This window comes from Aquarana catesbeiana, linkage group LG01, assembly GCF_042186555.1.
Source record: "Aquarana catesbeiana isolate 2022-GZ linkage group LG01, ASM4218655v1, whole genome shotgun sequence".
In the NCBI taxonomy this organism is placed as follows: Eukaryota; Metazoa; Chordata; class Amphibia; order Anura; family Ranidae; genus Aquarana; species Aquarana catesbeiana.
Genome location: NC_133324.1, coordinates 81271798 through 81560155, shown reverse-complemented (window position 1 = coordinate 81560155; position 288358 = coordinate 81271798). Strand labels below are relative to the sequence as shown.

Genomic DNA, 288358 nt, shown 5'->3' with positions numbered 1-288358 from the left:
GCCAATCAAACAACAATCAGCTCTGTGGGAGGGAGGGGGGAGGGAGGGGTTTGCCTGAGAAAACAATTTTTTCTTCCTGTATTGTTGCTTCAGTTAAAACACGATCCGACTTTGGAGGCGACTTCCATTGAAATCAATGGGTACAAGTCGCCTAGAAGTCGGATTAAAGTAGTACAGGAACCTTTTCTGAATTCAGAGCGACTTCAGTAGTGTACATTAAGACGGGTCTCATTGACTAACATGGAATTTGACATGTTGCGCGACTTGAGGCGACCAAGGGCGACTTTAATTTGGATCCAAAGTCCCCCCTGTGTGAATGGGCTCTAAAGAATCAGAACAGAAATGTATCAATTAAGGATGCCCATTTTCATATAAGCCTTTCTCCCCGCCATTATCTTGTGCTTCCTCTTCTACGTCTGTTCTAGACTAAATAATAAAACATTTTGTTTGCCAAGAAACCCCATGATTATAGTACCTGAACTGGTTTCCCATTGAACCTTAAATTGGCAAAAATAAGGCATGTAGTAACAATGAGAAGACTGTACATTGAATAAAGCTGAGTGTAATAAAATGTTCAGTTCCAATGGGCCTGCAATGTAATATAATAAGATCTGCCCTGACATATATTAACATAAATCACCAATAGGTTTCAATTTTATAGAATATGAGTTAATGCTATAGATTGAAAACCTGTAGGGGGCACCTTCAGCAATCATCATGCTGATTCATTGTTCAGTACAAACAGAATTACAAAGCTTTGGCGGATACAGTATATTTTATGGCACGTATTTAAAACTTCTCATGAAATTACACTGTTAAATGTTTTATGCAGAATTAATTTACAAAAATATATATTAACAACAACAACTTTATTAGTGCCCATCAGTGCAGCCTCATCAGTGTCCATCAATGCAGCCCATCAGTGCAGCATATCAGTGCCCATCTGTGCAGCCACATCATTGCAGCTTATCAGTGCCTATCAGTGTCACATCATTGCCCTTCAGTGTCACCTCATCAGTGCCCATCAGTGCAGCCTCATCAGTGCCAATCAATGCAGCCTATCAGTGCCCATCAGTGCCCATCAATGAAGCCTATCAATGCCCATCAGTGCAGCCTCATCAGTGCCCATCAGAACAGCCTCATCAGTGCTCATTAATGTAGCCTATCAGTGCCCATCAATGCAGCCTCTCAGTGCCCATCAATGCAGCCTCTCAGTGCCTATCAAAGCAGCCTATCAGTGCCCATCAATACAGCCTATCAGTGTCAATCAATGAAGCCTCATCAGTACCCATCAGCGCAGCCTATCAGTGCCCATTAATGCAGACTCATCAGTGCAGCCTTATCAGTGCCCATCAATGCAGTCTACCAGTGCCCATCAGTGCAGCCTCATTAGTGCCCATCAGCACAGCCTATCAGTGCCTATCAATGCAGCCTCATCAGTGCCCTTTAGTGCCCATCAGCACAGCCTATCAGTGCCCATCAATGCAGCCTCCCAGCAATAGGCCAGGAAACTGTGGGGAAGGGAGAGGAGAGGAGAAGAAGAGAGCCAGCCAGATCACACAGAGAGGGGATCTCCTTCTGTGACACAACTTGGATCTAAAACGCCAGCCACTGTCAAACAAAGTCCCCCCTCCTGGACCGGCTCCTATGATAGACGTCACACTACCTAAATTGCCCAGCTTTGGACCAGTGTGCTGTCTATCATAGGAGCAGTCCAGGAGGCAGAACTTCATTTGACAGCAGAGTTCCCCTCTCTGTGTGATCGTGCTGGCTTTCCTCTTCCTCTCCTCTCCCTTCCCCAGAGTTTCCTGGTCGATCGCTGGGAGGAGAATCTGCTCCCGTTCAATTCCACCTCCTGGCAGTGCCCGCCCCCTGCCAACCCCACCCCCTCATGCAGCTTCTAACTCGCTCTCAAGTAATTTCCACTCGCCAAATGTGAGCAGACGAGCGGAAATTCTGAGGGCTGTATATATACTATAGAGTAAAATTTCAAATGAATCAGCACTCACCTGACAAAATAAGTTTCCACACAGTGCAAACCAAAACCTGGAGAATACCCAGGCTCCAATATATAGTCAGTAGACAAAATGATCCAGTCTGAAGCACCTTGTAAATTTAGTAATTTTATATTTGTATCCATATACAGATCATTTTTACTATTGACTATTTACAGTATATACCGATCAGCTACCTAATGTTGAGTAGGTCTCCCTTTTGCAGTCAAAGCAGCCCTGGCTCATCAAGGCATGGACGCCACTAGACCTCTGAAGGTATTCCATGATATCTGGCACCAAGCCATTAGTAGTAGATCCTTTAACCACTCGCAGTTTGGGCCAATTCTGACATTTCTCGCCTACATGTAAAAAACATATTTTTATTGCTAGAAAACTACTGAGAACCCCAAAACACTATACATTTTTAAGCCAAGACCCTAGAGAATGAAGGGTGTTTTATATATTTTAATATCACTCGATATTTGCGCAGTTTTTTTCCAAACGCATATTTTTGGGAAAAAACACACTTTAATGAATTTTAATGCACAAAAACACAATATATAACCCAATTGTTTGGTAAGATATAAAAGATGATGTTATGCTGAGTAAATAGATACCAAACATGTCATGCTTTAAAATTGTGTCCGACTGTGCAACAGAGCCAAATTGTGGTACCTAAAAATCTCCATAGGCAACGCTTTAAAAGCTATAACAAGTTATCAGTTTAAAAAGTTATTGCTCTCGCCCTGATGTTCGCGGCGATACCTCACACGTGTGGTGCGATCGCAGTTTACATATGCGTGCAGGACCTACGTGTGCGTAAACACAGGGGAACGGGGGAACTTTAATTTTTATTTTTTTTTAACACTGTACCTTTAACTTTTTTTATTAACTTTATTGCCATTACAAGAAATGACAACAGCATTTGTAATAGCATGGCTCATGGTCCTCTCTATGGAGATATCTGGGGTCTATTAGACCCCAAATCTTTCCTCTGGCCTCAAATGCGGTGGATTAGACACAGATCGGTCTGATAGGATGCTTTACTGGCACTTAATGGCCAGGTAAACAAAAACTAGAAACAAGAAGTGACAACATCTGTTCCTCCCACTGTGTGTCCAGAACTGAATGCTGCTGGTCGCATCCTTACCAGGCTCCCCTTCTGCCACCTGTAAAAGTAATCCAGACACTCCTTAGCCTCTAGGATTATTTTTACTTTGTAGGGAATCGCTGGTGCCAATAAATTATATGTTGATCATTGCTGCAGCGATGACCGAGATATCACCCTTCCCGTCGTTTATAAATGTATGTTGTACGGGAAGTGGTTAAGTCCCGTAAGTCGCAAGGTGGACCCCCCTGGATCGATTTGTTTTTCCAGCATATCCCACAGATGCTCGATTGGATTGGGATCTGGAGAATTTGGAGGCCAAGTCGACACTTCAAATCATTGGTATGTTCCTCAAACTATTCTTGAACCAGTTTTTGCAGTGTTGCAGGGCACATTCTCCAGCTGAAAGAAATCACTGCCCCAGGGAATACTGTTTTGGTGAAGGGGTGTACTTGGTCAGCAACATTGTTTAAGTAGGCGGTACGTGTCAAGTAATATCCACATGAATGGGAGAACCCAAGGTTTCCCAGCAGAACATTGCCTGAAGCATCACACTGCCTCAGCTGGCTTGCCTCAGGTAAGTGACACACATGCACCCGGCTATCCATATGATGTAAAAGTAAATTTGATTCATCAGACCAGGCCACCTTCTTCCATTGCTCTGTGGTTCTTCTTTTGGCGGTTTTGGCTGTGGACATGGGCCAAAAGTTTGTGAACTCCTCATCTTCACACCTACATGATCTTGTTGGACATCCAATGCCAAACCATGACCAGTAAAATGGAGTTGATCCCCCACTCCCCATTTAGTCCGTGGCAATTTGTGCCTATTCAACTACAGTAAAAGAGCATTAACATTACACTTCGCTCAATATCCTTGGCCATATACTGAGATATACATACAGTGGGGAAAATAATTATTTTATCCCCTGCAGATTTTGTAAGTTTGCCCACTTGCACAAAAATGAAGGGTCTATAAATTTTTATCATAGTGTTTTAATTTTTAAATGACATGTTTTAAATGATAGAGGCAGAATATCAACCAAAAATCCAGAAAAAACAAATGATGCAAATGTTATAAATTAAGATGCAGTTCAGTGAGCAAAATAAGTATTTGATTCCCTACCACCCAACAGACCGCCACAGACTGGCTACAGTATGTGCTCATGTGGTACACAGATTAGTCCTGTTCATTTAGGGTCGGTTCATACTGGGACGACTTGGGATCCGACTTGTACGCCCTCAAGTCGCCCCAAGTCGCCCCAGAAAGAGATTCACATTTAAGTGAATGGGAGCGTCTGAATAGACACTACTGAAGTCGCTCCGACTTCAGAGCGTACTCCCTGTACTACTTGGATCCGACTTGGTAGGCGACCTGTACCATAGAAATCAATGGAAGTCGCCTCCAAGTCGGATCTCTCTCTCAAAGTCAAGCGACTTTGCAGGGAAAACCCCTCCCTCCCAGAGAGCTGATTGTCCTGTGATTGGCCACAGCCGAAGTCGCCTGTCCTGGAGGCGACTTGAAGTCGCATTGTAATTTGCTAAAGTCGCGCTGAAGTCGCGCCGAAGTCGCCGTGCAAAGTCGCGTTAAAGTCGTGTTGCCCCTGTGTGAATCGAGCCTTAAGAAGGTGCTCCTAACGACAACTTGTTATGTGTATAAAGGACACCTGTCCACAGAATCTCTTTCTTCCATTCCAAAGGTGTCAGGGACATGATTGCAAACCTGCACAAGGTTGGAATGGGCTACTGTCTACTTTCCAAAAAGAGGTAATTTGGGGGGTATTTGTACCAGGGGCAGATCGAGAGTCTAGTCTCAGGAGGGGAACTGCCAGAAAATAAGGCTCTCAAGGGCAATTTGTCAAGGCAATGGCTGGTGTTGACGCTTCAATCATCCAGGCACCATGGTTGTTATGGTGTCAGGATGATTGAAGCGCATTATTTCTATTATTACATTGTAATATAGAATTAAATAGTTCAACTCACCATAATGCAGAATCAATGGGAGCTCTGAGTGTGTCACTTGCCACCGTCACCTGCCAGCCTAATTTAGGACAGCCTAATTTGCATGCAAACGTGGAGAAAACTTTAAGGGTCTATTCACACCTGGTGGTTTTCATGCAGCTAAATTTATTAATTTTGTCACAGATTCCATTCTTTCCGAAGGATTTGAAGCAGGGGCGGATCCAGGGGGGGGGCAACAGGGCAATTGCCACCCCCGAGAAATTGACAAGTGACAATCTTCAATGTGTGGCAAGTGACAATCCGCATCTGGTGGTAGGTGACGTGACAATCTGCAATGTGTGGCAGGTGACGTGGCAAGTGACAATGTGCAAGGTGTGGCAGGTGACGTGGCAAGTGACAATCCGCATCTGGTGGCAGGTGATGTGGCAAGTGACAATCCGCAACATGTGGCCGGTGACAATCTGCATCTGGTGGCAAGCAAGTGACAATCCGCAATGTGTGGCAGGTGACGTGGCAAGTGACAATCTGCATCTGGTGGCAGGTGACGTGGCAAGCGACAATCCGCAATGTGTGGCCGGTAATGTGGCAAGTGACAATTTGCAACGTGTGGCAGGTGACGTGGCAAGAGACAATCCGCAACATGTGGCAGGTGACAATCTGCATCTGGTGGCAGGCAAGTGACAATCCGCAATGTGTGGCAGGTGACATGGCAAGTGTCAATCCACATATGGTGGCAGGCAAGTGATAATCTGCAACATGTGGCAGGTGACGTGGCAAGTGATAATCGCAATGTGTGGCAGGCGACGGTGGCAAGTGACACGCTCAGGGCTCCCACCGATTCTGCATTATGGTGAGTTGAACCATTAAATTTTATATTACAATATATTAATAGATATAACAAACATGGTGCTGGGATAATTGAAGAGCCAACATCAGCCATTTCCTCGATAAATTGCCCACAAAAAAACATATTTTCTGGCAGTGCCCCTCCCGAGACTAGACTCTGGATCCGCCCCTGGTTTGAAGTTGTCCTTTTTTAAATGTCCTCACCCCTCTAACTGCAGGCAGCGCTATGCAATACTAAGGGGGCGTAAACATGGGCTGAATAGCGGGTGGCATTGGCTGTTTCAATAGAAACCGGGCAACATTTGGCCCGTGCATACGGCAGCTGAGGCATGACCGAAAAAGTCCTGCCGGTCGGCATCCAATCAGCCCTATCAGCAATCGGTTGTGAGCGCTGACTGGTGTGTTCTGGCAGGGGGCAGTCCCCCTGTCAGAATACAATAGTTTTGCAGGGGAGATCGCTGTACTAACATTGCATAGTTAGTACTGCGGCTCCTCTCAAGCTCTTCACTTTTATTTTTGTTCAGCCCACTGGGTTGAACAAAATAAAAACTAATAGTGTGTACTAGGCTTTACTTTAGTTCTTCCAACATGATCCTGATCGGCTCCTCTTTCTACTGTGCATGTGCACCTCGACCCTATTCATTTCCATTGGTAGCAGTAGTCATGGCTGCCTCCAGCAATTGCTCAGAGTTTACCCATAGAAATAAATGGGTCCATGACACACATGCACAGTATGAAGTTGTGCCAATATTTACATGTTTGTTTGGATCAATGGCTTCCACAGCTAGTGCTATGTTTTTTTTTTTTTGCATCTTCTATATTTTTTGATACTGCATCATTTATTTCCCGGAATGGACTGTAAAAAAAAAAAAAAAAGTTTGCTTACCTATATGCTCTGTCGTCACCTTTAAAGTAGTCACCTTGGGAAGCAACGCACTTTTCTAGATGACTGCCACTGATGTAAAATTGCTATAATTTGTTTCCAGAACACTGTGCAGTATTTTTGCCGTGGAAAGCTGGATGTACAGAATGTCCTCAAATCTGTGTCCTTTTAATGCATTTTTTAATTTTGGAAACATCCAAAAATCACAGGGTGCTAAGTTCGGGGAATACGGTGGTAGGTCAAGTTTCTGAATGGATTTCTGGGCCAGGAACTCACAAACACTTAACGCATCATGTGCAGAAGCATTGTCGTGGGGCAGAACCCACTTGTCAGGCCAGAGTTCCAGTCTCTTCCTCTGAACAGATTCACGTAACCTTTTTAGAATTTCCAAGTAAAAATGTTGGTTGACCGTTGTACCATGTTCTATGAACTCAGAGTAAACTATCCCCTTGTAAAAAAAGCACACCAGCATGGTTTTAAACTAAGAACGAGACATGCAAGGTTTCTTTGGGTGAGGCAAATCAGTAATTAGAAGTTTTGTTTTTGGGGGGCGTGGCTAACCGCCGAGCAAGATGGACGTCTGACTCCTCTTCTCCTGCACCGATCGGACCATAAACCAGCAATACCGCCATCCAGGCACCTCACAGCAGCAGAAAAAGACACAGAAACACTGCTATAAGACACCGCCATGTCACACCAAACCCGCAAGCGCAAAGAATACAGGCCGCCGAAGAAATTGACTGATTTCTTCACACTGTCGTCAGACACAGACTCTCAAGATGGCGCCCGCGGCCCTGTACATGGAACGGCCTCAGCCTACACTGACCTTCCTGATGCAGATGGCTCAGAAATCTCTCCACAGCATCAATCCTCAGACTCCAATTCACCATATACTTCGCTTTCAGCTGGCAACAGCCCTGCAAAATTAAGGATGCGACTAGATTCTACAGACGCCAGCATAGAGGTGAGCCCTGTATCTCTCCTCACCTCAGCACACTTATCCGTCATAGCGGCCTTCCCTACCTCTAATCAACCTGTATTAGATACCACAATGAAAGAGATGCTCATCACACTTCAAAACTCACTCCACAATGATATAGCATCCATGTTCACAAAATTCTCTTCTCAAATACAGCTTGTGGGTCAGAAAGTGCATCATATTGAAAACCGTATAGGTAATATGGCCGAAAAGGTAAATGACCTGGTGGAAGCACAAGACTACACACATGAAGAACAGCAATGGATGAAAGCCAAAATGGCGGACCTCAAAGACAGGTCCCGCTGTAATAACATTAAAATTAGAGGTATACCTGAAAATGTAATGCTGCAAGCATTAAATACTTATGCAAGAAAATGTATTTCTACCATTTTGCCAGATCTGGCGCCAATGGAAACCATAATAGATCGCATACATCGCATTCCTAAACCTCCGCACCTCACTGCAGATGTACCCAGAGATGTCCTAATGAGAGTCCATTTTTTCCATGCAAAGGACCAACTTCTATTCAAAACACGGCACCTAGGAAAGCTCCCAGCACCATACAGCCACCTACAACTGTATGCTGACCTTTCACAATACACCCGACAGCTGAATACCATAACAAAAGCGAAGATAAATGGTAAATGCCACCGACCCGCGCAGATGAAAACCTTAAATGAATAAACGTGAAATTTACATAGGAGCAGCACGTTGTATAAGAAGTAAATGGAAAATAATTAACAAGTTAATTGAAAACCACGCTCTCTATAAAGTGCAAGTGCAAAAAATTGATAATTTCTTAACACAGAAAAAAAGTGAAAAATGCTAAACAGAAAATCAGTATAAAATGCTGAAAAATGACTATAACCATATATAACTTTCAACTGAAGTCCAGCCGTGGAAACACCACATAAGTGTTAAGTGGTAAATAACAAATGATCAAATTGTTATAAATAGTGTTCAAAATAAGCAAACAAAATCTGGATAACTTCTGGATAAAATCTTCCTAATATTCGTCAAAAGGGTTAATCTTCCACCACCATCACCGGCCACACAGTCTACTCGCCAGAATGTAGTGACTCCCATTACAGGAGTCAAAAACGCTTTTAATGGAAAGTGCCAGGAGGATTCTCACAACCACAGCTTAATCCAAATGCTGTGTAGTCAGGGATGCTGTATCTGCATGGACACTGAAAGCCCTCAGTACGGGATTGGTCATTAAAGACAATCAATGCCATAGGTTGGGAGAAAATAAAAAAGCTTCCATCATGAAGTATGAATGTATTAATTAAAAACGAAGTAAAAACCGCATAAGGATATTGTGCAGACAATCTTACATAAGAAACGCCGCTGGAGCTCCTGCAGTGTAGTGAAGGCAGAAGTGACGTGTCACGCTTCTGGTGAGTAGACTTTGTGGCTGGTGATGCTGGTGGAAGATTAACCCCTTTGATGATCACTGAGTATTAGGAAGATTTTATCCAGAAGTTATCCAGATTTTGTTTGCTTATTTTGAACACTATTTATAACAATTTGATCATTTGTCTTTTACCACTAAACAGTTATGTGGTGTTTCCACGACTGGACTTCAGTTGAAAGTTATATATGGTTATAGTTATTTTTCAGCATTTTCTACTGATTTTCTGTTTAGCATTTTTCACTTTTTTTCTGTGTTAAGAGATTATCAATTTTTTGCACTTGCACTTTATAGAGAGCGCGGTTTTCAATTAACTTGCTAATTATTTACCATAACAAAACCGCTTAACAATCATAAAATCCCATATCAATGGGGATTCCCCACTAAAATTGTGGTTACCAAAAATGGAGTCAGGCACAACATATCCACGGTTCAGGAAGGAATCAAACTTCTCAATCTTTGGGGAATTATCCCTGAGCCACCTGAAACAGCCATCTCAAACCAAAAAGGGCCCGTCCATACCACTCATGATAACTCAACAGCTGGGAAACATTAAAATGGCCCTGAATGGAGGGTAAAAAATTGAAATATATATATATAACACTTTGTCCGGTCGGATGCCTTGCTTGTTGCAAACTACACGACAAACTTTCACCCCGCAAATAATAATACAGCCTAGTTGTGATTGGCTGTCAAAAGTTGTCGCTCTGTTACGACTTTCATTATAAACTGTTTATTTTATAATGCATTTTATTGACTTTTCTCTTAATTTCACCCTTTTCCTCCTCATTGTACCCCCTCTTCCCGAGAGCACCTGATTGAAGCAAAACTGGAGTCTTCACACACCGAATTGTACTGAACATCGCATCGTATCCACCTGATTGTGAGTACTACCATTTTTCATTGTACATTACCACACGCCAAACAGAATGCCTAAATTCCTGATGCTCAACGTCAAGGGCCTTAACAATCCTGGTAAAAGAACATCTATGTGACGTACAGCCAGAGAGTCCAACTGTAATGTTTGTTTACAAGAGACTCACTTTAAAAAATCAGCAGAACCTAAATGCACCATAAACTGCAATCAGTTAGATCTTAAATAAATTAGATTTAGTGCAAGAGCCTGTTTGATTTCCTATATTTTGAATTAATTGTTCAAGTGCGTCTTCTCATTACCTATTTTGCCTAAATATCGAGTTATACAGAGATTGGCCAATCAGATTGCATAGTGCATGACCATCTTAAGTGCCAAATTTGGAATGTAGCTGTGCCATGACCCACTTGTATTTTCCTAACGATAGTTCTTGGGCATTATACAAGGCACATGAAAAACCACCTTTTTCAAGACATGCTAGAGTGATAAGGAATCTTCAAACTACGGTTCTCCAGCTGTTGCGGAACTACATATCCCATGAGGCATTGTAAAACTCTGACATTCACAGACATCACTAGGCATGATGGGAATTGTAGTTCCTGAAAAACTGGAGGGCCGTAGTTTGAAGACCCCTGTGCTAGACCATTATTATGCCTCCAGAATTGGGAGTGTGGCATCTACCCAACTTCTCTCTGCTGGTGGACGCAAGAACCTACATCTATAGATATATCTATATATACACACACACTGAAGCAGGAAGCAATATACATTGTCCCGGAAGTGAATCTGTACACAGGAAGTAGGTGTGCGTTTTGAGGCAAAATCATTTAGACATACACACATGACCCACACAAACACCACCCCATGTAAAAATAAATAAAAATATATCTTAATTTGCAAATAAGGATCATCTCTTCTTCAGAGAACAGTGAGCCGGCATGGTGGTGGGAAGAAATTAGCAGCAGTACAAGTAACTTCCTGGAGGGGCGTGATGTCATTCCTGTGTGCTGGCCGCCACGGGTACATACCTATGCTCAAACAGCAGTTGTGCATCTTACATACACAGCAGTCATGCATCTAGCTGCAGGAACCCAGTTTTTATGGAAATAATAGTAAAGCCGATGCAGATTTCCAGGACTGGACTAACAAATGTTTATAGTGAAAGGCAATTGGTGTTTTCTATTAACCTTAACCACTTGCTTACTGGGCATTTAAACCCCCCTCCTGCCCAGACCAATTTTCAGTGCTGTCACACTTTGAATGACAATTGTGCGGTCATACAACACTGTACCCAAATGAAATTTTTATCATTTTTTTCACACAAATAGAGCTTTATTTTGGTGGTATTTAATCACAGCTGAGGTTTTTATTTTTTTGCTAAACAAACAAAAAAGGTGGAAAATTATATAAAAAAAAAAAATCATGTTTCATAGTTTGTTATAAAATTTTGCAAACTGGTAATTTTTCTCCTTCATTGATATGCGCTGATGAGGTGGCACTGGTAGGCACTGATAGGCTGCACTGGTGGGCACTGCTAGGCTGCACTGGTGGGCACTGATAGGCACAGATAAGGTGGCACTGATAGGCACAGATAAGGCAGTACTGATGGGCACAGATAAGGCGGCACTGATGGCCGCTGATAAGATGGCACTGATGGGCTCTGATGGGTGGCACTGATGGGCACTGATAGGTGTTACTGATAGGTATCACTGATAGATGGCACTGATGGGCACTCATAGGTGGCACTGATGGTCACTGGTAGGTGACAATGATGGGCACACTGTTGATGAGGCACTGATTGGTGACACTGATATCACTGTGGCCAGTGATAGGTGGCACTGTGGGCACTGGTCGTCTGTGATCGGCTTTTTTTTTTTCTCCTCACGCTGAAAAAATAGCTGAATAATGGCTGTTTACATCACACGATCAGCTGTCATTGGCTGACAGCTGATCACGTGGTAATCACGTGACCCCTTACTCTGATCTGTGATCAGCCGAGCCTCATAGACTCGCTGATCACAGAGTGCGCCGTGTGTGCCCTGCAGGGGGCGCGCAGGCCACTCGGGCACGGGAGGACGTCAATAGACATACTCCTGGCAAAGTAGGTCCGCCCTGTAGCCATCATTCAGCTATAGCGCGGATCTGAACAAGTTAAACAAGGTCTAAATGGGCCAGTGATATGCATCACAGTTGAACTTAGGAATGTGTCTATGCAAAGTTAAACTATATGAAATCCTTTCTTATTTTTGCTTAGGGATAGAGTGCAGAGGGATTAGAAGTCTTGTCAGTTTTTGGGGATGTCTGCACCACTGAAGGTGAAGACACCTCCCAAATTTTGCCAGTTTCTGCCTCAAATTTATTCACTTCCTGTCACATAGCCAAACAGGAAGTGAGGGTAAAACCCTACCAATGTCTTTCCTTGGGGACATACAGGTCAGTCTAAATAGTTTCCCCATTAGGTAAATTGCACTGTAGCATTTTGCTGTGTACACCCCAAATTATTAGGTATCTTGGACTTTGGGGTTTATTTACTAAAGGCAAATCCACTTTGCACTACAAGTGCACTTGGAAGTGCAGTTGCTGGAGATCCGAGGGGGACATGTAAGGAAAATAAACATACAGCATCTTTGCTTCTACATGATTGGATGATAAAATCACCAGTACTTCAACTCAGATTTACAGCGAGTACACTTGTACTGCAGAGTGGATTTTGCCTTTAATAATACCTAATAATTTGGGGTGTACACAACAAAGTGCTAGAGTGCAATTTGCCTAATGGGGACACTAGTTGGATTGACCTGTGTGTCCTCAAGGAAAGACATTGGTAGGGTTTTAGCCTCACTTCCTGTTTGGCTATGTGACAGGAAGTGAAGCCAATTTTCAGAAAAGGGACACAAAGCCCAACCTAAAAAAGACAAGCAGGGGTTCTAGCACTCACTTGGTTTCCCTCAAATGTCCACAATTGGAATAGGATTGTCTTGAGCTAGATTTTAGCTCAGTGCTCGAAAATCAGAGCTTCTCAACCTTGTCCTTAAGTACCCCCAGCAGGCCAAGTTTGCAGGTTTACCTTCATCTTGCACAGGTGCTTTAAATCAGAGTCAATGGCTTGGTATTTTGGACAGCTATTTAGCTAAGATAAATTCACAAAACATGTCCTGTCGGGGGTAGTTGAGGACTGAGGCTGAGAACCACTGCTCTAAAATGGAAAATTTAATACTTACCTCTCTGTAATTTCCCTTTCCTGGTGCCTATCCATGACAGTATACACACAATCCATGCATATGTTACTATGAAGGCACCAGGAAAGTAGCTTTTAGACAAATCACACCTTTTTTTGTTTTGCCATGCCAATCAGCCTAGTTAAGTTGCAGCTGAGAAATCTGTTGCATGAACATTTTTTTGGGGGGGGGTTGTGGGGTGTGAAATGCATTACTTGGATTGAGCATGCATCTGAAAAACAAATTATTAACAAAACACATAAAACATACAAATTTGCTACAAATTTTATTGGTCAACAAAACAGGACTTGGAAAAGAGCAAGGAAAGCAAAAAACACAAGTATGTTAATTTGAGACACTAACAGAATATGGTTTTGAGGTCTGACCATTTTGCAGAGGAAATGAACGGGAGTTAAAAGGACTGCGCCCACAAACAGACAGTCTCTTAGAGCCGGTTCACACTAGAAGCGGCACGACTTGCAGGTCGCCTCACCGAGGCGACCTGCACACGACTTCCACGGCGACTTGCAAGATGACTTCTGTATAGAAGTCTATGCAAGTCGCCCCCAAAGTAGTACAGGAACCTTTCTTCTAAGTCGGAGCGACTTGCGTCGCTCCGATTAGAACGGTTCCATTGTACAGAACGGGAGGCGACTTGTCAGGCGGCTAGGTCGCCTGACAAGTCGCCCCCGTGTGAACCGCCTCTTAAGGATTTAAACATTTAGTAGTCACAACAGCTTCAGGAAGATTTTGCAAAATAATGCAGCACAGACAAATAAATCAAAGTGAAACTAACAACCTACAAACAATACAGATTGACAACATCAAAAATATTTCAGTGAAAAATAGCCCCCCCCCCCCAAAAAAAAAACAAAAAAAAAAAAAACAAAAGTAAAAAATACAAAGACAAAGACATAACAAACAAAATACAAAGTGAAAATACTTGTGTTACAAACTCTATAAGGACACCCAAATGTACTCTCTACACACACGCACACACACACTACAAAAAAAAAAAACAAAGTCCCTGAGCATGCCCAGACCAACAAAAATGCATTTCACACACCAAAAGCCACAGCAAAAAAACAGTCCCTGAGCATGCCCAGAACAACCAAAATGCAGCTAGCACAAAATAAGCTACCCCCTGTCCAAAATGAAGCACATCATCCAGCATGCTACAAAATTACAGATGGGACAAACACCCCCCCCCCCCCCCCGGTGCAGGGGGGCAAGCAAAGAATCTAACATGGGCAAAAGTTATACAACAAATACCATTGCAGTCTATGGGAACTGACGTGTTAATTTTGCGAGTCCTCAGTTGGCTTGCTTATATTCTAGTTATTGGCCTTAAAATCAGTATGGAGGCCTAGGTCCTACCCTGAGGGACATATATCAATGTCACCAATTTGGACAACTCCAAAAATGAAACAAGGAGAAGTGCCTTTAAAAATGCAAAATTGCTTAAAAGTTAGTAACTTGGGGGGGGGCTTACTCTGCCTGTAAAGTGGTGCGTCTGTAGCATGTATCCAAAATGCTGCTTCAAAGATGTACGGCTTTAGAGAAAACTTACAAATCTACATTGCAGCTGCAAGATTTTAACCCAAAACAAAAAATAGCCTGCCCCCTCCCAATACATACAAGGCCATTTTGGTCTGTTAAGGCTTAAAATGAGAACCCCAACGTGAAAAATACCACCCCAAAGTAAAAAAATATTGTGCCCCTCCCACACACTAACAAACCACTAGCCAAACACACAGCAAGCCAGCCCATGAAATGAGGGTGGATGCTGGGAGGCAGGAGGGGCTCGGGCACCCCAAAAGTCAACCACCTCGTTCCCATATTCTGGGGGACAAGGGCCTCTTCCACACAACTCTAGGCTGGGGTTGTGGGGGGCTGCAGACAGGGGGCTTTTACGGAATGTGGAAAACCCCTTTAAACTAGTGGGTACAAGGGACTTTGTGGTTGGTATTGGGCTGAGCCCAACATGCCCCAAAGGCAGCCAGCTATGTTGAGTGCATGTGGCCTTGTTAAGGCTTGGGGTGTGGCGATCGCTCTTCTCGCCCCTTTCCTAGCTGGCCCTGTTGTATGCTCTGAAAAAGGATATGGTTTGGATTGGTGAAGGCACATGCGCAGTGTTTACATTGATCTCACGCAGTTCTACGTATTTTCAGGCACAGCAGGCTTTCTCTAAAAAAGTTGCTTTCTCATTCTACTTTGGGCATATTTGTTACTTGGGCAGTTGTTACTAAACTTCATCACCCCATAATATTGGCACCTCCATCTTCTGTCAATATTTTGATATTGTTGATTGGAGATGCCGTGCGCCATGTCCATAGTGGCGCACAGAGTGCATTCTACCGTGCGCCGAGATCGCTATAGTAAATGGGGGATTTGCGCTCTGTTATCAGCGCACCATTTCGTAAATATGGAAATGTGCGTTGCGCCTCGCCGTGCGCCTCTACTGATGGCGCACGGCTTTCATAAATCACCCCCACTGTTTCCTTGTTCATGTTGATTTCTTCTGCCACCATTCGCACACTCAATCTTTGATCTGAAAATACGAGGGTTCACACTCCACATTTGCATCCATCCATTGCGTTTTTGGCTGCCCACTTCTTTGTCCACGTCATTATGGACATCTTCCCGCCCCTATTTAAACCACCTATGCCATCAAAAAACATTTGATTTCTTCATAGATTGTTCACCATAAGCCTGTTGTAACAGAGCTTATGTTTCACTCGCACTTTTGGCAATTTTCACGCAAAATTTGATGTGAGTTCGCTGCTCCACAGTCTTATCATCCACTTTCTGCCAACGCATACACATGTTATTTCTTCTACTACTCCGTAAAGACTGCGGCCCAGACAAGTGCATGGCTGTGTGACTCAACACCATAGTGCTAGGTAGCAGGCATTCTGGAAATTAAATTGTCACACCTCATATAAACTGTACATGAAATACTTCTCACCAAAGTGTTCATTGTTGCTGGTTGCTAAGCAAAGCATATGGACTAAGCATACTATTCAGGCTTAGCAATGACAATGTTGTTTTTGTAGTATTAAATTGCAAAATGGCTTGTGAAACCATTACATGATTCAGTTTTTCTTAAGGTTTATAATAAAAAGCTTGCAATATATTGTCGTAAAACATCTCCCTAGCACAGGTGTGAAATATTCCTGGAAATTCTGTTTGAGCCTGTCATGCATTTAAATCATTTGAGAATTCTGCCTGTAGTTGACAGAATGCTGAATTAGAAAGGCGTTAGATGTCAATAGAAAAATGTAAATTCAATAGTACAGAGTAATATTACCAGAGGGTCATGCTGTTGTGAAAGTTCATGAATTTGATCCCAAGCGCACTCTAGCTAACAATATGGCCTTCTGGCCTCTTTGCATTTCAGAAACAAAGGCATTTCCTAAAATACTCCCGAGGAGTTTTCTAACATATTGAGCGTTACCAAGCCTGTTTTCCATTTTAGTCTGATCAATTTGTTTTCAGCTAATGTATCTAAAGTGTGGGTGTTGTTTGGTAAATCACAAAGGCATAATAAATCACAAAGACATAATAAACTATTAAACCCCTACAGAAAAGCTAAAATTAGGGTTACAGTGAGTGCTAGTGTTAAAGTGGTTGTAAACCCTCACATATAGACATGTGCAGAATGGAAAAATTAGTTTAGTTTTGTTTCGGATAGATTTGTTGTTACTGATTTTGTTTTGTTATGGAATTCTTTTAGCTTGGTTTCAGAAATTCGTTTGGTTTAGTTTCATTGAAATTCATTTCATTTATTCATTTTCTAACTAATTCCAACTTTTCAGAAAGATTAGAATTCGGATCCATCGAAAAACGTTCGACCAATCCGAATTCTGTGTGAAGAAATAGCTGGTTGTTAAAAGAGAAGTATGGGGTTTTTTTAACTTTAGATTCATACTTACCTAGGTGGCTGCAGCATTGGTCCGATGCTGCATCTGTCCCCCGGCGCCTCTACACAGAAAACTGAGCGATCTAACACTGCTGATCACTCGGTTCTCATAGCTCCCCGAGCAGAGAGCTGGTGACTGTCAGTGGCAACCCTAGCCCCGACTCTCAAGGCCCCACCCCTCCTGCCATTTATATGGGCACTAACTCCACCCATTACATCACTACAGGAAGGCTTTGTGAAAAAGGGAACTTAACACCCAAATACATAATTCCCTATTACCTCACTATTTAGGGAGAGGGCCACCTAGTGGCAGACTAGCTAACTGAAGCTGCTTATATGGTTATGTTTTAAACATTAACAGTCATGAGCAAATCTGTAAAGGTCCATTCCCACTATCAACTCCCACTTCTAGAGGAGCTATTAAAAGTCCTGGGTGGCTCAACTACGTAAAAATGCATATAAAAGCAAAAGGAGAAGGCCTTCAAAAAATACACGGCTGAGGGATCATCATCAGCATTCCAACTTTACAAAGAATGCATTAAGAAATGTAAGGGTGCAATCAGGGCAGCTAAGATAGAACACGAAAGGCACATAACGGAGGAGAGTAAAAAAAATCCCAAGAAATTCTTTAATTATATAAATAGTAAGAAAGGGAGGTCAGATCGTATTGGTCCCATTAAGAACGATGAAGGGAATCTGGTTAATAAGGATGGGGAGATGGCGAAGGTATTGAATTTATTCTTCTCCTCAGTCTTAACGAGGGAAATGGGTGGCTTCAATAACCAAAACTGCAATGTTTATCCTCATGACACATCACAGGAAGCACCCTCATGGCTAGAGGATAGAATTAGAAATAGACTTGAAAAACCTAACATTAATAAGTCAACGGGACCAGATGGCTTGCACTCGAAAGTCCTTAAGGAACTCAGCCAAGTTATTGCCAGACCATTGTTCCTAATTTTTTACGAACAATCAACTGACTGGAATGGTACCAGCAGATTGGAGAAAAGCCAATGTAGCACCAATATTTAAAAAAGGGCCAAGATGCATCCCTTGGAATTAGCCCAAACATCAATAGTATGCAAGCTCTTGGAGGGGATGATAAAGGACTATATACAAGATTTTAGTAATAAGAACTGTATCATTAGCAATAATCAGCATGGATTCATGAAGAACAGTTCTTGCCAAACCAATCTATTAACCTTCTATGAGTAAGTGAGTTGCCATCTAGATAAAGGAAGGCCCGTAGATGTGGTGTATCTATATTTGGATTTTGCAAAAGCATCCCTATAAACGTTTACTGTACAAACTAAGGTCTGTCAGCATGGACCATAGGGTGAGTACATGGATTGAAAACTGGCTACAGGGGCGGGTTCAGATGGTGGTGATAAATGGGAAGTACTCGGAATGGTCTGGTGTGGAAAGTGGGGTCCCTCAGGGTTCTGTCCTGGGACCAATCCTATTTAATTTATTCATAAATGACCTGGAGGATGGGATAAACAGCTCAATGTCAGTATTTGCAGACAATACTAAGTGAAGCAGGGAATTATTTTTTTTGCAGGATGTGGGAACCTTGCAAGAAGATCTGAACAAATTAATGGGGTGGGCAACTACATGGCAAATGAGGTTTAATGTAGAAAAATGTAAAAAAAATGCATTTGGGTGGCAAAAATATGAATGCAATCTATACACTGGGGGGAGAACCTCTGGGGGAATCTAGGATGGAAAAGGACCTGGGGGTCCTAGTAGATGATAGGCTCAGAAATTTCATGCAATGCCAAACTGCTGCAAGCAAAGCAAACAGAATATTGGCAGCATTAAAAAGGGGATTAACTCCAGAGATAAAACGATAATTCTTCCAATCTACAAGACTCTGGTCCGGCCGCACCTGGAGTATGCTGTCCAGTTCTGGGCACCAGTCCTCAGGAAGGATGTACTGGAAATGGAGCGAGTACAAAGAAGGGCAACAAAGCTAATAAAGAGACTGGAGGACCTTAGTTATGAGGAAAGGTTGCGAGCACTGAACTTATTCTTTCTGGAGAAGGGACGCTTGAGAGGGGATAGGATTTCAATGTACAAATATTGTACTGGTGACCCCACAATAGGGATAAAACTTTTCCGCGAAAGGGAATTTAAAAAGACAGGCGGCCATTCACTAAAATTAGAAGAGAAGCGGTTTAACCTTAAACTGCGTGGAGGGTTCCTTGCTGTAAGAGCGGTAAGGATGTGGAATTTCCTTCCACAGGCGGTGGTCTCAGCGGGGAGCATCGATAATTTCAAAAAACTATTAGATAAGCACCTGAACGACCACAACAAACAGGGATATACAATGTAATACTGACATAATCACACACACAAGTTGGACTTGATGGACTTGTGTCTTTTTTCAACCTCACCAACTATGTAACTATGTAACAAAAAAAACAATGCAGCGCTTCGAAATATAAAATATTATAAAGTAATTTCCTTTATTTGGAGGCGCTGCATTGTTTTCTTTGGTTTGTTTGGGTACTGTATATTTACCTATTGCAAGCTGCCCATTTCTTTTCTTTAGTGCTTTTATGTTTCCATTCACACTATGCCTTGCCTTAGCTTGTGTGCATGAACACAGCATGTTATTGTGTATTAAAGCAACCCATTCATTTTCAGTGAGCTAACAACACTTAATACTGTATGCTAAACTTCTGTCTGACATTTTCTGTTTTCAATGCACTGCATCCCAACACAATGAACAGATGGTCCTCACCTATGCGCTGTGGTGCATTAAACTCTACTTATATTTGCGTGGATTCTGGTGACATTTACAATGAAAGGTGATATGGCATTAATTAATGTCACAGTAATGTGAGGTAAAATGTGTTTTACTTTGCCTGACTTGAGGATGAAAGAAAAACCCTGCCTCTACCATTCCATCCAAAGACATAGTGCAGAACAAGGCATGGTAAGATAGCAATGGGAAAAGATCAGCTGCAGGGAGATCACAGGTAATACTGATAGCTAAACCCTTGCCCTTTTCTGCTTTTTTTTGGCACCATTTCTACAGTTCGGTTCATCTTTAAGGTGCTTGTAAAGAGGATACTGAGGAGCGACCCCTGAAGGCTGAAGTTGTTAGGCCAGTTAGCTACTACTTGGATTCACAGCTATACAGGTGCGCTGACCTAAATGTCCCCCTTCCTCACCGATTCCACACATAGCCCCCAGATTCCCTTTTTCCAGCCTTTGGCCAGGGCAGTGTAGGCAGGGCCTAACCAGTGTACCCAAGAATTGGGAGTCAGCAAATGTGGATATTTTAACATTGTTTATATTGTAAGAAATGAATGATCACAGAATAAGGCAGTTTACAACAATGGCTGATAATGTTCATCAGCAAGGCCATTTCCAATAGTCATACAACTTACAGACCACAGAATGCCTGAGGAGCACTTCCCTTGGTACAGGTATCAGATTACTTGGTCACACTGTGATGTCCAAAAGCCCTCAAAGATATCTTTACACTGGTGGGAGACTGTTCCAGAAACATGGCAGAATAGACACCACGTAAGGTTAAAGCTGCTCTTTCCCTCCTTATCAGGTACTTCTCCCTATTACTGCTCCTACTCTCTTCCTAACTAGTGGAGCCCTGCCCGTACCTACTCACACACTAAGGGTGCTTCAAATGATGCAGAAACTCTTATTTAAGGATGTCTGAGTCAAAGATATCCAAATCTTGTGGGATTTCGGCATTTGAAAAAAGATGCCATTCTCCCCAAGATGGCTGCTTGGAGCCCATATCTGGAGACAAATTAGTCCTCAATGGTTTCCTGCCAGCCAGTAGAAATGGCACAGTGCCACCTTCAGGTCGACATAAATACTGCAGTCCAATACCTGCTTGTACAGGAGTTGCAACTGAATCTTTTCCTTGAGGTCTATATTACTTCTGTGTCTGTGTTATCAGCTTCAGTCACCGGGGGGAGGGGGAGGGGAACAGGTGGAGTGCACTTGCAAATCCTTTTTTCATTAAGGCCCCTTTCACACGGGCACCTCCGCTAAGTCGAATCCACTTGCTCAGTGGAGGATCTCTCCGTTGATCCCCGCTGAACAGGTGAATGACAGGTCCATGTCCGTTCCGCTATGCAGAGCGGACACGGACACAGTCTTGCTCTATTCTATGGGGCAATCAGATGAAAGCGGCCGCCTGTCCATTTCCATCCAATGCCATCCGATATGCTAGGTGGATGGAAATTAGGACTACTATCCTTTTGTTTATGATGCTTAAATACTCTCCATACGCATGAGTTCCATATCCCCATGATTAAGCTCCGGGGGGGAGTGAAACGCATTGGGGCGTGGCCTGGACGGAGTCCAGGCTGAGGTTGCCACTCCATTTATTGTAGCAGGACACCATAGATGTGCGCCTTTCAGGAGTCACCCTTTCCTTCCTTGATCCATCTGTTTTTGACGGACAGGATCAGATGGCAGTGGGTGTCAGCAGGCATGTATCCACTGACATCCGCCGCTCCATAGAGGACAATGCAGGGTCCAAACAGGTCTGCCTGAAAGACCCCTAATGTCTCCATAAAGGGTACCTGTCACTTGCCCAATACTATCACATAGGGCTTTATTAACCCCTTGTGATAGCAATCAAGTAAAAATAAAGAATATAACAAATAAGTTATAAAAAATAAAATTATAATAAAATATATATGTAAACCACGGTTGCATCACATGTGTGACATATCGCTGTGAACGTCAAAATGAGAACAATAATTGTAGCACAAGAGCTCCTAGTTAACTCTAAACTGATGACCTGTAAAGGCTTTTAAAGTGTGACCTATGGTGATTTTTGGGCTCCGTTGGTTTTTGTGATATCATTGGTGCACACAATTCTAATGCTGTGCACACACGAGTGGACTTTCGACGGACTGAACTCCAAAGGACTTTTTGACGGACTTTCGACAGAGTTCCGACGCAACGGACTTGCCTACACACGATCACACCAAAGTCCGACTGATTCGAACATGATGACGTACGACCGGACTAGAATGAGGAAGTTCATAGCCAGTAGCCAATAGCTACCCTTGTGTCGTTGTTCGTCCTTTGGACTAGCATACAGACAAACAGATTTTTCAACTGGACTCGAGTCCGTCGGAAAGCTTTGAAACATGTTCTATTTCTAAAGTCCATCTGATTTTTCGACAGCAAAGGTCCGGTGAAGCCCACACACGATCGGATTGTCCGGCGGATTCGTTCTGTCGGATCTTTGCTGTCGAAAAGTCCGGTCGTGTGCACACGGCATAAGATATGGAATGTTTGGTATCTATTTACTCTGTAAAACCTCATCTTTTATATTTTCACCAAAAAATGGGTATTTTATTGTGTGTTTTTAATCATTTTTCTTATATTTTTTTCCTGAAAATTGCGTTTAATCAAACAGTTGCACAAATATCATGTAACATAAAAATTTGCATTTATCACCTTTTGATTCTACGGGGCCTCTGCTTTCAGAAAATATATCATGTTCTAGGAATTGAAGTAATTTTATTGGCAAAAATTACGTTATTTACATGTGTGCGAAAAATAAAATAAATTGCTCTGGAGCCGAACTGATTAAAAAGCAATACAGAAATTGTATTTTAAAGTTCTTAAGGGACAAAGAAATAAAGATTTTAATTTTTATATTCCCTCTGGAAACAGGCAACACCACTGTTTAACAAGAGAAAGCAAGTTCAATAGAAGGGCATGCTGGGAGTTGTTGTTCAAGGCACCTAAGGACTTGTCTGGCAATGTGGGTGATTTAGGTTCATGGATGCTAGCTCTGGAAAGGAATGAGAAGGAGTAATCCTTGCAGGCCTTCTTCTTTCATGTGGTGTCCTCTGCTGGCACAGGCTGAATATGAGTCATATGGAAAGATTTATTCCAGGGTACCGCACAGACGACGCCTGCAACAGACCCCTACACATCCTGAACACCTGAGAACAGTCACTTCTCCTCAACGTTTCCTGACTGTAAAAATGAAATGCCAGATGGTAGTTCACTATTTCTGCAGCTTAAAGTGACACGGAACAATATCCTTATTCTCCTATCAATATACATCTACTACTTAAAGGGATTGCAAGGGTTCGTTTTTTTTCTTTTTTTAAATAACAAACATATCATACTTACCTCCACTGTGCAGCTCGTTTTGTACAGTGTGGCCCTGAATCTCCTCTTCTGGGGTCCCTTGGCGGCTCTCGCGGCTCCTCCCCACATCAGATAACCCCCTAGGACAGTGATGGCGAACCTATGGCATGCGTGCCACAGCTGGCATGCAGAAGCTCCAGGCACACAAAGGCTCCTCACACTTCACTAGCAGGACAAAGCGCCCAGTGTCCCCGCACTGTCCCGGCACCACCTACCTCCTCCCGATCACACACAGCACTTTGACTCAGTAGACAACTCTTTGGAGAAAGCCATGTGGGACTGACTCAGAGACTGGCAGGAAGGGTGGCCAATCACCTCCCTTGGCCGGGGAATGAACAGCCAATTTGGGAGGAGCCATCGCGGGAGGAGAAGTGGGTGTTTGTTTGCCTGGGGGGTCACCCTTGTGCAGCCGCTTCGTTCCATTGGTGAGAAAGCCCAGAGATTAGTCCAGAGCGGCCGTTGAGGAACCGCACCTCGTGACAATGTTCTGTGCTATAGTGACAGCAGGAGAGGTGTGCATGGGCAGAGGGAGCAAGACGGGCTACATGAGTGTCACTGCACCACTGCGGTACTACAGCAGAGGGGGAGGGGGTGGTGAGTTGCAGAGGGGGAAGTAAATGTGTGATGAAGAGGAAAGTGCGCCATGAGCATGGAGGGGTGTGATGCATGGTGAGGAGGTATGCTATGAGTTACATGGCGATGTATAATGTGCTGTAGTTCACTGATGTGATGTGGCTGGACAGAGTGGTGTGAGCTGAAGGCCAATACATAATATGTGCTAGAAGTTTACACTGTGATGGAGATGTGCGATGTGCTTCATAGCGATAGATGTTGGCACTTTGTAATAAATAAGTTGGTTTTAATATACAGTTTGAGAACTCGGGCTCAAAAAGGTTGGTCATCTCTGCCCTGGGAGAAGCACTCTCCCGAGGGGGTTACCTCCCGAGTCCAGCATTCGGCGTCCTTAGCCGCCGAATGTATGACTCGGCCCCGCCCCCCCGGGGCCCGCGTCATTGGATTTGATTGACAGCAGTGGGAGCCAATGGCTGCACTGCTATCAATCTATCCAATCAAGATCCAAGAACCCCAGGCAGAGAGACATTTGGCAGCTATTGATGCTGAATGCTGGACTCGGGAGCGGTAAGGTAACCCCCTCGGGAGAGCACTTCTTCTAGGGGGTTATCTGATGTGGGGACAAGCCGCAAGAGCCGACAGGGACCCCGGAAGAGGAGGTTCGGGCCACGAGCTGCACAGTTGAGGTAATTATGATATGTTTGTTATTTAAAAAAAAAAATAGGATGCATTAAGTTGAAAAAACATGAAGGTTTACAACCCCTTTAAAGTTGTAGTAAACTCTGTTACACCACGTATACCTACAGGTAAGCTTATAATAAGACTTACCTGTAGGTACTGTGAATATCTCCTGAACTCATGTAGCCGGAGGTCGCAAACTTGGAAGGAAGACCAGGGGAAGATGTCAGCCCCCTTAGCGCGGCGCTGGATGGCTTCGTTCTAAGGTAGGTTTCTCATAATGTTCTAGTATGCGGTTTACTATCGCTTTAATGGCCCTGTAATCTATTTTTTATGAAAATGTTTCTTACTGTGTTTTTCTGCCTCCTTGTACCATCCTCGGTGAGTGAACTTATTCTTTACCCCCTTCCTGACCAGGCCATTACGATATTACGATACGGCACTGCGTTATTTAAACTGACAATTGCGCGGTCATGCGACATTGTACCCCCAAAAAAAAAAAGGAATGTCCCCCCCCCCCCCCACAAATAGAGCTTTCTTTTGGTGGTATTTGATAACCTCTGTGGCTTTTATTTTTTGCGCTATAAACAAAAAAAGACCAACAATTTTGAAAAAAAAAACAATATTTTTTTACTTTCTGCCACAAAACACATCCAATGAAAAAATGTAAAAAAATCTAATTTCTTCATCAATTTAGGCCAATGTGTATTCTGCTACATATTTTTGGTAAAAAATATCCCAAAAACCATATATTGATTGGTTTGCGCAAAAGTTATATCGTCTACAAACTATGGGATAGATTTAGGGACTTTTTATTTTTTTAATATTTCCTACTAGTAATGGTGGCGATCAGCAATTTTTAGCAGGAATGCGACATTGCGGCTTACAAACCTGACACTAAGCGAGACTTTTTGGGGACCAGTTTCACCAATACAGTAATCAGTGCTAAAAAAATGCACTGTCACTGTATAAATGACACTGGCAGGGAAGGGGTTAACATCAGGGTCAATCAAAGGGTTATATGTGTTCCCTATGAGTGCTTTCTAACTGTGTGTGTGTGTTTGACTAAAGGAAAACAGAGATCTATGTTTTTGCTTAGCAGCAACATGAGATCTCCATTTTCCTTTCTGACAGAAGAGCGGTCTGCCTTGTTTACAGGGCTTTTTTTCAGCGGGAACGCGGGGGAACGCAGTTCCGGCACCTCCAGCTCTAAATGTATGTAATGGCATGGGGTGTGGGGTGTGCTGAAGGGTCTATGGATATTAGCTGCTGGGGGATCTTTTATCACTGGTGGGGATCTGATTTTGTGTGAGGGTCTATTGTTGTTGATGGTGAATCTATTGTTGCTGGAAGGATCTTATGTTGCTGGAAGGGATCTACTGTTGAGGGAGAAGTCTATTTTTAATGGATGCTGGAGGATCCATTGATGCTGGCTGCTGGGAGATCTGTTGTTGCTGCTGGGGGGTGGTCTAATGTTGCTTGGGTGGATATTTTGTTACCGGGTGTAATATTTTGTTGTGGGTAGTTCACTGTTGCTGCAGGGAATCTATTGTTGTTTGGGTGGAGTCCATTGTTGCTGGGGGAGTCTATTGTTGTGTTGGGATCTATTGCTGGGATTCTATTGTTGCTGGCTGCAGGGGATCTATTTTACTGCTTTTCTTTTTATCATTAACCTGTACTATACAAATGATTTAGCACCACAAAATGATACTTGGCTCCAGTGGCGGCTGGTGAAGTTTTCGGATGGGGGGGCACCAGGCCCCGCCCTTCCCTTTTGACCCCTCCCACTTGGTGAAAAATGGGCGTGGTTTCAGCTAAATAGTGGGCGTGGCTCTAAGGTGGTGTGGTTAGAGTTGAACAAGGGATGGAGGGAGAGGGAGAGAGGAATGGAGGGACAACAGGCCCAGATCCTACACAACAATAGAAATATGTGTATTCTAGAAAGTTTAACAATCAGCAGATAAAGATACTTCAAACACCTGGTGTTAGCACTTCAATCATCCCGGCACCATGGTGGTTATGGTGTCAGGATGATTGAAGCACATTATTTCTATTATTACATTGTAATATAAAATTAAATCATTCAACTGTGTCCCTCCTTACATCAGGTGCCCCCAGCAGAGTCCCTCCTTACATGCAGCCTGTGTCACATATAATGCAGCCTGTGTCACCACCAAATTGCAGCAGCATGTGTCACCAAATTGCAGCAGTATGTGTCACCAAATGGCAGCAGTATGTGTCACCAAATTGCAGCAGCATGTGTCACCAAATTGCAGCAGTGTCACCAAATTGCAGCAGTTTGTGTCCCCAAATTGCAGCAGTATGTGTCCCCAAATTGCAGCAGTATGTGTCCCCAAATTGCAGCAGTGTCACCAAATTGCAGCAGTTTGTGTCCCCAAATTGCAGCAGTATGTGTCCCCAAATTGCAGCAGTGTCCACAAATTGCAGCAGTGTCCCCAAATTGCAGCAGTGTTTTTCACTAAATTGCAGCAGTGTGTGTCCCCAAATTGCAGCAGTGTCACCAAATTGCAGCAGTATGTGTCCCCAAATTGCAGCAGTGTCACCAAATTGCAGCAGTATGTGTCCCCAAATTGCAGCAGTGTCACCAAATTGCAGCAGTATGTGTCCCCAAATTGCAGCAGTGTGTGTCCCCAAATTGCAGCAGTATGTGTCCCCAAATTGCAGCAGTGTCCCCAAATTGCAGCAGCATGTGTCCCCAAATTGCAGCAGTGTGTGTCCCCAAATTGCAGCAGTGTGTGTCCCCAAATTGCAGCAGTATGTGTCCCCAAATTGCAGCAGTATGTGTCCAAAATTGCAGCAGTATGTGTCCCCAAATTGCAGCAGTGTCACTAAATTGCAGCAGTATGTGTCCCCAAATTGCAGCAGTAGGTGTCCCCAAATTGCAGCAGTGTCACCAAATTGCAGCAGTGTCACCAAATTGCAGCAGTGTGTGTCCCCAAATTGCAGCAGTATGTGTCCCCAAATTGCAGCAGTATGTGTCCCCAAATTGCAGCAGCGTGTCACCACCAAACCCCCCTCCCCCGTTACCTACCTTGCTATATGTTGTCCTCTCCAGCGGTGTCTCCTGTGGAGAGCTCCGTTCCTCTCATACTTCCTGTTTCCCCTCACGAGAGAGAGGCAGGAAGTGACATCATACTCAGATGTCAATCAAACCGCCCGGCCATAGTAATAGATACTAGCATCAGCAGATAAAGATACTTCAAACACCTGGTGTTAGCACTTCAATTATCCCGGCACCATGGTTGTTATGGTGTCAGGATGATTGAAGCACATTATTTCTATTATTACATTGTAATATAAAATTAAATCATTCAACTCACCTTAATGCAGAATCCATGGGAGCCCCGAGCGTGTCACTAGCCACGTCACCTGCCACCAGATGCCATCAGGTGTCCCCAGCGGTGTCCCTCCTTACATCAGGTGCCCCCAGCAGAGTCCCTCCTTACATGCAGCCTGTGTCACATATAATGCAGCCTGTGTCACCACCAAATTGCAGCAGCATGTGTCACCACCAAATTGCAGCAGCCTGTGTCACCACCAAATTGCAGCAGCCTGTGTCACCACCAAATTGCAGCAGCACGTGTCACCACCAAATTGCAGCAGCATGTGTCACCTAATTGCAGCAGCATGTGTCACCAAATTGCAGCAGTATGTGTCACCAAATTGCAGCAGTATATGTCACCAAATTGCAGCAGCATGTGTCACCAAATTGCAGCAGCATGTGTCACCAAATTGCATCAGCATGTGTCACCAAATTGCATCAGCATGTGTCACCAAATTGCAGCAGTATGTGTCCTCAAATTGCAGCAGTATGTGTCCCCAAATTGCAGCAGTATGTGTCCCCAAATTGCAGCAGTGTCACCAAATTGCAGCAGTTTGTGTCACCAAATTGCAGCAGTTTGTGTCACCAAATTGCAGCAGTGTCCCCAAATTGCAGCAGTGTCACTAAATTGCAGCAGTATGTGTCCCCAAATTGCAGCAGTGTCCCCAAATTGCAGCAGTATGTGTCCCCAAATTGCAGCAGTATGTGTCCCCAAATTGCAGCAGTGTCACCAAATTGCAGCAGTGTGTGTCCCCAAATTGCAGCAGTATGTGTCCCCAAATTACAGCAGTGTGTGTCCCCAAATTGCAGCAGTATGTGTCCCCAAATTGCAGCAGTATGTATCACCAAATTGCAGCAGTATGTGTCACCAAATTGCAGCAGTATGTGTCCCCAAATTGCAGCAGTATGTGTCCCCAAATTGCAGCAGTGTCACCAAATTGCAGCAGTATGTGTCCCCAAATTGCAGCAGTATGTGTCCCCAAATTGCAGCAGTGTCACCAAATTGCAGCAGTATGTGTCCCCAAATTGCAGCAGTGTGTGTCCCCAAATTGCAGCAGTGTGTGTCCCCAAATTGCAGCAGTATGTGTCCCCAAATTGCAGCAGCGTGTGTCCCCAAATGCAGCAGTATGTGTCCCCAAATTGCAGCAATATGTGTCCCCAAATTGCAGCAGTGTGTCACCACCAACCCCCCCCCCCCCTGTGGAGAGCTCCGTTCCTCTCATACTTCCTGTTTCCTCTCGCGAGAGAGAGGCAGGAAGTGACATCATATTCAGATGTCAATCAAACCGCCCGGCCATAGTAATAGATACTAGCGCTGGGCGGAAGCTACTCGGCGCTTCACAAAGTGTCACAAGGCGGGCTAAACGCCCGCAAATGCAGCGCCACGTTTGCAATCTCGTGATTGCATAGATGTGGCGCTTCCCATAAGTGCACTGTGTCCGGCGTCGCACTGTGTCCGGCTTCCAAACACAGTGCACTTAAGGACCGTTTTTTTTTTTTTTTTTTAAAGGTCCAGCTTTAAAAAAAAAATTTTTGACATTTTTTTTTACTTTTTTTTTTTTGACTGCCTGGAGGGGGGGGGGGGAGGGGTGGCGCCCAGGCGCCCCCTATAGACAGGCCGCCACTGCTTGGCTCTGTATTCTCCTAAAGGGGCAGTACTGGTAGGTGGGTAGGGGGTGGAATCAAGAGACGGTGGTCAGAGGTGGGTAGGGGGCAGCAGAGACAAGGGGTGACTCAGACGGGGGGAGTTCCTGCACCTATTCTCTGAGAAAAAAAGCCCTGCTTGTTTATATAGGCAGACCGCTGTTCTGCCTCTCTACGAACGATCAACGGTTCCCTTTGGACATCAGGTGTGCTAAATCCGCTGATTGGCTCCCACTGTGATTAGACGTACGCACGTGTGCCCCAGAGCCGAAGAGAATCATGGGCTGCCCTGCCATAGTATATGTACGTGGGACAGTCCTTAACCGCTTGCCGCCCGCCGGCTGTCATATGATGGCCAGGCGGCACAGCTCTCGTTCTGGGAGGGCGTCATATGATGCCCTCGCCTTCCCCACCCACCAGGGGGCGCACGCGTGCCGCCAACGGCAATCGCGCACGCCCGCCGTGTCACTGGGCACCTGATGCGCATGCCCGGCGGCTGCGATGTCCGCTGAGCACACGCGATTGCCCGGTAACACGGCAGGACGTGGATCTGTGTATGTAAACACACATATCCATGTCCTGTCAGAGAGGAGACCGATCTGTGTTCTCAGTACAGAGCAACACCGATCGGTCTCCTCCCCTTGTGAGTCCCCTCCCCCTTCAGTTAGAAACATTCCCTAAGAACACAGTTAACCCCTCGATCACCTCCTAGTGTTAACCCCTTCCCTGCCAGTCACATTTATACAGTAATCAGTGCATTTTTATAGCACGGATCGCTGTATAAATGTGAATGGTCCCAAAAATGTGTCAAAAGTGTCCAATGTGTCTGCCGCAATATCGCACTCAGAATAAAAATCGCAGATCGCTGCCATGACTAGTAAAAAAAAATAAATAATAATAAAAATGCTATAAATCTATCCCCTATTTTGTAGACGCTATAACTTTTGCGCAAACCAATCAATATACGCTTATTGCGATTTTTTTTACCAAAAATATGTAGAAGAATACGTATCGCCCTAAACTGAGGAAAACATTTGTTTAAAAAAAAAAAATATGGATATTTATTATAACAAAAAGTAAAAAATATTATGTTTTTTTCAAACTTGTCCCTCTTCTTTTGTTTATAACGCAAAAAATAAAAACCGCAGATGTGATCAAATACCACCAAAATAATGCTCTATTTGTGGGGAAAAAATAATAAAAATTTCATTTGGGTACAGTGTGCATGACCGCGCAATTGTCATTCAAAGTGTGACAGCGCTGAAAGCTGAAAAATGGCTTGGGCGGAAATGCCTTGTATTGAGATGGTTAAGCGGGTAAAGTGACGGGCACTATTTAAAAAAAAAAAAAGTAAAAATAAGTTCTTTCAAACTTTGCTGTTTTAAAGAATAATGCTTTCTAAAAAACGTTCAACATCTGACACTTTGGGGAGTGTTGTGTGCTATGTTGGGTGCCTGTGCCCCCAGTTGTGCTCTGTGGTTTTAGCAGTCAGCCTGCACATCACTACAGGATACAATAGTAACCTAAAGGCTGGAAAAAGAAGCCACGGTGCACAGCAGAGGACCAACAAGTTTAAACAAAGTTGTTTAGCTGTATTTCTCCTGTGAATCACAGGAGTGCAGTTCGTTCTGCGCTCCTGTGAACTGTTTTCAGCAGACAGCGGGCTGAAGCGCGCTGTTGGCTAATGTTACAGAGCCAGTCCAGGCTGGAGCGAGATTGCGACAATAAAGTCGGGATCCACCCACAACCCTGCTCAGCCTGCTGCTCCCGCCCTTTCCACAGCCCAGCGCTCCAGTGAGTGTAGGGGGGGGCAGAGCAAAGAGTCAGTGACTGACAGTCACCAGATCTCTGCTCACGGAGCTCCGAGAACTGAGCAAGCAGCCGTGTTTGATCACTTGGTTCTCAGTCTTAAAGCCAGAGGGGGACAGATGGAGCATTGGACCTATGCTGCACCCACCTAGGTAAGTATGATTTGGAAAAAAAAGCTTCTCTATTAAAGTGGTGTTACAGCTTTGTTTTATTTATCTTTTAATAACAAATATGTCCTACTTACTGTACCTGCTCTGTGCAGTGATTTTGCACAGAGCAGCTCCTATCCTCTTTTTGGTTCCTCCGCTGGTGCTCCTGGCTCCTCCCCCTCGAGCAGTGCCTCCAGAGAAAGCTGCTTGCCATGGGGGCACCGCTGCAAGCTTGCTCCCGAGCCGCTGCGCTATGTGTTTATAAGACACAGAGCCGTGGCTCTGCCCCATCCCCACTCTCTCTCCTCATTTCTCACTGGCTGTAATTGACAGCAGTGGGAGCCAATGAGCTCCCGCTGCTGTCAGAGCCAATGTGAAGGGAGAGTCCAGGGACAGCCAAGGCTATTGTGAACATCGCTGGATTGGAGGGCTGGGGAAGGGGGCGCTGCACACAGAAGGTTTTTTACCTTCGTGCATAGAACGCACAAAGGTAAAAAACCATCAGCCTTTAGAACCACTTTAACTCAATGGCCAGTGGAGTTCAATGGTGGCTGGAGCAGGGGTGGTAAATATTATCGTGTTTTGTGTGCACTTTTTTTCTTACATAGCAACAGAGTTGTTTTAAGGCTCGGTTCACACTGCTGTGACTTTGGACCCGACTGGACATGTGAAATCCCATGTTAGTCAGTGATAGCTGTCTTAATTAGCACTACTGAAGTCGCTCCGACTTTAGAAAAGGTTCCTGTACTACTTTAGGTGACTTCTCTCCGACTTGTGCCCATAGACTTTAATGGAAGTCACCTCCAAGTCGGATCCTCATCTACTGTACAGTATATGATGTACAGTACATACTGTACAGTATATGATGTGATTTGGATCAAACACATCAATTACATTAATTATTACAATAAGTCACCAGCAAATCGGCAGGAAGTCCCCTGGCAAAGTTGCACCGTAAGTGGCGTAAAATTCAGGTTGCGGCAGTGTGAACCGAGCCTTATGATCTCCCAGGATTTCAGCTTGCATTATTCACTATGTTTCTGACTGTTTAAAACTTTTTAAGATGACCTAGTAAACAATTGGCATTCTTTAAAAACTGGTAGCTGTTTTCTGCATTGGCGTTATAAATTTCCATAGACTTCTCTAGATCAAAAAATAATCCTCAAATACGTTTTATAAGTAATATTTCATTGTAATAAGAACTCTGGTGTAAGCCGATACATGCTAAAATATTTATTAATTTCTTCCCAACCCAACTTCTAACTCTTCACTACTTTATCCAAATCTAAAAATAAATACATTTAAGAAAAAAAGAGTTTGGCTGCAGTTGGCCTTAAAAATGTGAATATTTATACAGAATCCAAGGTCTCCAGCTGTTTAAGAATTTGGAACCAGTGTCTTGGTTAATGTTTCATCAAAATCTTTTTTTTCTTGATTGTTGCTGAGAAATAGACAGATGGTTTCTTCCAGGCATGAGCTATGGTTTGTTTAATGGCCAAAAGGATAAATTCAACAAAAAGCAATGTTTATAAGAGAATCTACGTTAGAAGTCATGCTTTCCATGTAATTTATGCAATTTGCACTTTAAACAAAAAATGAAAAAGTTTAAAGGTTTTTTCCACAACTGTTTCTCATCTTCGAACAATGTGGAACTTGGTACCTTCCAAGTCACAGTTTTAAAAATTGCTTTTTGGAGTAAATAGTTATAAAATGAGAAATGTGTTTGTAGCACTGCATTGGTCTCTCCCTGGTTACCTGCAGTTGGTTGCCAATGGTCCCCACTTGGGTGCAGAGGGTTCCCACTTAGGTGCAAGAGGTTCCCACTTAAGTGCAGAGGATTTCCTGCTTGGTTGCTGAGGGTTTCCACTGTTGCTAGGGGGATCCCCGCTTGGTTGCTAAGGATTTCCCCACTATGTTTCTAGAGATTCCTGCTGTTGCGATTGGCTCCTACTTGTTCCACCCCTCACTCCCGTTCGCTCATTACTCAAAGGCCAGTCCAAGGTATTTGGGTTTTTGTATCTATTTGGAACTTGGATAGGAGAAGGGATGAGTGGGATACTCCAACAAGAACTATTCACAAGGGATGAGGACAACTCTCACTTGGCCTCACCAGATTGGTAGTAGAAGCAGTCGCACTGCTTTGACCATACAGCCACATGTATGGAAGGGTTAAGTCTTCTTGCTCTCACTAGCAGCAAACTTGATGCACTAAATTATCTTCAGGACACTAAACATTCCCTTTACTGACACTGTCCACTGACTCTTTTAGCTGAAGGGGGCGGCCCTCACTCGACAGGCCCCAAAGACACAGATCTGTACTCACAGTAGGCAGAATCAGATCCTTCCTGGTGTCTCCCCTCCAGTCAGCTCTGCAGGACCTCTGTTTTTAGCTTCTCTCTCTCTCTCTCTAGGCCCCTGGGTCGACCACCCAGGGCCGCACGGCCTCCGCGGAGGAGAGGACAGCCGCCCCTCTCCCTCCTAGGCTCTGTTCCCCAGCTCAACTAGCACATGTACTCTGGCCTTTTATACAGTATCCCACAATGCAGTGCAGCACTTTCCCTCTGCCAATTGTCAGGGCTGTAACAAAGCCTGTGCACCCACTTGCCAGGTCCACTCCCACTGTCCTATATGCCTCCCTATTGGACCAGTGGGGGACAGTCAGAACAAGCTGAGCTGCACCTGAGTACAATGAGCAGACCTAACCAATAGATCCTGCTACTCGGTACGCCAAGAGCACACCTAGTTTTACTCAACCATCCTCCTGGTAAGCAGAAAGAACAAAAACTATACTCTCTAATAGCACCTACCTAGGAGGGCGCTACATGTTTTAAAGTGCTACAAACAAACACATCATGCCTGGAGCCTTTACTTCAATTCTGGGCACTTTTACCCCTTCTTGCCAAGGCCAATTTTCAGATTTCAGCGCTGTCGCATTTTGAATGACAGTTGTGCGGTCATGCAACACTGTACCCAAACTAAATTTTTTATCACTTTGTTCACACAAATAGAGCTTTCATTTGGTGGTATTTAATCACCACTGAGTTTTTTATTCTTTGCTAAATAAACGAATAAAGACAGAATTTTGAAAACAAAATTTTTTTTCTTCGTTTCTGTTATAAAATTTTGCAAATAAATATTTGTTCCTTATGCCAGGACAGTACAAATATCTCCCCTTTTTAGAAAGTAAAATAGTCCAAGGTATTTAGTAAGAGGCATGGCAGGTATTTTGAAGTTGTAATTTCTTGTCATCATTTTTTTGAAAATGAATAAAAAAAAGAAATTTCACAATTTTTTAATTTATTTTTTTACATACTGTCACCAGTGCCACCAGTGCAGTACAGCGTCATCATATAACTGGTGTGGCGGTGACCAGGGACACTGACTGGTGACAGTATGAACATTTTTTTATTAAATTATTTATCTTTTTTTTAATTTTTTTTTTAACACACTGTGACCAGAGCAGTACATTGTATCACTCTGGGGAAGTGATCAGGATTTGTTTTTTTACACATTATATTTCCTTATGGCTATGAACTGCATTGCTATAAGAAACCATTTTACTGAATGAAACAGAATTATTCAGTTTGTTTCATTTTTATTAGCTGTGATTGGTCAAAGCTAATCACATGGTAAAGATAGGCTGTGATTGGCCCTGTCTTTGCCACGTGATCACATTGACCAATCACAGCTAGCAACACAATTGTATACAATGGATGGCATGAAAGGAATGAAAGGATATTGGGGAAATCCTTCCAGTGGCTGGAACCTGTTTTGGCGGCATCTATCTTAAAACAATAATAAACCCATAAGCAAAAATGTATTATATTGCAGTTACCAATTCTTAGATGTGGTGGCTGAATTAGTTTGCTTTTGTAGGCATATTTTCTTTATTCCTTTATTCACGTGGTGATCTGGCCAGTAGGTCTGTTATTTTTTTCAACTTCCTTTAACAGACTAAGCTGTCCAGCAAAAGTGATATTTAGAGGGTTGGGACAAACCATTTAAAGTGTAACTAAAGGCAATACTTTTTCAGTTTTGGATAGAGTGGAGAGGGATTAGAACTTCTATCCGATTTCTATTGCTGTCTTTGCCCCTCTTAAGAAGATTCGCTCTCTCTATGTTTCCTGTTTACCATTATCTGTCAAAGTGAAAGTAAGGAAAATGCCAAAGTTTGGGTTGTCCCCAGAAAAGTAATAGATAGGAAATCTTCCCATGGGGACACTAGTTCTATTGACCTGGAGGTCCCCAGGGGATTCCCTTAGGGGGTAGGGATTTCCTCTTGCCTCCTGTTTGGGCTACGGAACAGGAAGTGAAGGTAGATTTCCCCAATGGGACACAGATGGAAAAAAATAGAGTTATAACCCTCGCTTGTTATCCAAAATAGGAAAACATTTTTTGCCTATAGTTCTACTTTACCACTGACAGGGGTGCTTACAATGATCAGCTTTTATTGATGTATGTAAAAATTTTATCCGAAAAGGAAAAAAAATGTCAGCTGGAGTTCGGCTTTATTATGTTTGTCAAGTCCATCTGAATCTGCTAGTGCATCTAACACAACCCCCCCCCCCCAGACTGACAATGCTGCTACCCAAGGGTGGCTCAGTTGCTTCTTCATCCATAGTGGAGACGCTAAGACAGAAGGTGTGCTACTAGCTGAATGACCTAGTGTTATGCTTTTCGTCTATCTATTAAACTTCTTGCGGTAAAACCAAGGAAGCTTAGACTTCTGTAGTGTATCAATGCTTCACTAAACAGGAAAAACTGCACATACAACGGTAGAATACACAATACAACACAACACATAGCTCACAAAAAATATGCCTACAAATATAAACATGTACAATATGTACGCATTAAGTAAACTAAACAGTTAATCAACTTAGGGTTTAAGATGTAATGCCCTTCATAGTTCCTTGCTCAGTCCAACTCAAAAGTTCTCAAACTGTCCAGCTTCTGGTAGCTATGTCTTTCCTCATTGTCCTTCCAAACACATCTCCTCTCCGACCACATGTTTCTTTCAAAAGCCAAATCTCTTCCCCCTATCTCCTGCTTACATCACATCCTGCAAAGAACTTCCTGTCTCAGCTCCAAAACCTATCCAACTGGTTTATTTACATATCAATGGAGGGGGCAGGGGAAAACCTCAACTTCTCTTAAAGCCTTTTGTCCAGAAAAGGGTGAAAGAAACCCCCCTCTGGTCTGCCTCCTCCCATCAAGCAAGGTCATCTGCTCTGCCTGCTCCACCTCTCGATGCTCAGTACCTGAAAAGAATGAGACAAAGCAGATCATATGTTCCTTCCAACTGTGCCAAAAAACAAAGCTCACTGCTCACATTTCTCTTTCTGCCCATTTCTGCAAAACTATTGTAGTGTGCCCACTGTTGCCTTGAAACACTTTCACGAAAAGGCATTGACTTCCAACATAACAAATAAACTTGCATGTCTTTCCGTGCTGTCCTGGGAAGAACACAGGCCTGCTGTTGTCCATTTTTTGCAAAATGCCCCATTTTATGGTAACAAAAACACTTAATGTAACTGAATCTACCATTCCCAACCACTTGCTTCCACTTCTTAAGCAATGCTGGTGTAGGAATCCCATCTATTTCCTCTCTAGGGACCCCCCACCTTAAGTAAATCAATCCGCATGTGTCTCCTGGAGATCATAGGCTTTGCCTTCCTGGTTATCTGACACAACTCGGTCATTTGATCTGATCAAATCCTCAGCTTCCCCTTTATGGGAAGTAACAGTGGCACATGTCCTACTTTTGCTTACAGGCTTTGGGCCTTTGTCCTTTGTTAGGGCATCATTAGACTTGTTTATGAGGGCTGCACACCGCTCATTCAAATCTTCAGCTCGGCCTACAGGGGTTTAAACACACTTTGAAGCCACTGCAGGTTTAACTTTGATTACTCTCTTTTCTAAATCTTTTGCCTTGCTTGCAGTTTTTTCCAAACACTTGGATGCTACTGCAAGCTGCTCCTTTAGTAAATCTCTTTCTAATTCTGCCTTTTCCCTCTTTTCAGATTCAATATGTAGAGCATGCAGGAAGTGCAAACCAAACACAGCAACTGCCCGCACCTCTCCCTTACTGAACCCAAAACTTTTGAGACTAAAATCCATTTAGGGACTCCATCCCCCCAAGCTCTGTTCAAAGGAGAAGCATATCCAGCCAGCTCCTTTGCAACAGACATCCACTGACTATATCTGACTATAGGTTTCTATAGAAACCTTTGCAGCCTTGCTCTTCCTACAGTGTACGTAGCATTTTCCCCCAGTACAAGCAACAAAACACACCACAGTAAACAGGTCTGCTTCAGTTGAGATTGTAGCGCAAATCCTGGCACGAGCCCCCAAATTTTTTCTTTTTCGTCTATCTAGCAAGGTTACTTTGTGGTATAAGCAAGGGAGCTGAGACCTCTGCAGTGTGTAAATGTGCTTTTACTATACAAAGATGCTGTACATACAAAACTATTACAATATTAGGAATACAATACAAGACAGACAGATATCTATAACAAGCAAAATGCCTAGCAAATAATGCCTATGGTCTGTAACAGTAGAATTACACTTAAAATTTACTTAACTCTGGTTACTGTGTAATCACGATCTCCGTTGCTTCTGAAGACCAGGCACCTTCTTCTTTGCTTATTACAGATTCTTCCTCCTGCTCTGGTGTTAAACCATGATGAGTGGCCCCCAGCTAATGCCTGGCAACCTTTATATAGCTCAGGTTATTTTCTATAACAACCGACTAACAGTCATTCTTTCAGTTTGAGAGACCCTCTCTTACCTGTTTACTGTAGCTATAGAGACAATAGCCTATTTAAAACTGTCAATTGAATACAACAATGGTATCTACGTCCCTACTGTATCCAACAGCATTTGTTTGAGAAATATCTACTCAAGCCAAAACCTGAGAGTAATCTGATTTCTATGACCAACTGCTATTGTAATATTGTCCCATGTAATGTTATGTCTGATTAATATAAAATCATGCAAAGCATAACACCTAGTAAAAATAAAGGAAAAAAAGAATAACTCCTCTGCACAAATATGCATCCTCTCGGCAGGTAGACCTTAACGTCGATAGTATATTTGCATACCAGAATGTAAACACAGCTGTACCGAGAGCATGTGCCCTATTTGCTCCTGGCACAGTTACCCACAGCCAATGGAAAGCTCTTGATCGCATGTAGTAATTGGGGGCTTTCCAATCTCGTGACTGCTGTGACAGCCAATTATGGCGGGCACATGATCATAAACCCTGCCCCGCTTCCAGGCATCTTTACAGAAAGGGCACCAAGGGGTTAAAAAAAACAAATGTAGCTAATTCATTTAAAGTGGATGCAAACCCTCAGATGATACACAGAGAGGAAACAAATCTCCCTACATAAGTTTTACTTGTATACAAGCTTTTCTCAATGCAGGGCAAAAGGTGCAGCTGCTCCGGGCCCAGTCATTCTTTTGGGGCCCAAAGCATCTGCCCCTTGTGCCCCTTGTCATGGAGAGTCCCTGTCGGGTAGCGGCGGGAGCAGGGGGAAGGCAAGCAGCCTAGGATTGAGAGTTTGGGAGGGAGAAGACCTCCACCACTGCCTCCCTGACCCCTGGAGAGGTGAGCAGCAGTGGGCACAGCATCCCCGGTGCCTCCCACAACCTGGAAAACTCCAACCTCCTCTTCGCTCCCAGCTCCATCAACAGCAATGGCTGCCTGAAGGACAGGCTGACCAGAGGCTCAGAGGATGAAGATGGGTGGGAGTGCAGGCAGCCATGGACCGCAGAGCAGAGAAAGGAGCAGAGCACCAATCAATATTAAAGACAGCCCTGCTTGTATATCTGCAGTCTTCCCTTTACTACACTCTTTGAAAAGTGCAGATCATGTTAGAAATCTTTCTTCCTCATTCAGCAGTGGGTTGGGAGTCTGGGCTTACACTGTGTTTGAAAGGCACCCTGCCCCCCTCCACATAGGCAGAGGAAGGAACATGCAGAGCTGTTGTCTGAGTAGACAATCTATCTAGCGCATTAGCGCGGCGTCGGCGTGGTTCAATGCCCACAAGCGAGGGCCATGCTTAGCTATAAAGGTGCGCTTTTTGCAGGTGCACACAGCTAAAGGAGGGACACAGAGCAGATGGATGATGGATGGCATGTGAGAGTGGTTGACACAGGCATTCCCAGGCACATTTACTTAGCATCAGACTGAGCTTTGATAGCAGCTGCAGTTGCTGAACTATATTGCTCAGCAGTGGGTGAATTTCTGGTAGTACCTCTGTATTTGTGCTCAGCACTACGGGCAGAAGGGGAGGTACAAATACCCTGAAAAATAGGGGCTCAAAGGGATCTCCCTCAGGCTCTGAGGACCTTCCCTGTGCAATGCCATCTCCCCCTGAAAAACCTGGGGAGGCTGGTCAGAGTGAGCCGTCTGGGTTTGGGGTTGCAACTGCTTCTGGCATTTCAGCCCCTGTATATATTACTCAGGAAGTTTTTTCCTCAGCCATGAGTGGATTCGAGGAAAGATTAGTGACCTTAATCGCATCTTCACAAGTAGAAGAAAACACATTAAGGCCCCTTCTATCACCCAGGACCCTCAAACAGAGAAACTCTGGGAGAAGGAAGATGATCACCCTTAGGTAACCCTTGAATAGATTGATGACTCCTCTTCTGAGGAATCAAGTGGGGAAGGACCCTCTTTAGCCTCACCAGCTGAGAAATTGCAGGTGCAATCTTTTACTGAAATCTGAGTCAGTTGAAAGGCCCACTTCTGGTTTGGGTTCACTGAAGCCTCCTCAAGCTGTGCATGCCTTTCCTGTTCATTCATTGCTGGGAAAGCTTATTCATTCTGAGTGGGATCACCTCACCAGCAGTTGTTCCCTGGGGAGTGGTCCCTTCACCCCAAAATCTTTCTGCCTATATGCCAAAGATGGGAGATTCCGGAGGTAGGTCTGTTCATCCAGGTTCAACAAAAAAGTCGACAACTTTGTGTCAAAAACAAGGGATCCACTCACATATGGAGCAGATGCGTCAGTGAGCCCGTGGGATCAGTTCTCATTGATTTATGCATTCCCTCCTATTCTGCTGCTACCACGATGCAGGATCAAGCAGGAAAAGAAGTCGGTGGTTCTTGTGGCCCCAGTGGGGCCCAGAAGATCTTGGTATGCAGAAATCGTAAGGATGGTGGTAGGGGACCCATGGACCCTACCACCACGTCCAGCCATGCTCTCGTAGGGACCAGTATTCCATCCTATCTTACAAACGCTATATTTAACGGTTTGGCTATTGAAACCCACATTCTGAAGAATCGTGGACTTTCAGGCTCAGTGATATCTACATTGATTTATTCAAGGAAGCCAGCTTCCAGAGTCATTTATTATAGAGTCTGCAAGGCATATGTCCTGGTGTGTGAGTCCAGGGGTTGGCATCCTAGAAGGTATATTCCTTGCCTTTCTGTAAATAGGATTAGAAATGAAGCTGGCATCAAGAACCAGGTCTTGGCCTTATCAGTATTATTCCAATGACCACTTGCTTCGCATTCCCTGGTCCGGTGACACGTCTTAATCCGCAGGTTAGGTCACCCTTAAAAACTTGGGACTTGAATTTGGTTTTGTCAGGTTTACAAAGACAGCCTTTTGGGCCGATACGACATACTCCCTTGATCTTTTTGACAAGGAAGTTGGTTTTTCTGGTTGCCATAACTTCTGCAAGAAGGGTATCAGAATTGGCTGCTCTTTCTTGTAAAGAGCCATATTTAATTATTCACAAGGATAAGGTGGTATTGCATCCTTATCCTAGCTTTCTGCCGAAGGTAGTTTCAGGTTTTCATCTAAATCAGGATATTGTTCTACCTTCATTTTTTTCCAGAACCCTGTTCTAACGGAAGAAAGGTGGCTACATTCTCTTGATGTAGTGAGAGCAGTCAAAGTCTATTTGAAGACGACTACTCAGATTAAAAAAAAAAAAAAAAATTGTATGGAGATGATCCGCCCCATGAACATCCGCTTGCTCAGCGGGGATCGCTCCGTGGATCCCCGCTGAGCAGGCAGATGACAGGTCCATCGCTGCACACTGTGCAGCGACGGACCTGTCACAGTGCCGCTCTCCTCTATGGGGGATCGGATGACGATGGACTGTAGAGTCCGTCGTCACCCAAACTGATCCGAAAACGGATGGAAAAGTAGGTTTTTCCTCCGTTACACTTTTCCGGATCGGAGCGCCGCTGACATCCGACACTCCATAGATGTCTATGGAGCATCCGTTCAGGTCCGCCTAAAAAAATGACAGGCGGACCTGAACGGATCGTTTATCTGAAAGAGGCCTAAAGGTCCTAGAAAAGGACAGGCAGAGTGGAAATCTACTATTTCTAAGTGGATCCGGCAAGTAATTATTCAGGCTTATGGTTTGAAGGGAAGGTTCCCCCTTTTCAAATCAAAGGGCACTCCACCAGGGATGTTAGTGCTTCATGGGCAGTGCATCACCAAGCCTCCATGGCTCAAATCTGCAAGGCCGCAAATTGGTCTTCAGTCCATACATTGACCAAATTCTATCAGGTGGATGTAAGAAGGCATGAGGCTATCACCTTTGGGCGCAGTGTACTGCAGGCAGCAGTATAGGTCCTCTGGCCTGATAGCACCCTACTTTTGTTTGTGTCTCCCTCCCCTCAGTTGGCATTGCTCTGGGACATCCCACATAGTAACTACTGTAGCTCTGTGTCCTGTGATGTACGATTAAGAAAATAGCATTTTTATAACAGCTTACCTGTAAAATCCTTTTCTTTGAAGTACATCACGGGACACAGAGGTCCCTCCCCTCTTTTTTGGGTATACACGTATATTGCTTTGCTACAAAACTGAGGTCCTTCCTGTATGGGAGGGGTTATATAGGGAGTTGAACTTCCTGTTTAGGGTGTGCCAGTGTCCATCACCTAAAGGTAGCCTATTTAACCCACATAGTAACTACTATGGCTCTGTGTCCCGTGATGTACTTCAAAGAAAAGGATTTTACAGGTAAGCTGTTATAAAAATCCAATTTTTTTTTTTAAATGTCGCCTATGGAGATTTTTAAGTACTGAAGTTTGGCTCCATTCCACGAGTATCTGCAATTTTAAAGTGTGGCATGTTAAGTATCTATTTACTTGGAATAACATCATCTTTCACATTATGCAAAAAAATCAGGATAATTTAAGTTTATTTTTTTTATTACATTAAACAGTTTATTTAAAAAAAAAAAAACGTGTTTAAAAAATTGCTGCGCAAATACCATGTGACATAAAAAGTTGCAACAACCACAATTTTATTTCCTAGGGTCTCTGCTAAAAAAACATATATAATGTTTGGGGGTTCTGAGTAATTTTCTAGCAAAAAAATTATGAGAGAAGTGTCAGAATTGGCTTCGGAGGCAAGTGGTTAATGTGCGAACACACGCAAACATGCCTAGCGCTAACATGCGTTTACATGCGTTTGTTTGTTTGTTTTTTTCAGCCCAAATGCTCCTTTGCCTCTAAACCCCCTGTGACAGGCCCAACCAAGACACTCTCTGGGTTTTGAGGGGACACTATTCTTTGGGAGGTGTGTGCCTGGGGGACCTTTGGAGTGGTTTTGCTTTGGATTTGAGGCCATGTCTCCCCCAAACACACAGACTAGGGGAACTTAAGACCTGGATACAGATTTGGGGCCTCTGTGCCTGCTCCCCCCCCCCTAGACTCAGAATAGATGTTAATATAATCACCTCAAAACAACCTGATGCTGGAGTCTCCTGCTGTTTTGTGTAATCTGTATATTAAGGTGTCTTTCTCTCGTTGTATAATTCCCCATTGTGTGCCTCCTAAGTGTAAATTCCCATTGTTTCTATGTGTTTGCTATTCCTCTTGGAGATGTGACTAGCATTGTGTCCACTTTACCTTGTTACCAAACTATTGTGGGATTTTGATATGTTTATGTTAATTAGATAAGTGTTTATGTTTATGGTAGCTATTCATTAGATGTACTGTAATGCCCCGTACACACGGTCGGATTTTCCGATGGAAAATGTCCGATCGGAGCGTGTTGTCGGAAATTCCGACCGTGTGTGGGCTCCATCAGACATTTTCCATCGGATTTTCCGACACACAAAGTTGGAGAGCAGGAGATAAAATTTTCCGACAACAAAATCCGTTGTTGGAAATTCCGATCGTGTGTACACAAATCCGACGGACAAAGTGCCACGCATGCTCAGAATAAATAAAGAGATGAAAGCTATTGGCCACTGCCCCGTTTATAGTCCCGATGTACGTGTTTTACGTCACCGCGTTTAGAACGATCGGATTTTCCGACAACTTTGTGTGACCGTGTGTATGCAAGACAAGTTTGAGCCAACATCCGTCGGAAAAAATCCTAGGATTTTGTTGTCGGAATGTCTGAACAAAGTCCGACCGTGTGTACGGGGCATTAGATGTACTGGTATTACTGTTTACAGATTGCATTGTTTAAGATAATGTGATCAAGCTCCTACCTTATTTTGTGTGATATATAATCTGTGTGAATTTCAATAAAGAGTCAGTTCCAGTTTGCATTTAAGCTAGTGTCGTCTAGTTCTTGGATGCAATGCTCAGCTATAATACTTGGCTCCTGGTTCCAGAGTGGAGCAAGCTGTATCTTGGTGGAAGCACCCAAGCAGAGTGACAAGAAGTCCGTCACAGACACCCTGCCCCTACACTCCTGTAAATGCCTATCTATACATGAGCACAAAGGTTAAAGTGTAACTCCACTTTTGTTGAGAAAAAAATATTCTCCTATGGATGATCTATGTACATTGCAAGGATTTTAACAAACTTTGTTACAGATTCCTACCTTTTGTTATTCTGAAATAATAACATAATAATAAGCTGTTTGTTAGTCTGTGTCCATGTGCCTAGTGAATCTGTATGGGAGTGATTTTATCATTACCAATCAGCTGCTACACCTGCAGGGCTTTAATAAAGGAGGCTGCAGGGTCTGCAGGGTCTGCTTCCCTTTAGACATGAGTTCCCTTTGGGAGTATCTCACCAAAAATGAAATTTTTGTTGCAGGGGATGCTCAAAATCTGATTTGTATCTTAGTGCAGACTTCTGGGAAGATCAGTGATCCAATCACACAAGCAGAAAATGACATTTCTGTGTACAGAATGCCTCCAGGTAGCCATATTGGAGTGCCTTTTACAAAAAAAGACAGCGCTGCAGATTGAAAAGGAAAGGTCATTTTTAATAACATTCAATTGCAATATGACTTGTGCAGCAATTGTATATGCTATATTATTATTTTTTTTCATTTGCTAATATTTGTTCCTACAAAAGTGGAGTTACACTTTAACACTGAGGGGTGTTTAAAGGCGGAAAAGAAAAAAAATGTAAAACTCCTATAAATGGGGCATTTTTGAGCTTGGTTGTGCATAAGGCCTAAATGATATTGACAGACTGCAGCATACATGTCAGTTTGGCCTATAGTCACACTTTAAAATAAACCATAAGGAAGAGTCTCAGTATTACCACTCCTCAATTCAATGTAATACAGCTATTCAACAGCTTGAGATCTGCAAATGCCCAACAGCGGTCTACAGTCAGGTGAGAAAGAGGCACATATGTAGGTATTAGCAGCTATCAACACTTATCCAAAGATAGTGTTGGCATTGCTGATAGCCAGCATGCGTATAAAATGCTGTATTAACTATGTAGGAAATGCAAAAGGACACATGGAGAATTCCATCAGAACTAATATGTTTTTACACCAAGCTGTGTAACATAAAGCTAGCAGAAGCCGTGATATGCGTCTAGAGAACCGTTCTCCTGGAAATGTTTGAATTCACAAGAAGGCTGCAACTCCCCCGGGTACTTGGCGCAGATGGTGAAGAGGACCAGAAGAGGTAAAAGAGAAATGCACTTCAGAGAGTAATGTGCCATTCTGATGGCTGGCTTTATATGAAATATAAATATGTCAGCTTTCCAGGTGGACATGGTGCTAAATACTGCATTGTTACTATCCATAGATAAAGGAAATACATAGATACCATCTGGACATATTTCGGTGGGGAAATCCTTCTCTTGGCAACAAATTCCTTTTTTAAGTCATACATATAAATCAAATTGTACATAAATACAATAGTTATTATTTAGATAGACATACAGGTGAATCTCATTTTAGAATATCAACAAAAAGTTAATTTATTTCAGTAATTCAATTCAAAAAGCGAAACTCATATTTTATATAGATGCGTTATATACAGAGTAATATATTTCAAGCATTTCTTTCTTTTTAAATTTGAAGATTATGGCTTACAGCTAGTGAAAACCCAATATTCAGTATCTTAGAACATTAGAATATTACATTATTATTATATTATAATACAGGATTTATATAGCACCAACAGTTTGCACAGAGCTTAACAAAATGAAGGCAGACATTACAGTTACATTACAATTTGGTACAATAGGAATCAGAGGTCCTGGCTCTCTAGAGCTTACAATCTAGGAGATAAGACCAATTTAAAAAAAAGGATTTTTAATACAGAAATGTTGGCTTACTGAAAATCATCACTGACTGTGGAAACTTCACACTGGACCTCATGCAACTTGGATTCCACTCTTCCTCCAGACTCTGGGACCTTGATTTCCAAATGAAATGCAACATTTTCCACAGTCAGTGATGACTGGGGAGCCATGTCAACCGCTGGTGTTGGTCCACTGTGTTTTATCAAGTCCAAAGTCAATGCAGCCCTCTACCAGGAAATTCTAGAGCACTTCATGCTTCCCTCTGCTGACCAGCTTTATGGAGATGCTGATTTAATTTTCCAGCAGGACTTGGCACCTGACCACACTGCCAAAAGTATCAATACCTGGTCACATGATCATGGTATTACTGTGCTTGATTGGCCAGCAAACTCGCCTGACCTAAACCTCATAGAGAATCTGTGGGGTATATATAAATATACAAGAACACAAATAAATAAAACTCTGTGCAAAATTAGCAAAATTACTCATAACATATGTAGCCCTGTCATTTGAAGTTGCCCTCTCCACACAGGCTATGGCCAGGCCCGTCGCGACAGGACAGGCAAAACAAGCAATTGCTTGTGGCCCCGAGCTGGCCTGAGGCCCCAGCTGCGCCACCAGCCGCCGCTTCCCAGTGTTGTCAACCGCCCTCCCGTAAATGTCCATTACGGGCAGCAGTGTCCATAAAAAAGATGGCCGCGAGCCTACCATGTAACTGCGCCGGGCTCGGGAAAGCTCGTGCTCGCTCAGCCGTGTGGCGCATGTGCAGTAACTTAATGGCGCCGCCCGGCGCCATTTTTGAATAGATTCCAGAGTACACTTGTTCCTGGCTAAGACATCGCAGCCGCATTTTGTGCACTCGCCGTAGGTGGAGGAGTCGAGGGGGGGTAAGTGAAGACAGTGAAGGACACTGGTGTGCTGCCCTGTGGACTGTGGAGAGGTGAAAGGGAAGCAGCACAGGAGCAGCACACACTGGTGTGGAGACTGTAATATGATGGTGGACAGAGGAGGAGTCTACTGTGAGGGGGTGAGGAGGACACTATCATGTCCGCAGCCTCTGTCCCCCTCGTGTAGTATGTCCGCAGCCTCTGTCCCCCTCCTGTAGTATGTCCACAGCCTCTGTCCCCCTCCTGTAGTATGTCCGCAGTCTCTGTCCCCCTCCTGTAGCATGTCCGCAACCTCTGTCCCCCTCCTGTAGTATGTCCGCAGTCTCTGTCCCCCTCCTGTAGTATGTCCGCAGCCTCTGTCCTCCTCCTCTAGTATGTCCGCAGCCTCTGTCCCCCTCCTGTAGTATGTCCGCAGTCTCTGTCCCCCTCCTGTAGTATGTCCGCAGCCTCTGTCCTCCTCCTCTAGTATGTCCGCAACCTCTGTCCCCCTCCTGTAGTATGTCCGCAGTCTCTGTCCCCCTCCTGTAGTATGTCCGCAGCCTCTGTCCTCCTCCTCTAGTATGTCCGCAGCCTCTGTCCCCCTCCTGTAGTATGTCCGCAGCCTCTGTCCCCCTCCTGTAGTATGTCCGCAGCCTCTGTCCCCCTCCTGTAGTATGTCCGCAGCCTCTGTCCCCCTCCTGTAGTATGTCCGCAGTCTCTGTCCCCCTCCTGTAGTATGTCCGCAGCCTCTGTCCCCCTCCAGTAGTATGTCCGCAGCCTCTGTCCCCCTCCTGTAGTATGTCCGCAGCCTCTGTCCCCCTCCTGTAGTATGTCCGCAGTCTCTGTCCCCCTCCTGTAGTATGTCCGCAGCCTCTGTCCCCCTCCTGTAGTATGTCCGCAGCCTCTGTCCCCCTCCTGTAGTATGTCCGCAGCCTCTGTCCCCCTCCTGTAGTATGTCCGCAGTCTCTGTCCCCTTCCCTCCCCTTCAGTTGTTGAAACAGCAGTATTTGTACTGTAAATCTATTTTATTTATATAAAGTGTTGGTGAACTTAAACTGTATCGCTATGCTGTGATTCCTGTAGGCTTTGCATGCATGCGGGGGGGGGGGGGGTGGGTGGGGGTTGGGGGGGCTCCATGCCCATTTTGCTTGGGGCCCCCAAATTCCTTCAAACGGCCCTGGCTATGGCGCTAACCTGCAGGTAACCAAATGAGCCAGAACCTTCGCTAAAGAATGAGTGGACTATGAATATATAATTGGCAGTGCCTCCACCTAGAACAGGGCTCCAGGGTATGTAGAGATGATCCCTTTCTAGGACAATAACTAGTAACTCCTATAGTTTCTACTGAAGAAGCCAATTAAGTGGTGACATGTGTATAGGAGGAAGGAGCCCAGCTCACTACGTCACAGAGCCATCGCTAATCCGGCCAAGTGTTGAGCTCTTTGACACATGTCATTTTCTGCTTGTTTTACCTGGAAGTCTTGTAAGTGTGATTTTAATTAGGGGGCATAAACGGAGTACACTATGGAGATGCCTTTTTGTTTCATGTGGTGAAACAACGTGGATAAAGAGTGTTCCAATTCAGGAGTGGAAGGTGGAAGCATTCCAATAAGAGCAGCGTGAAGGTAAGCGACATGCTGGTAGGTTAATTGGATCCTGTCTAAATTGGCCCTAGTATGTATGAATGTGAGTTAGGGACCTTAGAGTGTAAGCTCCTTGAGGGTAGGGACTGATGTGAATATACAATGTATATGTAAAGCGCTGCGTAAATTGACGGCGCTATATAAGTAACTGAAATGAATGAATGAATGAATGAATGAAAGTAAGCGTACAGCTCTGATTACCTGTGGTGAGGAGGGACTGATCCCAGAAAGGGGAAGAGGAGATTCCACTAAAGAGACCAGCAAGATAGATAACTAATGAGCCTATTACCTGGTGAGCGGGTATTTCACCAGGTGGTGGGATTGCACTTGAAATTTATAATTACAAGGTTGAAGTGCACTGTAGTTGATTATATAGACTGATAGACTATTTTTATTTTTATTTTTGATTTTGATCATTGTGATTTATACATGTTTACTTGAGTTATGAATATCACTGCATGTTAATACGAGTTTGGTCAGCGGTGCTGAACTGTATTAAGTATTACATTTGGCTATTTTCCCTCTGGGAAAATCTGTGTCAGCCGTGTCCTTTGGACACAGCCAATCACAGATCGTGGTAAATGGCCAATCACAGCAGCCATTTTCCACGTAATCGGCGTGTCCAATGAGAGATGATCTTAAATGTATACATATGAGATCATCTTTCATTGACAGCTCTCCCTCCTCACACAGAGACTGCATGTGAGGAGGGAGAGAGACCTGTGCTGCAGATCTGTGAGTGGAGATATAATCTCATAATTTACTGTGCCCAAATAGTGTCCATCTGTGTCACTGTGCCCATTGGTGTCACAGTGCCCATCATTGTCATCAGTGTCACGTGTCATCAGTGCCATCTGTCATCAGTGCCACATGTCATCAGTGTCACATGTCATCAGTGTCACATGTCATCAGTGCCTTCTGTCATCAGTGTCACGAGTAGGGATGAGCTTCGACTCGAACATCGGCTGTTTGCCAGTTCGCCAAATAGCGAACAATTTGGGGTGTTTGCGGCAAATTCGAAAGCCGCGGAACACCCTTTAAAAGTCTATGGGAGAAATCAAAAGTGCTAATTTTAAAGGCTTATATGCATGGTATTGTCATAAAAAGTGTTAGGGGACATGGATCAATGCAAAAAAAAGTTTTAAAACGGACGTTTTTTCGGGAGCGGTGATTTTAATAATGCGTAAAGTGAAACAATAAACGTGTAATATTCCTTTAACTTTTGTACCTGGGGGGTGTCTATAGTATGCCTGTAAAGGGGCGCATGTTTCCCGTGTTTAGAACAGTCTGACAGCAAAATGACATTTCAAAGGAAAAAAGTCATTTAAAACTACTCGCGGCTATTAATGAATTGCCGTTCCGACAATACACATAGAAGTTCATTGATAAAAACGGCATGGGAATTCCCCACAGGGGAACCCCGAACCAAATTTTAAAAAAAAATGACGTGGGGGGTCCTCCTAAATTCCATACCAAATGTAATATGGGTACAGTGTAGCATGGCTGCACAATTGTCATTCAAAGTGCGACAGCGCTGAAAACTGAAAATTGTCCTGGGCAGGAAGAGAGTAAAAGTGCCCTGTAAGCAAGTGGTTAAAGAGGAAGTAAACCCTGATGGGTTTTACTTCCTTTTTTACCCCTGCAAAGTAAAAGCATAATGTGCTAGTATGCATCACATACTAGCACATTATGTGATGCTTACCTGCAAATGAAGCCCGCGCTGTCCCCACTGCAGGCCCCATCCATCTTCTCCCCTCTTCCTTCTGGGGTGACGGACTCCAGCTCTGTGACTGGATGGAGTCACGTAATGTCACTTCCTCGCATGCGCACAGAAGCTGCCACTCACAGCGCATGCGCCGATTACTTCATCGGCGCAGTGTACAAATATTTTCGGTACCTATAGGTAAGCCTTTATTTTAGGCTTACCTATAGGTACAACTTACCAATGGACAACCTCTTTAAGCTGGCTATATAATAGTACATTTTAAAACAAATGTTCATAAGAACATTTGTACAAAAATTTTCATTGGGTCATTTGATGACATGATGAATGTCATTCAAAAGTACTTCAAAGATTCATTTAATTTTAACTTTTGATTTTGGAATTAATGTAATTTCCCAAACTAAAACCACATTCACTGTAAGAAATTAATTTGTATGAGAAAAAAATTCCATCCTGCTCCTTCGAATTTTGTCATCACTGCAGTCAAAAGCGATTTGACCCCACAAAAAATTTGAGAATCAAATGAACGCTCTTAAAACAAAAACTTTTGAATTAAATTCTACTAGTTTATAGCCAGCTTTAGACACAAAGAAAAAGCTGTGGTGCCACAAAGGTCATTTATATTTCCAAAGTGGAGGGGGGGTAAGGGGTCTTCAGAGGTCAGAAGAAGAGCGGCCATTAATCCATTAATCCTTTGATCTTAGCCTGGATGGAACACGTTGTGCCCCTGTTGATATGAAACATGAAACTAATTGCACAAACCCTTACCATTATCACTGTACTATTTCGTAAATGTAATTTATTTTTCATATAGATGGATTTTAGAGCAATTATTTTGTAATTTGTACAGGGCTAATAATCTGTAATAGAGTTAGCTCAGCTAATTAACTCTAAACTGCAAGCTGATTTCTTTAAAGTGTACAACATAATAAAACCTGTTACATATAGGCAGTTGACAGTATGCAGTATGCCCCATCAATGCCAATTAGGAAGGTGGTCTGTAGAAAGGAAAAGATATGCTGTAGATAAAGTTACAGCTCGTAATTATTATGGTTGTAAAAGGAAATATATCAATATATCCAGGCCCGGATTTACTCCCTTTGCCGCCCCAAGGCCGACTTCTTCAATGCCGCCCCCCCCCCACACACACACACACACATGCACACCACCATTCTCGTCCTTTATTGATGATGCTACAATAGATCAATTAAAAACATATCTCCATACACGAGAACACTGAAAACAACTGGCTTTAATTGTACAGACTAAAAATATTTCAGGGTAAGCGCGCGAGGGGTAATGATTTTTCGCGGGCAATTTTTCAGGGCAATGGCTGGTGATAGTGCCTCAATCATCCCCGGCACCATGGTTGTTATGGTGTCAGAATGATTGAAACACATTATTTCTATCATTACATTGTAATGTAAAATGAAATAGTTCAACTCACCATAATGCAGAATCATTGGGAGCCCTGAGCGTGTCACTTGCCACCATCGCTTGTCACTTGACACTATGCCTGCCACCAGATGGAGATGTCACTTGCCATGATGCCACCACATGGTGATGTCACTTGCCACACTGCCTGGCTGCCACCAGATGGGGATGTCACTTTCCACGCTGCCACCAGATGGAGATGTCACTTGCCACTCTGCCTGCCACCAGATGGAGATGTCACTTGCCACACTGCCTGGCTGCCACCAGATGGAGATGTCACTTGCCACGCTGCCACCAGATGGGGATGTCACTTGCCACGCTGCCACCAGATGGAGATGTCACTTGTCACACTGCCTGGCTGCCACCAGATGGGGATGTCACTTGCCACACTGCCTGGCTGCCACCAGATGGAGATGTCACTTGCCACACTGCCTGGCTGCCACCAGATGGAGATGTCACTTGCCACACTGCCTGGCTGCCACCAGATGGAGATGTCACTTGCCACGCTGCCACCAGATGGGGATGTCACTTGCCACGCTGCCACCAGATGGAGATGTCACTTGCCACACTGCCTGGCTGCCACCAGATGGAGATGTCACTTGCCACGCTGCCAGCAGATGGGGATGTCACTTGCCACACTGCCCCCAGATGGGGATGTCACTTGCCATGCTGCCACCAGATGGGGATGTCACTTGCCACGCTGCCACCAGATGGGGATGTCACTTGCCATGCTGCCACCAGATGGGGATGTCACTTACCACGCTGCCACCAGATGGAGATGTCACTTGCCACACTGCCTGGCTGCCACCAGATGGGGATGTCACTTGCCACGCTGCCTGGCTGCCACCAGATGGAGATGTCACTTGCCACACTGCCACCAGATGGGGATGTCACTTGCCATGCTGCCACCAGATGGGGATGTCACTTGCCACGCTGCCACCAGATGGGGATGTCACTTGCCACGCTGCCACCAGATGGGGATGTCACTTGCCACGCTGCCACCAGATGGGGATGTCACTTGCCACGCTGCCACCAGATGTTGATGTCACTTGCCACGCTGCCACCAGATGTTGATGTCACTTGCCACGCTGCCACCAGATGTTGATGTCACTTGCCACGCTGCCTGTCTGCCACCAGATGAAGGAGGGCGGAACAGCGGTGCTGGCAATGAGAGATGTCATCTCTCTCCCCCCGCCGCCGCACCGCTGACATTACTTCTTAATCTTTTCAAAAATGGCGCCGGGCGGCGCAATCACGCTACTGCGCATGCGCCGCCCGGCCGAGCGCATACGAGCTTTCCCGAGCCCGGCCGCTTCAGAACTGCGCATGCGCAGTAGTGGGCGGCTCGCGGACATCTTTTCTAAGGGCACCGGTGCCCTTAATCAACTTTAACGGGCAGCCTGAAAGGGGGGGGGGGGCGGCCTGGCCTCGGTGGCCTTATGGCAAATCCGGCCCTGAATATATCAAATTCAACCTCTCACAAACTCTGGAAGGTTTGGTCCAGGAGAAGGACATTCAGAATATTTACTTGGATCAAAAAGTAACATCCTATTTATAGTGACAATAAAATAAGCTTCCATTAAATATAAAAAATACATTATCCAAAATGACAGTATTTATGCTGCCATTACTATCTGGTGCCCCCTGGCAAATGATATGGGCTATTCTGAGATGTGGAGTCCAAGTGACAGTTGGTCTTCACCAGAGGGTATGGGTCGAGAATCCTAGTGGTCCAGGTTTTCTTTGCTGCAAATGCCCCAGGATCCCCACACCAAGGGGATGGCTGGAAGCTACTAAGCAGAGAGGGGGCTACAGACAGGAGAGTAGTTAGATCCAAGAACAGGTTAAAGTGGTTATAAAGGCAAAGGTTTTTAGCTTAATGCATTCTATGACACCATTGGTATGGTGCCTGCATAAGTCCCCTCATAGCAGCTGGCTTGCTATGAGGGCACTCAGAGAACTGGAGGACCAGAGAACACCAGTGGGTGACACCAGAAGAGAAGGTTCGGGGCTGCTCTGTGAAAAACGATTGTACTGAGCAGGTAAGTATAACATGTTTATTATTTTAAGCAAAATAATTGAAGCTTTATAATCGCTTTAAGGTAGGCCACAGGCAAGAAAATACCGTAGTCAAGTTCAGGGAGGGGTCAGGTAGGTGGTAGACAAGAGCATACTCAGGTTAATCCAGGTTGGCACAGAGAAGCAAATACCCCAAGACTTATAGTGCTTTAGCTCAAGGGTAGTTGGCGATACGATACAGCACCAGCCAAAGTCTGGTGCTTAAATACCTAAATACACTGATGCGCACCAACACACGATGAACAGATATGCTGGACATTCTGGAAATCCTGGAGGCCCTGGGAATCCTGAAAATATGGTGGGTAACAAAACACTTCTATAGTTGGGGAACTTTTTAATTGGACTGCTCATACTGTAAAGAACCCCTGTCTAAACCGATGGATACCAAAGAACACCTGCCTCAAAACAGTACAGTGATTGGGATCTAAGCAATCAATCGCCAGTGCTCCAGTGCTGTAACATGTGCCATATAGTGTGCAATTGTTAGTGTTAGGTACCTGGTAGTTGAGCCCGACTGGTAGAAGGAGACCTCTCTTAAACGCTGGTTCAGGAGCCACTGGAAGTGGGAACAGTGGTCTCTTGAGCACAGTGGGTAGGAGGGCCTGATGCAGATTCCTGTGGTAGCAAACACTGGAACTGGGAAGACGTTCCTCCGGGATAGCTGAGCTGCGGATGCAGGTGGGCTGAAGCGGATCAGCAGGCAGACAGGTGGATGATTTGGCAGCAGCAGAACCTGGAGCTTGGCAGAGCAGGCTTGAAGCAATGTCACAGGACACAGGCAAAGCAGAGTCAGACAGTCCGTTTTGGCAGGAGATCAGGCAAGTATGTAGCAGGAGGGATAATCCAAGAATAGTCAGGCAGGCAGGAGTTTGGCAACGGGTCACAAGATATAAGCGAGGTCAGGCAGGCCGGGTCGGAATGGAGACAGGAGAATGGTCAGACGGAGCCGGGTCACTAGCAATACAACAACAGGCAGGATACAGGAACTCAGATGCAGAGCTGCAGACGAACAGCACCTGATGGAAGCATCTGACAGTCTTTTAAAGGGCCCTTGGCGCCAAAACAGCGCTAGTGCGAACGGGCGCGTGGGAGCGCTCCGGCGCCCCTGGTGGAGAATTCAGCAGAACTGCCCTGGAAAGGGCTCTCGTGCACCTGCGCGCACGCATGTTCGCCCGACGGCCACTGATATGCCCCTGACATTGCCCCCTCCCAACGGGCAGCCTCTGGATGCCCAGATAACTTTTCTTTTCAGGATGAGCAGAGAAATAGGCATGGATCAAACGTTTAGCATGAATATTACTGTCAGGTTCCCATGAGTTATTTTCCGGACCATACCCCTTCCATTTAATCAAAAACTGTACTTGCCCAGATCTCTTTCTGCAATCAAGGATGGCCTCCACTTCGTATTCCTCATTTCCGTCCACCAAGACAGGTTCAGGGACCCTGGTGCCCCTATCAGGAAAAGGATTATCTACAGCAGGCTTCAAAAGCGACACATGAAACACAGGGTGGATTTTAAGTGAGTCAGGTAAACACAGTTCATAGGATACCTTGTTGATTTTCCTTTTCACAGGGAAGGGCCCAATAAATTTAGGAGCAAGCTTTTTGGAAGGACAAGTCAACCTAATATTATTGGTAGACAGCCATACCTTATCACCAAGCTGAAGGTTTAGATCTCCTTTTCTTTTTTGATCGAAGATCCTCTTGCTGTCTGCTTGTGCCTTGGATACCGCTTCCTGTAACATCCGGTTATTATGACTGAGGAACTGCACTGTGTCCTGGACCGCTGGAACTGAGGACTCTGGAAGAAAATCTGGTAAAAAAGATACATGAAAACCATAATTGGCAAAGAAAGGAGATTGACCAGTGGCAGAGTGACTAGCATTATTATAAGCAAATTCCGCTAGGGGCAGCAGGGACACCCAATCATCTTGCACAAAAGATGTGAAACACCTAATGTATTGCTCCAGTGTCTGGTTTGTCCTTTCAGTTTGCCCATTCATTTGGGGATGGTATGCTGAGGACAGGGCTAGTTCAATTTTCAAGATTTCACATAGGGCTTTCCAGAAGCGTGAAGTAAACTGCACCCCCCTATCGGACACTATATTTGCAGGGACTCCGTGCAGCCTAACAATCTCCTTGATGAACACACGGGCCGTTTCAACAGCAGAAGGTGTTCCCTTTAGGGGCACGAAGTGGGCCATTTTAGACAGCCGGTGGACGACCACAAAGATCGCCGAACATCCTTCAGAGCATGGTAGTTCGACTATAAAGTCCATTGCTATAATCCTCCAGGGTCTATCTGGTATAGGCAACGGTCTCAGTAGCCCCCAAGCTCTGTTCCTGGAAGTTTTATTCTGAATGCAAACAGAACAAGAGTTAACATACTTTCTGCAAAATTCCTTCAGGTTAGGCCACCAGAAAGTGCACAAGCTCAAGGGTCTTGCGGACCCCAAAATGTCCTGCAAGTGGGTGGTCATGCAATAATGTCAGCACCTTAACTCGGGCGCTCTCTGGTACGAATATTTGACTTCCTCTCCACAATAATCCATCTCGGGGTGTTAAAGAGGATCCCTGGAGACTTGAAGGTTCTGGTGATGCTTCTCTGATCATGGACAGGAGATCCGTTTGAAGAAGTAGGAAGCTATTTGCCGGCAGGATGGTGTCAGGTACTGAAAGGTCTTTGGGGTTGTCAAACATGTGCGACAGCGCGTGTGGTTTTATGTTTTTAGATCCAGGCCGGTAAGTGATGTGGAAACAGAAACGTGTAAAGAATAGGGCCTATCGGGCCTGTCGGGGTTTCAGTCTCTTAGCAGATCTTAAGTATTCGAGATTTTTGTAGTCAGTAAATATCAGCACCGGATAGACTGCGCCCTCTAACAAGTACCTCCATTCTTCTAAAGCTGTCTTGATAGCAAGTAGCTCCCGGTCTCCCACATCGTAGTTTCGCTCAGCCGGTGAGAGTTTTCTATTAAAGAATCCTACGGGGTGCATCAGGTCCTTGTTGCCCTGGTCGTTGAGAAATGACAGCACCCATGGCCACTTCAGAAGCATCAACCTCCAGGATAAAAGGTAAGGATGGGTCAGGATGGCTAAGGATCGAAGCTGAAGTGAAACGTCTCTTTAATTCTTCAAAGGCCCCCTGAGCCTTCGGGCTCCAGTGGAAACGAGAGTTCTGCTTGGTTAGCTGCGTGATGGGGAGATAATGGCAGAAAACCCCCTAATGAACTTTCTATAAAAATTTGCAAATCCAATAAAGCGTTGCACGCCCTTCTTGTCCAAAGGAGCTGGCCAATCTAGCACACGGACACCTTCTGAGGGTCCATTTAGATGCCGGTTGGGGAGATCACTAAACCCAGAAACTGAATCTCCTCTTGTTCAAATTCACACTTATCTGCTTTAGCATACAGTCCGTGCAAACGAAGACGGTCCAGGACCCTACGGACTTGTTCCCTATGTTGATTGAATGAACTAGAGAAGAGTAAGATGTCATCCAAGTAGACGATTACAAAGATGTCCAGGAAATCTCTGAACACATCGTTGACCAGATGCTGGAAAGTGGCAGGAGCATTGCATAGGCTGAAGGGCATGACCAGATACTCATAGTGTCCGAAACGGGTCCGGAAAGCCGTCTTCCATTCATCTCTGGCCCGAATGCGGACCAGATTGTAGGCCCCTCTCAGATCCAGCTTGGTGAAGATGATAGCAGACCTCAACTTCTGGAACAGTTCAGGTATCAGAGGCAACGGGTAGCAGTTTTTGACCATAACCTTGTTTAACTCCCGATAGTCCACACATAGACGAAGAGTCTGATCTTTTTTGGAGACAAAAAATATTCCGGCACCAGCTGGGGAAGTAGAAGGTCGAATGAAGCCCTTTTTGAGGTTTTCATTTATGTATATCTTAAGTGCCTCTTGTTCTTTTTCAGACAGCGGGAAGATGTGCCTGAAAGGAATCTCAGCCCCAGGGAGCAGCTCAATTGGGCAATCATAGGGACGATGAGGTGGCAGGGAGTCCGCTCCCTTCTTGCTGAACACATCCGCAAATTCCCGATAGGCCTCTGGTATGGTTTGAAGCAGGTCTTGGTCAATGTCCATACAAAGTAAAGTAGCAGCAGGCTTAGAGGGTTCAGGTAAGCAATGTTTTTGGCAGTAGGGTGACTGAAACTTGATTTCACCCATAGACCAGTTAACGTGAGGGTTATGGGCCTGGAGCCAGGGCATGCCCAAAATGATCGGAAATAGTGGAGATGAGACAACGTCCAGAGTTAGGATCTCTTTTGTTGAGATAAACAGGAGGCAGACAGAGGAAGGGTTTCTTGAGAGACTTGTACCGATCTTATGTGGGACCCATCGGCCAGAAAAACTGAGAGTCTGTGTGTTTTGTTTCTTAGGGGAAGATTTTGTTGAGTAGCGAAAGCAGAGTCAATAAAGCAGCTACATGCCGCGGAATCAATAATGGCATTGACCTGGATTGTTCTTCCCTGGAGCTATAATGAGAGAGGGAGAGCAAGTTGAGTTGCATTGGCGGTTAATGCGGATAAACTGGCCGGAGTAGAAGGGAAACACGAGTCTTGACTGGACAGTTGTTCACGTAGTGGCCCGCCCCACCACAGTAGAGACAGAGGTTTAGCTGGCGTCTGCGCGCCCGTTCTTCTGGGGGCAAAGTAGAGCGCATAAGTCCCAGTTGCATTGGCTCAGGAGCATCAAGTGTTTGGGTGGCTGGACTTGGGCAGGCAGGAGGTAGATACCGGGAGGCAGGAACCGGAACTTTTGCAGTCATCCACATAGGGCGCGTTTGCTGGGAGGAGTGTTCAGACCGGTGCTCACGAAGGCGTCGGTCAATCTGGATGGTAAGAGCGATGAGTTCTTCAAGGGTATCGGGCATCCCTACCCGGGCAAGCTTGTCCTTTAAACTCTCAGATAACCCCATGAGGAACTGATGACGTAAAGCTGCGTTGTTCCATTGAGTGTCCGCGCTCCAGCGTTGTAAGTCCGTAACATAGTCCTCGGCCGGCCTGCGGCCTTGCTGGAGCGCGAACAAAGCTGCCTCAGCGGTGGCAGTCCCCTGAGGGTCCTCGTACAACTCGCCATGGCTTCGAAAAAGGCAGACAAAGACTGGATCTGTACAGAGTTGGTTTCAAGCAGGCGGTGGGCCCAGGTCTGGGGCTCCCCTTGAAGAAGGGATATGACAAATCCCACTTTAGTAGCCTCCAAGGAAAAAGTCCCTGGCTCAGGGCGAAGTAAAGTTGACAGGCGCTGCGGAAGGCCAGAAACTTGGTTTGGTCACCAGAAAACCTCTTAGGGATGGGGACCCTTGGTTCAGGTGGGAGCATGACCACAGAAGGTGGTGCAGCAGCCTGTGCTGGAGCAGCTGCGGAGGCAGAGGCCACACCTCCAGGACCACTAAGGTTCAGCACTTGACCCTCCAGTCTGTTGTAGCTGTCTTGTAGCTGTCACATACTGCCCGGGTGAGTGCCGCTAGGTGCGTACAGATCTCCTTGATGGGAGAGGTCTCTCCTGCGGGCTCAGTCATGGCTGTTCGTACTGTTAGGTACCTGGTAGTTGAGCCCGACTGGTAGAAGGAGACCTCTCTTAAACGCTGGTTCAGGAGCCACTGGAAGTGGGAACAGTGGTCTCTTGAGCACAGTGGGTAGGAGGGCCTGATGCAGATTCCTGTGGTAGCAAACACTGGAACTGGGAAGACGTCACTGGTTCGTCTGGAAAGAATAACAATCAGCCACTTGGGGCGTGGTGAATCCTCACACCGCTCGTGCCACACTGCTGACCGGCCTCAATACTCCACGAGGAGTAGTCAGTGACGTGGAGTAGTGAGGCCGGTCAGCAGTGTATTACGAGCGGTGTTATGACTCACCGCGCCCCAAGCGGCTGATTCTTTCATCCAGGCATTTACCATTCAGGTTCATGTGAGTGCATCTAGTATAGCGTGACTATTTAATAGTAATTAGTTACTATGCAATCATGTTCTTCTCTGCTTATTTCACATGTTTGTTGTCCCTGAAAACACCCATCTGGAAATCCGTATAATTTAGAGAAAATTGGGAGATCCTTGTGACTTGATTTACCTATGCCTGAATATAAAGCAGACTATTTATACTAGAAACGGTTTCGTGTATACACTCATATTGTTTACATTTAAATGGGAACGGCTTCTAATAGACATTTTTTCCCACCTTATATGAGTTTCTTTAATCTATATTATTTATAATTATAGTCATTACTATTTATAGATCCAAAGTCACAGGCGTGTTGTGATATAGATTGTGGATATTGTGGATATTGGATCATTGTGTGTTTTTGATTTAATGCTTCTGACCTAACCAGACCTATTTTTACCAATTTATCAATTTTTAATGCGGAGAGACCATCACTATTTATTCACAGAGTGACTGGGGTTTTATTAGCGCAACTATATTTTTCATTATTCAATTAAAATCAATTAACACAAAATTAATTAAAAACATGTGAGGTTGGTGAAGCCAGAGAGAAAAAGAGTGAAGAGAGAAACATATGTTGTGAAAGCAAAAGAATGTTAACCAATTTAATGCCAAACTCTATTACTTTAGAGGCAGACTGACATCCATTCTGTTATTCATTCCACTAGGAACTTGAGTATTTAATTTATGTATCCACCACACCTCCGGCTGCAGCAGGATGTGGTGTATGTTTTCCCCTCTGATCAATTTTTTAACATGTTCTAAACCACAGAAGGAGAACGACTCAAGGTTACCACCATGACATTCTCTAAAGTGTTTAGACACATTAGAAGGATATTTTGCATTGCTGTTAAGAGTATCATTATAATGTTCCGTTATCCTAACACGCAGATTGCGGATCGTACATCCCACATACTGCATATTGCATATGCTGTATTCAATCAGATAAACAATCACTTTGGAGTTACAGCTTATATAATTTTTTTATTAAATGTGTCCTTCCTGTTGAAAAAAGTAACAGCCTTGCTCTTTCTGTGTCTTTTACACTGCTTGCTTGTCTATGGACACAAAGAATCGGCTTGGGAATAAGCCTGCGCATTTGCCCTATATCAAGCTCTTGCAATATGGGCAGACACCGAAGAGGAGGAACGGACAGCTGGACAGCACTGCTGGAGGACCCGAAAAGAGGAGAATTGGGGCTGCTCTGTGCAAATCCATTGCACAGAGAAGATAAGAATAACATCATGTTTGTTATTTAAAAAAAAAAAAAACAGAACCTTTACAATAACATGTTTGACTAGCCCACTCAAGCACTCTGTGTTAAAACGAAGCTCTAAAACTGAATTGAAACACGTTATGTGTATTAGAAACAAATTTTTATGGAAATAAAATAAAAATATGATAAAGGGTTGCCAGAACACAATGAGTTAGCGAAAAAACAACACAGTAGTAAACATCTTCTCTTCCTGTTCCTGCGGAATGGCTCTGAATAGAACCTTGAGAGCCCATGGAGACTTGGTACTATGTGTAGTGCATTGTGCTGCCATACGTGTAGAATGGCACTCTAATGCAGCCCGTGCCTTAGTAATTTTTTGAAAAAAATTACCCAGTTCCCCCATCCACACATTTGAGGTGGATGGGGGATTTACCCCCCCTGAACCTTTGTATTCTGACAGCAGGTCAACTTCCCACCATCATAATACACTGATCGGCGCTGCTGACTATAGCTGGCGGAGTTGATCATGTGGAAATTTTCCAGCAGGCTGGTTGTACAGAAGTTGATCGGTAGGTTGGTTGGTCCCTGCTGAACTGGCATCATTTCGATCTATGTGTAGCCAATGGTTTGCTAATATAAGGCATTACAGTTGTTATGGTTGCAAATGAGTTTGGCTCCCTCTAGTGTCCTTTTAATGCTGTTAGGACTTTCTTTTAATTCCTGAGACGCAGCGCTGCAAAGCATTGTGGGAGCTATAGTTTGGAGGAGAAAGTGACTCTGTTAGCTGGATCAGCCCTAAACTACAATACAGACAATGCAAAGCGCGCAGCACTGCATGCTGGGAGCAGTAATAAAAGGATCAATGCGGCCATCTTTCGCCTCTCTGGACGCCATTTAATACCTGCCAGCAGGAGGTCTGTGTGTGTGACCAGGAGACTGTGGCCTATACAGCGCGGAGCAGGATTTCCAGCCTCTGAGGTGTTTCAGAGTACAGCCCTGCCGGCTTAGCAAGCGGATCGGTTTGCAGTACCAGGACATCTGGAAGTTTCCTGCATTTTAGCCATCCGAAGGAGCGGTACAGTGCAGAGGCACCATTTTTTTCATCAGACTGAGACATCAGGAGGGGAGTCCAGACAGAGCCTCACAGCCTCTGAGTCTACTGTGGTGAGAGGGCACCTGCCCATTTCAGTAAAGTTTGCTGAGTGAGTTATTTTACAGACTGCTGGTGAGACTTGTAGTTCCACAGAAGTGATTCTACTTATTCACAGGCAACATACAGCTGAACTCTGGGGTTTGATGTTCCCTGTGCTGTAAGGTCAGTACTGTATTACACTCACACATAAGGAGGAAGTGCCATATTTCTTCAGTTAATCAGTTATCAACGTACCATTTATTCTACAGTTTGCTTTCTCTCTTTTGCCCTGTTGGATTACAAATACTGCAGTTTAAACTACAGGCTAGCTTAAGATATATGGAGTCAATGAACTTTTATCATCTACTGCAAAGCATTACCGTTCTATTTTGTAGTTTGAGCATTGAATTACAAACTAGGGGGAGCCTTTAAGTACAGGTTAAATATTGCATTGTATTATTGAATGTAAGTAGCATTATATTGCAACTTGGTGTGTGTATTGAGGCATCAGTGGGAAGGTGTTTAATATAGGTTTTGGAGTATATTGAACACTTGTTCCATTGCACACCTGTCTACATATACTCCCTACGGTGATTATTAGATCCACAGTCTTCATATCTAAACTGATTGTTATCAACTGTCATTTATTGTTTGTGTCTATACACATTGTTCATTGTGTTTATTATTCACTCTAGTAAACTATCTGAGTGGTTCAGTGACATTGTGTGAGTTTCTCATTGATAACATCCTATTACAGAATGGAACCCAAGGTGTCAGAGATAAGAGAGGATCTGCAGAGTCAGGGTATCCAGTGGGGTATAGAGTCAATCAGCAGCCCTCACAGGGGTACCGCTACACATGCATGGCCAACTTAAAGCACAATGAGACTAGAAAGACTGTGCCTTGTGGTACCCTTTGCATTTTATTTAATTTCCATTCATAAAGAACTGCCTGCCTTAACAAAGTGAACTTACCTAATGAAATAACATATGTTAACACACCGGTACCACAGTGACATTAATCCATGCTGAAAAAGCCCTCTGATTAGGAATGAGTTACAACTCTGGCTAAATTTGTGTGTATACATTTTAACTTGAGCTCTTGAGCTCTGTAAACATTTTTGTTTTTAAAGCAGAGTTCCACACAAAAATGGAACTTCCGCTTTTCGGAACCCTCCCCCCCTCCGGTGTCACATTTGGCACCTTTCAGGGGGGAGGGGGGTGCAGATACCTGTCTAAGACAGGTATTTACACCCACTTCCGGCATAGACTCCCATGGGAGTCTACGTCCCCACCGCGCTGTCTCCTGGGAACACACAGCTCCCAGGAGAGAGCGGGGACCACTTGGGACGCGCAGCGCGACTCGCGCATGCGCAGTGGGGAACCGGGAAGTGAAGCCGCAACGCTTCACTTCCTGATTCCCTCACCTAGGATGGCGGCGGCAGCTGCCGAGAACCGAGCGGGTTCTCGGCGTCCCCTGCCGACATCGCTGGACCCTGGGACAGGTAAGTGGCCATGTATTAAAAGTCAGCAGCTGCAGTATTTGTAGCTGCTGGCTTTTAATATTTTTTTTTTTTGGCGGTGTGGGTGAACCCCCGCTTTAAGCAAGAGATAAGGAAGTTGTAAATTACATAAAAAAGAGCATAAACATTACCTGCTAGATGGATATGAGAAAACAACCTATTCATCTACATTATTTCATATTTACCCAACCACAAAAAAAATACTTAAAAAATTTAACTTAACTTAAAATTAATATATATAAAAACACTACACATTAACTTTAAACCTTAAACAAATCTGAACAAAAACACACCAATGATTTAAGTTTATAGAAAAGTTAAACAGAGATTCCATAGCCACTGAACTAGATCTTCTAGACACAGAAAAAACGGAGAAAGTGTTGAGGTGGACCAAACATAAATTCTAAAATTCTATTTTTGTGCAAACAGACCAGGTTCGATGCTGGTGAGGAAACTGAACTTGGTTGGCCGCCCTCAGGCCCCGATTCGTCTCTGTACAGGCAATGGGAACATCAAATCTGAAACGGTTAAAATTGCCTCTTCTTATGCTGCTTTTTTGTCTGCTCTATATAATGGCCCATCTGCATTCCCCTCCGACCTTGCTGTACCAGTTTGCGCAGTCTGAGGTTGCGCAGGCCGTCAAGTCAATACGCAGCTCTAAAGCTCCTGGACCAGATGGTTTCTCTGGTCTCTACTACCACAAGTTTTCCTCCCTGCTTACTTCCTACTTGACGGCTTACTTTAGGTAGGTTGCCTCCCCGCCCCAGACGCACTGAAGGCTCACGTAGCCATGATCCCTAAAGCTAAAGAAGATGCCCTGGATCCCCAAGCCTTCAGGCCGATCTTCTTGTTTAACAAGGATGTAAAGCTCCTGGGAAAGGTTTTAGGTACTCGTATTAATAAATACCTACACGCCCTAATCCACAGGGACCAGGTTGGCTTTGTCCCCGGCCATCAAGCAGGAGGGATAATGTTCGTAAGTTGATCCATTTGATACATTTGCTTCAACACTGCAAGCCAGGCTTCCTTCTTTTGCTCGATATCTATAAAGTGTTTGATTTGCTTTCCTGGGATTATCTACACTATGTTTTAGAACGATGGGGTTTTGGCGAATCTATTCTTTAATGGATTTTGGCCATCTACTCTTCCCCTTCCGCTAGTGTCACCTTTGCTGGTCATCTCTCTGCTGCCTTTACGATTTACAGAGGGACCAGGCAGGGTTGCCCCCTTTCACCGACCTTCTTTATCCTGGCTCTTGAGCCTCTGGCCATTCCAGTATTCAGTATGCCGGTACACACTACAAAGTCAGCCTCTTCGCTGATGATGCTCTTCTGATTCTGACCAACCCTCTGATGACCTACCCATGGACGTAGCATAAGGGGTTGCAGGGGTCACAATTGCAACCCCACCCCTAGCTGCAGGGGGGCCCTGCAGCCTCCCTGTCATATTATCATATCCTCCACAAAATCCAGCTCCAATCTGCCCTTGGGCCCCACAGCCATGCTCCAGTACTGGGCTTCTACTTTGCCTTCCACAGTCCACACCCCTCTGTTCCCATTGGCTGGGGAGAAGCTGTGAGCCATTTCCTGAATGCAGAGGAGCACGAGGTGAGAACAGCCCAGGATGGGGAAGTGTCTGTGCTGTGTGCTGGCAACATGGAATGGTAACCGAGCTCAGCGAGGCAAGAGGAGGAGAGTGCCATCTTGTAGCCACGATGGGACCGATGTCACTGGTGAGGTATGACACTGCTCAGTGTCTCCTAGTCACCAACTGGGATTCTCTGTTCCTCCTATTCAGGGATGTCTACTTACCCCACTTCCCTGACAACTGGGGAAAAGACACACACCTCCAGGAGGTGACCTTCCCCAACACCTGCCAACACTGACAGAGAAACCTTCAAAAATTGCTAAAACAAATCCCTTAACACCTCTGGGGGGGGGGGGCCCTCAAGGGCTACAGGCTCCAGATTTTGTGTCACATGGTTTTGCCCTCTCAGATCTAAGTTGCCCCCCCCCCAAAGCCCCCTGACCACCCCCTCCACTCTGCATGCTATGCCCGGCTGCTGAGCTCCTTTCCCATTACAGCACTCTATAGTGTTCCTCCTCCGCAGGGCTGAAATCACATTCCTTTACAGCACAGCCAGTCAACCACGATCTGCCCAGGGTGTATATGCCTACTGCAACTACACTGCCGTTCCGACCAGAGAATTTCACAGGTCAGAAGGGCAACATAAAAGCCAGATAAACCCTGTGAAGACTGGCAGACTGTGTGACAATCTGTAAATGGTGGCAGGTGATGTGGCAAGTGACAATCTGCAAATGGTGGCAGGTGACGTGGCAAGTGACAGTCTGCAAATGGTGGCAAGTGACAATCTGCAAATGGTGGCAAATGACAATCTGCAAATGGTGGCAGGTGACAATCTGCAAATGGTGGCAGGTGACGTGGCAAGTGACAATCTGAAAATGGTGGCAAGTGACAATCTGCAAATGGTGGCAGGTGACATGGCAAGTGACAATCCACAAATGGTGGCAAGTGACGTGGCAAGTGACAATCTGCAAATGGTGGCAAGTGACAATCTGCACAAGGTGGCAGGTGACGTGGCAAGTGACAATCCGCAAATGATGGCAGGTGAGGTAGCAATCTGCAAATGGTGGCAGGTGATGCGGCAAATGACAATCCACATCTGGTGGCAGGCGACATGGCAAGTGACAATCCATCTACTGGCAGGTGATGGTGGCAAGTTAAAAAGCCGCATCTGGTAACAGGTGACGGGGGCAAGTGACATGCTGCATCTGGTGGCAGGAGATGTGGCAAGTGACACGCCCAGGGCTCCCACTGATTCTGCATTATGGTGAGTTGAACCACTTCATTATATATTAGAATGTAACAATACAAACAATGCGCTTCGATCACCCTGATACCATATCAACCATGGTGCCATGATGATTGAAACGCCAACACCAGCCTTTGCCTGCGAAAAATTGCTTGCCACGGGTTTGCCCCCCCCCGGCCTGCAAAAAGGTTGGTGACCGCTGCTATGCTCTCTAGCCCCAGATCTTTTGCAGACCTAGCAACGCCTGTTCTTCATACTTGTTCCAAGTCACGGACTCAGTAAGCAATGAAGCTACTGAATTAGTATGACAGTCATACAGCTTGAAATTTCACAAGGATTTCCTAAGTTGATTAATAATATATTTAAGAAGAGCACTGAGATGAAAAATATAGTAGCACTGCTGCTGTGATTTACAAATAATGGCAGCATTATGTTCACCTTGAACTCAGCCGAGAAGGTGTTCAATGTCAAGTATATGGGGAATTGTAAAAGTGCCATTTTTTTAAGGCACAAATGACTTGAAGGGGCATAAGATTTATTTCTATAAAGTCAAACATTTATTTCTATAAAGTCAAACATAAATTAGACATTAAAACACAATCTAATCCTGTGTTATTGACTAAATAATAATGAATATTAACTAAATAATAGATTTAAGTTTTTTAATCTGAATTGATATTAGCTTTGTGCAGTCCTTTGCAAAATAAACTGGGAGAAGTAGGGTCAGCATTGAACCAGTCAGGTATTTATTGCTTAGGAAAAATGCTTACAGGAGAGACGAGCAGAGGGATGACCTTACCATTGTGCTGCTGCCCCTTTATGCCTATTTGCAATCTAGGTAGTCTCTTGCTTATTACTATTACTTGTAGTTTAGTCTATAGAGAGGCCTGGCAACTGGCTGTTATGCCTAGACCCAGGGCCGGGACAAGGGGTGGGCAGGAGGGATGACTGCCCTGAGCACTGTGGTATCATGTGTGGGGGGGGGGATTTGTGTTGAGAGAGGGAACTTGGGGGGAAGCAGGGCTTAAGAATTGTTCTAGGAGAGTACATTTAGGGTGAATGTGCTAGGAGTGGTATTTTAGGGGGATTTGTGTTGGGAGGGGGAATGGGGGAAGAGGATATGTGCTAGGAGGGGGGATTTTGGGGCTTTGTGCTAGAAGAGCTGATATGACAGAGGGGGAAGGGAAATTGTGCTAGGAGGGGATTCATTTTTTTTGGGGGATTGGGGGGTTTGTGCTAGTAGACATGAATGGGGGGGATTTGTGGTAGCATGGGACATATGTTGGGGGGAGGGGAATTTGTGTTAGTGGGGATATGAGGGGGATTTGTGCTGAGAGTGGGAATTTGTAGCTGGGGGTAGAGGTTGTGTACTAGGAAACATAATTTGAGGTATTTTTTTCAGGGGAGGGGACATTTGTGCAGGGGGGTTTCAGCAAGGGGAGCAGATTTGTACTGGGGGGGAGGGGAAATTTCAGCTTAGAGCGAAAGCTTGCAGATTGGTGCTATTTTTTTTTTTTTTTAATTTTGAAGGGGTGGGGCGGTTTGCTGACACATACATACATCTTGGGGGGGGGGAATCACAGTTTGGTATGTTTGCCCTGGGCTCTAGATGACCTTGTCCCGCAATGCCTGGACCACATAACTGGCATATATTAGCATTTTTATTGGATTTATTTGGTTTCTTTTCTGGAGTTTAGCTGTAATTAACATCTTTTTTTTTACCACTTATTTAAAACGTTATTTGAGTTTTTTTTACCAAGTTCAATGAAATCACTTGCCGTCACAACGCCGATGTGCACTCCTGCACTCACCATTACTGCACTGACACTCTCTCCTGCGCATATTTCAGCAATTTTGTCTTGTTATTAACTTACAAACATGTATATTATTGCCTTTGTTTGAAAAAAATTCTGAAATTCCATAGTTTAAACCTTTTATGACCAATAAATTTGCCCCACACACTGCCCAAATACCCCTTGGTGGGGGAGCCAAAGATGTGGATATAGGGCTGGATCTCTGAATAATTAAAAATAAATTGAACCTGAATAATTAAAAATAAATTGAACCTAAAAAGAAAGTGGACAAATGAAAAATGTATTAACACGTGATAAAAAAAAAAGCATTAAGCATTTAAAATGTAACTGGGCAAAATAGGAACAAGTGTAAATCAAAAAAGTTCAGTTAATAAAGACAGCTGTGCGTTGACCAAAAGTAACCCAGAGTGGCAATAGCTTGATCAGCACACGGTGCAATAAAGTCCAAGTCACTTTGAAACCAACATAATCCACCATGCAGCACAATATATCTATACGTTATCCCTGAGAGTTTACCACTGTGAGGTTAATTGGAATTGCACCCACCAGGGATACTGGTAATGAACAAAGTCTGTGAGCGCTTGGGAATAGATCCATCACACTATCTCTGAAGCCCCACTACAGCCAGTAATGAAATAGCAAGTATCCAGAAGCCTGTTCAAAATCAAAGAATAAAAAATAAAAAGTCAAACATTGGATAAATTGGCTTTGGCTGATGCATTAGGGTTTTTCATACTGAGTCCCTGTTTTTAATTTTAAGTGTGTATGGCTGTACAACAGTGTGCAGGCAGTTCATTTAGAATATCTTTGTTAATCACACCTGCTCTACTCCCGATTAACATGTTATGAGCCAGTGCAGGCACTTCCACCAACAGCTTGGTTTGAAATTTCAGAGCAGAAAGTTATGGATATTAAATACAGAAGAATTCTTGGCAGTAACAAATTTTGTAATGAAATAGAAATAGATATTAGTATTTTAATATTCACCATTTGCCTTAAAGTGGAACTTCAGCCACAAAAAAAAAACATACTGCCAACCCACCCTGCTCATAAATAAACTTGTTTTTTTAAGGTAAGAGTTATAATACTTAGCAACACTCTCCTTACTCAATGGTCCCTTGAGTGTTGGCATTTCAATCCTCTTATCTTCAGGACTAGAATGTTGGAGGCATTCCTATCAGCAGCAACATCCCAGTTTTATGACGTGATTGCTGGTACTGCATTAAGTGCAGAGGTGAGTATGTCCTCTAGATGGGTGGCAACAAGACCAGTCGGAGACCAGCAAGAAGAGCAACTTCAACAGACTGGTTATCAGAACCTGTAGGAACCTATCAGAACCAGACCCAGTAGCGAGGAGGATTGTGAGATCATGGTTTGAGGGGGAATATTACTGTGTAAGAACAATTGTTTTCTAGAATGAGTTGGAGATGATTTTTTCGAGACTGGGGTGGGAGGCAGAATGTGTTTCCTTTTTAGAGTGAGAGAGTGTCTGCTGATATTAATATAATATGTTCCCAAAAATGTTAAGCAGGATCAAGGTGTGGTGACCATGGAAGGAATACCATGCATTCTGCATGCTGTTTTCGTTTTCTTTTCCATGTGAGAGGTCTACCAATAATTACATTTTTTTTTACTGTAAATAGTATGAAATGGTTATAATCAGTGTCAGGTTTGTATTGCTGTCTTTGCTCCTGTTTATAAGCATTCAAAACTCTTTTGGTCCATTTGGCATCAGTAACTGGGATAGAATGTGATACTCTATGTCGCTTCGACAGCACACTTCAAACAAAGAAACAAAAAATCCAACTGTACTTTATTTATTTTGTTTTCTGTATTAAAGTGGTTTTAAAGGCAGAAGGTTTTTTACCTCACTGCATTCTAAAAAAAAGCTTCTGCATGTGGCTTGAGCCTGATTTTGATCCAGGGATGTGCACAAGAGCTGAGACTCTCTTGGGTCTCTTGCCCCTGATTGATTGAAATAAAGCAGCAGGAGCCAATGGCCAACCAAAGCCACTGGGGAAGGAGTGGGAGGCAGGGCCAAGTTCCACTCTGTGTGTCTTAAGGACACCTCAAAAAGGGGCTTGGGAGCGTGCACACATGAGTGCCCCCATAGCATGTGGCTTGCTATGGAGGTACTTGGCAGGGGGTTGGAGCCAGAAGCGCTAGCAGGGGGGCCCAGGAAGTGGAAGATCGGGGCTGCTCTGTGCAAAAACTATTGCACAGAGCAAGTAAGTATAACATGTTTGTTATTTACAAAAAAGAAAAACAAGGCTTTATGATTACTTTATTTCCCCTTCACTTCCTATCCCAAGCGGTACCATTCTTCAGAAAAGGAAGTGAGGGAAATTCTCCTCAACAAGGACACAGACATCAGTAAAACCAAACATAAATTCAACCTCCCCTCTGCCTTATGAAAATCTTTTGGGTTAGACTTCGACTTTAACAATACTCACCTTGATTAATCCTAAATAATGTCACATCACTAAAAAAAAATGTTTACAATATTCTCTTTAATTACTTATGCTAATTTGACATTTTGCTCCTGTATTAATTTCAAGAAATTTGTCCACACACACACAGATCTTGTGGCAGCATTCAGGGACTAGATTTGAGGTTACGGATTAGTTAAACAGGTCAGTACAATCACAGAGGAACATAGCAGACCTCTCATGTTGAATCAGGATCACATGACGGGTCTCTGCTGATCAATGTGTAGCACCAATTTAATCATGAAAAGGTTAGAGCACCACAATGGACTTCATCAGTGTGGGCAGCAGTTGCCTGCAGGAGTTTTGCTTTCATACTGTAAGTGAGCCAGGAAAGTAATATCCTGTTCAATAAAGAGCAACACCAGGCAACAATTGTAATCCATCACTCAGCTGCTAATGGCATCCAGAAACACAATGGTGCTATATATTTAGAAAGTCCTCTTAATTTTCTCCTAATCTGAGTTTTTTTAAATAAAATAAAAGGTCAAAGCTATGGGGTTTGGCACTGTGAGGTTTCACTTGGAAGACCAGATTCCCATAGTGTTGGCTTAGATAAATATCATACACTCTTATAAAGGGAAGGTATTGTGTATTTATAACTGAGCCAAATCCATGCCCGGAAAAATCTACATTTGTGTCCTGAATTCCTAATGAAAAAAAAGCTTTATACTTCCCGATATGTGACTGTGCCTTGGCACTCCTGTTTGGTAGCCTGAAATATGAGCTAATCTAATGCACTGCTGTAAAAAATAGCTAGTCTCAGGATATTTGGAGTGAGATTTGGTGATGTCACTGCTGTGCTGCTCACCATTTTCCTTGTTGGACAGATAGTTGTACCTGAAGATCTTCGGTACAAGGATCTGCCTGCTTCGGCTTCAGTCATTCTGTGAATCTGTGCTTCCTCCACCTCTTAACTCCTTCCTGAATATTCCGCCACCAGATCACCAGTCATCTGGGGGATAGCTCTGATAATGTAGCCATGCACTGCGATTCTACCAAGATGGCTACCTCCACACAGGGACACGGAGTAAGGCATGGTAAGTCAATGGAGAAAAGACAACTGTAGTGATAGTGTGACAGACCCAACCAGGGGACAGGGGCTTTTGGAGTGGACTGCAGCATAGCCTCTTGACTACTGACTATGGGCTCTAGCTTCTGAGGGGGCTCTATTCTTTGGGAGGTAAAAATTGTATAAAAAATTACTAAAGCGCTGATGTGAATGATTGTATCAAATTGTGAACCAAAAATTATATTAAGAAGAACAAATGTTAGTGACTGCTATTATTGTGTTATGTGCTGATATCACAAAAAAGTAAACATATAAAAAATTAATATAGCACTACCATCAACCTTAAAATAGCACAGTGATCCAATAAATAATGTGATCCAATAAAGGATGTGATCCTATAAAGAATAAACGAATCATATATATGTGTCCAGTAAACCACACTAGATATAAATTAATTATTGTTCTTTCAAAATGCTTGTAGATTTCTGGAGATGCTGGGAAAAAAGTCAAATGCCACTCATTTGTAAGATAAAACACAAAAGGACAACGATACCCAAATGATCAGGTGTGTAGTCTCTGATGATGTTCACATGTGGTGGATTGCTTTCAATCCTTCATAGATCGATATTGCTCAAACAAAAGAAAGGACTTACCTCATTGCGCAAATAAATACACTAAAAACGACATGTGGGTAATAAAACACAATTGCACTCACACATGCCCTGCAATAAGATCGCATTTAAGAAGGTCAGTTGCATATATTCAGAGACAATCTACTCACTTGGCTGTTCCTGCTCACACAGCTCTGGGGTTACTGGCTCCTCCTACGCGTTACATCACTGGCACGTGACTTTTTCAAGGTACCTATATTAAGGTTGATGGTAGCGCTTTATTCATTTTTTATATGTATTCTGTGGGAGGTGTGTGCCTGGGGGACACTTGTGATGGTTTTACTTCATTTTTGGGTCCATATCTCTCCGAAACACACAGACTCTGGCAAACCTAGGACCTGGATACTGATTTGGTGCCTCTGTACCCAAACCAGCAATGACTGCTTCAACCCCCACCCTGGTCTCAGAGACTCTAAGCAGAATATTCTAGTCATTTCAATCAACCTGATGCTGGTGCCCCCTGCTATAATCTGTTTACTAAGATGTCTTTCTCTCATGGTATAATTCCCCATTGTGTGCCTCCTAGGTATGAATTCCCATTGCTATTTGAGTCACCTATTGCTTCTGTCTGTCTGCTAGTATTGTGTCCACTTCATCTTGTTACCAAACTACTGTGGGATGTCATATGTTTATGTTAATTAAATTACTGTTTGATTAGATCACTGTTAGCTGGTGACTAGTTGTTAATGAGCTTAGTATTTAATTAGATTACTGGTTATGTTTATGTTAGCTGTTTATTAGATGTACTGCTATACATCTGTAATGTGACCTCTTACCTGATTTTGTATGGTATATATTCTGTGTGAGTTTACAATAAAGTCAATTCCATTTTGCACCTAAGCTAGTGTTGTCTAGTTCCTGGGTGTAATTCTCAACTATAATACCTGGTTTCAGAGTTGAGTAAACTGTATCTTGGCGGAAGCACCCGGGCAGGGTGCCAAGTGGTCCATCGCAGAGACCATAAGGAATACTGTGGACTAGACCTCTGCCATCTGTTTGCCTTTCTTAGGCACAACTTCCACAGTATAGATACTCTTTAAAGGGCGAGTGCACTGCTAGTGCTATTGATGGTTCCCCTCATTCAATGGCAACCCACAAACTGTTCCTGTTCCAGTGAGATGTTTGCTATGGGGCCTACTCATTACCACACATCATCTTCTTTAAAATCCTTACTGTTAAGTCTGTACTTTACACTGTGAACACCTTATTAAAGTTGTGAAAAATTAATACAATTTTGGCGTTCATGTGTTTACAAGTTTCCTCTTCCATGTTTTTTTACTACATTAAATTAAGAGATTTGTAGACTGGACACTAGAGGGAGCTACTTTCCAATCTTCTCTGCTGCAGTCCCACACAATCACAGTGTCTGCCATTGATTCTTACTTTCACAGCTTTAATAGGGCAGTACGGACCCAGAAAGGAATTTCATTTACACTTTATACCTGGTCATATCTGCAATTTTGTAAAGGCCAGTTTAGAGAAGTGGAGTAGGATGGTCCTAACAAAGTGTTTTTTTAGAAGTATCAATCCTGACCAAGCTGATTATGCACAATGAGAGAGATGTACAGTAAGTCACTTTTCTGCCTTCTGACTGTAACTCACTGTAGCTGGTCTCTACTAAAGAAAAGGGGTTATGGAAGGATATGGAAAAAATGTTTTTATGTAGCTTTTACACAGCTCCCCCTTTTTTGGAATTGGGGTTGTATTACCATTCAGAGAAAATGTAAAGGGTAGGCATGAATTTTCACTAAATTGGTACTGACAGTTTAATCTTTCTAAGGACAGCAGCAAACTTTACCTAAGGCATTATGGCACAATAAAAGCCATTAAAAACAACACTCAGATAAGTGCAAAAAAATACCTGTTGATCCTGCCAGAACCTTTCCTCTGTTCTCTCCTTGTGCTGTATGTATTCTTCTTACCCGTCCCTTTGTGACAGGTCCACTTTAGCTTTTACAAAACATATGAACATAAGAAGGCTTTTTAAAAAAAAAAGCAAGTCATATCTAAGCACATAATACACAAGAGCAAACATTATAATCTAAACAGTGCAGCACTGTGTTGGTTGAAATCATGATTATCTGGGCAGTGATGTTATCATTTAGTGCTAGCGGCTGTTTAATATAGCTGGCTGTTTAAAATGGCTTTTATGGAAGAGGTTTTCTAAGAGCAACAAAGAGCAAAAAGAGCAAAAAGCAAAAATGATGTAGACCTTAAGAACCAAATCATGTGATGACTCACTGATCCAACTAAATTTCTATGGAAGATAATTGGCTGGTCTGTGTCTCATTGCATTGCTACACTGAGTGAGTCAATGAGTCTAATGATGTCATTATTTGAGAATAATATTAGTAACGTATTTCTATAACTCAGCTTGAATTTGAGCTCCTTTAAACCTTTAACAGATCTCATTCAGAAAGTTTGCCATATTGTATAAGACATTTGCTGTGTCTGGCTCCTGGCACTGTATAATCACATTGACATCACCCTGTCGATTGCCTCTTTTCCTGATTACAGAGACTTTTCTATATTTACACCCAGGGAGGATGTGTGCCGAATGGTGCTTATGGAGGCAGAGGAGGTTTAAGGCATCAATAAGAAAGCTTGATCTGGTGTCTGTGTGATATGGAAGCCCACTGTTAGTAGGGGATGCCCTGGGTGTTCTCTAGACTCCAGATTGCAGCTTAGAAAGCAATGCCAGCTTAGATAAGACAAGTCTGTTATGTGTCATCAAGAATGTGTCACCCCACCAATGTGCATAAAAATCAGGGTCATATCTGACTGTATGCAGTAAAAAACATTTCCAGTTTTCAAATTATTTTCTAATGATTATTTTGACAGCTTTCTTCCTCCACCCCTCCTTCCCTTTCCTTCCCTACTATCGCCTTCCTTCCTCCCTTCCTTTTTTTTTGCATCCATCTTTCTTTTCATCCCTTTATTTTTCCTTTCATTACCAACTTCTTTCTTTCTTTCTTTCTTTCTTTCTTTCTTTCTTTCTTTCTTTCTTTCTTTCTTTCTTTTCCTTTCCCTGGTCTCTTATTCCTTTGGATCCTTCCTTTCTTTTCTCTTTTTCTCCTTCTTTATTGCTCTTCCTTCATTTATGTTCTCTTTCTTTTTTCTCCTTCCTTCCTTCCTTCCTTCCTTCCTTCCTTCCTTCCTTCCTTCCTTCCTTCCTTCCTTCCTTCCTTCCTTCCTTCCTTCCTTTCCTTCCTTTCTTCCTCTCTTCCTCCATTGCTTGCATTCATCCTTCCTAATTCCCTCTCTTCAATTCTCTCATCCCTCTGTGCATTCTTCCATTTCCATTTACTTCTTCCCTGCCTTCTTTTTATTCTTCTTTCTTTGCCAATCATTCTCCTCCTTTCCCTGGTCTCTTCTTCTTTTGGATCCTTCATTTCTTTTCTCTCTCTCTTCTTCCTTTATGCTCTTCCTTCCTTTATATTCTTTCTTGAAGCCTGTATCTGTTGTCTCTCCGACCCTGTTTTTTTTCTTCGATGTTCTGACCCATGAGAGTGTAACTTTCCTTGCTTATTTACTCACCGACTTGTTACATTGTCACCATAAATTAAAAAAAAAAAAATGAAGTTGCAGTTAATTGATGGTACAATATAACTAAAGCTTGTTTCTGTGGCGCCATTTAGCTAAGTTATGCCCCCAGCCACAAAACACCTACTCTGGGACTATGCCAGCTGACCTCAGACACCTACCAGTCTACAACTACCTGAAGTGGTGGATTTTTTTGCACAGAGCAGCTCCGATCCTTCTCTTCTCTGGTTCCCCGTCAGAGTTCCTGGCCCCTCCCTCCTGCTGAGTGCCCCCACAGCATGCAGCTTGCTAAGAGGGCGCCCGAGCAGGCTCGCTCCCAAGCTGCTGCTCTGTGTCCATTCACACACAGAGCTGCTGTCTAGCCCCGCCCCTTCCTTTCCAGATTGGCTCACTGGCTGTCATTGACAGCAGTGGGAAGCAATGAGGAGGGAGAGTCCCCGGAGAGCCAAGGCTCTTGTGCACAGTGCTGGAGGAAGATCAGGCTCAGATAAGTAATAGGGGGGATGGTGCACATAGAATGCATAAAGGTAAAAAAAACCTTGAGTCTTTAGAAACACTTTAAGAGTTGACCGGGCCAACAAGAGGACACCATACTGAAAATGAGCCCTCACCATTTTCCAAAAAAACACCAGGTTTAAACCATGTTCAAAGACCCCAAACCACCAAAAAATCCGCTACTACCTAAATCTAACCATCACAAAACAGCAATTAGGGTGGGAGAGTTCATCTGATGACTTCTGATCACCATCTGGATCTCCTTTACTCCTCCTTACAGACTGTCCTCCCATACTTCTCCCCATCACCCCACTTCTTTGACCAATCCAGTAGGTTCCATTACTTTTCTCACTACTTTAAACCAATTAACCACATGCTGCCTGGTTATTTTTTAACCAGGGATGTATGCCCTGAGCTTAATTCACTTCTTTCATAGCTCTGGGCATGCCATTCTGAATGTTCCAGTCTTTAATGAGGTGGAGAACACTTGAATTGAGCCCAGTAGGACAACTGGTAACACACTGCCACTGTCTGTATACACAGGCCCACCTCTGTAAAAGTTTCTCTAACATAATAGGCACAGTAATCATATAATGCATTTTATATAGAACTTTAAAGAATAAATAAATCAAATTCAGAGCAGAAAGATGTAGGATGCTAAAGATCGTTTTAACATAACAATATATTCCTTGTTTTTTTTTTCACATTTTAGGAAAAAGTAGTATTTGGAGTATGTAAAATATTTTATGATCTATTTTGAAGATATTCATGAAAGCATTAAAACTGAAGGTATGTATTATTCATGATGATTGAAATAATAGAGTTCCAGTGCTTCCCTTTCAGCTTATCTTTCAACTCATTGCAGTTCAGAGATGTGTGGTGAACATTAATATATACAATTTCACTCTATATTATATTACTTATATATACAATTACATATACAGTAGAGAATATGACTATCTTTTACTTTCATCTGGTCAGGTTTGCAGCAAAGATTGAAAAACCCTGTTGGCAGCACTAGGAGAGCCGGGCTGCCACTCACACACAAACAGCAGTCTGACGCTCCAATGCATACCCTTCCCCCTTAACACAACACTAATCAACAGCCATGATCAAAAGGCAAGAGCGATGTTGATTAGATCAGTATTTAGCGAGGCATGTCAGACTGTAAGCAAGCCTGTGTGTAAGAGCAACGGTCTGACTCTCCTATGTACTGTCAGCACAGGGTTTATTTGTTCTTGCAGAAATTAGCTGTTACAAAAGGAAAAAGGCATATCTATTCTTACATATGCACTACATTAATAAATTAAGAGGGTTCATTTTGGCTTTAAATGATGTCTCAGAGAAAAAAAAATATAACTAAAACCTGTATTTTCACACATAATAATGCTAAAATTAGCAGAAAAACAGCAATGGGCTGAACAAAGTCATATTCTTTGCACTAAAATTCCCAGCACTCAAGCTGTCAAGACAAAAGCTTCTGATCCCATTCCTCATCATCATTTTGGCATTTTATTGCATATTTACCATTTATTTTTAAGGCAGGACTTCACATCGGGATGCTCACACTTTAGAAATAAAATGTCTTGAAATTTAACATGCAAAGCGATGAAGAGTATAATGAATTCAGGATATGAGAAAATGTACAACTTGTATTATAAAAAGTAATTTTACATTCATGGTGCCTTCTTTTATAGTGATATACACATATCAATTTTTCTCTCAGTCTATTGCTGATTTCATTTTGTGAGCACTGAAACAAACGGGAACAACCTTGATGGCTCCTGGTCTTCCTTGATCTCTTTTACAGATTTATGATTCACATAGAAGGGTGAAGGCACATTGCTTAAACTGTTGTTTTATTTTTTATTTGCCATGTCATTGGAAATGTAATATTCTAAAAATCTCAGCAATGGCATGTCAGCTTTTATGTAATCTTAGTTAAAAGTCATTGTATTCACAGGAATTAAACATACAATGGTATAGTGTAAGCAAGGAGACAAATTAAACCAATGTTGAAAAGCAGTTTACAACAGAACTAAAAAGTAGGCTTAAAGACAAACTCTTCTATAGTTTTTAGTAGTGGATTGATTCTTTAAATATAAATTATGTACCAACCCCTTATGATACAGACTGTTTATATCACATCTGTATAAAATGGCTGCTAGAATATAATGGGGACCCTTTATCCAAATTAAAAAAGAAACAAGGTATAGCTTGCCCATGCATATAATCTCCCAGGTGGTAAAGGGGTGTGACCACATTTTAACATTAAAGTTTGGAGGCTGACGATTGATAGCTTGAACCTTCAGCTCCATCCACATATTTTCTATGTGATTAAGGCCTGGAGACTGGCTAGGCCACTCTAGGACCTTAATGTGCTTCTTCTTGAGCCACTCCTTTGTTGCCTTGGTTGTGTGTGTTTGGGTCATTGTCATGCTGGAATACCCATCTAAGACCCATTTTCAATGCCCTGGCTGAGGGAAGGAGGACCTCACCCAAGATTTGAAGGTACATGGCCCAGTCCATCGTCCTTTTGATGCAGTGAAATTGTCCAGTCCCCTAAGCAGAAAAACACCCCCAAAGCATAATGTTTCCACCTCCATGTTTGACGGTGGGGATGGTGTTCTTGTGGTCATAGGCAGCATTCCTCCTCCTCCAAACACGACAGGTTGAGTTGTTGCTAAAAAGCTCGATTTTGGTCTCTTCTGACCACAACACTTTCACCCAGTTCTCCTCTGAATCATTCAGATGTTCATTAGCAAACTTTAGACAGGCCTGTACATGTGCTTTCTTGAGCAGGGGGGCCTTGCGGGCACTGCAGGATTTCAGTCCTTCATGGCGTAGTGTGTTACCAATTGTTTTCTTGGTGACTATGGTCCCAGCTGCCTTGATATCATTGACAAGATTCTCCCGTGTAGTTCTAGGCTGATTCCTCACCGTTCTCATGATTATTGAAACTCCATGAGGAGAGACCTTGCATGGAGCCCCAGACCGAGGGAGATTGAAAGTTACTTTTTGCTTCTTCCATTTGCGAATAATTGCACCAACTGTTGTCACCCTCTCACCAAGCTGCTTGGCGATTGTCTTGTAGCCCATTCCAGCCTTGTGTAGGTCTACAATCTTGTCCCTGACATCCTTGGACAGCACTTTGGTCTTGGCCATGGTGAAGAGATTGGAATCTGATTGATTGCTTCTGTGGACAGGTGTCTTTTAAACAGGTAACAAGCTGAGATTAGGAGCACTCCCTTTAAGAGAGTGTTACTAATCTCAGCTCATTACCTGTATGTTGAAATGCATTTTTCTGGATATTTTTGTTGTTATTCTGTCTCTCACTGTTAAAATAAACTTACCATTAAAATGATAGACTAATCATTTCTTTGTCAGTGAGCAAACGTACAAAATCAGCAGGGGATCAAATACTTTTTTCTTCATTGTATATTAGAAACAAGATATACTTGTTCTCAGATCCCAATAGCTTTATCCAAATTAGATACAGGCTCCCCAAGATGGAGCATGGAGCCCATATCAGAAAACATAGTAGTCCCATGCTAGCACTCCTCTAGTGCCAGCATCATAGTTACCGCTCTATTGAAAGTGAAAAGTGACTAATGGTGGCTATACTTGCTTTGATGAATGATCGATTTCCTCTGATAGGAATGATTGGATTATAGTTGACCAGCCATCCGTTCAATATTCCACACATGGGGAAGTGAATTACAATCAATATTTAAGATACGATCGTAACTTATGATTGTGAACTATCAATCACATATCTGTTTCCACATGTACTCTCATAATCCAATTGATCAAAATAGGAACAAAGTATCTCAGTGCTGCCAACTGATGCAAATCGAACAATAATATTCCTCCCTGGCTGATCAGCTCAGTTTGATGAACTGTCAAATCAAAATCAAGTCTAAATCCATTGGAAGGGAAGTTGTGTCCATTTGATTGATTGCAAATGTGTTCAGTTGGACATTTTGATTAAAGGAGAAGTACAGCCAAAGCTTGTTTGGCTGTACTTCTCCTGTGGACTACAGGAGTGCCGTTCATTCTGCACTCCTGTGACCCGTTTTCAGCTGAAGCCCACTGTCAGCAGTTGTCACAGAGCTATTCCAGGCTGGGGAAAAATCACGACCATGTGATCGGGATACATACAGAACCCTGGATCAGCATCTGGCCCAGCCTGGGAGCCTGAGCCGGTTGCTCCCACCACCTCCACAGCCCAGCACTCCAGTGAGGTGTGGGGGGGGGGACATAGCAGTCAGCGATGTCTGATCACCAGCTCTCTGCTCATGGAGCACTGAGAACTGAGCAATCAGTTGTTTTTGATGCTCAGTTCTCAGTTTTAGAGCAGGCGGGGGACAGATGCAGCATTGGAATGATGCTTCATACACCTAGGTAAGCATGATTTAAAAAAAAAAATTCTCTTTTAAATCGCACATTGGTTAAAAAAAATTGAAGTGTGTGTAGTCACAATTAGCAGTCATCAACAATGAGCAGCAACCACCTGTCTACACACACACACACAAGGAAGGGCGACTAGCACCTGACCCCCCGCCTACGTGTGAGATCCTCTGCTCTTCCCAAAGTCTGGTACTTCCAGCCAGGTTGTAAGGCGAGGCAAGTCATGTGACTAATAGTTTAGTGTTATTTTTAAGAAAGAAAAATTGCTTTTTTTTTTTTAATAGTTATGTAGCACCCTGGAGTTTAAGTAGGGTTGCTCCTCACAAATTTACTTGCCAGGAGTAGTCAGCCTGGTTGATTGTTAGAGATCCATTGATTTCTCCCTAAGTTTGGCCTTGTTGCACTTTTCTCTTCTACCACTAGGTGGTCGGGTACTTGGTGGTACTAGATATGAGAAGGGCAACTCAAGATAGGGTTATGGGTATATGGGGTATCTCAGCCAATGGGCAGGGGTTTTCTTGGATTCCTTGGCCTGCCAGAAAAACCTATATATTCGGGTGGAGTCAGGTGATCTGTGTTCTGTGAAAACTGTCTGGGTGGAGGTGTGTCGTGTTGCTCCGGGCTGCTAGGCCAGAGATTGGGCCTATACTGGGGGGCATCTGGCTACTAGGCTGTCTGAGGGCCTATCCAGAAGCAAGAGAGCAGCGCAGGGCTGGGATTGCGGCTTGCAGTCCAACCAGAAGTGAGGGTTCTGCCGACCGGAGAACCTGTCAGTGGCCGGAGGTAGAGGGGAAGCTGTCACCACCTTGTTACCAGGGACCACAGTGAGTGACTGAAGTATGTACCGGAGCCATATTCTCACCGTATGTGCATGGTGGAGAATCGGGAAACTTCAGACAGGGATCAAGTCAGGGAATCAGCCAACGGAGGTGACGCTTGCAGAGCAGCCTTGTGTGTCAAGCCAGGGACCAAGCAGGCTAGCAGGGGTGAAGCTTGAGAAGTATCGGGAGTGCCAAGCTAGGGACCCAGTAGAGAATCAGGGGTTACGCTTGAGGAAGATACCACCATGAAGATTGGAGGAGCTTCAGAAATTCAGTGGCAGTGAATCAGACAGTCTAGTGAGAGACCAGGAGCTCAGTGGGCTGAAGAACTACAAGGAGAAGTTGAAGGGAAGCTGAAATGACTGTTACGTTTGTGTCAGGAACTGTTAAAGACTGTTGCCATAGGAGACAGCATTCCTGCATATGCAGATGTGGCTTCTTGCTGGAGGCCTTTCCCTGCACGGCTGTCCTCCTACTGAAGTCTCGGAGTCTGCTAATTGAACTTGCAACTACTCAAGGGTGTCCTGGCCCTAACCCTCTTTCCCCCATAAAATTTTGTAAGAGAAATAAACATCTCTTGCATTCAAGAAGTGTCTGGCGCCCAATAACTTCCACCTTGCATCCACTATGCCTCACAACCCACCACAAACAGAAGGATGTCAGCTATCCCTGGCTCTGGAGGTTCTCATTAGACTGAAGGAGGCCGGAGACCTTGCTACAGTTAAAAGGAGCAAAGTAAAAAAAATATTTTGGTGTGCTGGTGCAGGAACCCAAGAACAGAGATCTACATAACACGAAAGGGAAAAAAAATGTAAATACAAAAATAGAAAAAAAGGATAAATAAATAAATTTTTTAGCCTGATGTTAAAAAAAACAAGAAAATATGTGCAAAACACTATACTGTAAATTCCCTTTGAAGAGTTTCCACAAATTCAGTTTCCAAGACTATGAATGAGCAACGGATAAACCTCAGAAACCAAAAAGAAGATAAACATTCCAGAAGACCATAAGCATCTTAGCAGCTGTGGATGAGGAGTAGGAGAGCGACTTTGCTCATCTGTGTCATACAGCAGTTTCTTTTTTGGAATAACAGTGTAATAAATTCCTAGAGAAATAGAATGGAGCCCAGCCAAAGTGCTACCGCTCAGCAAACTAGGACCAGAAACTTCCCATTCACAAAATCATTATAAATCGTCATGTTTTCCTGTGATAGCAATATCCTGCTAAAAAACATTTCACGGCTTAGTATGCACAGCGGGATCATTAACCTTTCCAGTGCTGACAGGTAAATCTAGGACCAGCACACATTCCCTATTTACAAAGTCATAACAAATAAAATTGCAGTAATAATGGTGATGTGTAATGGAGGGTATTTAAACCGGAACAGCAAGAAATCAGCTGACTACAAAATTCATATAATAAAGGCGTTTTATCTGCCAAAGGTTTTTTATTTCTTTTTGAGTTTTGAAATGGAATAGAGTGTATGATTACAGTGAACCAAATAGAGTGATTACTATTTACACAGAAGCATGGAAAGTGTTAGATCGACACAAATTTTTATTAATGTAAGAAATTTTCATATTTCCCTTGGTGGGGTTTGTGAAATACATTCTAAAGATGGATAATATACAACAATGGTGATTCTAATCATAGGTGTGCGTAGGGGGTGTGTCGGGTGTACCTGGGCACACCCTAATTACCCCGTGTAGCGCAGATTCCCCCCGCTGATATTTCATCAAAGCCCCCCAACGGGGTTCCTAAAAATAGTAGTAAAAAATACAAAAATCAAATAATAATGATAATAAACACAGTCCACTGTCCTACTGACATCAACCTCTGCCTTACTGACACATCCACTGCTCTACTAACACCATCCACTGCCCTACTAACACTGTCCATGTTTTAATACATGTTAAAATGTTTTTTACATTTATTTATAAGTGTGTGTATATAGATATCTATATATATCTATATATATAGATATCTATATATATGCAGTATATACAGTTGTGCGCATAAGTTTACATACCCTGGTAGAATGTATGATTTTTTTGACCATTTTTCAGAGAATATGAAAAACCCAAAACCTTTCTTTCACTCATGATTAGTGTTTGGCTGAAGCCATTTATTATCAATCAACTGTGTTTACTCTTTTTAAATCATAATGACAACAGAAACTACCCAAATGACCCAGTTTAAAAGTTTACATACCCCAGTTCTTAATACCGTGTATTGTCCCCTTTAACATCAATGACAGCTTGAAGTCTTTTGTGGTATTTGTGGATCTTTATCTTCTCAGATGGTAAAGCTGCCCATTCCTCTTGGCAAAAAGCCTCCAGTTCCTGTAAATTCTTGGAATGTCTTGCATTAACTTCACGTTTGAGATCTCCCCAGTGTGGCTCAATGATATTGAGGTCAGGAGACTGAGATGGCCACTCCAAAACCTTCACTTTATTCTGCTGTAGCCAATGACAGGTCTACTTGGCCTTGTGTTTTGGATCATTGTCATGTTGGAATGTCCAAGTACATCCCATGCGCAGCTTCCTGGCTGAAGAATGCAAATGTTCCTCCAGTATTGTTTGATAACATACTACATTCATCTTGCCATCAATTTTGATCAAATTTCCTGTGCCTTTGTAGCTCACACATCCCCAAAACATCAGCGATCCACCTCCGTGTTTCACAGTAGGAATGGTGTATCTTTCATCATAGGCCTTGTTGACTCCTCTCCAAATGTAGCGTTTATGGTTGTGGCCAAATAGCTCAATTTTGGTCTCATCACTCCAAATGACTTTGTGCCAGAAGGTTTGAAGCATGTCTCTGTGCTGTTTTGCATATTGTAAGCGGGATACTTTGTGGCATTTAGGTATTAATGGCTTTCTTCTGGCAACTCGACCATGCAACCCATCTTTCAAGTGCCTCCTTATTGTGCATCTCAAAACAGCCTCATCACATGTTTTCAGAGAGTCCTATATTTCATGAGGCAAAAAGGAAGTTCTGGGGGGTGGAGGTATAGAGGCTATGTAGTTGTAGGATGGCTACCTCTGAGCTACCCTAGTCAGAGCTGCTCTATATGAACTTTAATAATCTTCGAGGCAGCCTACTAAACAAATGGAAATGTGGATATAGAACTCTCCTCGGAACTGGAACACCAGGTGTCATCTAAGCATATAGCAACATGAGGCAAAAAGGAAGTTCTGGACAGCCGCACTCCAGAATATAGCCTTTATTTGTAAAAAGTCCAACAGATACAAGCCACAGCAAAAAATGGGACAAACGAACTGACGCGTTTCACACTTAACAGTGATTAGTCATAGCTGCCCTACCACCAAAAACTGTGCAATAAATATACTAAAATGTTTCAAATATGTGACTCCATGTGTAGTTAATTGAGTATAATTACTCAATTAGATCTTCAATTGAAAGGAACCCTTAATTAACAAACGTGTTCAACATGTGTGAGTTGGGGGAATACACATGAATATGTGAATTCAGTGCAAAGATGAAGCAAATGCTTTTATAATGAATTAAATTAAATTTAAACCAACTAAAATAAAGTGTCTAAATAAAATATTTTGTCATGTCATCCTATGACCATGCCCCCTTATGACCTCACAGTCCCAGCATGCCCCGGGACTGTGATGTCATAGGGGGGCGAGTTCACCGCCCATATAAGTCATAGCAGAGCGCACAGACAGCATTACAGCCGGAGAGAGCATCGTGTCAACATCTCTGGAAGAGAAGAGGGAAGAAAAAGCCTGAAAAGACCGGGCTCCTCCGCTAGCAAAGGAGCGGCAAAAGAGCAGAAGATAGCGGAGGAGCCCGGCAGAAGGAAGAAGGCACCGGAGAAGAACCAGAGAACGTGGAGACGACACCGGAGAGAGGAAGAAGAGGCCTGAGAGACCCCCGAAGTCGGCAGAAGACCCCCGAAGTCGGAAGAAGACCCCCGAAGTCGGAAGAAGGCCAAAGACCCCTGAAGTCGGCAGAAGACCCCCGGAGCTGCCTAATAAATTACTTTTAAAACCTGTGTAGTGTTTTTTTTATTGACACTTTTTTCTCTAGGTGAATGGGTAGGGGTACCATGTACCTCATACTCATTCACATTGGGTGGGGGGCCGGGATCGGGGGGCCCCCTTATTCCGTTAAGCCACCAACGGCCAGGGTTGTCGGGAAGAGGCCCTTGTCCTCATCAACATGGGGACAAGGTGCTTTGGGGTGGGGGCGCCCCCCCAAAGTACCCACCCCCCATGTTGAGGGCATGCGGCCTGGTACGGCTCAGGAAGGGGGGGCGCTCGCTCGTCCCCACCCCCTTTCCTGACTGGCCGGGCTGCGTGCTCGGATAAGGGTCTGGTATGGATTTTGGGGGACCCCCAAGCCGTTTTCTCGGCGTAGGGGGTTCCCCTTAAAATCCATACCAGACCTAAGGGCCTGGTATGCTCCCAGAGGGGAATTCCCTCTCGCGCTCGCTGCAATATGAAAATGTGTTTTTCCTATTGCAGCCAGCGCGAGATGTACAGTACCCTGTCGCCGAGAACCAGCGTGATGGGTTCACGCTGGAAACATTCTCGTGGCCGCGTACTGTAGTTTGTACAAAAGTCCGATGCTTTTGTGTACACACACGATCGGACTTTGCTCCATCGGACTTTTGTTGCCGGAAAGTTTGTCCGTTCGCACAGCCAACAAAAGTCCGATGGAAACAGAAAAAGTTTGTCCGATGGAGTGTACACACGGTCGGATGTTGCTCCAAAACAGCTAATTTGCATGTTTGTTGTCAAAAAGTCCGATCGTGTGTACGGGCCTATAGACTGGATTTGCTCAACAGTTCTTTTGGACATCACTAGAATGCTCATAGATGCATATATACACATATATTTTTTCATCTGGTGTATATGCTATGATACAGTTCTTTTATACATAAATTAAATATTTTTACATTTTGTGATAACAATAACATGTATACAATTTTTCAATGATGATAAGTGTTTAATTGGATAGGAAATTAATTAATTTTTTATATGATAAATATTTAAGTGTTTACTTATATTTGGAGTCTACGTCCACAGTTAGTTGTGCAAACAAGGATTATGTTTATATGTGTATATATATATGTACATAGGCTCATGTATACATCCTTTGGAACATATGTGACTTCATGATATACCTATTGTATACCTATTGCATATGCAACAACAGAGATTTGGTGGATCCCATATAAAAGTATACACACGGGATATATATATATATATATATATATATATATATATATATATATATATATATATATATATATATATATATATATATATATATATATATATATATATATATATATATACACATTCCTTACACACAGTTGGTGTTAGACAACACTTATTCATTCATTTATTTACATATACCTCTGTGATTAAGTATGTTTTGGCACACTTATATATATATATACATATATATTTTTCACTATTATCGTTAACACAGCTTTATTATTATCATATAGTCACTCATTTTATTTTATTTTATTCAAATGTTTAATTCTTATCACATTTCATTTTAATTTCATTGCATTTCATTTATTCACCAACTATTCAGGTGTTCACATATTTATTAGACATATTTACAGCTCACAGTTCATTGGAACAATTTATTAAAACAAAATAAGTTATTTGAACACTTTATTTTAGTTGGTTTAAATTTAATTTAATTCATTATAAAAGCATTTGCTTCATCTTTGCACTGAATTCACATATTCATGTGTATTCCCCCAACTCACATACGTTGAACACGTTTGTTAATTAAGGGTTCCTTTCAATTGAACATCTAATTGAGTAATTATACTCAATTAACTACACATGGAGTCACATATTTAAAACATTTTAGTATATATATATTGCACTGTTTTTGGTGGTAGGGCAGCTATGATTAAGCACTGTTAAATGTGAAACACGTCAGCTTGTTTGTCCCATTTTTTGCTGTGGCTTGTATCTGTTGGACTTTTTACAAATAAAGGCTATATTCCAGAGTGCGGATGTCCAGAACTTCCTTTTTGCCTCATGTTGCTATATGCTTAGACGACACCTGGTGTTCCAGTTCCAAGGAGAGTTCTATATCCACATTTCCATTTGTTTAGTAGGCTGCCTCGAAGATTATTAAAGTTCATATAGAGCAGCTCTGACTAGGGTAGCTCAGAGGTAGCCATCCTACAACTACATAGCCTCTATACTTCCAACCCCCTTTTCCATTAAAACACATGACACCAGTTGGAGTTAAATGGCTGCCCGGCCTTTTATTAAACAACATATATAATAAATACCAAATTAAAAAGTAACATAAACCAAAGCTAGATGTCCCCAAGCACAAGAGCACTGACTCGGGGACATTAACCCCACTGGCGTTATTCCCGTGTCTGACTCGGGGTGGATTTTCAATACCAAAAGCGATATCCCCGAGCCAGACTCGGGATCGTATCGCAGGATCCAGGAAGTTTACTTACCTTGTCCCCTGGATCCTGTGATGTCTCCCCGCTGTGAGCTGCCGTGTCTCGCTCGATTCACAGCGCCGAGCTCCGTTCCCTGCGAGCATTGTGATGCACAGGGACAGAGTTCGGCAGCAAATTCAAAAAGTAAAACACACAGTATAGATACAGTATACTGTAATCTTACAGATTACAGTACTGTATCAAATAATTACACGTCCCCTTTGTCCCTAGTGGTCTGCCCAGTGTCCTGCATACAGCTTTATATTATAAAAACTTTTCTTTCTGCCTGGAAACTGGAGATTGTCCATAGCAACCAAAACTGTCCCTTTACATCAAAAGTGGCTTTAGACCAGCTAGAAAACAGCGATAATAAATTAGAATCACTCGCCGAATTGAGCGATAATGATTTGTGGGGAAATCCGTCACCAAACACTAAGAGTAACAAAAGCTACAATTCTGCAACTGAGCAAATTTCACTGTTTTTGATTTGATTACATTATTGAATAATTTTTATTATTATTATATTAATATTTGTTATAATTATTTATAGTTATTTATTATATTATAATTTTTTTATTTATTTTTTTCAAACTTTTTCATACCCGGATGTCTACTAGACTCTTGTTTGGACAGATTTAAGTGAATTATTCCTAAGAATTACAAGCCTATAATATAAAACGCCAAATTTATGTGCAAAATAATGGTACCGCTTTCAGCACCTAAAATCTGAAATAATCATACCGCCAGGGAGGTTAACATGCCATCCTCCGAGCTGGTGACCTCTCCCTCAGATCTGATGTCCTCTATAGCCTGCACAGGGGAACCCTGCCAGCTGTCTTCCTCCGAGCTTGTATCTGGTGCTGTCTTCGTTGCTGGCCGCCTGCCAGATCTTCTCTGTACAGGGCGCTGTTCAGCTCTCCCAGGTCAACCTGTCACTTCCTGGGCACCCCCCCCCCCCCCTCGTGATTTTATCGGAAGGTCCTGGCTAAGTAGTACAGAGTGACAGAATACAGTAATGGCAATAGAGTCCAAAACTGAATATACAGGTGCAATAAACATAAATGTTGCAATAGTGATGAATTCCAGAACATATACTCGTGAAAATTTCTGAATATAATCCAACATGTGCTGACAGACACTTGTGTGAAACCACCACCCGAGATGACTGGAGGCTTACCAGAAAGTTGGGACTCACATAGCGTACGCTATATGGGTCAAACAGGCTTAGGTTGCTCACTGGCAATGGAGGTAGGATACCAAGGACTGGTGAATGGTGAAGTTATGGTTAGGGATAAATAAATTCAAGAAGAAGATGGATTCTCAACAGGAGAAAGAAGAGGTGGATAATTAATTATTCCATCTCACAACTCCCTCCCTGTCCCTATATAACTCATATTATATTCCTTCAAAAACAACAATGCATTAATAGTAACTACCCAAATGTCCAAAATAAATATAATCATAGTAAAATTATGTGCAACAGATAAAAAGGCACATACATGTAACTAAAAAAGCAGGTATCTAACATTATATATCCCCTAGATAGTTAGAATTCTTAAAAGTAGATTAATATTTCCTATCTCATGATAAATCTGTCAAGATTCATTTATAAAGGCATTAACATCTACTTCCACGTTCATGCCATGAGGAAAAAAGTCTGTAGCTCATACGCCCAGAACATTTCGAGACGAGAAACCCCTCTGATTTTAGCCCCCCCCCTCCACGGCGGTACATATTTGTCTATATTGACAAATTGTGATCCAGTGGGGTTACTATTGTGATATTGCTTATAATGTCTGGGTACTGTACAAAGGCAGGGACTCTAAGCATACAGTACCCAGACATTATAAGCAATATCACAATAGTAACCCCACTGGATCACAATTTGTCATTATAGACAAATATGTACCGCCGTGGAGGGGGGGGGGCTAAAATCAGAGGGGTTTCTCGTCTCGAAATGTTCTGGGCATATGAGCTACAGACTTTTTTTCCTCATGGCATGAACGTGGAAGTAGATGTTAATGCCTTTATAAATGAATCTTGACAGATTTATCATGAGATAGGAAATATTAATCTACTTTTAAGAATTCTAACTATCTAGGGGATATATAATGTTAGATACCTGCTTTTTTAGTTACATGTATGTGCCTTTTTATCTCTATTTATTTTGGACATTTGGGTAGTTACTATTAATGCATTGTTGTTTTTGAAGGAATATAATATGAGTTATATAGGGACAGGGAGGGAGTTGTGAGATGGAATAATTAATTATCCACCTCTTCTTTCTCCTGTTGAGAATCTATCTTCTTCTTGAATTTATTTATCCCTATTATTTTATCTTATATTTTTCCGTTTTCTATGGACTCATTTATCACTCTTGAGCGAAGTCCTAGTCGTGTTAGGTTACCTATTAATGTACACTCATTGCGTACACTTTTTGTGCCCTTCCGGGGATTACAACATCATTTCCGGCCTATCTCCTCTCTCTGCAGGTCACTTCCTGGTGTTATTGAATTGAGACCGGAGGTGATGTACGTATACATCGTATTTTGATGACGTCACCGCGCTGGACTACGCCGCGCTCATGCGCGAGCACGGTTTCCATTGGGATGCATACTGAGATGACGTCACCGCGCTGGACTACGCCGCGCGCATGCGCAAGCGCGGTCTCCATCGGGATGCACACTAAGGGGGATGTCACTGATGCTGTGACGTGGAGTCACGGCCGCCCCTTCCATACACCTATTAAGAGGCCATAGTGGGTGGTAACATGTGAAAGTGGGAGGTTCTGGATACCATGACTCTGCATCACGGCTCCATTCGGAAACACATGACACCATTAGACCTATGAGAATTGAATTACATGAAAGAGAGGCTTGGAAGGCACTCGGGTCCGCCATTTTGGATGACCCCGGAAGTGCCAATGCAAACAAGCCTGGGAGCTGGATTCTCATCAAAGGGGTCCTTGTCTCTATATAAAGGAGTCTGGCTGCAGTGGGTAAGTACCCCAGACGAAGTCTTGTATGACGAAACGCGTCGGGAGGACTCCACTGCCGCCATTTTTACTTGCAAGCGCTTTTTATTTTGAGATGTAAGTGTTTTTCTTTTTAATAAATTTTTACATGGTTTACGGAATTACACTATTATCCCCTTCTTCATTACATGTGGGTAATGTTCGTTGGTGTCCGAGCTTTCATATGGAGAAGACTGCTTTGGGATAGCAACGTTATAACTTCACCATTCACCAGTCCTTGGTATCCTACCTCCATTGCCAGTGAGCAACCTAAGCCTGTTTGACCCATATAGCGTACGCTATGTGAGTCCCAACTTTCTGGTAAGCCTCCAGTCATCTCGGGTGGTGGTTTCGCACAAGTGTCTGTCAGCACATGTTGGATTATATTCAGAAATTTTCACGAGTATATGTTCTGGAATTCATCACTATTGCAACATTTATGTTTATTGCACCTGTATATTCAGTTTTGGACTCTATTGCCATTACTGTATTCTGTCATCACGTTTGGTGACCTCAAGGCTTTATAATATGAGTGACTTTTATGTATGAACTTTCACAAAACATACATAACACCATTTTTTCACAATTTATCTGGTTATTTTTTTGTGGTATAGCAATATTTTCTTTTTCATTTTTTAGCGCTACACTTGGTTTTATATGATTTATTGCAAATTTTCTATTTGTTGTGTTTAGCTGCTTACATTTATGATTCCTTTGGAGTAAGCGCATGGTTTATAGGTTTTTTATAAGCAGTACAGAGGCCGCCGCTTCCACAGGCCCCCTGCACTGTTTGCCAGCCGGACCGCGCTGCACCCGATCGCTGCTTTCTCCGGTCCTTGGTTACGCATTGCTCAAGGAACCCTTAACAATCTCTGGAGGAACTCTAGGGTTCTACATAACCCTGGTTGGGAAAGTCTGATATAGAACAACAGCCAACGTATTGTGCCAAACACAACAGTTAGGGATCTTCAAGAAAGGTTTTGGGTGTCTAACCAATGATTGAAGGTTGGGTAGGAGAAGGGTGTAGATTTTTTTCTACAGCTGCCAGTACATTGGAGTCATGGTCACTTGGGAAGAATACTCCTTACATTTATGGTCATTGGGAAGAATCCCATCTTTATTGATAGCTGAAAAATCATTTGTGTCAGTGGTTGCTCATTGCAAGATAACTGTAGCAATATCTGGAGGAACTCTATTGTTCCACATAACCCTGGTTGAAAAAGGCTGATATAGAGCAGTGTTTCTCAACTCCGGTCCTCAAGGCGCCCCAACAGGTCATGTTTTCAGGTTTTCCATTATTTTGCACAGGTGATTTGATCAGTTTCGCTGCCTTAGTAATTACCACAGCCGTTTCATCTGAGGGAAATCCTGAAAACATGACCTGTTGGGGCGCCTTGAGGACTGGATTTGAGAAACACTGATATAGAGCAACAACCAACATATTGTCCAAGACACAACAGTTGGTGGTTTTCAAAAAAGGTAAGGTTGGTGCAACCAAGAAGTGAAGGTTGGGTAGGTGAAGGGTGTAGGGTTTGCTTTTGGGGGTCTAACCAATGATTGAAGGTTGGGTAGGAGAAGGGTATAGATTTTTTTCTACAGCTGCCAGTACATTAGAGTCATGGTCACTTGGGAAGAATGCTCCTTACATTTATGGTCATTGGGAAGAATCCCATCTTTATTGATAGCTGAAAAATCATTTGTGTCAGTGGTTGCTCATTGCAAGGAAACTGTAGCAATATCTGGAGGAACTCTATTGTTCCACATAACCTTGGTTGAAAAAGGCTGATATAGAGCAACAACCAATATATTGTCCAAGACACAACAGTTGGTGGTCTTCAAAAAAGGTAAGGTTGGTGCAACCAAGAAGTGAAGGTTGGGTAGGTGAAGGGTGTAGGGTTTGCTGTTGGGGGCCACAGATTTAAACAGCTCTTTCACAGAGCACAGCCCTGTATGGCAGGACAGGAGAACCGTTTTTTCTCTGCTGCAATTAAGGTCTTGTTCTTTCCCCAGCTCATGACTGGTCAATGAAAGAAAAAGCAGCAGACTAGTCATCTGATCTCCATGTCACTCTGCTCTCTCCTTCTGTCAGTGTGCCCATTGTTAAAAGAGAAGCACTGAAGCACACCTAAATGGTTCATTGTGCTGTTTTTTCCACTCCCAACCAGAGCTCTACTGTACAAGGAAACTGCAAGATGCTGATACCAAGTCAAATAAAGGTCAATGAGTCACTTGCAATGTGGAGTGCTGGCCATCCTTTGTTTTTTTGAGTTTTTTTTATAGCTGCCTATGACTACACTGGGGAGACTCACCCTCTTTATTTGTCCTTTTGGCTAAGATCAAGTGTAGTATCTTTTCTTATCAGTTGCCAGAGGAGGCGCTGTGCTACTCCCATAGGGGAGAGCTGGCAAATCCAATGGCATAATTGTGCCTGGAAGGATGGTTTCAGCAGGGATGTCGAGCTGCCCGACAGATACTGGGGGCTGATCACTGGTTGTGTTTGAGCCGTCTGGAAGGTTTCTCCTGGTGAGGATGGGCGCTGCATTGGGTCTGGCCAGAGGGTCGGGTCCCTGGCCTAGTCCTAGATCTGGTCAGTTATTTGGGAGAGAACACTGGCTCCTCTTTGTAGCAGGGGCGTGGTTAGTATCTCCTGAATGTGATTAGGTAGGAGTGATGGGAGCAATGGTTGAGCCTTTGGGGTAAGGGCTCTCCCCAAGCTTCCAGAACTTCAGGCCTTCCTGGCTGGGGGCTGCACTCGCCTGGGCTGTTGGTCAGGGTTAGCACGAAAAGCCTGTGGTGAATGTGCCCCTGAAGTGGCAGTTCAGTGGTGCCGTGCAATGACTGTTAGTGAGGGTCACTTTGATTTATGGCACCATGGTCACTTCACCATACACACGTTTTTCACACCTGCCTCTAGGGCGAGCCTTTTGGCTAAGACCAGTGGAAATTTTTATTCCTGGCCTAAGGGCCTGGCCATTGTATTGCACAATGGTCACTCTTTCACTTCTCCCACTTCCTTCTCCCCACTTGCCTATTTATTTTAACCCCGTGTTTGACACTTTTTTGTATTTTTTTGTTTGATGTTTCATGTTTGTCACTGTGTGATAAGTAGGGTGTGGGTCCTCGGGCCTACCCTGAATGTCTTGGGATGAGGTGGACATAGGCCTTTCTGCTTGGTTCGCCCTCTCTCATGGGGTCTCCCTTCGGGGGAGTCCCACCGAGTACTTGGGTGGGTTTGTTTCGGTAGACCTTCCAGAGAAAGGAGGTCCGTCTGGTTTTGGCCAGATGGACCCAAGTGAAGTACCTCAGTCCCCGTCTGGAGCCTAACATCCCGGGGGATCGGGGTAAGGTCCTTCCTAGGGAGGACTGGTGTAACACCCGTTGCACGTTTTGTGTCACTCTTTATGTGTGTGCACTTTTTTTGGCACCGGGTCAAGTTTTTGGGTGTGTTTCACACGCCACGGGCTTTTCAAAAAAAAAAAAATTGTCCTGCTGAGCAATGTCACTGAGATTGAGGCCTTATCTAGCCCTGTACTGTCCCACTAATATGTATTTTTTTCTGTATTTTATTGAACTGCATCAAGTTATTATTGTTCTATAGTAGGGATGAGCCGAACACCCCCCTGTTCGGTTCGCACAAGAACATGCGAACAGGAAAAAAGTTTGTTCGAACACGCGAACACCGTTAAAGTTTATGGGACACGAACATGAATAATCAAAAGTGCTAATTTTAAAGGCTTATATGCAAGTTATTGTCATAAAAAGTGTTTGGGGACCCGGGTCCTGCCCCAGGAACATGGATCAATGCAAAAAAAAGTTTTAAAAACGGACGTTTTTTCGGGAGCAGTGATTTTAATAATGCTTAAAGTCAAACAATAAAAGTGTAATATCCCTTTAAATTTCGTACCTGGGGGATGTCTATAGTCTATGCCTGTAAAGGGGCACATGTTTCCCGTGTTTAGAACAGTCTGACAGCAAAATGACATTTCAAAGGAAAAAAAGTCATTTAAAACTACTCGCAGCTATTAATGCATTGCCGGTCCGACAATACACATAGAAGTTCATTGATAAAAACTGCATGGGAATTCGCACAGGGGAACCCCGAACCCTTCAGGTCTGGTATGGATATTAAGGGGAACCCCGGCCAAAATAAAAAAAAAAAAATGACGTGGAGGTCCCCCTAAATTCCATACCAGACCCTTCAGGTCTGGTATGGATTTTAAGGGGAACCCCGTGCTAAAATTTAAAAATAAAATGACGTGGGGGTCCCCCTAAATTCCATACCAGGCCCTTCAGCTCTGGTATGGATATTAAGGGGAACCCCGGCCAAAATTTAAAAAAATGACGTGGGGGTCCCCCTAAATTCCATACCAGACCCGAAGGGTCTGGTATGGATTTTAAGGGGAACCCCGCGCCAAAACTAAAAATAAAAAACGGTGTGGGGTCCCCCCAAAAATCCATACCAGACCCTTATCCGAGCACGCAACCTGGCAGGCCGCAGGAAAAGGTGGGGATGAGAGAGAGCCCCCCCCTCCTGAACCGTACCAGGCCACATGCCCTCAACATTGGGAGGGTGCTTTGGGGTAGCCCCCCAAAACACCTTGTCCCCACGTTGATGAGGACAAGGGCTTCATCCCCACAACCCTGGCCGGTGGTTGTGGGGGTCTGCGGGCGGGGGGCTTATCGAAATCTGTAAGCCCCCTTTAACAAGGGGCCCCCCAGATCCCGACCCCCCTGTGTGAAATGGTAAGGGGGTACAAAAGTACCCCTACCATTTCACTAAAAAACTGTCAAAAATATTAAAAATGACAAGAGACAGTTTTTGACAATTCCTTTATTTAAATGCTTCTTCTTTCTTCTTTCTTCTATCTTCCTTCATCTTCTTCTTCTTCTGGTTCTTCTGGTTCTTCCTCCAGTGTTCTCGTCCAGCATCTCCTCCGCGGCTTCTTCTTCCCTTCTTCTCCTTGGGCTGCTCCGCATCCATGATGGCATGGAGGGAGGCTCCCGCTCTTCTCTTCATCTTCTTCTCTTCTTAATCTTCTTTTCTTCTTCTCTTCTTCATCTTCTTCTCTTCTTCATCTTCTTCTCCAGGCCGCTCCGCATCCATGCTGGCATGGTGGGAGGCTCCTGCTGTGTGACGCGTCTCCTCTTCTGACGGTTCTTAAACAACGGGGGGGCGAGGCCCCCCGGTGACCCCGCCCCCCTCTGACGCACGGTGACTTGATGGGACTTCCCTGTGACATCACGGGGAATGCCACAGGGAAGTCCCATCATGTCCTGTGGGTCAGGGGGGCGGGGGCACCCGGTGGCCCCACCCCCCGTTATTTAAGAACCGTCAGAAGAGGAGACGCGTCACACAGTGGGAGCCTCCCTCCATGCCAGCATGGATGCGGAGCGGCCCGGAGAAGAAGATGAAGAAGAGAAGAAGATGAAGAAGAGAAGAAGATGAAGAAGAGAAGAAGATGAAGAGAAGAGCGGGAGCCTCCCTCCATGCCATCATGGATGCGGAGAGGCCCGAGTAGAAGAAGGGAAGAAGACGCCGCGGAGGAGATGCTGGATGAGAACACCGGAGGAAGAATCAGAAGAAGAAGAAGATGAAGGAAGATAGAAGAAAGAAGAAGTATTTAAATAAAGGAATTGCCAAAAACTGTCTCTTGTCATTTTTAACATTTTTGACAGTTTTTTAGTGAAATGGTTTTACACAGGGGGGAGGGCCGGGATCTGGGGGTCCCCTTGTTAAAGGGGGCTTCCAAATTCCGATAAGCCCCCCGCCCGCAGACCCCCACAACCACCGGCCAGGGTTGTGGGGATGAGGCCCTTGTCCTCATCAACATGGGGACAAGGTGTTTTGGGGGGCTACCCCAAAGCACCCACCCAATGTTGAGGGCATGTGGCCTGGTATGGTTCAGGAGGGGGGGCGCTCTCTCGTCCCCCCCTCTTTTCCTGTGGCCTGCCAGGTTGCGTGCTCGGATAAGGGTCTGGTATGGATTTTTGGGGTGACCCCACGCCGTTTTTAAAAAAAAAATTGGCGCGGGGTTCCCCTTAATATCCATACCAGACCTGAAGGACCTGGTATGGAATTTAGGGGGACCCCCATGTCAATTTTTTTTTTATCTTGGTTCGGGGTTCCCCTGTGGGGAATTCCCATGCCGTTTTTATCAATTAACTTCTATGTGTATTGTCGGACCGGCAATGCAATAGCCGCGAGTAGTTTTAAATGACTTTTTTTCCTTTTAAATGTCATTTTGCTGTCAGACCGTTCTAAACACGGGAAACATGCGCCCCTTTACAGGCATACTATAGACACCCCCCAGCTACCAAATTTAAAGGGATATTAAATCACTTTTATTTTTTGACTTTAAGCATTATTAAAATCACTGCTCCTGAAAAAATGGCCATTTTTAAAACTTTTTTTTTGCATTGATCCATGTCCCTTGGGGCAGGACCCAGGTCCCCAAACACTTTTTATGACAATAACTTGCATATAAGCCTTTAAAATTAGCACTTTTGATTTCTCCCATAGACTTTTAAAGGGTGTTCCGCGGCATTCGAATTTGCCGCGAACACCCCAAATTGTTCGCTGTTCGGCGAACTTGCGAACAGCCGATGTTCGAGTCGAACATGAGTTTGACTCGAACTCGAAGCTCATCCCTATTCTATAGTATGCTGATATCCAGCAGTGGTTTAGGACTAATACAACTTGTTTACTTTCCCTCTGTCCTCCCCTCCTGTTTAAAGTGGTTGTATACCCCACTTGCACATTTTTACCTACAGCTAAGCCTATAATAAGGCTTAGCTGTAGGTAAAATGTACGGTTTAGGAGATATTGACCTTGCATGCAGCCACTGACGTCAGTGGCGCATGCGCTCTGAAGATCCAGCGGATGGTGTCAGACCTTGCCAGAACGGAGGACTTCCACACGGCTTCTGCCACTCACAGCGTCTGAGCCATAAACCCGGAAGAAAATCAGAGGGAACATGTCAGTTTCCTCAGTGGTGACCGGGAGGCAGTGCGGGCGCTTCCTTCTAAGGTAAGTATTAAATAATGAATTGTCTGAAGTAAAATAAATATATTAATGTAGCACCTGTTCCCCTCTGTATATAAGAAAAGAAATTCCCCTGTGTGGACTTTAAAGGCACTTGCTCACAAGTATTTAAATAATAAGTATATATGACAGAGTATAAAGAGTAAGCAGATTTTTTTATTTCAACATAGCATAGATTAAAAACATAATGTATTGTACATTCAATGGAGCATATTACAGAATTAATAACTTTCAGTGTTGATATTAAACAATGGATTATATGAAGGCTCTTTTTCTCACACCCGACGCGTTTCGGAATAAACAATGTTTTTGTGTCCTTCTTTTTATTTTTTATTTTTAATGATAATATAGAAAAATGCATAAATCATTTCTAGATAAAAATTTATGGACAACATATTTTCTATTACTGATAAAGATGATCATGAATTGTGTTGTTGTGTAAGGTTACATTTGACCCAAGTATATATTAGTCAGTAGTGTTGCCCTGTTCCCCTCTGACATACTTGGCAAACTAATACATTTCTCACAAGTAACAATGAGAGCAACTTTCTCAACAAAGAGTAATATATAGGCCCATCGCGTCTATCCAACTAGAGTTACTAGTCCATATTGCAGCAAACTTATGTAGAGCATTTCGAGAGGGGTACGTATGTTTCTCAAACAGAATATATTTATTCAGTTTGGATTTCCACTCATCTACTGATGGAGGAGTAGAGGCTACCCATCGTGAAGCAATCAGTTTTCGTGCAATAAAAAAAGATCTTAAAACTGCAACAATTAACTTTGAGTCCAATGTATTGGAATCAACATATCCCAGGATACATAAGGTCAAGAGTTAGGAAAATACCATGTGAATCATTTAAAGTTGAGCTAACCCCCTGCCAGAATTTTGCAGCACCTCGTCCCAAAGCTCATCGGAGAGGGGACCCAGATCCTCCTTCCATCTGTGCTTACATGGAAGAGGAAACTTAAGAAGACATTTTGACAACTGTGTGTATGCCAATGAGATGATAAGCCCCTTAGTAGTCTCAGCCCGGGCAAGTATATCAAGCAAAGGCGTTGGCAATGGAGGTGGATGAAATCAAGCCCTGTGCATGAAGTTCATGACGTAATTGTAAATATTGATAGAACCAATGCTGTTCCAAGTTAAACTCTGAAAGCAATTGTTGAAAAGATTTTAAAGTTCCATCAAAATAAAGCTCAGACAGAGCTGTGATTCCTGCTCCCTCCCACCTCAAAAAGCCTTCCAGCCAAGAAAGTTCCGCCAATGTATCATTGGACCAAAGTGGAGTATATCTGGTGTATCCAATGATTTCTAAAAGAGTTTTAACTGTTTGCCACACCTTATGCATGTATTGCACTTTAAGAACAGTAGGAGTGTCTATTATCTGTAATGTATCTTTACCTTTAAAGCGGAGTTCCACCCAAAAGTGGAACTTCCACTTAAAGCACTCCTCGCCCCCTTACATGCCACATTTGGCATGTCTTTTTTTTTTGGGGGGGGGGGGGAGTGGGTACCTGGTTTTGACAGGTACTTCCTGTCCCACTTCCTCCTTCCGTCGTTTGGCCACCTAGGCGACTCCTCCTCTCCCCATAGGAGGCCCCTCGCTCGTTGCAATATTCTGGGACATGTCACAGGTCCCAGAAGATTGCCTGGCCACTAGGAAAGCGCAGCGCAACTCGCGCATGTGCAGTGCACATCCAGCTGTAAAGCCGCAAGCTATCACAGCTGGGTGCCCACAGTAGTAATGACGGCGCCACGGAGAGGAGGGGGAGAGGAGCGAGGCTCTGGGCACTCGCATCGCTGGACCGTGGGACAGATGAGTGTCTGTTTATTAAAAGTCAGCAGCTACACTTTAGCTGCTGACTTTAAATAAAAATAAAAAACCGTGGAACTCTGCTTTAAGTATAAAAGAAAGCATTTTAAAGGAGGTCCATGCCTCCCCCATCCCGCAATATGCTGAAGCTGAACAGCACGGAAATACACCCATGGGTTAGGAGAAGACAGTCCCCCCTGCTCTTTAGAATATTGCAAAAAATCTAATTTAATCCTGTCACTTTTACCAGGTATTATGCTTAATGACTGATTACTTGTGTCTTAAACTGTGCTGGGTTACTCATAGCAACTATCTACTCTGATTTATATTTTTCACTTTGGAACTGATCACCTGATTTTTTTGGATGCTGATTACTCCTGGGAAACAGTTTACTTTTAGTTTAGTTTTATGTGATACACTTTAGTGGATTTCATGGCATTATTGCTTATATATAATATGGAATGCACCTTTTAGGACTTTGAACACTTTTATATGAGATTATATTTGCCATGAGCACCTGAGAAATTCCTTATTTTTTTTTTTTTTTTTTGTTGACGTGCTATATTAGCGCTACTTCACTACACAATATACAAGCTTTTTTAGGCTTTTCAAGTATTTCATAACGAGCTACTAGCTCTTACTAGCTCATTATGCCTTTGCCTTACAGGTTTTTTTTGTTTTTTTTTGGGCATACAACCGCTTTAAAGGCTTTTTTTTTTTTTTTCTAAATTCCATCTGTACCAATATAGCATTAATGTACTTCTTTTGCAAAAATAAAACAGCTTTCCATTTATTTTACACACGCTTACCTCACTCTCTTCATGGCTGCCTTACTTCCTGGACAGACTTTAGGTCATGACCCGGGAAGGAGTTGACCAGCTGATCTCATTAGCACACACCCTGCATCATCTATGCTCAGCTGGTCAACTCCTTCCTGTGTCATGACCTAAAGTCTGTTTTATTTTTGCAAAAGAAGTACAGTAATGCTATATTGGTACATAGGGGAGCTGGAAATAATTAAAAAAAAAAGGTGAACAAAGGTGAACTTAGCCTTAGGCCCAGCCTGTAAAAAAAATGCTATACACAGTACCTAGTTTCCCAGTGGCCCATGTGTTAAAACAGTAGTCAACACTTCCAGGTGCATAAATGCCATCTTCCATATTGTGGTTCCTCCTGCCGGCATGTACATCATTACAAGAAGAAGTCCCGTGCAAGCTCTGGCTTAGGGCTTACACAGGGATGATGATTCCCTCCCCACATCCATTTGAGTAAGTTTCTGGCCAGTAATATAGGCTGGAGGAATGGGAAAAATGGCCCTCCATACCTGGAGGTTCTGGGTATTTTCTTAGCTTGTGGATACCAAATGGAGCAGTGGCGAACAAAGTAAAGGATATGCAAAGGTTTTTGTGTGGTAGGCAGAAGGCAAATGACTCTGTTTCTTTGCCTTGCATGGCTGAAGCACAGGTTTGCTTTAAAGCAGTATTAAACCCAAAATCAAACATTTATTATATTGAAGCTTACCAATTCTTAGATGTGATGGCTGCATTAATTTTCTTTTTTAGGCTTTCTTTCTTCTATTTTAACCTGGTGATCCAGCCGGCAAGTCAAGTTCAAAAGCTCAAAGTTCTCCAGCAGAATATATCAGTTACCAGTGGCGGCTGGTGGTGAAGATTTTGGAGGAGGCAGCAAGCAGACCTGGACCCCTCACTTGCACCTACCCCCGCCCCCGTGGCTCCTGATCTATCAAAACATCCACTGGCGCTACCCCCCCCAGATGACCATACCTTACTGCGGTAGAGGTGCGGGGAGGAGGACGAGGTGGCAATGGTCTACTGCATCCGGGGTAGGAAGAAGAGACTGCTGCCTCCAGGGCATTGCTTCTCCTCCTGGCCAAACAGGGGGCGGGTCCTGAGACCCATCCTAAGACTCCTGGCTAATCGGGTCTCAGGAGCTCACCCTTTTTGAAGCCAATTAGAGCCTAAGGCTCTCATCACGTGCTTCAAATGCTTAAAAAAACAAAACAAGAAAACCCATTGAAATCCATGCATCCGGCACCCTGCATTGGGATTAGGGGCCAGGCACATGGATCGGGGGGGGCAGCACCCCTGCGCCCCTAGTGGACCAGCCGTCACTGTCAGTTACAGAGATTAGATATACCATTTAGCACTGGCAGGGTGCTTTAAAAATGATCAGCTTTTATTTATTAATGTAGACCCTTTATCCAAAAAGGAAAAAACATGTTTGCTGTAACTGATTATATAGTGTGAGCTGGAGTTTGGCTTCAAATTGGTAGTGTTAATACATTTCAAACTCCCCTCTCCCTCAGACTGACATTGCTTCTGTCTTCTGTGCCCCCTGTGCTCATTCATCCAGAGTGGAGGCACTCTAATACAGGAGGTGTGTCACTGGTCAGATCAACAGGTGAAAACAGAGGGAGAAAGCCTAAGAAAAGAAAACGAATGCAGCCACCACATCCAATGATCGGTAAGCTGCAATATAATACATTTTTGGTTTTGAATTTAAAGAGGAAATAAACCCTGATGGGATTTACTTCTTCTTTTGCTCCCTGCAAGACCTGCAAATTAAAAGCGTAATGGGCTAGTATGCATCGCATACTAGCCCATTATATGACACTTACCTGCAACCGAAGCCCGCGCTGTCCCCTGTGCAGGCCTCGTCCATCTTTGCCCCTCTTCCTTCCGGGGCCGCAGACTCCGGCTCTTTGACTGGCCGGAGCCACGTGACGTCACTCCCGGGAATGCGCGCAGGAGCCGTCAGTCACGGCACACGCTGGGGGAAGAAACGGCACAGTGGTCCGTTTCTTCACAGTGCATGCGCCGATGATGACATTGACATTGATATTGACGCACGTTTAGGAGATATTTCCACTACCTGTAGGTAAGCCTTATTCTAGGCTTACTCTGGGCTTTTTTTTCAGGGGGAACTTGGTGGAACTCAGTTCCACCACCTCTGGCTCAGACCCTTTGGTGCCTGCTCATCACTATTACTTGTAAACACAGAGGTCTGGTTTCTGTGTTTACAAGTGACAGCTCTGCACTCTGTATGTAATGCAATCCTGGTATTTAATTGCCCCTTTAAGACCCTCCTACTGATTTTGTGAAATTTGACAGAACACACCCGCTATTTGATGTGATTTGGAGGGTGTGTGTAGGGGGAGGGGTTTTGTGGGGCCCTGGTTAAGTTCCAGCACCTATTGTTTGAGAAAAAAAGCCCTGGGCTTACCTATAGGTAAATGTCACACAAAAGGGTTTACAACCACTTTAATACCGCTTTAAGCTGTAGAAAATAAAAGTTTAGTAAAAAAATGTTCAGATTTCGCAACGTCTCCCGCAGTCCTGGTGATAACCTGGAAGCCCTTGCTAAACAATGACTTGCTACACACTGCTGGTGTAACAGTAGGAGACAGCAGATTTTTGCTGTTCCATTAATGTATTTTGTAGTGCTGGAGTTCTGTAGAAATGAACTGAGGATAAAGTCCAACAGCTGCCTGATTCATAGACCATTGCAGCCTTCTCAGAGCTCCTCAGGGGATGTAATTTCTCTTTTGCAAAGTAGAAGTCCAGCCTTTGTAAATTACAGCTGAGATCACCAGCTGGCAGCTAAGAATTGGACTCAGGGCCAGGGGCAGACTTAAGGAAGCTGCCTGGAGAGAGTGAAATAATTGTTCATTTTCTGACATTTGACAGATGGTATATGCTTCAGAGAGATGTAATTAAACCAACACTTTCTATTAGGGTTATGTAAAAAAAGAAAGTATTAAACAATGGAAACTTTACAAATAGTGGACAATTACCTTATGTATTCATCTGTTTTAAAGAGACCCTGGCCATGGCTGAAATACTTGTACTGCCCTGAGTCCCGTGTGAAAATTAATTTTGCATTGTTGACTTGCTCATCTCTAAGCTGCCTTATAAGTGGTGGTTACTGTTTTGTCTCTCAGATGCTGATTTATGTAAGTCTTCCCAAAGACCAGCATGTATGGAGAATATGGCAATTTACTGACTTGACAAAATCCAAAGGCAGTTTAATTCACAAAGAAAACTCAGAAATAGAATCCAATGTAGTTTGTATTAGCTTGGCACATTACATAGCATCCTTTTCTGGGGCTTATTATATGGTAAAAAGGCAATACTTTCCCTAGCCTGTACTAGAGGTTGCATTAATCTGTAGCAAAAGGGGGTGGTGGGGTACACAGTAAAAGGCAAAGACACAATACAAGTAATAAAACAGGCTGCCTGTGACAGCACAGTTTCTTTACATGTTATTAAAGCCACATGGTCATTCAGGGGACATTCTAGGACAGGGTTTGTCAATCAGGGTTCAGTGGAACCCTAGGGTTCCTCCAGAAGTTGCTAAAGGTTCCTTAAGCAATGAGCAGTTTCTGCCTCATAAGTTCCCACTGGCATCATTGATCCTTTTAGCTATGTGTAAGGGGGTAATTTATCCCAATGACCACAAGTGTAAGGATCATTCATCCCACTGACCATCACACTAATGTGTCATGAGTTGTAGATATAGTCATTTTTAGCAGGGGTTTCTTGAGACCGGATTGTTATTTCAAGGGTTTCTCTGTGCTGAAAAGGTTGAGAAAGGCTCTTCTAGGGAATTGCAGCAAAAAAGAGATCAGGCGCCTGCTGAAGAGCAACAATTGCTATATGAAGAACAGAGGTCAATATCAGTCTGGCGGGTCACAGCGATGGTAAGGGCAGCTGAAATAGATGGTGACTACCCAGCAATCGAGAGAAGCTGATCTGCCGCTGTATATGACCACAATAGACCAGGACCGAGGGGGCTGTTGACATGCCGTAGTTCAATGCGAGAAGCTGCCCACGTCCGGACAGTAGTGATGACGTCACTTGCTTTGCTGGAACTGCCGGGGAGGGAAGCCGCTGGTGGAATGCACAGCATTGGGATGCAAGCCAGTATCGATGGTCCTGTCACACTGACAACATGTTTCGTGCGCCTGCGCCTTGTCAAATCACAGGCGCAGGTAGTCACCATCCAGTCCAGCTGCCCTTACCATCGCTGCGACCCGCCATCCATCTAGACACATCCCGGACCATTCTCAGTGGAGTATTCATGAACGTTAGCTGATGTTAATACACACCTCTGGACATCTCTGGTAATTGTTTGATCAAGTGTATTCTTTTTAAGCCAATAAACTACAAGGTTTTAATTGACTAATGTCCCTCCACCAATTATAAGCCTTTTAGAGACAAATGTTGTGGATCTAAGCACTCCTAAGAAGAAAGTTCTAAGGGATTAATTAACTAATTAACTTCCTGCATCATTATAATGGAACACAAAACCACTGGCATTGGTCGCTGCCACCTGCACCATTTTCTATTTCACAGTGAAACAGAAGCTGGTGCATGGTCTGCAGCTAATAAACAGAGGAATGCGGCTGTTTGCCATATCAAAAGCTGACACAAATTCTCACCAGGTGTGACCTGTCCTACGGGATGTGAGTTACTAGACAGCTCACTTCCCTTTCTCTGCCCGTGCAGTGATTACACTACACAATCAGAGCCTGGAGGGTTAACAACTCTACTTCTCCTTCCTGCTCCTGTGAAGCCCTCTTGAATCCTAAGCCCAAGCTGTACATGGCCCAAGTTAAGAAAAAAAAATTGCCAACTCCTGTTATTAAATCCTACCTTCTTTTATTCAACTGTCAGATTTCAGAACTTTCATAGGCAGACTGTCATTTAACAGTTGTATGGCTTAATGTTGGCCCAGTCAGAAACTGCATCCCCATGTCCAGCCTACACCTAGGATCCAATACTTCAGTACTATTGTTACTATTAGGACCAGCTGAGGTTCACTTTAACCACTTGCTTACTGGGCACTTAAACCTCCTTCTTCTCCAAGCCAATTTTCAGCTTTCAGCGCTGTCAATCTTTGAATGACAATTGCGCAGTCGTGCTACACTGTACTCATATGACATTTTTTATAATTTTTTTCACACAAATAGAGCTTTCTTTTGGTGGTATTTAATCACTACTGGGTTTTTTTTTTTTTGCTAAACAAAAAAAAAAAAAGACCGAAAATTATGAAAAAAAACCCAAAACATTTTTCATAGTTTGTTATAAAATTTTGCAAACAGGTAATTTTCTCCTTCATTGATGAGCGCTAATGAGGCTGCACTAATGGGCACTCAGAGGGCTGCACTGATGGGCACTGATAGTCAGCACTGATAGGCACTGATGGGCACTGATAAGTTGTATTGATGGGCACTGATGAGGTGGCACTGATGGGCATTGATAGGTGGCACTGATGGGCACTGATAGGCAGCACTGAAGGGCACTGATAGGTGGCACTGATAGGCACTGGCGAGTGACGCTGATAGGTTGCACTGATAGGTGGCACTGATGATGAGGCACTGATGGGCACTGATAGGTGGCACTGGTGGGCATTGCTTAGCAGTGCTGATATGCACTGGTAGGTGGCACTGGTGGGCACTGCGTGGTCTGGAGTGTGCGGGACCGATGTCCTGTTTACTCCAGATGGTAATCCAAACAGAGACGATAAGCAGATTATCGTCTCTGTTTACATCACGTGATCAGCTGTCATTGGCTGACAGCTGTTCACGTGGTAAGGAGCCGGGATCGGGAGTCTCATTGACTCGATGATCATAGAGAGAACCATGCGCACCCCGCAGGCAGCTCATGCACGTAGACGCTCTCCTGGCAATTTAGGCCCGTGCTTTAGCTGTCTTTTGGCTATAGGGCGGACGCAAAGAGGTTAAAAGAGCAGTCTGGGAATTAAAAAAACATACACATACTCACCTAGGTGGATGCAGCATCGATCTGATGCTGTGTCTGTGCCTTCCCACCTTTAAGACCGAGAGCTGAGCGCTCAAAGACTGCTGATTGCTTGGTTCTTGTTCTTCAATGGGTAGAGAGCCAATGACTGTCAGTCACTGGCTCTCTGCTCTGCTTCTCCAGCACTCACTGGAGCGTTGTGCTGATGAGTGGGCGGGAGCAGCTGACTCAGGCTCTTGGTGGTGCTCTGAGAGGCTGAGCCAGCTGCCGGTCCAGGCATCTGGGTGGATCCTAACATTAAAGTCAGGATCGATCCAGATCCTGGACCATCTGAGTGACGTCAGCAGACAGCGAACATTAGCCCTCTGTTGGCTGAATATAGGTCACAGGACTGCAGGACGAAGTGCACTCCTTTGATCCCCAGCAGAAGTAGGGCCAAGAAAGCTGTGGCCATACATCTTCTTTAATGTGTGTGTTCTATATAGCAATTTAATAAGAAACAGTTCATGCTGAACTTGGTTCTTAGTTTTTCCTTCATGCTTGGGAACCTCTAATTAAATGTTTAAGAACAAAGTTTGCAAATTAAATAAATCACATTGTTATTTCAGTACACATTGTGCAGACACAACGCGGGTTTCTTTAGTCATATTATTTCCACTTGCCGCTGGTTATCTAAACCATATCCATTACATAGCATGAAATATAATCTGCTTCCTTTTTCATTTTGAATTAATGCTTATTTGCAGAAACATCATGTCTGCCCACCTCTATGAATTGTCCAAGTCAATTGGCAAACAATCCTTGGCAAATGAACGCTGTTTTAGCAGCTAGATTAATTACAAGACTGGGCTCGGTACAGATTAGTTTGTAATTTCAAGGCAGTAAATCATTCCAGAGTCTCATTTGTTAGGGGAAGAAAAAATGCTTATAATATAATACACTAAAATGTTAAAGATGCAAGTCAAGCACTACGGAAAATAAAGCCTTGGAATGTGTACAGCATTTCAAATTTGCAGCCTGATGCCCTGTACACACGACCGGTTTTGCCTGTCGGAATAAACTCTGAAGGTTTTTACAACGGAGTTCTGATGGAATTCTGCTCAAGCTGTCTTGCATACACACGATCACACCAAATTCCGACCGTCCAGAACGCGATGACGTATAACACTTACGACGGGACTAGAAAATGGAAGTTCAATAGCCAGTAGCCAATAACTTCCGTCTCAAACTTGCTACAGAGTATGCATCGTTTTTGGTGCGTCAGAACAGCATACAGACGAGCGGTTTTTCCGATAGTAATTTGTTCCGTCGGAAAAATATAGAACATGTTCTCTATCTAAGTCCGTCTGAATTTTCGACAGAAAAAGTCTGATGGGGTATACACACGGCCGGAATATACGATGAAAATGCTCCCATCAGACTCTTTCTGTAGGAAATTTCGCACGTGTGTACGCGGCATAACTGCTCAGAGATTCATTTTTTTGGAGACATTGCTGAGTAGTGATCTGAGAACACCTGTTTGTTTTGTAGGAGAGGTATTCCTAAACATGCCCATTGCAGCTTTTTGCTGATAAGCAGAAAACCTAATGTATTAAGTGGGTCTAAAGGCAGAAGATTTGCATTCTATGCATCAAGGTAAAAAACCTTCTGGGTGCAGCTGCCCTCAGCCCCGTCTTATACTCACCCACCTCGACCCAGCGATGTGCATGAGAGCAGTGGCTCTCCCAGGTCTCTCTGTCCTCATTGGCTCACACAGCAGCAGGAGCCGTTGGCACCTGCTGCTTTCAATCGCAGCCAGTGAGCCAATGAGCCAATGAGGAGAGTGGAGGGCGGGGCAGAACCACACTCTGTGTGTGAATGGACATTATCCATTCACAGGAGTGTGGCTTGGGAGTAAGCCTGCTCAAGTGCCCCCATAGCAAGGGGCTTGCAATGGGGCACTCAGAAGGGGGGAGGAGTCAGGACCGCTAGTGGGGGACCCAAAAAGATCAGGATCAGGGTAAAACCATTACACAGAGCAGGTAAGTATAACATGTTTGTTATTTTTTAAAAAATGAAAACCTTTAGAATCACTTTAAGTATCAATACTAAGAACTTCCACACAGCTATCAACATGCCGTAGGCTTCGTTCACATCTGAGTGTAGTGCAGCGACAGCTGCTGCACCGTGTTTTTTTTAGCTTCTTTGTGTTTTTTTCATGTACCAAATCCTGGCACAGAGCGCTTGGCATTGCGATTTTTGCTACGATTTTAGCGTGTTTTGTCACTCTACAATTGCGGCACATGCCTGATGAAGGGGTCCTGCGTGACTCTGAAACATTGCTATCTGCTGTAAGGATGTGATCGCTGATTAAAGCTTTAGACGCACTCTGGATCCTTGGTGTGCTGCTAAAAAAAATTTGCACAATTGCAGCAAAGAAATAATGGCATCACAAATGCAACCCGTGTTTTTCCACGATTCTCGTATTGCGGGTAGAATTCCGCCAGCGATTCCAGTATATCAGGTGTGAACCTGGCCTTAGACATATTTGTTGACAATATTTTTTTATAGAAAACTGCCCATAAGAGAGGTGTGTTGCCTTTACTAACCTCTTCTTCTAAATATGCTAGTTACATGGCTGTCATGCTAATATTTTGTCTTCTGATTTATCACTGGCCCAGAGAAAGTATGCAGCAAAGGAATCTTTTTCTATTTCAATTGCCTGTTCCAAGTCTATATATCGGAAGAGCTGAAGCCAGGCAATTAGCATTTTAGACAACCACCAACAATGGCATCATACTTATAATTTCTCCAACCTGGAGGTAGAACCCCTCTTTCTCTGGGGCCCTCCTCCCAAGCTACACAGCAACACCTCAATTAATGATCTTCCACTCGACCCCCCTACTGACTCAATGTTTTATAGGCTGGTTCAGCCTCCTGCCTGGCCTACTGCCTGAGGTTAGGCCAGATTACCATAAATATTCAGATCAGCACCTCCTGGCCTCCACCCAATAGCATCTAGAAACTTCTCCAAGCTTCCAGAACCAGGGGGAGGTACCAGAGGCCTGACCTGCAGAGCCCTCCAGCCTGACCTAAAGTAAACCCTCTGACTCACACCTAGGCTTCTATCTACACTACACAACTATGTACACAAGAGTCCGCCACACACTTACCCCCTTATGCCCTGTACACACAGTCGGATTTTCCAACGGAAAAAGTGCGATCGGATTGTGTTGTCGGAAATTCCGATCGTGTGTGGGCTCCATCGGATTTTTTCCATCGGAATTTCTGACACACAAAGTTTGAGAGCAGGCTATAAAATTTTCCGACAACAAAATCCGATCGGTTAAATTCCGATCGTGTGTACACAAATCCGACGCACAAAATGCCACGCTTGCTCAGAATAAATTAAGAAACGAAACCTATTGGCTACTGCCCCGTTTATAGTCCCGATGTACGTGTTTTACGTCACCACGTTCAGAACGATCAGATTTTTTAAGTTTGATCCAACATCCGTCTGAAAAAACCCATGGATTTTGTTGTCGGAATGTCCGATCAATGTCCGATCGTGTGTACAGGGCATTACAGTTAGCTAAAAAGATTAATGGTATCAGTGGGAACTTATCTAAGAGGCAGAAATTGCTCATTACTCAAGGAACCCCTAGCAAACTCTGGAGAAATCCTGGTTGAGAAACTCTGACCTAGACCTTTAAACTTTTGTTAAAACAGATAGTGTTCGAATATAGTACAACTGATGAGATATCTGCCTCCAGATAGGGTTAATTATGGTAAACATAGCTTTCCAGCATCCCTCAAAATAAAGAGAACCAAGTAGATTTTTTTCCTTGCTAGAAGTACCAGGAAAAAAAAGCATCTAAAAAAGTAAGCTACAACTTTTATGTTTACTCTCTATTTTATTCGTTTTTCAAGGATTGCAGTGAACAGCATATATTTCAAGGAACATGTGTAAAATAAATGTCACATAGGTAATTACTGTACATACAGGTTCATTGGAGGAATTTATTTCCTCCTGTCATGGAGAAGAGCAATTGCTAAAAAGCGTAGTAAATCTTTATAATTACAAATATTATTAATAGAAAGTCAAGCAAACATGTAGTATAAAATCACATTTATTTCTGGACGTTCAATATAAAAGTAATAAAAGAATATAATTACATAACATAAGGGTAAGAACCCCTTCAAGGATTATTATCCACTGAGAGAAGGAGTAGAAAGGAGAATAAATAAAAGAAGAAAGAGAAATGGCTGGAGCACAATAAGAATACAGAAGGGGTGGGGGGGGGGGGATTAATAATATTAATAATATATGTATGCATTAGTGGTAATATATACATCCACAATTACAAATACAATTATTTTTTTTTTTTATGTTTTATGTTCAGTACTAAAAGTAAAATGTTTCTGCAATGTTCTACTTCAGTGGCTTGAAGTATTTAGACAACCTAGTTTTATTTGATCTCCAGCTATTCAGATGACACAGATAGTAGAATGAGTTAGAGGAAGGACACATCCCTCTACTAATATGGCTCAGTATGGATATTCAATTAGAGATAAACACTCAACAAGTGCAGCGCTAGTGTTGGGCTTTCTTATTAGAAAGTCCAGCATTCTCTTTATAAAAACACTCCCTTTATAAAATCTAGATTCTAAAATGCATATACAGTACATAAAAAGATATATAAACAGAACACAATAAAATTGCTCCCAACCCATTATAGTTTTATTATAAGAGGTAGTTACAGGATTAGTGAGTCTGTCTCTGGAAAAAAAAATCTCTGAAATAAGTTATAATATGAGATCTGCACCTAAGATGATGTAAAAGTGGGCATTAACTTACATACTGTAGGTCATTCAAATTCTCCATGTTGGTAAAGTAACTCCTGTATATAAACTCTTTTTCAATTTATTTCATTGCAGGTAAATAAAGGATTCCAAGCAGAAGCAACATGCCGTCATTTAGTTCTTGGCGAAGGAGGGTGCAGGATGTCCAAAATCCACCGAAGAATAGAGAATGTTGACTGTTTCTCCCCCCTTCACTTCTTCTCCCCTACCCTCAACCCCAACTTTATTCTTTCTTCTCCTCTCCTCCCTCACTTTTTTTTAATATTTCTACAATACATAATGCTCACTGGCATAATTCTTAATGGGACCAGGTCCCTATCCAGGATCCTTGCAACTGCACTACCAATATGGTCTGAGACCATTTTCTATTTACCTTTCTGTTGTTGCTTTTCATATAGCTGTACAAGGCTGACAAGCCTTCTTCACTGCACTGTATTACCTGTTATTGCATGCTTCAGTGATCACAGCTGTGAATCTATATGTTTTCAATGTTCATACCTGAAGCACCTTGCTGCATTTATACCTTTTGAGTAAAATCAATAAAATACAGAATATTTACAGAGGTGACACCATTGACAACTGTAATAATATATTGCCATTGGTGACTCTTCTCAGTGGTGCCATCTCTGTAAATATTCTGTAGCTTTCTGTGGGTGTTGGACAGCAATGAAAAAGAAGAGCTACTGTAGAGGAAGGGTTACTTTACCAGTGTGTGAAACTTGAACAGCCTGTGTAAGTTAATAAAAGTTATGCCCATTTTTGCATTACTTTTAACACAGCCCTCTAACCCACCAGTCTGGTTGGCTTTGACTTTGTTTATTGTTCTCTTTACCCCTTAACCCAACCAACGCACGATGATGTACGTCGGCGCATTCGCAGCTGTGTACTCCGTGATCGTACCCCCGGGCCCCGTGGACTTGATGTCCGCCAGGGGGGGGGCCACGAACGTGACACAGAGCGGCAGAGCGGGGAGATGCCTATGTAAACAAGGCATTTCCCTGTTCTGCCTACAGTGCCTATCAACATGACAGGGAGCTACTGCTCCCTGTCATCAGGAGCAGTGATCTCTGTCATATTGTAGTGAGCCCTTCCCAGCTACAGTTAGAATCACTCCCTAGGACACATGTAACCCCTTGATCGCCCCCTAGTGTTTAACCCCTTCCCTGCCAGTGTCATTTACACAGTAATCAGTGCATTTTTATAGCACTGATCGTTGTATAAATGTCACTGGCCCCAAAATAGTGTCAAAAGTGTCCGATGTGTCCGCCGCAATGTCACAGTCACGATAAAAATCGCAGATCGCCGCCATTACTAATAATAAAAAAATAATAAAAATGACATAAATCTATCCCCTATTTTGTAGACGTTATAACTTTTGTGCAAACCAATCAATATACGCTTATTGCATTTTTTTTTACCAAAAATATGTAGAAGAATAGATATCGGCCTAAACTGAGAAAGAAATTTGTTTTTTTATATATTTTTTGGGGAAATTTATTATAGCAAAATGTAAAAAAATATTGTTTTTTTTTCAAAATTGTCGTTCATTTTTTGTTTATAGCACAAAAAATAAAAGCCGCAGAGGTGATCAAATACCACCAAAAGAAAGCTCTATCTCTGGGGAAAAAAGGACGTCATTTTTGTTTGGGTGCAACATCGCACAACCGCGCAATTGTCAGTTAAAATGAAGCATTGCCGAATCGCAAAAAGTGCTCTGGTCAGGAAGGGAGTAAATTCTTCCAGGGCTGAAGTGGTTAAAGAGCTACACCATCCAAAGAGCCTTCAACATCCAGCACAACTCTGGGTGTGTCTGCGTGTCTGGTCCCTCACTGCATACTATGGTTCCATCCTCTGGCTTCAGTAGGGCAGTAGGGACATATTAACCAGGGAAAGTAATCACATTACATGCAGGAGGAATAGGCAGGCATCTACTAATCCCGGAAGTGTCAGATGCTGAAGATTCTTTGACTAATGTTGCTTTTTAAATGAATGGAGGATAAATCACCATCCTCCAGGTAGACTTAAAGTATAACTAAAGGCACAACTTTTTTTTTAGTTTTGGTTAGACTGGAGAGCGATTAGACCTCCCCCCGTCAGTATTTATTGCGGTCTGTGCCCCCGTTAGGGAGATTCTCCCTCTCTATTTGTCCTGTTTACTATTATCATTGAAGGTAAAAGTAAAAGAAATTCCAAAAAGTTGGCTTGTCCCCAGAAAAAGTAATAGACAGGAAATTTTCCAATGAGGACACCGGTTCTGGTGACCTGGGGGGCCCCAAGGAATTCCCTTAATTTCCAGAGATTTCCTCTCACTCTCGCTATAACCCTTCCTTGCTCTATCCAAAATGAAAATACTATTTTTTCCTGTAGTTCTACTTTAAGCTGGCCACAGACAATTTGAATCTCAGCCGGTTCAGCAGGGACTGGCTGAAATTCAAAACCATGTATGGGTAGGCTGAATGTACCCAAGTTGATCAATCGATCAACCCCCCCCACCCTTTTTTTATCTTTTTTCCTTTTATAATGGCCATATGTATACCCGCTGAAATTAGAATTAATGTGTGTTAACATATACTTTGTAATACGCAAGCAATTAAAATGTCTGTTTATATGTATAAAACCTGTTGGAAAAAAAAAAATAAATAAAAATACAGAATTTAAAAAAAAAAAAAAACTTGGGTACAACCAGCATGCTGGATTTTATATGCGATTATTGCTAGGGGCTGTTATAGCCAATAACAATAATCACTATGTTCTCTCGGCAGGAATGGCTTCAACGTCTCCCCACTGGCAAAACACAACAATGACTCCAGGGATTCCCCTGCCAACACTGTCTGTGTTGATGGGGATGTGAGCAAATTTCTTTCCTGCAACCCTGTTATAGTTACTAGCAATAATCACTGTATTCTCCCAGCAGGGATGCAACCCCCCCCCCCCCCCCCGTGTTTGCAGGGGAGAAATTTGCTCCATCTATGGCCGGCCTAACTCTTCATTTGCAAGGTGGCCAAAAAAATTCTGAAACAGATTTGCTTTACAAACATAAATAAATGATAATAAAAAATAATAAAGACATGAAAGTGAAAAAATAAGGTAATGGAAATAAGTAAATATTAAACTATAACAGGAAGACAGACATAAAAGCAAAACTAAACCTGCAACATGGAAAGCAAACAGTGGGAATTCATACATTTACATGACATATTTCTTGAATGAAGTGTTAAACACGTTCAGTAAACACTTTCACAAAGCTGCTCAGAGCTTTTGTTATTAGGTTATTTTTGGATCGTATTTCTGGCTGAAATACTGGTGTGAATATCTCAGCCAGATAAGTCTGGCTGAGTCTGCTCCCTCCAATCTGTGGGCTCTCCCTTCACAGAATTTCCATGTCTAAAAAGGGACAAAAACCCATTAGTTCCAGGGTCACAATTTCTCACAATTTGTTTTTGTAAACCTAGGGCCAAGAAAAAAAAAATCTCTGCAAAAAATAAATTAGGAGAGGTGTTACGGTTATAAATATCCTGAACTAGAACCATGATGGTATGTTAAATGAGCACTGAAATCAATTTTTCTGGTCATAGTAGAGAGATGACTAATATTTTCCTTGAGACATGGCAGATTTTCTGTTTTTTTTTTTTTCCCAAGCGCCTTCAGTATAAAACTTTGTAAAAGAACACTTTTCAAGTGCTGTCCGGACAAGCTGCACCTCTCCTGGTGCCTGGATTCTTAATGGCTTCAATGCATCTCAGCATCCTCTTTAGCCTGCTGGCTTTGTTTGCACTGCCATTTTGTTTAAGTCAAGAAGAACAGACGGAGGTGAGGAGAAGAACTATTAAACCGGTTGCCCGTATAGTTGGGAGTCATCAACAACGGATGGGCAGTAATGTACCCACCAGGGAAGTGGTAGGAGAGCGGAATCTACTGGTTGAGACATTTTCCATTAGTACCTCTACAGATGAGGTTTTGCTGAAACAAGAGATAGATGATCTAGAGCAAACCTCACACAGAGTCCAGGTACTCTGCATTTATGTTCTAGGCATATTATTTCATCTATATCGGCACTTTGCAAAAAAAAAAAAAAATTGAAACATGCTTTATTTTTCAGTTTATTATAAAAATTAGAGTTGGCAGTAACTTTATGAAAACTGCATGATTTTATATGTAACTTAAACTTTGCTTTTAGCAGTAAACCTAGCAACTGTAATATGAATATATTAATACATAAATATGTGTTATGGAATTTTATTTTGTATGTTTATTTTTATGTTTTATTCATTTTTTACTAATGTCTTTAATTTTTTTCTCTTCTTTCGTTCATTTCCACTTTTGCTTTCTTTTTTTCTTTTTTTTTTAATTTTTCTTTATCACTCTTCTTTTCTTTCACTTTCTTTATTTTTTCTTTTAGTTTTGCTTTCTTTTTCATTTGTTTCTTTTCTTTTACTTAATTTCAATTTTTGTTGCTTCTTTTAATTTGTTATCTTTGTTTTCTTTTATTTCTTTTACTTTCATTTTTTCCAATTCTTTTCTTTTGTTTCTTGTCTTTTATTCATTTTTTTCTTTTACTTTCTTTTCTTTTGTTTCTTTCTTTCCTTCCTTTTTTTCTATTTTGCTTTTTTCTTTCCCTTGCTTTTCCTTTTTCTTTTCTCTTATTTTCTTTTACCTCTATTCTCCTCTCCTTTTTTTCTTCTTCTGCTCAGTGTTATTAATACTGTTTGTGAAGATTGTTTGCCATAGTTAATGTGTTTAGAGTCCCCCATATATTCTATTTTGTCTTAGCCATTGATTCTTTTAGCACTTGTGAATATTTAATATTTAATTTGCTCAGCTCATGGAGTTCAAACAAGCACTAAACATGAATGATCAACCTTGGAAAGAAAGGGATTGGATAGTGCGACCTAAATTACATTTTTACATTTTTAGAAGAACTCAGAAAATATCTGCTCATTTCAAAAACAAATTAGATAATGAGAAATAAATTTTAGTCTTTGCTAGTCCCATGACTGTTGATACGTGCTGCTTTTTATGCTTCCATTCACTTCTAAAGGGATATTGTGTAACAATGCTGTGATACTGTTTGATGCACCCACAAGATCACAAAAGGCTACAATTTAATCATGGAAGATGACATTTGCACATGCTCATCATATGACTCTCTGCTGAGGTGGATGTCCACAATAAATTTAAGCAGTCAGCAATAGTCTTGAGATATTCAATTTAAATAATAGGCAGATATACAGTGCCTTGAAATAGTATTCATACCCCTTGAAATTTTCAACATGTTACAACCAAAAAACGTAAATGTATTTTATTGGGATTTTATGTGATAGACCAACACAAAGTGGCACATAATTGGGAAGTGGAAGAACAACGATAAATGGTTTTCAACATTTTTTACAAATAAATATGTGAAAAATATGGCGTGCATTTGTATTCAGCCCCCCTGAATCAATACTTTGTAGAACCACCTTTCCATTGTAGCTCTGGCTGGATGTTCAGGGTCATTGTCCTGCTGGAAGGTGAACCTCCGCTCCAGTCTCAAGTCTTTTGCAGACTCTAACAGGTTTTCTTCTAAGATTGCCCTTATATGGCTCAATCCATCTTCCCATCAACTCTGACCAGCTTCCCTGTCCCTGCTGAAGAAAAGCATCCCCACAACATGATGCTGCCACCATCATGTTTCATGGTGGGGATGGTGTGCTCAGGGTGATGTGCAGTTATAGTTTTCCGCCACACATAGCATTTTGCTTTTAGGCTAAAAAGTTCAATTTTGGTCTCATCTGACCAGAGCACCTTCTTCCACATGTTTTGCTGTGTTCCCCATATGGCTTCTCGTAAACTGTAAATGGGACTTCTTATGGCTTTCTTTCAACAATGGCTTTCTATTTGCCACTCTTCCACAAAGGCCAGATCTGTGGAGTGCACGACTGATAGTTGTCATGTGGACAGATTCTCTCGCCTGAGCTGTGGATCTCTGCAGCTCCTCCAGAGCTACCATGGGCCTATTGGCCACTTCTCTGATTAATGCTCTCAAACCCTGTCAGTTTAGGTGGACAGTCATGTCTTGGTGGGTTTGCAGTTGTGCCATACCCTTTCCATTTTCAGATGATGGATCGAACAGTGCTCCGTGAGACGTTCAAAGCTTGGGATATTTTTTTTATAACCTAACCCTGCTTTAAACTTCTTCACATCTTTATCCCTGACCTGTCTGGTGTGTTTCTTGGGCTTCATGATGCTGTTTGTTCACTAAGGTTCTCTAACAAACCTTTGAGGGCATCACAGAACAGCTGCATTAATACTGAGATTAAATTACACACAGGTGGACTCTATTTACTAATTAGGTTACTTCTGAAGGCAATTGGTTCCACTAGATTTTAGTTAGGGGTATCAGAGTAAAGGGGCTGAATACAAATGCACTCCACACTTTTCACATATTTATTTGTAAACATTTTTGAAAAACATTTATCATTTTCTTTCCACTTCATAATTATGTGCTAATTTATGTTGGTCTATTACATAAAATCCCAATAAAATACATTTACATTTTTGGTTGTAACATGACAAAATGTGGAAAATGTCAAGGGGTATGAATACTTTTTCAAGGCACTGTATGAATGTACAATATATATGTGTACAGCTCTGCATAAATATATACATGTACACAATATATACATACCTGTAATACATAAATAATAAAAAATAAATAAGTAACAAATAAATGTGGTATGTACTCAATAATACATCATTAAAGCAAAACTCCTGCCAAAATTAAGGTAAAAATGAATGGCAATTTTTGACCCTCATAAACCACGTAAATTTATAATGGACCTTTAACATATGGGTGTGTGCTTCTGCATTGTCTATTTTGCCTGTTCCTTATCCTGTTCAGATGAGCTTTGTAGCAGCCACCGCTATATATTTATGCTGACATAGTGTTTTTGGCTCACGCATAGCGCCTGGCTTAGTTTGAGGGACTGCAATATTAAAATCTTCTGACCCCAAGTTGTTCTGGACCTGCACTGGTCTGTTACCGGACAGTGAAAGCAGAAGTATGCATTCTCCTCCTATTAGCATGCTTCTCGTCAGCACATAAACTGATTGGCTCCTTGTGCTGCTTCTTTCTTTCACACTCCAACATTTCAGTAGAAAGACTGCAAGAGTCTGATACCAGGTCAAATATAGGTCCCTTGACAATTGTCTGGTATGAAGTCATCAAATTATGAATAGCAAGGGAGGTTTTTCTGATCTGGTCGCCTAATCACTAACACACACCCACTGGATACCCACAGTATTGTACTGAGAACTTTATGGCATCCATGAATCACACTAACTTTGAGGACACCTGGGGCACATGCTGAGAATCAGCTAGTTTATTCACAATGAGAAGATATTCCTCCTTCTTAGGCCCCTTTCACATGGGACGGATCCGTGTTGATCCGCCCCGTGTTTATCCGCTGCTCAGCGGGGATAGCTCCGTTTTCCCCAGCTGAGCAGGCAGATGACAGGGCGGGACCCGCACACTGTGCAGGGACCGCCCTGTCAGATCTCCGCTCTCCCCTATGGGGGGATCGGAGGAACACGGACCGTCTGTCCGTGTTCATGCGATCCGCTCTGCAGACGGATAGAAAAATAGGATTTTCTTCCGTCCGCAGAATCGGACGAGAGCGGAGCCGGACGACATCGGGTGTTTGCGGATGTACATCCGCTGACACCCGCTGACACCCGCTATCCCATAGGGATGCATGTATGTCCGTATTTCATCCGAAAACGGATGGATGAAATACGGACATACTGTCCGCATGTGTGAAAGGGGCCTTACATACTTTATGCAAATGTTTATTAGCCATATCTACCGCCTAAGTAGTAAACATTCATTGCCTTGCTGTGGTATATGGGGTAGCTGAATACACTATGCAGTAACCTTCATATATTTGAAATCCATATGGGAATCTATGTGGAATTGCTAAGTGGATGGCTGCCATGGTACTTGTTAGATACAGAGTACCATGAGTGTAATAACATTTTCATACAATCAATAATATATGTGAATTGTGTGAGTTTTGTTTGGTGGCTATCACCAAGTGAGTTGTCAAGTGGAAGACTGCCATGCATGTGCACTATATATTTAATCAGCGCATACAGTATATGGTTTAACCCAGATATTTGACAAAAATGTATCTGAAGTCATTACTTCTGTGTATTATCTCATTCATTATAACAATCATAATTTTCATATTTGACCCTTATATGGGACTGTTAGTGGATCTCACAAACCCTCCTTGAAACCAGTTCTGGATTTATAAGGGAGCAACTGCCCCATACCCCCCCCCCCCCCCCGCCAGAGGGGGCCCCAGACTTCCTTTATAAAACAAATTAACATTTTTCCTCAAGACCTCAGTGGTGTGTTTGTTGAGGAAATTGTCTGGTCATGTCTCACTCCATCTCAACAGGCAGTTTTATTACATGATGAAGAGCTTGCTGATATCTTTCCAGGTGTTAGGCCCCTTTCACACGGACGGATAGAATATTGCTTTTAGCTGCGGGATTTTCTAATTTTCTACCGCAGCTAAAAGCACACAATGCTTTCCTATGGCCCCATTCACACACTGCGTTTTGCTGCGAATTAGATACATGCGGTTCTGTGCGGATAGAAAAAATAGAATTGCCTGCGTCAAGGAGCGATTTAGCGCAGCTATTCGCACATAACCGCTGGTAATCGCAGTGCACTGTGTCAGCTGCGGATAACAGCGCTGAGCTGCTCATCGGGAAAGGAAAAATGATTTTTCCTTTCCCGATGAGCGACAAGCGCGGGGATCCGACTCGGATCCCCGCCAATGCCCGGCACTGTTTGGTATGAATCTTGAGGGGGAACTCCACGCCAATTTTAAATAAAAAACCGGCGTGGGTTCCCCCCCAGGGGCATACCAGGCCCTTAGGTCTGGTACGGATTTTAAGAGGAACCCCTACGACGAAAAAACGGCGTGGGGTCCCCCCCAAAATCCATACCAGACCCTTATCCGAGCACGCAGCCCGGTCGGTCAGGAAAGGGGGTGGGGACGGGCGAGCGCCCCCCCCCGAGCTGTACCAGGCCACATGCCCTCAACATGGGGGGTGGGTGCTTTAGGGGAGGGGGCGCCCTGCGGCCCCCCACCCCAAAGCACCTTGTCCCCATGTTGATGGGGACAAAGGCCTCTTCCCGACAACCCTGGCCGTTGGTTGTCGGGGTCTGCGGGCGGGGGGCTTATCGGAATCCGGGAGCCCCCTTTACTAAGGGGGCCCCCAGATCCCGGCCCCCCACCCTATGTAAATGAGTATGGGGTACATGGTACCCCTACCCATTCACCTAGGGAAAAAGTGTCAATAAAAAAAAACACTACACAGATTTTTAAAGTAATTTATTAGACAGCTCCGGGGGTCTTCTTCCGGCTTCGGGGGTCTTCTTCCGACTTCGGGGGTCTCTCCGGTTCTTCTCCACGCTCTCCAGGTCTTCTGCCAGGCTCCTCCTCTATCTTCTTCTCTTTTGCCGCTCTTTTGCCGCTCTTTTGCTATAGCGGAGGAGCCCGGTCTGCTGCCTGCTGCCTGCTGCCTTCTGCCTTTTTCCCTCTTCGCTCTTCTCTTCTTCTGATGTTGACATGGCTCTGACTTATATAGGCGGTGACCCCGCCCCCTTATGCCGTCACAGTCCCTGGGCATGCTGGGACTGTGACGTTTTAGGGGGCGTGGTCATCGGTCATAAAGACCAGAGGACTTTTTACAATTTGGCACTGCGCTGATTTAACTGGTAATTGCGCAGTCATGCAATGTTGTACCCAAACACAATTTGTGTCCTTTTTCTCCCCATAAATAGAGCTTTCTTTCTACAAACTAGGGTACATTTTCTGGAATTTACACAGCTTTTAGTTTATGACTGCCTATCTCATTTCTTGAGGTGCTAAAATGGCAGGGCAGTACAAACCGCCCCCAAATGACCCTATTTTGGAAAGTAGACACCCCAAGGAAATTGCTGAGAGGCATGCTGAGGCCATTGAATATTTAATTTTTTTGTCCCAAGTGATTGAATAATATCAAAAAATATATATATATTTTTACAAAATAGTTGTCACTAAACGATATATTGCTCACACATGCCATGGTTATATGTGGAATTGTACCCCAAAATACATTTTGCTGCTTCTCCTGAGTATGGGGATACCACATGTGTGGGACTTTTTGGGAGCCTAGCTGCGTAAGGGGCCCCGAAAACCAAACACCCCCTTCAGGATTTTTTTTCAGTAAATTTTTGATTTCACTTCTCACTACCTATCACAGTTTTGAAGGCCATAAAATGGCAAGATGGCACAAACCCCCCCAAATGACCCCATTTTGCAAAGTAGACAACCCAAACTATTTGCTGAGAAGCATGTTGAGTCCATGGAATATTTTATATTTTGCCACAAGTTGCGGGAAAATGACAAACTTTTTTTTTTGGCACAAAGTTGTCACTAAATGATATATTGCTCAAACATGCCATGGGCATATGTGGAATTACACCCCAAAATACATTCTGCTGCTTCTCCTGAGTACGGGAATACCACATGTGTGGGACTTTTTGGCAGCCTAGCCGCGTATGGGGCCCCGAAAACCAAGCACCGCCTTCAGGATTTCTAAGGGCGTAAATTTTTGATTTCACTCCTCACTACCTATCACAGTTTTGAAGGCCATAAAATGCCAACATGGCACAAAGCCCCCCAAATGATCCCATTTTGGAAAGTAGACACCCCAAGCGATTTGCTGAGAGGCATGGTGAGTATTTTGCAGCTCTCATTTGTTTTTGAAAATGAAGAAAGACAAGAAAAAATAATTTTTTTTTCTTTTTTCAATTTTCAAAACTTTTTGACAAAAAGCGAGTTCTGCAAAATACTCACCATACCTCTCAGCAAATAGCTTGGGGTGTCTACTTTCCAAAATGGGGTCATTTGAGGTGGTTTTGTGCCATCTGGGCATTCCATGGCCTCCGAAACTGTAATAGGCAGTGAGGAATGAAATCAAAAATTTACACCCTTAGAAAGCCTGAAGGCGATGCTTGGTTTTCGGGGTCCCGTACGCGGCTAGGTTCCTAAAAAAGTCTCACACGTGTGGTATCCCCATACTCAGGAGAAGCAACAGAATGTATTTTGGGGTGTAATTTCACATATGCCCATGGCATGTGTGAGCAATATATCATTTAGTGACAACTTTGTGCAAAAAACAAAAAAAAAAAACAAATTTATCTTTTTCCCGCAACTTGTGTCAAAATATAAAATATTCCATTTACTCGACATGCCTCTCAGCAAATAGCTTGGGGTGTCTACTTTTCAAAATGGGGTCATTTGGGGGGGGGGGTTTGAACTTTCCTGGCATTTTATACACATCATTTAGAAGCTTATGTCACACATCACCCACTCTTCTAATCACTTGAAGACAAAGCCCTTTCTGACACTTTTTGTTTACATGAAAAAAATTTTTTTTTTTGCAATAAAATTACTTTGAACCCCCAAACATTATATATATTTTTTAAAGCAAAAGCCCTACAGATTAAAATGGTGGGTGTTTCATTTTTTTTTCCCACACAGTATTTGCACAGCGATTTTTCAAACGCATTTTTTTGGGAAAAAACACACTTTTTTTAATTTTAATGCACTAAAACACACTATATTGCCCAAATGTTTGATGAAATAAAAAAAAAAAAATATTATGCCGAGTACATGGATACCAAACACGACATGCTTTAAAATTGCGAACAAACGTGCAGTGGCGACAAACTACATACATTTTTAAAAGCCTTTAAAAGCCTTTACAGGTTACCACTTTAGATTTACAGAGGAGGTCTACTGCTAAAATTACTGCCATCGATCTGACCTGTAATTGCTGTTTACATTTGATGCCAGACAGATGCTTGCGTTCACCTTTGCCCGAGTGCAAGGGGGGCAGGGGTGCTTTTTTTTTATTATTATTTTTTTGCTTTTTTATCTTATTTTTAAACTGTTCCTTTCATTTTTTTTTTTTAATCATTTTTATTGTTATCCCCTATGATAGCAATAGGTAGTGACAGGTACTCTATTTTGAAAAAAATGGGGTCTATTAGACCCTAGATCTCTCCTCTGCCCTCAAAGCATCTGACCTGGTGTGATAAAATGCTTTCCCAATTTCCCAATGGCGCTGTTTACATCCGGCGAAATCTAAGTCATGAAATGCTCGTAGCTTCCGGTTTCTTAGGCCATAGAGATGATTGGAGCCATTCTGATCTCTGATCAGCTCTATGGTCAGCTGGCGGAACCACCGGCTGCATTCTCAGGTTCCCTGTTGGGACAGGAGAGCCAGAGAAAACCATGGAAGATGGTGGGGGCCATTCCCTCCCACTGCTTGTAAAAGCAGTCTAGAGGCTAATTAGCCACTAGGATTGCTTTTACATGAAAGCTGACCGCTGGCTGAAAGGAATGATACCAAGATGATACCTAAACCCGCAGGCATCATTCTGGTATAACCACTCAAAGTCCAGCAACATACCAGTACGTTGCTGGTCCTTGTTGGGCATATATTGTAATCTTTTTTTTCCTGCAGCCTGTGGGCTGAACGAAAAAAAGAGATTGATCGGTGGGTATGCCCACCATTAGAATACCTCCCTTCATCCACCCACTTCTAATAATGGGCATACATGCACCATTTTGTTTTTATCTGTGGTGGTGCAATCACCTCTTACAGCGCTGGAGTTACGGCTTTATGTATCGTGGGAGCAAACGCTGTTGCTGTTAAGATAAATAAATCAGTGCTGCAGCTGAATGGCCTAAAAAATATAGGCTAAAGCATGAAGGCATTCGCCCCAAAAGTTAGGAGCAAATCGCTCCTCCTCCCCTGCTGCCCCCATGCTTCAGCATATATACTCTTTTTTTAACTGTGGTGGTGAAATCACCTCCGAGAGCACTGGAGTCTCGGCTTTATGTATCGTGGGAGCAAACGCTGTTGCTGTCAAGATAAATAAATTTGCGCTGCAACTGAATGGCATACCTGCTAAGCAAATTATGGTTAACAATAAAACAAAGCAACATTACAGTATAACAGTAAGACATACCATACCTGCAAAGCAAATACAAAACAAACATAGTAAAAAATAAAAAAATTTTTAACGCAATCTGTGCCTAAAATATATATATGTCGAAGCATGGGGGCATCCGCCCGCAAAAGTTAGGAGCAAATCGCTCCTCCAGCCCTGCTGCCCCCATGCTTCAGCATATATGCTCTTTTTTTAACTGTGGTGGTGAAATCACCTCCTACAGCGCTGGAGTTACGGCTTTATGTATCGTGGGAGCAAAGCTGTTGCTGTCAAGATAAATAAATCCGGGCTGCAGCTGAATGGCGTACCTGAAAACAAAAAAATGGTAAACAATAAAACACAGTAAACAGTAAAGTATAAAAAAAATTACATACCTGAAAAGCAAACATGATGAAACATAATAACAATAAAACATTGCAGAATAGAATACAGTAAAAAGGAGCAAAACAATAGAGAGAGAATAGAGAGAAAGAGAGAACAATAAAACGACAACTATTTTTGGTGTTTTTATTTTATATATTTTTTTGCGTTTTTTTTTTTTACTTTTTTTTTTTTACACTTTTTTTTGCAACTGTAACTGTTGTAACTGTAACGGTTCCAGGTTCGGGTCTCTCAAAATGAGATGGCATTTTGGGAGACCCTGTGAAAATGTGTCCTAGTCTGTGCAGTGCTGTACCCTATGCTAATACTCAACTAGTGTATGGTAGCGTTCAAAACATTCACCAATGCAAAGACCAGGATTGCCAGGACAGGAAGGACAATAATAGCGGGTTTCACGTCTATATCCGCGCTTGCTGCAGACACGACATCTTCTTTGGGGGGCTCGTTGGGTAGGGGTACTCGGGAGGACATATGGAAAATGCCCCTCATGCAGCAGGCTTACTGCATTTGGATTGGGAAGGTGAGGTGGAGCACCGTCTGGAAAAAGAAGGGCTCTGACGATCTCTTCCTGGAATTTAGGGAAGGATCCAGTCCGTCCCGAAGCTCTGTATAGCACATGAGCGTTCAGCAAAGCCAATTGAAATAAATAAACAGACACTTTTTTGTACCAGTGTGTGGCCTTACGGGCAACTAGGTACGGTGCCAACAACTGGTCGTTGAGGTCCACCCCTCCAATATTTTGGTTATATTGGTGGACACAGAGGGGTTTTTTCACAACACCAGTCTCCGTAGGAATTTGGACCGTCGTGTCTGCATGAAGGGAGGTAAGAACGAAAACATTCTTATTATCCCTCCACTTCATAGAGAGCAAATTATTACACTTGAAGCAGGCTCTCTCCCCCAGCCTAAGATGGGAATCTACAAGCCATTGGGGAAAGCCCTGGCGATTAGGTCGCACGGTGCCACATGCTCCAATCTGATGATCAAACAAGTGACTAAAAAGTGGCACGCGCGTGTAATAATTGTCCACATACAAATGGTACCCCTTTCGGAATAAGGGTGACACCAAGTCCCACACAATCTTGCCAGCACTCCCTATGTAATCTGGGCAGTTCTCCGGCTCTACGTGGCTATCTTTTCCCTCGTAAACCATAAAACTACATGTATAGCCTGTGGCCCTGTCACAGAGCTTATACATCTTGACCCTGTATCTGGCATGCTTGCTGGGAAGATACTGTTTGAATGACAAGCGGCCAGAAAACTTAATCAGGGACTCATCAATGCAGACAACTTGATGGGGAGTAAACAAGTCTGCAAAAGATTGGTTGAAGTGGTTTACAAGGGTCCAAATTTTGTAGAGCCGATCGTATCCAGGGTCTCCACAAAGACGACAGAGTTCATTGTTGTTGAAATGCATGAACCGCAAGATCTGCTCATATTGTGCCCTGGTCATGGAGGCCGAGAAAACGGGCATATGGTAAATTGGGTCAGTGGACCAATATGACCGCAACGTACTTATTTTAACTATGCCAATGTCGAGGGATAGGCCCAGAAAGGTCTTAAATTCAGAAACCGTAATTGGTTTCCAATCTCTGGCAAGGGAGGACTGGTGATTAGTGGCGATGTATTGACCAGCATACAAATTATTTTGGTTCACAATAGATCTATAGAGATCTTCGGTGAAAAACAGCAAATAAAAATCAAGTGACATAAAGCTATTTCCACCTGAATGCCGGGTTGGCCAGTGAATGGTACGGGTGCTGCAGAAGTGGTGGGTTCCCAATTAGGATTGGCGAATGCAACAGGAAGGGCACTATGGGCTCGACGGGCCTGTCTTTGTATTCTTGGTGGCAGTGGGACACTACTTGTGCTTGCCACCTCACCAGCTTGAACTGCACTTATGGGACTTGCCACGTCACCACGTGTTACTGCAGTGCTGGTTTGACTACGACCAGGATGTACTAGGCCGCTGGTGCTTGCCAGTTCACCAGAAGGATGAGCGGTACTAGTACTTCTCTGCTCCATACCAGAGCCCTGCGGTTCTTGCACCTCAACAGCAGAAGAAGATCAGGGTCTGGTACGCCTGACCTTAGCAGAGACCACAACTCAGTCATCAGAGCTATCTGTCATGGAGCCGCTGTCGTCTACAGGATCATATACTGAGCCTGAATCTGACAGATGAGTGACTTTCTCTTCACTATCTGTCATGCTCAGAAACATGTAGGCCTCGTCACTAGTGTACCTTCGATTTGCCATTTTGGGCTCTAAATTTACTGGTACACTAGTGAGACTCACAGGTAATAAAGCTCCTGACTGTTAGCGACTGATTCAAATGCTACCAACTATGACTATAATCATCTACCATGGAGACACACTTTAGTGAATTTGGCTATCTACATTATGTATGTCATGAACCAATTAGGTTGTTTTATTATGGGATTGTGAGCCAACACTTGCCCCCCTTTGTCTATAATTGCATCAGTTTTTATCTTTATTCCTATTTTACATTTAATTGGATTTTACCTACCAACTAAGAGTACAATGGATTGTTATGGAGACCTGCGGTCTATGAAACTGTTTTCTACAATGTTTACAGTATGAACCAATTATGTTATTACACTGTATTTCTGTTACATTTTATATATAATGTTAGACTTGGTTTTCTTAGATCTGGGTTTCTATAGTACCAGTATGGATCATGTTACAATTTGTACTTTTGTTACAATTTTACATTATTAAATCATTTAATGCCAGTTGATGTTATGTGAAGCTTCCACTCAACGTTTTTGGTTCTGCTCTATTCTTGGGTACCTGCCATGTTCATGGTTGTGGTATTGTCTCCTGGAGTGCATGTTTCATTTAAAGTCCCACTTTTTTGCTCCTTTTTCTTTGTAGAGCTTTGGATGGGATAAAGTCTCCATTGCTTGGTCCAAATTTTACCTGGTAGCCAGGCTCCAATAATTAGTCTCACCTTTGCACAGGCCTTTATATATGTGAGCTGACTGATGCTCGGGGCTCTCTTTCTCTGCTGTGGGAGAATGCTGCTGTGTGAAAAGGCTGTCTGTTGACAAAACACTAAAAGAGGTACAAGTGCTGCCTGCTTGTGTTGGAGAACCCATCAGTGGGCACCTTGCTAGTCAGGTGTGAATCGAGTTTAGTTAGTGGCTCAGACGAGTTATAGACTGGATATAAAAATCCCTCCTGCAGTTGAACCTGTCTCTCTGACAACTGTATACACATTTTATATATATATATATGAACGGTCCTTTATTGTTCTCTTAGAAATGTAATGATCGGACACCTAAACTGCTCTGCTCACCCATCATGCATGCAGAACTATTTCCGTTCAGGTAAAAAAAATGGATATTTTCTCGATTTTTAGCAATGCCGGCTCATGCAATTCTAGAACTCATAATCACATAATTTGCTCTGTTGTGACCGTGTTAAGAAAATGTGTTAATATTGCTGCACGGCAAGGCAGTGAGGTCAGGAGCAATAATACCCTGTATGAAAATATGTACTATGACAAGCTCCCTTATCTGTTTATTTCAATTATCTGTAGGAAATGGGATCTGGACTAGCTTTGACACCTTTTACACGTAAATTCTTATTTATAGCCTATGTGCAGAATTGCAGGACTAGGTCTCACAATTATACAACTGGAAATTCTTTGACAAATGAAAAGCTGTTGGTTTTGCACTAGATAGACACCTAAATGTTGGTATTTTGCTTTATTTATCCAACATTGTCTGTTGGTATATAGCCAATGGATGTAAAAAGATAACTGCAGCCTTAGAAATGTGAGAGAATATTGGGCAGGTAGTATCTGTTATAACCATCTAAAAAACTGACTATGTTTTCCAGATCTGAGCTTGTCATTGTTCTTCAGATTTCATAAGCTTTTTTTGTCTATTTGTGTTTGTGTATGCAATTGTTCCCATCCTAGCCCATCTGTACCATTTTTATTTCTTTTGCCATCTACCCACTAATTAAAAATGTGACAATATGCTTTTCTTTACACCAGACACCACAACAGCCGGACTGCAATAACTGCTGCAGAGGAGATTTTGGATATAGATATCATCAACCAATTGCTGGCCCACCCGGCTTACCTGGACCACCTGGTATACCAGGTAATGACAGCACAGTGAATACAAATTTAATAAAGAGAAAATGTATTGAGAGCAATCTGTGAGGCTGCCATTCCTGACCTGCTTTTCAAAATGTTAGAGACTTGACAGTCTCCAAACCAACTACCTTCTGAGCCAATGACCAGAAAGGCATTACGTAGTTAGTCTGGTTGAAAAATAAAAAAAAGACGCAAGGCCATCCAGTTCAACCCATGGAGTAAAAAAATTAAAAAAAGAACACACGCGCACAAATCGAACATCCATATCGTATACTCACAGTTGATTAAATTATGATCCCCAATAAAGCATGATCCAATTTGCTCCAGTGTGGGGAAAAATGTATTTTCTGATCCCGCAAGAGGCAATTAGATATTGCCTGGATCAGCTTTACCTGTAACATTGCATTGCATTCAGCAAGTAAAGTCAAAAGTCCCGATTTGCATGCTTGTTCTGGGTTAGTGTGGCATTTTCTCAACATAGGTTTATGAAAAAATCCAAAGCCCTTGCATATATACAAACTTAAATGCACTGTACTGTGAAACAGTGGCGCAAACCAACGCTACCCCCCCTCCCCGGGAGAAAGACATGAATGAGGGGAACACCCCCCCGCCGCAGGAGACGGATGGCCTCCTTACCTTAGGCGGCAGATGTCCTGCACCGATCTCCCCTCCTCCTCCCTCCCCTCCTCCTCTTCTCCTCCCTCTCCTGTCTGAGCCAAGGAGTGCTGGATGGCCTAGCCAGATGCTGGATGGTGAGCCATCCCTGGAGTCTGACTGTGGTGGCTGGTGAGTTGGTCGGTCTGCCCCTGCTTCTCCACTGGCCATGCATCTCCTCCCTCCTCTCCCTTGGCCAATAAGATCGCTTCTCCTTTCAGGCCAATTGGAAACTGGGTCTCACGACCTGCTTCCTGATTGGCTGGCAGGAGAATCAGTGTAAGAATAGCGGATATTCATTTGCTATTCTTACACAACTGGATGGGCTCAGAGTGCAGTGCTCTGTGCCCTGAGCCCACCCTTCTTTGAAGCCTATTAGAGCCTCTGGCTTTAATCATGTGCTTAAAAAAAACACCCCCGCCATTGGAATCCATGCATCCGGTGCCTTCTATGCAGATTAGGGGGCTGGACGCATTGATAGGAGGGGCAGCACCTGTGCGCCCCTAATGGACGGACCGCCACTGATGTGAAAGCTGTGCCAAAGTGGCAAGCAGAAGACAAAGAACTAGTCACCAGTATTGCCTATAGACTTGCTGCAACTGATCTTAACCCCAGTACTGATAACCATGTCCGGTTCCTCATCGTGTCTTTTGGTGGAAATGGCAAACCTGGTAGAGGCAGGGCTTTCCTTTCTCATACCAAAGCTGCACGCCTAATGACTAGTGATGTAATGACTGCTGGGGTAATGATCAAGAAGCAGCAGGGGAGATTGAGTATGTATAAATACATGAAATTAATGGATGAAGAAGAAGCAGGAACTCATTGCAATGTTGATACATCTTCCTCTCCAGTAAATGGAGCATTGAGCAGCACAGGGGTGACTTTAATGAATCTCAGTCCAAATCTGGTGAGACTAGCAGTCAGAGTCAGCAGTGCTTTAGTTGATATAATGCCGCGTACACACGGTCGGACTTTCCGGCATACTTGGTCCGGCGGACCAGAGTGTGCCGGACAATCCGCCCGTGTGTAGGCACCGGCGGACTTTTCCGGCGGACTTTTTCCCAAAAGCCCGCCGGACCTAGATTTGAAGAAAGTTCTAAATCTTTCCGCCGGACTCAGTTTCGGGCGGAAAGTCCGCTCGTGTGTGTGCTGGTCGGACGGAAAGCCCGCTCGTGTGTATGCTGGTCCGACGGACCAGATACAACACGAGGGCAGGGTATTGCATCTCACGCTCGCTGCAATAGGAAAAACACATTTTCCTATTGCGGCGAGCGCGGGGCATACCAGGCCCTTAGGTCTGGTATGGATTATAAAGGGAAGCCCCTACGCCGAAAAAAACGGCGTGGGGTCCCCCCTAAAATCCATACCAGACCCCGATCCGAGCACGCAGCCTGGCCGGTCAGGAAAGGGGGTGGGGACCCCGCCCCCTTTTGATGTCACAGTCCCTGGGCATGCTGGGACTGTGACGTTTTAGGGGGCGTGGTCAACATCACCCAGTGACCACGCCCCCTAAAACGTCACAGTCCCAGCATGCCCAGGGACTGTGACATCAAAAGGGGGCGGGGTCTCCACCTATATAAGTCACAACGCAGCCCTCGGAGAGCAGTCCAGCAGGAGAGAGCGTCGTGTCAACATCTGGGGAAGAGAAGCCCAGAAGCCCAGAAGCCCAGAAGCCCAGAAGTCCGGACCTCTGCTGGCAAGAGAGCTACTTGAAGACAGCAGAGGAGCCGGCCGAAGAACAGGAACACCGGGAGAAGAGAGCGGAGAAGAACCAACCGGACGCCGGGAGAAGATGAAGCGGAGGGACCCCCGAAGCCGGAAGAAGACCCCCGAAGCCGGAGGAAGATCCCCCCCCCGGAGCTGTTTAATAAAATATTTTAAAAACCTGTGTAGTGTGTTTTATTACTTACACTTTTTTCCTAGGTAAATGGGTAGGGGTACCATGTACCCCATACTCATTTACATAGGGTGGGGGGCCGGGATCTGGGGGCCCCCTTATTAAAGGGGGCTCCCAGATTCCGATAAGCCCCCGCCCGCAGACCCCGACAACCAACGGCCAGGGTTGTCGGGAAGAGGCCCTTGTCCTCATCAACATGGGGACAAGGTGCTTTGGGGGGGGGGGCGCAGGGCGCCCCCCTCCCCCAAAGCACCCACCCCCATGTTGAGGGCATGCGGCCTGGTACGGTTCAGGAGGGGGGGGCGCTCGCTCGTCCCCACCCCCTTTCCTGACCGGCCAGGCTGCGTGCTCGGATCGGGGTCTGGTATGGATTTTAGGGGGACCCCACGCCGTTTTTTCGGCGTAGCGGGGTTCCCCTTTATAATCCATACCAGACCTAAGGGCCTGGTATGCCCCACGACGGGGCTAGTAAGGTGTCAATCTCGCCGATAAAAGCGGCAAGATTGACATCCTTTTCTAGTCCCGTCGCACCTGAGTCACGTTCAAAATGAACGGACTTGTCCGTGTGTGGGCAAGTCCGTTCATTCTGAAAGTCCGCCGGAACTCCGGCGAAAGTCCGTCGGAAAGACGGGCGGACTTAGCCCGCCGGAAAGTCCCGGCGTGTGTGGGCAAGTCCGTCCGTTTTAAAGTCCGGCGCACCTGGCGGACAAAGTCCGTCGGAAAGTGTGCCGGACCAAGTAGGATAGAAAGTCCGCTCGTGTGTACGCGGCATAACACTGCTATCTCAGAATAAGACTACAGAACAAGAGCGTCTAGGCGCAGTCACATGTAAGGAAGTGCAATGCTATATTTAGGAAAATTTCAAGGCAAGAGTTAGATTTTTTCAAGGTACTGCTTAAGCAAAAATATAACAATTGGTCACTTTTTGAGTATAGGACCAGTCTACTTCTACATAACACTTAAAATCAGTAATTGAACTGATAATTATTATTATTTTATTATTATACAGTATTTATATAATGCCACCAGTTTGTGCAGCGCTTTACAACATAAGGGCAAACAGTACAGTAACTAGGCTTGTGCAATCAGTTTCGTAACGAATCGTAATTCAGACAAATTTTGCATCCTACGGACATTCAGATGTATCCGAATGTCCGAATAAAAAAGTAATGAATTTCAACTAATACGAAAGAAATTATAGCGGATATAACGAATGAATTCGACATGATTTGGTAATTCGTTAAAGATCTAATGAAACAAAAGGTCAACTCAAAGTAAATCTTACAGTCCAATCAGCTAATTAATTTTGTGCTGGAGATTGGATTACTGGCAAAGTGCATTCATGAGAACTGAGTGAGAAGGGTGTTGTATTGTATTTGAGCAGAGGAGAAGAGATATTGTCATTGTGTGTGTTAATAGATTCAATAAACAAACAACTTTCCAAACTACAAATCGTTATAACAAATCAATATACATACATAAATATCGAATTTCAACTAATACAAAAGTAATTATAGCGGAAACGAATGAATTCGACATGATTCAGTAATTCGTTAAAGATCTAATGAAACAAAAGGTCAACTCAAAGTAAATCTTACAGTCCAATCAGCTGATTAATTTTGTGCTGGAGGTTGGATTACTGGCAAAGTGCATTCCTGAGAAGTGAGTGAGAAGGGTTTGTATTGTATTTGAGCAGAGGAGAAGAGATATTGTCATTGTGTGTGTTAAAAGATTCAACAAACAAACGACTTCCCAAACTACAAATCATTATCATGAATATATATACATACATAAATATTGAATTTCAACTAATACGAACGAAATTGTAGCGCATATAACGAATGAATTCGACATGATTTGAGCTTCAGTATAACGAATATCGACACTCTACAGAAATAACGAATTATCCGAAAATGTATTAACGTAACATAACGAATATAACAGAACAAAATTATGTATTTTACGAATGACAACGAACCGAAACTAAACTAAATTTTCTGTTGTGCACAAGTCTAACAGTTATAATACAATTCAATACAGGAGGAATCAGAGGGCCCTGCTCATTAGAGCTTACAATCTAAGAGGGAGGGTCAAGTGGTACAAAAGGTAATAACTGTGGAGAATGAGCTGATGAAGATAAATAAATGTACAGTTGTTAGGTGGGGTCAGGATAGGCTTCTCTGAAGAGAAAAGTTTTGAGGGATCACCTACAAGTGGATAGAGTGGAGATAGTCGGACAGATTGGGATAGGGAATTCCAAAGGATGGGAGAGGCTTGGGAGAAGTCCTGGAGGCGAGTATGGGAGGAGCTGACGAGGGAGATAGAGAGCAGGAGGTCTTGGGAGGAACAAAGAACAATAATATTGAAATCCCACTCAGCACACTATAATAAAAGTCCTATCAAAATATTAAAAGTGTAACTAAAGGCAAAACATTTTTTTTTGATAGCGTGGAGAAGGATTTTAAATACCTGTCAGGTTTTTATTTCTGCTTGTGTCCCAGATTTGCCTTTCCTATTTGTCCTGTATTCAAACATACCATAGAATGTAAAAGAAAATCCCAAATTTTGAGTTTTTAGATTGTCCATGGGAATAGAGGAGAAATCTTCCAATGAGGACATTAGGTCTGGTGACAACCTGGGATTCCCTTACTTTGGGGGGATGTCCTCTCACTTTTTTGTTTTGGCTACAGGACAGGAAGTGAAGGGAAATCTCCCCAAATGGACTCCAATGGCAAAAAAATAAAACAATTGCCTGGGGTTAAATTCATTCCTTTTCCTTAAAATGTAAAAAAAAAACGTTTGCCTTTAGTTTAACTCTGAAGCTAATTTTGGGAACCTACTCGCATACAGTATGCTTGTTTTATGGGACTTTAGCCTCTTATCACATGGTTATCTGCTTTGCAACCTTCCTTACATGCTCTATTGTAAGTGGATAAGGCTGTATGTCACTTGATCATTGCAGATTGTGTTGAAGGTCCTTGTGGTGTGAATGGGCCCTGGAGGGGTTGTGGCATGAATGAGCCCCTTGGGGTGAATGGACCCATTCGAAATGAATTGGCTGAAAAGCACAGAGATGAACCTGAGATTAAAGCAGGATGCGTTTTTCATGGGAATCTGCGTCTGCATGTAAGAGGGGCCTACGAGGGGGGGTAGGTTTGGTGTGAGGGTCGTTATGTCCTCCTCATTCTCCTCCTCATTGGGCACCAAACGAGAGTCACGTGAGAGGCCTACCCTGAGGTGGGTTCTTCTGGGCTATGCTATCCACCTTGTACAGACTCACTGTCTTACACATGGGGTATCTTTACTTTGAAGAGATGATTAATCACCACCACGTTACTTGTGCATTTCTTCTCTACCTGTCCAGGGTATCACTGTTACCTCCCAGTAACGTTAAGGACCCCCACCATGCACATAGCCCTGAATCTATGCGTGCACTTCACTTAACCCTTCCTCTTCTGTACCCGTGTACAGGCTGAGGGCCCTAGTGGTGCAAATCTGCTCCCATTACTATGGGAGATGGATGGCTGCAGAAGGAGTGCCTACAACATTTCCCTTGCTGCAAGCCACTGTTCATGCTTAGGACAGGCCACTTGAGGAACCTTCGCTAACCTTGGTAACCACTGTATCTTCACACTGTATTAACTCTGGTACCATTATTTTTATACCCCAAGGTGTGTAGTGACCTGAGCCGTAGACTTGCATTACACCCCTTTTAGTAACTTCAGACAAGGCAAGGACAAATTTCAAAAAGTTTACTTGAATAATTTATCATAATGACAATAACAGGTTCAACATAAAGTGCGGTCCTTTCCCTAAAGCCCTGGAGACATTTGCCGGTACAAATAATACAGGCCATCAGAACACAACAGCTCAGCGGGGGAGATCGATGGACTAACCTTGTATGGTTAGTACAGCGGCTCCTAACCGGAGCTGTCAGTTTGTTTTTTTTGTACAACCCACGGGGTTGCACAAAAAAAACAAAACTGTAGTGTGTACCAGGCTTAACTTCCCTAGTCCCTAACTTCAGGCTTGTGGCTGCCCCAGCATACCTGCACAGGATGAAAGTCCCCTAGTAGTAAGAATTCCCATCCCAGCAAGATCCCTAGCGATCAAGACTTTGGCAATGGCAACAAGCAGCACACTCTACTAGCTCCGAGCTTCATGCCCTCCCCGGGGGCTTTAGGATGCTGACCCATTTTTCATTTTATATCACACGGAACCAGTTGGTCAGACCCAGCAAAGCTCATCAAAAAAAAACCTAGGAACACAAATACCTATACCCTTCCCAGCCAGGGCAGCATCAACCTCTACCTGCCACTGTACTAACCCCTTTCTTTAGAGGCTGGACAAATTTAAGAAAATGTTTCATCTAGTAATATACTAAAGCGGTATTAAACCTAAAAGAGAACATTTAATATATTGCACCTTACCAATTCTTAGATGCATTTGTTTTCTTTTTTTTTGTCTTTTTAAGGCTTTCTATCCTTTATTTTCACCTTTTGGTCTGGCCAGTAAGTCTTTTGTTTTTAACAGAACAAGCTGTTCTGCAGGTGTAGCAGCGAAAGAGTTAAGACAAAACATTTACTACTGACAGGGGTGCTTACAATGATCAGCTTTTATTTATTTATCCAGAGTGGGGGCACTCTGATACAGATGGTATGATAGTGGTGAGATCACCAGGTGAAAACAGAGGGAAAAAAAGAAAACGAATGCAGCCACATCTAATGATTGGTAAACTGCAATATATTACATCTTTGGTTTTGGGTTTAATACATCTTCAAGTATTTGATTGTAACCATTACACATATAAACAATATGCATTCAGTATGTAACTATATAGGCTTGATTGATATTATTTTTTTTTCCCTCTATGAATTGCATAAAGAAAATTCCTCCCATTGTTCTGAAGATTTTATTTCAATCTTCTGGTTAGGCCTACTGATGTGCTTTGTAGCAATGATTTGTGCTTCATCTCCACTGTAGATTTGGAAAATGGAAATAATGTGTCTGCATGTACATTAGACTGTTTGGGTTTGACTTTCTGGGTAAAAACAGTTATTGCAGTAATAAAAGGTAATAACGCAATGCCCAACACTGCTGCCAAGCTTCAATAAAACTCTATTTTATGTTGAATAAACCACTAGACTGTAACTGGGAGAAATGTGTGGTCTATAATTTGCTGCTGTGTATCGCAGATTATGCAGTGTCTCACAAAAGCTATGCTTTATTATATCTGATATACAGGAAATCATGGGAACAATGGAAACAACGGAGCAACGGGGCAAGATGGGCCAAAAGGTGAAAAGGGAGATAAGGGGGACATGGGCCCAAGAGGAGAGCGTGGTCATATTGGGATAAAGGGAGAAAAAGGTTTTCCCGGTGTTCCTTCCGAACTGCAGGCAAGTCATTTTCATAACTGCCATTATTTAAGGAACTGAGGTCCAAAGAATTGTTATAGTTTGTACTGACACATTTGTTTAGGCCTCTATATGTATGATATGTTGGTCGCTTTGTGCTTTTACCAACAAGATGAAGAAAAAATTGCAACATTTTTTTTCAGTGTGACTATGGTCATTCTAAAAATGAGGGGTGTCACAGTCCTATTAATAGAATTTACACAAAGGATAAGGACTTCTGTTCATACAGTCCTGAGATATACACAGCTCTGCACACCTGATTGGCTCCAAGTGTTAACCCCTCTCTTTTAAAATTAATATTCACATTAGTAGAATAAAAAATACATTTAATGGTTTATTAATAATAATAATAATAAAGTGGAATGGAATCAGTTTGTGTCTTATAAGTTCTTCAGCCCAGCCAACACTACACCTAATCCTTAACACTACACCTAAGTGTCACCAACCTAGAAAAAATCTGTAAGGCAAGCCATACATGAATTGATTTTCTTTTCTTCCACCATGGAATCACTCTCTCAATTCCCTTGCATTGCTATTGTATTCTGCCATCGGGGGGGTATGGGGTTGCGGGGAGCCTACCTGGATAGCAGAATGCAATGATTACTTCTAGCAGCTGTAGCTGCTGGCAGTAGTCGCGTGTAGAATAATCCCACAGGCTGGTTGTACCCAAGTCAATTGATGGATCCATTTTGGTACTATAAGCCTGCTCATACAGTACATGGATCAAAATTCAGCCAGACCCTGCTGAACTGGCCTAATTTTGATCCATGTATGGTCGGCTTAATACTAATAAACCCCAACGAACAAGTAAATGTAAACAAAGGGGCAAGGACTGTAAAAAAACAAAAAAAACAAAGGGTAGTGTCCCCATCAAACTCATACCAGTGCCTCAGGTCTGGTATAAATTTTTTTTTGGGGGGGGGTGCACACAAAAAAATCTTGTTGGTCCCTTTCCCCCAAAAATCTATACCAGGTCCTTTTCCTAGCATGGCAAATACCAGACCCTTACCCCCCCCTGGCAAAGTACCTTGTCCCTATGTTGATGAGGTAAAGGGCCTATTCCCCACAACCCTGGCCCACTAGTTGTGGGGGTCTGCAGACAGGGAACTTAACAAAATTTGGAATTCCCTTTTTTGAAAATAAGGTGGTTCTCAGATACCAGCTTCTCAAACGTGAATAAGTAAGGGGTACAATGTACCCCCTAATCGTTCACAAAAAAAAAAAATGTAAGTAGTAAATAAAGACATAGACTTTAAGTCCTAAGATCAGAAGATAAGACCCACAAACACATCTGATTCCATCGCTCATGTAACACAAATGATAGCTCCCAAGCCCTGCTGCAAAATGTAACAATAGACAGTAGTCCCTGGATGACATCACTAACCAAATATGGAGGCTTTAATGTCAAAGTCAAAATTATAATGCTTTAGTATATATGGTGATGTCACAAATAGTCTTGTAATCGTTTAACAGATTTTATATTTCACTTCTAAATAGGATTAAACACAGCTGTATAACCCTTTAGCACTGTTGCTGTAATGCTCCATATTATTATTCACCATAGAGCTCAGTTTCCGGAAGTGAAAGCAATTGCCATTTTTATTGCACATATAACATTTTAAATATGCTGTCAGATCAAAGATGTGTATTGGTATAGTTGTATTTAGTTATTTACTTTATGTAATGACTATAAATGTAAACATCTATAAATCTTGCCTCTGATTGGTTAGCAGTTGTAACCCATCTCTGTACATATGGCACACTCATAAATACGGTGCAGATGACTTTGGTTTCCTAGAGATTAGAAAAATAGAAATCAGTTCCTTCCTTGGATTCTAGAAGATACCAGGGAATGCTATTAAAAATGACATTTCCTTGTTGTCTGACTTTTGTGTTATCTCTTTCTCTAAAGGCTATTGCTTATACCACATAAGTTCCCGTAATATCTCAGTGTTGGGAGGATTGTTTCTATAACAATGTGTACAGCTTTTCTCTATTTAATATGTCTAGCTTTCACGAACCTACCTGAACTGGACCATTGCTGCTGGACTGACTGGCAGCCAAGCCAGTGTGTTTTTCTGGGTCGGATTAGTGACTCAGGTAGGCTGGATGACTCATCAGCAGCTTCTCTGGTGACTCCCCTGCTAGTTGGAAATTTGGAGAAGATTCCAGAAGCATTTTGGTGGGGTCTAGAAGGAGCTGTCTGGAGTGTTCTGAGGGCCCTGACCAATCCCCAACAAATGGGTTGGCAGGAGGCAGGCCCCCTCAAATTCTCAGGGTCAGCCCAGCTAGGGCAATGTGAGTTCAGGGGGAAGATGGAGATGGAATGTTAGGCTGTCAGTGGCCCTTGAGGGTGCCCCCAAGTCTGGAGGGGTGACCTCGCCCTGGGCTCGGTGTAGAAGGGACCCCTTCACAAAACACAGAGGAATCCTGACCAGGAGGCACGAGAGCAAGGAGAGGACAGCCGGAGGACACTGCTGGGCAAGTCTCCAGGAAGAAAGACAACCAAGTGGGCTGGTGGGTGTTTCAGTCAGAGAACTGAGAGGCATGCCTGACTTGGTGCAAGCAGTCTGGGATGGATGCAGAGTCAGTCTGGGAGGACTGTGGAGAAGTAGCCAGGAGGGCTAGTGAAGGGGCAGCTGCAATCAGACAGCTGGCAGTGCCTTAAGAGGTGGTACTGGGAGCAGTAGTCACAGATAGGACAGCTTCCACCAAAAGCCTCTATTTTTGCTACACTACTAAAGGGGCCCGCGGTCCCTGCCTGCAAAGGGCATTCAATTGGATCTGACTGAGTCTGTGTTGGATCAGTTTGTCAGTACTAGCTGGTCCAGGGAGTTGTAGTTCTACAAGCAAGTCTGTACTGGAGGTAGAAGTGAAGATGTGTGTATATACCACATGTATATAGCGCTGGTAGATTTTTATCTACCGCTGATAGGTAAATTTAGTGGGTCGCTTATTATAGGAAGTTAGATTTTCCTCTGTTCCAGCTTGGCTGACGTTGCATGCAGTTCCACATTGTGCCAGTGGGTGTCGTTGTCACCATCGGCAGGTGTTGGAAAAGCAACGTGTTGAAGCGAATGAGTGCTCCTCTGTCCCGGAGATAACTCGATGGAGGTGGTCTTCCGAGTTGCATTCTGGGAGAGGATATTTATGGGACAGACGCCATGTTTTAGAGTTCATTCTCAGCCACCTGCTGGCCCTCCTGGTCGACAGGTATGCACTAGAAATACCACCTGGTGGTCCTCTGTTCCGGAGGCCCGCGTCGCTGCGGCATGTGGGTGGGCCCAGAAGCCTGTCTGGGGCCTACCACAGCAGCGGAGGAATGGTCCTAACCTGTCTATCCTGAGTGAAGAAGCTGGACAACCGAGAAGATCCCAGGGGAGGACCCGTCTTGGAAGGATTATGCAGAGTGCTGGTCTGGAGAGGGGCCTGGTGACTCGGTTGGAGGACGCATTCCGAAGTAATCTTACAGTATAGTACTGCCGGGTTGGCTTAAAGGTTCAAGTACTGTATCTGACATTCATCACAAACCAATACATCCTGTGGAAGAGGTGCTACGTACTGGCTGCTAGGCAAGTGAGAGATGTCTATCCAGGCGGGCAAAGATTAAATCCTACGAAAGGGGGACTATTCAATTACAAGTGTTCAATCACAAAGAATGTTCTGAAGAAATACAACATAAAGGTATTTGAGCTTCCCTGCAGCTTTCCTACTACCTCTTTCCTGCTACTTCCCTTGTTCGTTTTATTAAAGCATTGGAAAATCTACTCAAGTGTTTGGTGCTTATATCATCCAGAGGTAAACTCAACGGAACCCTAGACCCGGTGTCGGTGAAACAGAGGTATTGAGAGTGAAGGTAACAAGCCTGCTTAAACCAGCAGCTCCACCGAGAGTTATTGCTACATGTATATAGTTCTATGTCCCCAAAGATTTTTCTGCTGATCAAGTGGGTATCCAATATTAACCCTTTCCTCATCCAAGTTCAATCCCCTAAATAAAAAAGCAAAGCAAATCTGCAAGGAATGTGTCTGGCTGGCAGGGTGGTTGATAACCATATTCACCATTGACACGTACGGGCGTTACGCAACACTTGTGTAAGGATGATTGGATATGTTTGAAACCATTGTAAATGAAGTCATAAAATGAATTTGCAATTTTTCTGAGGTGGAATAGAGGGACACCTGAACAGGTTGTGTAGGATTCTGCAGCAAATATTGGGTGGCTAATAGGCCCAGTTTAAAGCAGAACTCTAAAAATGGTTTGCTAACCGTGGGTAAAATGGAAAATGTTTGGAACATATGTCAGTTGTTTAATTTTTTTGAGAAAGATCTCACTAATTGTTACAGTGAACATTTTCATCATGACATAAAGTGAATTGGAGTCTGAAACTTTACAGCTGTCAACAAAACAAAAAAGGTAGTTTTCCAAAGCGGGCACCTGTTTTAGTGGCAACAAGAAAAAGTGTATTTCCCTTCATTTTGAGGAGTTTTTCATTAAAAGGAGAAGTATGGGAAATGCAAAAACAGGTAGTACATGCTACCCTCATACCTACATTGCATTTCTTTCTTTCCTCAGCCCTTTGATTTTTGCAGAATAGTCTTTTGAAGTGTCCAGAATTAGCCTCTAACGGTTCTTTCTCAGTTCAAAAGTTTCCAGGGGGTGGATACAGCTCCATAATCCAACCTCTCCTTCACTCCCTCCCTCTGGAGGACATGTGGGTGTGCCTGGTGAAGAGGTGCACACGAAGGCTGCTATCTAGAATGAGCACGTTCTTCACATGCCTCTTTTTCCATGGCAGCGTGTCCCCAGTTAAAACCAGGAAGCAGAGACAGTGTGATACAAGCATTGAAATCCTCACCTTTCTCTGGCTGTTATCTGCAAGCTCTCCTCTCCCCTGGGCTTTGATGTTTCTTCCTGTGTACTCTGAATCCCCTCCCCCCTTCATTCAAAGTTCATGTCAGTATCTCCTCCAGCCGATGGGGGAGGGGGGATTGTCACTGAAAACTTCTATGAACACTGGTAATCTGTCATCTGTCATGTACCTGGGTGTATTTGAACTGGGATGTTCCTGGTCCCACAGCTGCCGTCTTACTTGTTGTGCCACAGAGGAGTTCTGGAGTTATAGCTATGTTCTCTTAGTTTGATGCATTACCTTGGACTCACTAGCCCCACCTGCTGCCAGCTGTGGACAATCTGCAATCAAAGCAGCCCATAAATAGCAGCACTTCCTATCTCTCAGTGCCCGTTTGTGACTGCTTTGTGAGTCTGAATACCGTATTTGAACTTCTGCCTGAATTCCTGACTACTCTCTAGCCTGCTGATTTTGTACTTTACTGCCAGCTCATGTATGACCTTTGCCTGCCTGAGCAATCTCTGGATTTCGATTGTGTACTGCTTTGCCTGATCTGTTGCCGTCCTGATCTGCCTGACTAAGTTTTCGCCTGAATCCTCAGTGCACAAGCTCCACTTCGGATACACTACCTATCACAGGTACCTTACATTTCAAATGGGCCACAATGGCAGTGGACCCTGCTGAGATTGTTAAGGCGATTTCACTTCAGGGACAATTGATTGGAGCTCATGAACAGCATCTTTCTTCCCTGGATGCCAAGTTAGATGAACTTTGTACTATGCTTAAATCTTGCTTGTCTGGTCCTTCTGCTACGGTCCAGACTCCTGCTCCAATCCACCCCACCTCTTCTGTACCACCCAAGCTTCCCCTGTCTGAAAAATTTGGTGGTGATACTGAGGACTGCAGAGGCTTTTTAAATGTTTGCCGTTTGCATTTCCGCAACAACCCTGGGACTTTTAACACTTCGTCTGCCAAAGTGACTTTTGTAATTTCCTTGTTAAAGGGGAAGGCCCTGGCCTGGGTCTCTCCTTACCTAGAACACAATGATCCTGTGCTGCTAGACGCTTCTGGCTTCTCTCCAGACTGTATTTGGCAAGCCAGATAGAGCTTCTGCAGCTGAGAACTCACTTTTGGACATACAACAAGGTACCAGGTCTGTGGCACAATATAGTTCCGTACCCTGGCTGCTGAGACTAATTGGGACTCTAGGGCATTACGTGCAGCCTTCCGAAAAGGTCTTACAGATTGCATCAAGGACGAATTAGTCTATAAGGATTCCCCAGAAGACCTTGAGAAATTCATAGAGCTGTATGTTCGTCTGGATGTCCGGTATCATGAAAGGTGCCAAGAGAGACTTAGAACTCGCAAGTTTCCTAGGTCAGTTTACCGTTTGGCCCCTAACTTCCAAACACCACCTCAGCCAGACCCTGAAATCTCAGTTGAATCCCGGGCACCTGTGGAACTCATAGAAGTAAGCCGTCTCCACCTGAGTCAGAGAAACAAAGGAGGTGTGCATTGGGCCTATGCCTGTACTGTGGACTTAAAGGACATTTGTTATCTGTCTGCCCTTCCCGTCCAGTAAAAGGCAGGATCTAACCAGTGTTGGAGGAGCTGGGTTAGACCTTACAGGTATATCCTCCAAGACCAAGATTACTATTCCCGCAATTATCCATTTACCCTCTAAACTTGTCTCCTGTGAGGCTTTTGTGGATTCTGGAGCCGCTGGCATATTCTTGGACTACACTTTTGCTAAAGAAAATAAAATCCCATTTGTTCCAAAGTCTAGACCCCTGAACATCACCACCCTGAGAGGACAACCCTTGGGAGATGGCATTGTAAAATTTGAGACTACGACTATCACCCTTCAGGTAGGCGCACTCCACAAAGAGGAAGTTGTCTTGTCTCTTATTGATTCCCCACTTCTGCCCGTTATCCTTGGTTACCCATGGTTACAACAACATAACCCTTCTTTTGATTGGGAAAATGGAGAACTAACCTCTTGGGGGTTGTTCTGTCATCTAAACTGTTTGTCTCAACCCAAAAGACTTTCTGGTTGTCTGTTGGCTTCCGTTACCATCCCACCTACCTTGCCTCATGAATACCATTAGTTTGCAGATGTATTTTGCAAGCAAAAGGCAGAGGTTTTACCTCCACATCGTTCTTTTGAATGCGCAAAGAATTTGATTCCTGGAGCACCTCTTCCCAAAGGAAGGACCTATCCCCTGTCTTTGCTTGAATAAAAATCCATGAAGAAATACGTAAAAGACAACTTTTATCTGACCCTCTTCTTCTCCAGTAGGGGCAGGTTTTTTCTTTGTTGAAAAAAAAGATGGGGGTCTTCGACCATGCATAGATTATGCAGAGGGTTAAATCAAATCACTGTAAAAGACTCCTACCCTTTGCCTCTCATTCTTGAACTGTTTGATGTACTTAAGGGAGTCGTTATCTTCTCTAAGCTGGACCTACGAGGAGCTTATAATCTGATTCGAATTAAATACGAGGACGAGTGGAAGACAGCATTCAACACTCGTAATGGACATTTTGTATATCTAGTTATGCCATTTGTAACACCCCTGCTGTCTTCCAAAGTTTCATGAATGACATTTTTCATGATTTTAGCAACAGTTTTGTGATCATATACATAAACATATGTTTATATCATATACATAGACAGTTTAATCTTTTCCAAGACTTATCTAGAGCACATCTCACATGTAAAGCAGGTATTACAACGACTGAGAGAAAACCATCTTTACGGGAAGATTGAGAAATGCAGTTTCCATCAAAGCTGTATTCCTTTCCTTGGATACATTATAAGTACTGTCGATTTTCAAATGGACCCTCAAAAACTTTCCGATGTCTTGCAATGGCCCCAACCGACCACTTTAAGAGGGCTCCAAAGCTTTCTAGGGTTTGCAAATTACTACAGACGCTTTATCAAAGGTTTTGCCTCCATTGCGGCCCCCCTTACTGCTATGACTAAGAATGGTACAAACTGCAAGGTGTGGTCCTCAGAAGCAGAATCGGCTTTTCCAGCAATTAAAAGACATGTTCAGCAAGGCTCCAATTCTTCAGCATCCAAATCCCGATTTCCAGTACATAGTTGAGGTTGATGCCTCCGAAGTAGGAGCAGGTGCCGTGCTGTCCCAGAGACAACCTAAGTTGGGTAGAATCCATCCAGTAGTGTTTTTTTCTAGATAGTTTTCTAGCGGAGATGAATTATGATGTTGGGAATCGAGAACTGCTGGCCATCAAATTGGCATTGTCTAAATGGCGACATCTGGAAGGGGCTCCCAAGCCTTTTTCTATCCTCACTGACCATACAAACCTGCTGTATCTTCAGACTGCAAGACGTTTTAACTCACGTTAGGCTCGAAGAGCTCTGTTTTTCTCCCGTTTAAATTTTTTTTTTTATGTTCCTGGGCATAAAAACAAGAAAGCCGATGCTCTTTCCAGACAGTTTGCTACCTCTGAAGAAGATCAACCTACCGAGCAGTATATAATGCCACCTCACAAAATTGTCGCACAGATCTCTACGGCTCTTTCCCAACAGAAACCCAGAATCATGTTCCCCAAGACTTGAAGATACCACCAGGTCGCCTGTTCGTAGCCCCTAGCCTCAGAAAACCTGTACTCCTCTGGGCTCATGATGGTGTGTTATCCGGTCATCCTGGTGTCACCATCACTCTTAAGACCTTGCAACGTCATGTCTGGTGGCCTCATATGAAAAGACATGTTACTGACTATGTGGCTGCCTGTCCAACTTATGCTGCTAATAAAGTACCTCACACATTGCCTACTGGACTGTTACAACCTCTTCCGGCACCTCGCCAGCCTTGGACCCATTTGACTATGGACTTCATTACAGACCTAACCAAGTCTGAGGGCATGACTGCTATATGGGTCATAGTGGATTGCTTTTCCAAAATGTCTCATTTTGTGCCGCTCCCAGGATTACCTACAGCGGAAGCACTGTCTACCCTCTTCCTTTCCCATATTGTGAGATATCATGGCATACCTACCAATGTCGTCTCAGACCACGGATCTCAGATGGTCAAACCGAATGCATGAACCAGACCCTAGAAACCTATCTTCGACATTATGTCAATGCCTTACACTCCAACTGGTCTGAGTATTTGCCTTTGGTTGAGTTCGCCATTAATTCCCGTTGGCACAGTGCTCTTCATACCACACCATTCTACGCAACCCTATGCTATCACCCTCAGACTTTTCCCCTACTTCAGCCTTCTTGTACCAGCAGCAGATCTGCGGGTGAAAAATATTTTGCTACATTGGAAAAAGATTTACTTATTACTACGGAAGTCAGCAGGCAAGTATGCGCTTTTCTCCAACAAACGAAGACGCCATATACCTCCATATGTGGTGGGGGACAGAGTTTGGCTATCAACCAAATATGTGAGACTGAAACAACCTTCTACCAAATTGGGCCCTCAATTCATCGGTCCTTACAGAATTATCGCTCGAGTCGGGCCAGTATCGGTTGAAATTGCCCTTCTCTCTCCGCATTCACCCCGTATTCCACGTTTCCCTCCTCAAAAAGACAATTTTTAATCGCTACTCCAGAATGCAACAGCTACCTCCTCCTGTTCTTGTTGATGGACAAAATGAGTTTGAAGTCTCTAAGATTCTTGATTCTAGAAGACAGGGTCGTGGCCTACGGTTTCTGGTTCATTTGAAGAGATATCCCATCACCGTTCCTGGGTCCCAGCCAGAGATTTGCATGCTCTGCTCTTATTCAAGGCTTCCATGCCTCCTTTCCCACTAAACCCCGCTAGGCCCCCGGAGGGGTCCACTGGGGAGGGGGGCCTGTCATGTACCTGGGTGTATTTGAACTGGGATGTTCCTGGTCCCACAGCTGCAGTCTTACTTGTTGTGCCACAGAGGAGCTCTGGAGTTACAGCTATGTTCTCTTAGTTTAATGCATTACTTTGGACTCACTAGCCCCACCTGCTGCCAGCTGTGGACAGTCTACAATCAAAGCAGCCCATAAATAGCAGCACTTCCTATCTCTCAGTGCCCACTTGTTTGGACTAGCTTCCTGGGTGTTTTGACTGCTTTTTGACTCTGAATACCGTATTTGAACTTCTGCCTGAATTCCTGACTACTCTCTAGCCTGCTGATTTTGTACTTCACCGCCAGCTCGTGTATGACCTTTTCTTGCCTGGCCAATCTCTGCATTTCGATTGTGTACCGCTTTGCCTGATCTCTTACCATCCTGATCTGCCTGACTAAGTAAATCCTCAGCACACAAGCTCCACTTCAGACACTACCTATCACAGGTACCTTACATAATCGCTCTACACACAGCACTGTGTTATATCAGAAGAGGAGACATGGTGAGGAACATAGTGACCTGTGCCCTGTGTCTGTTCTCTGAAATGAACACAGTGCTATGTGTATAGAACATACCTGTGTACAGTACATAGGAGAGGAGACTGACAACTCCCCCAAATATAAAGTCATCCCCGATGTGTCCCCAGAGTCTCCTTTATTGTAAATACAAATCATCCCTCTGTCACTGATGTCACCCCCCACCACCATCCCTCTGTCACTGATCCCACCCCCCCACCACCATCCCTCTGTCACTGATCCCACCCCCCTACCATCCCTCTGTCGCTGATCCCATCCCTGATCCCATCCCTATCCCCCCATCCCCTGTACTCCTATACAATCCCATCATCCCCAGTGCCATCACATGCCGTACAGAGCCATCACATGCCGTGCAGAGCCATTACATGCCGTACAGTGCCATCACATGCCGTACAGAGTCATCACATGCCGTACAGTGCCTTCACATGCCGTACAGAGTCATCACATGCCATACAGTGCCATCACATGCCGTACAGAGTCATCACATGCCGTACAGAGCCATCACATGCCATATAGAGCCATCACATGCCGTACAGTGCCATCACATGCCGTACAGAATCATCACAGACCGTACAGTGCCATCACATGCCGTACAGTGTCATCACATGCCATACAGTCACTGAGGTCCAGCTGCCAGGTGGGATGTAGACCTTGGAACTGAGGCTTTATCCCAACAAAAGCTCTACAAAGCCTCCAGGCACCAGGACCCAGACCAAACATTACTAAGCTATGAGATGCAAGCCCTGTAGCCTCTCACTCTGCGTAGATGAGAATCGTTAGGTGGAACCTAAATACCATTCACCACCATGATAGCTAGTGTCTTAAAATATGTTTAAGCAGCACAATGGCTTGGTGATTAGCACTTTTACCTTACAGTACTAGGGTCATCAATTCAAACCACAACCACAAAACTACCTGCATGAAGATTTTCCTTCCTGTGTTTGTGTGTGTGTTTCCTCCCACACCCCAAAGACATGCTGGTAGGTTAAGTGGCCCTAGTATATGTATGCATGTGAGATAGAGACCCTTCATTGTAAGCACCTTGAGAGCAGGGACTGATTTGAATGTACAATATATGTGAAGAGCTACTTACATTTTATAAATGCCTGTAATAAATACAGTATATATAGTTGATATAGCCTTCATGGTGTTGAAACCGTGTTTATAGAGAGTTTTTAGCACCATGGAGTGCTATTGCTAGCAGATTTCCCTGCAAGCTATCTGAATCTTCACTGATACTGTACTGTACATGTGATATTTGGTGCAACTACTGCAGTGCTTAACCCCAGAAGAGCTGGTGTCTCTTTGGTCTGCTGTGTTTCCAATGCCCATGACTCTCCAAGCAGCACCATGCTCTCCAACACAAAAGGGCTGAAGGGAGGATATTTATTATACCAATACACAATAATGCATTAGCCAAAGTATGGAAAATGGCAATAAACAGGCAATAAATAATAGGTGAAACAGTTGCCAACTAATGCCTAGTACACATGGACCGAATGTCAGGAGACATCGGCCGGTTCAATAAAAACCGGCTGACATTCAGCCATTTGGCCGGCTTCTGTCGGACGAGCATGCTGGAAAACCAGCAGCCGACTGGCTCCTGATCATCGATCTGAGAGTACTGACCGGAGTGTTCTGGCGGAGGGGAGGGACACGCCCCCTTGTCAAAACACAACAGCTCAGCAGCAGGGGGTCGCTGTACTAACATCGAGCTGGGTTGAACGAAAAAAAAAAACTATTAGTGGGTACTAGGCTTACCATAACATACACATTTAGTCATTTAGTAAGAAACAGCAGACCAGTGATCCCTATACTAGGGAAGATCCTGTCTAGGGGGGAATGCTAGAACAATGGTCCAGCAGTCTCTAGAACACCTTCCCCTACTGGCTAGTGCATAGGGGTCCAAAATACCGTATTTATTGGCATATAACACACACGTTAATTTTAAGAGGGAAGTTTCAGGAAAAAAACCTAAAATTTTAAATAAGGAACTTTGAAGAAAAATAAGGGTCGGTGCCCATCAATAGAGCCTTATCAGTGCCCATCTGCAGCCTCACCATTTCCCATTAATGAAGCCTGATCATAGCCCATCTGCAGCTTCACCATTGCCCATCTGCAGCCTCCCAATTACCCATCTGCAGCCTCACCATTGCCCATCATTGCAACTTGATCAGTGCTCATCTGCAGCCTCACCTTTGCCCATCAATGAAGCCTTATCAGTGCCCATCTGCAGCCTCACCAGTGCCCATCTGCAGCCTCACAATTACCCATCAATGCAGCCTTATCAGTGCCCATCTGCAGCCTCCCTAGTGCTCATCAATGCAACTTCGCCATTGCCCATCATTGTAGCCTGATCAGTGCCCATCTGCAGCCTCACCATTGCCCATCTTTCTTCACGTGCCTCCTAATTGTGCATCTTGAAACAGCCACACCACATTTTTTCAGAGAGTCCTGTATTTCACCTGAAGTTATTTGTGTGTTTTTCTTTGCATCCGGAACAATTTTCCTGGCATTTGTGGCTGAAATTTTAGTTGGTCTACATGACCATGGTTTGGTTTCAAAAGAACCCCTCATTTTCCACTTCTTGAAAAGATCCTTTGACAATTCTTTTGCTTTCCCCATTACTCAGAATCCAGAAATGTCAGTGCAGCATTGGATGAAAGATGCAAAGGTCTGTCAGGAGTCCAGAAACGCATTGACCTTTTATATACACACACTAATTACAAGCAAACAGATCACAGGTGAGGATGGTTACCTTTAATAGCCATTCAAACCCCTTTGTGTCAACTCGTGTGCATGTTATCAGGTCGAAATCACCAGGGTATGTAAACTTTTGATCAGGGTCATTTGGGTAGTTTCTGTTGTCATTATGATTTAAAAAGAGTAAACACAGTTGATTGATAATAAATGGCCTCAGCCAAAAACTAACCATGAGTGAAAGAAATGAAAGAAGCGTGCATGCTAATTACACACCTGTGGGCTGGGTACATATGCATTCCAGGGATAGAGCTCAGGGCTCAGTCTTGGAGACAGCTCCATTCAGCAGACAGGAAGTTTGGCCTAGGAGGATCCCAGTGGGAAACGGCTCCAGGAGAAAGAGACAGGAGGTCTCGGAATCTAAGGCTGCAGGTGGCAGCCTGTGCGTGCACGTCTGTAGCAGACAGAAGTGGCCCGCGACTGAACAGCACAAAGCTGATAGTGAGTAAGCCAGGAGGCTGAAGTTTGTGTTTATACAGTGATGGTGGAGCCCCCTGCGAGGGAAGATTACTGTTTGTTTGAACTTTTTAATTTCCTTTAAATAAAACTGGGCTGCTATGCCCTTAAAAAACGCAGTCTGAAATGACGCGTGTTCCTGAAGTCGCATGCACCAATTGAGTTGGATCACCCCGATATCTATCTATCTATCTATCTATCTATCTATCTATCTATCTATCTATCTATCTATCTATCTATCTATCTATCTATCTATCTATCTATCTATCTATCTATCTATCTATCTATCTATCTATCTATCTAAGTCTGTTGCAGCTTTTCCCTTAATTCCTCTCTAGTGAAAATGTTATCACCATGAAGGTAGAGAGAAATCTCACACTGCTGCAAATTGTTGTAAATACACACAGAGGTTTTAATCCTTCCTTACTCTATAGAAATAAAGGAGTCATCTAATTCATAGAGACATAGTGAAAAGGAGCAATAAAACACAATGGATGCAGAAAGCAGAGCCTGCATATTAAAAGAGCAAACATGCCTGACCCCACATAGTTTTAAAATTGCAAACTATGCATTGATACAAACCTTGCAAGATAGTAACACACTATTTATTTTAATCTAATCTCCTTTACATGTACATCTTAAAAACTAGCTTATACATTCCCTTTATGTACCCCGAACCTTGGTCTAACCTATTGAAACCCTAGGCCTTAAACTCAGCCATAACCCTAGCTGTGACATAATCGCTGCACTATTATACTGCCATGACACATATACTGATAATGCTAGGTCATTTACAAAAACAATGTGATAATATACTATACTAACGAAGATCTTAGTGTTGAAATGTAATGGCTTAAATCACAGACCCCAAAAAAACCTTCAGTGTCATGTCGCCACAGATGGCAACTGATCTTGCTTGATCAGGGATAGATTTACCATTAAGCACATCATTTTGTTTTTTCCCTTTTTTTGTCAACCAAATATTTTTTTTTCCATCATCAGCAGAAATACAGTCAACTTTCTTTTACTGCATAAGGTCATTTACATATTGTCATAAATTACCAAGCCAGGTTAGGAGCAGCCAGGATCCTAGCTAGCTTTGCGTACCAATGTTTGTGTGCCTACAGGGTCCAGCAATGAAAAGCTAGGCCAGACTGAGGGTCTTCACTTGCCCCCCAAATGCATTAAATGCAAATGTGAAGCCAAACGTTGGCCACATTTTTAAAAAATGGTACCCCAGCACAAATAAAAACGCATCTCTGGCTGAAATACTCTCCACCTCTCTAGTACTGTAATTCATTTCCACCACTGTACGTCCTGAGAGTCATTCAGCCCAGAAGACTCAGGACATCCCAGGACACCCACCACAGGAGAAAAAGTAGAGGACCCTAGATGTCACATGATCAACCTGAAAAGGTAAGCAAAAAATACAGCTGATGAATGGGGACACCTAGGGTGGAAGGGGGATCATTGCTGATGGGTAAGTATGGGCCATCTATTTATAATTTTTGGGTTGATAACGATATGTTGGATCATTCAACCCACATGCCCCAGATATTAAATAAGCTTCTTATTTTTGCCAAGTCTTCATTTATAGCTGCAAAAGATGAATGTCTTTTTTAATGAATGTTGCGAATACAGAGATAAGATTCTATTAGAACAATCTTTCTGCTAGATCTACCAAACGTAAGAGGCCACAAGTAAACACCTTATTACAGGGTCACAAAATTGATCCCGACATTGGTATCCCATAATTGGCAAATCTATACAGTACAAGTCTATTTTCCATGTTTTTATGACTCTATAAAAAACAATCATATTTTCCATTGCCTGCCTTTTACTTTTATTCCCGAAAGAGGACTGTACACAGTATGTGCAATGAGCAATGACTGGATTTCAGCAAAAGGTACATAGTTTGTCACCTAGATCAAATGTTGTCATTTTATTGGACTGACAAGGATTTCCTCACTTTATGAGCGAGGATGGCCTCCAGAGGGAAAACCAGTCATTCACAATTCTTCTAAAACACTCTATAAAAAGGATATACATTAGCAGGTCAGGATTAATAGGACCATCGGAGTCAGTGATTGAATTTTAGCAATTCAACTGGAGTCAAAACATGGGAATACATGTGCTAAGAATATTTTCTCTTTGTGTGTGGGGATAAGTGTGAAGAAATAATAATCCTACTTCTACTTATAAAGTACAGTGCCTTGAAAAAGTATTCACACCCCTTCAAATTTTCCACATTTTATTTTGTTACAACCAAAAACATAAATGTATTTTATTGGGATTTTATGTGATAGACCACCACAAAGTGGCACATAATTGGGAAGTGGAAGGAAAATGATAAAAGGTTCTCCAAATTTTTTACAAATAAATATGTGAAAAGTGTGGCATGCATTTGTATTCAGCCCCCCTGAGTCAATACTTTGTAGAACCACCTTTCACTGCAATTACAGCTGTAAGTCTTTTTGGGGATGTCTCTATCAGTTTTGCACATCTAGAGAGTGAAATTTTTGCCCAGTCTTTGCAAAATAGCTCAAGCTCTGTCAGATTGGATGGAGAGAATCTATGAACAGCACTTTCCAAGTCTTACCAAAGATTCTCAATTGGATTTACTTCTGGACTTTGACTGGGCCATTCTATCACATGGATATGCTTTGATCTAAACCATTCCATTGTAGCTCTGGCTGTATGTTTGGGGTTGTTGTCCTGCTGGAGGGTGAACCTTCGCCCCAGTCTCAGGTCTTTTGCAGGCTTTCTTATAAGATTGCCCTGTATTTGGCAGAAAAGCATCCCACACCATGATGCTACCACCACCATGTTTCACGGTGTATCGCCACACATAGCATTTTGCTTTTAGGCCAAAAAGTTCAATTTTGGTCTCATCTGACCAGAGCACCTTCTTCCACATGCTTGCTGTGTCCCCCACATGGCTTTTCGCAAACTGCAAATGGGACTTCTTATGGCTTTCTTTCAACAATGAATTTCTTCTGGCCACTCTTCCATAAATGCCATATTTGTGGAGTGCACAACTAATAGTTGTCCTGTGGACATTTTCTTCCACCTGACCTGTGAATCTCTGCAGCTCCTCTAGAGTTACCATGGGTCTCTTGGCTGCTTCTCTGATTAATGCTCTCTTCGCCCGGCCTGTCAGTTTAGGTGGACAGCCATGTCTTGGTAGGTTTGCAGTTGTGCCATACTCTTTCCATTTTCAGATGATGGATTGAACAGTGCTCTGTAAGATGTTCAAAGCTTGGGATTTTTTTTTTATAACCTAACCCTGCTTTAAATTTCTCCACAACTTTATCCCTGACCTGTCTGGTGTGTTCCTTGGCCTTCATGATGGTCTTTGTTCACTAAGGTTCTCTAACAAACCTCTGAGGGCTTCACAGAACAGCTGTATTTATACTAAGATTAAATTACACACAGGTGGACTCTATTTACTAATTAGGTGACTTCTGAAGGAATTTGGTTCCATTTGATTTTAGTTAGGGGTATAGGAGAAAAGGGGGTTGAATACAAATGCACGCCACACTTTGCATATATTTTTTTGTAAAAAATTTGGAAAACCATCATTTTCCTTCCACTTCACAAATATGTTCCGCTTTGTGTTGGTCTATCACATAAAGTCCCAATTACGTTTTTGGTTGTAACATGACAAAATGTGAAAAATTTCAAGGGGCATGAATACTTTTTCAAGGTACTGTATATACATTATAATTGTAAATTTATATAGAGCACATGTCAACTTCTTAAAGGGAAATGGTAATGGTTTTGAGTCTGTTTAATTAATTTATTTTTTGTTTAAGTTTTTACAATTTTTTTATAACATTTTTATTTTACAAATAAGTATTCAGCCCAGGATGCACCCATAATACTGATCTCAGAGAGTATAATTCATTATTTTTCTTTAAAGACTAATGCCATCTTTTGCACCATGTTACATCCTTATTTAGGGTGTAATATGTAACATGGCGCATTCCCCCAAGATTGTGTGGGGGTTCTTCTCCCTTGTACTATCTGTCACTTTTGAAATCAGCATAGCTGTGTGAGGCTCCACCCTCACAGCTGCACTGTTCATTCACAGATAATCAATAAACTATAAGTCCTGTCTGTACCATGGCAGGTGAACTTGCAGTTAACAATGGAACATCGGTGTGGTGGTCACTGCACTCATAGTCCATTAACATTACTTTCAGATCTCCAAATGAAAGCCTGTACCTTAATACAGACATAGAGACTTGGAAAAAAAAAAGTCTGCAAGGTTTTGCAGGCTCCTGTGAAAAAAATATTTATAAACGCACATTTTTTTCCCCAGCAACAATATTTGCATTTATTTACCGGTATATATATTTTTTTTTAAATGTGGGTTTTGCCATTAAGACTATAGCTGAAGTTGTTTGCTTTCAAATTTTCTGTCTCTACTTGAATCTCCATAGGGATAGGGTCTAGTAAAAATAAAGCAGGTGTGTATCTTTGTGTGGAGGTGGGGGTTCATCATTCACTGATTCATAAACATATAAGAAAGCAGAGCACAGCATGGTGTGCTGGTTGCCAAAATAGACTGTATATCGTAGAACATTTCAGCAGGTTACAAATAGGTGAGCACAACTGTCTGATGCCACTTACGGAGTCAGTAGCAACAGTTCTGTACTTTTAAATGATGCCAGCGGCTTCTGCAATGAGGAGCAGGAATATGGCCTGGCTGGTCTGACCCAACTGGGAGACTTCCAAGGTGGAGATAGCGTAATACCTGTGCTTTCCTTTACTCCTTTGAAACCTCTCCTTTTCACTAAGTGCTGTCCCTGACAGATAGGGAACCTGTCCCTACATTAACCACTCACAGAACGCACACCAAATTAAGGGGCCAGGGGCTAAAATAAGCTCTGCCCTCATTCAAGATGGCCATGGAGGTCACGAGGGGCACCAGCGTTCAATCGGACAGCTGTTACCCTGGTGACTGCAGGAAATCATAGAGGAGCCACGTTCCTCACAGCTTCCTTCCCTTTTGCATTGCTGTTTAGGTCAAATGCCACCTACAGTGGTGTACTGTGGGAGTACAGATTGCACCGGCTGACATATACTGTAGGTAAACCCAATCTAGAAAATCTATTATAGGCTATAACTTTTTTTTTGCCAGCAGCAAGCCTAATTTCAGCCTTACAAACCGAACCGAATGTGATTTCAAACTTTTGAAGGAACATAAACCTGAGACCTGCTGTAGGTGTTGTCATATGTTTGCTTTCTTTTGTTAACAACTTCGATTTACTTGTTGCAAGACTGATGCTTTCAATCAGGGGTCGGCAATCTTTTGAGCACAGTGTGCCGAAAAATGTTTTCAAAGAAATTGAGCATGCTGATTTTATAACAAAAATAATGTCAACTTCACACTCTCAATCATGAAAAGGATTTTTCATGAAGTAAATGCTGTAAACTACTTTAGTAGTGAGAAATTAACAACCTGCACTCTCACGCCTCAGATCAGCCCCAATTCCTGCAACTCTACACTTCAGATGAGCCCCAATTCATGCATCTTCACACCTCAGATCACTATCCCCCCTGCAAATCTGTTTCACCATTGTAACCCCCTGCACATCTGCCCCACCACTGTACTACCCTGCACATCTGCCCCACCACTGTACTACCCTGCACATCTGCCCCACCACTGTACTACCCTGCACATCTGCCCCACTACTGTACTACCCTGCACATCTGCCCCACCACTGCACCCCCCCCGCTCATCTGCCCCACCACTGTACCCCCCCACTCATCTGCTCCACCACTGTACCCCCCCTCATCTGCTCCTGAACTGTAACCCCCTGCTCATCTGCCTCACCACTGTACCCCCCTGCTCATCTGCCCCTCCACTGTACCCCACCACTGTACCACCCTGCTCATCTGCCCCACCAATGTACCCCCTTTCTCATCTGCCCCAACACTGTAATCTCCTGCACATCTGCCCCACCACTGTAACCCCCTGCACATCTGCCCGACCACTGTACTACCCTGCACATCTGCCCTACCTCTGTACCCCCCTGCTCATCTGTCCCACCACTGTAACCCCCCTGTACATCTGCCCCACCACTGTACCACCCTGCTCTTCTGTCCCACCACTGTAACCACCCTACTCATCTGTCCCATCAATGTACCTACCCCTTTTCTCATCTGCCCCACCACTGTACCTCCCTGCACATCTGCTCCACCACCATATCCCCATGCTCTTCTGTCTCACTACTGAATTACCTTCCAATCTGTCCTAACACTGACCCCATCTGCCCCACCACTGTAACCCGCTTTCTTATCTGCCCTACCAATGTACCTCCTGCACATCTGTCTCACCATTGTACCCCCCTGCTCATCTGCCCCATCAATACACCTCCTTTCACATCTGCCCCACTGCTCTACTCCCCTGCTCATCTAGTCCAACACTGAACCCCCCTGCTCATTTGCCCAACACTGAACCCCCCTGCTCTTCTGTCCCACTGCTGAACCCCCTTCTCATATCTTTCATCACTGTACCTCTCTACACATCTGCCCCAGCGCTGTACCCTCCTGCTCTTCTGTTCCACCTCTGAACCCCTCCTGCTTATTTTCCCCACCGCTGTACCCTCCTGCTCATCTGCTCCACCACTGTACTCTCTTCTCATCTATGATATGCGTGATATGCAGAGTGGTGAAAGGAAGCAGAGATGAGACACATCTACCTGTCCTGGCACACTCATCCTGCTGATCCACCTCTCACATCCAGCCGACATGCCTGTATGTGATGTCACATACAAGCATATGGAATGGATACGCAATAATAAGTTTAGGACAGGGGCATTCTCTGAAAGCAGTGGGCCTGTGTGCAGGATCATAAGTTGGGCCCCCGCAGCTGAGAAAAAGTGGTTGGATGCGATTTTCATTGCTCTGAATACTGGCTGTGGCTTAAAGGGACACAGAGTTCAGGGGTTCAGTAGTAAGTGACGCAAAGGTTCAGAAATAATTTCAACAAAGTTCCCAAAAGCTCAACAGTAATTCTACAAACTGTCACCTGTGGTTTTCTCAATAACAGTGAAATTGAACTTTTTGGCCAAAAAAAACCCACTATGTGTGGCAGAAAAAGCTAACACTACACGTCACACTGAACACACCATCCCCAACGTGAAACATGGTGGTGGCAGCATCATGTTGTGGGGATGCTTTTCTTCAGCAGGGGCAGAGAAGCTGGTCAGAGTTGATGGGAAGATGGATGGAGCCAAATACAGGGCAATCTTAGAAGAAAACCTGTTAGAGTCTGCAAAAGACTTAAGACTGAGGTGGAGGTTCACCTTCCAGCAGGACAACAACCCTAAGCATACAGCCAGAGCTACAATGGAATGGTTTAGATCAAAGCATATTCATGTGTTAGAATGGCCCAGTCAATGTTCAGACCTAAATCCAATTGAGAATCTGTGGCAAAACTTGAAAATTACAGTTCACAGACGCTCTCCATCCAATCTGACAGAGCTTGAGCTATTTTGCAGAGAAAAATGGGCAAAAATTTCACTCTCTAGATGTTCAAAGCTGGTAGAGCCATCCCCAAAAAGACTTGCAGCTGTAATTGCACTGAAAGGTGGTTCTACAAAGTATTGGCTCAGGGGGGCTGAATACAAGTGCACGCCACACTTTTTTTTTAGATATTTATTTGTAAACAATTTTGAAAAACATTTATCATTTTCCTTTCACTTCACAATTATGTGCCACTTTGTGTTGGTCTATCACATATAACCCCAATAAAATACATTTACGTTTATGGTTGTAACATGACAAAATGTGGAAAATGTCAAGGGGTATCAATACTTTTTCAAGGCACCGTATACATGTTGATCATATTCCCCCTTAATCTCCTCTTCTTGAGAGAATAAATTAATTTCCTCTAATCTTTCCTCATAGCTGAGCTCCTCCATGCCTCTTATCAGTTTCTTCACTTTCTCCAGTTCCTAGATATCCTTTTTGAGAACTGGTGCCCAAAACTGAACTGCATATTCCAGATGAGGTCTTACTAATGATTTGTAGAGGGGCAAAATTATGTCTCTTTATCTGCGGCCCATACCTCTTTTAATACAAGAAAGGATTTTGCTTGCGTTGGAGACTGCAGGTTGGCAATGCATGCTATTATTAAGCTTATGATCTACCAGAACACCCAGATCCTTCTCCAACATTGATTCACCCAGTTGTACTCCCCCTAGTTTGTATGGTGCAAGCATATTCTTAGCCCCCAAATGCCTAACTTTACATTTATCAACATTAGACCTCATTTGCCATTGTCAGAAACCATGAACCAAACCGAGACAGAAGTACAATAAAATCACACTTGTTTATTTATACAAATAAAAAGGTAAATAGAGTAAGAGTAGTCAAAGCATAGCCAGAGTGCAGTAACCGAATCCGGTAGTCAGCCAAGCCAGAGTTCAGTAACCAGATTGGGTAATCAGCCAGGCCAGAAGTCAGGGATCCAAGTGGAGGAACAGCAAGCAGGATAAGAAGCCATAAGAGATGTCAGCAAAGCCAGTCTTTAAACAGGAACGCAGGAGATGGTTTCTTATGATGTGACCAAAGCGAAGGCAGGAATGAAGTGAGCTGGAGATCTTTAAGTAGGCGGGACTGACAAGCAGATCCACAACAACTGGTTAACTGTGGAGAGAGATGAGAGCTGGCAATTAGCCGACAGCTGAGCGGCCAGCTCAGAAAAGGAAGGGCTGAGCCAACCCTGACAGTACCCCCCTCCTCAACGACCCCTCCCCCTCAGAGGACCACTGGGCTTGAGGGGAAAACGTCTATGGAAATCATGGAGGAGGGCAGGAGCATGTACGTCCGAGGATGAGATCCAGGAGCGTTCCTCAAGACCGTACCCCTTCCAATGCACCAGGTACTGTATACACCCACGGAACCTATGGGAGTCAACAATGGATTGTACCTCATACGCCTAATGGTTGTCAACCTGTATAGGGTGAGGACGTGGCATCGAGTTGGTAAAACGGTTGCAGACCAACGGTTTCAATAAGGAGACATGAAACACATTTGAGATGCGCATACTAGGAGGAAGGTCCAACGTGTAAGCCACTGAGTTAATCATGCAAAGGATACGGAAAGGCCCAACAAACCGAGGTGCGAACTTCAGTGAGGGAACACAAAGTCGGAGGTTGCGAGATGACAGCCAGACCCTGTCCCCAACCTGCTAGGAAGGCGCAGGCAGGCATCTGCGTTCAGCATGGAGTCTGTACCTATCATTAGCATGACGCAAAGCCTCCTGGACTTGTGCCCAAGTGGAACGGAGACCACGGAGATGCTCCTCTAGCGCAGGAATACTCTGCGGAACAATCGAGTCAGGCAACATGGAAGGTTGGAAACCATAATTTGCCATAAACGAGACAATCGGGAAGCAGAATTCAAGGCACTGTTGTGAGCAAACTCTGCCCATGGTAATAGGTCTGACCAGTTGTTGTGATGGTCAGAAATATAGCAACGTAGGAATTGCTCCAAGAACTGATTGGCTCGTTTTGCGGCCCCATTAGACTGCGGGTGATACACAGAGGAGAAAACAAGCTGAGTTCCCAGCTGTGCACAAAAGGCTCGCCATAACCGGGACACAAACTGACTACCCCTGTCCGAGACAATCACCTTGGGTAGCCAATGTAAGCGAAAGATCTCCCGAGCAAAAATAGAAGCCAGTTCCTTAGAAGTGGGCAACTTCTTAAGTGGAATACAATGACACATTTTTGAGAACCAGTCAACCACCATAAGGATAACTGTGTTGCCTTGGGAGTTGGGCAACTCCACAATGAAATCCATAGACAGGTGGGTCCAGGGCCTCTCTCCATTGGGTATGGGTTGTAGGAGGCCCACTGGAAGGTGTCGTGGAGTCTTACTCTTAGCACAGACTAGGCCACCAGAATTGTTGGGAAGTGGCCCAAATGAGTTGATTCTTACCAGGGTGGCCAGCTGCCTTGGGAGAATGGTAAGTCTGGAGCACGGCAGTACAGAGACACTCTGGGACAAAGCAGTGGTCACAATGTTTCTCAGGAGGAGCATCGACCTGAGCAGCAAGAATTTTGTCACCCAAAGGAGAAGTAAGACTGGAGGAATCATAGGTACTGGAACTGACTCCAACTTGGAAGTAGAGGAAAATTGTCGTGACAAGGCGTTAGCCCTTACATTCTTAGTAGCTGGTAAGAATGAGACAATGTAATTGAAACTTGACAAGAAAAGAGCCCATTGCGCCCTTCTGGGAGAGAGGCATTTAGCCTCAGACAAGAATGTGAGATTCTTATGGTAAGTAAGAATGAGAACCGGCACAGTGGTACCTTTGAGGAGATGTCTCCATTCTTTCAGGGCTAAAATGATTGCCAACAGCTCTCTGTCACCAATCTCAAAATTGCACTCTGCTTGTGACAATTTCTTGGAAAAGTAGCCACAAGGATGCATAGCACTCTCAGAGGTAAGACATTGAGACAGAAGGGCACCAACACCAGTCTCAGAAGCATCAACCTAAAGGATAAAAGGTAACGTAGGATCAGGATGTGCCAACACAGGAGCAGAAACAAAAGCAGCCTTGAGACTTTCAAAGGCCTTAATGGACTCCGGAGACCAACTCTGTGGGTTACTGTTCTTTCTGGTCATATCGGTCAGGGGCTTGGCCAGAGACGAGAAGTTACGAATAAACTTCCAATAATAGTTGGCAAAACCCAGGAAAAGCTGCAGAGGACGTAACCCCACGGGTCGAGGCCACTGTAGGACTGCCGAAAGTTTCTCTGGGTCCAGAAAAACCAGCAGTGGAAATGACCCAGGAATTTAACCTGTTCCCGATGGAACTCACACTTCTCCAGTTTACAATAGAGATTGTTCTCTTTTAATTTCTGAAGCACATGACAGACATCTATGTAGTGGCTCTCCAGGAACTTGGAAAATATGAAGATATCATTGCGATAAACCACCACACATAACTGCAACAAATCTCGGAGGACATCGTTAATAAATTCCTGGAAAACTGCTGGGGCATTACAAAGGCCAAAAGGCATTACTAGCTACTCATAATGGCCTGTCCTGGTATTAAACGCAGTTTTCCACTCGTCGCCCTCCTTAATCCTCACGTGATTGTAAGCCCCTCTCAGATCAAGCTTAGAGAAAACCGTTGCTCCCTTGAAGCGGTCAAATAACTCTGTAATCAACGGGATCGGGTAGGCATTCTTAATTGTGAAATGATTGAGACCCCTATAATCAATACAAGGTCTCAGTTCACTGCTCCTCTTCTTCACAAAGAAGAAACCAGCAACAGCAGGAGACGAGGATTTGCGGATGAAACCCTGAGAAAGTGCGTCTGCAACATACTCCTCCATGGCTTTATCCTCCAAGACCGACAAAGGGTAAACCGGGCCACGAGGGGGAGTGGCACCAGGTTGAAGGTCAATTGCGCAATCATATGACCGGTGTGGAGGCAAACTACCGGCTTGACCTTTGCCAAAGACATAGCTAAAATCACGGTACTCCTCTGGCAGGGAGGAGAGTGAAGAGGTACACAGGACCTTGGCTACCTTCCGGAAGCATGTTTCACTGCATTGTGGTGACCAGGAGAGAACCTCAGCATGGAGCCAATCAAAAGAGGGGTTGTGCCTCTGTAACCAAGGATAACCAGCAGAAACTTAGGAGAGGAAATCACTTGGAATTGGATTATCTCATGGTGAAGAGCCCCTACGGCCATGGACAACGGAACCGTCTCATGAGTCACATGGGCAGGCTGTAGAGGTCTCCTGTCAAGAGCCTCAATGGCAAGTGGAGTGTCACGCAGCTGCAGTGGAATCGAGTGCTTTGATACAAAGGCAGCATCAATGAACAGGCCTGCAGCCCCAGAGTCGATTAGTGCCTGTGTCTCGATAGACGACTTAGCCCAAGAAAGGGTGACCGAAAGCAGGGGCTTATCCTTCTGGATAACTGGGGATGACACAACACCACCTAAGGTCTGTCCATGACAGGACCTCAAGGTTCGGGTGTTCCCAGGACGGGTGGGACAAGACTTCAAAGTGACCTGCCTGGCCACAATAAAGGCACAATCTCTCCCTCCTCCTAAAGGCTCTCACATCCGCAGAGAGACGCGTGAAGCCCAAGTGCATGGGTTCATCTTCACTGACCGACTCGCTACCAGGAGGCATGGGAGGTGAGGGAGGCACGGGTGGGACTGCAAAGCTCAAAGGCAAACATACAGGAGGCTTCTGCAAGCGCTCCTTAAAAGAAAGTCTTTCTCTGAGTCTGGAGTCAATGAGGATGGCAAACGAGATCAAGCTCCCCAGTTCAGTGGGTATATCTCGGGCTGCTATCACATCCTTAATGGAATCCGAGCGACCATGAGAAAAAACAGCCACGAGGGCCTCATTGTTCCAAGCAACCTCTGCTGCCAGAGTACGGAACTCAATGGCATAGTCGGCAACAGTTTTCGTACTCTGTTTGATGGACATGAGGCACTTGGCAGCAGAAGCAGAGCGTGCGGGAACGTCAAATACCCTTTTAAAGGAGGCCACAAACTCAGGGTTACAAAAGACATCAGGTTATTGCATCTCGCATAGAGGGTTAGCCTAGGCCAAGGCTCTTTCAGAAAGCAAAGATATCACGAACCCTACTTTGCTTCTGTCCGTGGGAAACACCTGGGGGAGCATCTCCAAAGTAAATCTCAACTTGGTTGAGAAACCCTCTGCATTGAACTGGATCACCCCCAAATTGTTGGGGAAGTGGGGCGGAACCAGACATACCTCTTATAGAGGTAATACTCAAGGCGGGTGCCTGCACAGAGACTGGCTCAGCAGCAGGGACAGCCTGCAACTAAGGTTGTACCGGAGCAGCCAGTGGGGGATTCCAGGTGAGCTGTGCGACTCAGGAGCGTTTTTAACCCCATGGCAAACTGATCCATGCGGTGATCTTGCTCATCCAATCTGGAAAAAATATTACCAACAAGTGGATTCATTGTATCTTCTGAATTCATGGCCTTCGCCTACTGTCAGAAACCATGAACCAGACCGAGACAGAAGTACAGTAAAATCACACTTAATAAAAATAAAAAGGTAAAGTAGAGTAAGCGTAGTCAAAGCATAGCCAGAGTCCAGTAACCGGATCCGGTAGTTAGCCAAGCCAGAAGTCAGGGATCCAAGTGGAGGAACAGCAAGCAGAATAAGGAGCCAGAAGGGATGTCAGCAAAGCCAGTCTTTAAACAGGAAGGCAGGAGATGGTTTCTTGTGATGTGACCAAGGTGAAGGCAGGAATGAAGTGAGCTGGAGATCTTTAAGTAGGTGGGACTGACAAGGAGATCCACAACAGCTGGTTAACTGTGGAGAGAGATGACAGCTGTCAATTAGCCGACAGCTGAGCGGCCAGCTTAGAGAAGGAAGGGCTGAGCCAACCCTGACAGCCACATAGTTGCCCAATGAAACAGTGTTTGAGGTGGGCTTGTAAGTTGGAGACATCCTGTAAGGACGTTATTCCAATGCAATGCTTGGTGTCATCTGCAAACACTGAAATGGTACTTTTAATGCCAGACCCTATATCATTTATAAATATAATAAAAAGTAAGGGTCCCAACACTGAACCTTGGGGTACACCACTGATAACCTTACACCATTCAGAGTGTGAATCATTAACCGCTACTCTGTGAATTCGGTCTTTTAGACAGTTTTCTATCCATTTACAAACTGATCTTTCCAAGCCTGTAGACTTTATCTTACACATTAGCTGTGTGGGGGCAACTGTGTCAAACGCTTTTGCGAAATCCAAGTGTACCATGTCCACAGCCACAGCCACCCCTCTGTCTAAGGTTTTACTTACCTCTTCATAAAAAGAAATCAGGTTTGTTTGACAACTTCTGTCTTTCATGAATCCATGCTGACTTTTTAATCTTGTATTTTTTTTAGCAGAAACTCCTCTATGTGGTCTTTTAATAAACTCGCTAGTATCTTCCCAACCATAGCAGCTAAACTAACAGGTCTTTAGTTACGTGGTAAAGATTTTGACTCTTTTTAAATGTATGCACCACACTGTCCTTACGCCAATCCAGTGGTTCTATGCCAGTTATTAACAAGTCCCTAAAAATTAAAAACAATGGCTTTGAAATCACAGAGCTCAATTCTTTTAGGATATGTGGGTGGATGCCATTTGGTTCAGGTGCTCTATCCACCTTTATTCTGTCTAAATATTTCTGGACCATATCACTTTTGAGCCATTGTGGATCATTTGGGGCTGTGTCAATACCATCCCCATTATGGACATGAGTCCCCCCGTGCTCATTTGTATACACAGAGCTGAAGAAAGTATTTCATAAATTTGCCTTCTCTTTGGTCCCCAGTTACCCACTCTAGATTATTTTGTAAAGGGCCTACATGCTCAGACCTGACTGTTTTTACTATTATTATATTTGAAGAATTTCTTTGGATTTGTCCTATTCTCTTTTGGAATCTGTCGTTAGTTTTGAATTTTTGATTTCCTTTTGACATATTCTGTTGTACAGTATTTCTTGTAACATAAAAATGGTGATAGTGTTTCTCCATTTTTTTTAAGCTCTTTTTTTATTATTTTTTAACTTTGGCCATGAGTCACATAGGTTTTATTTTTAGCCTTTTAAAGTTATTAACCATGGAAATATATATATTTTGCAGTGTGTTCACATACAGTCATTTTAAAGAATTCCCATTTCTGTTCTGTGTTCACTGATGACAATATTCCCTCCCAGTCTAATGCCTCATACACACAATCGGAAATGCCACCAGCAAAAGACCGATGTGAGCTTTTGGTCGGAAAATGAGAACATGTGTATGCTCCATCAGACTTTTGCTGGCGGAATTTCAGCCAGCAAAAGATTGAGAGCAGGTTTTCTATTTTTCGATCGGAAAAAGTTCCTATCCAAAAAAGCGATCGTCTGTATGCAATTCAGACGCGCAAAAAAAATCACACATGCTCAGAAACAATTCTACACATGCTCGGAAGCATTGAACTTCATTTTCTCGGCTCGTCGTAGTGTTGTACGTCACCGCGTTCTTGGCGGTCGAAAGTTCAGAGAACTTTTGTGTGACCGTGTGTATGCAAGACAAGCTTGAGCGGAATCCCGTCGGAAAAGCCATCATATCTTTTTCCGACCAAATTCCCAATCGTGTGTACACGGCATAAGTCTTGGAGAGCAGTCCTCATCGTTGGAAAAATTTGCTCTCTTAAAGTTAAATGTTTTTATCTTTCCAGTATGTGCTTCTTGCTTACAGCTAACATTAAATTAAATAATGGTATGGTAACCACTACCTAGTCATATGTGATAACTTTCCTTTTTCATGATTCATGTTTAACCAGCTAAATCCCACTTGTATTACTTCCACAGCCACCCATACAATGTGTTAAATACGCACAATTCATCTTCATCAGTCTATAATATGTTATAGCTCATATGCAAATGATTGAAATAGATGTATACCATAGGGTCCCTATGGTATCCTAGGGTCACACCTGTGTGCTTGTTACTGCAACACAAGTGAACACACCATACATGTATTAGTGCATTGTGGTGCTATTTATTTTCAATGGAGCCCCAATGCACTAAAGAAATGCACATCCATTGCAGCGCACCACAGTGCACTACCATTTGTTATGTTGCCCTGCAATGTTGCTAAAAAGGGTTGTCTGTTTTCTGAAAAAGTTGCCTTAATGCAACACATGCAGATGTGCAACACATGTTAAAACAATTTACCAGCATGGAAATGTATGAATGAATTCTTGCAGATTATGGCAGACTCAAACCTCTTTGCCTCCTCCAGCATTGACAGTTTAGAAATGTTATCCATAGTGGCTTAATGATTGCTGGTAATTTTTCTGCAGAGTTTAATACCACTATAACTCATGCATGTGCACATAGGAGCTACCCTGTCATGGCTTCATTCTCTGCATCTTTACAAAACATGGAGGTTGGTTGGAGGAGTCAAGCGTGTGGTGGGGGACCGGCACACTGACACACTCAAACTTCAGAGGAGGAAGTTTCTTCAACAGATGGGCATGTGACAGCACAGGAAGCAGAGGAGGGATTTACTCTCCTCTTTTACAGGTTAATCTTTTTGGACAATTACATTTTATTACAGGGTCACTTTAATGCCCTGTACACACGATAGGATTTTCCGACAACAAAATCCATGTTTTTTTTCCAACGGATATTGACTCAAACTTGTCTTGCATACACACAGTCACACAAAGTTGATTGGAAATCCCGAAAGTCAAGAACGCGGTGACGTACAACACGTACAACGAGCAGAGAAAAATGAAGTTCAATAGCCAGTGCTGCTCTTCTGCTTGATTCCGAGCATGCATGGAACTTTTTGCGTCGGAATTGTGTACACACGATCGGAATTTATGACAATGGATTTTGTTGTCGGAAAATTTGAGTACCAGCTCTCAAATTTTGTGTGACAGAAATTCCGATGGAAAATGTCCGATGGAGCCTACACACCGTTGGAATTTCCGACAACAAGCTCCTGTCAAACATTTTCAGTCAGAAAATCCTATCGTGTGTACGGGGCATAACACTTTCCAAATTGCATCTATATATATATATATATATATATATAGAGAGAGAGAGAGAGAGAGATTGTTTTTAGTTATCCTGATTTGAATCTTTCATAAGGATACCGGACTGTGGGTGTTTGACATATGCCTATCTCTGCACCTGTGAGAGAGAGTGACCAAGGAAAACTGTACTCTCCTTTTGATTTTAATTCAAACTCCCAGTATGATTTATGGATTTTGCTGTGACGTGGTTCTACAGATGTTCTGCTGTCACCAAGCGCATGAAATTATTTCCTGACATTTTTCCTCCATCTGTTTAGAAAAGGCTAGCCAGATTTGTATACTTCATGGTAAGATGATGTTTCATTGAATGAATGAGCTGGGAAAACGATCTGAATACTTTCCTTGAAAGTTTTTCAATCTAATCCCAAGAACAAAAAATGTAACATATTGTAGTTTACCAATCCTTAGATATGGTGGATGTATGGGGGGGATCTATGAGGATTTCACCTAACAGAAGAGGCATCAGCACAAGGGACACTTCCTACTGACTTAAAGTGGAGTTCCAGCCAGAAGTGGAGCTTCCGCTTTAAGGACTCCTGACCCCCTGACATGCAACATTTGGCATGTCATTTTTTTGGGGGGAGCGGGTACCTAGTTTTGACAGGTAGCTAGCTCTCCTCTCCCCCTCCCTCCCTGCAATATTCTGGGCATAAACAAAATTCCAGGAACGGGGAGAAATCAGGAAAGAAGCCCAAAGGGCTGGAAAAAGATTTGTCAGGGTGGAACAACAAATAATATATTCAACAATTCTTGAGCTCTGATGAATTTCGCTTGCCGATAGAAACGCGTCACCTAGACGCCCCTGTTTTTACAGTATTCACCACGGACTTTTCACCCCTTCATCTCCCACCATTCCTGCCTTAGGAGCAGCCGTTCTTATGAGAGCATGGGCAAACCGCACTGCCTATTGATGACTGCAGCCTAAACAGCCGGGCACTTTCATGGATGAACTACTTTCACAATTTTATATGTGAACTCATTTTGTGTCCACTAACTTTCCAGGAGACACTTACTTTGTGACCACTGACTTTCTAGGAGGCACTTAACCTATTTGGGATCGTCCAGTTCTCACACACACCTGAGCTTTAATGCATTGTGAATGTGAACCAAAGCCTCCGCTTGGAATCCCATCACGTGAACTCCCTTGTCAGTGTTACCAGGTCAGTGTGCGGCTTTGCCTGTCAGCTGAACAGTCCGGTCCCTGCACTATCGCTGACTATGATCACAAGGACCGGCAAACGTCTGCTGAGAACCTTCTGTACGCTGAGTGAATCTGCTTGTGAGCAGAGTGATCTGGTCCTGTTAAACCCGCTAAACAGCTGTGCAGGGACCAGTAAGCTCCTTTACACTGGATTGTTTTTAGTTATCCTGATTTGAATCTTTCATAAGGATACCGGACTGTGGGTGTTTGACATATGCCTATCTCTGCACCTGTGAGCATGTGCTTTGCCCAAAGCTTTGCCCAATCAGGGCGCAGAATGCACTGTGCAGTGTAGGGCGTTCGGCGAGGAGAACACCCGCCGAACACCCTGCAAATTCAGGTGTTCCCCAAACAGGGCAAACAGCCAATGTTTGGCCCAAACTCATGCACGGGCCGAACCATTCGCTCAATTCTAGTAGTGAACAATGACTGTTTTACTGCTTCTCCTCCTCTGTCAGATAAAAGCTGCAATAATAACACAAAATGTGTAAGTACTGAACACACAGTATAGTTCCCTTTTTAAGAAATCCAAATCTTTTACCAGCCAGGATGGGATAATCTTTATCTATACATACTTGCTTAGCTGTTGGATCTTTCATGAAGAGGGCTGAATTTCAGATCTCACAGGACAGCAAATACATTTTTATTCCAGATGGCAAGACATGTTTTCCAGTATATTCTATTGATGTGGCTTAGCTGATGGATAAACATCTGCAACTGCTGAGTGAGCTGTTCAACTGAATCATAAATTACGAACATCGGGAAATAGGCAGAAATACTCTATCTCACCCAATGACCTTCTAAAACCTCCACTGATCAGCATTAGGAAAATTCTGCCTTTCTAGTTACTTTTTTTTTCTTTCAGCTTTAGCTTCATTTAAAATGTATTAGTCAATTAACAAATGTCACATATTACAAAGTAGCGTTGAGTAGCGGAGGAGCGCAAGTGCTCTTTAACTCATGCCTGCCCGACCCATGGTTATTTTCTTTGATCCAGATAAGCACTTGGAGCATTAGACCCTCAGGTTGGTGGTTTTTTTAAACAGAGTCTATAATGGATTGGGTCTTTTTTTTTCTTTTTTACCTTTTATTTAAAACATTTTTTTCTATTTATTTTTTCTATTTATCTATTTATATAAAATCTTCAATTCACAAATGAACCTTTCTCTCCCAATTTACAGTAAAACTATAGGCAAAACTTTTTTTTATTTTGAAGTGTTATAACCTTTGTAAGATTTTTTTTTTTTTTTTGCCATCTTTGTCCCATTGGGGAGATTTCCTTTCACTTCCTGTCCCGCAGCCAAACAGGAAGTGAGAGGAAATACCGGCAACTTAAGGGAATCTCTTGACCCCCAGGTCACCAGAACTAGTGTTCCATTGGAAGATTCCTACTCTATTACACTTCTGGGGACAACCCAAAATGTGGGATTTTCTTTCACTTTCAATGGAGATGGTAAACAGGACAAATAGAGGGGGTGAATTTCCCTAACAGGGGGGACAGACAGCAATAAAAACTGACAGGGATTCTAATCCATCTTCACAAAAGGTTTGCCTTTACTCTGAAAACACATGAGATCTCAAATTTTCATGCTGGATATCTATACTGAGAGCGAACAAACATCCTGGATGGCTTAACTCCAATGTAAAAATGCATATAAAAGCAAAGGAGAAGGCCTTCAAAAAATACCAGGTTGAGGGATCATCCTCAGCATTCAGAATTTATAAAGAATGCAATAAGAAATGTAATGGTGCAATTAGGATGGCTAAGATAGAACATGAAAGACACATAGCGGAGGAGAGCAAAAAAAATCCCAAGAAATTCTTTAAGTATGTAAACAGTAAAAAAGGGAGGACAGACCATATTGGCCCCATAAAGAATGAGGAAGGACATCTGGTTACAAAGGATGGGGAGATGGCAAAGGTATTGAATTTATTCTTCTCCTCAGTCTTCACGAGTGAATCGGGGGGGCTTCAGTAACCAAAACTGCAGTGTTTATCCTCATGACACAACACAGGAAGCACCTCCATGGTTAACAGAGGACGGAATTAAAATTAGACTTGAGAAACTTAACATTAATAAATCACCGGGACCAGATGGCTTGCATCCGAGGGTACTTAGGGAACTCAGTCAGGTGATTGCCAGAGCGTTGTTCCTAATTTTTACAGACAGTCTATTGACTGGAATGGTACCAGCTGATTGGAGAAAAGCCAATGTAGCACCAATATTTAAAAAGGGCCCAAAAAACATCCCTGGGAATTACAGACCAGTTAGCCTAACATCAATAGTATGTAAACTCTTGGAGGGGATGATAAGGGACTATATACAAGATTTTAGTAATAAGAATGATATCATTAGCAGTAATCAGCATGGATTCATGAAGAATCGTTCTTGCCAAACCAATCTATTAACCTTCTATGAGGAGGTGAGTTGCCATCTAGATAAAGGAAGGCCCGTAGACGTGGTGTATCTGGATTTTGCAAAAGCATTTGACACAGTTCCCCATAAACGTTTACTGTACAAAATAAGGTGCGTTGGCATGGACCATAGGGTGAGTACATGGATTGAAAACTGGCTACAAGGGCGTGTTCAGAGGGTGGTGATAAATGGGGAGTACTCAGAATGGTCAGGGGTGGGTAGTGGGGTTCCCCCGGGTTCTGTGCTGGGACCAATCCTATTTAATTTGTTCATAAACGACCTGGAGGATGGGATAAACAGTTCAATCTCTGTATTTGCAGACGATACTAAGCTAAGCAGGGCAATAACTTCTCCGCAGGATGTGGAAATCTTGCAAAAAGACCTGAACAAATTAATGGGGTGGGGGACTACATGGCAAATGAGGTTCAATGTAGAAAAATGTAAAATAATGCATTTGGGTGGCAAAAATATGAATGCAATCTATACACTGGGGGGAGAACCTCTGGGGGAATCTAGGATGGAAAAGGACCTGGGGGTCCTAGTAGATGATAGGCTCAGCAATGGCATGCAATGCCAAGCTGCTGCTAATAAAGCAAACAGAATATTGGCATGCATTAAAAGGGGGATCAACTGCAGAGATAAAACGATAATTCTCCCGCTCTACAAGACTCTGGTCCGGCCGCACCTGGAGTATGCTGTCCAGTTCTGGGCACCAGTCCTCAGGAGGGACGTACTGGAAATGGAGCGAGTACAAAGAAGGTCAACAAAGCTAATAAAGGGTCTGGAGGATCTTAGTTATGAGTAAAGGTTGCGAGCACTGAACTTATTCTCTCTGGAGAAGAGACGCTTGAGAGGGGATATGATTTCAATTTACAAATACTGTACTGGTGACCCCACAATAGGGATAAAACTTTTTCACAGAAGAGAGTTTAATAAGACTCGTGGCCACTCATTACAATTAGAAGAAAAGAGGTTTAACCTTAAACTACGTAGAGGGTTCTTTACTGTAAGAGCGGCAAGGATGTGGAATTCCCTTCCACAGGCGGTGGTCTCAGCGGGGAGCATTGATAGCTTCAAGAAACTATTAGATAATCACCTGAATGACCGCAATATACAGGGATATGTAATGTAATACTGACACATAATCACACACATAGGTTGGACTTGATGGACTTGTGTCTTTTTCAACCTCACCTACTATCTATGTATATATGGACTGAGTAATGAGTGAGGAACGAAAGGATGCACATTGTATGATGGAAATGACAATCATCAACCTACAGAGGGCTGAATTCAAAGACACTCTGAAAATCAAAGTGAGAAAATGATGCAGCAGGCTAGTCCATTTTGCTGAAATTTTATTGCAGCAACTCAACATGGTACTGAGTAGTTTGTATGGCCCCCACGTGCTTGTATGCATGCCTGACAACGTTGGGGCATGCTCACAATGAGATGACGGATGGTGTCCTGGGGTATTTAATCCCAGATCTGGACCAGGGAATCACTGAGCTCTTGAACAGACTTAGGTGAACCTGGCAGCATCGGATTGGACCAAAACATAATGTCTTAGAGGTGTTCTATTGGATTTAGGTCAGGCGAGCGCAGGGGCCATTTAATGGTATCAATTCCTACATCCTCCAGGAACTGGCTGCATATTCTTGCCACATGAGACCGGGCATTGTCATGCACCAGGAGGAACACAGGAACCACTGCACTAGCATAGGGTCTGACAACGGGTCCAACGATTTCATCCCGATACCTATTAGCAGTCAGGGTCGAGCCTGTAGAGGTCTGTGCGTCCCTCCATGGATATGCCTCCCCAGACCATCACTGACCCAACATCAAACCGGTCATGCTGAACGATGTTACAGGCAGCACAACGTTTTCCATTCTCCAGAACCTTTCACGTCTGTCACATGTGCTCAGGGTGAACCTGCTCTCATCTGTGAAAAGCACAGGGCGCCAGTGGTGGACCTGCCAATTCTGGTGTTCAATGGCAATTTCCAATTGAGCTCCACGGTGTCAGGTAGTGAGCACAGGGCCCACTAAAGGTCGTCAGGCCCTCAGGCCACCCCCCTCATGAAGTCTGTTTCTGATTGTTTGGTCAGAGATATTCACATCAGTGGCCTGCTAGAGGTCATTTTGTAGGGCTCTGGCAGTGCTCATCCTGTTCCTCCTTGCACAAAGCAGCAGATACAGGCCCTGCTGATGGTTTAAGGACCTTCTACTGCCCTGTCCAGCTCTCCTAGAGTAACTGCCTGTCTCCTGGAATCTCCTCCATGTTCTTGAGACTGTGCTGGGAGACACAGCAAACTTTCTGGCGAAGGCACGTATTGATGTGCCATGCTGGACTGCCTGTGCAACCTCTATAGGGTCCAAGTATCGCCTCATGCTACCAGTAGTGACACTGACCCTAGAAAATGCAAAACTAGTGACAGTCAGAAAAGATGAATAGGGAAAAAAAATGCCAGTGGCCTCCACCTGTAAAACCATTCCTGTTTTGGAGGTCTCATTGCTACCCATCTAGTGCACCTGTTAATTTAATTTCATATATATACAGTAACTCACAAAAGTGAGTAGACCCCTCCCATTTTTGTAAATATTTTATTCTATTTTTTCATGTGACAACACTTAAGAAATGACACTTTGCTACAATGTAAAGTAGTGAGTGTACAACTCAAATGTAGTGCCAGCAAACAGGTCTTCCCACTGACCTTATATATATATATACAGTATCTCACAAAAGTGAGTAAAGTGAGTACACACCCCTACATTTTTGAAAATATTTTATTTTTATTATATCTTTTCATGTGACAACACTGAAGAAATGACACTTTGCTACAATGTAACGTAGTGAGTGTACAACTTGTATAACAGTGTAAATTTGCTGTCCCCTCAAAATAACTCAAAACACAGCCATTAATGTCAAAACCGCTGGCAAGAAAAGTGAGTACACCCCTAAGTGAAAATGTCCAAATTGGGATCAATTAGCCATTTTCCCTCCCCGGTGTCATGTTTCTCGTTAGTGTTACAAGATCTCAGGTGTGATTGGGGAGCAGGTGTGTTAAATTTGGTGTTATCGCTCTCACGCTCTCATACTGGTCACTGGAAGTTCAACATGGTACCTCATGGCAAAGAACCCGCTGAGGATCTGAACAAAAAGAATTGTTGCTCTACATGGCCTAGGCTATAAGATGGCCTAGGCTATAAGAAGACCCTGAATTTGAGCTGCAGCATGGTGGCCAAGACCATACAGCGGTTTAACAGGACAGGTTGCACTTAGAGCAGGCCTCGTCATGGTCAACCAAAGATATTGAGTGCACATGCTCAGCGTCATATCCAGAGGATGTCTTTGGGAAATAGACGTATGAGTGCTGCCAGCATTGCTGCAGAGGTTGAAAGGGTGGGGGGGTCAGCCTGTCATTGCTCAGACCATACGTCGCACACTGTATCAAATTGGTCTGCATGGCTGTTATCCTAGAAGGAAGCCTCTTCTAAAGATGATGCACAAGAAAGCCCACAAACAGTTTGCTGAAGACAAGCAGACTAAGAACATGGATTATTGGAACCATGTCCTGTGGTCTGATGAGACCAAGAAAAACGTATTTGATTCAGATGGTGTCAAGCATGTGTGGCTGCAATCAGGTGAGGAGTACAAAGACAAGTGTGTCTTGCCTACAGTCAAGCATGGTGGTGGGAGTGTCATGGTCTGGGGCTGCATGAGTGCTGCCGGCACTGGGGAGCTACAATTCATTGAGGGAACCATGAATGCCAACATGTACTGTGACATACAGAAGCAGAGCATGATCCCCTCCCTTCGGAGACTGGGCCACAGGACAGTATTCCAACATGATAACAACTCTACACACACCTCCAAGACGACCACTGCCTTGCTAAAGAAGCTAAGGGTAAAGGTGATAAACTGGCCGAGCATGTCTCCAGACCTAAACCCTATTGAGCATCTGTGGGGCATCCTCAAATGGGAGGTGGACGAGCGCAAGGTCTCTAATATCCACCAGCTCCGCGATGTCATCATGGAGAAGTGGAAGAGGACTCCAGTGGCAACCGGGTTGAACTCTATGCCCAAGAGGGTTAAGGCAGTTCTGGAAAATAATGGTGGTCACACAAAATATTGACACTCTGGGCCCAATTTGGACATTTTCACTTAGGGGTGTACCCACTTTTCTTGCCAGCGGTTTAGACATTAATGGCTGTGTGTTGAGTTATTTTTAGGGGACAGCAAATTTACACTGTTATACAAGCTGTACACTCACTACTTTACATTGTAGCAAAGTGTCATTTCTTCAGTGTTGTCACATGAAAAGATATAATAAAAATAAAATATTTACAAAAATGTGAGGATGTGTACTCACTATATTCACTTTTGTGAGATACTGTACCCTGTTTCCCCGAAAATAAGACCTGCAATATAAGCCCTACCCCCCAAATAAGCCTTACCCTGTTTCCCCGAAAATAAGCCCTACCCTGAAAATAAGACCTTCAACTAGGGCTTATTTGGGGGGTAGGGCTTATATTGCAGCCATCACCGACAATCACGCTAGGTCTTATTTTTGGGGAAACAGGGTATATATGTATATATATATATATATATATATATATATATATATATATATATATATATATATATATATATATATGTGAGGTCAGTGGGAAGACCTGTTTGCTGGCACTACATTTGAAACTGGGTATGGTTCTCCTCCACACGTTTAAATGTATATATTGTATATATATATATATATATATATATATATATATATATATATATATATATAATGTATCTAAAAATAATATGCATTCTTTTTATTGTATTTACTACTGGAGTAGTGGAAGGTATTTAAATAGGCCATTCTTTTCTTTTTTTATTTGAGCCATATATTATGCTTGACATTTGTGGTGGCATTTACAAATATCAGCTTGTATGTCAGCACTTCTTGCAGCCATCACATAGATCTGTGATATCCGCCATTCCAGTCAATATCCTTCATCCTACTGTATATTTCTTTCACATCAAGGTGCAAACAAAAGCATATACAGCTGAGCCAGTGACTGGAAAGGTTAATGTAAGAAATATGCAAAGTATCTTATAAAGAGAAGTGTTATCTGCTCTTCTAGGTTGTAATGTCCTACAGTAAATAGAATACATGTGTCAATAACATGAGGAATTCACATTGAGTCAGAATGGAACTTGTTGCAGAATATTTACTCTATGATGCAAGTTTTGATTTTAACAGGTGGTCAGAGACAAGTGTACTTTAAGATGGCAGCACAGTAAAAATTGTGAATTCCATCTAAAAAAAAAAAAGAGTTACAAATTCATCTTCTCCTGTTCACTTTTATTCTATTGAAGAATTCAGGGAGTAAATTTTGAATTCTACATTCTATTTTAATTAGAATGTGTTCTGAATAGCAGAAGATGAAAGAATGGCATAGGAATGGCATAAAACATTCCAATTTCGAAAAAGCAGGCCCTTCGGTTGAGCTATATTCATTGCAAGAAATTAAAGCGTTTGTTACCCCAACACTTCATATCCCTGATTTGTGCCTGCTGTACCATGTACTTGTATGAGAAAGCAGAAAAGTAATTCTTCTGAGCTCAAGTAGTGAACCGTAAGGTGTGTATAGTGTAGGAATTCTTCCCTGGCGCCTGCCACCTTGCTGCCCCCTCAGGACAATGGGTATCATTATAGACTGCAAAACAATAACAAGAGAGGGGCGCACCAACCTAGCACATTACCACAATAAATTTTATTTGAGAATAAAAATAACAGTTGCTATACTCACAAACGCATAACATAGGTACGCGTGTCTTAACAAGTGGAACCAATCGCCTTCAGAACTGCTGCATTCTACCAGTAGTATTGGTAGAACCGGAGGCATCTGTGGTTTGGTTGATGGGTTTCAAAGGTGAACCCCCTTCCTCAGAGCCAAGATAGTGAATGATTCACTATTTCGGCTCTGAGGAAGTGGGTTTGCCCTTGAAAACATACTTATGTTTTTAGGCAAGGTTGTGTGCCACCAGCAGGGCTAGACAGTGAAGATCACTGGATCGAGGACAAGGTGAGTCCAAGTGGACTGCACTCAGGTGGTAGCTACTTTCATTAACCACTTACGGACTGCCCGCCGTCGTTTTACGCCGCTACTTTGAAGAGGAATACCGGGGTTATGGCAGCACCTAGCTGCCATAACCCCGGTATCCTCTTCTTCAGCAGGCGGTTCGCTTTCAGATAAAAGTGGTCTCTGCGGAGGATTCGCCGAATGATCACTTTTATCCTTCGCTTACCAGGGCCGTCGGTATCGGCGGAGACGATCACGTCTTCTTGCTGGCTTGGTATGGAGACGAGTGAGGGGAAGATGGCCCCCACCCATCTCCATATCATTGCAGGGCGGATAGCTCTTAAAGGTACTTTTTTTTTTTTTTATTGCATTTTAGTGTAAATATGAGAACTGAGGTCTTTTTGACCCCAGATCTTCTATTTAAGACGTCCTGTCATGCTTTTTTTCTATTACAAGGGATGTTTACATTCCTTGTAATAGGAATAAAAGTGACACTTTTTTTTAAAAGAACAGTGTAAAAATAAAAAAATATAAGGTAAAATAAATAAGAAAAAAAAAAAAAATTTAAACGCGCCCCGTCCCACCGAGCTGGCGTGCAGAAGCGAACGCACATGTGAGAGTAGCACCCGCATATGAAAACAGTGTTCAATCACACATGTGAGGTATCGCCGGTAGAGCGAGATCAATAATTCTAGCCCTAGACTTCCTCTGTAACTCAAAACATGCAACCTGTAGAATTTTTTAAACATCACCTATGGAGATTTTTAAGGGTAAAAGTTAGTCACCATGCCACAAGCGGGCACAAATTTGAAGCGTGACATGTTGGGTATCAATTTACTCGGCGTAACATTAGCTTTCACAATATAAAAAAATTAGGCTAACTTTACTGTTGTCTTATTTTTTAATTCAAAAAAGTGTATTTTTTCCAAAAAAAAAAAAAAGTGCGCATGGAAGACCGCTGCGCAAATATGGTGTGACAGAAAGTATTGCAACGACCGCCATTTTATTCTGTAGGGTGTTAGAACCCCCAAACCTTATATTTTTTTCTAAGTCATTTTCTAGCAAAAAAAAAAACAGTTTTTAACTTGTGAATACCAAATCTCAGAAAGAGGCTCGGTCCTTAAGTGGTTAAAGGACAGCTTGTACCAAAGCATTAGATTTGTTATAACCATTAAATACTCATACATTTTCAGAAAGTGCCATCTTGCATTGATCTCAACTGCAGGGGAAATAATAAAACACTGCTCTGTACTCCCATGGTGACCAGTTATATGATTATTGCTCATGTGATCTCAGCTCAAGGGAAAGATCAGAAAATACTCAGCTCCTACAGCTGTGTATGTACATATGATCTTAGATGTAAGCGTTGTCCAAACAGAGCTGGCCAGTTAGTGGCTATAGTTGATATCAATACCCCAAGCCCCTTCAGCTGAGATCACATGACCTATGCCAATAAAGTTGGTCATGTGAATGACCTCAATTGGAGCCCAGAGCATTGTTTTATCCACAGTGGGTATTTCAAGGCTTTTTTTAAGAATTTCTTTGGGGTCCCACTATGTGGTTGATTTCAAGGTGCTTTAAGAGACTACTGCTAGTAAAGGATAAATGTACACTGAAAATTAAGCCTTGAGATACATTCAAGGAACACAGCTTACTTGCTTAGGGCTTCAGGCATAGGTGCAGTGCACCAGACCGAACAAATTCTCTCCTGCGCTAGTGCAGTGAGCCTCAATGAAGGTGGTAGTATTTTTCTGGTGGTATTGTTTAGTTGGTCATGCACATCCCACTGCCTATGCCGACTAGGGGAAGTCTGAAATGAAATGTAGAAAAGATAAAAGGAAGGCGTGTGGTCTAGTGCATGAATACTTAGAGAGAAGTTTATTTAAAACAGAATGGTATAGACTGAAAGTACTACGTATTCATAAATATAGATACATTACAGTAATCTCACTTGGTACACAATAGAAAACACTGCCCATAACGGGACTAAAAAAGTGAATGTTTAGCTGCCCATACAAGAGATATATAATGGATAATGTTTGACGCGTTTTGAGGATTTTCCTCTTCCTCAGAGCCTAAAAAGTATTATAAAACCAAGTCTGGTCTGCTTGCTGGAATCAGTAGGATGGACGGTGCAGCACTTGATAAGTGGTTTTGACGATAGGGGTGGTTTCTTTTTGTAGGAATATTCCTAACACATCACAGCACACTTCCACACCATGGGAGGGTGTACAGGTCGGGTCATCTGTCCGTCTTGAAAGCCTAGTGATCTCTGATGGTATTGCCTTCTCTCTTCTGTTCCGTGTGACAGTCAGTGGCTTGATATGTGGATCCTCACAGTGCCATCTTGACGATACACAGAGTGGAGCTGTGCAGGATCCTATAATGTGTGGCAGAAATGCGGCACTCCATGGCGTTACTGCTCCTAGTGTTTGTCCTCAGAGGGGCAGAGATGAAAGGTTGTGCTTTGGGGCCGTGTGGCGTGCAGGCTGGAAAAGAAGTGAGAAGGCAATATCATCAGAGATCACTAGGCTTTCAAGATGGACAGATGACCCGACCCTCCCACCCCCTCCACAGCTCAGTGTTCCAGTGAGTGGGGGGGGGGCAGAGCAGAGAGCCAGTGACTGACAGTCACCAGCTCTCTGCTCACTGAGCTGTGAGAACCAAGCCATCTGCGGTGTTTGATCGCTCGGTTCTCAGTTTAAGAGCCGGTGGGGGACAGATGCAGCATCGACCTGGGTAAGTATGATTCTCTCTAAAAAAAAAAAATCCAATACTTCTCTTTTAACTATTCCAATACAATCTAGTCATGAAATACTAGGCAAATCCCATCTTTTGAAATCATTAAAAAAAACTCTTATGCCCTGTACACACGGTCGGATTTTCCGACAGGGAATGTGTGATAAGACCTTGTTGTCGGAAATTCCGACCGTGTGTAGGCTCCATCACACATTTTCCATCGGATTTTCCGACACACAAAGTTTGAGAGCAGGATATAAAATTTTCCGACAACAAAATCCGTTGTCGGAAATTCCGATCGTGTGTACACAAATCCGACGGACAAAGTGCCACGCATGCTCAGAATAAATAAAGAGATGAAAGCTATTGGCCACTGCCCCGTTTATAGTCCCGACGTACGTGTTTTACGTCACCGCTTTTAGAACAATCGGATTTTCCGACAACTTTGTGTGACCGTATGTATGCAAGACAAGTTTGAGCCAACATCCGTCGGAAAAAATCCTAGGATTTTGTTGTCGGAATGTCCGAACAAAGTCCGACCGTGTGTACGGGGCATTAAAGTGATAGTAAAGGAGAAGTATTTGGGTTTTTTTCCCTAATCGTACTTACCTAGGTGGGTGCTGCATCTGTCCCCTGGTGTCTCTGCACTAAGAACCGAGCCATCGAATATCGCAGATGGCTCGGCTCTCTCGGCTCCCCAAGAGGAGAAATGCTGACTGTCAATCAGCAGCTCTCCTGCTTTGCTCCTCCACGCTCATTGGAGTGCTGAGCTGTGGAGGGGTGGGGAGCAGCTGTCTCAGCCTCTCAGTGGCTCACTAAGAGGCTGATACTCCCATCAGTCCAGGCACCTAGTGGATCCAGACTTCCGAAGTCGGGATGACGTGGTCCCTTGACTGAATTTGGTGGCGTCACCAGAGAGTAGACTTCAGACCGCTCTCTGCTGAAAATGGGTCACAGGAGTGCAAAATGATTTGCACTCCTGTGACCCTTAGGAGAAGCCCAGCCAAATGAGCCCAGGCTGGACTTCTCCTTTTAAAGGGAAGGCCGCATTGCAGGGAAAGTAAATCCATCACATCCCTGCTGACAGAACAGAGTTTTGCCTTGTTTACATATGCAGAGCTCCATCCTGTGCCTCTCCTCACCAATCAGTGGACATCCATTGGCCAGCACCCGCTGATCAGTTTGTGCCGTGTCTAATCACAGCCCAGCCGCAGAGCTGGCGGCGTGCACCCCCTACCCTACCCTACCAGGTACATGATCTGGTGCAGGAGAGCTGCTCTGTTGCCATACAACTAAGTTATGTGGTTGGCAAGCAGTTAAAGTATAACTAAAGGCAAAACCTTTTTTTTTTAGTTTTAGAGTAGAGGGATTAGAACTCCTGTCAGTTTTTATTGCTGTCTATGAGATTCACCCTTTCATTTTGTCCTGTTTATCATTATCACTGGCAGTGATAGAAAATCCCAAATTTTGGGTGGTCACCGGAACAGGAAAAGAGGGGAAATCTTCCAATGGGGACACTAGTTTTGGTGACCCCCAAGAAATTCCTAATTTTGAAGGGAGTTCCTTCAATTTCTGTTTTGGCTGTGGGACAGCAAGTGAAGGAAAATCTAACCAATGGGACACAGATGGCAAAAAACCCCCACATTAACAGGGTTACAACCCTACCTTAGGGCCGGTTCCCACTGGTCCGACATGCTCTCCGACTTTAAGAACACAAGTCACAGGACATGTCAAAATCATTGGTTCCCTATGAGAGCCGTCTTAACTGGTACGACTTGTGTCAGTCTGACTTTGACAAAAGTTCCTGCACTACTTTGGTCCGACTTGGGCATGATTTCAGCCCATTGATTTGAATGTAAGTCGTATCCAAGTCGGATCATCATTTTAACTGATCCAAATTGTGGCATGCAACTTTTGCTCTGAGATCAAGTGTATGCAATGTTAGCATTTTGAGTCTAGTATAGATCTTAAGGGGGAACCCCATGGCAATTTTTTTTTAAACGGCGTGGGATTCTGCCCCAAGACCAGAACCTTATGTCTGGTATGGATTTTGAGGGAAAAAACAAAAATGGCGTGGGTTCCCCCCCAGAATCCATACCAGACCCTTATCCATGCATGCAGCCTGGCAGGTCAGGAAAGGGGGGGTGCCTCCCATTCTGAACCATACCCGGCCACATGCCCTCAACATGGAGGGGTGGGTTCTTTGGGGCAGAGGGGGGCTCTGCTTCCCTGCCCCAATGCACCTAGTCCCCATGTTGATGAGGACAAGGGCCTCTTCCCCACAACACTGGCCGGTGGTTGTGGGGGTCTGCGGGCAGGGGGCTTATCAGAATCTGGAAACCCCATTTGGTTTTTGACAAGTCCTTTATTAAAAATGAAGAATGTCCCCGTCGTAGCTCCAACGTGGTGCACAGTGTCTTCTTTCCCCAGTTCCTCCACCGATGTCTACTTTCTCAGTTTCCTCCGCCAATGTCTTCTTCCTCTGCTGCCACCGCCAACCCACTCAAAAGAAAAAAAAATGTTCTGTGAGCTCTGGTGTCAGACAGTTCTTATAAAGCTATGGGGCGTGGCCATGTGGCGACTTCACCCTGAGACAACGCCCACTTGTGACGACACGAACCTGGGCATGCCGTTTTTTTTTCATTTTGGCGTGGGGTTTTACTTTCAAAATCCATACCAGACTGAAGATTCTGGTATGGTCTTGGGGGAGGAGGGGCAATGGGCCTGGTATGGATTTAGGGAGGGACCCCATGCCATTTTTTTTTTTTTTATGAATTTGGCATTAGGTTTCATCCACACCAGAGCCCAAAGAATTGTTTTGATTGGTCAAAGCGCAAGTAGCAATCTTCTCAAAGTCGGAGCAAAACTGGATCCTGTTCATAGAAGCCGGACCTGAAGTTGCAGGGCAAAGTCGGATCAGAAATTGTGCGACTTCTGTGTCGGAGTAGTGTGAACCCAGCTGTACTTTATCAAAAAAGGAAAAAAAGTCACGCCTTTAGTTTTACGCTAAGACCGGGTTCACACATGTGTGCAAATTGAAGCTCCGTTTTCACAGGTAATTGATAAAGTAGTTGTTTAGGATTTCAGGTCAGTTTTTGATCAGGATCAGAATGCCATATGCGATTCAGGAGTGTTCCTATAGAAGTCAATGGGCCTGAATTTGCACCTGAGCCAGACCGCACTGATCTGAAAACTGTCAGGACTCCTTTTTAATTCACACTCTGGCTGCACCGGACATATGTGAGCAGGCACAATAGAAAGAAATGTTCTTTCACATGCCATGCAAATTTGATACGGTTCAAAATGCATCCAATTCACATATGTGTGAACCTAAGCTAACAGTACTCTTCATCGGAAACACCTGAACTCATTTGGAGTCATTTGGAGGGGTGCGCACATACTTTTGGCCATATAGTGAATATATGGTCCTGTACAAGATCTTGGAATGAATATCAAGAACTCTAGAAATTTGTATTCTTACAGATACAGAAAGCTTTGGAGGTTAGTTAGACATGCTTGCCACATCTGCATAAATCCCCTCTACACAAATGAAGTGTGTTGTAGGAGTTGAGAAGGACACTTTTCTAAGTAAATAATAGCTTGTTAAATAAATGAATCATGTGCTGCGCTATGCCCTTAATGATCTGCTAAACCTGCAGCAAAAACCTAAAGAACAAAATAGTTAATTAAAGTGATGTGCCTATAACTCAAATCCAAGATTTATATATATAAATAATATAAAACTGAAGTCGCTTATATATTGTTATATTCTTGGATTTGAGTTATAGGCACATCACTTTAATTAACTATTTTGTTCTTTAGGTTTTTGCTGCAGGTTCAGCAGATCATTAAGGGGATAATGCAGCACATGATTCATTTATTTGTCTGTGATTCTTACACGTTAGTATGGGACGTGATTAGCGCTAGCAGCTGTCATTATACTATTATAAGATAGGGGAGCTTTGATTTGGCAGCTCGCAAGACTTTTACTATTTTTTTTTGTCTTAAATAATAGCTTGTTGTATTAATGCATAAATAATGAGGTCTCAGGACAGGGTACATTCAACATTACAAATACATGACTGGGCCACTGTTCACTTCTCCTTAAGATTAATCGAAATAATCACAGAACAAAATTCTTTTTCGACTGGGTTGTTACTTTTATTACTTAGGTATCGGCCACAGCTTGACAACTATAAATTAACCATCAAACCAGAAAACATATATAGCCAACACCAGATCCCTTTAACAGTATTGAGTGGCGTATGTCAACTTTCCTTACTTATTAGGAGCCAATTCATCCCCCAGTCGTCCAGGTTAGGCTTAGGGGCTTACTAAGGGCTTCCTGCTCCTCATTCAGCCGACTCCATCAGGCACCAGCCACCGCCAGGAGATCGATGATTACCTTATCGACTCCCTGACCGCCACAAAGACAGAGCCCATTCAATCCAGTCCTGCAGTAATAAATTGAACATGTCCAGGCCGACATCATTTAGATGAACCCCATCTGCACGAAAATAACAGCGCCTACCCTCCAAATCCACATGACGAGTGACCAGGCCATTCCTTGACGCGGTAAACTTGGAAATAGCCCCATTCACTTTAACATACGCCTTGTCCAGGGCTCTGAAATCCCTGGCCTGACACCGGGAAAAACGGGGGGAGGATCTCCGACCAGACCAGAAGAACATGTGGATATTCAACCAAAAATACTGTCAAGTCGTCACGCATCACCAAAGAAGTGCTCTGAAGGAAACGACCCCAAGGTCGTTACCTTCAATATGCAGCAGCAAAACATCTGGAGGCCCCTCCAGCATCACATGATTGTGAAGTAAGGGCAGAATCTCATCCCAAAGCATACCCCGGACCCCCAGCCACACCAATTTGACTTGGGATGCTGGGAAACCCAGCTGAAAATGAATGAATGGCCCACGATCCAGACCACGAAACGCCACTAACCTAAAATAAATAAAACAATACAACATAGCAATGTAATAATTCAACAGATGGAACCCAGAAGGCAGCAGTCAAAAAACTCCAGACACATCCCGATTGTACCAAGTCGCTCTCCGAAGTGTGAGGCCTCACATATGTGCAATAGCAAGAAGACTCCCACCGGCCGATCCTCTGAAACACCTCCCTGGACATGCCCAACCTGGCAGCCTCAGTGGCAGCCCCAATGTGAAAGGAGTGTGTTCCATAGCCGGACGCCAACAGACCCAATTCAGATAAACAACGTCGCAGAATACGCGCAAACTAGAAACGTGATAGGAATACTCCATCCTCATGCAAAAGAAAGGGCCCCCGAACAGTAGATCGAAGCACTAAAAAGGACGTCAAACAAGTAACAGGACATGTCACACAACCGGGCAGTGCGAATAAAGGAATAGACACACTCTGGTGAAGCTAAACAGTCTTTGAAGAACATAGTGTGATGTCAATACTATCACACCACTGTTGTACATCCTCCACTCGGAGCCTTCCTGCCGTCCGCTTGTTGGGGCTAACTAGTTCGCTTATGTGAAAGGCACCAAAAAATGCCAGAGAAAAAACCAACACAAAAAGAGTAACTTCATAGGGGGAATGGCATAACTTAGGTAGTAGCCGCATCATGTTACGTAAAATTTCCCAGGAAACCGGTCTTCGGCGATTTGCACGCGTTCGCATCCTTTTCCACCCCTTCCATGCCTAACGAACTATAAAAGACTTGGTGTAGTCAGGATATCCCATCAGTTTAGAAAAGACCAGCGCGGCTTTCTGTCAGTCACCCCAGGTGATGCGCCCTGAGCTAATGAGTCACTCACAAACCACAGAAGCAGGTATTGTCGGCTAGTACAAGAGTGCAAATCACCAGCCATACTCTCCGTTCGAAACCATTGCAGCCACACCTTAACATACGCCAACCAGGTAGACAGGGCTAATGAACACCAAATAAATTCCCACATACGCCCACATACCTGTCCATAAGGGTCCATAACCAGTTCGGAGAGGGGTCTGCCTCTTTCCATGTCTCTGGTGCCAACTTCCTGAAGCGGTCCCACTGGAAGCGAGAAAGAGAGTCGGCTATGTCATTAATAAACCCAGGAACATGAATCGCTTTAAACAGTAAATTAAAATGCAAACAAGAAAGAACAAATTGTCTCAATTGTGTAACCACAGCAGGAGAATAGGCCGACAAAGTATTGACAGAGGAAACCACCCCCATGTTGTCGGAATGAAGTAGCACCTATTCATTGCAGAACAGAGGACCCCAAATCTCAACCGCCACCACCAAGGGAACGAGTTCTAAAAGTGTCAGGTTCTTTGTAAAACCCGCATCAACCCAATGCTGAGGCCATGCAGCCACACACCACCTACCTGCAAAGAAAGCCCCAAAACCTAAGGATCATGAACAAATGACAGTCTGCATAAGTCTGGGCGGACTACAGCCAATAAGAAGTACCAGCAAAAGTACCCAAAAATATGTGCCGTAAATCATCCTTTTGCTGAGATGTTAAATGGATAAAATGGTGACAAATGGTGTGAGAAAATTCGGCCCACCAGCAATACTCTGCAAGCAAAATTGAGTTTACCAAGCAGAGATTGTTGTAGGGTGACCTTCCTAACCTCTAAGGCTAATTCGATGCGGACGATCAGATCCGAGATTTTGTCAACAGGCAATCTACAGACACCCTTGACAGAATCAATTTCAATTCCTAAAAATTTTATGACAGTGGAGGGTCCCTTGTCGGGGGCGAAGGGTACCCCAAATTGTGTAAAAATGTGCGTGAGACTAGACTTTGCAGCAGGAGCTTGCAAACCCGAGAACCGCAAGGAACGACAAAGAGGAAGTCCTCAAGATAATGGACTACATAATAAAATCCTGTGTGAACCCTGACAACCTATTTCAGGAAGGAGCTGAACAACTCAAAATATGCACAAGAAATAGAGCAGCCCATCGGAAGGCAATTGTCAAGAATGAGAATTGTGAGAATTGTACAGACTGAGGGATCAGTAATTCACAAAATGCAGAAGTCTCCTTTTTTACTTTTCCCCACCAATAACCTGCCACCAAATTTATACCACCCCACCAACCCACCCCTTAGCCATTGCTTAACCCTTTTTAGGCCATCGTACTGTCCCGAAGGAACCGTCTCCAGCCATGATGCCTACTGTGTTTATAACACAGGGCATTGCTTTCTGATTGACTCAGACTCAGCTTGTCAGAACAAAATTAATTTTAAAATTAGATCAGTTTCATGTCTTCTCAATTTTTCATGGATCTTAGCAACTAGAAGTTACACTGGCCTACTTTTCCACTATTTTATTTGATGAGGAACTGCCATACAAAGTCTTAGTAAATTATTATGTCAAGAGATGTAAAGTGAATGCGTTGCATGCAAAAGGAAGAAAAGATCAGAGAGATGTAGAGCAGAATAATACAATGCAGAAATAAATTTCACTGGCTGAAATTAATTTAAAATCTCTATTAGGTAAGACAGGGCACACAGGGCAACCAAAATATGTGGGGACCCCCCCTACCCCCGACACAAACACACAATTTTTATGTTCAAGCATTTCCATTGAGGGATAAAATTGTTGTGTGTTTAATGGCTTGAAATAGACTTGAAATAGACTTTAAAAAATGTAACATTAATAAGTCACTGGGACCAGATGGCTTGCACCCGAGAGTCCTTAAGGAACTCAGTCAAGAAATTGCAGGCCATTATTCCTAATTTTTACGAACAGTCTACTGACTGCAATGGTACCAGCTGATTGGAGAAAAGCCAATGTAGCACCAATATTTTAAAAAAGGGCCAAGATGTATCCCTGGGAATTACAGACCAGTTAGTCTAACATCAATTGTATGCAAGCTCTTGAAGGGGATGATAAGGGACTATATACATGATTTTAGTAATGACAACGGTATCATAAGCAGTAATCAGCTTGGATTCATGAAGAATTGTTCTTGCCAATCCGATCTCTTAACCTTCTATGAGGAGGTGAGCTGCCATCTAGATGAAGGAAGGCCAGTAGACGTGGTGTATCCGAATTTTGCAAAAGTATTTGATACAGTTCCCCATAAACGTTTACTGTACAAAGCAAGGTCAGTTGGCATGGACCATAGGGTGAGTACATGTGTAGCGATGGCCCCGCGGGGTTACTATGTGATACAGCATCCACACTAGGGATGAGCTTGATGTTCAGGTCGAACATGAGCTCGACTCGAACATCGGGTGTTTGCCCATTCACAGAAGAACGAACATTATGGGGCATTTATCGGAAATTCGAGCGCCCACAGAACGCCCCATAATGCACTGCGAGATTGCAGTGCATTGCTGTATGATGATTGGCCAAAGCATGCACCTCACCTGCATACTTTGGCCAATCCCAGCACCCTCTGCTAATCATGGCTCAGGGGGACTAAGTCCACGCCCCACACTATATAAGGCTGCCTGCACGGTTGTTGTTGGCGTGGACAGCGACATAGCTTGATTTAAATTAAGCAGGTAAGTTATTCAGTTAGTGGCAGTGTATTTGATATATATTTATATACAGTCAGTCTAGTGCAGGGGTCTCCAAACTATGGCCCTCCAGTTGTTCAGGAACTACAATTCCCATCTGTATTATATCTATCTATCTATCTATCTATCTATCTATCTATCTATCTATCTATCTATCTATCTATCTATCTATCTATCTATCTATCTATCTAGTCAGTCTAGTAGTGTATATATATATATACATACATATATATATATATATATATATATATATATATATATATATATATATATATATATATATATACACACTACTAGACTGACTAGATAGATAGATAGATAGATAGATAGATAGATAGATAGATAGATAGATAGATAGATAGATAGATAGATAGATAGATAGATAGATAGATAGATAGATAGATAGATATACTCTGCACAATACAGTGCAACCGTAGTGCGATTGCTACTACTTTTCTGGTGGTGTACACATTACACAATACAGTGCAGCCGTAGTGTGGTTGCTACTAATTTTCCAGTGGTGTACACATTACACAATACAGTGCAGCCTTAGTGCAGTTGCTACTACACTTCTGGTGGTGTACACAGTACACAATATAGTGCAGCCGTAGTGCAGTTGCTACTACTTTTCTGGTGGTGTACACAGTACACAATACAGTGCAGTGTGGTGTTGCAAAACAAAATATACATCATGTCTGGAAGGCCACCAAGAAGAGGCAGACGCTCACAGGCCACTAAAAAAGGGCAAGCAGGCTCTGTGTCTACAGTCGACAGTGCTGGTCATGGACATGGTGCATCCTCTGCAGGTGGCCGTGGGGCACGCTTGTCCTTTTTTTCTGCTGCTGGCCCTGTTATTGAGCCACAACATGCAGAAGAGTTGGTGGAGTGGATAACAAAGTCGTCCTCATCCTCCTCATCCTCTGTCACCCAGGCTCAAAGTAGTTTGCCTTCCAATGCAGCTGCCAAAGCGGCCTATTCCACCGGCTCCTTGTCCACAGTCACTCCTTCCCTAGCCCCACCATCATGCACAGAGGAGTCCCCTGAACTATTTGACCACAGTGTCTGATGGAGGATACGCAGCGATTAGAAGGCTCCGATGTTGGTTCCCAGGTTGAGGAAGGGAGTAACGTGAGCCTAGAGAGAGGGGGTGCCTAAGAAGGACAAGAAACTGGCAGTCATGTTCCCCCAGCCGCAGCATACTGCCAAGTTTGCTCCAGTGACAAGGAGAGAGGGGATGATGAGGTCACTGACTCTACTTGGGTGCCTGATAGAAGAGAGGAGGAGGAGGCACAACTCCAACGAGGCAGGATGTCCTCTAGGGGGCAGCTTAAGGGCAGCCATCCTACTGCATCACACCGCAGAGCTCCGCAGGTGCAGAGCGCTGCTGACTCCCTGCTGATTTTGAAGCGTAGCCAGAACAGCAGCTGCTTGGGCACCACATGCTTGACCAGACATGTGACGACCTCCCATGCAGTCCGTTGGCAACAGCACTTGAAAGACCCACATGAAAGAAAAAGGCGAACTTCTCCTTGCTCTTCATCTGGGATCTCCAACCCCACTATACCTCCTGTCCTCTCAAAAACCTGCACTGAGAGGAATGAAGGTATAGCAATAGGTGTCCCAAGTACTTGCAGCCAATCTGCTATCAGTATACCTCCATCTGATTTTAGCAGGCAAATTAACCTTCTCCAGTTGCTGAACACTAAAAAAAAATTCGTCCCAGCCATCCACATGCTCAGTGTCTGAATTCTAGCTTGGCCAAATTGCTAGCACTGCAACTGCTGCCTTTTCAGCTGTAGACTCTGCCCCCTTTTGTGAATTTGTGGAATGTGCTGTACTTCAGTGGCAGGTTCCAAAACGCCATTTCTTTTCACAGAAGGCTATTTCGGCTCTCTACCGGCATGTGGAAGGCAATGTTTTGGCCTTGTTGAACAGGCAGCAGTAAGGTGCATATTACCGCTGACTCATGGTCTAGCAGGCATGGGCAGGGACATTACCTTACCTTCATGGCACACTGGGTAACTCTGCTGGCAGCTGGGAATAATGCAGGACAGGGTTCAGTACTGTTGGAGCTTGTTCCGCCACCACGCCTCCAAAATGCTAGTGGTGATTCTGCCACAGCTCTCTCCTCCCCCCTCCTCTTCTTCTTCCTCTATGGCCTCTTCTGCAGATTTCTCCTCTGAACCAGCGGTGCTCCGTAAGCGTTCAAGGGTCTGTGCAAGCACTCAGGCAAAAAGATGCCATGCGGTGCTTGAGTTGGTCTGCTTAGGGGACAGGAGCCACACTGGGGCAGAGATTCTGTCAACTTTGCAGGGGCAGGCTCAGAGGTGGTTTACGCCATGCCAGCTTCAGCCAAGAATGGTTGTATGTGACAATGGCACCAACCTTCTCTCTGCCCTCCAATAGGGACACTTGACCCATGTGCCATGTTTGGCACACGTCCTGAATTGGGTGGTGCAGCGTTTTTTGAGCAGGTACCCACTTACAGGATCTCCTGAGGCAGGCCAGAAAAGTCTGTGGTCATTTCCGCCGGTCATACAATGCCAGTGCTCGGCTGGCTGACATTCAAAGGGAATGTAACCTGCCCACCAACTGTCTCATTTGTGTCATGCCCACCAGCTGGAATTCAACGTTGCCAATGCTGCAGCAGCTTCACTCACAGCAGAGGGCCATCAATGAGTACCTGTGTGAGTATGGCACCAGGACAAGGTCAGGGGAGCTTGGCTTTTTTTCGCCACACCAGTGCCTATTGATCAAGGATGCATGCACTGTTCTCTCACCATTTGAGGAGGCCACGAGGATTCTGAGCAGCGACAATGCATGCATCAGTGATACTGTCCCTCTTGTCTTCCTGTTGGAGTAATAATAATTATTATTCGTGGAATAATAGACAGGGCACTTGAGGCAGAACAGCGGGAGGAAGAGGAGGACTTCCTTACCTCTCAAGGCCCCCTTTATCCAGATAGCATTCCTGTGTGCCCGCCAAACACACAGGAAGAAGAGGAGGAGGAGGATTGTGTCAGCATGGATGTGGAGCATAACACTCAGCAGCAGTCTTCAAGGGATGGTTTTCAGTCCCCAGAAACCCAAGGAGTTGTACGTGGTTGGGAGGAGGTAGTTCCTGAATGCATCTGCAAACTTACGCTGCATGGCCTCCCTAATTCCGCAAAGCCTGCGAAAGGACCCTAGGATTCATGGTATCAAGGAGAGGGATCATTACTGGCTGGCAACCCTTCTTGATCCACGTTAGAAGGGTAAGGTTGCAGAACTCATCCTGCCTTCGCAGAGGGAGCAGAGGATGAAACATTTTCAGAAGGCCATGAAGAAAGGTTTGTGCAATGCGTTTCCAGACCCTGGAAGGTTACAATTTCCTGGTGCTGGACAACATGTTGCTGAGGCTTCATTCAGTCAGAGGAAGAGCGGTGGAGAAGGTGGCTGGCTGACCAATGCCTTTAGACAGTTTTTCAGTCCTCAGCGCCAAGGTCTGATCAGTTCAAGCAACCATCGCCAGCATCTGCATTACATGGTGCATGAATATCTTGGGGCAAGAGCAGACTTGGAGACCTTTCCAAAAGACCATCCACTGGGTTTCCGGGTCCTGAGGATGGACCACTGGCCAGGACTTGCTCAATATGCAAATGAACTTCTGTCCTGTCCTGCATCCAGCATTCTGAATGCACATTCGGTGCTGCTGGAGGGTTTGTAATGGATCATAGAGTGTGCCTGTCCACAGACTCCGTTGATAGGCTCACATTCATAAAAATGAATCAGTCTTGGATCAGGAGCAGCTATCAAGCACCTGATGCTGATGTAACTGATTGATTTTTCTATGGATGTGGGATCCCTTGAAGACTGCCTATGCTGAGTGACTATTCCTATTCTTATTCCTCCTCAATCTTGATGATGCTAGCTTCCAACAATATTTTTGGTTTAGGGCACCACCACCACTACCTGGCCCAATTTTTCTGTCCCTGTTCAACAGGGGCATGTAATTACAATTCTTGATATAATATTTCATAGCAGGGCCCGTTCCTGCGCTCAACAAGCGTAACTGTGAGGGCTTACAGTGTTGTGGCACCACCACCACCACCGCCAAAGGCCCAATTTTTCTGCCCCTGTTTAACAGGGGCATGTAATTCCAATTCTTGATATAATATTTCATAGCAGGGCCCTTTCCTGCGCCCAACAAGCGTAACTGTGAGGGGTTACAGTGTTGTGGCACCACCACCACTACTGCCTAAGGCCCAATTTTTCTGCCCCTGTTTAACAGGGGCATGTAATTACAATTTTTGAAATAATATTTAATAGCAGGGCCTGTTCCTGCGCACAACAAGAGAAACTGTGAGGGCACCACCAACACCTAAGGCCCAATTTTCTGCAGAGCATATAGGGCAGGCCGTGTAGTATACATACTGTACTTCTGTTAGAGTATATAGTGCCTTGGGGGCCCCCCCAACACCATTTTTAAAAAAATTTGGGTGCAGGGTTCCCCTTAATATCCATACCAGACCCAAAGAGCCTGGCAATGGGCTGGGGGTGGGGGGGACCCATGCGCTGGGGGTGGGGGGGGACACATGCCGTTTTTCTCAATGATTTTTATCTATATTGCCGGGACCTGACAATACATTACAGCTGCAAGCAGTTTTAGATGACTTTTTTTCCTTTAGAAATATCATTTTGCTGTGGTACTTTTCTAAACATGGGAAAACTCCGGCACTTTACACTTTATACTATAGACTCCCCCCCAGGCATGATATTTAAAGGAATATTTCATTTTTATTGTTTCACTTTAAGCATTCTTAAAATCGCTGCTCCCGAAAAAACGGGCGTTTTTTAAATTTTTTTTTCTATTGACACATGTCCCATGGGGCAGGACCCGGGTCCCCAAACACTTTTTAGGGCAAAAACTTGCATATAAGCCTTTAAAATTAGCACTTTTGATTTTTCACGTTTGTGTCCCATAGACTTTAAGGGTGCTTGCATGTTCGAACAAACTTTTTTGCATGTTCAGATGTTCTGGTGCGAACCGAACCGGGGGGGGGGGGGGGGGGTGTTCGGCTCATCCCTGATCCACACATCCATTAGATATGCTTCTTAGTCAATGAACAGTCTTTTGCTTGTTTTTGTTGTTTTTATTAGGGGATTGAACTTAATTGGGGAAGGGACATGCCTATAGGATAAATTGTACTTTGTAGATTAAAAATAACTGCTTCACACTTCAGAAGAACAAGATGGCTGACCCTAAACTTGACAGACTTTTACCTCAGAACACTTCTTCCAGCTCACTTCCTCCAGCACACTACTTCATTGTCCAATTTTAGTCATCCTGTCACACCATCAGAACATGACTAGGCCTCACTCTGAATAAGTCTCAGTGTCTTTACTTGATGGCCCTTTGCAGGCTGGGGCCTGCAGTACCCCTTTGTGGTAGCAACTAATTTACTTGGGAAGAATAAATGTTCTTAATGAACTACTGATCCCAGCAAGTCCAACTTGCAAATCCTGCCTGCTCCCGTGGCTGCATCGATTTGACACAAACTCCCATAGTCTCTCCCTCTGGCTCTACATCCAGCTCCCCTGGCATGTCTCTTCCAGATCATTCCTTTGTGCTTTTCACTCACCAACACCTGCCCTGGATCCTTCCTGAATGACTTTACTCCGGACGTGCGGACCAACTGTCTTCTCCAGCTCCTGTTCCAGGACACCTCTCCATGACCGTATAAAGAGAGGCTCCCTCCCAGCTCCCGAGCTTCCCACCTGAGGTGCACCCACCCAGAAAGGGGGTTCCCTCAGACACGACAGTCTAACACTCCATCATCCAGTTCACCCAGCCGACAACTCCTCCCCCAGCAGGCTGACCATGGGTATATGTAGGAGACCTGCCCCCTGCCAATCCTAGTTGGAGATTGGTCAGAGCTCCTCACATGCAGCCCATGTCACTCCAGCTCTCTGCCCTGCCTCTTTTCCAGAACATTCTCCCTGAAAACAGAGGAGGCACCCAAGAGCTGAAGTACATGTCAGTTACCTACTGCTATATTAAACCACTCCCCTGCCCCAGATCAAAACAAACAGGCCTAGCTCACAGCATATGCCTGCTTAAATGTACCTGCACTGGCAGCTTACACAAAAACCTATACTAGCACCTACCTACCTAAGGTAGAGGGTGCTACACATGGACTGAAAACTGGCTACAGGGGCAAGTTCAGAGGGGGGGTGATAAATGGGGAGTACTCGGAATGGTCCGGGGTGGAAAGTGGGGTCCCCCAGGGTTCTGTGCTGGGACCAATCCTAGTTAATTTATTCATAAACGAACTGGAGGATGGGATAAACAGCTCAATCTCTGTATTTGCGGATGATACTAAGTTAAGCTGGGCAATAACTTCTCCGCAGGATGTGGAAACCTTGCAAGAAGATCTGAACAAATTAATGGGTTGGGCAACTACATAGCAAATGAGGTTTAATGTAAAAAAATGTAAAATAATGCATTTGGGTGGCGAAAATATGAATGAAATCTACTCACTAGGGCGAGAACCTATGGGGGAATCTAGGATGGAAAAGGACCTGGGGGTCCTAGTACAGTAGATGATAGGCTCAGCAATGGCATGCAATGCCAAGCTGCTGCAAGCAAAGCAAACAGAATACTGGCATGCATTATAAAGGGGATTAACTCCAGAGATAAAACGATAATTCTCCCACTCTACAGAACTCTGGTCCGGCCTCACCTGGAGTATGCAGTCCAGTTCTAGGCACCAGTCCTCAGGAAGGTTGTACTGGAACTGGAGAGAGTCCAGAGAAGGGCAACAAAACTAATAAAGGGACTGGAGGACCTTAGTTATGAAGAAAGGTTACGAGCACTGAACTTGTTCTCTCTGGAGAGGAGACGCTTGAGAGGGGATTTGTATTTCATGCTGAAGGTTAAAAAAAAAAAATACATCCACTGTTAATGCTACAGGATAAAGTATAAAGACATTGTATATTCTGGTTAAAGTGATGAAATGATAAATATCAGACAATGTAGATTCTGTAGCAGGATTTACTGAAGCCCCTTGAAACGTTGGTGTAACTTTTTTACTGATTGATTTGCTGCTTGCTTATTTTTTATTTTTTTTTGTAAAACCTGCTTTAGAATCTACTTGGAGTGTTGGTTTTCTCTTTATCACAGGATTCTGTACAGTACCACCATAAAGACATGCACCCACCCTTCACAAGGGTCATCTATGGATGTTTGAATAGTATGGTTTGATAATTTGGATTCTGGCAGAGGCGTAACTAGAACCTTCAGGGCCCTGTTGAAAGAAACCATGAAGGGACCCCCTGAACCTCCCTCCCCTTGCATCTGAGCACCGGGCTTCCAGTTCTGGGAGGACGTCCATGGACATCCTCCCAGAACACTGCACCCCGCGTGCCCTCTGGGTCGTGCATTCAGCGCACTCTGTGACTGCTTTACAGCTGATCACGGATCGCGGTAAAGGGCTAATCACAGTGGGCCTTTACTGTGTGATCAGCTTATCACATGTAAACAGACTTACCGGTTAGCAGCAGCCCTTTCCTTCCACGCTGTGTCTGTGGGAGGAAAGGAGAGCCGTTAACCTGCAAGACTGTCCATACATTGTTTACACTGATAATCAGGGCACTGATCATCATTGCAGCCCCATCAGTGCCCATCAGTACTGCCTATCAGTGCTCATCAGTGCCGTCTATCAATGCCACCCATCAGTGCCACCTATCAGTACCACCTATCAGTGCTCATCAATGCCTCCTATCAGTGCTGCCTATCATTGCTCATCAATGTTGTCTATCAGTGCAGCCAATTAGTGCTGTCTATCAGTGCCACCTATCAGCGGTCATCAATGCCACCTATCAGTGCCGCCTGTCAGTGCTCATTAATGCCACCTATCAGTGCCCATCAGTGCAGCCTATTAGTGCTGCCTATCAGTGCCATCTATCCTTGCCTCTTCAACAGTGCCTCCTCAGCAGGACTCTGAGCTCAGAGCGTCTCTCTCATACAGCCCAGAGCCTGCACTGACAGTTCCCCCTCCCTCACACGGATGGGAGAATAGAGAGCCGATCTGCTCCTTCTCCTCCTATCCCTTTCTTCCTGTGTACACCGTGGGACTTGTGAAACCCATCAGCTGAATGATTAAATTCGGCTGCTTAGCTTCACACCTCCAGCAGTACACACGAGAGGGAGAGGAGGAGAAGGAGCAGACCGGCTCTCTCCTCTCCCATCCATAAGAGGGAGGGGGAACTGTTAGTGTAGGCTCTGGGCTGTATGAGAGAGATGCTCTGAGCTTAGAGCCCTGCGGCTTGAAACCCCACTGGAGACCCCGACAGTGGTGTATAGCCAGGGACTGGTTGCAAATTCGACCTTCGTGACCCTGGTAGTTCCGTCACTAGATTCTGGGTATGTCATGCAGCACAGAGAAGTATTGGTCCAGCACACAAAGATGGCTTCTAGCCCTTTGCAATCATCCCATCATATTTAGGCTCTTCATTAGTGCAGAAACGTTTATACAAGCATGTGGCTAGTCAGGAAGTGAATGGATTGGAATGCATGGAAGTTAATGTATCATTTTTGGGGTGAAGATATACCTGTGCTTCCTGCAGAACTGTGTACAACTCTTTTTCTACCTGACAGGTGTCGCTCCTGTCAATCAACAAGCTGAAGATCTTAGCCTGGCTGGTAATGAACACTGGTAACTTAAAGTGTTACTAAACTGACAACAGTAAAATCAGTCTGTATATGCAGTAAAGCATGCTTGTTATACTCACTGTGAAACCTAAGGGGTTAATCATCTGCATTGTGTAAAAAGACTGTTTGATCCTGTCTTCCCTTATCCTCCCCTTCTTTTACTGTTCGTCCCCAATCCATATGCTGATAGAACAGAGCCTGGGAGGCACTCTGCACATGCTCAGTTTGGTGTGTATTGCTAGAGAGATTTTTTTGGGGGGGGAGGATGCATGTGATCAGCACAAAGATAATCAGCACTGTGCAGACAGAGGGTCAGGGGTCATGCAGCCTCATAGGACAGTCAGAGGAGAATGAAAATCCCTGCTACAAACTTTAACCAGTGCTTGGCTAGACAATGATAGTAGTCAAAAGACTGCTATATACTGCTGATGAGAAAAGGTATTTAGCCATTTGTATTACTAAAATAATTGATTTTCCATGTTTTGTGTACTGTGGGAGACCAGATATGGGGGTCAATAAATAACAGCCCAAACATTGCGGTAAAATAGCGCCTGTGGTAAATCAGTTTTGAAAGTGCAACTCCCTTTTTGTGTTTTTGTGTTAATTTTGTGTTAAACACCGAATGCAGTATTTGTTCGCTTTAGCGGTAATTACCGCATTGTTTAATGTGGTAATTTATCGCATTGAGTCGGTTGCTAAGGAGCAGGCCGGATTCCCCACTGACAGCTGAATGTGAAAAAAAACATGCCGACAATAAAATGTTGAAACAAAAGGGGTGCCCCCCCTCCGTCCATACCAAACACTTATCCGAGCATGCAGCCTGGCAGGTCAGGAAAGGAGTGAGCGAGCCTTACCAGGCCACATGCCTTTAACATGGGGGGTAGAGGTTCTTACCATTGGCTCCATATCATAAATTGAAAAAAAAATTTTGGAGTCACACTTACATTTGTAATAAAATTTTTACAAGAGGGAAATCATATATGTGTATCACATATTTCCATTAGATGCAGTGATAAAAGATATATTTAATATTGCTTTAGGAAGGACTGGAGGCAGAGAGGGGGCAGTTCAAAGCCAGCTTCCAGTTAACTGCAAGATGAAAAGAGCTACACTCCCAATTCTGTTACTTCAGGAAAGCTATTAGTGGAGACAATGATGAATAATAAGAAACCAATAGAATGTCTAATATATTTCTGTTACCTTAAAAAATTAAAAAGAAGACTTTGATGTAGATAAGTTCACTAATTGGATGCAATTAGCATTGCGATTAGGTGCATTATGTAATGCTAAATTCATAGAATAAAAAGCTTCATGTAGGGACACTGAAAAAATACCTACAGCAAGGCTAGAAGGAACACAGTATGATCTAAATTAATTAAACAAACTTAACTTGGATACATTTAGTTTGCATGGTGAGAGGTTCCAGGGTCTATGGTTGATAGGGATCCTATCACTGAAGACTTGCATTCTGGAACCTTATCCCTGAATGCATGGAGCCCTAAAAACTTGTACCGCTCAGTACAGTTTTCAGCCGCAGTCTGCCATAAACTTTAACAGACCTGCGGTATAGCTAGACGCTACAACTGTACCTCCTGGAGGCACTAGAAAGCCACGGGGAACTCATTGCAGCCCGGTGTGCAAGGGGCCGTAGCCTTGCTGTCCACAAATCTTTATATATATGAGCTTATGTGATGCTCAGGACTCTCTCCCTCTCACTGCTGTGAGAATCTGCTGCTTGGCAAAAAGGCTGTAAACAGGTGCAGTTAGTCTACCACTAGGCGGCTCTGTCCCGGAATAGTGTGTGATGACAGAGTATAGTCTAATCAGGCGCTAGGTCCCTTTTAGTTAGAGCCCTGCTGTAGTGATGCCATGGGTGCCCACATGTAAGTGTGGGAGGAGCTGTAGACCCCATACACACTGTTAGATTTTCTGCAGATTTTTGTCTTCAGATTTACCAAAACCATAAAATATGAGGTCAAACCTTAAGAGTTTCAATGTGTATGTAATCAGGCCGGCCATTGCACTTTATGATTTTGGTAAATCTGAAGACAAAAATCTGCAGAAAATCTAATAGTGTGTATGGGGCCTTAGTGCAATCGGGGCATTGGAGCCAGATACCCCACATTGTGCAGATGTTAGTCACTTAGTGCAGGGGCCCTGGACAGGGCTGGAGGACTGGGTGAGATAGTTCTGCACCCAGGAGAGCTAGCTGTAGTCATCCTGTCTCTTATGTAGTGGGGGCTAGAGCGGGTTGCAAAAGATTTTTCAGGCTAGGCCAAGTGTTCTCTGAGGTGCATCTATCCTCCAGGGGGATAGACTGAAGCTAGATGTGCAGTGGCAGTGATCCTGTCTCTGGAACGACAACTAGGGAGTTTTGAACTGGACACAGAGTACTAATGACCCTGGGAAAGAGAGAGACTGTAAAAGGGAATATGGCTGAAGGGTGAAGTGTTGTATGCTGCTTTCCCATGTGACTGCTGTGGATTGTCTACTATATGTGCTGCTTTCACTTGTGACTGCTGTGGATTGTCTACGATATGTGATAGACAAAATACTGTTAAGTGACCCCAGATAGTATCCCAATGTAATGTGACTGTAATTGCTATCTTCTGAAGTTATGACAGTGAAGTAAAGCAATTATGCTTCTTTTGTGTGGATATTCCTTTTATTGGAATATAAAGACTAAGGGTCAGGAATGTCGTGAAAAGCCTCTGGCAAAGAGTTGGGCACAACATGGCAGAGGTAGTGAGCTACAGGCAGATGGGTTGTCATTCTTTCTAAGAAGAAGCTTGACAAGGACTTCTTTTCTAGTCTTTGGCACCAACACATAGCCAATCAGAATCCTCTTACAAGGCAGAGTGCTGACAGAACAATTAAAAGGTACAAGTGCTGCATGTTTGTTCTGGGGATCCTATTAGGGGGCACCCAGTTAACCAGGAACTGATGTGAGTTTAGTTAGAGGCTCAGATGAGCAAATATACTGTGAGTATGTATGTGTGTGCGCATATATCTCTGATCCTCTGATCCCTCCTGTATTGATTTGTACTGTAATGCCCTGTTTTTTTTCCGACGGATGTTGGCTCAAACTTGTCTTGCATATACACGGTCACACAAAGTTGGTTGGAAATTCCGAACGTCAAGAACGCGGTGACGTACAGCAGGTACGATGGGCCGAGAAAAATGAAGTTCAATAGCCAGTGCGGCTCTTCTGCTTGACTCCGAGCATGTGTGGAACTTTGTGCGTTGGAATTGTGTACACACGATCGGAATTTCCAACAACGGATTTTGTTGTCGGAAAATTTGAGATCCAGATCTCAAATTTTGTGTGACGGAAATTCCTATGGAAAATGTGTGATGGAGTTTACACATGGTCGGAATTTCTGACAACAAGGTCCCATCGAACATTTTCTGTAGGAAAATCTGACTGTGTGTACGGGGCATAAGTGTACTGTCTGCCCTCATGTTGTAAAGCGCTGAGCAAACTGTTGGCGCTATATAAATCCTGTATAATAATAATAATAATTATATCTATCTATCTATCTATCTATCTATCTATCTATCTATCTATCTATCTATCTATCTATCTATCTATCTATCTATTTTTTTATTTATTTATTTATTTATATGTATATACAGTGAGGACGGAAAGTATTCAGACCCCCTAAAATCATTTAAGTTCATTTTTTTTCCTCATTAATGTACACACAGCACCCCATGTTGACAGAAAAACACAGAATTGTTGACATTTTTGCAGATTTATTAAAAAAGAAAAACTGAAATATCACATGGTCCTAAGTATTCAGACCCCTTGCTGTGACACTCATATATTTAACTTAGGTGCTGTCCATTTCTTCTGATCATCCTTGAGATGGTTCTACACTTTCTTTTGAGTCCAGCTGTGTTTTATTATACTGATTGGACTTGATTAGGAAAGCCACACACCTGTATATATAAGGCCTTACAGCTCACAGTGCATGTCAGAGCAAATGAGAATTACGAGGTCAAAGGAACTGCCTGAAGAACTTAGAGACAGAATTGTGGCAAGGCACAGATCTGGCCAAGGTTACAAAAAAATTTCTGCTGCACTTAAGGTTCCTAAGAGCACAGTGGCCTCCACAATCCTTAAATGGAAGACGTTTGGGACGACAAGAACCCTTCCTAGAGCTGGCTGTCCGGCCAAACTGAGCCTTGGTGAGAGAGGTAAAGGTTTACCTTCCAACAAGACAATGACCCTAAGCACACAGCTAAAATAACGAAGGAGTGGCTTCACAACAACTCCATGACTGTTCTTGAATGGCCCAGCCAGAGCCCTGACTTAAACCCAATTGAGCATCTCTGGAGAGACCTAAAAATGGCTGTCCACCAACGTTTACCATCCAACCTGACAGAACTGGAGAGGATCTGCAAGGAGGAATGGCAGAGGATCCCCAAATCTAGGTGTGAAAAACTTGTTGCATCTTTCCCAAAAAGACTCATGGTTGTATTAGATCAAAAGGGTGCTTCTACTAAATACTGAGCAAAGGGTCTGAATACTTAGAACCATGTGATATTTCAGTTTTTCTTTTTTAAGAAATCTGCAAAAATGTCAACAATTCTGTGTTTTTCTGTCAATATGGGGTGCTGTGTGTACATTAATGAGAAAAAAAATGAACTTAAATGATTTTAGCAAATGGCTGCAAAATGGCTGTGAAAAATTTAAGGGGGTCTGAATACTTGTGTGTGTATATATATATATATATATATATATATATATATATATATATATATATATATATATATATATATATATATATATATATAATTATATTCTGTATGTACATACTGTTATTTTTTTTTAAACTAAAACTGGAGAGTGTGGTGCAACTCTGCACTGCATAGAAACCAGTAAAACCAGTCAGCTTCCAGGTTTTAGCCCTCGTTCAGACTGAACACAGCTTTGAAATCGTGCCACTTCATCTGAACTCGCATGATTTCAAAGCTGCATTTCAGTCCAACTACGGGGATGACTTGAAAGACATCTGTGCGGGTTCATGCACAGATGTCTATTGAAGTCACCTCCGAAGTTGCCAAAAGTAGTGCAGGAACTACTTTTGGAAATCGGTGCAGCGCCACAAAGCCGGTGTTGCATTGATTGGGCCGCTCCCATTGCCGGCAATAGGCTGTAATTTGACCTGTCAAATCGCACGTTAAATTGGGTCGATGTGAACGGGGGCTTATTGTCAAAGCTTAATTGAATGAGCTGAAGTTAGACGCTGATTGGCTACCATGTGCACCAGATTCCGAGTGCACCAGTTTTAGTAAGACTACCCCATTGTGAATAACTCATGAACATGAAGTATTCTCATCACTGAATTCCTGGCTCTACACACCATGTTTGATTTTTATTTTTGTTAGAATTTTGGGAATTGAAATAAAAAGAGCATGAACAAACCTAGGTTGGTGGGGACACCTTAAACTCCCAAGTGGACAGGAACAGAGTTGGGAATTGTAGCCATTTAGCCAAGAGATCTTGCCAGGATCTGACCCCACCGGACTCCATCTGTCTTACATAGTTACACAGTTACATAGTCAGGTTGAAAAAAGACACAAGCCCATCTAGTTCAACCATAAATAAATAAATAAATAATACAATCCCATATCCACAAACCTATACCAACAGTTGATCCAGAGGAAGACAAAAAAACCCCAGCAAAGCATTGCTACTTCAGGGTTTTTCGGATTTTCCCTGGATCAACTTTACCTATAAATGTTAGTACCCAGTTATATTCTGTACATTTAGGAAAGAATCCAGGCCTTATTTTAAAGCAATCTACTGAGCTTGCCAGAACCACCTCTGGAGGGTAGGGATGAGCCGAACACCCCCCGGTTCGGTTCGCACCAGAACCCGCGAACGGACCGAAAGTTCGCACGAACGTTAGAACCCCATTGACGTCTATGGGACTCGAACGTTCGAAATCAAAAGTGCTCATTTTAAAGGCTAATTTGCATGGTATTGTCCTAAAAAGGGTTTGGGGACCCGGGTCCTACCCCAGGGGACATGTATCAATGCAAAAAAAACTTTTAAAAACGGCCGTTTTTTCGGGAGCAGTGATTTTAATGATGCTTAAAGTAAAAAAAAAAAAGTGAAATATTCCTTTAAATATCGTACCTGGGGGGTGTCTATAGTATGCCTGTAAAGTGACGCGTGTTTCCCATGTTTAGAACAGTCCCTGCACCAAATGTCATTTTTAAAGGAAAAAATCTCATTTAAAACTGCTTGCGGGTTTAATGTCATGTCGGGTCATGGCAATATGGATGAAAATCAGTGAGACAAACGGCATGGGTACCCCCCAGTCCATTACCAGGCCCTTTGGGTCTTGTATGGATATTAAGGGGAACCCCGCACCCAAATTAAAATAAGGAAAGGTGTGGGGCCACCAGGCCCTATATACTCTGAACAGCAGTATACAGGCGGTGCAAACAAGACAGGGACTGTAGGTTTGTTGTTAAGTAGAATCTGTTTGTAATTTTGAACATTTTTAACGTGTTTAGCTCCAGCCAAAAAATCTTTTCTAAGCTTTTTGGAAAACATAGGGAAGGGTTATCACCCCTGTGACATTTGTTTTGCTGTCTTTCCTCCTCTTCAGAAGATTTCACCTCACTTTTTTGTCCCAATGAAAAATGTTTTTTGAAAATTTGGGTTTTTTTGTGGAACAAGGATTGGAAAGCATCAGTGGAAAGGAGAAATTGTTTTCCCATATTAACTCTTATGCCGCGTACACACGGTCGGACTTTTCGTCTACAAAAGTCCGACAGCCTGTCCGACAGACTTCCGACGTACCTTCGGCGGACTTGCGGCAGACTTTCTTACGAACGGACTTACACACACACGACCACACAAAAGTACGACAGCCTAGTACGCGGTGACGTACACCAAGTCCGACGAGACTATAAAACGGAAGTTCAATAGCCCGTACGACACCCTTTGGGCTCCTTCTGCTAATCTCGTGTTTATCTCGTGTTAGTAGAAGTTTGGTGAGAGACGATTCGCGCTTGTGAGACTCGTATTTTTCAGTTCGTTTTAACTGTTGTTCAGTCTGTGCTTGTGAGGTTTGTATCTGCTTTTCAGTGCGTTTGGTCAGTTGGCATTGAGAAATCTTTGTTTTATTGGCCGCTCGTTCCTGATTTTCAGGTCGTTCTTCACAGGCCTTGCTGTTCTTCAGTGCGTTCTGTTTAGTGCGTTCTGACCAGCCGACCGTTTTGAAGCCATGTTACCTGTACGTACTCGTCGTCGAGCTCGTGCATTGTATGTGCTTGGTGCTGTAGTTTATTCTTCAGCCCAAGACCAGTCCATGAACAGGGCGAGGAGGAGTTCATGGACCAAGAATTGGTTGCTTCAGCGTGACCAGTTCTGTCACATGCCTTTGCTCCGTGAGATCCGTGAGAATAATCCTGAGGATTTCAGGAACTTTCTCCGGATGACGGACCCCGTTTTTGACCGTTTGTTGGCTTTGCTGACCCCCTATATCAGCAGGCAGGATACCTGCATGAGGCAAGCCATCACTCCGGAGCAGAGGCTGGTCGCTACCTTGCGGTATTTGGCCACAGGGAGAAGCCTGCAGGACCTTAAGTTCTCGACAGGCATCTCCCCCCAGGCTCTGGGGATCATTATCCCAGAGACCTGTTCTGCCATCATACAGGTCCTGCAGAAGGACTATATTAAGGTAAGATATTTTTCTTTTATTAGCATCACATGTTCTTTTATGTAATCTTTGATAATATAATGTATTTCTTGCTTCAAACACTACTTACCATCATTGCAATATAGTGTGAATGTCCCCTTTTTATCCTCACACATGCTGGATTTTTTTCCTGTTATTTTTTGTCATGCATGTATATTTTCCTTCAATAACCTTCCCAGCATGAAGTGATGGGAACATATCCACCTAGTCTACTCATTTGGAATGTATTTTGTTTGAGTGTATTTAGTGTGCTGCTAATGAGCAATTATCTAGATTTCACAAACCCCCCCCCCCCCCCACCTAAACTCACTCCAAATAGTGTGCTGCTAATGAGCAATTATCTAGATTTCACAACCCCACCCCCCCCCCACCTAAACTCACTCCAAATAGTGTGCTGCTAATGAGCAATTATCTAGATTTCACAACCCCACCCCCCCCCCACCTAAACTCACTCCAAATAGTGTGCTGCTAATGAGCAATTATCTAGATTTCACAACCCCCCCCCCCCCCCACCTAAACTCACTCCAAATAGTTTGCTGCTAATGAGCAATTATCTAGATTTCACAACCCCACCCCCCCCCCCACCTAAACTCACTCCAAATAGTTTGCTGCTAATGAGCAATTATCTAGATTTCACAACCCCACCCCCCCCCCCACCTAAACTCACTCCAAATAGTTTGCTGCTAATGAGCAATTATCTAGATTTCACAACCCCACCCCCCCCCCCCACCTAAACTCACTCCAAATAGTTTGCTGCTAATGAGCAATTATCTAGATTTCACAACCCCCCCACCCCCACCCTCGTTAAAATTTGCTGGAATGTTCTGTGGTGTTGATTTGTCTAAAGCAAATATATGTTGCACTTTGCAAAATGCATGTGCACTCTACAAGTGCATTTGTTCCAGTGCTTTAGTAAATGAGCAGAAGCTCTGCTGATTTCCATCATCAAATCATATGCAAGCCTCAAAGTGTTTTCATTAATTGCCCTTGCATGTGATTGTGTACTCCTTGCAACATGAATGCCTTTTTACATTACCTCATTTACTGTAAGCTGGTTAGCAACTGCACCTGCAGAGTGCGACAACTGCAGTCTTGTAGCCTTTTTAGTCCCTAAATTCCTGCGTGTCCTAAAAGTAATTTTTTTTAGGGATTTCACAACCCCCTAAAATGTAATCAATGTTCCATCAGAGGGGGTGAGCAATCTGATAAGTGTGCCTTTCCATATTAGTTATTCCAGAACAATTAAATTATTGAATGTTATACTGATGCTGGGGAATAATGTTTTTAATTGTCTAATTTTCTTGCAATGTTAGCTTCCAAATTAATTGATTTTGGTTTTCTTGTTTGATTTCCCAGTTTCCTTCAACGCCACAGGAATGGCAGACTGTGGCATCCCATTTTGCCAGCCGTTGGGACTTTCCCAATTGTGGAGGGGCTATAGATGGGAAACATGTCCACATTGTGCCACCACCCCATTCGGGGTCATATTATTTTAATTATAAGGGGTTCCACAGTATTGTTTTAATGGCGGTGGTGTCGGCACACTATGATTTTTTATATGTGGACGTGGGGAAGAATGGCCGGATGTCGGATGGAGGAGTATTTGCCCAGACGGAGTTCTGCCAGCGTCTCCAGAGTGGTGGCCTGGGATTGCCACCTGATGAGGATAACGTGGAAGGACTCCCCTTTGTCTTCATTGCCGATGAAGCCTTCGCTCTCAGCAAGCACCTCATGAGGCCATTCCCCCAAAGAACACTCACCCCGGAGAGGAGGGTTTTTAATTACCGGCTGGCCAGAGCTAGAAGAGTGGTTGAGAATGCGTTTGGAATTCTGGCCAGCCGGTTCCGCCTGTTTCAAACAGCCATTAATTTGGCGGAATACAAACTTAATTTTATCGTTTTATCGTGCTGCATTCTGCACAACTTTTTAAATAAGCATTCTACAAATTATATAGGCACAGTTGGGCCTGAGGCCGGACAAATAGAAGCCAACCTTACAGGCCTGGATACTGTCCGTACTGGCTTGGCCCCCCAAAGTGCCCGTCAAGTTAGACAGCAATATGTTAATTATTTTATGGGTAGGGGGGCCATTGCAATGGGCCAGGATATATAATTTTTGACAATAAAAAAATTATTGATGAAATCTTGCATTATATTTATTGCTTGCCTTTCTTTTGGGCTGTCTCCTAGGTTATGGTCGAGCAGTTGTAGTGCCAACTGTATTGTAATTTTAAATGTCTAAATAAGCTCCATTGCCACTGTAAACAACTTTTTTACAATTATAACTAAAATGATACTGAGCCTTGAAATAACAAACCACACATTTATTTAATTCCTATAAGGAGATGTTTTTATTAATGGTTGTTATGCATTCAGTTCTGCATTTAGTATAAAATGTTCATAGACAAAAATAGAATGATATCTTAATAATGTAGCAAAATATAATTATATCTAAATATTTATACCTAATCCACAAAAAAATATTTTTGGCTTTTTGATTTTCACAAACAGGCTTTTTTTTTTGTTTTGGGAAAATCAAGTTTTGTTTTGTGTTTTTTTTTTTTGTTTTTTAAAGCAATTTTTTTGTTTATGTTTTTTTTTTTTTAGCAAGTTATTTTTGTTTTTATTATTTTTTTTTAAGAAAGTTTGTATATTTTTTTTTTGGTTTTTTAAAATCAAGTGTTTTATTTTTTTTGGTTTTTTAAAATCAAGTTTTTTATTTTTTTTGGTTTTTTAAAATCAAGTTTTTTATTTTTTTTGGTTTTTTAAAATCAAGTTTTTTATTTTTTTTGGTTTTTTAAAATCAAGTTTTTTATTTTTTTTGGTTTTTTAAAATCAAGTTTTTTATTTTTTTTTTTTTTTGTTTTTTTTTGAAAATCAATTTTTATTTTTTTGTGGATTTTTGAGGTATTTCCGAGAAACAGCCCTCCTTTTTTACATTAGGTTAAACAGCCATTTATGTTCTGGCAAAAAAAAAAAAGAGAAGGCCCAGAATGGGGTCAGCAAAACAGGAAATGAAGGACATGATTGATGTTTTGGGGTTTAAAAAAGGGCATTTAGATTCGACCCAAAACATCAATCATGTCCTTCATTTCCTGCTGCATACGATCCAGCTGATTCCGCATTTGATCGATCTCCCCATTCCACGCCATGATTTGAGCAATTAGCCGTTGGGCACTGTCTGTGGTGAAATAGTCAGTTGGACCAAAGTGGAATGAAAAAAAAAATATGTTTAGAAATATGCACACATAAGTTTACCTTACCATAAAGCTGGTGTCTCAAACACTGACCTGGTGGGGTGCCCATGTCGCAAACTTCATGAACATCCTCGGGGGTGGCGCTGTTGCTTGACTCAAGCACAACCAGATCACCTAAAATAGAGTAGAAAAATTACATAAAATAAAAGGCAGCCATGCATAGATTACCGTAAGCTGGTGTGTCAGACACTCACCTGGTGGGGTGCCCATGTCGCCCACCTCTCCTTCCTCCACATCCTCAATGGGACTTGGGCTTATTTCCCAATCATTTTTTGCTTGGGGTGGACTGTCTTCTGGTTGTTGGCTGAGTGATTTTTCCCCTATGTGAAACAAAAAATTATTAATCTAATTAGCACACAGATATTTTAGTACATAGTAATTTTCCAACATTTGTAATGAAGTGGTTTGTGTAGAGTTCCTATTTTACCTCAATATTTAAAATTAGAAAGACATATCGGATAGATAGATATCAATATCTCAAAATATAGTTAATAATCTTTTGATCTCTCTCTATATCTGGAACAAAATCTCAAACTATCTAACTAAATGTAAAGCCAAAAAATTAAGATAACTTCAAATCTTCAAAAAGAATGTTTTACATTTCTATATCTATCTATCTACCTATCTCTATATTTCTCTCTCTCTCTATATATATTTCTCTCTCTCTCTCTCTCTCTCTCTATATATATATCTCTATTTCTATATCTCAATAGATATATATATATATATATATATATATATATATATATATATATATATATATCTATCTCTCTCTCTCTCTCTCTCTCTCTCTCTCTCTCTCTCTAGTTATATATATATATATATATATATATATAGTTATATATATATATATATATATATAGTTATATATATATATATATATATATATATATATAGTTATATATATATATGTATATATATATATGTATATATATATATATGTATATATATGTATGTGTATATATATATATATGTATATGTATATATATGTATGTGTGTATATATATATATATATATATATATATATATATATATATATATATATATATATATATATATATGTATATATATGTATATGTATATGTATATGTATATGTATATATATATATATATATATATATATATATATATATATATATATATATATATATATATATATATATATATATATATATATGTATATGTATATATATATATATATATATATATATATATACATGTATATATATGTGTATATGTATATATAGATATATATCTATATATACATGTATATATATGTGTATATGTATATATAGATATATATCTATAGATATGTAACGAGGTTTCTTAAAAGATCGTTTAAAACGATGAAAACAAAAATCGGATAGGAAGGAAAAGCACATGGAGCAATATACAAGGTAATAAACACAAGAGAAAAACACGACAAGTACTTACTTTTTTTAAGAACTTTCCGGATACGTCGGTATTGATCCGGCTCCCTGAGTTTCAGGTCAGACCATCTTTTTCGCAGTTGATCTTTGGAGCGCTGGACCCCAAAAGATGCCTGCAAAGTCTCCACGACCTTCGCCATGATTTTGGCCTTGCGCAAATTTGGCCGTGCGTACGGCCCATAATTGCCATCATAGTCGTCTTTGTGAAGAATGGCCACCATCTCCACCATCTCTTTAAAACTCATATTAGAGGCCTTAAATCTAGGCCTCATAGATTTCGCTGACGTTCCTGCCTCCGGGCTGTCTCCACTACCTGAGGTCGTCAACATTTCAGGTGTCTCCGCCATTCTTTAACTCCACTACGCGCCGTAACAAAAAATGGGCGGAGAACATGAGTTAAAATCGAACGTCAGGGGCGGGCGACGCAGGCGGAGTTTCACACATGCGTAGTGTATAAAGAGCCTTGCGCACGTGTCGTACGTACGTTCTGTGGTAGGTGATAGTGGACCTGGACGTTACAAAACGAAGGTAATTTTAGATATATATTTTTTTTTTTGGTTTTTATGGTCATGACTTTGTAGCAAGCGGCCTATATGGCTTGATAGATTGATGAGGCCTACATAGGGAGAAGATGATGAGGGGTTAGCCGAAACCTATAATAAAAGTGTTTTTTGTCTTGTGACTTCATCTTTTCCAGATATAATGAATCCCCTATTTAAGGATCCAGAGTTCCTTACATCTTTTATTTCCAAATATCGAGAGATGAGGAATTTGTGGGAGGTGAAACACCCTCAGTATTATGCTAAGCATGTGAGGAAGTCAACGCTGGAGAGACTTCTGGCCTTTGTCCAGGCGACCATCCCGGAAGCAACAATGGAGACATTGCTCAAGAAAATTGGGGTCTTGAGGAACATGTATAAGAGGGAGCATAAGAAGATCCAGGAATCAAGGAGATCAGGAGCATCAGCAGATGATGTTTATGTACCCAGGCTGTGGTACTACAATCAACTCCGTTTTCTGGATGACCAGAATGAAGCCAGGCCATCACTTTCAACCCTTCCCTCCACCCTTCCCTCCACCCTTCCCTCCACCCCAGCAGAGGCTGATGAGGAGCAAGCTGGGTCTTCCATCCTGGATGAACCAGATATGACCATCTGGAGTCAGGTAAATTATTTTAACAAATATTTACTGTACTAATATTAATGATGTTAACTGGATGTTATAATTGTCTAAAATAATTTGGCACTCAAAATTGGGTATACATATCAATTGACAGTAGTGGCTAAATATGTTTGGCACCTGCTTGAAATAATTAGGGTGTCTGATTAGACTCTTTTATTAAAGAGAAGTATTCACATTGAATTTGCTATTCATGAGAAGCAAACTGTGTGTCATTGATGAACCCCAAAAAATATACTCAAACTATTGTCCTTTTTTTATACACAGGATGAGTCCATCCAGGAGGAATGTGGGGAAAGTGGCAGGCAGGAGGAGACCGGGCCCATGGACAGCCTGGAGGAGGCCGGATTCACCATCATCCTGGAGGAGGCTGGGCCCAGTGTCAGGCAGGAGGTGGCTGCTCCCAGTGAGGTGGCTGCTCCCAGTGAGGTGGCTGGGCCAAGTGAGGTGGCTGGGCCAAGTGAGGTGGCTGGGCCCAGTAGGAGCCTGACCGAATCCCAAGTGCCTCCCCTCCACCTTCCCAAAAAAAGGGCCAGGAAGGGGATGGTCACACAGGACGCATCCCTGCGCCTCATGCAAGAGGCCACCCGTTTTTTAACAAGCCCCCCCGAAGCGGAAGAATCCTATGGCTGCTACTTAGCCAGCAGGCTTCTTCAGATGGATTGGGAGCAGCGCCTCATTTGTGAGCGCCTATTTGGGGAAACAATCCATAAGGGGCTGCAGGGCACGCTAACACAAAACACCCAACTACATGAGGCAGCCCCCCCTCCTCCTCCTCCTCCTCCTCCTCCTCCTCCTCCTGCCACAACTGAAACACCAGAGCCACAGCCTCAAAAGAAGGCTACAGGGAAGGCTGCAGGGCAGCGTGGAGGAAAGGCTGCAGGGAAGAGAAGAAAATGATGACCTGGGTTCAGTCTGGTCTGACAGAAGACGCAGGCTGTTGTAGGACCACAGTCTGGGGACATCTAGATCATCTGCTGGTGCTGTTGATCTCTGGGATTCTTGGACCAGATTGTGCTCCCTCTTATATGGACTCCTCAAGATCCCAATTTTCTGGTACACCGACTTTTTCCAGCGTTGACTTCCTCTTTATTTTATTTTGACCATGAATAAATGGATATTTTTTGAGTTTAGCAAAAGACTTTATGTGTTTTCTTTGAAATCATTGATTTTACACACAATGTTAAATTAACAAGGGACAACAATCTCATTGAGTTTGAAAAAAAACACACCAAAAATACATTACTAATGTTAATAATGTTCAAGTGGTAAGTCTTGAAAATCAAAAAAATTACGTAACCAAAAACGGTGCTTTGGGTTAACTTTATCTAAAAACTAAAAAATAAACACTATAAAAAAAAAAAATAATAATGGGTTCTTTGTGTTAACTTTACAAACCTAAAAAAAAAAAAAAAAAAAAAAAAAAAAGGGGAAAAAGTATTATTAGTATGGAAACATTGTTTTAAAAAGGCATACTATATCATTCATGAGATCAAAGAGAAAAAGAATCCAGAAATCAGTTTGGGAGAACTCTGATTATGAACAGCAAAACACCTTCGTTCTTTAGAGCCTTCGTAAAGAAGAAATAAAATGCGCTGCATTGAACGATCACAGATTTTGCAGCGTGATGAATGTGCTACCTACAATACGAACACTAGTTTTACTAGACCGAGTGCTTCCGTTTAGTTTTTGCTTATGAGCATGCGTCGTTTTTTTGTCCGTCGGACTAGCATACAGACGAGCGGACTTCGGGGTCCGTCGTACTTACGACGTAAAGATTTGAAGCATGCTTCAAATCTAAAGTCCGTCGGATTTGAGGCTAAAAAAGTCCGTTGAAAGTCCGGAGAAGCCCACACACGATCGGATTACCAGCCAGCTTTAGTCCGTCAGCGTCCGTTGGACTTTTGTAGACGAAAAGTCCGACCGTGTGTACGCGGCATTACAGGAGAGAATTTCCCTTCCTAGGGGTAGATTTCATCTCACTTCCTGTTGTCTCCTTCCGTTTGCAAGTAGGAGTCGTTTGTAAGTTAGATGTTTGAAAGTAGGGTCCTGCCCTATATACTCAGCAGAAATTTGGGCCTTAGGTGTTGCTGTGGCCACAACACTGTAAGCCCTCACAGACACTCTAGTTGGAACGCAGGAACGAGCCCTGCTGCAAAGTATTGCTTCAAAAATTGTAATTACACGCCCCTGTTAGACAGGGGCAGAAAAATTGGGCCTTAGGCACTGGTGCTGGTGCCACAACACTGCAACCCCTCACAGACACTCTAGTTGGAACGCAGGAACGAGCCCTGCTGCAAAGTATTGCATCAAAAATTGTAATTACACGCCCCTGTTAGACAGGGGCAGAAAAATTGGGCCTTAGGCACTGGTGCTGGTGCCACAACACTGCAACCCCTCACAGACACTCTAGTTGGAATGCAGGAACGAGCCCTGCTGCAAAGTATTACATCAAAAATTGTAATTACACGCCCCTGTTAAACAGGGGCTGAAAAATTGTGCCTTAGGCACTGGTGGTGGCGCCCAGAACCAAAAATGTTCTTACAAGCTATCAGCGTGATGATTGAGGAGGAAGAGGATAATTACTCAGGGATAGTCACTCAGCATCAGCGTAGGCAGTCTTTGAAGGGATCTGAGATTTCAAAAAAAATTATTCGGTTACATCAGCATCAGGTGCTTGGTAGCTGGTGGTGATCCAAGACTCATTCATTTTTATGAAGGTCAGCCGATCGACCGAGTCGGTGGACAGACGCACCCTGTGATCGGTTACCACGCCTCCAGCAGCACTGAATGTGCGTTCCGAAAGAACGCTGGATGCAGGACAGGCCAGTAGCTCAATTGCATACTGTGCAAGCTCTGGCCAGTGATCCATCCTCAAGACCCAGTAACCCAGAGGATTTTCGGTGGGAAAGGTGTCCAAGTCTGATCTTGCCCCTAGGTATTCCTGCACCATGTAAAACAGACGCTGGCGATGGTTGCTGGAACCGATCATACCTTGGGGCTGCGGACCAAAAAATTGTCTGAACGCATCGGTCAGACGGCCACCTTCTCCACCGCTCCTTCTTTGACTGACCGAAGCCTCAGCAACACGTTGTCCAGAAACAGGAGTTTGTAACCTCCCAGTCTCTGGGAACACGTTGCACAGACCTTTCTGCAAGGCCTCCCGAAGATGTTTCATCCTCTGCTCCCTCTGCGATGGCAAGATAAGGTCCGCAACCTTACCCTTGTAACGTGGATCAAGGAGGGTTGCCAGCCAGTATTGGTCCTTCTCCTTGATACCACGAATACGAGGATCCTTACGCAGGCTTTGCAGGATCAGGGAGGCCATGCAGCGTAGGTTTGCTGAGGCATTCGGTCCGGAGTCCTCTGGGTCACTAAGAACGACATGGTCCGCAGCCACCTCCTCCCAGCCACGTACAAGTCCATGTGTTTCTTGGGACTGATCCCTTAAAGACTGCTGCTGATGCTGAGTGCCAGGCTCCACCTCCATACTGACACAATCTTCCTCCTCCTCCTCCTCCTCTTCCTCCTCGTCCTCTTCCTGTGTGATCGGCGGGCACGCAGGAACACTGTCTGGATAAAGGGGGCCTTGAGAGCTAAGGAAGTCCTCCTCTTCCTGCCTCTGTTCTGCCTCAAGTGCCCTGTCCATTATTCCACGCAGCGTGTGCTCCAACAGGTGGACAAGGGGGACAGTGTCACTGATGCATGCACTGTCACTGCTCACCATCCTCGTGGCCTCCTCGAATGGTGACAGGACAGTGCATGCATCCCTGATCATGGCCCACTGGCGTGGGGAAAAAAAACCAAGCTCCCCTGACCCTGTCCTGGTGCCATAGTCGCACAGGTACTCATTGATGGCCCTCTGCTGCGTGTGCAGCCGCTGCAGCATGGCCAACGTTGAGTTCCACCTGGTGGGCATGTCACAGATTAGGCGGTTCTTGGGCAGGTTAAACTCCTTTTGGAGGTCCGTCAGCCGAGCACTGGCATTATATGACCGGCGGAAATGCACACAGACTTTCCTGGCCTGCCTCAGGACATCCTGTAAGCCCGGGTACCTGCCCAAGAACCGCTGCACCACCAAGTTAAGGACGTGAGCCAAACAGGGCACATGGGTCATTTGTCCCTGTCGGAGGGCAGAGAGGAGGTTGGTGCCATTGTCGCAAACCACCATTCCTGCCTTAAGTTGGCGTGGCGTCAACCACCTCTGAACCTGCCCCTGCAGAGCTGACAGAACCTCTGCCCCAGTGTGGCTCCTGTCCCCCAAGCACACCAGCTCAAGCACCGCATGGCATCTTTTGGCCTGCGTACTTGCGTAGCCCCTTGAACGCCTACGGAGCACCGCTGGTTCCGAGGAAGAGGCCATGGAGGAAGAAGAAGAGGAGGGGGTGGAGGAGAGAGGTGTGTCACAATCAGCATTTTGGAGGCGTGGTGGCGGAACAACCTCCAACACTACTGCACCTTGTCCTGCATCCTTCCCAGCTGCCAGCAGAGTCACCCAATGCGCCGTGAAACTTAGGTAACGTCCCTGTCCATGCCTGCTGGACCATGAGTCAGCGGTAATATGCACCTTACCGCTGACCGCCCTGTCCAGCGAGGCATGGACATTGCCTTCCACATGCCGGTAGAGAGCCGGAATCGCCTTCCGTGAGAAAAAGTGGCGTTTGGGTACCTGCCACTGAGGAACCGCACATTCCACAAACTCACGGAAGGGGGCAGAGTCTACCAACTGAAAAGGCAGCAGTTGAAGTGCTAGCAATTTTGCCAAGCTAGCATTCAACCGCTGGGCATGTGGATGGCTGGGAGCAAACTTCTTTCGGCGGTGCAGCAGCTGGGGCAGGGAAATTTGCCTGGTACAATCTGACGTCGGTGTACCAAAAGCAGATTGCCCACAAGTACTTGGCTGTGACACACCTAATTCTACACCTTCATTCCTCTCACTGCAGGTCTCAGAGAGGACTGAAGGTCTAGTGGGGTTGGAAATCTCAGCTGATGAGGAGCAAGGAGAGATCCTCTTTGTTCTTTGGTGTGGGTCTTTTAGATACGCTTGCCAACGAACTGCATGGCAGGTCAACATATGTCTGGTCAAGCATGTGGTACCCAAGCGGGAGATGTTTTGGCCACGCGAGATACGCTTGAGACATATGTTGCAAATAGCAGCGGTGCGATCTGATGCACTCGTCTCAAAAAAGGCCCACACCAAAGAACTTTTTGAATAACGCGCAGAGACTGCAGCGCCCTGCACATGTGGAGCTTTGGGGTGTGATGCAGTCAATGTGCTGCCCTTAGGCTGGCCCCTGGAGGGCATCCTGCCTCGTTGGTGATGTGCCGCCGCCTCCTCCTCCTCCTCCTCCTCCTCTCTCCTATCAGGCACCCACGTTGAGTCAGTGACCTCATCATCCCCTCCCTCCTCATCACTGGAGCAAACCTGGCAGTATGCTGCAGCAGGGGGAGCATGACTGCCAGATTGCTGTCCTTCTTGGGCACCCCCTCTGTCCGTGCTCATGTTACTGCCTTCATCGAGCTCAGTATCGTCATCAGAGCCTTCCAAACGCTGGGCATCCTCCTGGAGCATGTACCCAACACTGTGGTCAAACAGTTCGAGGGAATCCTCATGAGGACATGGTGGAGCTAGGGAAGGAGTCACTGATGACATTGAGCTGAGGGAAGAGGCCGCTGCTTTGCCAGACAAAGCACCCTGGGCATGGGTGAGAGAGGATGAGGAGGATGAGGACGGCTTGCACTCGACCAAGTCTTCCACATGTTGCGGCTCAACACGGCCAGCTGCCGAAAAAAAGGCCAAGCGTGTCCCATGGCCACGTGCTGATGAGGATGCACCGTCTCCACGACCAGCACTAGACACAGAGCCTGCTTGCCCTCTCTTATTGGCTTGTGACTGTCTGCCTCTCCTTCTTGGCCTTCCAGACATACTAATGGCCTGTAGCTGCACTAAGCTGGGATAGAACACCTGTAATTTTCTTCAGGTAGCTTTATATACTGTAACCAGACAAGCCTGCCTGTCAGTAGGAAGATAACAGGAACGGATCTAGCTGAACACTGTGAGCAGGACGCACTGTACTAAATGTAAATAGTCTAGCTGCCTGACCGTGGTACTAATAGGATCAAATAGAACACCTGTAATTTTCTTCAGGTAGCTTTAAATACTGTAACCAGACAAGCCTGCCTGTCAGTAGGAAGATAACAGGAACGGATCTAGCTGTACACTGTGAGCAGGACGCACTGTACTAAATGTAAATAGTCTAGCTGCCTGACCGTGGTACTAATAGGATCAAATAGAACACCTGTAATTTTCTTCAGGTAGCTTTATATACTGTAACCAGACAAGCCTGCCTGTCAGTAGGAAGATAACAGGAACGGATCTAGCTGAACACTGTGAGCAGGACGCACTGCACTAAATGTAAATAGTCTAGAAGATAACAGGAACGGATCTAGCTGAACACTGTGAGCAGGACGCACTGCACTAAATGTAAATAGTCTAGAAGATAACAGGAACGGATCTAGCTGAACACTGTGAGCAGGACGCACTGCACTAAATGTAAATAGTCTAGAAGATAACAGGAACGGATCTAGCTGAACACTGTGAGCAGGACGCACTGCACTAAATGTAAATAGTCTAGAAGATAACAGGAACGGATCTAGCTGAACACTGTGAGCAGGACGCACTGCACTAAATGTAAATAGCAGGAACGGATCTAGCTGAACACTGTGAGCAGGACGCACTGCACTAAATGTAAATAGTCTAGAAGATAACAGGAACGGATCTAGCTGAACACTGTGAGCAGGACGCACTGCACTAAATGTAAATAGCAGGAACGGCTCTAGCTGAACACTGTGAGCAGGACGCACTGCACTAAATGTAAATAGCAGGAACGGATCTAGCTGAACACTGTGAGCAGGACGCACTGCACTAAATGTAAATAGCAGGAATGGATCTAGCTGTACACTGTGAGCAGGACGCACTGTACTAAATGTAAATAGTCTAGCTGCCTGACCGTGGTACTAATAGGATCAAATAGAACACCTGTAATTTTCTTCAGGTAGCTTTATATACTGTAACCAGACAAGCCTGCCTGTCAGTAGGAAGATAACAGGAACGGATCTAGCTGAACACTGTGAGCAGGACGCACTGTACTAAATGTAAATAGTCTAGCTGCCTGACCGTGGTACTAATAGGATCAAATAGAACACCTGTAATTTTCTTCAGGTAGCTTTATATACTGTAACCAGACAAGCCTGCCTGTCAGTAGGAAGATAACAGGAACGGATCTAGCTGAACACTGTGAGCAGGACGCACTGCACTAAATGTAAATAGTCTAGAAGATAACAGGAACGGATCTAGCTGAACACTGTGAGCAGGACGCACTGCACTAAATGTAAATAGTCTAGAAGATAACAGGAACGGATCTAGCTGAACACTGTGAGCAGGACGCACTGCACTAAATGTAAATAGTCTAGAAGATAACAGGAACGGATCTAGCTGAACACTGTGAGCAGGACGCACTGCACTAAATGTAAATAGCAGGAACGGCTCTAGCTGAACACTGTGAGCAGGACGCACTGCACTAAATGTAAATAGCAGGAACGGATCTAGCTGAACACTGTGAGCAGGACGCACTGCACTAAATGTAAATAGCAGGAACGGATCTAGCTGAACACTGTGAGCAGGACGCACTGCACTAAATGTAAATAGCAGGAACGGATCTAGCTGAACACTGTGAGCAGGACGCACTGCACTAAATGTAAATAACAGGAACGGATCTAGCTGAACACTGTGAGCAGGACGCACTGCACTAAATGTAAATAGCAGGAACGGATCTAGCTGAACACTGTGAGCAGGACGCACTGCACTAAATGTAAATAGCAGGAACGGATCTAGCTGAACACTGTGAGCAGGACGCACTGCACTAAATGTAAATTGCAGGAACGGATCTAGCTGAACACTGTGAGCAGGACGCACTGCACTAAATGTAAATAGTCTAGAAGATAACAGGAACGGATCTAGCTGAACACTGTGAGCAGGACGCACTGCACTAAATGTAAATAGCAGGAACGGATCTAGCTGAACACTGTGAGCAGGACGCACTGCATTAAATGTAAATAGTCTAGATAGAAGATAACAGGAACGGATCTAGCTAAACTGAATACAGTGTATATATATATATATGCAACACCTGGGATGCATATATATACACAATACACTGTAAGTGCAGCTAACTGACTGACTGTTCTGCCTAATCTATCTAACTCAAATCAAATGACACTGTCTCTCTCTCTCTCTATCTCTCAGCACACCGGAACACACACTACACAGGGCCGCCGTGCAGGCGGCCTTATATAGTGTGGGGTGTGTACTAAATCCCCTGAGCCATAATTGGCCAAAGCCACCCTGGCTTTGGCCAATTACAGCTCTCTCTACTGACGGCGCTGTGATTGGCCAAGCATGCGGGTCATAGTGCATGCTTGGCCAATCATCAGCCAGCAATGCACTGCGATGCCGCAGTGAATTATGGGCCGTGACGCGCCACACGAATTTAGCGCGAACGGCCCATATCGTTCGCAATTCGGCGAACGGGCGAACAGCCGATGTTCGAGTCGAACATGGGTTCAACTCGAACACGAAGCTCATCCCTACTGGAGGGAGTCTATTCCACATTTTCACAACTCATATGCCCCATACACACGGTCGGATTTTCCGACGGAAAATGTGTGATAGAACCTTGTTGTCGGAAATTCCGACCGTGTGTAGGCTCCATCACACATTTTCCACCGGATTTTCCGACACACAAAGTTTGAGAGCAGGATTTAAAATTTTCCGACAACAAAATCCGTTGTCGGAAATTCCGATCGTGTGTACACAAATCCGACGGACAAAGTGCCACGCATGCTCAGAATAAATAAAGAGATGAAAGCTATTGGCCACTGCCCCGTTTATAATCTCGACGTACGTGTTTTACGTCACCGCGTTTAGAACGATCGGATTTTCCGACAACTTTGTATGACCGTGTGTATGCAAGACAAGTTTGAGCCAACATCCGTCAGAAAAAAACCTAGAATTTTGTTGTCGGAATGTCCGAACAAAGTCCGACCCCGTGTACGGGGCATTACTGTGAAGAAACCTTTCCATATTTGGAGATGCCTTGTCCTCTGTGATGACCTTGTGAATAACTCAACACCAAGTTCACTATATGGATCACTTATGTATTTGTATATGTTGATCATATCCCCCCTTAATCTCCTCTTCTCAAGAGGGAATACATTCAGTTGCTCTAATCTTTCCTCATAGCTGAGCTCCTCCATGCCTCTTATCAGTTTAGTTGCCCTTCTCTGCACTTTTTCCAGTTCACTGATCTATCCTTTTTGAGAACTGGTGCCCAAAGCTGAACTGCATATTCCAGATGAGGTCTTACTAATGATTTGTACAGGGGAAAAATGATGTCTCTTTATCTGCAGCCCATACCTCTTTTAATGCAAGAAAGGATTTTGCTTGCGTTGGAAACTGCAGCTTGGCATTGCATGCTATTATTAAGTTTATGATCTACCAGACAACCCAGATCCTTCTCCACCATTGATTTCCCCAGTTGCACTCCCCCTAGTATGTATGATGCATGCATATTCTTAGCCCCCAATTGCATAACTTTACATTTATCAACATTAAACCTCATTTGCCACTTAGTTGCCCAAGCATCGGCTTGTAAATTGGAGACATCATTTGCAAAGCCAGAAATGTTACTTTTAATTCCTTGCCCCTTTATCATTTATAACGATATTAAAAAGTAAGGGTCCCAGCACTGAACCTTGGGGTACACCACTGATAACCTTACACTATACAGCATAAGAATCATTAACCACTACTCTCTGAATTTGGTCTTTTAGCCAGTTTTCTATCCATTTACAAATTCATCTTTCCAAGCCTGTAGACTATACCCTACACATTAGACAGGTGTGGGGAACGGTGTCAAACGCTTTTGCAAAATCCAAGTATACCAGGTCCACCCCTCTGTCTAAGGTTTTACTTACCACCTCATAAAAAGAAATCAGGTTTGTTTGACAACTTCTGTCTTTCATGAATCCATGCTGTCTGTTGCTTAAAATATTTTTTTCCAGCAAGAACTCGTCTATGTGGTCTTTTATTAAACTCTCCAGTATCTTTCCGACTATAGAAGTTAATCTAACAGGTCTATAGTTACTTGGTAAAGACTTTGATCCCTTTTTAAATATGGGCACCACATTGGCCCTACACCAATCCAGTGGTACCATTCCAGTCATTAACGAGTCCCTAAATATTAGAAACAATGGCCTTGAAATGACAGAGGTCAATTCTTTTAGGATCCGTGGGTGGATGCCATCTGGTCCAGGTGCTTTAACCACCTTAATTCTGTCTACATATCTCTGGACCATATCACTTTTGAGCCATTGTGGATCATTTGGGGCTGTGTCACTACCACCCTCATTATGGACATGAGCTCCCCCATGCTCCTTTGTATACGCTGAAGAAAGTATTTAATAAATTTGTCCCCAGTCACCCACTCTAGATTATTTTGTAAAAGGCCTACATGCTCAGACCTGACCTTTTTACTATTAATATATTTAAATTTTTTGGGGGTTAGTCCTACTATCTTTTGCAATCTGCCGTTAATTTTGAATTTTTGCATCCTTGATTTCCTTTTTACATATTCTGTTATATTCTTTGTAACATTTAAATGTTGAAAACGTTCCTTCATTTATATTATATTTTTTAAAAGCACTTTTTTATCATTTATAGCCATTTTAACTTTGGCCGTGAGCCACAAAGGTTTTATTTTTAGCCTTTTAAACTTATTGCCAATGGGAATATACCTTGCAGTGAATTTATATACAGTCACTTTGAAGAATTCCCATTTCTGTGTCCATCAATGCCAATATTCCCTCCCAGTCTAAGTCCTGGAGAGCAGCCCTCATCCTTGAAAAATTTGCTCTCTTAAAGTTAAGTGTTTTTATCTTACCTCTATGCATTTGTTGCTAAAGCTAACATTAAATGAAACCATGTTATGGTCACTGTTACCCAGGTGTTCTTTTATATGAATATTGGTAATAAGCTCTGCATTATTTGAGATTACCAGGTCCAACAGAGTGTAATTCCTAGTCGGGGGGCCTCAATAAACTGGACCAAAAAAGTCTTTATAAATTTTTGCCCTTTAACTGTTCCAGCAGTGTCATTACTCCAGTCATTTTCTAGGTAGTTAAAATCCCCCATTATTATCACTGTCCCAGCCCTTGCAGCTCTTTCCATTTGTGCAAGTAGCTGAGTCTCCACCTCCTCACTAACACTGGGAGGTCTATAGCAAACTCCAATGATAACCTTTGTAGTACGCACACCCATGTACAGTTCCACCCATAATGCTTCAGACTCATCACACTCTCCATCAACTAGGTCCTCTTTCACACTCCCTTTGAGATCACTTCTCACATAGAGACAAACACCACCACCCCAGTGTTTTACCCTGCCTTTCCATAAGAGAGCAAAGCCAGGAATATTAATAGCCCAGTCATGAGAAGAATGAAGCCAAGATTCAGCAATACCAATTAGATCATAGCTCCCCTCGTGCACCAGAGCTTCCAATGCACCTATTTTGCTTGGCAGACTTCTGGCATTGGTTAACAAACACTTTAATTCATTGTCACATTTTGCAATTGTATGTTGCATATTTTTTATTGTAGTACAAATAGTACCATTTCCAATGGTTGATTGTAACAGAGGAACGACTAAAACATTGCTTTTGCGTGAACGGACCCTTCAGGTCAGAACCAAATCAGTTGCTGAGAACAGTAAAACCTTCAATCTAATAAACAAAACTAAGCAGTACTAAGTCCACACTTGGAGATACCCATGCCCTGGCCACCTGCAGTGGGGATATAAACTTACTCATCTATGAAAATCAAGCTTTGTTTTCTTCTTTTATAAATACATGTACAAATACATGTGAAGGGAAAATAAATAGAGGATTTGAAAACGGTACATGGTGGTGGCTAAACCTCTCTTTACAATGAGTTCTCTTTCTGCAGGTAGCCTTTATGGCCTCAATGGCAACTCACTTCAGCAATATCAATAGCGGGATCATTTTCAGCAGTGTTGAAACTAATATTGGAAACTTTTTTGATGTCATGACTGGAAGATTTACAGCTCCTATAACAGGTATGTTATTAAAGAAGAACTTTGTACTTAAAGCTGAACATCAGGTAAGCAACTAAAGTATTTCTTTAGGCAAAATTAATATTATTTTTTTTTAACCATTTTGAATTTTTGGGAAATTTTCGATATTAGAGTTGTCCCCATATCAAGAGGCAAAGGCATCTTACACCACACCCGATCCACAGACATTCTCCACTTTTGGAGATTTCTTCAAACTTCCTGTTGTGTCCATGGAACAGGAAGTGAAGGAAAAACCACAATACTTACCAAATTCATTGGTGTTAAATACCTTCCTGGATTTCAGCTTTAACGTAAACTTGTCCTGAGAAAAATATAGGGTTTCCATTCTGAACTTGAGAATGCTAGTTGCATATCTGTTAAGTTGATTTACTGGATTTGATATGTTCTGAGTCAATGAACTGGACTAAATATGAGTATCAGAGATGAAGAGTGTCAGAGAGTTTACCTGTATACTAATTCAAGGTCAGTGACACAAGGTCACATGCTGTATGTGTGCATTAGAAGATTCCTCCTATTTTCTCGCTCAGCTGTAAGATTTTACATTTCCCATGACTTTTTGTCCAGTGATAATGGTCACCACGACAAATAGAGAGGGGAATCTCCAAAAAAATGGACTTAAAGTGGTATTAATATCCAAACTCAAAAATGTAATATATTGCAGCTTACCAATTATTAGATGTGGTGGCTGTATCATTTTTCTTTTCCCACCTCTGTTTTCACCTGGTGATCTGGCCAGCAACATCCACCCTATATTAGAGTGCCCCCAATTCTGGATGAATGAGCACAGGGGGCACTTTTGGACGGCAGCATTGTCAGATTGGGGCGGAGGGGAGTGTTAGATGTACTGGCAGACTTAAATACACTAACAAATTGAAGCTAAACTCCAGTTAATACTTTATACCCAGCTACAGCACACAAGGATAAAGGTTTTACATAAATAATAATAAATAATACATAAATAAAAACTGATTGCTGTAAGCACCCTTGTCAGTGGTAAATGGTTAGTCTCATCCCTGTACTGTAATGGTTAGTCCCATCCACTGAGCTGAACTGCAAGAGAATTTATCCTTTCAAAAAACAACAATGCAGCCATCACATCTAAGAATTTGTAAGCAATTGGTATGGTTCAGGAGGGGGGGCGCTCTCTCATCCCCCCGTTTTCCTGCAGCCTGCCAAGTTGCGTGTTCAGATATGGATTTTGGGGGGACTACCACGCCATTTTTTGAACAATTTTGGCGCGGGGTTCTCCTTAATATCCATACCAGACCTAGTAATGGACTGGGGGGGGACTCACACTGTTTTTTTCAATGATTTTTATCTATATTGCCGGGATCTGACAATACATTACAGCCGCAAGCAGTTTTAAATGACATTTTTTCCTTAAGAGCCCTTTCACACTGAGGCCTTCGGCGACAAAGCGCCGCTATTTTTAGCGTCATTTACCGTCATTTTTATGGGGGGGGGGTTTGGCCACTAGTGGGGTGGTTTTCACCCCCACTAGCGGCTGAAAAAGGGTTAAAACGATCTGCAAAGCGCTGCTGCAGCTTTCTGCCCCACAGCCAAAACAGGAAGTGAAAGAAAATCCCTCCAAACTGAGGGAATCCCTGGGTGTCACCAGAACTAGTGTCCCCATTGGAAGATTTCTCCTCTATTACTATTCTGGGGACAATCTAAAATTTGGGATTTTCTTTTACTTTCGCTTTTAATGATAACAGTGAACAGGACAAATAGAGGGGGTGAATCTCCCTAATGGGGGCACAGATAGCAATAACAACTGGCAGGTGTTCTAATCCCTCTCCACTTTATCCAAAACGAAAAATAAAGTTTTGCCTTTAGTTACATGATAAAATTATGGTTGCAGAAGTTCTGCATTGATCTTGTTATTTTTTTTTATTTTTTTACTTGCTTATGTTTATTTAGCACCCATCTACCCTATATGGCAAAATGGTTGTAGACACCTGATCACCACACCTATATGAGCTTGTTGAACACCCTAATCAAAAACCTATTCAAAAACCAAAAAGCCATTAATATGAATCCCCCCCCCTCCTTTTTCTTTACGGCTCCCTTAAAAGCCTCCACCCTTATGCAAAGGTTTTCTACAGGATTTTAGATTGTATCCGTGACAATTGGTTCTCGGTCAGTCAAAGGAGCTTTTCTGTGGTCAGGCACTTATGTTGGATAAGAAGTTGTGGCTCACAATTAGCATTCAAATTCATCCCAAAGGTGTTCAGTTGAGTTGGGCTTCTTCACATCAAACTCTTAATGAAGCTTTCTGTTCATGCTGTAACAGAAAAAGGGCTTCCCCAGACTGTTGTCACAAGGCTGGAAGGGCACAATTTTCTAAAATATCTTTGTACCTTTGAATTTTAACCAAGACTATTGTGGCCTGGATAGCTTATCATGCAGACAGATGATATTAGCCAAGTAGTCCTGCAAGGCCCAGTAACATGATTATAATATGGCAATGCTTTTTTTTTTTTTTTGACAGGAGTGTACTTCTTTACTTTCAGCATGCTGAAGCATGAAGAGGTGGAAGATGTATATGTCTACCTAATGCATAATGGAAATACTATAGTCAGCATGTACAGGTGAGTTTTCTAAACCTTGCATTACTGCCATAAGTCCTGATTCCTACTCTTGACAGAAAAAAGAAGGCTTATGATCAGGCACTGGGCTGGGGGCCTATGTTGAGCTGTTGGCCCTGAGTGGCAATATTTCTCCTTTCAGATATTGATCAAAGCGGGACTCACAGTCAGCAACACATACCGGGCATTATATAGCTATCTGCTCCCTGTTCAGACCTGTGTTTTCTGCATCTGACAGTCTTCCAGCAGAAACTTGCACAAAAACCCTGAGTTATCATGTGACTGGATTCTGACAAAAGAAGCTTATGATGGAACTTGTGAAGCCCTTGTCACAATGAACCATGTCCTTCAGGAACATAAAACTTTCACCATGCCCACCAGTCAATAAAGCACCATGGCACACTTTGTGTGGTACAATTTGTAGCCTGTAGAAATCTGATTCTACCATGAATGGCCTAGTTTGTTGTGTTTAATCCCAAGCCAAATATTCTCACTCCACCCCTGCTTGTCGTTTCACCCCAGTTAGTATATACTGTGTCTAATTATAGCAAGTGATATTCAGACCTTGTCATTACCATGCCTATTGGATGTGTCTAGAATCAAACAAAAACCCAGATCTTGTGTGTACGGAGCCATTGGGATCAACAAGCCTCTGATTTAAAATCACAGAGCGAGGTTATGGAAGGATGCCCAAGACCACTTAAAGAAGGGGATATGGAAAAGTATGAAAGTTCTCATTATCTCTCACATTCTTGGAGAGACATCCAAATGTCTCTGGCCAACCCAGTAGCAGCTGAGCATTATTTTCCTGGTCATCACAGAATCCCTATAGACCCTTATCACCCCTCAGCACCCCTGCTTCTCTTATCCTAATGCCGCTAATCTGGTTCCTGACAGATGTCAGTTACTTTTATTAATGCCTGAAGCCAAGCAATAGATTCCCAATACCACATGTAGTGTTCTGGGTAATACAAATCAATCTCTCTGACCTTCTGCCATTTTTCTGTTATCAGAATTGGAGATTATCATGTATTAAAGCGCAGTTCAGTAATACATAGCACATGTTACAATTTTGAAAGCAGAGGTTCATTACAATAAAATGGTGGCATTTTGAAATTGAATTTTTTTATATTGTGTGTTATTTATGCAACTGTTTATCAAATGCATATTTTCTGGAAAAGTACACTTAAGTGCAAACAAAATTTAATATGACTTTTTTTGTTAAAGTATAAAGTATAAAAGATGAGGTGATTGTCTCTGGAGTAAGAAGATACCAAACATGTCCAGCCCTAAAATTGCATGCTCTCTCTTTCTGTCCCCTCTCTCTCCCTGCTCTCTCTCTGTCCCCTCTCTCTCCGCCCCCTCTCTCCCTGCTCTCTCTCTCTGCCCCCTCTCTCCGCCCCCTCTCTCTGCTCCCTCTCTCCCTGCTCTCTCTCTCCATCTCCTTTCTCTCCCTGCTCTCTTTCTCAGCCCCCTCTCTCTCAGTCCCCCTCTCTCTCCGCTTTCTCTCTCGCTCTCCCTGCCCTCTCTCTCTCTCGCTCTCCCTGCCCTCTCTCTCTCTCGCTCTCCCTGCCCTCTCTCTCTCGCTCTCCCTGCCCTCTCTCTCTCGCTCTCCCTGCCCTCTCTCTCTCGCTCTCCCTGCTCTCTCCCTCTCTGCCCTCTTTCTCCATTTAACACTGGCAGAGGTGCATACAATTAGAAAATAAAAAGCCTAAAAAAAATGCAGCCACCAGATCTAACTGTTGGTAAGCTGTAAATTGTATTCCTCTCCATTTACAGTGGATTGTGTGAGACGGCCAGTGGGTGGACCCTGGGGAATGTTGGTGGTCAGGCCCGGGGGGCCCGGTCCTAAAGCTATGTAAGGGGCCCCAAAATTTCTGATGGCTGCCCTGCCTGTAGGCACTGTAAATATCTCCTAAACGTGCACCGTTTAGGAGATAATTACTTGTGAAGCCAACGGTGATGTCACCAGTGCATGCGTTCTGAAGGAACGGCATACCTGTGCCACTCCTTCAGAGCCCTGTGCTGTAAACCCGTGCATGCTCATTGCAGCTCAACTATTCAAATTACCATAGCCTGCAAACCTGGAAGGAAGAACAGGTGAAGATGGAAGCCCTGTCAGCGGTGAGATCTTTGTTTTAAGGTAAGTTTCACACAATGTGCTAGTATGCGATGCATACTAACACATTATAGAATTGCCTTGCAGGTGAACATTTTTTTTTTAAGCTTACTACAGCTGTAACTGTGAATTATAGCCCTAGAATTATGACTCTCACTTCGATGTTTGAGGTGATACCTCACATATATGCAATTTATGTTCACATAGACTTGCACATTTGCATTTGGGTGTGTACAGGGAAAATGCTTATGCTTTTATTTTTATAAATGTTTTAAAATATTAATTGAATTTTGTTTCAAGCCTTTCTATGGAGACATCAGGGGTCCATTAGGCACTGATGAACACTAATGAGGAGGTACTGATGAGGCTGCACTGATATGCACCACTGATAGGTGGCACTGATGACCACTGATAGGTGACACTGATGGGCACTGATAGGTGGCACTGATAGGTAGAACTGATGAGCATTGATAGGCCACACTGATGGGCACTGATAGGCGGCACTGATGAGGAGGCACTGGTTGGCAGCACTGATGGGCACTGATGAGGAGGCACTGATGAGGCTGCACTGAAATGCTGCACTGATATGCAGCACTAATAGGTGTAACTGAAGGGCACTGATAGGTGGCACTGATGGGCACTGATAGACAGCACTGAAGGGCACTGATAGGTGGCACTGATGAGGAGACACTGATGGGCACTGATTGGCAGCACTGATGGACAGCACTGATGAGGAGGCATTGATGGGCACTGATTGGCAGCACTGATGGGCACTGATCAGGAGGCATTGATGGGCACTGATCATCAGGACCCCGATTTGTGATCAGCTGTGTCCAAAGGATGGGGGTGTGGTTCTGGGAGGACGTCAATAGACGCCCTTCAAAAACTGGATGACCGCACTATAGCCATCATTCGGCTATAGCACGGTTGGCAAGTGGTTAAACATGTAGTCCTCGAATGCTAACCTCCTCCAAAAAACAAAAACAAAAAACTCTTGTTGTGGCTGTCTCTGAAATGTAGAAAAATAGAAAAGTAACGGGAGAAAAAAAGACAGAGTGGTCCGTTGAGTCTGCCCCTTTTTTTGTATTTTTTTTTTCACTAACTTTTTGTCTGTTATAAAGAAGTCTAGTATACTGTAGATCTAAGTTTGTCCCAAGCATGTTTGAAGACATGACTGACTTCAATGCTTTCTGAGTCACAGACATAGAATAAATATGAATATAAATAACTTAATAAAATAGTCACTGAGGCTACACCTGTAAATAGTGGCTGGGGAAGAAGTCAAGTATATTGACACTTCATCAGCCAAACAATGATAACCGTCACCTCAAATAGATAGAACTATGAGGTGTGTTCCTCTGAATTAAATGGCAGCATATAGAAAAAGGGGAAAGGATTCCCAAAGAATTCATCAATGGGAAACAGCCGGTAGTAATCCAATTTAGTTAAATGTTTTATAATCAATTCCACATAGACACTAGCAACAGTAAAAAAATATAACCTCCACCACATAAATTGGAATAAAATCTTAGGAACAAAGAACACGGAGGAGAGATGGGTTTGCTTTAAGAGCATATTAAATAAGGGCATTAGCCAATGATTCCCATTGGGTAATAAATTGTAAAGAGCGAACAGAAGTCCTGGGCGGCTTAACTCCAATGTAAAAATGCATATAAAGGCAAAGGAGAAGGCCTTCAAAAAATACAAGGTTGAGGGATCATTATCACCATTCAGATTTTATAAAGAATGCAACAAGAAATATAAGGGTGCAAAAAGGATGGCTAAGATAGAACATGAAAGACACATAGCGGAGGAGAGCAAAAAAAAAATCCCAAGAAATTCTTTAAGTATGCAAACAGTAAAAAAGGGAGGACAGACCATATTGGCCCCATAAAGAATGAGGAAGGACAACTGGTTACAAAGGATGGGGAGATGGCAAAGGTATTGAATGTATTCTTCTCCTCAGTCTTCACGAGGGAATCAATGGGCTTCAGTAACCAAAACTGCAGTGTTTATCCTCATGACACATCACAGGAAGCACCTCCATGGTTAACAGAAGACAGAATTAAAATTAGACTTAGGAAACTTAACATTAATTAATTACCGGAACCAGATGGCTTGCATCCAAGGATACTTAGAGAACTCAGTCAAGTAATTGCCAGACCATTGTTCCTAATTTTTACTGACAGTCTACTGACTGGAATGATACCAGCTGATTGGAGAAAAGCCAATGTAGCACCAATATTTAAAAAGGGCCCGAAATACTTCCCTGGGAATTACAGACCAGTTAGCATAACATCAATAGTATGTAAACTCTTGGAGGGGATGATAAGGGACTATATACAAGATTTTAGTAATGAGAACGGTATCATTAGCAGTAATCAGCATGGATTCATGAAGAATTGTTCTTGCCAAACCAATTAACCTTCTATGAGGAGGTGAGTTGCCATCTAGATAAAGGAAGGCCCGTAGACATGGTGTATCTGGATTTTGCAAAAGCATTTGACACAGTTCCCCATAAACGTTTACTGTACAAAATAAGGTCCATTGGCATGGACCATAGGGTGAGTACATGGATTGAAAACTGGCTACAAGGGCGATTTCAGAGGGTGGTGATAAGTGGGGAGTACTCGGAATGGTCAGGGGTGGGTAGTGGGGTCCCCCAGGGTTCTGTGCTTGGACCAATCCTGTTTAATTTGTTCATAAACGACCTGCAGGATGGGGTAAATAGTTCAATCTCTGTATTTGCAGACGATACTAAGCTAAGCAGGGCAATAACTTCTCCGCAGGATGTGGAAACCTTGCAAAAAGATCTGAACGAATTAATGGGGTGGGCAACTACATGGCAAATGAGGTTCAATGTAGAAAAATTTAAAATAATGCATTTGGGTGGCAAAAATATGAAGGCAATCTATACACTGGGGCGAGAACCTCTGGGGGGAATCTAGGATGGAAAAGGACCTGGGGCTCCTAGTAGATGATAGGCTCAGCAATGGCATGCAATGCCAAGCTGCTGCTAACAAAGCAAACAGAATATTGGCATGCATTAAAAGGGGATCAACTCCAGAGATAAAACGATAATTCTCCCGCTCTACAAGACTCTGGTCCGGCCACACCTAAGTATGCTGTTCAGTTCTGGGCACCAGTCCTCAGGAAGGATGTACTGGAAATGGAGCGAGTACAAAGAAGGGCAACAAAGCTAATAAAGGGTCTGGAGGATATTAGTTATGAGGAAAGGTTGCGAACACTGAACTTATTCTCTCTGAAGAACAGACGCTTGAGAGGGGATATGATTTCAATATACAAATACCATACTGGTGATCACATAATAGGGATAAAACTTTTTCGCGGAAGGGAGTTTAACAAGACTCGTGGCCACTCATGAAAAAGAAAAGAGGTTTAACCTTAAACTACGTAGAGGGTTCTTTACTGTAAGAGCGGCAAGGTGGTGGAATTCCCTTCCACAGGCGGTGGTCTCAGCGGGGGGCATCAATAGTTTGAAGAAACTTTTAGATAAGCACCTGAACGACAGCAACATACAGGGATATACAATGTAATATTGACATATAATCACACACATAGGTTGGACTTGATGGACTTGTGTCTTTTTTCGACCTCACCTACTATGTAACTATGCAACATTCGGTTAAAATTAGACAATGTTGTCAGAGGAAACAGGTAGCCACCACAGACATTCACTCAACACATACACCATGGACCACTAATTCCACATAATTGTATACTGAATCTATGGTTGAATTGATCTCAGAACCAGCAGAGCTATGCGTTCCTCAGAGATTCTGTGTGATACTCCACAGGGGAGAATAGCAACTCCGCAGATAACTTCAGTGATGTATTAGGTAACGGTCCGTATGGAAGACATTCCCCGGAGTAGGAACGAAGAGACCCAAGTGAATTCTCAAGGTGTTGAGGGGATATCCGGAGATAATGGACAGCAGCCAAAGAGCAGGTGAAGCAGCCTGTTATTAGCAGAGGACAGTCTAACCCGCGTAGTAGATACCGCTGGGGCTAAGGGAACATCTACTGAGTGTCTGTAGGGGATGTGAGTGTATATGGGTATATGTAAAGTCAGTACCCGACTGGGTATAATGGATGTAGATACAGCTCACCACTCTCCTGGTAGTTCGTTCCAGGTCATCCTGCTATCCGGCCGCCCAATCATCCAGTCACTGTGGAAATAAATTGGTTCTCATGAGATGGAGAGAGAAGTTCTGTTCACTGCTCCATATGTGTTGATGGCATCTAGCGCCGTAACTGCTGACATCCAGGTATTGCTTCTACACTCCAACGTACATCTGGGGGTGTCTGGTGGGGAGTGTCTATAGCAACCAGTCTGTACCCTTTACAGGGCGTGATGGTGTCATGCTAACACGTTTCACTCGCTGCGCGCGTTTCCTCAGATCATGAAGTAGAAGTGTGATAAATATCCTTATATAGTCAGTTGGAGACACCGCTAATTAGCATCTCCACAGGATTTTAAGCACACTTCTATTTCTGGTTACCCAGACAACCACACACAGACAACAGTAAGGTAACCCAGTAAAGTAGTGCAGCAGGGATCCGTGCATATAAAAGAAATAGAAAAGAATAAAAGTCTTCTCTATCACTAATATATATAAATATCACTCAGCAGATTATCTAACCAATATAGCAATATAGGAAATAAAATAACATAAGAATTAATATACTGAATATTATTAATAATTAAGAGTAGTCAAAGAAAAGAAAGGAACGAAAGAGAGAGAAGTGTAAAGGCACCCTTACTAGGGTAGTTTAGCTGTACAAGGGGGACTATATATTTATATATCTACCCTAGCAAGAATGCTAGTAGTAAGTGGTCCTGACTATGGTTCCAGGAAAACCGACAGGTTACATTTAGTGTTGAGCCCCCAGGGCTGTAGACTATTCAAGTTGAAAATCCACATTTTTTTCTTTCTGGTATAGAAGTCTGTCAAAAATCACCTCTTCTTAAGGGTAGATTAAGTTTGTAAATTCCTTTAACTAGGAGCCCCTTGGGGTCACCCGCATGGAAGTTGAGAAAAGCAGTGCTAGGGGGCACTGATCATCTTTTTTGATGAAGCTTTGGATGTGTTCACCAATTCTGATCTTCAACTGTCTCTTAGTCTTACCCACATATATTTTGCCACAGGGGCAGGTTAGCATATAGATAACTCGTGTGGTAGAGCAGTTAATGAAGTAATACATTTTTAAAATTTCTTGCCATCACAACTGGTGAACACATCCATTTTATCAACATGTTTGCATATCGCACATTTTCCACAAGGATACATGCCCTTCAGAGGTGGAAGATCGATCAATCAGTTCGATTTTTGGGATCTTTGGTATTGAGAGTGAAAAAGGTTATCCCCAAGGTTCTGAGATCTCCGTGCTGTCATTAGGGGTCGATCCCCAACAGTTTCTCCCAGGATCGGAGACTTTGATAGAATATGCCAATGATGGCTTAAAATGTATTCCCTGGATAAGTGAACGTGGGTGGTGGCTGGTAGCCTCCAAAAGGGTATTGGCTGCTGTCTCCAGCCTGTACATTTGGGTAAGGATTTTGTCGTCCTTCACACCTATGCTTAGATCTAGAAAGGGCAGGGTTTGATGATGATAGGAGAAGGTCAGTTTAATATTCCTATTGTTGCAATTTATTTCATCAATGAATTGGGATAGTTGTTGTGCTGTGCCCCCCAGATCATGAGTACATCATCGATGTACCTCAGCCACATGGTACTGTTGTTGAGGTACAAGGGCAACCGATAGACAATCTCCTCCTCCCATAGACCCAGATGGAGGCAGCCAATACCCTATTGGACGCTACCAGCCACCACCCACGCTCACTTATCCAGGGAATACCTGTTGGCCAATTCCTTAAAATCAAAAGGAATTGCTCACAGAAGAAAGACTTTCGGGTCGACGCAAGGGACATGTATGGTAGCTTCAAAGAAAGGGGCTACTCACAAAAGTGCATCAGAAAGGCTAAAAACGAGCCATAAATGCTGACAGGCGAGATCTCCTCGATACAACTAAACGTACCAGGATCGATGACAGCACGGAGATCTTAGAACCTTGGGGATAATCTCGTTCACTCTGAATATCAGAGATCCCAAAAAACTAACTGGCTGATCGATCTTCCACCTCTGAAGGGCATGTATCCTTGTGGAAAATGTGTGATGTGCAAACATGTTGATAAAACAGATGTGTTCACCAGTTCTGATGGCAAGAAGAAATGTAAAATTAATAAGTTATTAATTTATTAATAATAAATTAATAAATTAATAACTTCATTATCAAAAAAGATGATGAGCGCTCCCTAGCACTGCATTTTCTCAACTTCCATGCGGGTGACTCCAAGGGGCTCCTAGCTAAATGACTTTACAGACGTCATCTACCCTTAAGTAGAGGTGGTTTCAACAGAATTCTATACCAGAAAGAAAAAACTGTGGATTTTCAGCTTGAATAGTCTACAGCCCTGGGGGCTCAACACTGAATGTAACCTGGCGGTTTTCCTGGAACCATAGTCAAGACCACTTACTACTAGCATTCTTGCTAGGGTAGATATATAAATATATAATCCCCCTTGTAGAGCTAAACTTCCCTAGTAAGGGGGCCTTTACACTTCTCTCTCTTTCTTTCCTTTCTTTTTTTTTGACTACTCTTAATTATTAATAATATTCAGTATATTCATTCTTCTTATGTTATTTTTGTTATTTTATTTCCTATATTGCTATATTGGTCAGATAATCCACTGAGTGATGTTTATATATATATTAGTGGTAGAGAAGACTTTTATTCTTTTCTATTTTCTTTTATATGCACAGATCCCTGCTGCACTACGTTACTGGGTTATCTTACTGTTGTCTGTGTGTGGTTGGCTAGGTAACCAAAAATAGACGTGTGCTTAAAATCCCGTGCACATACTAATTAGCTGTGTCTCCAACTGACTATATAAGGATATCTATCACACTTCTACCTCATGCTCTGAGGAAACTCGTGTCACGAGTGAAACGCGTCAGTAAGATGCCATCACGCCCTATGAACTGAGGGCACAGACTACTTGCTATAGACACTCCTCACCAGACACCCCCGTATGTACGTTGGAGCGCGGAAGCGATACCCGGATGTCAGCAGTTCCAGGGCTAGACATCAGCAACACATATGGAGCAGTGAGCGGAACTTCTTTCTCCGTCCCGTGAGAACCGATTTATTTCCACAGTGACTGTATGATCGGGCGGCCGGATAGCAAGATGACCTGGAACGAACTACCAGGAGAGTGGTGAGCTGTATCTACGTCCATTATACCTGATCGGGTACTGACTTTACATATACCCAAAAACACTCACTTCCCCTACAGGCACCCAGTAGATGTCCCCCTAGCCCCAGCGGTATCTACTACCCGGGCTTAGACTGTCCTCTGCTAATAACCGGCTACTTCACCTGCTTTTTGACTGCTATCCATTAGCTCTGGATCCCCCAACCCCTTGAGAATTCAGCTGGGTCTCTTCCTTCCTACTCCGGGGAATGTCTTCCATACAGACTGTTACCTAATACATCACTGAAGTTATCTGTGGAGTTGCTATTCTCCCCTGTGGAGTATCACACGGAATCTCTGAGAGCATAGCTCTGCTGGTTCTGAGATCAATTCAATCATAGATTCAGTATACAATTATGTGGAATTAGTGGTCCATGGTGTATGTATGGATTGAATGTCTGTGGTGGCTACCTGTGTCCTCTGACAACGTTGTCTAATTTTATCCGAATGTGGTGGAGGTTATATTTTTCACTGTTACTAGTGTCTATGTGGAATTGATTAACAAACATTTAACTAATTTTGATTACTACCGGCTGTTTCTCATTGATGAATTCTTTGGGAATCCTTTCCCCCTATATGTAGAATAAATATGAAGCAAGTGAAGTGTGAAATCCTGATCTGCATATATGTTCTGGGTCAGTCCCTGAAAAAGTATTAAAATCACTTAGAATGATTAGATTAGAATGAGAGCCAGGAAGCAGACATTTTAAAGAGAACTCAGCAAAGACAGCTTGCCTATTCTTTTTTCCTTTAAATTATAACTATATGATAGAGAACACACTTGATGGTTAAAAATTACTTTATGATGAAGTTCAGTAATGCATAATGAACGATTTTTGCAACTATGCCCTTGAGTTATATAGTATACGATAATTATTATGGCGCACTTTGGTGTATTTTATTTTCACGAACTTGCACATTATCGTTAAAAAAATAACGCAAAGCCTCTATTTTAAGCAAAATGGTTACTGTTTTTTTCTGAGCATGTTTCCCAGCTTTGCTCTTTCATTAGGTTTTATTGTCATATATGGCTTTTTTTCTGGAACAATGGAGCACTGGTCTCATATAAAGGTTCAACATACCCTATTTAATAGTCTCCATCTGTAAGTCCAGACAGTAGGGAAGCCATTCTCAACCAGGGTTCCTCCAGAGGTTGCTAGGGGTTCCTTGAGCTGTGGCTGATGAACCACCTTTTTGATGGTGCCTACAAAGTTCGAGGTTCAGTATCACTTAGCAAAGCCAGCAGCATGACACCAAATATTAACTTTTTAGCTGTCTTTAAGGGTGGCATTCTGAGCACCACTTTAAGGGGAACATTCTTCCTATTGGCCACCAGTATAAGGGGCATTGTTCCTATTGACCCCTGATAAATTGGTTTTAGTAAAGGTTCCTCGAGACCTGAAAATTATTTTTGGGGTTCCTCCAGGGTTAAAAAGTTGAGAAAGGCTGCAGTATGGAGCAATTAGCCTACTTCAGTAAAAGTAAAGATAGCCTATATAGTGAATATTTTTCTATTGCATGCATTATTATGTGTACATATATCAAATATGAGTGTTGTGGCCCAGTCACGTGCTGGGCTGCATGTCCTTCATTAGGGATGAGCCGAACACCCCCCTGTTCGGTTCGCACCAAAACATGCGAACAGGAAAAAAGTTTGTTCGAACACGCGAACACCGTTAAAGTCTATGGGACACGAACATGAATAATCAAAAGTGCTAATTTTAAAGGCTTATATGCAAGTTATTGTCATAAAAAGTGTTTGGGGACCTGGGTCCTGCCCCAGGGGACATGGATCAATGCAAAAAAAAGTTTTAAAAACGTCCGTTTTTTCAGGAGCAGTGATTTTAATAATGCTTAAAGTCAAACAATAAAAGTGTAATATCCCTTTAAATTTCGTAGCTGGGGGGTGTCTATAGTATGCCTGTAAAGGGGCGCATGTTTCCCGTCTGACAGCCAGTCTGACAGCAAAATGACATTTCGAAGGAAAAAACCCATTTAAAACTACTCGCGGCTATTGCATTGCCGACAATACACATAGAAGTTTATTGATAAAAACGGCATGGGAATTCCCCACAGGGGAACCCCGAACCAAAATTTAAAAAAAAAATGACGTGGTAGTCCCCCTAAATTCCATACCAGGCCCTTCAGGTCTGGTATGGATATTAAGGGGAACCCCGGCCAAAATTTTTAAAAAAATGACGTGGGGTTCCCCCTAAATTCCATACCAGACCCTTCAGTTCTGGTATGGATTTTAAGGGGAACCCCACGCCAAAAAAAAAAAAAACGGCGTGGGGTCCCCCCAAAAATCCATACCAGACCCTTATCCGAGCACACAACCTGGCAGGCTGCAGGAAAAGAGGGGGGGACGAGAGTGCGCCCCCCCTCCTGAACCATACCAGGCCACATGCCCTCAACATTGGGAGGGTGCTTTGGGGTAGCCCCCCAAAACACCTTGTCCCCATGTTGATGAGGACAAGGGCCTCATCCCCACAACCCTGGCCGGTGGTTGTGGGGGTCTGCGGGCGGGGGGCTTATCGGAAACTGGAAGCCCCCTTTAACAAGGGGACCCCTAGATCCCGCCCCCCCCGTGTGAAATGGTAAAGGGGTAATTACCCCTACCATTTCACTAAAAAACTGTCAAAAATGTTAAAAATGACAAGAGACAGTTTTTGACAATTCCTTTATTTAAATGCTTCTTCTTTCTTCTATCTTCCTTCATCTTCTTCTTCTTCTGGTTCTTCTGGTTCTTCCTCCGGCGTTCTCGTCCAGCATCTCCTCCGCAACGTCTTTTATCTTCTTCTCCTCGGGCCGCTCCGCACCCATGGCATGGGGGGAGGCTCCCGCTCTTCTCTTCATCTTCTTCTTCATCTTCTTCTCTTCTTTCTTCTTCTCTTCTTCATTTTCTTCTCCGGGCCGCTCTGCATCCATGCTGGCATGGAGGGAGGCTCCCGCTGTGTGACGGCGTCTCCTCGTCTGAAGGGTCTGGTATGGAATTTAGGGGGAACCCCACGTCATTTTTTAAAAAATTTTGGCCGGGGTTCCCCTTAATATCCATACCAGACCTGAAGGGCCTGGTATGGAATTTAGGGGGACTCCCACGTCATTTTTTTTTTTAAATTTTGGTTCGGGGTTCCCCTGTGGGGAATTCCCATGCCGTTTTTATCAATGAACTTCTATGTGTATTGTCGGCAATGCAATAGCCGCCAGTAGTTTTAAATGGGTTTTTTCCTTCGAAATGTCATTTTGCTGTCAGACTGTTCTAAACACGGGAAACATGCGCCCCTTTACAGGCATACTATAGACACCCCCCAGGTACGAAATTTAAAGGGATATTACACTTTTATTGTTTGACTTTAAGCATTATTAAAATTACTGCTCCTGAAAAAACTGCAGTTTTTAAAACTTTTTTTTGCATTGATCCATGTCCCCTGGAGCAGGACCCAGGTCCCCAAACACTTTTTATGACAATAACTTGCATATAAGCCTTTAAAATTAGCACTTTTGATTTCTCCCATAGACTTTTAAAGGGTGTTCCCCGGCATTCGAATTTGCCGCGAACACCCCAAATTGTTCGCTGTTCGGCGAACTTGCGAACAGCCAATGTTCGAGTCGAACATGAGTTCGACTCAAACTCGAAGCTCATCCCTATCCTTCATGTGTACAGCTAACCATTTAGTTGCTGTACTCTTTAACTTGTACTGGCCAGCATAGATTGGTCTCTCACCTTGAGGCGCCTTGAGCATGGGATCTTTTCCTAGGTACCAACACAGAGGCCCCTATGCCTGGCTTAACCAGCTTCACCCAGTAGCCTGTTCATACCTTCTATAGGCCTTATGAAAGCAGCTTTACCCAGCACCTATTTGCTTCTGGGACATTGCCATTTTGAGGTTATGAGAAGGAAGAGTCCACATAATGGAAGCCTTTTCAACTTTTCACTGAAACACAGTTGATTGACATATATACATCCTTCCAGTTGTTCCAATGGCAATGGCACATTCCTTAGTTGCAAACAGAGATATGAGCTGAGCAGTCCATACTTTTAGAAGAGTTCCACCAGAGTTCTATATCCCATGCCTAATGGATGTGAGTAGTCCTATTGGTCCTGCATCTCTCCTTCCTTTCTTTCCCCTCAGGGTGAAGCTCCCAGACACTAGAGCCTCAAAGAATACATCTTTGCATGTCTTGGTCTTTGCATTGCTTCTCACAACCAACTACCCAGACAGATACTTGCCAGACTATTTAAATGGAGCCCTCTACCCAAGATGCCCTACACTGGCAGGGACAGGACTGGCACTTCCTCACTATCTAAGGTAAACAACACCATTCACTACTCTGGGGACCTCTAGCAACTACCCAGTTACTTACCCGGCATATTCTTACTACAAGAGTTCCTAGCCCTAATTTTGCCAACATTTAGTGGTAAATTTGCAGAACAGTACCTCTATGCATCCAACCTACTCTGCAAATCACAAGACTGCAAAAAATATAAAGAGACAGCAGCTGCCCTTACGGCCAAATAACAGACAAGGCTCCAGCACTTCCTTCAAAAATTCTATGTTCCTTTTTTTCTAAGCGATATACAGCTGTCACATGACCCAGTTGTTTCAAAGCCCGTCTGCAGGGAAACATAAGCAGAAGGAGCTGCTAGTCCTTTGCTGCTGGGAACACGTTCAAAAAAAAAAAAATAGCCTTCGAAATACAGTAAAAATAAATATTATTAATAAACTGTTTTAGATCATCATACAAATATATATTTGAAATCAAACCTTTATTATTTTGTGGCAATAACATGGTGTGGGTGGATATCTGACAGTCACAGGCTGTCTCACACCCCTCCAGCTTCTTAGAATAAAAGGGAGGTGAGGCCACCATTATTCTACATGTAATATTTCACCCCCATTGTGCTTAGCTGGTTAGTGAGCATGGAGGAGTAGGAAGGGAGTGGGTTGCCATTTACCACTGTGTATACTTCCACATGTGTGACCCTTTAGTCACATGTAGGCATGAGCTTCGTGTTCGAGTCGAACCCATGTTCGACTCGAACATCGTCTGTTCGCCTGTTCGCGCCAAATTCGTGTGGCGCGTCACGGCCCATAATTCACTGCGACATCGCAGTGCATTGCTGGCTGATGATTGGCTAAGCATGCACTATGACCCGCATGCTTGGCCAATCACAGCGCCACCTGAACAGAGAGCCGTAATTGGCCAAAGCCAAGGAGGCTTTGGCCAATTATGGCTCAGGGGATTTAGTACACGCCCCACACTATATAAGGCCGCCTGCACGGCGGCCCTGTGTAGTGTGTATTCCGGCGTTCATTGAGAGAGAGAGAGAGACAGACAGTGACATTTGATTTGAGTTAGATAGATTAGGCAGAACAGTCAGTCAGTTAGCTGCACTTACAGTGTATTGTGTATATATATGCATCCCAGGTGTTGCATATATATATATATATATATATATATATATATATATATATATATACACTGTATTCAGTTTAGCTAGATCCGTTCTTGTTATCTTCCTACTGACAGGCAGGCTTGTCTTGTTACAGTATTTACAGCTACCTGAAGAAAATTACTGGTGTTCTTTTGATCCTATTAGTACCACAGTCAGGCAGCTAGACTATTTACAGTTAGTGCAGTGTGTCCTGCTCACAGTGTTCAGCTAGATCCGTTCCTGTTATCTTCTTACTGACAGGCAGGCTTGTCTTGTTACAGTATATACAGCTACCTGAAGAAAATTGCTGGTGTTCTTTTGATCCTTTTAGTACCACAGTCAGGCAGCTAGACTATTTACAGTTAGTGCAGTGCGTCCTGCTCACAGTGTTCAGCTAGATCCGTTCCTGTTATCTTCTTACTGACAGGCAGGCTTGTCTTGTTACAGTATATACAGCTACCTGAAGAAAATTACTGGTGTCCTTTTGATCCTATTAGTACCACAGTCAGGCAGCTAGACTATTTACAGTTAGTGCAGTGCGTCCTGCTCACAGTGTTCAGCTAAAACTACAAGTTAGTGGGGTGCGTCCACCTCACAGTGTTCAGCTAAACCTACAAGTTAGTGGGGTGCGTCCTGCTCACAGTGTTCAGCTAAACCAACAAGTTAGTGCAGTGCGTCCTGCTCACAGTGTTCAGCTAGATCCGTTCCTGTTATCTTCTTACTGACAGGCAGGCTTGTCTTGTTACAGTATATACAGCTACCTGAAGAAAATTGCTGGTGTTCTTTTGATCCTATTAGTACCACAGTCAGGCAGCTGGACTATTTACAGGTTGTCCTGAGGCAGGCCAGGAAAGTCTGTGTGCATTTCCGCCGGTCATGTAATGCCAGTGCTCGGCTGACGGACCTCCAAAAGGAGTTTAACCTGCCCAAGAACCGCCTAACCTGTGACATGCCCACAGGTGGAACTCAACGTTGGCCATGCTGCAGCGGCTGCACACGCAGCAGAGGGCCATCAATGAGTACCTGTGCGACTATGGCACCAGGACAGGGTCAGGGGAGCTTGTTTTTTTCCCCACGCCAGTGGGCCATGATCAGGGATGCATGCACTGTCCTGTCACCATTTGAGGAGGCCACGAGGATGGTGAGCAGTGACAGTGCATGCATCAGTGACACTGTCCCCCTTGTCCACCTGTTGGAGCACACGCTGCGTGGAATAATGGACAGGGCACTTGAGGCAGAACAGAGGCAGGAAGAGGAGGACTTCCTTAGCTTTCAAGGCCCCCTTTATCCAGACAGTGTTCCTGCATGCCCGCCGATCACACAGGAAGAGGACGAGGAGGAGGAGGAGGAGGAGGAAGATTGTGTCAGTATGGAGGTGGAGCCTGGCACTCAGCATCAGCAGCAGTCTTTAAGGGATCAGTCCCAAGAAACACATGGACTTGTACGTGGCTGGGAGGAGGAGGCTGTGGACCATGTCGTCCTTAGTGACCCAGAGGACTCCGGACCGAATGCCTCAGCAAACCTACGCTGCATGGCCTCCCTGATCCTGCAAAGCCTGCGTAAGAATCCTCGTATTCGTGGTATCAAGGAGAAGGACCAATACTGGATGGCAACCCTCCTTGATCCATGTTACAAGGGTAAGGTTGCGGACCTTATCTTGCCATCGCAGAGGGAGCAGAGGATGAAACATCTTCGGGAGGCCTTGCAGAAAGGTCTGTGCAACGCATTCCCAGAGACTGGAAGGTTACAAACTCCTGTTTCTGGACAACGTGTTGCTGAGGCTTCGGTCAGTCAAAGAAGGAGCGGTGGAGAAGGTGGCCATCAGACCGATGCGTTCAGACAATTTTTTGGTCCGCAGCCCCAAGGTATGATCGGTTCCAGCAACCATCGCCAGCGTCTGTTTTACATGATGCAGGAATACCTAGGGGCAAGATCAGACTTGGACACCTTTCCCACCGAAAATCCTCTGGGTTACTGGGTCTTGAGGATGGATCACTGGCCAGAGCTTGCACAGTATGCAATTGAGCTACTGGCCTGTCCTGCATCTAGCGTTCTTTCGGAACGCACATTCAGTGCTGCTGGAGGCGTGGTAACCAATCACAGGGTGCGTCTGTCCACCGACTCGGTTGATCGACTGACCTTCATAAAAATGAATCAGTCTTGGATCACCACCAGCTACCAAGCACCTGATGCTGATGTAACCGAATAATTTTTTTTGAAATCTCAGATCCCTTCAAAGACTGCCTATGCTGATGCTGAGTGACTATCCCTGAGTAATTATCCTCTTCCTCCTCAATCATCACGCTGATAGCTTGTAAGAACATTTTTGGTTCTGGGCGGCACCACCAGTGCCTAAGGCACAATTTTTCAGCCCCTGTTTAACAGGGGTGTGTAATTACAATTTTTGATGCAATACTTTGCAGCAGGGCTCGTTCTTGCGTTCCAACTAGAGTGTCTGTGAGGGGTTGCAGTGTTGTGGCACCAGCACCAGTGCCTAAGGCCCAATTTTTCTGCCCCTGTTTAACAGCGGCGTGTAATTACAATTTTTGATGCAATACTTTGCAGCAGGGCTCGTTCCTGTGTTCCAACTAAAGCGTCTGTGAGGGGTTGCAGTGTTGTGGCACCAGCACCACCACCACCACCACCACCACAGGCCCAATTTTTCTGCCCCTGTTCAACAGGGGCATGTAATTACAATTCTTGATCTAATATTTCACAGCAGTGCCCATTTCTGCACCCACCAAGAGCGAGTGAGGACTTACAGTGTTGTGGCACCAGCACCACCACCACCACCACCAAAGGCCCAGTTTTTCTGCCCCTGTTCAACAGGGGCATGTAATTACAATTCTTGATATAATATTTCACAGCAGGGCCCTGTGAGGGCTTACGTTGTTGTGGCCACAACAACACTTAAGGCCCAAATTTCTGCTGAGTATATAGGGTAGGCCCCTACTTTCAAACATCTAACTTACAAACTACTCCTACTTGCAAACGGAAGGAGACAACAGGAAGTAAGATGAAATCTACCCCTAGGAAGGGAAATTCTCTCCTGTAAGAGTTATTATGGGAAAAACATTTCTCCTTTCCACTGATGCTTTCCAATCCTTGTTCCACAAAAAAACCCAAATTCTCAAAAAACATTTGTCATTGGGACAAAAAGTGAGGTGAAATCTTCTAAAGAGGAGGAAAGACAGCAAAACAAATGTCACAGGGGTGATAACCCTTCCCTATGTTTTCCAAAAAGCTTAAAAAAGATATTTTGGCTGGAGCTAAACACGTTAAAAATGTACCCGTTCAAAATGACAAACAGATTCTACTTAACAACAAACCTACAGTCCCTGTCTTGTTTGCACCGCCTGTATACTGCTGTTCAGAGTATATAGGGCCTGGTGGCCCCACACCTTTCCTTATTTTAATTTGGGTGCGGGGTTCCCCTTAATATCCATACAAGACCCAAAGGGCCTGGTAATGGACTGGGGGGTACCGTTTGTCTCACTGATTTTCATCCATATTGCCAGGACCCGACATTACATTAAACTCCCAAGCAGTTTTAAATGAGATTTTTTCTTTAAAAATGACATTTGGTGCAGGGACTGTTCTAAACACGGGAAACACGCGCCACTTTACAGGCAAACTATAGACACCCCCCAGGTACGATATTTAAAGGAATATTTCACTTTTCTTTTACTTTAACCATCATTAAAATCACTGCTCCCGAAAAAACGGCCGTTTTTAAAAGTTTTTTTTGCATTGATACATGTCCCCTGGGGCAGGACCCGGGTCCCCAAATCCTTTTTAGGACAATACCATGCAAATTAGTCTTTAAAATGAGCACTTTTGATTTCGAACGTTCGAGTCCCATAGACGTCAATGGGGTTCTAACGTTCGTGCGAATTTTCGGTCCGTTCGCAGGTTCTGGTGCGAACCGAACCGGGGGGTGTTCGACTCATCCCTAATCATGACCGAAAGTAACAACACAGGCCGCAGTCCAGAGTGGATGGGGAAGAGTGGATCTGCCCCTGCAGACAAGGGAAAGAAAGCAACTGGGATTCTATTAGAAAGTAAAGATATTATAAGTCTAGTCTGGAACTATTTTTCATAGCAACAAAGGCTAAAGAAACATTGTAATAAATAAAAGGCACTCTGCTTACTTCTTGTGTATGCACAATGCCCGTGTTCAAGCTGTCATTAGGACAGGCAAATTTTACAGAGCCAGTCAGAGTGGCTCTGTACCTTATGATTGTTCATCGCAGTGATCCCATGTATGTAAAGAAAAAATGTGAGCAATTTCTCCACTGGCTCCCACTGGTTACCAACAAAAGTGAGTACACTAACCACAATGAGGGCAAATTAACCACAAAGGAGTAAACAGAACTGAAAGGGGGCACACAGGAGGCATATAGACCATAAAAGGAGCACACTGACCACCAATGTTTTAGGGTAAAATCACCACTGACCACCAAGTTATGGGGTGCTCATCACTGATCACCAACATTTTAGGGGCCACACACTACTGACAATCCCCATAAGGGGAACTAACTCCTGACCATTGAAATCTGCAAGCTGTTCTGTGTATTACACATTCTTGACCCCTATACTCTGAGTGCTGCACTGTATACATTATATCAGTGGTGTATTTAGGTTTTGTGCTGCCCTAGGCCTGACTAAACTCGCGCACCCCCTAATTTAAATATGACCCACCCCTTCCTGTCAAGGCCATACCTCTTCCTTTTTAAGATCCGCCCTGTCATCTTCATGGGAAGAGGACAGAGGGACACCACAGGAGGAGGACAGAGAGGGATGACGCATTTTTTCATTTGGGGGTAAGGGGATATGTGCTGGGTGCTTTGGGAGGGGAGGATCAGAACCCCCCCCCCCCACTAGCACATATCCTCTCCCCTCTCAAAGCACCCAGCACATATCACATTACCCCCCTCCCCTCATCCATGTGTGCATCTGTTATCTGCCCCCCTTCCCGGTTACTGTGTCCCCCTCCACTGTAAACTATACACAGACCTCAGACCGGCAGCGTAGCTTTTGCACTGAAGTTGTGTCCCTCCTCTGTGGCTTCTCCTCCTCCTGACTGTGTACACTAGAACATTAGAGCCGAGAAGGAGGAGGAGCCGAGGAGTGTGTGTGGCTGACAGTGGGGAGAGAGGTGGTGGCTGCTACGAAAAGCTGATCGGCGCTTGTGGGACCCCAGGTGGCAGATGTCCTGGGTGTCCACGCTAGCGCACCCTGTATGGCCAGTTACCGAAGCTCAGTGCCGGAATTTGTTGTGGGCTCCGGGACAGTGGCGTCACTAGGTTTGGTGTCACCTGGTGCAGTAAAAATTGTGTCCCCCCCCCTTAATTTTTGGACTGGAGGCCCAGCGTTGGAGCTCATTTTGGCGGTCAATAAGGCCTAGAGGATATCAGGTTGGGCACTTCCTAATAGCTCAATCCCTGGGAACAGTAATGGATAATGGCCAACAGGCTCTCTTACCAGACCCGGTGAAACTGCAACAGTGATCCCTCCGGCTGGACGTTCGCTCACTCTGGGTTGCCAAGGCTGACTCTAATCAGTAGTGTAGCATGTCTGTACCCCGGCAGTGGCTTCATCTTTCTCCCCCTCTGGTGGTGCAGATACAGCGTGGCTCTCTCTTTGGTGGTGCGGGAAAAGCGTGGCTCTCTCTGGTGGCGTGGCTCCCTGTCTGGTCGTGCAGGTACAGCGTGGCTCTCTCTTTGGTGGTGCGGGAAAAGCGTGGCTCTCTCTGGTGGCATGGCTCCCTGTGGTGGTGCGGGTACAGCGTGGCTCTCTCTCTGGTGGTGTGAATACAGCGTGGCTCTCTGGTGGTGCAGGTACAGTGTGGCTCCCTCTCTGGTGGTGTGGGAACAATGTGGCTTTCTTTCTGGTGGTGTGGGTACAGCGTGGCTCTCTGGTGGTGCGGGTACAGCGTGGCTCTCTCTGGTGGTGCAGGTACAGTGTGGTTCTCTCTGGTGGTGTGGGTACAGCGTGGCTCTGGTGGTGCGGGTACAGTGTGGTTCTCTCTGGTGGTGCATGTACAGCGTGGCTCTGGTGGTGCGGGTACAACGTGGCTCTGGTGGTGCGGGTACAGCGTGGCTCTCTGGTGGTGCGGGTACAGCGTGGCTCTCTGGTGGTGCAGGTACAGCGTGGCTCTCTGGTGGTGTGGGTACAGCGTGGCTCTGGTGGTGCGGGTACAGCGTGGCTCTGGTGGTGCGGGTACAGCGTGGCTCCCTCTCTGGATTCCCCCAGCACAGTACTCTTTTTCTCCTCCTGTAACACCCCCCAGCAGAGTGCATGCATGCTGGGGGCTGTAGCATGTTTGTGGACACACAGGGGCCGCCACTCTTCAGGGACTACTTTTCCCATGATGCCCCCACAGTCTTCTGATTGGCCCTCTGCTGTGGCCAATTATGGGGAGGGAAACAGCGGTCAGGAAGCTGGGCGGTGGCGCAGGGAAACCAATTAGAGCCGCTCTCTCTCTCTTCTCTCTTCGGTTGACAGAAAGGAGAGGGGGGGCGAGCGGGGGAGATACAGACAGCCCACATCTCTCCTCTCCCTGTCACAGCGCTGCTGCTCAATTTACCAGAGAACTCACCCGCTCGCCCCCCTCCCCTTTCTGTCAGCCGAAGAGAGAAGAGAGAGAGAGAGAGCGGCTCTAATTGGTTTCCCTGCACCGCCGCCCAGCTTCCTGCCCGCTGTTTCCCTCCCCATAATTGGCCACAGCAGAGGGCCATTCAGAGAGAGAAGCAAGGCTTCACAGGGGCGGCTTGACGGCTTTCTGGCTCCCTCCGCACACACAACGCCACTCCTAAGCTGTACTCCTGGTAGCCCTGTTGTGCGGGAAGAGGGCGCAGGTGCCGTTCTCGGGGGGGGGGGCGGCCTTTTGCCGCCCCCCCGCAAAGTGCCGCCCTAGGCCTGGGCCTTGTTGGCCTAGGCCAAAACACAGCACTGCATTATATCCCAAATGAAACTATTTTTTGGGTGTTTGTACTGTCCTGGCATTTTAGGTTCTTAAAAAAATGCCTCAGGCAGACAACCTTTAATGTAGTAAAAAAAATAATTAAAAGGAGCTAATTAAATACAATCTATCTATATCATATTAAAAAAATAAAATAAGCAGGGCAATAACTTCACATCAGGATATCAAAATTTTACAGAATGACCTGAATAAAAGAACTGGGTGGGCAACTACATGGCAAATGGGGTTTAATGTGGAGAAATGTAGGGTAAATGCAAGGTCAGCAGAATATTAGCATGCATAAAAAAGGGGATATACTCCAGAGATAAAATGATAATCCTGCCACATTATAAAACTGTGGTCAGGCCACATCTCGAGTATTGCTTTCAGTTCTGGTCACCAGTCCTCAGAAGGGATGTGCTGGAGCTGGAGAGAGACCAAAGAAGGGCAACAAAATTAATAAGGGGACTGGAGGACCTCAATTACGAGGAACAACTACAAGCTCTGAAATTGTTCTTGCTGGAGAAGAGATGCTTGAGAGAGGACTTGATAGCGATTTACAAATACCTCAATGGTGATCCCAGTGTAGGAAAAAAACTATTCAGTCTCAGTGTAAGAGGACACAGGACCAGACAATGAATTCGGAGGAGAAGCAGTTTAATCTTAAGCTGCGTAGGGGGGTTTTCACTGTCAGGGCAACAAGGATGTGGAACTCTCTTCCACAACTGGTGGTGTCAGCGGGGAGTATGGATATTTTTAAAAGACTCTTGGACATGCATCTTAAAGAACACAACATACAGGGATATGGGAAATGATTATCGACACTGACACACGTACACCTACACAACTGTTAACAAGGTTAAACTGGATGGACTATTGCCTTTATTCAACCTTACCTACTATGTAACTACAGTATGTAACTATTATCTATACATCTATCTATCTTATTATCTCCAAAACTGACATAAAACTCATTTGGGTACAGTGTTATATGACTGAGTATTTGTCAGTAAAACATTCTGGAAGATTGATCCTAACCCTATATAAGAGTTGAATTTTTTAGGCGTTGCTAGTCTGTGATCATTATTATTGCTTTAGCTATCTACAAGATATACATTTTGCATAATATATCTTACTTTTAACATACACGGCAATCATTCAATTATATCGGACAGTTTAGCAGAGACACTTTAAGCATGACTTCTTTTACAATAGACTTTAATCTTAAAAAAAAAAATTATTCCACTAAAAAGTTTTATTAAGGGGGTTTTGTGCAAAGTGGTAAGGGAAGAACAGCAGAACACATTGAGATATACCCATCATTACAAAGCATGCAGAAACATTTTACAGACCAAGTAATGAAAGGTGGTTGCAAATGCCATTTGTAAGTAAGTATATATACAAGTAAGTAGTATATACTGTATAAGTAAGTATATAGCTGTCCCAGAAGGTTCCTCCCGAATGAAGAGATGTTGTCTGGCGTCGTTCCATTTTGGGAAAAAGAAAAATAAGGGGGCAGGAGGAAAGGGAAGAAATAGATAGAAAGTAGTTCTGGACTGCCGCACTCCAAAAAATTATTTGCCTTTTATTCAAAATGCATGATCAAAAATACATGCCACCGCAGAACGGACAGAAGATCTGACACGTTTCACGCTACAAACAGTGCTTAGTCATAGATCTGACACAGTTCACGCTACAAACAGTGCTTAGTCATAGACTAAGCACTGGTTGTAGTGTGAAACGCATCAGCTCTTCTGTCCATTCTGCTGTGGCATGTTTTTTTGATCTTGCATTTTGAATAAAAGGCAAATTTTTTTTGAAGTGCGGCAGTCCAGAACTACTTTCTATCTATTGATATATATGCATTACCAGCACCTGTGGCTTCTAAACTGGTGAAGAGGTTTACTTTCGTTAGACCCACCCTTTCCTTCCCTACCTTGATTTCAGGAAAGGGAAGAAGAAAGAGATGAAAAAGTGATGAAAGAGAGCATGTAAATTCTAGGGGGTAGTAGGAAAGGGGGTTAAAGACTGAAGAAAGAGGGGAAGAGAACAGACACTAATTAAAGGGGAAAGAAAGCCAGAAAGCATATTGTCCACAGGATTACACAGTAAGCCATTGTTTTAGCTGCAAATGTTAGCATCCCACTCGGCTGGCACACAAGGCAGCTAAATACATCCAAGAACAATTGTCTTGTATTCCATGGTGGGTTTATAACATGACCAACAATCCCAAGTCTTGGTGAAGTGTGTGATTCTGTCATTAGCTATGGCGATTATTCCTCCATCTCATCAATTTTATAAACCACTCAGCATCTGTACATGCCCATAGTGTACCTGAACGAACATTATAGCCGAGTTCACATATGCATCACTAAAGATTAGAAATCTGCACGTTTAGGTATGCTTGTATAGTATAGTAAAATCAAGGCTGGTATCTGAAATGGTAGAAGTAATGCAGTATACCTCACTCCAGGAAGGCAGTAGTAATGGACATTGCCACCAGATGTGTAATAGGGTGCCTGGACCCATGTTGCAGCACAAGCATTTATTGATGACTATCGTGCAGAATTTGTGTATTACTGTTGGAGTTCGATGCTATCGTGATTTTATCATATAACCGGTTTCTTGAACATTGATGTTTACTGATACTTTGTGCTTTTAAGTATTGATTAGGTTCCAATCATCCTCAGCCAAGTTCTTGTTCTCATCTAGTCCTCACTCCATCCCTCAATGAAATAGGGGACCAAAAAGATTTCAATAGCTAAAAGAGATGACAGTTTTTGGGGAGCACTTAAAATGAACAGTTTTTAGAATGATGGCAGGGGTCTAGCATAATGTAGTTTATTTTTGAAGGCCATTAAAAATGGTTAACTTGTCAATATGCCCAAAATGGTAAAGGATTTTCAGGGGACACTGTCTGCAGGTTATGTCGATTCAAAATGTGTCCCTGATCAAAAAAAATGTCCTGCTAAATGGGGCGTACACACGGTCGGACTTTTCGGCTACAAAAGTCTGACGGACCCCGACGGACCAAATCCGGCTGACGGACTTTAGATTTGGAACTTGCTTCAAATCTTTACGTCATAACTCCGCCGGACCCAGAAATCCGCTCGTCTGTATGCTAGTCCAACGGCCAAAAACCCATGCTAGGGCAGCTATTGGCTACTGGCTATCAACTTCCTTATTTTAGTCCGGTGTACGTCATCACGTACGAATCCGTCGGACTTTTGTGTGATCGTATGTAGGCAAGTCCGTTCGTTAGAAAGTCCACCGCAAGTCCGCCAAAAGTCCATCGAAAGTTTGTCGGATGGGCTGTCGGACTTTTGTAGCCGAAAAGTCCGACCGTGTGTACGCCCCATTAGGCCAATGCATCTCCAGGAATTTTCCAGATAGATCTGGCAGAAAATCCAGGTTGAAACAGATAGAGGATAGTGGCCCTGGAATTTAAGAAATTGATGTAACCTTGCATGCAATGTGAAAGATACATAGTGTAGGCCCAATAATTGGATGAGCTTTTAGTGATATGGGGAAGTTAAGAATAAAATTCAGCGGGTATGGGAAAAAGGATTGTTCTATTGAAATTCAATGGTTACTACAGTGATGCAAGTGCCAAGCTAGAATTCTTGTGGCATGCCCAATAATATTTTGTAACATCAGGTAAACCTTTTCCTCCCATGAGCTTTGGCAAGGTAAGGAGGGAAAAACAGAATTTTTTCCTGCACCATAAAAAAGTGTTCATCATTTTTTTCAGAGGTAGAAAAATGCGTTAGACAAAATTGGTATTGTGTGGGGAACATATAAGACACGGGGCAAAATGTTCATCTTTAGTATTGCTGCTCTCTCAAACTAAGAGTAACAGGATTTATTCCACCCTTTAATGTCTTGTTGAATGTTCAGTAGTGGGGGTGATAATTATGGTTGTACAATTCCGACAGGAAAGAAGGATGCTGGATTTCAAGTATCTAATAACTCCCTGTTTTAAAGTGAAAGAGAAACTATGACAGCAGCACTCTACCTCTACCATCAGAAGCAAGATATTCAAAGCATGAGATTGAAAATTCTTTATTTCATTTAAAACGTTGAGAAGGGTCATGCATGGTTCCATCAGTATGTCGTTTGCAACAGTGGCTATTTTAAATTCTTTCTCTGCTATCGAGATGCTGTTCACCACTGATTTACCTTGCAAACTTCTGAGAAAGGGTTCCAGGGTTAGGACGAAAATCAGGAGTGATAGGGGACAACCCTGTCTCATCACGTTTTGTGTCTGTAAGGCGTATGACAGGTGGTCATTGACTGGGGAGATCTGTAAAGAGACATTATTCTGGAATATATACCTTCTTTCAGGCCAAGTGCCTGTACAGCTGCCTTCATGTAGTCCCAGGCCCACTTTTTTTTTTAAAGGGCATGTGACACTGACACTATTTCATTAATAAATGATCTCTATGAATCATTTAATGTGTTTAAAGCAAATTTGATGCCATATTAAACACAGATATTAAACACATACAATAGTTGTCTCCTCCAGGTGCCTGCATTGATCTCTAACATATTGTATAGTCCCCCCTTCGTGGACCCTAGAGAAACAAGGTGTTCTGATGAGGTTTGTCACACCGCCATTCATAGTGATAGACAGATAGCACGGGAGGCAAAAGAGCACAGCACTTTTTTTGCCACATGTTAAATATTATACGTAAGGAACTGGAGGTGTCAACTCCAATATGGAGGTGCCGATATGTTTATGTGTCTGAATGTTTAAAGGCAAAGATTTTATTATTGAAACTACCTAATGTATGGTCTTTTGTTATCCCATCAGTGGCGGCCTGTCCATAGGGGGTGCTCGGGCGCTGACCCCCCCCCCCCCAAGCTGTTTGAAAAAAAAAATAAAGAAAAAAAAAATGGTCACTTTAAGAGTGACCAGGTGCCAGACATGCAGTGGTCTATGGGAAGCTTCCCAGCTTGCAATCAGCTGATTGCAGGCTGGGAAGCTGATTTGCCCGTGTTTAGGCCATGTGCAGGGCGCAAGATTTGCGCCCGTACACACTCCCACTCTACTGAGATTCGTCAGTATGCCCTACTATAGGCATGGGATTGGCGCTACGGGGACTGGAGGAGAGGACAATGGGCGGTGCTGTTTGCGTCACTGTGGGGGGTGGAGTCGACTGGGACAGGACGACCAGAGGAGAGGACAGTGGGCGGTACTCTGCATCACTGCGGGGGTGGAGTCGATTGGGATGCATGCAGTGGATTCAGTGAGGAGCGCGCCATTGAAAGTAATTGCTGGCCGTAGCGCTGCTGACCCCAGAGACACACACTCTTATATGGAGTCTGCTGAGAAGAAGGGGAAGCGATAGTGGATGGGATAAGTGCGGAGCGACTGTCATCCTCTGTAGTCTGTTCCCTTACTGTGCTTCCGCTGCTAAGAAATGCAAACAGCCAGGGAACTCTGCATTTGTGTGTACTCCTCCTCTGCTTGCCACTACTCCCCTGTCACTGTGCTGCTGGTATGAGAGAGAGTGGGCTGCAGAGATGGAAGCCAGCCCTCCTCTTGCTGTGGGCTGCCCCCCCCCTAAACCCCCCCCCCCCGGCAGTCCAGAATCTGATCAAAGCAGGATAAAAGAGCAAGAGAGGGGTGGCAGAGAGGACTTGCATGCAGACAAGGAGGATTATGAGAATGAGCACTGCAACATGTATGTCTATGAAGGTTAATGTCTGCTGGCCTTAGTCTGAGCCTGTCTGCTTGCACCAGAGTGAGGACAGACCTGCTGCTAGAGCTTGTCATGTGTGAACCAGAGGCGAGGGACCAAAGTGCTGTTTGTAATAATTAAAGCTCCATGGGTGCTGTGATTGCTGATCTTTTTTGTTAAAATGCTTGCTGACTGGCTGGTATTTTGATACCCATATATTCAGTACCGTGGATCACTGAGCAGGGACAAGTATACAGTTCAGAAAGTCTAAGAAGAATGCAGAAGTACATATTTATTCGCTTGTCCCAAGACAGTGATTGATGGTACTGAAGCAAAATTGTCAGCATTACTGTCATGGAACTGTAATTTTCAGAAGGGAAATCAGTGATGGGAGCATCCATATTTTTCTTGTGACTGGTATCCTTTAATGTGTATTTATAATTTATATACCGTATCTGTGGTGCTGATCTATATACCATATCTGTGGTGCTGATCTATATATCTGTAGTGCTGATCTATATACCGTATCTGTGGTGCAGATCTATATACCGTATCTGTGGTGCTGAGCTATATACCTTATCTGTGGTGCTGATCTATGTACCTTATCCGTGGTGCTGATCTATGTACCTTATCCGTGGTGCTGATCTATGTACCTTATCCGTGGTGCTGATCTATATAGCGTATCTGTAGTGCTGAGCTATATACCGTATCTGGGATCTGTATACTCTGTCCTATGATTCTGAGCTGTATACTCCTGACACTATGGGTGGAAGCAAGTGGAATACAGGGGACGGAGTGGATGGATTATATAAGGGGTGGGGCTTATGGGAAGTGGGAGTGGTGAAAAAGGAAGGGCCCCATCCTAAAACTTCACCAGCCGCCACTGTATCCTATAAAGTTATTAGTTTAGTTAAGTATAGTTATGTATAGCCAAAACTTTTTTTTGTAGTCTTTTTACCCCAAGGAAACCCTTAAAAATATTTTTAGGTCTTGGTGAACCTATATTAAAACCAATAATTGGGGGTTAATGGAAGAAATACAGGCACCATCAAGTAGGAAGTTATTTAGTCACAGCTCAAATAACCTCTAGCAACCTCTGAAGGAACACTGGTTGAGAATTGCTACACTATAGTATATATTTTTTTGGTTTTTCTTTTATTAGGGAATTCAGGGGGCTTTGGGAAAATATTGTTTACATCAGTATCCTCATCCCTCTAAATATCCAATTTATTTGAAAGAAAGAACTGGATAATATAAAAAAAAAAATCCTAGCAGAAAACATTCAGGTTTTTTTACAAACTTCCAGCACTACTTACACGAGAGAAAATCTTCCATAATAAGATAATCCTATAACACTATCTAACATTTTAGAATTTTTGATGAAATGTCACAGCTCTGTTTAGACTCATGAAAATGTTAGCATTGGTTTGTGCTCACAGTATCCCTAGAGGCTTTAATATTATAAGAGGGGAAAAGTCTTCTCTGCAAAAGTTTAGTTAAATATTAGGCAGAATTTTTTCACTCCTCTTAGGTGAGATTTAGTGATGGCTAGAACCATAAAGTAAGAGAAAACTGCAAGTTGAGAACAATGACTCCAGTCAGGGAATTTTAATAAAGTTCTGATCCATCCAAAGTGATAATTTTAAGTTTTGATTTTTAAGTTTTATTTTAAAATTTTATTTTAAATGTAGAGTGCTGGGTTAAATACAGCATGCAACATATCTAAGTGGTGTAGCCAACCCTTTGGATAGAACATGGGAAGTGAAAGGTCTTGCTGCCCACCTCAGAACAATAGGTGTCCTTAGAACTGAAACATATAGAAAAACAGGGAGGGCGCACTGACCTTGCGCATTACCAAAGATAACATTTTTATCTAAATAGTAAAAGCAAGCATCATACTCACAAACAAAAGTTAAAAAATACACCATGCACATGGCAACTTACAGATCTTGGATTTTCTGACAGGGAGATTTAATTGTTGTAATTTGCAATTCTGATCCTGTCCACCAGGGAATGTAGAATGTTCCCACATAGGTTTGTTTACATGTCCTAACATCTTTTACTGCATTTTCCATAATGTAAAATAAAGAATACAACGAGGAGTGTGGGACCCCCATAAAGGGTACAGCAGGAGTGCAGACCAAGGACATTGGCACAAAGATCCCACCAATAGAATCCATGAGATATAAAAAAAAACAGTCAGATGGTTTCACTTTTTCAGCATCTACCAAAAACTGAAATACCAGTATTGGGTGGCTAACTCTTTGTTGTGCTTTTGGTTAGTCCTTATTTTATATTTCTATGTGTTGACATTATTATTGTTTAAAGAGACACTGTCACCTTGTCTATAAAGGGCCAAGTACCAGTATCTGTGTAAACCTCCCCAGCCCACTAATAATCACTCTTGATGATTCTTCCCCCGTTGTACTAGACATGTACAGAATGGAAATATGTGTTTCATTTCGGATAGATTAGTTATGTTACTATTTTCCTTTCGTTATGGAATTCATTTAGTATCGTTTAGTTTTTGTCAAAATTAATTTCGTTTTCATTAAAATTAATTTCCTTTATTAATTTTCTAACGAATTTCAACTTTTCAGAACGATTAGAATTCAGATCGGTCAAAAAACAATCGACCGATTCAAATTCTGTGTGAAGAAATAGTTGTCCTTAACAACCATAAGTCATCATCTGTCAGTGCGCTTCCCCACTGACAGATGAATGTAAAGAAAACAATGCCGGCAATTGCCCGGCAATAGAAAAAAGTTTTTAAAAAATGGCGTGGGGTCCCCCCCAGTTCATACCAGGCCCTTATCTGGGCATGGCAGGTCAGGAAAGGGAGGGAACAAGCGAGCACCCCACCACCACCATCCTGAACCATACCAGGCCACATGCCCTCAACATGGGTGGGTCGATTCTGGGGGGGGACCCTACACCGTTTTTTTTTAAACATTTTTCTATTGCCGGCAATGGTATTGTATTGACGGCAATTTACTGTAAATGCCTTCAAGCACCTGGTGACAAGGTGCTTTGGCAGAGCTCCCCTGCCCTAAAACACCCACCCCCCCCTGTTGAGGGCATGTGGCCTGATATGATTCAGGAGGGGGGGGCGTGCACTCTCCCCCCCTTTCCTGACCTGCCAGGCTGCATGCCCAGATAAGGGTCTGGAATTTGGGGGGACCCCATGCGGTTTTTTTAAAAAATGTTGGCGTGGGGTTCCCATTAAAATTTATACCAGACCCGATGGACCTGGTATGGACTGGGGGGGGACCCCATGCTGGGTTTTTTTACGTTTTTCCATTGCTGGGTTATTGTCGGCATTGTTTTCTTTACATTCATCTGTCAGTGGGGAAGCCCGCTGCACATGTCTACTTTGTACCCAGAAATACAATTCAAGTGTTGCCTGGTGTCAAAGGCTAGGGGGAGCAGTGATGTCACTTCTTTAGTCATGTGTCAGTGCTTGGGCCTAGGCTAGACCCTTTCACTGTCACATAGGAGGAGGTCGCATGCTTGCGGGGGGTGGGTGCAGCATGGTGTGGCAGCAGTAAAAACACAGTCCGACTGCAGAGAATAGGACTTTTATTATTGCAGAAATCCAGTAATTATAACAAACCCAGCAGAAGGCACCCAATCGGGAACACTCACAGAAATATCACCAATGGGTGGTAGCAGAGCAAGTCCCAAATGTGCCCTCGGTGTCTGTCTTGAGGGGCGGAATGTGGCCTGGCTGCTTACTCATCTGAAACCTCTTCTTGCTGCTAATCACTGTCCCTGTCAGGCGGGTCAACTGTCCCTACACTGCTTACACACAAAATGCATGCTAAGCCTGTGAGCTAGGGCCTTAAATAGACTCTGCCTCACCCAAGATGACTGCTAGAGTCACATGGGGTGGCAGCATACAATAGGATAGCTTCCCTACTGCACCTGGAATCCATAGAGGAACCATGTTCCTCTCAACTTCCCCTCCCCCTGCGGTTGAGTGCCACCTGCAGTGGAGAAAGTAGACCTAACCTGCCTACATGCTCCCCTACAGCCTAAACTTCTGGATTTTGTTGCTGGCTGTATTGGAGGAGGAAGCAACAAAGGAGTGCTGGCAAGGGAAGTGGGGGGGGGGGGGGGGCTTTACAAAGCACAGAGAAGGTTCCTCTTTAATGATAACACAAAGTGTTTCATCATCTATCTATGTCCCAAACATATCGCATCACTCCACTAGAGAGAAACTGTAATGATTTCAGGTCAGTTTTACCAAAAAGTAATATGTTTAAACTTACATTTTATATCTGTGTGCTTATGTATGTGTATGTGTACAGTGGGGTTGATTTAGTAAAATGGGAGAGTGCAAAATGTGGTGAGCTGTGCATGGTAGCCAATCAGCTTTTATCTTCAGCTTGTTCAACTAAGCTTTGACAAAACAAACCTGGAAGCTGGTTTCTATGCAGAGCTGCGCCAGATTTTGCACTCTCCATTTTTAGTAAATCAACCCCAGTGTACATATGCATAGTTTTGCAAATAAATATTTTAAAAAATTACAAAGAATTCCCACAGCATTACGGGTTACCCAATGTCAGTGAAGACGCTTCCTGTCCTTCGGCTTGCAGTGTCTGACTGAAACCTCTGATGGAGCCCTCCAGTTAGGGATGGCTTATATATTTGGGCATGTTTAAACTTTATCTTGCGCTACTGTATTCTGTAAATTACAGAATTTTTACAATAAATGAGCTAAGGATATTTAAAGGGATTGTAAAGGCAGAAGGATTTTTATCTAAATGCATTCTATGCATTAGGATAATAAGCCTTCTATGTGCAGCAGCTGCCCCAGCACCCCCCTAACGCTCACCTGAGCCCCATCTCTGTCCAGCGATATCCAGGAGTGTCTCAGCTGTTTGAGATTCTCCCTTCTGATTGGCTGAGACATAGCAGCAGCGCCATTGGCTCTGGATGCTGTCAATCAAAGTCAGCTAGCCAATCAGGGGAGAGGGGGCAGGGCCGGGGCTCCCTGTCTAAATGGACACAGGGAGCTGTGACTCAGCTCGGGTGCCCCCATAGCAAGCTACTTGCTGTGAGGGGCACTGAACAGGAGGGAGGGGCCAGGAGCACAAAAGAGGGACCGCAGAAGAGGAGGATCCGGGCTGTTCTTTGCAAATCCACTGCAACAGAGCAGGTAAGTATAACATGTTTATTGTTTTTATAGGAAAAAATGAGACTTTAAAATCACTTTGAGCCACTGAATGAAAGAAGAATTCATAATATAATATTAGCTGACAATAAACTAACATATTAAACAATGTATTTAAACATTTGAATTTCTAGTCCCGACCTAAACAAATTTGTACAAATATGTACAAACCAGTCATAAATTCCTTTTAATACTTTTCTCCCTTCTCTTCATTTGGAACCTGTCAGACATGCCCTTTCTGTCCAATCCTCCAAGCAGAGACCAGCAAATGCAGGGCAGTTTTTCCCCACTTCTAATTACTGTTCAAGTTTTGCAGAACCTCAGATTTTTACTCAGTTTTTTAGCAAGTTCTGCATTGCAAGATTCAGAAACTACTTTACACCTTGTCAGACAGCTCCATAAGTTTTCTAGTTCACAAGTCTAGACTTCTGACATTTCCAAAAAACTTCTCGGCTTTAATAGCTGAGAATTAGAAAACTGCAAAACTGAACCTAACCCTTCTTTTTTGCTTACTCTTAATACTCTTTTGCCTAAAACTATTTTGGATCACCTTGATCTAAAAACATTTTACTGATGTTACTGCCATCTTTATAAAACCCCCTCCAGAAATAAACTTGACACTTTTACTTACAAAGAACATTTTTTTATTAAATTATTTTTAGATCATAGCTCATTAGCATCCTCAGAATTTTTGCTTTGCTGAAATTTTGGCAACATTTTGCCATTTAGATGAAACTTACACAATCTGCACAAATAGTTGTATCCGGCCATGTCTACACCTTCCACTGCCGGAACAGAACTGCTGATATGACCAGAGTGTCCCTGTTTAGGGCAGAAACTGACTGGAAAAGTATTGTCTAGGGACAGTTTAAAAAATTGAATCAATGTTGTATCTACAACTGTGCAATGTTGTTTTTATCTTTCTTTGTGATACAATGAAATATCAGCTAATATACATTTGTTTTAACAAATTGTAATACCACTCAATACATTTTTAATGTGAGTTTATTTAAGTTATTTAGCTACTTTTATTTGTATACATATTTTCATTTTGGTCGTTTAATATATCAAAGTATAATTCTTTTTCCTGTGCTATAATGTGTGTATTATGTGTTTTTCATTGTGATATCTTTCATTATGAACATGTGTTCATTTTGTTGTTAAATAAGTGAATGCACACTTCTCATATACTGTGAAATCAATGAATGTACTTATAATGCAGGTCTCAAATAGCATAGCATTATAAGATACAGTGTGTGTGTGTATATATATATATATATATATATATATATATACAGTAATATCATTTTTTTAAATCATATAATTCTATTGTAGCAAAGTCTTTAGCCTCTTCCAGTCTAATGAGGACCTCTAAGGCCAAAGATAGCTGACATCCTTCTGTAAGTAGTGAGTTGTGAGGCATAGTGGGTACAAAGGTGTAAGTTATTGGGCGCAGACACTTCTTGAATGCAAAAGAGATGTTTATTTCTTTTACGTCTTTCTTTTATGAGGGAAAAAAAGGTTAGGGCCAGGACACCCTTAAGCAGTTGCAATTTTAATTGCAGACTCCGAGACTTTAATAGGAGAACAGCTGTGCAGGGAAAGGCCCCAGTAAGGTGCCACATCTGCATGTGCAGGATTGCTGTCTCCTATGGTAACAGTCTTTAACAGTTCCTAACACAAATCGTAACAGTCCTCTCAGCTTCACTACAACTTCCACTTGTAGTTCTTCAGCCCCTTGAGCTCCTGGTCTCTCACTGGATCCTCTGATTCACTGACTCTGAATCTCTGGAGCTCCTCAAAGCTTTGCGGTGGTATCTCCCTCAAGCGTCACCCATGCTTCCCTGCTGGTTCCCTAGCTTGGCACTCCGGGTACTTCTCAAGCTTCACCCCTGCTAACCAGTTCGGTCTCTGGCTTGACTCATAAGGCTGCTCTGCAAGTGTCACCTCCATTAGTTGGGTCCCTGACTTGATCACCACCTGAAGTTTCATGATTATCCACCGTGCCCGTTCGGTGAGAATGCTGCTCCGGTACTTGCTTCAGTTACTCACTGTGGTCCCTGGTAATAAGGTGGTTGGCCCCTTGGTGGCGACAGCTCCCCTTCTACCTCTGACCACTGACAGGTTCTCCGGCCGGCAGAACTGTCACTTCTGGTTGGACTGCAAGCCGCAATCCCAACCCTGTGCTGCACTCTTACTTCTGGATAGGCCCTCACACAGCCTAGCAGCCAGATGCCCCCGGGATAGGCCCAATCTCTGGCCTAGCAGCCTGGAGGGTACAACACATGTCCACCCAGACAGCTGTCCAGGTGGCACAGAACATAGATCACCTGACTCTGCCCGAATATATAGGATCTCCTAGTAGGCCAAAGGATTCAAGAAAACCCCTGCCCATTGGCTGAGATACCCCATATACCCATAACTTGACCTTACGTTATCCTTCTCATATCTAGTACCACCAAGTGCCCGGCCACCTAGTGGTAGAAGAGAAAAGTACAACAAGGTCAAACTTAGGGAGAAATCAATGGATCTCTAACAACTGCTCCTGGCAAGCAAATCTGTGAGGATCATCCCTGACTAAAGCCAAGGGTGCTACACTATTTTCTAGCATTTTGGCTTGTTCAACATAAAACACACACATACAATTTAAAAATGAAAAATAACACTTTTACTTATCAAATAACAGGCTAAACAAAATAGCAGTCCTCGGCCCAGCGTGGGGTTTAACCGACAGTCATCTCGCACTACAGGCCACTGAATTTATACTTTTTAAATGCTTGTCTATATCTGTTGCTGTTGGTTGTAATATCATTGTGTGTCAGTTGTAGTAATGTGCTACTATGTTATAATATAAAATGTTTATAATACAATATATATAATGTACAGTATATAGTAATATATGTGTATGGTATATAATAATTAATAATGTATTTATGTGTGTATGTATTTTTATTTTATATTTTTTTGAGGACATTATTTGGACATGTATTTTTGATGGCTATCTTGAGATACAACTGTTTGTGCTTTTTTCCAGCTTTGAGTCAAAAGGTAAGCAAGACACTTCAGGGAACAACGCTGTATTAAAGCTGTCAAAAGATGATGAAGTCTGGCTGAGGATGGGGACCGGAGCTCTGCATGGGGACCACCAACGTTATTGTACCTTCTGCGGGTTCCTCCTCTTTGAGACAAAATAAAAATCTACTTTTGTACGATATGCATATTTTTTTATTAGGTGGAATAAAACTGATGAAGGTGGAAGAGAGCCCTTCATAAAAGCTTAACAAAGAAACACAAATAACATTGGTAAAATAAATTGTTTCAGGAACTTCCAGTGACAGGGCTAAAATTATGGCTTGTGCGTTTAACAAGAGGTGGTGTGTATATTTAAAGCAACAACAACAAAAAAAAAATCCATCCTGCACATACCCAATGTGCCAATAACTAGGATCCTCTGCCCACAGTATAGAAGGGTCAGCAAACCAATGGCCATTAGTATTAGCTCTTTTTACCTAAAGTGATATTAAACCCTCAGTTTTTAAAGAGGGAGTCCCGCGGAAAAATAAAAATTAAAAGTCAGCAGCTACAAATACTGCAGCTGCTGACTTATAAAATAAGGACACTCACCTGTCCCAGGGTCCAGCGATGTCGGCACCCGAGACCGAATCGTCCCTCGGTCCTCGGGTGCTGCCGCTGCCATTCTCTGTAAGGGAATCAGGAAGTGAAGCGCTGTGGCTTCACTTTCTGGTTCCCTACTGCGCAAGCGCGAGTCGCGCTGCGCTTCCTAACTGGTCTCCACTGTCTCTGAGACCCGTGTGTGTCCCAGCAGACAGCGTGGTGGGGACGGGAAGACAGGTATCTGCACCCCCTCCCCCCTGAAAGGTGCCAAATGTGACACCGGAGGGGGGGAGGGTTCCGAAAAGCAGAGGTTCAATTTTTGTGTGAAGCTCCGCTTTAAGCACTTTCAACAGCTGATTTAATCGCTTACTGAATATGCAGCTTCTCTACCTTTTCATTCTTGCCTATGTTCCAGTTTAAGCTGGTGGCATGATCACTGCCCCAGGTTTCCTGTTTCAGGGTGCCTCTGTTCTCTTGCAGCATCCTATGGAGCCACCCTTGTCTGCAGGGACTAGAGTTGTGTCTTCCTACACTGTATGCAGCAACAGAAACACACAGCCCAATAGCCTAGGATAGGCACTCCCTTGGTCATCCCCTCTTCCTGCACTTCCCTTCCCCAAGCTAAGTGACTGCCTGCAGACTGCACTGTCCAATGTTAACCCTTTCCTGTGAAGGCTGAGAGTTTGGGGAAGAAGGACTAAAGCAGCAGGAGATATGAGCATTGGCAGCTGTAAACTGTAAGTACTAGAGTGACAATTATAACAAATAGAGTACTGGGAAATGTTTTTTTTGTTGTTGTTGTGCTCAATCTGTTAACTAAAAAAACGCTAAGGGTTTAATACTATTTTAAGAAATTGCATCATACAGAAAATGCATGCAACCTTTTGAGGCTCACAGTTCCTCTTTCTCATGGTGACAAGCATAACTTATGACCTTGAGAAAGAGGACCTGCGTGTCGCCATTGTCTATCACTCCAAAGCACCAGGCAAAGTATGCATACGTAAACGCAAATATAGCTCCTCCCAATTACACACATAAAATTTACATACAAACATTATTTTAAAAAGTGTACTTTCTTTTAAACAGATGTATTTGTCATACAATTGGTTCAAGCTCAGTGGGAACCCAAATTCCAAAAAGGTTGGGATGCTGTGATAAAATGTACATAAAAACAGAATGCAATGGTTTGCAAATGTCATAAACCCATATTTTATTCACAATGCTAAACCACATACTGCATCTATGACAACAGCATGGCTTGGTAATAGCAGAGTCTGGGTGCTTAACTGGCATGCCTGTGGTCCAGACCTTTCGCCAATTGAAAATATTTGTGGCATCTTGAAATGAAAAATACGACAAAGAAGACCCAGGACTGTCGAGCAGTGTTGTTATAAGAAGAGGGGATGCTACACCGCGCTAACTATGACACTGTCCCAAATATTGTGAGAGGTAATGCCGCTTTCAATTACAAAATTATCTTATTTTTTCCTAAAATGGTACATTTTCTAAGTTTGATATGTTTTCTATTGTGAATGAAATATGGGTTTATGAGATGTGCAAATCATTGCATCCTGTTTTTATGTAGCTTTTACACAGCGTTCCAACTTATTTTGGATCTGGATCATATACAGTATCTCACAAAAGTGAGTGCACCACTCACATTTTTGTAAATATTTTGTTATATCTCTTCATGTGACAACACTGAAGAAATGACACTTTGCTACAATGTAAAGTAGTGAGTGTACAGCTTGTATAACGGTGTAAATTTGCTGTCCCCTCAAAATAACTCAACACACAGCCATTAATGTCTAAGATGCTGGCAACAAAAGTGAGTACACCCCTAAGTGAAAATGTCCAAATTGGGTCCATTTTCCTTCCCCAGTGTCATGTGACTCGTTAGTGTTACAAGGTCTCGGGTGTGAATGGGGAGCAGGTGTGTTAAATTTGGTGTTATCGCTCTCACTCTCTCATACTGGAAGTTCAACATGGCACTTCATGGCAAAGAACTCTCTGAGGATCTGAAAAAAAGAATTGTTGCTCTACAGAAAAATGGCCTAGGCTATAAGAAGATTGCCAAGACCCTGAAACTGAGCAGCAGCACGGTGGCCAAGACCATACAGCAGTTTAACAGGACAGGTTCCACTCAAAAAAAGCCTTGCCATGGTCGAACAAAGAAGTTGAGTGCACGTGCTCAGCGTCATATCCAGAGGTTATCTCTGGGAAATAGACATATGAGTGCTGCCAGCATTGCTGAAGAGGTTGAAGGGATGGGGGGTCAGCCTGTCAGTGCTCAGACCATATGCCGTACACTGAATCAAATTGGTCTGCATGGCTGTTGTCCCAGAAGGAAGCCTCTTTTAAAGATGATGCACAAGAAAGCTCGCAAACAGTTTGCTGAAGACAAGCAGACAAAGGACATGGAATACTGGAACCATGTCCTGTGGTCTGATGAGACCAAGATAAGCTTATTTGGTTCAGATGGTGTCAAGCATGTGTCGCGGCAACCAGGTGAGGAGTACAAAGACAAGTGTGTCTTACCTACAGCCAAGCATGGTGGTGGGAGTGTCATGGTCTGGGGTTGCATGAATGCTGCCGACACTGGGGAGCTACAGTTCATTTAGGGAACCATGAATACCAACATGTACTATGGCATACTGAAGCAGAGCATGATCCCCTCCCTTCGGAGACTGGGCCACAGGGCAATATTCCAACATGATAATGACCACAAACACACCTCCAAGACAACCACTGCCTTGCTAAAGAAGCTGAGGGTAAAGGTGATGGACTGGCCAAGCATGTCCCCAGACCTAAACCCTATTGAGCATCCGTGGGGCAGCCTCAAACGGAAGGTGGAGGAGCGCAAGGTCTCTAACATCCACCAGCTCCGTGATGTCGTCATGGAGGAGTGAAAGAGGACTCCAGTGGCAACCTGTGAAGCTCTGGTGAACTCCATGCCCAAGTGGGTTAAAGCTGTGCTGGAAAATAATGATGGAAACACAAAATATTGACACTTAGAGCCCAATTTGGACATTTTCACTTAGAGGTGTACTCACTTTTGTTGCCAGTGGTTTAGACATTAATGGCTGTGTGTTGAGTTATTTTGAGGGGACAGCAAATTTACACTGTTATACAAGCTGTACACTCACTACTTTACATTGTAGCAAAGTGTCATTTCTTCAGTGTTGTCACATGAAAAGATATAATAAAATATTTACAAAAATGTGAGGGGTGTACTCACTTTTGTGAGATACTGTAATTTATCTTATCTGTTTTTATTGGATTGTTTTCAAAGACAAATGAGGCTGTTAAAAGACACATGTTTTTCACCTGTGATGGCAATGTATTAAAGGATGACCTATATTTTGCGAGAAAAGGTCCAGCCCCCGTTGAGAAACAGCTGGGTTACTTCCACAATATCCACATGGCTTGTCTGGATTATTGATCCTTATCTTTTCTCCTATATGGATGATAATTGGTGGTGTGTATGGTTCAGCTATGCTTTCTTTAAGAGGATTCTGAATCATGGATGACTAAAGAAAATTACAAATCTTTTGGCAGGAAGGAAAAAAAAGAACACTTCTTATATAAGAATTTCAACTGTGTATTCCGCTGTATAAAGATCAGCTGTAAAGTAAATCTGCCATTAGACAAATATAAAGCTACCATTGCTGACCTCCTCCTAAAAGGTTGCCTGGGAGGTATTATAAACCCAACTTTATTATTTGCTTAGTCATTGTCCCAGAACAAGTGTACACATCAGGAAAGTCTGGGATCCTTACCTGCATTTGTAGCTCAACCGCCTGCCTTTACTAGCACCTGGCCATCCGTGTGAAAGACCTTGTTAAGATTTGTAACATTATATGTGGTGTGCAGTCCTGGAGGCTGCTCTCCAACTATTGTGATGTCCTGCTGGACCTTCATAAGGGATTACAAACAAATTGAAGAGATAAGAGTGCCACACCAATGTGTACAGTCCATAAAAGATTTTATTCTGCAGCAAAGGTTGATGCGTTTCACCCTGTGTTAATTAAATTGGCATGCTTGACATGTTTCGCGGATATTCACCTCTTCTTCAGGAGATTTGTATTGCATAGTATGAACAGAGACAATATACAGTACTACAGAGATAAAAGAAAAAATGTATCAGATTAATCATAATACAAACAATAAAACATCACATAGCATATTCAGAAAATAGCAAAGCAATGGCAAAATTTGGCGTCCTTTCCAGAGAGTAATCATGACCCTTACCGAAAGTAACAACACAGGCCGCAGTCCAGAGTGGATGGGGAAGAGTGGATCTGCCCCTGCAGACAAGGGAAAGAAAGCAACTGGGATTCTATTAGAAAGTAAAGATATTATAAGTCTAGTCTGGAACTATTTTTCATAGCAACAAAGGCTAAAGAAACATTGTAATAAATAAATAATCATCATACCAAAACATACATACAGCCTCAGGAGACAGCCAACGGTTGCTCTGATGAAAGATAGCCATAGTAGACAACCACAAATACTCAGATAGTGCAAGGTTTCACTGAGTAGCCCAGAGTAGCTCTAATAGTATTTGGTTTCAGTAGACATCCAAAAATTGCTATAGGGAAGGAGAGGAAATAAGAATATATCCCAGATCTAGAACATGGGTAATAATACTAATCTCTAAGGATATATACATATATAGCATAGGGAAAGCAAGATGTCAGCTCTACCTTAAATTCCACCCATTTGCCAAAGATTAATGGCAAAAGGAGGCAGTGGTAACAGTCGCAAAGTGATCTCTCAACTGTGTCAAGTCCATAAAAAGAGATATTAAGCTGGGTAGGGCATCAATTATGCCGTGCCATACAGATCTGTTAATTAATATGTAAAGCACTAGTCAGTATGGATAGCAGCAAGGACAATAAGGTATACAACATTAGTACTCAGCTGATTCACCTTGTAGTTTAGTACTGAGACATACTTGCATCAAGCATTCAGTAAATATCCATTGAATTCACAGGGGAATCCCTATAAAAGAAGATCAAAATACACAATGTGTATTGTGCCTGGAGTCTCCAAAAGCAAATGGTAAAAGACCTGTGTAGCCACTACTCACCAATCATCTTAGAAAAAAATCAATCAACAAAGGAACATAGAGAGATCCATGTTGCATAGCGTGTGCTGTGTTCAGGCAAACCCTCCTTATCTGCACAGGGGCTCCTGCCCAGCGCCGCCCCCACGCCAGTTAACACGTGACGGCCCCGCAGAGCACATGCGCGAGAATCGTGCATGCACAGTGACCTAAAACCAGGCATAAACACACAGACACGTATAAAAGCCGTGCAGTGTGTTGCCGATCAGACATCGAGAGCGAAGGCGGCGCGTCCATCACCACGCTCTCTCTGCTGAGCCGCACGTCCGCCAGTATGGACCAAAATGTGGACCACAGCCCAGAAAGCCACCCCGAGAATGGGCAGATACCATGGCGGCCATGTTGGATAAGGGCAAGTCCAGACAGAATGAAGAACGGCGACACCTAGTGTTTTCCAAAACAAGGAATGGGGATGAGCCATGGGAAAACCTCAGGGAAAAGACACCACACAGGCCACATATTAACAAAATAAGAAAAAAACATAACATGAGTATAAATGGTTTGTAGTTAGGTATACATAAACAATAATTTTATAATTTTATAATGAACATTCTAGATCGCTAACAGTTGATTTCTAAAACACCCGTTGTTGCTCATGAACCAAAATTCGAAAAATAATAAAATAGCATCAGTTGAGTATGAAAAAAGGGAAGGGAGAAAAATATAGGGGGGAAAAGGAGGGAAAGAGAAATCTGGTGAGCATAATCAAAAATGGCCAAAGACAGTCGAAAAGTGCATATACAAGCACGGTATGCACCAAGGCACATATGTGCATACTTGCACCCAAAGAGCCAGGAAGGTTCAAAGAAATATATAAATTTACCTCATTCAAGCCAGGCGAGGTCATAGCATGTAGACGTTCGATCCTTAAAGTTTTGCGTTGAAGTATACGCTTATCCCAGTTCCCCCCTCTGGGGTCTGGAGGTATAACCTCCAGGACAAAGAAGGAAACCATCTCTGTGTGGTATTTATGATGGAGGCCAATATGCCTAGTAACAGGCATGATGATTTTGCCCCCACCAGAATAATAGGTATGGTCGCCAATCCTCTCTATCTCTCATCTCCTAATTTTTTAGTAATCTTGCCTGTGTAGAAGAGGCGGAATTATGCTGACTTTGCATCTCCAGGACTAAAAGTTAAGGGATATATCTCTAATGGGACATAGGAAAAGATAACTGATAAATTGACAGGGTATTTGAAGCATTTCTAAAGGCAATTTTGTTTTCATTAATAATAATAACAATTCTATACTTACCTATCTATGCAATGGTATTGCACAAATTTTCTCTTCTGAGGTCCCTCCGCCAGCGCTCTTGGCTCCTTCTCTTCTGTGTCTGCCACCATAGCAAGCCACTTGCTACGGGGGTAGATGTGTAGGCTTGATCCCCCCCCAGGCTGTGTGTGTCCATAGACACACAGAGCTCGGCTTAGCCCTGCTCCCTCCTCACAGCATTTGATTGACAGCCGTAGGATCCAATGGCTCCCGCCCCTGTGAATACAGGAAGAGGGGAGAGAAGAGATGCAAATGGACAGAGTGCTGGATCAATTGAGGACTCAGGTTTTTAAAAACATTGTAATACAATTTTTAACTTAATGCAGGGAATGCTTTAAGGTAAAAAACATTTTAGTTTTAGAACCACTTTACCTATCCAAAATGGAAAAAAATGTTTTCCTGTACTTATACTTTCACAGATCTGTGAGAGTCAAGGGTACAGCACAATACACACCCTTTTTTTGAAACATGAGATTAATGTTGCAGAAGAGGTTGAGAGGATTGAGGCGGAGGACGCATTGAAGCAGTGTAACATGGCATGAGAGAATAGCGATTATTTGCAAGTTACACCAGAGTGTCATTCAGGACCATATTTTCTTAAAACCAATATATAGCCTCGGCACTACTCAACTGTCTCTCATTTGTAGGGACAGTAAATGCTGCAAAAGTGCTGCAAATGTTCTCAAGTAAACCCTTTGTAACAAAAAAATGCATATGTCACATCTGCTTGGAATTGTGTGTATGTGAACTTACTTCGACAATTGAGGAGCACAATTAAGAGCCATGGAGAAAGTGGTTTCACCCAGGGGCGGATCCAGGGGGGGGGGCAACGGGGCAATTGCCCCCTCCGAGAATGCGGGTGACAGACAGTGCAGGCGGCTCCACAGGTGACAGTGCGGGCAATTTCCGCCGCGGGTGACAGTGCAGGCGGCTAGGTCGGTGAGTGTGCGGGTGAGAAAGGGGGGGTAGCTGGGCGGCTCCGTGTGTGACTGTGAGTGGGCTGCTGGCCAATCAGGGAGCCGGCAGGCAGGGGAGCAGAGAGATGACATCATCTTACACCACCCTGCGTCCGCCCTGCATCCCTGCAGTTCCTCTCTCACTGTGAAGGCAGCTGTGGGCAGCAGAGAGATTACATCATCTCTCTGCTGCCTGACTCTGGGACATAGCAAGAGACCACCTTAGCAAGAAAGTGACACGGCAGGTGACAATCCGCATCTGGTGACAGGCGACGTGTGGCAAATGACAATCCGCAACGCGTGGCAGGTGACGTGGCAAGTGACAATCCGCATTTGGTGGCAGGCGACGTGGAAAGTGACACACTCAGGGCTCCCACTAATTCTGCATTATGGTGAGTTGAACTATTTCATTTTATATTACAATGTAAGAATAGAAATAATGCGCTTCAATCATCCTGACACCATAATAACCATGGTGCCGTGATGATTGAAGCGCCAACACCAGCCATTTCCCCGATAAATTGCCCGCAAAAAAAAGGTATTTTCTGGCAGTGCCCCTCCCGAGACTAGACTCTGGATCCGCCCCTGGTTTCACCATATAACCAGAAGTATCAGAGCAAGGATCTTCATGGCAGGATCATTAGGTATTATTTTGGCGAAATCTGCATTTAAAAAAATGATCAAAAATGACTTTCGAATTGATGAGAATAATTATGTTAAAGTTTTTGTCATTTTAGTAGTTGAGTAGACTTTAAAACCAGCATCCAGCTTGGGCACAAAAAGTAAATATATCAGTCCCCAGCACATACACTATATTGTCAAAAGTATTAGGACACCTGCCTTTTCACGCACATGAAGTTTAATGGCATCCCAGTCTTATGCCCTGTACACACAATTGAATTTTCCAACAACAAATGTTGGATGTGAGCTTGTTGGCGGAAAGTCCGACTGTGTGTATGCTCCATCGAACATTTGTTGTCGGACTTTCCGCTAACAAGTGTTGGCTAGCAGGTCCTCAAATTTTCTGCCAACAAATGTTTGTTGTCAGACTTTCCGATCGTGTGTACACAAGTCCGTCGGACAAAAGTCCACGCGTGCTCTGAATCAAGCACGAGCCAGAGATATAACTAGCGTTCGTAATGGAGATATCATGTACGTCTTGTACGTTCGTAATTGTTGGCCAACATTTGTGTGACCGCGTGTATGCAAGACAAGTTGGAGCCAACATCCTTGAACAAAAATCCACGGTTGTCGAAAAGACCAATCGTGTATACGGGGCATTAGTCTGCCTTTACACGCACATGCACTTTAATGGCATCCCAGTCTTAATTCATAGGGTTCAATGTTGAGTTGGCCCACCCTTTGCAGCTATAATAGCTTCAACTCTTCTGGGAAGGCTGTCCACAAAGTTTAAGAGTGTGTCTATGGGAATGTTTGACCATTCTTCCAAAAGAGCATTTGTGAGGTCAGGAAATAATGCTGGACAAGAAGGCCTGGCTCGCAGTGCTTTGTGCACTGGTCCAAATCATTTGGTAGATGGGGGATTGTGTTGCGGAGTTGTTTTTCAGGGGTTGGGCTCGGCTCCTTAGTTCCAGTGAAGGGAACTCTTAAGGCGTCAGCATACCAAGACATTTTAGACAATTTCATGCTCCCAACTTTGTGGGAACAGTTTGGGGATGTCCCCTTCCTGTTCCAACATGACTGCGCACCAGTGCACAAAGCAAGGTCCATAAAGACATGGATGAGCAAGCTTGGGGTGAAGGAACTTGACTGGCCTGCACAGAGTCCTGACCTCAACCTGATAGAACACCTTTGGATTGAATTATAGCGGAGACTGCAAGCCAGGCCTTCTCATCCAACATTAGTGGGAAAAAAGGGAAAGAATGAAAACATCAATTCCACAAAAGCAATTCTTCATGGAGGAACCAGCAATTAAGCAAGAATATATAAAGTTTTATTATGTGAATCACTTAAACACTGATCAAACAAAATGCATCAAATAAATAGCACCAACAATACATTAAAATAGACAACGTTGCCTATGCATGCTTAATGGCCATCACACATTCCTCCATGCATTACCCCCCTATGGATGACTATAAATAAAGATAATCACTACTGGATCATCTTCCACGCTGAACGGTCAGAGGTCAACAGCAGCAATATAGTGATGAATTGCACTTGCCCTTGATGATAAGTCAATGGACACAAAGCTGAATGTATTCATAAATACTGAGTCAGTCCGGGTGTGCTAGGAGGAAAGTCCAGAATCTGGGCTGAGGTTGTATGGAGCTTGCTGCTAACTCAAAACGATCAATGTGGGTAGGTAGGTGTGTGTCTAGAAAGTGAACAGTTTAGTGTATAAGTATTGCCCTCCCAGATGGGAGGTATAAAAGTTAAGATCTCACCAATTTCCTGACAGCGAACAGCACCTCCGCAACTCCCCAAAGGTGAACGAGCAGCTCCTTCAATTAAAAGTCCTCCTTCAGCTCATCAGAGTGGTTTCCTGGATTACAAGGAATATCCACCTTCCGAGTACTACCAAGTATTGCCGTATATTGCCGAGTGGGACAGGCAAGTCTTGGTTGGCTTTGTAGCACTAACAGCGCAGCCGTCACTGGGGCTTTCCATCAGGACTCGAGAAGCTTGCGGAAGTGTCCCCTTGGAGTGTGAGTGGACCAGTGTGTGCGCTACAGAGAGCGTGACGGCATTTCACCCGTCACAGGGTTTCTTCAGAGCATGCGCAGGAGCCAGCAGAATGTCCTTAAATAACCAGAGCATCAAGTTACGTAATTAGGTCCGCTTCTGGTTGTCTAGGCAACTGTGCAACCAATGGACTACCATACACACAAGACAACAACAAGGAAACAGCGGTCCGGTCTGGGAGTTTAGACACCCAAAGAAGACACAAAAGGGGAGACGAAAACTCTACAAAGAAGGGGATAAGCAAAAGGAACCAAACTGTAACAAAGATGGGTAATAAAGTAAAAAGAATAATGTGTGTATAAAGAATACTAGATGGAAAACAAAAATTAAATAAAAAACTGACAAATGACCAAGAGCCGATATGTCAGAAGTTACCTTTTTACAGCCCAGAGCTAAGAAGTAAGAAATACAGCAAGGTTACATTCATAGTTTAACCCTTGAGGTTGCATACTGTTTAGATTGTATATCCACATTTTTTCCTTCTTGCAAAGAATTTTATCAGAGTCCCCCCTTCTGACTGGGAGGTTCAATCTGTAAATGCCCTTGAAGGAAAGTCCAGTGGGATCACTATCGTGACACTTAATAAAGTGCAGCGACAGTGGTCGTTCATCATCCTTGCTAAGGATGCTTTGGACCTGCTCACTGATTCTGATCTTAAGTGGGTGTTTTGCCTTACCCACATAATACTTGCTACAAGGGCAAGTTAACATATATACTACTCTTGTGGTGTTGCAGTTAATAAAGTTGTTAATTTTATATTTCTTGTGTCCCTCAGAATCGGTGAACACGTCCGTTTTCTCCACATATTTACAGACCGAGCATCTACCACACCTATACATCCCCCTGAGGGGTGGCAACAAAGTTAGCCAATTGGAAGAAGAGGATCTCTGGAATTCACAATGAATGAGACTGTCTTTGAGATTTCTAGAGTGACGGGCAGTAAGAGGAGGACGTTTGCCCACAATGTTACCAAGGAGGGGTGACTCAGCAAGAATATGCCAATGACGGTCCCATTGGGCACCAAATTTGGTGATAATCCTGATTGGGTCCTGCGACCCATTGGTAGATTGGGCTTTTTTATCTTTAAGAAGTAAATTCCGTCTATCCATCTGTGAAGCCCTCTTTTTTGCCTGCCTAATACAGGAATGTGAATAACCTTTCTCTCTAAATCTACCATAGAGGTCCCTGGCTTCTGCTTGGAAGTCTTGTTGATCAGAACAGTTCATTTTAATTCTGAGGAATTGACCAACAGGTATTCCCTTAATAAGGGATTTGGGGTGGTCACTGGAGGCCTGTAATAGGGTATTGGCTGCAGTTGATTTTCTGTGAGTTTTGGTTGAAATAAACCCATTCTCCACTTCGATGATCAAATCAAGGAAGGGGAGAGACTGGGAATGGGCGGAAAAAGTAAGTTTTATATTCCTATTATTGATGTTGAGTTCATCCATAAATTGTATCAGTTCCTGATGGGTGCCACCCCAGAGCATGAGCACATCGTCTATGTACCTCAGTCAAAGACGACTGTGGCTGAGGTACAGAGATGAAGTGAAAACAACCTCCTCCTCCCATAGACCAAGATGCAGACATGCATACGACGGAGCCCAGGGTGCACCCATGGAGGTCCCCCTAATCTGCTGATAATAAGTGCCGAGGAACTGAAAGCAGTTATGTTCAAGTAGGAATTCTAAAATCTCAACAATAAATTCATTTTGTTGACCCAAAAGGGGAAATTTCCTTTCAAGAAAGAACTGAACTGCTTTGAGGCCCCATATGTGGGGAATCGACGTGTAAAGAGATTCCACGTCAATCCCCACGATGAGGGCCCCCTCGGTAAGGCCATGGCGTCCAGTCGCAGGAGTACGTCCCGGTGTCTTGCACATAAGAGGGCAGGTCATGTACCAGTTCTTTAATAAGTGCATCAATAAATTTCCCCGTTTGCTCCAAGGGACCATTGACGGCGGACACTATGGGACTCCCGAGTGGATTGGTGATGGACTTATCAAGTTTGGGTATGATATAAAATGTGGGGGTATTGAATTGGGATACCTGCATGTAATTAAATTCCTTTCTGGTAATCAAGTTTTCCTCCATGCCCAGACTAAGTTTGTAATTAAGGGCATTGACAATGGCAGGGATAGATCACAGAGCAGTCTCATGACCTCTTGCTCATATTGATCCTCAGTAAGTAGAACTACATTGCCCCCCTTATCGCTACCTTTAATAACGATACCGGGGGTTTCTTCCAGTTCCCTCAATGCCCTTCTCTCCTCCACTGATTGTCAATGCCTCTGTATTCCCAATTAACCTTGGAGAGATCCCTCCTGACCTGAGCCAGGAAGAATCCATCCATTTATACTTGGATAATGGGGGTATTTTGACAGATCTAATTTGGAGTCCAGAGAGGCGTGCCATACCACCCTCAGAATCCGTTGTCTCTGAGTCTGAATCAGAGTCAGCATTTTCCTTTATTGCCTGGATTGTCTACGGAATTCTGACCTTGCTCCAAAAAAGTCACTGCTAGATCTTTATGTTCACTTTTACTTTCTGTGGAAGAATCAAACCTACGGTTAGATTTAAACTATTGGGATTTTTGGAGTTATTACTTCTCCCTCTACTCCTGCGAGGTCCGCTTCTACCTTTAAAAATAGTGGGATCAAAGAAGTACCCACGTTCAAGATCTAATAAGTTCTGTTTAAACTTCTCCTGTTTGGTAATTTTCAGGTTTTTTTGTGTTTTTTCCACTTCCTTTTTCAGGAGTTCATTAAGTTTTTCAAATGAGGGGAAAGAGCCTCTTGAAAGGCTCTAGGAGGCCTACACTCACATCTATTTCGGTCTTAATTTCCTCCAGTTGAATTTGCTCCTCATCAACAATCATCTGCATTACTTCAAGGCCTCGTTTTACACAACTGGCCTTCCACAATTCAAGGAAGTGCAGGGTGTGAAAGTGACCTGCTGGAGTAACCTGTTCTCTCAGACCTCTGCGTATTACACTGTTTTCAATATGTGAGTTTAGAGAGGAGATATCCCATTTCCTATTTAGGTATTTAATGGTAAGTTTTTTATCATTCCTAAAAAGGGTCTGAAGTGAGTCATCACCACTACTACTGGAGCAGATTGCTCACGTAAAAAAGTGGACTGTATCTCAAGGTCAATTTCGGCGTCAAGGAGATATGCCATAACAAAAAAAAAGGGAAGGGATGGAAGTAGGGTTCTTACAAACTCCCAGACGGGAACGGCATATATTAATTATTGGGGTATTGATCCAGTGTATGTGAGATGGGAGCCTTATTCCGGAATCGAAGTCTAATCCCACCAGGGCATAAATGAGACAAAAAAGAGGGATAAAAAGGAACTGGTAGGCTCGACCGAAGCAAATTAAATTCACAGAGCAAGTTGATGGAAGTCACAGCAGCTCCTGATGATAAGCTAATTGCACACACATCAAATGAATAGTACAATACTAAGAGTGGGTTTCTCTGAATTGTATGGGCATATAAAGAAAAAAGGGTAAGAATTGAAACATCAATTTCACAAAAGAAATTCTTCATGGAGGAACCAGCCATTAAGAAAAAATATATAAAGTTTTATTATGCAAATCACTTAAACACTGATCAAACAAAATGTATCAAATAAATACCATCAACAATACATTAAAATAGACAACGTTGCCTATGCACGCTTAATGGCTATCACACATTCCTCCATGCAATCACCCTATGGATGACTATAAATAAAGATAATCACTACTGGATCATCTTCCACGCAGAATTGGGAATGGTCAGAGGTCAATAGCAGCAATATAGTGATGAAGTGCACTTGCCCTTGATGATTAGTCAATGGACACAAAGCTGAATGTATTCATAAATACGGAGTCAGTCCAGTTGTATGGAGCTTGTTGCTAACTCAAAATGATCAATGTGAGTAGGTAGGTACGTGTCTAGAAAGTGAACAGTTTAGTGTATAAGTATTGCCCTCCCAGACGGGAGGTATAAAAGGTAAGATCTCACCGCTTTTCTGACAGCAAACACCGCCTCCGCAACTCCCCAAAAGGTGAATGAGCAGCTCCTTCAATGAAAAGTCCTCATTCAGCTCATTGGAGTGGTTTCCTGGATTACAAGGGATATCCGCCTTCTGAGTACTACCGAGTATTGCCGTATATTGCCGAGCGGGACAGGCAGGTTGGCTTCGTAGCACTAACAGCGCAGCCGTCACTGTGACTCGGGGCTTTCCGTCTGCACTCAAGAAGCTTGCGGAAGTGTCCCCTTGGCATGTGAGTGGACCAGCGTGTGCACTACAGAGAGCGTGATGGCGTCATGCTGACACCTTTCACCCGTCACAGGGTTTCTTCAGAGCATGCGCAGGAGCCAGCAGAATGTCCTTAATCTAACATTAGTGCCTGACCTCACAAATGCCCTTCGGGAAGAATGGTCAAACATTCCCATAGACACACTCCTAAACCTTGTGGACAACCCTCCCGGAAGAGTCAAAGCTGTTAAAGCTGCAAAGGGTGGGACAACTCAATATTGAACCCTATGAATTAAGACTGGGATGCCATTAAAGTACATGTGCATGTAAAGGCAGGCATGCCAATACTTTTGACAATATAGTGTATGTAGAATGCAAAAGCAGCTTCAGCAGCAAATCACACTCTATTCCACTCTATTCCCCTGACACCGTCCCTAACACTTCTAGAGATCCAGCACCAGACTGCTTCTAGGTTGAATTATGCTCAGCATTAGGGATGAGCTTCGTGTTCGAGTCGAACCCATGTTCGACTCGAACATCGGCTGTTCGATCGTTCGCCGAATTGCGAACGTTATGGGCCGTTCGCGCTAAATTCGTGTGGTGCGTCACGGCCCATAATTCACTGCGGCATCGCAGTGCATTGCTGGCTGATGATTGGCCAAGCATGCACTATGACCCGCATGCTTGGCCAATCACAGCGCCGTCAGTAGAGAGAGCTGTAATTGGCCAAAGCCAGGGTGGCTTTGGCCAATTATGGCTCAAGGGATTTAGTACACACCCCACACTATATAAGGCCGCCTGCACGGCGGCCCTGTGTAGTGTGTGTTCCGGTGTGCTGAGAGATAGAGAGAGAGAGAGACAGTGTCATTTGATTTGAGTTAGATAGATTAGGCAGAACAGTCAGTCAGTTAGCTGCACTTACAGTGTATTGTGTATATATATGCATCCCAGGTGTTGCATATATATATATACACTGTATTCAGTTTAGCTAGATCCGTTCCTGTTATCTTCTATCTAGACTATTTACATTTAATGCAGTGCGTCCTGCTCACAGTGTTCAGCTAGATCCGTTCCTGCTATTTACATTTAGTGCAGTGCGTCCTGCTCACAGTGTTCAGCTAGATCCGTTCCTGTTATCTTCTAGACTATTTACATTTAGTGCAGTGCGTCCTGCTCACAGTGTTCAGCTAGATCCGTTCCTGTTATCTTCTAGACTATTTACATTTAGTGCAGTGCGTCCTGCTCACAGTGTTCAGCTAGATCCGTTCCTGTTAAATTCCTACTGACAGGCAGGCTTGTCTGGTTACAGTATATAAAGCTACCTGAAGAAAATTACAGGTGTTCTATTTGATCCTATTAGTACCACGGTCAGGCAGCTAGACTATTTACATTTAGTACAGTGCGTCCTGCTCACAGTGTTCAGCTAGATCCGTTCCTGTTATCTTCCTACTGACAGGCAGGCTTGTCTGGTTACAGTATATAAAGCTACCTGAAGAAAATTACAGGTGTTCTATTTGATCCTATTAGTACCACGGTCAGGCAGCTAGACTATTTACATTTAGTACAGTGCATCCTGCTCACAGTGTACAGCTAGATCCGTTCCTGTTATCTTCCTACTGACAGGCAGGCTTGTCTGGTTACAGTATATAAAGCTACCTGAAGAAAATTACAGGTGTTCTATTTGATCCTATTAGTACCACGGTCAGGCAGCTAGACTATTTACATTTAGTACAGTGCGTCCTGCTCACAGTGTTCAGCTAGATCCGTTCCTGTTATCTTCCTACTGACAGGCAGGCTTGTCTGGTTACAGTATATAAAGCTACCTGAAGAAAATTACAGGTGTTCTATTTGATCCTATTAGTACCACGGTCAGGCAGCTAGACTATTTACATTTAGTACAGTGCGTCCTGCTCACAGTGTTCAGCTAGATCCGTTCCTGTTATCTTCCTACTGACAGGCAGGCTTGTCTGGTTACAGTATATAAAGCTACCTGAAGAAAATTACAGGTGTTCTATTTGATCCTATTAGTACCACGGTCAGGCAGCTAGACTATTTACATTTAGTACAGTGCGTCCTGCTCACAGTGTTCAGCTAGATCCGTTCCTGTTATCTTCCTACTGACAGGCAGGCTTGTCTGGTTACAGTATATAAAGCTACCTGAAGAAAATTACAGGTGTTCTATTTGATCCTATTAGTACCACGGTCAGGCAGCTAGACTATTTACATTTAGTACAGTGCGTCCTGCTCACAGTGTACAGCTAGATCCGTTCCTGTTATCTTCCTACTGACAGGCAGGCTTGTCTGGTTACAGTATATAAAGCTACCTGAAGAAAATTACAGGTGTTCTATTTGATCCTATTAGTACCACGGTCAGGCAGCTAGACTATTTACATTTAGTACAGTGCGTCCTGCTCACAGTGTTCAGCTAGATCCGTTCCTGTTATCTTCCTACTGACAGGCAGGCTTGTCTGGTTACAGTATATAAAGCTACTTGAAGAAAATTACAGGTGTTCTATCCCAGCTTAGTGCAGCTACAGGCCATTAGTATGTCTGGAAGGCCAAGAAGGAGAGGCAGACAGTCACAAGCCAATAAGAGAGGGCAAGCAGGCTCTGTGTCTAGTGCTGGTCGTGGAGACGGTGCATCCTCATCAGCACGTGGCCATGGGACACGCTTGGCCTTTTTTTCGGCAGCTGGCCGTGTTGAGCCGCAACATGCGGAAGACTTGGTCGAGTGGATGACCAAGCCGTCCTCATCCTCCTCATCCTCTCTCACCCATGCCCAGGGTGCTTTGTCTGGCAAAGCAGCGGCCTCTTCCCTCAGCTCAATGTCATCAGTGACTCCTTCCCTAGCTCCACCATGTCCTCATGAGGATTCCCTCGAACTGTTTGACCACAGTGTTGGGTACATGCTCCAGGAGGATGCCCAGCGTTTGGAAGGCTCTGATGACGATACTGAGCTCGATGAAGGCAGTAACATGAGCACGGACAGAGGGGGTGCCCAAGAAGGACAGCAATCTGGCAGTCATGCTCCCCCTGCTGCAGCATACTGCCAGGTTTGCTCCAGTGATGAGGAGGGAGGGGATGATGAGGTCACTGACTCAACGTGGGTGCCTGATAGGAGAGAGGAGGAGGAGGAGGAGGAGGAGGAGGAGGCGGCGGCACATCACCAACGAGGCAGGATGCCCTCCAGGGGCCAGCCTAAGGGCAGCACATTGACTGCATCACACCCCAAAGCTCCACATGTGCAGGGCGCTGCAGTCTCTGCGCGTTATTCAAAAAGTTCTTTGGTGTGGGCCTTTTTTGAGACGAGTGCATCAGATCGCACCGCTGCTATTTGCAACATATGTCTCAAGCGTATCTCGCGTGGCCAAAACATCTCCCGCTTGGGTACCACATGCTTGACCAGACATATGTTGACCTGCCATGTAGTTCGTTGGCAAGCGTATCTAAAAGACCCACACCAAACAACAAAGAGGATCTCTCCTTGCTCCTCATCAGCTGAGATTTCCAACCCCACTAGACCTTCAGTCCTCTCTGAGACCTGCAGTGAGAGGAATGAAGGTGTAGAATTAGGTGTGTCACAGCCAAGTACTTGTGGGCAATCTGCTTTTGGTACACCATCAGATTGTACCAGGCAAATTTCCCTGCCCCAGCTGCTGCACCGCCGAAAGAAGTTTGCTCCCAGCCATCCACATGCCCAGCGGTTGAATGCTAGCTTGGCAAAATTGCTAGCACTTCAACTGCTGCCTTTTCAGTTGGTAGACTCTGCCCCCTTCCGTGAGTTTGTGGAATGTGCGGTTCCTCAGTGGCAGGTACCCAAACGCCACTTTTTCTCACGGAAGGCGATTCCGGCTCTCTACCGGCATGTGGAAGGCAATGTCCATGCCTCGCTGGACAGGGCGGTCAGCGGTAAGGTGCATATTACCGCTGACTCATGGTCCAGCAGGCATGGACAGGGACGTTACCTAAGTTTCACGGCGCATTGGGTGACTCTGCTGGCAGCTGGGAAGGATGCAGGACAAGGTGCAGTAGTGTTGGAGGTTGTTCCGCCACCACGCCTCCAAAATGCTGATTGTGACACACCTCTCTCCTCCACCCCCTCCTCTTCTTCTTCCTCCATGGCCTCTTCCTCGGAACCAGCGGTGCTCCGTAGGCGTTCAAGGGGCTACGCAAGTACGCAGGCCAAAAGATGCCATGCGGTGCTTGAGCTGGTGTGCTTGGGGGACAGGAGCCACACTGGGGCAGAGGTTTTGTCAGCTCTGCAGGGGCAGGTTCAGAGGTGGTTGACGCCACGCCAACTTAAGGCAGGAATGGTGGTTTGCGACAATGGCACCAACCTCCTCTCTGCCCTCCGACAGGGACAAATGACCCATGTGCCCTGTTTGGCTCACGTCCTTAACTTGGTGGTGCAGCGGTTCTTGGGCAGGTACCCGGGCTTACAGGATGTCCTGAGGCAGGCCAGGAAAGTCTGTGTGCATTTCCGCCGGTCATATAATGCCAGTGCTCGGCTGACGGACCTCCAAAAGGAGTTTAACCTGCCCAAGAACCGCCTAATCTGTGACATGCCCACCAGGTGGAACTCAACGTTGGCCATGCTGCAGCGGCTGCACACGCAGCAGAGGGCCATCAATGAGTACCTGTGCGACTATGGCACCAGGACAGGGTCAGGGGAGCTTGGTTTTTTTTCCCCACGCCAGTGGGCCATGATCAGGGATGCATGCACTGTCCTGTCACCATTCGAGGAGGCCACGAGGATGGTGAGCAGTGACAGTGCATGCATCAGTGACACTGTCCCCCTTGTCCACCTGTTGGAGCACACGCTGCGTGGAATAATGGACAGGGCACTTGAAGCAGAACAGAGGCAGGAAGAGGAGGACTTCCTTAGCTCTCAAGGCCCCCTTTATCCAGACAGTGTTCCTGCGTGCCCGCCGATCACACAGGAAGAGGACGAGGAGGAAGAGGAGGAGGAGGAAGATTGTGTCAGTATGGAGGTGGAGCCTGGCACTCAGCATCAGCAGCAGTCTTTAAGGGATCAGTCCCAAGAAACACATGGACTTGTACGTGGCTGGGAGGAGGTGGCTGCGGACCATGTCGTTCTTAGTGACCCAGAGGACTCCGGACCGAATGCCTCAGCAAACCTACGCTGCATGGCCTCCCTGATCCTGCAAAGCCTGCGTAAGGATCCTCGTATTCGTGGTATCAAGGAGAAGGACCAATACTGGCTGGCAACCCTCCTTGATCCACGTTACAAGGGTAAGGTTGCGGACCTTATCTTGCCATCGCAGAGGGAGCAGAGGATGAAACATCTTCGGGAGGCCTTGCAGAAAGGTCTGTGCAACGCGTTCCCAGAGACTGGGAGGTTACAAACTCCTGTTTCTGGACAACGTGTTGCTGAGGCTTCGGTCAGTCAAAGAAGGAGCGGTGGAGAAGGTGGCCGTCTGACCGATGCGTTCAGACAATTTTTTGGTCCGCAGCCCCAAGGTATGATCGGTTCCAGCAACCATCGCCAGCGTCTGTTTTACATGGTGCAGGAATACCTAGGGGCAAGATCAGACTTGGACACCTTTCCCACCGAAAATCCTCTGGGTTACTGGGTCTTGAGGATGGATCACTGGCCAGAGCTTGCACAGTATGCAATTGAGCTACTGGCCTGTCCTGCATCCAGCGTTCTTTCGGAACGCACATTCAGTGCTGCTGGAGGCGTGGTAACCGATCACAGGGTGCGTCTGTCCACCGACTCGGTCGATCGGCTGACCTTCATAAAAATGAATGAGTCTTGGATCACCACCAGCTACCAAGCACCTGATGCTGATGTAACCGAATAATTTTTTTTGAAATCTCAGATCCCTTCAAAGACTGCCTATGCTGATGCTGAGTGACTATCCCTGAGTAATTATCCTCTTCCTCCTCAATCATCACGCTGATAGCTTGTAAGAACATTTTTGGTTCTGGGCGCCACCACCAGTGCCTAAGGCACAATTTTTCAGCCCCTGTTTAACAGGGGCGTGTAATTACAATTTTTGATGTAATACTTTGCAGCAGGGCTCGTTCCTGCATTCCAACTAGAGTGTCTGTGAGGGGTTGCAGTGTTGTGGCACCAGCACCAGTGCCTAAGGCCCAATTTTTCTGCCCCTGTCTGACAGGGGCGTGTAATTACAATTTTTGATGCAATACTTTGCAGCAGGGCTCGTTCCTGCGTTCCAACTAGAGTGTCTGTGAGGGGTTGCAGTGTTGTGGCACCAGCACCAGTGCCTAAGGCCCAATTTTTCTGCCCCTGTCTAACAGGGGCGTGTAATTACAATTTTTGATGCAATACTTTGCAGCAGGGCTCGTTCCTGCGTTCCAACTAGAGTGTCTGTGAGGGGTTGCAGTGTTGTGGCACCAGCACCAGTGCCTAAGGCCCAATTTTTCTGCCCCTGTCTAACAGGGGCGTGTAATTACAATTTTTGAAGCAATACTTTGCAGCAGGGCTCGTTCCTGCGTTCCAACTAGAGTGTCTGTGAGGGGTTGCAGTGTTGTGGCACCAGCACCAGTGCCTAAGGCCTAATTTTTCAGCTCCTGTTCAACAGGGGCATGTAATTACAATTCTTGATCTAATATTTCACAGCAGGGCCCTGTGAGGGCTTACAGTGTTGTGGCCACAGCAACACCTAAGGCCCAAATTTCTGCTGAGTATATAGGGCAGGACCCTACTTTCAAACATCTAACTTACAAACGACTCCTACTTGCAAACGGAAGGAGACAACAGGAAGTGAGATGAAATCTACCCCTAGGAAGGGAAATTCTCTCCTGTAAGAGTTAATATGGGAAAACAATTTCTCCTTTCCACTGATGCTTTCCAATCCTTGTTCCACAAAAAAACCCAAATTTTCAAAAAACATTTTTCATTGGGACAAAAAAGTGAGGTGAAATCTTCTGAAGAGGAGGAAAGACAGCAAAACAAATGTCACAGGGGTGATAACCCTTCCCTATGTTTTCCAAAAAGCTTAGAAAAGATTTTTTGGCTGGAGCTAAACACGTTAAAAATGTTCAAAATTACAAACAGATTCTACTTAACAACAAACCTACAGTCCCTGTCTTGTTTGCACCGCCTGTATACTGCTGTTCAGAGTATATAGGGCCTGGTGGCCCCACACCTTTCCTTATTTTAATTTGGGTGCGGGGTTCCCCTTAATATCCATACAAGACCCAAAGGGCCTGGTAATGGACTGGGGGGTACCCATGCCGTTTGTCTCACTGATTTTCATCCATATTGCCATGACCCGACATGACATTAAACCCGCAAGCAGTTTTAAATGAGATTTTTTCCTTTAAAAATGACATTTGGTGCAGGGACTGTTCTAAACATGGGAAACACGCGTCACTTTACAGGCATACTATAGACACCCCCCAGGTACGATATTTAAAGGAATATTTCACTTTTTTTTTTTTACTTTAAGCATCATTAAAATCACTGCTCCCGAAAAAACGGCCGTTTTTAAAAGTTTTTTTTGCATTGATACATGTCCCCTGGGGTAGGACCCGGGTCCCCAAACCCTTTTTAGGACAATACCATGCAAATTAGCCTTTAAAATGAGCACTTTTGATTTCGAACGTTCGAGTCCCATAGACGTCAATGGGGTTCTAACGTTCGTGCGAACTTTCGGTCCGTTCGCGGGTTCTGGTGCGAACCGAACCGGGGGGTGTTCGGCTCATCCCTACTCAGCATCAGTCAACCTATTTTGATGGAGATTAAGGTGTCAAGAGCTTGCCCTGGAGTCTGCTGTAGCAGGATCTGTTGAATGTTGGATGAAGAAGAGGATGAAGAGGACCTGTGAAGTCATGCAACCAGACCAAAAACACTTGGATAAAATGGTATTTATATGATTTTTTTATTTTTAGGTTTTGGGAAGTGCTCCAGTGCAGGGGGCAATCGCTAGGGGTAGTCCCTATGCCTGAACTGGACTTTACAGTAAAAATTACATGTCAAAGTTGATCCTCCCAGGTCACTTTTTCATTCTCTCGTTTCTACCCTCTACAGGGCCGTCTTAACACAGGGGCCCCAGATGCATGAGGGCCCCATAAAAGTCTTACATTGCAAAGATATACTTTGCACAATCGCTGGCTTTTTACTAAGCAGTCCCGAGATGGCCTTGACACGGACAGTCCGGGATTCTAGGCCATGGGGTCAGCAGCAGCCTACAACTCTACAGGCTAACTCTACAATCTGGGATAAAATCTCCCTACCCTTCCCCCCGTAGTTTCCTGCAGGCAGAGCATTTTACTACCACTGTTTGTGGTAGGAGAAAGCAATACTGGGAGTATGCTATAGGCCCCCTAACCAGAGGGAAGGGGGGAGGTAGACCTCCTATCACAGTTTGGATTAGTGGCAAGGATGGGAAGTGTCATTATAATGGGGGTTTTTAATTATCCAGACATAGACTGGGCGGAAGGAACCACGCATTCGTCTAAGGCTCGCCATTTCCTAAATGTCTTACATGTCTTACAGGACAATTTCATGGGTCAGATAGTAAATGCACCAACAAGGAACAATGCGTTACTAGACCTACTGATTACTAACAATGCAGACCAGATCACAGATGTGGAAATACGGGGCAATTTAGGAAACAGCGATCACAAATCAATTAGTTTCAGTATAAATCACACAAATAGGAAACTTAAGGGGAATACAAAGACACTGAATTTCAAAAGAGCCAACTTCCATAAACTACGCTTCTTGCTAGAAAATATTAAATGGGATAAAATCCTAGGAACAAATAGAGAGAAGAAGAACACAGAGGAAAAATGGGTGTGCTTTAAAAGCTTATTAAAAAAGGGTATTAGCCAGTGCATCCCAATGGGTAATACATTTAAAAGAGCTAAAATAAGTCCTGGGTGGCTTAACTCCAATGTAAAAATGCATATAAAAGCAAAGGAGAAGGCCTTCAAAAAATACAAGGCTGAGGGGTCATCATCAGCATTACAACTGTACAAAGAATGCAAAGAGATGTATACGGGTGCAATAAGGCCTGCTAAGGCACATAGTGGAGGAGAGCAAAAAAAAAATCCCAAGAAATTCTTTAAGTACATAAATAGTAAAAGAGGAAGGACAGATCACATCATCCCCATAAAGAATGATGAAGGGAATCTGGTTACAAAGGCTGGAGAGATGGCGAAGGTTTTGAACGTATTCTTCTCCCCAGTCTTCATGAGGGAAACGGGGGCTTCAGTAACCAAAATGGCAAGGTTTATCTTCATGACAAATCACAGGAAGCACCCCAATGGCTAACAGAGGATAGCACCCGAGGGTCCTTAAGGAACTAAGTCAAGGAAATTGCCAGACCATTGTTCCTAATTTTTACGAACAGTCTGCTAACTGGTATGATACCAGCTGATTGGAGAAAAGTCAATGTAGCACCTATATTTAAAAAAGGACCAAGATATATCCCTGGGAATTACAGACCAGTTAACATCAATAGTATGCAAGCTCTTGGAGTTGATAATAAGGGACTATATACAAGATTTTAGTAATGAAAACTGTATCATTTGCAGTAATCAGCATGAATTCATGAAAAATCGTTCTTGCCAAACCAATCTATTAACCTTCTATGAGGACATGAGCTGCCAACTAGATAAAGGAAGGCCCGTAGACGTGGTGTATCTGCATTTTGTAAAGGCATTCGATATGGTTCCCCATAAACGTTTACTATACAAACTAAGGTCTGTCGGCATGGACCAAAGGGTGAGTATATGGATTGAAAACTGGCTACAGGGGCGAGTTCAGAGGGTAGTAATAAATGGGGAGTACTCGAAATGGTCCGGTGTGGAAAGTGGGGTCCCACAGGGTTCTGTTTTGGGACCAATCCTATATAATTTATTCATAAATGATCTGGAGGATGGCATAAACAGTAGGGATGAACTTGATGTTCGAGTTGAACATCGGGTGTTCGCCTGTTCGAACAATTTGAGGTGTTTGTGGCAAATTCGAAAGCCGCGGAACATCCTTTAAAAGTCTATGGGGGAAATCAAAAGTGCTAATTTTAAAGGCTTATATGCTTGGTATTGTCATAAAAAGTGTTTGGGGACCTGGGTCCTGCCCCAATCAATGCAAAAAAAGTTTCAAAAACAGCCATTTTTTCGGGAGCAGTGATTTTAATAATGCTTAAAGTGAAACAATAAAAGTGAAATATTCCTTTAAATTTCATACCTGGGGGGTGACTATAGTATGCCTGTAAAGTCACGGATTTTTCCCGTGTTTAGAACAGTCCCTGCACAAAATGACATTTCTAAAGGAAAAAAGTCATTTAAAACTACTCGCGACTATAATGAATTGTTGAGTCTCAGCAATACAGATAAAAGTAATTGAAAAAAATGGCATAGGGGTCCCCCCAAAAATCCATATCAGGCCCTTTGGGTCTGGTATGAATATTAAGGGGAGCCCCGACCAAAATTTGAAAAAAAATTGCATGGGGGTCTCCCCAAATTCCATAATAGGCCCTTCAGGTCTGGTATAGATATTAAGGGGAACCTTGCGCCAAATTTTTTTAAAAAAATGGCGTAGGGGTCCTTCTCAAAATCCATACCAGACCCTTCAGGTCTGGTATGGATTTTAAGGGGAACCCCGTGCCAAAATAAAAAAAATGGCGTGGGGGTCCCCCCAAAAATCCATACCAGACCCTTATCCAAGCACGCAACCTGGCAGGCCGCAGGAAAAGAGGGGGGTGAGAGAGCCCCCCCTTCCTGAACCGTACCAGGCCACATGCCCTCAACATGGGGAGGGTGCTTTGGGGTACCCCCCAAAGCACCTTGTCCCCATGTTGATGGGGACAAGGGCCTCATCCCCACAACCCTTGCCCGATGGTTGTGGGGGTCTGCGGGCGGGGGGGCTTATCGGAATCTGGAAGCCCCCTTTAACAAGGGGACCCCCAGATCCTGGCCCCCCCTGTTTGATATGGTAACGGGTACATTGTACCCCTACCATTTCACAAAAAAGTGTCAAAATGTTAAAAAACTACAAGACACATCTTGGGGCAAGTCCTTTATTAAAAAATAAAAATGTCCCACGAAGTCCATTCATCTTCTTCTCTCGCTCCGCCGGACTGAAAAAAAAGCAAACCCTCACGCTGCCACCGATCTGCCTCCATGGGAGGCACCCGCCGTAATGATCGTCCTCTCAGCCCGTCCTTCTTTTACAACTGAGGGCGGGGCCACACGGTGACGAACCTGGGTGACCCTGCCCCCCTCTGACGTACAGGGACTTCCCAATGGCTTCCCCGTGGCGTCAGAGGGGGGTGGGGCAACCTGTTTATGTACCTAGGTGACCCCGCCCCCTCTGACGCACGGGGACTTCCCAATGGCTTCCCCATGGTGTCAGAGGGGGTGGGGTCACCCGGGTTCCTCAGCGTATGGCCCCGCACCCTCCCCATGTTGAGGGCATGTGGCCTGGTACGGTTCAGGAGGGGGGGCGCTCTCTCGTCCCCCCTCTTTTCCTGCAGCCTGCCAGGTTGCGTGCTCGGATAAGGGTCTGGTATGGACCCCTTAAAATCATTCGGGTCTGGTATGGATTTTGAGGGGGAACTCTACGCCATTTAAAAAAAAAATTTGGCACAGGGTTCCCCTTAATATTCATACCAGACCTGAAGGGCCTGGTATGGAATTTGGGGGGACCCCCACGCAATTTTTAAAAAAAATTTTGGTTTGGGGTTCCCCTTAATATTCATACCAGACCCAAAGGGCCTGGTATGGATTTTTGGGAGGACCCCCATGCCGTTTTTTTCAATGACTTTTATCTGTATTGCCGAGACCCGACAATTTATTATAGCCGCGAGTAGTTTTAAATGACTTTTTTTCCTTTAGAAATGTCATTTTGCGCAGGGATTGTTCTAAACACAGGAAAAGGGTGCCACTTTACAGGCATACTATAGACACCCCCCAGGTACGAAATTTTATGAAAAATTTAACTTTTATTGTTTTACTTTAAGCATTATTAAAATCACTGCTCCCGAAAAAATGGCCGTTTTTAAAACTTTTTTTGCATTGATACATGTCCCCTGGGGCAGGACCCAGGTCCCCAAACACTTTTCAAAAATAACTTACATATTAACCCTTAAAATTAGCACTTTTGATTTTTCACGTTTGTGTCCCATAGACTTTAGCGGCTTTGCATGTTCGAACAAATTTTTTGCCTGTTCGCATATTCTGCTGCGAACCGAACCGGGGGGAGTTCAGCTCATCCCTAATAAACAGCTCAATCTTAGTATTTGCAGATGATACTAAGTTAAGCAGGGCAATAATTTCTATGCAGGATGTGGAAACCTTGCAAGAGGACCTGAACAAATTAATGGGGTGGGCAACTACATGGCAAATGAGGTTTAAAGTAGAAAAGTGTAAAATAATGCACTTGGGTGGCAAAAACATGAATGCAATCTACTCACTGGGGGGAGAACCTCTGGAGGAATCTAGGATGGA

At 43.7% G+C, this 288358-nt stretch overlaps 1 protein-coding gene across 4 annotated transcripts; it reads left to right on the top strand.

Moving 5' to 3' along the window:
• The first annotated feature begins 115161 nt into the window (after nucleotides 1-115161).
• Nucleotides 115162-261197, top strand: C1QTNF3 (C1q and TNF related 3). Of its 4 annotated transcripts, none has more exons than XM_073630378.1 (7): nucleotides 115162-115669; nucleotides 129127-129235; nucleotides 137027-137185; nucleotides 222541-222666; nucleotides 225176-225275; nucleotides 238861-239037; nucleotides 261023-261197. In XM_073630378.1, exons 1-7 carry the CDS (start codon nucleotides 115385-115387, stop codon nucleotides 261180-261182), a joined length of 1116 nt encoding a protein of 371 aa, XP_073486479.1. In that variant the 5' UTR covers nucleotides 115162-115384; the 3' UTR covers nucleotides 261183-261197. The 4 variants fall into 4 exon arrangements, with proteins under 4 accessions (XP_073486479.1, XP_073485648.1, XP_073488145.1 ...); XM_073629547.1 differs by having other exon boundaries at nucleotides 115169-115669; nucleotides 137027-137181; nucleotides 222537-222666; XM_073632044.1 differs by having other exon boundaries at nucleotides 115173-115471; nucleotides 137027-137181; nucleotides 222537-222666.
• The last annotated feature ends 27161 nt before the right edge of the window (nucleotides 261198-288358 follow it).

Bases quoted from the DNA above. Each gene is read 5' to 3' on its own strand.
- C1QTNF3 (XM_073630378.1), top strand. From the start codon at position 115,385: ATGGCTTCAATGCATCTCAGCATCCTCTTTAGCCTGCTGGCTTTGTTT. The intron at 115,670-129,126 runs GTACTCTGCATT...TCTTTACACCAG, and splicing joins AAACCTCACACAGAGTCCAG to ACACCACAACAGCCGGACTG. The intron at 225,276-238,860 runs GTGAGTTTTCTA...CTTTCCCCTCAG, and splicing joins ACTATAGTCAGCATGTACAG to GGTGAAGCTCCCAGACACTA.